Here is a 274358-nt window from a genome sequence, read left to right on the forward strand (position 1 = left end):
TTTTGTGAGCTGCTTTCTTGTAGTGGTATACTTCTGTAATAACGTTAGATGAAAAATATTATATAAGTTTTAACTTTGCTACAATCATTACTATTATCTCCGTCGTCACATCACTACAAATGGTTTACTAAGTAAAAGAATCCATCAGCCACAACCATCAACAACCATCCACCATCATTGTCATCACCACCACCAACATTTCCATAATCAAAACCACCATCATTCCCCTCAATCATCACCACTATCATCAACATTACCATCATCATCACCACCATCATTTCATCATCATCATTACCATCAGCACCAACATCATCATCACCACCATCATCAACATTACCATCATTGTCACCACCATCACCACCACCAACATTACCATCACCATCATCATCATCATCATCATCACCACCATCATCAACATTACCATCATTGTCACCACCATCACCACCACCAACATTACCATTATCACCATCATCATCATCATCATCATCATCATCATCACCACCATCATCAACATTACCATCATTGTCACCACCATCACCACCACCAACATTACCATCACCATCATCATCATCATCATCATCACCACCATCATCAACATTACCATCATTGTCACCACCATCACCACCACCAACATTACCATTATCACCATCATCATCATCATCATCTTCATCACCACCATCATCAACATTACCCTCATTGTCACCACCATCACCAACATTACATCATCACCATCATAATCATCATCATCATCATCACCATCAACATTACGATTCTTTATTTTAATTTGATCAGTCAAACAAAGCAGCTATGTGCCTGCTTCCTCCGTTGACAATTAAATAATGAACTTGTTCATGTCACTGTGAAAAAGATTAACGCTTCCAGTTTCAGCAACCGTTACGAATAACAAATTATACTAACTTGTTATTGTAATCCACAGTAACGCCTGCAAACTGGGCGTTAGGGCAGTATACTACGAAGGCAAGAAACATCACTGTTGAAATACTCAGACATATTAGAACAAACTTTAGAGCACCGCCAACATCTAATTTGAGTGTCTTCATAATCCATCCACCAAGAATGGAACCAACCAATGCACACGGTATCACTATGAAACCTAATTAGAGATAATTTTTAGAACATCATCAGGATCAGAAATGCTAGAGCCTATAGCTAATGTGTACTGAGCAGGTTCCCTCACTCCAGACTCCAAAACCTTCTCGTAACTGATGTTATATAACAATAGGAGATAAATTCTTTGTTATAGGTCATGTAAACACAATGACAAGATTAAGCAGCGTCAGTATGATGAATCTGATAATTACAGACAGCTAGTAAATTATTTGAGATGAAAAGGTATGAAACAACTGTGAACGTTTCGAGGTTGTTGAAACTTCCACCAACAAACCATTAGCATGTGAAAGTAAGTACGTTAAAATCTTAGAATAGAAAATCCTACAAATTGAGTTCAGCTTCAAATTTAGAGGCTTACGCATGTGCATCATTAAACACTAACAAGAAACGTTGTTTCAACAACATCAATGCTGGAACCTTAAAAAAACACAAAATAACCAAGAATAGGAAGCTTTAATGAATACATTTTTCACACAAAATGACATGTGGTTTGTATTACAAACATATAAGACTAATAAAATAAAACTTATTTCATATTTCACGCCAAGGAGCACCAACATGTGCAAACGTAAAAAAAAAAAGTAATGCATATCTTATTCAAAGTAAGTGATTAAAACCATTGAAGTAGTTAAAACACGATTACAATTACTCTTACCAATAATGATAGCAGCCTGGCTAGATGAAATACTGAACTGTGACTCCAAAAACTTGGGAATAAACGTTGACAAAGATGATAAAATACCAAATTCTAAAATAGCTGCTACCGTTATACACATGTACGGGCCATTACGACCAAGAGTTGCTACAGCTTTTGGAAAATCTTTGAAGCTGTTTCCGAAGCCAGCTCTGGTTTTAAACTCCACACCTCCGTGCGATTGTGATTTTCTTTCTGCTGCAATTTTCTCATGCCCTAAGGAATATAATTAGAATAAATCATATATGTTGATACTAAAAAGTGAGTTCAAGATGTGCATTTACTTCTCGTATTGTAACCAAAACATATTATTGTCCTTGTTTTATATTATGCTGTCCATTATCAGTAACGACAAATTGAATTCATTCGTACTTTCCAGCAAATACTATCCATGTTACATGTACATTCACCCATAAGGAAGAGTACAATTACAAATTGTACTCTTCACTGATTCACCGACCAACCTTTTAATGAATAATGGGTATCCTGCTTCCTACGTATTTATACCGTTATGCATTACGTCATAAATCAATTAATCACGCATAACGGAGAATAACTAGCGCCATCACATTACTTTGCGTTAGTCTATTTTATCCAGATTTAGTTTTTTCATCTATTAATCAATTTTTAAATCATGTTATAATAGCGTCGTTACCTTTGAGATATTTAGGGAAACAGAGAAAAGGAATAGTGATAGATAAACTGATAGCTCCTGTAATTAGGAAACCAATCCACCATGCTCCAACCCAAGTTGGACTCTCTGGGGTAATACCAAACCTAATGAAAAAAAAAAGAATTTGTATACAAATGTTTCACATTAAACAATACAATCTATGCAACTAATGGAATAGTGCCATTTTTTTCTAAACAAATTTAGAATTTGATATTTCTATATGATGTGGTAATTTATGTCAGTGCCACGTGCATTTCCATATGCGAATTAATTCGTGCGAATCGAAGGCGGTTGAATAAATTATACGTATAGTATGCAAATTTATATTCCCATCTTCCAAATCTCTTTCTGCGACGAATTATTGTCTAGAGTTCGTTCGAATGGTTTTAAAGTTTGCGAAAACAACAATTGCGCAACCAATCACATCTCTTTTCTTCTTTTTCGTGAAATCACCCACCTTTATTGTAAATTCTTCTATTCTCATTTACATAGCATAACTTGGTATTATACAAGTATTCTATTACAATCAATAGAAACCGATGTATAATGTTCATAACATGTCAATCTTAAAACGATCAAGTTACATTTTTGGCATAAAGATAAATAGACTCTTTACAGATGAAGAACCGTTTATTAAAAAATTAGTGAAATATATAATATATACATATTTTATATTTAAAAGTGCACTGTACAATCAGTAAATGAGTTGCTTCACGCTCATGCAGACCCGATAAAAGGTATTCGCTCTTGTAGTGGAATTATTTATCTGCCTTGGATTCCCGTGAGTAAATTTCTTTATGGCTTAAATGATCCACTACACATTGTTGATAGCACAAATCTGTGGTTGATTGTGTTTGATCAAAGAACGTATAACACAAGAATCTCCTGTTCTTCAAATTGTATTCAAAACACAGTACCGGAAGTACAGGGTTAAAAGGTAAAACTGGGCGCCATTTCACAGCATGGAGCAGCGCCCCCTCCAAACTAGGAAGTCAATTACTCTACCCCCTAGAGTATTAGCAGATCCCCTCTATGATTTTGACTTTCTAATTTGATGCGGGCGCCCTACTCCATGGCTCACAATGGCGCCACCCATAGCTCTATTCTATCCCACAATGCCTTTCGAATGTTACGCGCTTCGGACGAACAGGAGATTCTTGTGTTATAAGTTCTTTGGTTTGATTTATACTTTGTTTGTATTTTATTGTTTGTTTGAATTCCTGATAATTATGATTGTGATATTTATTTAGTTAAGTAGTTAGTTTATTAATAATTGATTTGGCGTATAACTTACTCTTTCTCTGCGTCTACTGATAAATCCGTGTACAAAGTCAAAAAAAGTCCACCAAATATATAACCAAATGACGGACCAAGTATTGCCATACAATTGAAAATACCTTGAAAATTGTATAAAATAATTTATTTTAAATAATATATATACAAAATAAAAGAATTTTATTCACAGTAACAAATTTATTCTAGATGCCAATAAATAGTAAAATGTACAGACAATAATCGGATGGGGGCCAAACGCGTCATTTGTTAAAGCACAATTAATAATAACACCTATACCTATCCTTCTTGAAATGAAAAATACAAGGTCTATAATGTCAGGTAAACAATTTAAAGAAGTTTAGTGCTATTAAGAGTATGTGTGCAATATTGTAGGTGTTGAAAATGAAAAGAATTTTCAATATTTTTTTTTCAGATTTACATATTTAGCATTGTAGAGGATGGGTTGCAAATTCTAAAGCTTTAACAAAAACGAGAATCCGCTTTATCTATATCAAAATCGGAAATTATCTGTGACGCTGTTGGACTTGTGTACATTGGGTGACTAACGGGGTTGACGTTACCACTCTGTGAGCACGAAAATAAATGTGCAGAAAGACTTATTATATAAAACATGTAACATAAATATTGGTGAGGAGAGAGAGAGAGAGAGCCTGGTTTTATGCATAACTGAGGATAGTAGGTCTACTCACCATAATAGAATGGCGCATCTTCCGGCATAACACTATCATCCATAAATGTGTATCCTAAAGTGTATACAGGTGAAGCACCTAATCCATGCAAAACTTGTGCAAATATAAACATCCAGTAAAACCTCGACACCCCCTCTTCATCTGTTATGTCCTTATTGCATTCATTAAAGGCTGTTCTATTCGCGTCACACGTCGAGAACTGTTCGATTTCGTCTTTGTCCTGGTATGGACCAGACAGAAAATGAGGTAATGCGTACATAAAAGAACCAGCAGCAAATAGTGCAGCTCCAATTCCAAGGAGACGTGGTTTGTGACTTCGGTCTCCGAAGTATGTTACAAATAATATTACCGAAAGTACGGCGATATCGTATGCGCTGGAGATGGTACCAGTTTTGATACTAGTAAGATTAAATCGTCGTTCTATGCTAGTTATCGATGCGTATACTAGTCCACTAATAGCCATTCCCTGAGCTAGAGCATACATACACCAAAAGAACAAATATCCTTGTGGTCGGTTAAATACTTGAATGCAAGATGGTTCCCATCCTAGCCATCCACACGTACCTTCTTTCTTCTCATCCTCTCCATCAATAATTTGGGTGGTACCGTTTCTTGAATTTGATTTTTCTTCATCAGTCTTGTTGCTCAATTGTACACCGGAATCAGCTCTTGTGTCTGTGGCCATCTTTTAGTTTCTCCAAAATAATAACAATAACAATTTTATTACAATTCTTTTTCCCCTAACAATAAACTGTAAACTTCATCCAAACGTTACTTAAATGCTAATAGTTATTTCGTTTGGATGTTGGACTCACTATACACACATTTGTAGTGCAGAAATATCCGATTATAGTTAATGATTAATGAAAACCGGGCGTATCCAATGCACACTAATTTGTTTGGTTGCGTAGACTTAAGATAGGCCTAGCGTAATAAAAAAAAAGCCTGTCTAAAGTCACGTTTCCACAGTAAACAGTCTAACTTGATGTTGTGTTGTGGTTTGATTTGATATGTTGTTTTTGACAATATACAACCTAAACTGTTAAATGTTTAAATTTTGTAAACAAAAAGGTTCACATGTAAGCATAATGTCAGCAAATGAGCCGATATAATGTCATACCAACCGCACCGCCGGCATTTAGTTTGTCTATTTACGTTGTTACGTACGTCATCATTATTTGCGATAGGGAAGGGGATGCTGGAATTAATCAGTAGACAACAATATATTCGTGATGAACTCATTAATCATTTCTATTATTTATACATTCGTTTCCTTAGTTATAAAAAATTGTCATTGGCTAATTGATATTTTCATTGAAAAGCAAATACAATGACCTGGTGGTACTTATTAGCAAAGGCAATTTCTTCCATGAGCCTGTTATTACGAGGATGGCTTTCGACATTTGAAAAGATTTTCGGTAATTCTCGCTCCACACCCTTCCCCAACGATAATTTCAGCTCATTTTTAAGTCCAAATCGGCGGCGGTGACGACGTGGTGCAGTAAGCTGACTGTCTACCGACAATTCCTGGGCAATGTTGAATTTTTAAAAAAACGGTAACCTCAAGGTCATAAAAAGAACAAAATCAAAATGGTGGTGATGTTGAAGATGATTGAAAAAATGATAATATAATACCTTCTAATACAAATATCACTGGTTTGAACCTGGACATCATCGGCAATACAATCACAATGGTCAGCTGTGAACAAAAACGTTCGATGTTTAAAGTATAAAATAATGTCTATAGAATATAATTAATTTAAACATAAATTTAAAAAACATCTAAATAAAAGCAAATATTAATTAAACATATTACCTTCTTGGACCACCATTGTTTTCATTGTCCAAAGCAAAACTCTGCTTGAACTCCGACTGACCTTCTACGACATTGTCCACTACTTTGAGCTGATCTCTATTGAATTCAAATAAATATTAAGTTCAATTTTTATGGATGACGTTGCGATCTAAGACAGATACAAATACAACATATATGAATTATCAGTATATATAAGAAGAATACAAACAAGTTATTCTTAATATAAAATTGAAAAAGTGTAAAGTAATAGTTACAAAACATGCTGTTCTTCTAGATCCGCTAACTCTTCTGAGTTATGTGCCTTTCTAAAAAAAATAAAGAATAGCAAGTTAGAATTAAATGGTTTTGTTAATCATAAATACTAATTAGATAACTAGTCCAATGTTTACATCTAGGCTAGACAAAAACACCGCATAGACCATGGATTCTTTATTCCATGCATAGACATACCTTACATTGCTATTACCATTGACATCGTCTGTCGCGAGTTTAAGTACGCCTGTAGTAGGTAGTGGTTGTGCATCATCAGTAGGTTTATCGTTAACATTAAGGTTCCTTTTCGACTTAATTGATCGTCGAATTCTCGCAAACCTGGAAGTCTTCTTCTCTTTCTTGTCTTTACTATCCTCTTTGCTATGCGACAGTTTTTCTAAATCCATTGTTGCTGGTGGTGGTGGATCATCGACGGCTGAGTTCTTAGTTTCTGACTTTTCAGTTGCCACTGCCTGAGCATTTGGAAAATCAACATCAGTTCCTTGTTCATCCAAATTAAATTCCGTAACAGAGTCGCGGCGAAAATAGCATAAGCTGAAAGTATTTCCCATTATATGTTACTTAGTATACAATGTAAAGCACGAGCTAATCTCACAGTAAACTTGTTTTTTGCGTTTATGTTGTGATTCGTAGATAAGGCGATTGCATTTGCGTGTTCTGTATCATAGTAACTTCCACGCGCGCACGAGGCGTTGTTTAAGCCGATACAAAAAACGCCCAACAGCTTCGCGCGTGACTCGACCATAGTAAATATTGACCACACGGCGTGACGCCCGCATGGTCTCTCCTTGACGCTTTGTTCCCGTGTGCGGAAGATTGATGTAGAAGATGATTGAAAATGATGATATTGATAATGTAGATGATTGATAATGATGATGGTGATAGTTACTTTGAAAATGACAATATTAATTATTATATATGATGATGCAGTGATCGTAGGAACCTTAAATCACTCACACTACCTTTGATTATAATAATAGTATACAAATAATTAATGTCTATGAGTCGAGCTCAATGGATACATTGACTGCTCTATTTAACGAGACGAAGCCGAGCACAGCAAGTTGATTTCCGAACGCGATCAGTCTAGCCAACAACGATCGCGTGGCAAAAATTCTCCAAATAATAACACAAAGCTGAATGTGCATTAGAGACGTTCATTATAATCTCATATAAGATAGAGGTAATTCCAAATGACACGTGATGCGTAGGCCTAATTGACCAATCAAATTGAAAGAATACAACAGGTGTGTTATAATAATAATTTTTATGGAAAGGACGTTAACATCATAATCAATCAACCCAGTGGGCAAAAATTGGTTGAATTAACGTTAATTCAACGTTATCTGCAAACGTTGAAATAACGTTGAAAAAGTGGTTGAAAATGAAAGTTTGCCTCAACGTAAATGTCAACGTTGAATCAACATAGAAATTATCAACGTTGAAACAACGTTAAAATAGGTAACGTTGAAATAACGTTTAAAAAATGGTTGAAAATGAAAGTTTGCCTCAACGTAAATGTCAACGTTGAATCAACATAGAAATTATCAACGTTGAAACAACGTTAACCTAAGTAACGTTGAAATAACGTTGAAAAAATGGTTGAAAATGAAAGTTTGCCTCAACTTAAATGTCAACGTTGAATCAACATAGAAATTATCAACGTTGAAACAACGTTAAAATAGTTAACGTTGAAATAACGTTGAAAAAATGGTTGAAAATGAAAGTTTGCCTCAACGTAAATGTCAACGTTGAATCAACATAGAAATTATCAACGTTGAAACAACGTTAAAATAGGTAACGTTGAAATAACATTGAAAAAATGGTTGAAAATGAAAGTTTGCCTCAACGTAAATGTCAACGTTGAATCAACATAGAAATTATCAACGTTGAAACAACGTTAAAATAAGTAACGTTGAAATAACGTTGAAAAAATGGTTGAAATGAAAGTTTGCCTCAACCAAAATGTCAACGTTGATTCAACATAGATTATCAACGTTGAAACAACGTAAAAATGTCTACGTTGAAATTATCAATGTTGATTCAATGTTGAAATTATTAACGTTGAAACAACGTAATAATTAAGTTGAAATGAAAATTTGCATCAACGTAAATTTCAACATAGATTTAACGTTGAAATTATCAACGTTGATTCAATGTTGAAATATTAAAGTTAATTCAACATTATCCGCAAACGTTGAAATAACGCTGAAAATCTGTTGAATTAAAGTTTAAATTTTAAAAAATATTAACGTTGATCCATTGTAGAGTAATCAACCAAATTCAAGGTAGAAAAAATAACGTTTAATCAACGTATACAGATCAACGTTGATTCAGTGTAAACACATTTTTACCGTTGATTCAACATAGAAATTATCAACATTAATTTAACACAGCAATGGTTTAGTTATTAGAAGAACAGCTTATAGTAACACAACCAAAATAAATCAAGCTGAAATCTGGCATATTTGCAATGGTAATTGATTTGTTGAATTACTATATCTAATTTGAATCAACGGTTTTAAAGTAGTTGGTAGTAAAGTTACTGTTACGTCGCAGAATCCATCAATAGAGACATTTTATAAATACTGTATATCTTACTAATCTTTAATTTCTATAAAAACATAAAATAACATTTAATCAGGTGTTATCAAATCATCTGGCAAAATCCAAGCAACAATCAAATAATGTACATCCTCACTGACAGTTCTCAGGTACCAATGTTAAGTATAAAAAATATACTAATAACCAGTTTGTAATATGTTTGCCAACTAACATGATTGAATAACTATAAATATTGGCTGATTACAGTAAAACACAATAAATACAACACACGTCACAGGTGCCTTGTGCTAATGTTGCAGAAGTCCAAATGATGGCAATAACACAATACTGTAATTGCATTGTTCCGATTAGTCAATAAACAGTTGCCTCGATTCCTGTGTTGACATTGTCCTATGCTTTCCAAAAGTGTGGCAATATTATTTTTCCAAACCTGAAACAAATTCAATCAAGTTACTGTAGTTTTAAACAAAAATAATACAGTAAAAAATTTATTGAAAGATTTATTGTCCCAAAAAACAGGAACAATGAAGATTAATACAATCATACTTTGAATACCTTGCCATTTTGCAATTTTAACAATTTAGATATTCACTTGCCGTAGAAAATAAACAAAAACAAAAAAGATTTCACTTAACAAAAATACAAAATAAACAGTATATTTAACCAAAAACCAATTGTGTGTTTAAATTGTCCCCCTTTTCAGGTACAAATGCATTTTTTAAAATCTAATTTTTGGTCAAAGTGAACAACTCTATAGTGACGGCATACTCAACAAAACATAAAAAAAAAAATTGTTCCGTTCAATTATATCTTTAACACATTGTTCAAAAATCATACTGTACATAAACAAAAAATCAATTCAGAACATCATTTCACACTTACACGTAAAATATGCAATCAATTCAATTTATGTAAATAATATTGCAACACTGTATTAATATTTACTCCGTGGTTAGGATTCTGGCACCGGAACTCAACTGCCCAGCGTTAGGGAATCCGACACGCTATTGCGCATGCCCAGAGCAAGGTAATCGGCGACTCTATTTTTGTCTACAACAGACTAAAGCGTGGTTCCCACTAGCGACGCAAGACAAGGACGTAACGCAGCGCAAGTGAATTGACTAATCACAAGCGATGGCTTATTCGCTTGTGATTGCTAACTGTCTATAACTTTGCTTGTCATTGGTTAAAACGCTTGCGTTGCGTTTACGTCCTTGCGTTACGTTCTAGTGGGAACCAAGCTTTACAGCGATGGATCATTTTAATAGCTGCGCCACGGCGAACTAGCCGGCCTACCCCCGCGGACGACTAACTAGGCCACAGCAAAGATAGTGACACTATCTTTGGCTACACAGTACATCCCTAGTTAACACTCCAACTCTCGGGTAATGTGGTGCACGGTCTGTGGCACTAGTGCAACAAGCTATAATTACTTCGCTCTGGGCATGCGCAATAGCGTGTCGGATTCCCTAACGATGGGAAGTTGAGTTCCGGTGCCGGAATCCATCCTAACCACGGCGTAATATTTATTCAATATTAAAGTTAAGAACTATAAATACCAACCAACCTTTTGTATATAAAAATATTGATCATCCATTAGATTTTTCTCGTTTGATTCACATAGAAAAGATTATACATGTACTTCATTATTTTGTACTCTAGTCTAGCTAGGCCTAGGCATAGGCCTAAGGGCCTTACCTGTAGCTAGGCCTACAATCTGAAATAAAAGAAAGCGAGTGAGTTTAACAAATAGCCGTCCTAGGCTAGCATGTGTTTGTATACTATTAATACTAATAGCAGCTACTGTAGACAGCCTAGCAAAAAGCTAGCTAGGCCAACTAATTATATATTATAAATATAATGTTATATTTATGTAGGCCTAATATGTATACTTTTGCTTTGGATAAATAAAGAAAGAATTGAACTAAAGGCCTAATACATACCATTTTATAACCATAATAAGTACAGTACTGTAGTTATCCTTGGCAAGGCAAATGTTTGCCCTTGACAGGCATGATACTAAATGCTTCCACTAGGCCTAGTGAGTGAATTCAGTTCATCAGTTTGGCTGCCTGCCTAGCCTACTACTACCTAGGCCTATAGCGGCCCTAGCTATGGCTGCATGTGTGGCCAGGCTAGGCCTACTACTAGACTAGAGGCTAGCTATTGATAAAAGGGTAAAATAGTCAAGCTCTAAGCTTATAAATTAGTAGATCACAAATAAAAAAGATTGTTTTCCTACCTGAAAACATACTTATTTGACAATTTCAATGATGTCTACACACCACTACTACTACTGCTGTAGGCCTAGCTAGCCCAAGTCGAAGTAACTGAAATAACTGACACCGGTTTCAAAATTTTATCAAAACGAAACTAACCAATGACAAGCTCGTATCTTATGAAATTTGATCTTGCATGAAAGGATCATTCAATTTTCAACACAACTTCAGTGACATTTTTGTATTATACAGAGACAATAATATTTGCCAATCTAAAATTCCTAAATAACCAATAATCATTTGTTTTACAATAAAGGATGATAAAAAAAAACCGCCAACTGAAATGTAATGTTAATTTAACGTTGAAACATCAATGTCAACGCACTTAAACACATAGGCCTATTATTTAATATTAAACGTTAAAAACATGTCATTTTAACCAAAGTATTAAATAGAATTTATCTTTAATTTAACGTTTAATTAACATTGAAAACAAAAAGAATAATTGTTTGAAAAAACAACATAATTTCAAGAGTTTTTCAACGTTGAAAACATGTCATTTGAAAATGACAACTGGATTTCAACGTTAAAATAACGTTGGAATAACATTGAAAAACAAAAATAATAACTGTTTGAAAAAAGTTACTAGTTAGAAATACAATGTTATTTCAACGTTTGATCAACATTGATAAATTAACGTAAATTAATAGTTAGAAAGACAATGTTATTGCAACGTTGGATCAACATTGATAAATTAACGTAAATTACTAGTTAGAAATACAATGTTATTTCAACGTTGGATCAACATTGATAAATTAACGTAAATTTCTAGTTAAAAATACAATGTTATTTCAACGTTGGACCAACATTGATAAATTAACGTAATTTTCTTGTTAAAAATACAATGTTATTTCAACGTTGGATCAACATTGATAAATTAACGTAAATTTCTAAATATAAGACAATGTTATTTCAACGTTGGATCAACATTGAAAAATTAACGTAAATTTCTTGTTAAAAATACAATGTGATTTTAACATTGGATCAACATTGATAAATTAACGTAAATTTCTAGTTAAAAATACAATGTTATTTCAACGTTGGATCAACATTGATAAATTAACGTAAATTTCTTGTTAAAAATACAATGTGATTTTAACGTTGGATCAACATTGATAAATTAACGTAAATTTCTAGTTAAAAATACAATGTTATTTCAACGTTGGATCAACATTGAAAAATTAACGTAAATTTCTTGTTAAAAATACAATGTGATTTTAACGTTGGATCAACATTGATAAATTAACGTAAATTACTAGTTAAAAATACAATGTTATTTCAACGTTGGATCAACATTGATAAATTAACGTAAATTGTAACTAGTTAAAAATACAATGTTATTTCAACGTTGGATCAACATTGATAAATTAACGTAAATTACTAGTTAAAAATACAATGTTATTTCAACGTTGGATCAACATTGGAAAATTAACGTAAATTTCTTGTTAAAAATACAATGTGATTTTAACGTTGGATCAACATTGATAAATTAACGTAAATTACTAGTTAAAAATACAATGTTATTTCAACGTTGGATCAACATTGATAAATTAACGTAAATTACTAGTTAAAAATACAATGTTATTTCAACGTTGGATCAACATTGATAAATTAACGTAAATTACTAGTTAAAAATACAATGTTATTTCAACGTTGGATCAACATTGATAAATTAACGTAAATTTCTAGTTAAAAATACAATGTGATTTTAACGTTGGATCAACATTGATAAATTAACGTAAATTACTAGTTAAAAATACAATGTTATTTCAACGTTGGATCAACATTGATAAATTAACGTAAATTTCTAGTTAAAAATACAATGTGATTTTAACGTTGGATCAACATTGATAAATTAACGTAAATTACTAGTTAGAAAGACAATGTTATTTCAACGTTGGATCAACATTAATAAATTAACGTAAATTTCTAGTTAAAAATACAATGTTATTTCAACGTTGGATCAACATTGATAAATTAACGTAAATTACTAGTTAAAAATGCAATGTTATTTCAACGTTGGATCAACATTAATAAATTAACGTAAATTTATAGTTAAAAATACAATGTGATTTTAACGTTGGATCAACATTGATAAATTAACGTAAATTACTAGTTAGAAAGACAATGTTATTTCAACGTTGGATCAACATTGATAAATTAACTTAAATTACTAGTTAGAAAGACAATGTTATTTCAACGTTGGATCAACATTGATAATAAAATGAAAATTTCTAGTTAGAAATACAATGTTATTTCAACGTTGGATCAACATTGATAAATTAACGTAAATTTCTAGTTAAAAATACAATGTTATTTCAACGTTGGACCAACATTGATAAATTAACGTAATTTTCTTGTTAAAAATACAATGTTATTTCAACGTTGGATCAACATTGATAAATTAACGTAAATTTCTAAATATAAGACAATGTTATTTTAACGTTGGATCAACATTGAAAAATTAACGTAAATTTCTTGTTAAAAATACAATGTGATTTTAACATTGGATCAACATTGATAAATTAACGTAAATTTCTAGTTAAAAATACAAGGTTATTTCAACGTTGGATCAACATTGATAAATTAACGTAAATTTCTAGTTAAAAATACAATGTTATTTCAACGTTGGATCAACATTGATAAATTAACGTAAATTTATAGTTAGAAAGACAATGTTATTTCAACGTTAAATCAACATTGATAAATTAACGTAAATTACTAGTTAGAAGGACAATGTTATTTTAACGTTGGATCAACATTGATAAATTAACGTAAATTTCTAGTTAAAAATACAATGTTATTTCAACGTTGAATCAACATTGATAAATTAACGTAAAACATTTGTTAGAAATACGATGTTGTTTCAACGTTAAATCAACATTTATAAATTAACGTAAATTACTAGTTAAAAAGACAATGTTATTTCAACGTTTGATTAACATTGATAAATGAACATAAAAATTCTATTGAAAAGAAAATGTTATTTCAACGTTGATTCAATGTTTATTAATAAACGTAAAAAAAATAGTTAGGGAAAAAATGTTATTTCAACGTTGATTCAACGTTTGAAATACGCTGACAACATGATTTCAACAAATCAACTATATTTCAACGTTGATTCAACGTTGAAATTATGTTCTGTGCCCACTGGGAAGTGATGATCAAGTTTCATGTAAATTGCGGTTTTTATGTAATCACTCTCAGGTCGCCATTATAAGGGAACTTTAGAGGGTCTATAGATAATACACGAGATCTCACGGCTAAAGAAACTGCTGCCATATCAGCCCCTCTCTCTCTCTCACCAAAGAATATATATATCACAAGAATGAGTATTCCGCGATTTTTGCATGAGAAATTTGTAACAGAGAGCTCCAGTGAGGATGTATACATACTAAATAAGACTTGATTTTTTAATAGATATTATACATGTCACATTAAATAGAATTATGAAGATAGTTTTTGCAATTGTAAACTATTTTATAATACATATTTATTAACAACCTAGTGTTTATTCACTTTACAGACAATTATTTACTAACATGCTAAGTTAGTTCACAAAAAAGGCCTAACACAGCAACACCAAAAATCAACGAATATTACTCAGCACGGCCTATTCTTTACCATTGTCGTGTACTACTGTACGCCCGGTAAATTAAGTATTGTTTTTATGATATAAATTAGTATAAAACACATGTTATTAATAGGAGAAAATGTTACATGTCATTAACATTTATTTGTTTTACCAGAAACAAGTTAAATATAGGAATATTATTAAACTATCCTTCGTGAAAACGCGTAAACAGCAACACGCCCGGTCACGCTATCGTAGCGCCCGGTTGATAAAGCAAACTGTTTATACGGCAGTTTTTACTAAATAAATTGCATAAAACGAACAATTAAATATCCAAATAGTATTTAACATGATGTTGGCATGTAGTTGATAACATTTTTTATCATGAAAATACTACCGGTGGTCCAGCCTTTGATTAGTGAAACCGTCACAAAAAGTTGTATACATCCCAGATACATCCACACTTATGGCGGCGCCCTACCACATGGACAATATTACTGTTACAGTGAAAATCGCGGATTACTCATTCTTGTGATATATATTCTTTGCTCTCACTAATGAAAGCGATTTCGGCGCTTCATACACAAATGTAAAAAAAAACATGGTTGAAACCAGTGTTTGTCACGAGAGTGGAAAACCTCAGCAAAAGTATCAACTGTTCTTTTCTATTTACAAAACAAGATAAAGCGGCGATATTTAAATTAGGATTATGATGAATAGGCTACTCGAGTTAGAAATTAAACGAGTTGACAGTAGCTAGGCTAGGCTAGTACTACTCTCTAGCTAGGGGGCGGGCCTAAGGCTACTAGCTAGGCTAGACTACTAGCTAGCTAGGCGAATACCCAGCTGCGCTATGTATGGGTGCTGGTCAACCCGTACCCAAACCAACTCGTACCGAACTTTGCTAACTGGTACCCAACCAAGAGCAGGAGCAGCAGGGAAGGGGGAGGGGTGGATGTAACCTAGGCTAGAGGTCTATAAGTAATAATCTATATTATAAGTGAGAGAGTTTGTCTGTTTGTTTGTTTGTTTGTCTGTTTGTTCGTTATACAAATTTTTGTTACTGCACGTAATCTTACATATGGGGTATCAAAATGACCGCAATTGTACCGGGAATGTTCTAAGCTATATTTCAACATCATCCGCCACCTACGATCCATGTTAGGGACCAAAATGTGGTCAAAACCCCCACTTTCGATGTTTGTTCGTTACACAAATTTCCGTTTCTGCACGTAACCATACGTATGGGGTATCAAAAAGATGGCAATTGTACCCGGAAGGTTTTAAACTACATTTAAAAAATTCCCCCGACTCCTGGGGTTTTTGTGGGAGGGGTGGGGGCGGGGGGTGGTGTGGTTGTTTGTGATGTCATTTTTTGCTAGGGCTCGGGGTTGTAGGCTATCGAATTGTAAAATTATACTACAAAAGTTTGACAGTATTTTAATTATCCTCAGCAAGGCGTATATAGATTTACATATTTTATTCATTAACCAATATGACACCTATTCAATTACACATTTAGCAAAGTACTTTAACCATATCCAGCTATGTATCGGTCTCTTGGATTTTCTCATTACAGATATCCATTCCTGTGTGAACATACACACGTTGTTTACCGTTACTGTGTTCAACTACATCACGATGCCTCCAAGGAAAAAAAGTATTTAATTATTCCTGGGAAGCGGCTGGGAGTTTGGGGTGGGCCTATCACCATGACCGAAACTGTATTTGGTTTGTTTTAAACTACATTTGAAAACTGCCACTGAGGGATTATGGGTTGGGAGTGATAATAACATAACTTCAACAAATCACCCAGTGTATCTGGGGTGTGTTTGTAGGGGGAGGTGGAAGAGCGAAAATATTGTCGTAATGAAGTAGCCTATATGCTTGGAATTGTACTAGGAAAAGTTACTATATTTGAACTGTCATGGGGAGGAGTTAAGGTTTGTTGATTGTGGCTGGGGTGGTGAGAGGAGAAAGAAGGCTGGGGGCCCGCAGTATCTAAATTAGATATTTTAATTATCAGCCAATATGACACCTATTCATTTACACAATTTACAACGTACTTCAACCATTATTAGACCCATCATAGCTATGTATACTCCTCTCAATTTGAAGCTTACGTTGAATTGAATTTGTCCATCACTGGGAAGAATTGGTTTTTAAAAAAGAGTATGGGGTGTTATTGAAGAAGGGTGGAGATTGGTGAGTATAGACAGATACTGGCGTCGGGTGTTGAGAAGGCTTTAAACTAATTTTGAAACCCGCCCTGGGGCGGGTATAATTGCTAGTAATACTATAATATAGATAGGATGGGTCTACCTCTAACCTGGTTAAAAATAAAAAGGCCTTTCACACCTGTTGCGACACGTTTCCGGTACTACAGCGAATCGAACGTCAATGTTTCGTTTTCACATTGCTCCATGTGGCTATGAGACGAAACATTGACATTCAAATAGATTTGCCGGAACCGTGGCGGAACAGGTGTGAAAGCCCCTTTAGAGTAGGCCTCTACACTACCATTTTTTTTAATGATTTTGGCAATTTAGAATTGGGTCAGTTAACTATTTATTTGCTCAAGTGCAGTTTAAAATTGCGCAAGCAAGAATTTCTAATCCCAGACCAGACAGTAACGTGGGATTGAAAAATGTTTCCAGAGATTTTTTTAATAGAGATTGTTTGAACATTCAGAAGGCTCCTGTAGAAAACGTCAGATTTTCTTGCGTAATTACAATTACGCAAAAGGAGCGTAGTAGGCATAATGCACTTGTCAATTGTATGACCCACTATACAACCCCCGGGAGAGGTGCATCATGGGTGCGTCATTTACAAATAACTACTGACGCAGGTGTGCGTCAAAAAACCTAGAAGGTACGTCACTTTACCACTTAAAACATAAACAGGTTTTATACAAATGTGTGCGTAATGGTCACCTAAAGAGTAAAGCTAAGTCACCTGGGGGTCGTATAGTGGGTCATACAATTGACAAGTGCATAAATGGGGAAATCCCAGTTGTAATTTGCTCCTCTCTGCACTCCGGCCGATCGCACTACGTCCTTGGCCAACTTAACTCATAACCCATCCATCCGTGAGGATCAAAGCTGTTCTCTTCGTTCAACAATCGTGCAACATATAATAGCAATGTGTAATCAGATAGTTAATCTACTTATGAAAAAAATATGTGAAACGAATATATACCCGTAGTTTATTAGTCTACAAGGCCTATGCCCAATTTATAATTCAATTTAACACAGGCTGAAGTTTCCTAAAAAAACCATTTTCTTTTTAAAGGTATACATTTGACCTGTTAAGTTGGAGAAGATTTTGTGCCATACTAAGGATTCTGTTCCCATCATTATTGTCATCAATATCTGCTTTATTTTTACTTTTACTTGTCAGCGCAGTAGGTGGTAAGTTAATTAGTTTATAGACTAAAAATACGACCATGATGCATCAAAGACATGCAATTGGCGCAGTGTGTTGGACGTTGAACTTCTGATTTCATGATCTGGAGATTCGTCGCATTGCTTTGTCCTAGGCCTTAGGAAAAGATGGTTTACTTAACATTTTCCTCTGCAAATAGGATCCTTGCAACATTATTACTTTTTGGACCCATTTCTGGTTGCAAAAAATGATGTGCTTTAAATATTCAAACTTTTATGATCACTTATTTTGTACATTGATAATTTTATCTTAACAATATATCTTTTTTTAGAACAAATTTTTATCTACTTTGTTGGACTGATTCCAAGTAAGTTTTATTATGTTTTGGGCTATCAAGATTTGGCTGGTTTCCTTCAAGAGACGTGGAAAGCATTGCTTCTTATTATTTGCATTGCATTGGTACGTACATTAGTATGCGTTATATACTGTACATGCCAAAAAATGTAATCAAATTGATTTTTTAAGGGGAGGCAGTTTTTAATGAAATGTTTATTAGAAAAGAAGTGTTTTTTAAATAAAAAATTGCTTCAATAAGTTTAATAGTCAATTCTCTCAATACCAGACTTTTTTTTATGTCCGAAAAGTCTTAAATTCTTTTTCACTATTAAAACACATTTGGAAAAGCAGACATGCTAGGGCAGCCCAAGAGTGTCCAGTATTGAAAAAGTTGACTGTAGTTTATTACTAGAGTTTTTCATTTCTAGAGACATTTGCATTTGTACATATAGTAGGAATATTGATTGGTACAGACTAAGGCCCTGAATAAGCCATTATATACTCTTTTATTATTTTATAGTTTTTTTTTATTATTATATTCCCTTTCAACTGCACCCTTATTTTACCTACATGACCTTAAAATTGATGTGATTTCATAAACCATCAATTTATTTATACAGATTTTGTATTTTTGTTTTTTTTTTATTTGTAGGCAAAAAGCTCTAAGCAGTACATAAGTTCCTTGCTGGCCGTGCAATGGCGAGACCTCCTCACCAGCTATCTTCAACATTTTTATTTAAAAGATATTAATTATTACAAGATCAATGTTTTACAAGTTGGACAGATTGATAATCCGTAAGTAAATAAAGCTATCAACACAAATGATTATATTGTGTGTAGTTGTTTAGTGTTTTATTTTCTAGTCAATAAGCACAATTATGTTGCTTCAAGTTGCACTGGTTGCTTATCTAAACTTGTCTGTCGTGTTTTTTAAATATTGATTGAACGTAAATAGAAATAAGTTTTCATACAATGTTGCACTGATGAGGGCTAGTGTTGCCCGAAAGCTCTGCTAACTTTTCTGGCTGTTTTACTTATCGTTTTGATTTAGCTTTTCGCTTTTTTTTTGTATCTCCATTGAGATCCAGCCACTGATACCCACAGCATTGTCATTTTTTCAGTAATTTGCCTTTGGATTTATAAATATGTTTTAATAAATATGTTTTAATAAATATAAATATGTTTTATGAAGTTGTTAATATGAACATTTAAGGGACCAACGGATTGCTGATGACGTAAACCAACTGTGCACAAAATTTAGCTCAATGGTAGCATTGCTAGTTATATCTCCATTTACCATCATTTACTACACAGTGAAAGTAATTGAGGTGTAAGTATAGTATAGTATACTTTGTATATTTTATATCACTTTCTGAAAGTCTATAAAGTGCTACCTGAATATTCTAAAGTAACACAGCAACCGATAATTTTCAACCGGTGTGCTGATCTCAAGTTTTAACCAGACCTAACGTTGCTTAACTTCAATGGTCTGAGAACCATTGGTTTACTACTGTAATAATAATAATAATATATTTCAATAATAATATAATAAATATTTCAGAACTGGTTATGTTGGACCATTGTGTATATACAGCTTCTTCATTCTTACAAACTTCATCAACAAGTTTATTATGTCTCCAGTTGTCAACCTCAAAGTGAAGTTAGATCGACAAGAAGGCGAATTCAGGTATGCATTTTGTCATTGAAATGAGCAACAAGTAAGGTATCCAAAAACACATTGAGACAAATTTATGTGAGGTGTTCACATAACTACAAAATTAATAACATAATAGATACAAATGAAAAATATTGCTGAAATGTCATCAAATGCTTTACAATAATCGAGTGTTGTATTGTGAAATTTGGTGGTTTGACCCTGGATCCTGGGTTCAAATCATGTCGATGTCAGAATTTGTTGACAATTCCACCTTTCAAAGACTTTGTATAGAGAATCTGTCACTCTTGGAAATCCTTGGTTGTGTGCCTAAAAATTTTTTAAAAATTCACATTCACTACAACTTGTCCTAAGTTCGTCTATTTTTTTATTTTTTGTATTTAATGTATGCTTACCTGTAATAATAAAGCTATCATGCTTATTTTGTATCCTATTCCATTTTCCATTTTGTTACGTATTATTTTATGTTCGATTTTGGAATAAAAATGTCAGTGAATGGATATAGTATTATTGAATCTTGACATATACCAACCATTAAACCTGGCTATTCACATGATTAATTAACCCAGTGCTGTATAACACATCTTTTGTTGTAGAAACAAAAATTAAAAGCTGTCTGTTTGTTAAAAATTGTATAAAACTATAAACTAATATCATTGATAGATTTAGATTTATCAGTAATTCGTCTTTCTTTATCAACAGGTTTAAGCATATGCAAATAAGATCACATTCCGAAACCATTGCATTCTACCAAGCTGCAAGTGTTGAACATAGTAGCACTGATCATAAACTAAGCACACTCCTGAATACATTGAGAAATTATGTCAATCGTGAATTCTGGTTGCAAGGTAAACTTTATCAATATGTGTAAATAAATAACTGTTGTGATGAATATATCAATCATATAATGAAAACAAAAGCCTTAGTAGTGATGGTAAGGGTATGTCAAGAAGAAGACTCAAGTTTGTTAAACAATACATTTTTTATTTGCACTGTGATTAATATACTGAGTCAGTGATACTGGGAAAATGCAATGCATACAGCTGCAGCACAAGAAAGTCTTGTTCAATTAAACTTGCCCCTAATAGCCAGCCAGTCTTTCCAAGATTAAATGTGCCCAAGAAGACTGACCCAGTGAGATTATTCATCCTGGAAAGGCTAGTGCAAATAAAAAGAGTTGGGTTAATTACATCAATCGTCACTTGTTTATGGCTTGGTTATTTTTTTTTTTTTGGTGAAACTGATCAATTCCAAATGTAAACGTCGGTAAGGTGTAACTGTTGGAATGTTTTTCATGATCTTGGTTTTACTTGTACACTACTTTGACTCTGGCAATTAATCAAGTTGTTAATGCATTGATATTAATGATTATTAAAAATGTTTTATGTTTTGCTATAGTTTCAATGAACGTGTGTGATTATATTGGTAGTATTGTGAGCTACATCATCATAGCCATACCAGTGTTTAAAGGTGAATACAGTCATCTTAGTCCTCAAGACATCAGCAGTCTTGTTAGTGCTGTAAGTGCAATGCTAATTTTTAAACTTTTACATTTAAGTTTTCATCCATCCAATTTACTATCAAATTACATACAATTTTCTTGCCAATATTTTAAATTATTTGCTAAATCTCCTAGTATTTACGTAATCTTAACGCTATTTAATAGGCAGTGTGTTCATTCATGTATGGCCTCAATATGTCCTACTGAGGAGCTTGTCGCTACTCCCTATTGTTAACTTACTCTATTTGCACTTGTTGGTATAGCGCCCTCATTTGTCTGTAACTATAGGCTGGTTTGATTGTTTGAAATTCTTTACTAATAAAGTCTCAGTTAAGACCGCTATATTGCAATCGACTTTGGTGAGAGGCTTAACTAAGACTTTCTCGATGGGCTTAGGGCTTAGATCTATAAGCCTAAGACAAAGTCTTTATATTGCAATCCGTCCCAGTAATACTCACTATATACTCTTAATACTAAAACAGACCTCTAATAATCATTGGAACTTCCCTATGTTTTAAGCGATCTCCCACCTCCTGCTAAAGGCATCATTTCTCCACATCGTTTTTGATGTACAAAAAACACCCTGATATTTCATAAACATGACATGACATGGGTTAGAGACCGACTTCCTAGTTCTCATCTCACCTTTCGAGGGGGTTACCCCGGTGAACTGGTTCACAAAATAGCCCCTGTATCAGGGGGAATTACCATACCATCTGACAGGACAGTGATTAATTTACTATTGGTAATCCTTGACCACTTGTTCCTAATATAAAGACAAAATAGAAAACAAATAGAAAAATGTATAGTACGTGTTTCATGATGTCATTTTTTATTTCAGAATTCTTTTGTTTGTATGTATTTGATATATTCATTTACTCAACTCATTGATCTTTCAAATCAAGTATCTGATATTGCAGGTCTTTCTCATAGGTAAATATTATGTATGTCATTTCCAGTTTACATTGGCTGCAGAGACCTGAAATGAGTGGGGAGGGGATATTTCATGAATAAAAGAAATGGGTGACATCAAGTTGCATTAAAAGAAAAAAAAACAATTTTAATGTGTTGTTAAGTAGGAACACATAATTGCATTCAGTTTACCAGCAATTAAAGGTGCACAGACTGGCTAGACCGGATACACACTTGCAGGAGTTTTCAGTTATGTTAGCAAATACTATTTTTTAGGATTGGTGAATTGATGGAGGTTTTGCAGGAACTTGATAAAGATGAAGTTAAACCACAAAAGGAATCAACACCAAAATCTCCCTTACCTATTTTCAAACACCAAAAGTTAATTAATGAATACAGTGATGAGGATGACAGTAAGCTGCCAAAGAATGAGAGAATGAGACAGAATACAGTAATAGAGCTAATGAATGTATCTGTCTTCCCACCAGATGGAAAAGAAGCCTTAATTAAAGGTATGTTTACACTGTAGGCAGTTTTCAGCCAAGCATGTAAACCTTGGCATTAACAGGTGATGTCCACATTAAATTGATTTGCATATGACAGTGTAGTTTAGCGAACAGTTGTTCTTTATTTTGATTTAGGACAGAAGCATTGACCTTTTAAACTTGAATAAAAAACAAAAATAAATTTAACATTTTCTTAATTAACAATTTTATAAATTAATCAACAACAATAATGGGAGAATTATAAAAATGATAATTTCATCATCATTCAATACCCTTACTGCAGGCAAGCCTTTCATAAAGCCTAGCTATAGGTTTAGGTTACTACTGTAAGTATTTGCCTGTGGGTATGCTGCATCTTTTGTAGTAGTCCACCCCTGAAAACAAAAAGTCCTAGGCATACAGTATTGCTTGACACCACAGGGGTCATTTAACATTTAAGTTTTTGTAGAAAAAGTTTTCTAATTTCACAATGTGTTACCAGTGGTTATACAACTTTCAGTAAGGCGTATGTACAGTATAACTCAAAATTGAACTCATAGTCATAAACTGCCTATGGAACTATTACATTAAGCTTGTTCCCACTTGGATGTAAGCACACTACAAGTACATTTGACCAAATATGGCATGATAAATTAATTGAACTGTTGTGATTTGTCAACTCACTAAACTCAAGCTTGAATCTACCATCAAAAAATGCTTTCAGATTTTGTTGTTATTAATAAAATTGGAATGTTATAAGATGTATTGTCCCCCAAAAATATGAAAAATGAAGATCAGACTTTGAATACCATAGGTTATTTTGCAGTTTAATTAAAGTTATAGAAAAAAACAATAAGGTTTTCACTTAATAACATAAAAATGTGGTTAAATTCAACCAAAAATCCATTGGCTGGCAGCCAATTTGACTATTTTTTGTTAAGATCCAATTTTTGGTCACTATTATGTGACATTAAAATGGCATATTCAACAAAAAAATTTAAAAATTTTTGTTCATGGGGACAATACATCTTTAAACATTGGATACTGTTTGCCTTGTACATGCAGCACCATACAAAGCATCCCACAATGCAACATACAATTAGCTTCTGGGCAGCTGCAAGACATGAAATGTGAAAAATGAATTGTTGTTTTATTGTCATTATTGTTGCAGACCTTTCTCTTGTCATCAGCTTTGGAAGGAATATCTTGATAACTGGCGACACAGGCAGTGGGAAGACATCATTGTTGCGATTGCTCTTTGGTCTGTGGCCTCATGTGCAAGGCACAATTCACAAATCAAATTTATTCAATACAAAGAATATGTTTACTTTACCACAAAAGCCATACCTTATAAATGGATCATTGGAAGATCAGGTAAGATCTTGTAATTTGATCAGAACTCATCTTGGTAATATTAATGCAAGGAACAATTCACAAATCAAATGTATACAATGATAAAGAACATGTTTGCTTTTACCCCAAAAGCCATATCTTATATTGGATCACTGAAACGTTAGGTAAGGTCTAGTAATTGGTAATGAAAGCTTATTTTATTATAAACTCTATTTTTTTATATATACATTTTATTGTTGTTTAGCTTTTGATGCTTGTATTTGTATTATCAGAATTCGACATGTAATAATGCCAGGCAGTCGTAAATGTACTTATAATTAGATAGTTGCTCCCAGTCAAGTTCAGTTCTTCTTTAACAATGGTAAACAATTTATGGTAAATAAAGACAATAAAGATATATTAAATTGTCCCCCTGAACAATTTGGTGATTAACCTACATTAAAAATACAAGAAGACAATGATACAATAAATTGCATAAATCTTCATTTTTCATGTTTTTTTTGTGGGGTAAATACATCTTTAATAAGTTTGATTTCAGAAAACACCATATATACACAACTTACATAATTCTATACAAATTCAATTCTGCTGCCTGTTGTCCAATTGTGATTCAGTAAAATTCACTATTCAAAAACACTCATTGTTTTTGTAACTTGCCATTTCAGTTCTTCAATTTAATATGTTTGATAAAAACGGTATTTTCAGAACATAAAGGTTCAGAAAAAACATTTATATTTTTTATTTGCACGCCTGCTAAAATTTTAGCTAAAGTGTAGTTAAATTGTAATCTTAATCTGTTGATCATTAAATAGTTAAATAAGCCTAAACATCAATTTCCATTTTACATTTTTTTTTTTTTCCCATTAGTGCTACTTAATGCTGTATCAGTAATGTGCAAATTGTTTTTGTGCAAAACACTTACGGTAATAGTAAACTATTACATAAATGATTTTCCTATTGTATTGTACACAATTGTTTGCATTTAACTACGCTAGTACCAGATGATTCCTGACCAATCGTGAGCAATTACATGCTCTCTGGTTGACCAGGTTGTAAGCAAGATTCTGTGAAAACATTCTTGAAATTATGTTGATGCGACAAAAAATCAGTATACCTCGTTGTTAGCCTGGCTTTAAAACACGAGAATGATGAAATCGGGCAAACATCTTGGACTAGCTTGTCACTTGTAATACAGATACCTGATAACGTATGATACTTTTAACTATAACACTATATTTTAGTTCTTGGCTACTTTTTTTATGACTTAAATTTTTTTAAATACATAGATAATTTATCCAGATAAAAAGAAAAAGAGGAATGAAAATCTACTGGATGTAATCAAGTTAGTTGGACTTAATAAGTTATTATCTCGTGTACAAGACATAAAAGATCCAGTGCCGTGGAGCTGGAATAATGTACTTACACCAGGGGAAATGCAAAGAATCTCATTTGCAAGACTATTTTATCATAGGCCTAAACTTGCCTGTAAGTATTGATAAAACATGTTAATGTTTATCTACAGTATCCATTTTATTTTCTTCCATTACTTACAAGCGGCAAATATCAAAAATTATAATATACTAATATTTCATTTAGGAAACCCAGATACTTTAAGCCATCTTAAGAATATCTTCTATTGAGAGTGTTGACTGCATCATTGCATAAAATATTTTTAAATTTCAGTTTTAGATGAATCCACAAGTGCGCTGTCTGTGACTACAGAAGCTAGTCTTTATGAACAGTGTTTAGCCTATGACATCACCCTAGTTAGCGTTGGCCATCGCGACTCCCTGCGTCAATATCACTGTGCTGAACTTAAACTATATGGAAATGGTTCCTGGAGATTGGAAAATATCTCAGCTAATATACTTACAGTATTGTAGGTGCAGCCTTAACAATTGTTAAAATTGTTTAATATAATGACATGAAATTAATAATACAATTTTTTAGGGTGATCAGTGACCCAAAATTGACAGTAATTTGTTAATATAATAATATAAGATTTATAAAGCGCACATATCCACAAAGTGCTCAAGGCGCTTTATATTAATAAATTATACCACAAATAGAGCTCTATTTTATATCCGTTGCTTTTAAATTGTGATTTTCTGTCCATTTTTTAATATTTTTTTTATTGTTAATGATTTCAGTAATTTTCTGTATTTATGTAGGTTAGAGAGATTTTCTCAACAAATAAAGATTTTAATTTTATACATAAATTTACATAGATTTAGAAATCTCTAAATAAACATAGCTAGACAAAGCTATATTTTTAGAAGTCTTTTAAATAGTTTTTTTATCAAGACAAATTTTATACTGTATTATCAAGCAAATTTGTATAATCTATGTAACTATATTATATGTCTGAAGCAATAATTTGCTAGTTGAGGTACATTTTGACTAGGATAAAACGTTTTAAGTCTTCCATTCATACTGTACTTATAAATCATGTATGATAAAATAGTATTATTGATAAAAGTATTAAAATATATATAATATTGATCAGATATCTGAGTTTTTGTTCTTTTATTCTTAAGTCCAAGGGAGCTTCACAAAGTAAAAATGTTTTATTGGTGCAATATTTTTTGTATTTTGATGTTTTTTAGGGGCAACTGACTCTTTGAGTTATAGTAAATGTTTGCTTTAGTTGCCCCTGACCATTGTGCCTTGTTTCTGTTCTGTATTATTTTAATGTTTATTGGTCGAATAAATAAATGAAATGAACCAATGTTTAGAGCTGATTTGACCATTTTATAGTATGGCTTTTTTAAACATTAGAATCGTCCATATCTTTTGGTCATAGTACTAGTATGTGTGCATGTAGTTATACCTGTATGCTAAGAATATAAAAATAGAAAGGTTTCAACTTTGATTGTAGCTGTCAACAAGGGAAAGATTACTGTAAATCTATTTTAGGATAAAAAAAATGACACAAATACAGAAATGCTTCACCTTACATAAGATTTAATAGTTTGAAAAAATGAAGAAAAGGAAATTCAAGGCGACAATGTAAACATTTACAGCCCACGTTGATTGTTAAATGTCAGTCTGTACACATCACAGTTTCTTAAACTAGAGACCAGTATCATAAATGATGATAAATAGAGTAGCCTAGATGATGACGATTTTTTCATGAAAAAAAACAACCCACATGTAAAAACTTCAATTCTGTTTCAAAGTGCATGAAGATATCCTCTGCACACACACAGCGTAATCTAACTATCAATCCTTAATGATTAAGATATTTAAGAAGTGTACAACAACTGGAGCTGTTTTTTTTTATTATCAAACAAGTTTTGATCTAATGTTACTGATAGAATAAAAGAAATGGACAGAAAATGAAGAATAAAACGGCACCAAAAGGTCATAAATAATTAGAAATGTTACATTGATTTTATAGACTAATGTAAAAAATAATGATTAAGTGAATTCCTTTTTATGTTCTTTATATTAAAAAGTGCTAACAACAGACTTGCTTATTATATACTGCATATAAATGTGTATATTTACAAATATAATAATAACATAAAATATTTACATCTCAAAAATATCAACACAATGGTTTTCAAAATGAAATTCATTGATTGTTTTTTCTTTTTTTGCTTTGCACTTGAAAGCACCCATACAAACCATTTGAAAATACAATAGTAGCATGGCATCTCGTTTTAATAAGTTATTTGACAAATAATTCTTGTTAATTTTCATAATACAAAATAGTTTCCTATAGATTTGAAAATGTATAACATTATTACACATTATGTAATATTATATAAATATGTGTATTGAAATTAATATGTTATATCATATGAAAATTCACCATAGTTTGTCTAGCCTTTATAATTACCATATTGTGAATGGGCACTCTGTTTGGTTTGAATACGTGTGCACTCCTTAATAGGAACAATTGCCAATCTCCACTTTAAAATATACATCCAGATATAGAGGATGCTTTTATTCTTGTCTACAAAATATCTTATTTGCACAGAACTGATAAACATTATTGACTAAAATTCACTGTACTGTAGAATGTCTCATAAAGTAATATAATAATAGTCTTTATGATAATAATAGTCATAATATAATGTCCCTCAAGCCTAGTTTACACCAGCAAACTTTAGTTTGCAAACAAAGAAATCTCAATTTGATCAAGTTTCCTACTAAAATCCTAGGTTTAAGCGCTCTGTTCAAATAAGCCAACCCATTTTTCTCATCACAATGATATAAATCATATTATAACTACAACTATATTATAAATGAATGCATATTAAATTATGATGTATTTATTCAATAATTTAATACAAATATTATTGTTATATAATAAGGGAATACAGTATACAAAACATTATGATGTATTAATTAAATAACTTATTAATATTTATTATTACAAGGTTTTTACTATGTGAACATAATACTTATACTTGTACATGTTTGTGAAAAATAACTTACTGGTCATGAGTGAATGTTTTACATCAGAACCTCTGTTCAGGGTAACCTCTATTCGAGGGACACCCTATTCAGGGACAGCTCAAATAAGGGGACACCCTATTCAGGGATTCCTCTATTTAAAGGATACCCCTACTGCATCATTCATGATGTAATCATTGAGGGCGGTAGAGATATTTACATATATAACACTTACGGTGTATATTTCTTCACAAAAGACTTTACAAAATGCCTGAAATACACTACATTACATTTAGAAAACAAACGTAAACAAAAGATTTCTATCATTGATACATTTTTCATATTTCTAAACCTAAACACAACATCAAGAAAGCGTTGAAAATACATTGCACATTTTACAATTTCTAGCACCTGAAACATTTTACAGGTGACGGTCATTGATTGAATTAAGAAAACATGAAAGCATGAAAGATTGTACATTTTTTTTAAATAGTAAATTTATAGGCAAATATTCCTGATGTTGTTTTCTTTAGTATGAATTTCTAAAAAAGCATTATGAATAAAATCAAAGAATTTATCTTGTACACTACAATCTTGAGACCAAGAATACATATTGGAGCAATAAATAAATTAGTAAATGAAAATGAAAATGTCACAACATTATGCTGTTTGAAACAAACATACCATTTATAAGATATAATTAAAAAAATGATAATAGTAATTTAATATTAAACTAGTATTTCAATTGTATATTATATGAAAATTATATATGATATATAATGTAAATAAGACCTGATAATTATATTAAGTAGATGAAATCATATATAGCATTTTTAGCAGTAATAATATATGGGCATAAATAATGAAAGCCGTGTACACTTTGACCTCTAACCCCACACATAAATGAAACCATTAACTATTTGAAAGACAATTTAATAAGCTGTTATATTTTTCTTCCCTGTTCGTTCTCTGCTGTTACCATTTTCTGCATCTTTAACGTTTCGTCGTTTATTGCGTTTGATCTTGGCCATATCCTCTCCAAAAACGTCTCCTGTTCGTAGTGCCGATATGAGATCATCAAACTCACCGACACCATTCTTGCCTTTTCCTTTGTTTTCTTGCTGCCCCTTTTTGTTCTTTTTCTTTCTTTCCTTTTCCATTTTCTGTCAAATTTAAATTAAAATCAGTAATTAACCAAGAGAAAATTTTAAGCAATAAAACAATAAATTTACCTCTTAAGTCCACACAGGAAAACTGTGTACATTGGATCTAGGTTTATAATCTGAGAACTAGATATCCACCCCAAGAACTAGGAGCTAGTCGGCCTCGAAACCCCATGCCAATAATGTTGGATTGTTAGGTAAGGTAAATATAAAACATTGCCTAAATATAAAACATGAACTTAATTAATGTCATTTACCTCAACTTCTAATTGAGCCCTCTTTTGTTCCTCCTCTCGCTTCTTCTTGAATTTGACATTGTCTGTTTTTGCATCATTAAATGCTTGTAAGAATGCAGCAAAAGTTCCAAAAAAGCTTTCAGGTTGAGATGTACTTGGGTCTTCACCAAACATTACAACAACCTCAGAAAACTAGTTAAAATAACAATATTATCGATTGGTATTCATTAAAGCAGAGAGAGTTAAATAGAACAGTCTGGATGGAAATGAAGAGATTCTCGTCATTCAAGAAACACAAAACACATCTGTTCTAAAAACGCTCAATTGTCAAAAAAAAGTGGCATTCAGATTTTGGCTGCAGAGTAGAAGATCAACAGCACATGCTACAGGTTATTGACCAGCATCAACAATCTTTTTTAAAATTGAACATAGAATAGTATACGAGGGGCATATATACGAGATAACCAATAAAATGACAAGGGGTTTTATTATTAAACATGAAGATGAAGACATTGATGAGACATTGCGAAGAATATTTATCCCGATGAGGAAGGGTTACCATGAAAAAAAACCTAAATTTCCCAAAAAAATTAATTTTGGAAACAGTATGTAAAAGGCCAAGAGAAAACAAAAAGTAAGCGTGTCTGCAAAATGGTTGAAGTTTGTCCAAGTAAGAAATCAAACAGTAGATCTGATGTTATTTTCAAGAGGGGCTTATAGGCATAGTCTAGCCTTGACTCTGGATCCAGCAAATGCTGAGCTCCGGAAACAAGTAAAAAGAAATGAGATTTTGTAAATAAAAGGAGATCATGGCCTCATATTAAATAAATACAATTGCCTTCTGTCAGTTGTTGTAGGTGCTGAAATTCGCAGCACTGACATGATGTGACTCTAAGAGGAGAAGCATACAAAAATGGAAATTAATATTATTTTAAAATGTTTTACCTTGGTTTTTGCCTGTGACATTTGTGTCTCTAGCTTGTCAAAATTGATTGTGGCTAGTGTTATGAAGTCACTCATTGCAGGAACAAACTTGTCTCCTCGTTCTGAATTCCTGCCTCTCTGGAATTCCAATTCCTTTACAACAGATACAAAATAGGTTACTTACAATTACTATATATTCATATTCATATTCATATTCATATTCATTTATTATCCAGAAAAAATAATACAAAAACAATACAAAAAGCATATATTACATAGAACAACAACAAGCAGAGAAAAAGCGCAGAACACTATCCTGGCGGATTGTCAAAAAGCAAAAAATATCGCTATAAAAGACTCTCTATATTGGGCAATAGCTGAGGAAAAGATGTTTGTGTCAACTACTAAACCCTGTTGTTATTAAGCTTTGCTTTTGACACTTTAATCAATCTAGCGGAGACAAGGTTATCATGTCATCATATATAATTGTGTCTATTTTAGGCACAGATCACAATTTGTAAAGAATTTCTCACCATTTTTTATGCCTTATGTATGTATGATCTGCATAGGAGAAACATTCAATATATACATTACAGCACTTACATTATTAACTTGTTGTAGTCCAGTTCCTATTTGTTTGATTTCACCTTCCAACTCACCCATACTAAACAACAATAATATTTGTAAAGAGAATATGAGAACAAAGAATATGAATGTAATGAAAAGTTTTAACCATGAATCATGTTCACATAAAGTACCATGTCCAACAAGATTTGCTGGAAAAACTGCATTAACACATTGGATTTCCATAGATAAGATGGTATTGAGTCTAAATGTAGGCTAAAATTGGGTGTGGATTATACCCAGTTATATAAGGTAATATTATAATTCATATAAATGTTAAGATTAAAACAGATTCTATTTCACTCACTTGACTTTACAAGCAATAAGAATATCTGGAATTTCTTCATCTAATCTGTACACATCAGGAAACTGCAACAAAATTGCAAATACAGTGTAGTAAAAATAATATTAAGAATTAATATGGATTGTAAATGCAACTTTCCCAGTTGTTTAAAGTGTTACCATATCTTAGAATTTCATTTCAAAGAGATATTTGAAAAAGTTGCATTATATTTTTCAGACTTTATTGTTTCTCTCATCAACATTGGCTCAAATCTGACGGTGTAGGAAAGCAAGATGTGTCAAATATGCAGAGTTTGAGACAGAGCTATTGTTTTATATCGACACGGTTTTCATTAAAAAAAAAAAGTTTAATAGTTGAAATTTGCATAACTCAAATGTTTTATGCCAGGCACATTGGGTTTGACAAATTTACCAAGACGAACGGTTATGGTAAGCGGAAAACCATGTGCATGTCCACATAGAATCTGTATAAATCCTGATCATGTTTCCGCTCAATTGCACATCCGCTCTGCGTTTTGTGTAAATGGTCATAAGAAATAACATAAATTCTATATTTTTGTTTTCAGCTACCATTTTCCGCTTTCCGTCACCGCTCGTGTAAATTGGCCTTTAGGCAGATTTGATTGTATATCAATTGCGTTTTCCACCTTAACAAAATCACAAATAGTTACCTTAATTTCAACCATTTGTAGCAGGTAGTGTAATAAGGTCATGTTCTTGTTCATACTTGATTTTGTATCAACAATCTTGTTTAAACTAGATAATTTAAATCCTGATGCATTGCCCCTTGACCCTTTGTTCATGTAGTTACCATATGCTAACACTATCTCCAGTAAACGTCTCAACTTTTTACTGTTGATAACCTGCTTTGATGCTTTTAAAACCGCTGCCAAAATAAAAAGCAAGACAATTGCATTGAAAACAGAGAATATACAAAAACAGAAACATACTCCCAGCCTTAGCTGTGTTTTGGCCTTACCAGGTACTTGCAATTGTACACCTGGGTGGAGAGAGGAAAACGTAAGTGTCTTGACAAAAGTAATGTGACGAGAGTTGGACTTAAACTCCTGATCAGTAGTCCAGCGTCCAACACACTACGCCACATACTCTTATTAACTTATTACTTAATACGAAATCCTGTTTAATAATTATGACTTATAATAGAGTAACTAGTCTCTAAACTGGCATTAAGAGGGTTAGGTAGTATTAAATTGTTAGAAATGTCATTGTTACTGAAACTAAAATCATCAAATTTTGCAATTACCTTCAACTTTAGGTTTCACATCATTCATTCTTTCTTGAAATTTCTTCTTACAATATAGAGATTTTAATCTCTGCTCGTAGTGCACAATTCTACAAAAAAATAAAAAAATAAATCTTTTGACCTGAAGAACTAATTAACTATATATCAATAAAATACCAAAAAAAAGGAGAAATTATAAATTGGTGAGTTGTTTTTCTCTACTCAGATGTAATTTATACTTGGTAATTTCTCAGGAAGAACTTGAACCCATGACATTTAGATCCCTAGCCTGGCATTCTACCTCTAGACCACAGCGCTTGTGCTGATGGCTAGGGTCCGATTTGATTCCAAGGAAGCAGCAGGTATAGCAACAATAAGATGGTAATAACTGCAGCGAAATAGCTTTGCGTCGGGGAGATAATTGGTTAGAGTTAAATATTAATAGTTATGTGAAAAGTCAATATTTTTTATATTGGTGTCGACTGTTTTATACGATCTAACAAAACCTTTGGGTATATTGACAAGTACTACAATGTTGGAAGAAGTTTGGTGGCATACCTGCTCATGTCAAGTAAAAACTTGTCAGCTCTGGCCATGTTGTCTTGGTCTTTCTCATGTTCTTTTAACATACTCACTTCCTCTGGAGTTGGAGTGTATTTCAATAACTATAACAAATTGTTCAAAAGATAAAAAATAATTGTATATATGTATTCTCTCATTTGCTGCCAGGTGAAAATGTATGCAGTACAATCAAATCACAATCAAAAGAAAAATGATGCACCTTATCTTTATATTTCAATACTCAATGGTAAAACACGATTGTTGGCAGTACATTACTATAATTATAACAAATCAAATGTGCCATTAACACTGTGAATTCATATTAAACAGTAATAAAGTGTTTGAGACACTGTGTAACATAACAATGGTTCTGCATAGCATAGCTCACAATGGATATACTGTAGTCCCATAAATTGACCGTGTGATAAAATGCCTCCGAAGGCTCCGAAAGGACTTAAACATGCAACCTATCACTGACAAGGCGAGCGTCATAACCACTAGACCAAATACCCTTTGAATGGCTTATTTTATTATTTTTTTTGTTCAAATTCTGTATTAACTTTCAATATAGAACTTCTAAACAAACATATTACAATACCTGTTCCAACATATCTTTAGGAATATCCTCTCCTTTGTCCATTTCCAATATAGCTTTTGTTAACTCTTTATTTGTGAGTTTTATTCTTGATAATAAGATGGCTAAATTTTGTGCCCTTCTGCCATCAATCACAGACAGTTCCTTGGGTTTGGGTGCCCGGAAGCTACCGTAGCCTGGATCATCTTCTTCAGTTCGTGGTTTCTGGTACGCTGAAAACGTTTTATCAAATTCCTCCAAATCCATTACTTTTATAACCTATCAAAACATGAATTTGTTTATTATTTTGAATTGTGCTTCAAGAACAATTAAAACCTTTTCACCAGGTGTTTGATGATCATCCAATGAGTTAATAATAGAAGTCATATCTTAATTTACTAGACAACCTTTATTAATATAATTATATTAGCTTTATTTTATTATCAAATAGTTTCAACAAACACATTTCTAAATAATGATTTATTGATTAAATTATAAATATAACTAATATCTTCTCTCAAATATTGCCATATTGCAACAACATTATCCATAACAAATACATTTGCAGCATAAAATGCTGAATTGTATTACTTGTAAAAAATTATAGAAAAATACCACAGAAGAAAGCCAAAAAAACAAAAATGTTATCAAATAAATAAAATACCTTCATTTCATCCAGGTCTTGCCATACAGTTCCAACAAGTTTCATATCAGGTATTTTAGACCAGTTGAAAGACTTAAGTGGCTGTGATGGTTTTGGAATGTTTTTTGTTTTTCCTGGCACGGTCGCAAATCCAGGTCTGCCAAAGCCTGGCGGGGGTGGTGCACCGGGTGGGGGTGGTGCACCAGGGAATGGTGGCGGTGGAGGGGGCGCTCCACCCATTCCTGGTGGTGGAGGTGGACCTGGTGGAGGTGGTGGCGGTGGTGCTCCACCAGGTGGTGGTGGCGGCCCCGGTGCAGATGAACTGGGAGTGTTGCTTAGTTTCTGCTCATCTGATAGGCTTGGTGACATACTTGATACATCTTTTACTAAATGTTCCAATCTTTGCCTTTCTCCTTTTTCTCTATCAGCCTAAAATAAAACCAAAAAACAACAATTAAAACTTGTTTGGTGATGTCTAGTGAAAGATCATCAACTAACTCTGAAAGCATGTTTGTTTGTTATTATTTACATATACAGGCCGACCTCTTCAGTCAAAGACAGGTCTCCCAGAGGGCTCAGTTATGATCAGTGGTTGTGATGTACTAGTACACCAGGGTAACACCTCTACTCGAAAGATGTACTAGGTTCTTTAATATGCCAATGAGCTAGCTGTGTACACTGGTAGTCCTTATCTGAGAAGACTCATTCTACCACCAAAACCATATGCCCTTGTCAAAGTTATGGCTATGTAATTACTTTGTTCCACCGTCTTATAAATTAAATTGATCAATTAAACTACAATAAACTGGATTTTCTATATCTTGGTATAAACAAATTGTACCATTGCCCTTTTTCCAGCATACTAGCATATTACAAAAAGGCAAAATTAACTAATATTTTGGTATAGCAACCATTTTCTTCATTGTGAAAATGACTAAATTTTAGTTTCATATCTTGTAATTTTAAAGAATATATTCCATAATGCTTTACTGTTATCAGAAATAACTGGTGTTATCATAAATGTGAGTACTCTTTAAAAACTTATTTTGTATTCAATTGTAGACATTTTAAATTGAAAATAGCAAATGAAAAGGTAGTGACTAAAGTTTTACCAACTACTGTACTATTGTGCTATTTAAAAAAGAGAGTTGTTCTAATAACAATCGATGAAACATAGAATATGTTAGAAAATTTTAAATGAATTTAGTAGATTAATGTGTAAACCATAAGATATAAAACGTGTTATTTGTGTGGTAAAAATGGTGAAGTTGAAAAAGTATTAAGAATAGAGATCCATAACAAAAAAGCATTTAAATAAAAATATAAGCCGCATTGCATAACTATAGGTCAGCTCAAAAAATCGTTATCATGTTATATCAACATGATTGATGCTAGCTGGGTATCACCAAGAAAACAACACAAATACATAACCTAAACACAGATTGTCTATTGAGTACAAAATGTTATAAGGCAATTAAATTAAGAGTATAAAAAAATACTATCTAATTGGCCAGCAGACACTAATGCTTAGTCCCCAAAAGGCTTTGAAATCTTTTTGAAAATCTTTCTAAATCCAGAAATATCCTTTTTTCACTTTTTGCCTTTCAAAAACAAAAATGATTAAATATTTATCTGTCCACAAAAAAATACAACTGCTAAACTAATCTACAATTTATCACAAAACAAAGGATGAATAACAAACTAACACTATGTTCAGATTCCTGGTGTCAAGTTATCGTTATGTATGTGGCGTACATATTATTATGTCTTAACTAGGTCGCGGATTAGCATTGGAACAAGACATTGCCACTAATCAGATGTTATGAAACCTCAGTAGCACATGACACATGGTTTATGCAACATCAAGAAATCACCACGAAATGTGTTGTACACTAACTTCAAAGAGATTCCTGTATATATTAAGAATTACTAAAGAATGCAACATTTTTTGTTGTTTTTAGTTTCATGGTTGCATTTCTCATGGTTTTCACAAGCGCCTTGAGCACTTTGTGGATATGTGCGCTCAATAAATCTTATTATTATTATTAAGAATTTAATTGCAAGAAATACTATTTTAGTGAATCTGAAAATTGTGAACTCTCCCGACTAGTCACAACTTTATGCTGGTAAAACTTGTGATTTGCCAGTATTTTTAATACGAATATAAATCTGACAAATATCCATGGTACACATGAAATGTGCATTTGAATAAAAACTCAGAAAAAGACATCATTTTTGGTATGAAACATACAATATATCTCAATAAAAATTCATCCCAACACAAGAAACCATGTTTGGGAAAGAGAGTCCAGGAATATCCAAGCTGGCCTTTACAATTCAAGGCAGAGTACCATCAATGTAGAAAACATTATTTGTTATTAAATGGTTAAAATGACAAAATTTGAAATGGTTTAACATATGACATTTTTCTAGACTTGCACTATGGTGATATTCCATTTAACCTATCTGAATTATGGCCATGAGTAGTAAAGTTGTTGTTCTTAGTTAAGAAAAGGTAAAAAGGAGTTAGTATTAATTATTAATTTAATCTAAAATGATTTAAAATCTCAATATAATCTATGCTAAAAACATAAAATTGATGTTGTAAACAAAAATTTGGATGTGAAGACGAAAAAAAACCCTTGTTTTGAATGAGGATTTTCAATACTTACGTGAACATAAGATAGTTTGAAGGGTTTGCCATCCTATGGAATGTGGTGGAAAGTGTTATCAACTAAGCTTGAAGGAGGGGATATTTCTTAAAGTTATTTTAAAACACAGAAAGGAAGATTACATAAAGAAGGTGCAAGAATGTCCTAATGTGCATTTAATAAACATAGATGCTTCATTAAGACAAAGATTTATTGTGCAGTATCTTATAATATGTTGGAGCACCAATCATATTGGAAGCATAGCTCAATTGTAATAAATCACAGAAAGGAATAGAATCATTATCCATCATAACTGGTTGTTATCTTGTACATATTGGCCAACATTTAAACACATTTTGCTTTGAATATTTCCCAAATTAACAAAGCAAAAACTACTTGAATATCTTTGCAGTTTCCATTGGCGAAATCACACTTAAGGCCAATTTATATAGACAAACGGTAACAGTAAACGTTAAACAGAAAATAGGCGGTCGAGTGGATACAAATAGATACAGATTTTACATGGAATAAGCTACACGCTTTTCTTTTTACTACTAGAGCTCATCTGTGTAATTGGCATTTAGGCAAAGAATAACTTACATTTAAATACAATTCTTCCATCCATCATACAACTTTTTAATTAATTCAATAGTTTAGTGAAACATGTTGGTGTTATAAAGTTTTCCACGTATGTGGTTTATGAAAAGACATGTTGAGTGTTTCATCGTTCTGAAACTCAGCAGTTGTTTTGAGAACTACATACGTGGTGTACGGCAAACTTTATATCAACATATTGATAAAACTAGACATTTTCTTAAGGTCCTTAATTATTTTTAAACATTCAGTTAAAAAAATCATGAGAATGTTCAGTTTTGTGGGAGATTAAACAGTATTTTTATTTCGATGCTGAAATGAACACACAGTAATAGCAACAATGAAAAAGATTAAATACCTCAGTTTGAATACTTTGTAATCTCTGTTCATATTCATATTTGGTCCTTTCAAGCTCTGATTTAGTCTCGTACAACTGTTGTTGCATTGATTTTAATGCACTCATCGCATCGTCCTAAAATTAAAGCATTTATATAACAGATATCATATTCTTGTGTTCATCAAGATACTTGCAGATAAAATAAAAATTTAACATTTTTTAAATGTAATCTACAAAGGGTTCTCAAGAATACGGAATGTCCATAATTAATATGAAAATTCAGTTCAATTTAAACGGAGATAAACACAAAATAATCTACAAACTACAAAATTATAATTTGGCGTAATGAGAAACACTAATGCGTTAAATACAATAATTCCAGGTTTTTCACATTTTCACATCCACGTCAAACCTTCTGTTTTCATAATGCTACATATGTCAAGTCAAAGGTTGTTAATTCAACATATTACATATTATTATTATCTTATTGTGAAGAAAACAAACAAGCATTACCCTCTCAACTGTTGTTGCTTCCAACTCCCGATCTTTTCTATCAAGTTGGCTTTGAAACTCATCACATTCTGAAACAAGAAAACATAGAAAATCAATCAAGTGTAAAAATACGTTTCTTTGGGAGAGTACACCTCTATTATGGGGACACTTTATTAGATCTTGAAGGCATCCCTATAATAGGGGTTCTACTGTATGCCTTTATACTCATCACTTGATTTCATTCTGGAAATTTGTTTCATAAACAGCAGAACCTCTATTAAGAGGACACCTTCAAGACAAAAATGTGTTCACCTTACTGGTGAACTTTCTCCTGAATAGGAAATTAAAACATGCAGTATATTTCCCTTATTTGTGTCTAAAGGAGGGGTTGTACTGTACAATGTGTATATCCTCAGCTATGGTTGGTAAATGGCAGATCACAAAAAACAGCAATGGATTTAGACAGGCTTAAGGCTAAGCCTGGATATCTTTCAATTGCAAAAAGTCCTGCTGTTATGATAAACAACCATTTTTTAGCCATTACTTGATGATGTGTAATTAAAATTTCTCAGCATGACTCTCAAATTGTTTGCATAAATTATATTGTTTGTCTGAAGGTTAGTGAGGTTATTCATAAAGTTTCTCACAATTAATTTTATTACTATAATATAAGGCCTTCTTCACATTGATGGTGTTACAGCATTTTAGCAAACAGTGTATATTTTGTGTCTGTATGTAAAAAGTGTTCTGAATTACGAAACTTCCGTTTTAAAGATTGCTTTGTGTCATATTTTTCTCTGTGGATTACAATTTGACTTTTATGCTACCAGTGCTATTCTAATATGCTATAACTTCAATACCCAGACAACCATTGTTACCTAAAAACCACTATATATGGTGTTAAAATCAATTTTGATTGTTTGTTTGTTTGTTTGTTCTTTCTTTAAACTGAAATACACTTTCAATACAAATGTACTGATTTCCAAAGTGGTTCAGTAAACATATTAACAACAAAAATAAAATATAAAAGAAAAACAAAAAGAAAGAAAACAGATGTAAAACTATTTACAATTGTGAAGGCAAAAAGGTTAATACATATATGTTTTCTATCGTGAAGATTTATAAGTTGCCAAGACAGTTCTGATTTTATGTTATTTGGTAGAGAATTCCATAGTTTTGTTGATCTATAAACAAAAGTTCTTTTACTCTGAGAGTTATTCCATAACGGAATAGATAAATCCTTATTACTTTGAAAGCGAGTGCATTTATTATGGTTATCTACAGTAAATTGAAATAATATAAGTATCTTGGAGCTATTTCTTTTAAACATTTAAATAGCTTTATAAGAATATTTTCATTCCATTTTTCTGTAGGTCTACTCACTCAAGAGTACTTAAGATATCATTAATAGGGGTATACATGTCTACAGATAACAATATTCTACCTAATCTGTTGAATAAAACCTGAAGAGAATCTGAAAAACTTATGTTACAATTGGACCAAACACAGCAACAATAATCAAATAATGGAATAATTAAAGCATTTGCTAACATTTTTAAAGTATACATAGGAAGATACATCTTAATACGACGAATCACACCGATACGTTTAGCTATTTTACAAGATATTTTGTCTATATGTTCCTTCCAATTTAGTTGAGGATAAAAAATGATACCTAAATACTTAAAAAGAATCAACTCTTTCAATAGTGTCGTTTCCGATTTCTGATTTGTGCTGAAAACCCCAATCATTTTTATAGATATAACTTACTTTGCTGCATTTCTTTCGCCTGTTTTTTACGCACAACATCTTGATTAATAACTTTTTCTATAATTGTTTTAAAGTTAAAATCTACGACAGATACATCAGGGTCATGGCCATCTTCATGTTGGAGGACAATCTGTTGAATGAGCATGTCTACTAATGCCCACATATGCGCACTCTGTGACACTGAGCCATCTGAAATAAACGGTTTAAAAAAGTTTATAATGGATAATAGACAGATCATACAAGGTAGAATACATACATAACATATGTAGAATAGACATATCATGCAAGGGAAGAATAGACATATCATTTAATGGGAGAATAGACAGATTATGCAAAGGAAGAATAGACATATCATGCAAGGGAAGAATAGACATATCATTTAATGGGAGAATAGACAGATTATGCAAAGGAAGAATAGACATATCATTTAATGGGAGAATAGACAGATTATGCAAAGGAAAAATAGACATATCATGCTATGCAAGGGAAGAATAGATGTATCATGCAAGGGGAAAATAGACAGATCATGCAAGGGAAGAATAGTTAGATCATTTAAAGGGGAGAATAGACAGATTTTGCAAGGGGAGAATAGACAGTCAATTCAATTTAGAGAGATCATGAATAATTTTTGGATTCTAATATTGGTATTTGAAAAAAACTTTAAAAATCCACTTAAGTGAGAAGCAACTTGTCAGCATTGGTTAGTTGCATTGATTTCCAGAAAAAAATTGATTTATACAACCACAAGAAACTCGACTAAACTATTTATATCTCCTTTAAGTTAAGTTTGAATAAAATATACTTACTTGGAAGGAGTAAGAAGTGTTCTAGTATGGACATAAGGTGTGGATAAGCCTGTGTGTGTGAGATCTTGCGAGTAATAACTTCAAACATAGTATTAGCATTCCTTGAGTCAATATGGATCTAAAAGTGTTATATAATAACAATTACAAAATGGTAATAATTCTACTAAATAACAAGAAAATATTTTATTGCTTTATAGAAGTATATTAAGTCTTTAATTAATTTTATTTAGTTTTTTTTTTACTGTATATAGAGTCAACTCAGTGTTTAGCTTTCTGGTATCGCATTCTCACAATATCCCTTATTACTTGGCAACAACACAAGCGTTTAATTTACGGCCTTTAATTTAATGGTTTATTAGACCTTAGACATACTTCATTTTCAACCAAAACATTACTTCCGAATATTTTATTTATAGATCTAAAAAATGCATGATTTGACAGGCTGGCGCTGCTAGCAATCTCTAAGGCGGGGCTAGATAGGCTTAATTGTGTATTTAATTATCCTAAGCACTGACAAACTTAACTTTAAATGAATGTATGAAATAGGTAGCAATGTAAAAATAATGATTTTTAAAGTTATGCTTACCATTTCATATCTCTTGGCCAATTCACGCTCATCTTCATTCCGAACAAGATCAAAGATATCCAAATGTCTACAAAAAAAGTAAAAGTCAAATTGATTATAATTAGTCACACAGTTTGAATTACTAGGAAGAGCTACTGTTTTCCTCTCACCATTTGGTATTTTAAATTTAAAATGTATGATAGTTATAAATACAAAGGTATGAGTTATCTTGTAAATACATGATAGATGTAATTGTATTTACAAAATTGAAAACAATATTGATAATTATTACAAGTTTTATATGTTTTCTTACTTTTTTGAAACATATATAATGACCCAAAGTGACCTACCTGTCTAATGTTGCATTATCATGCGTTTTTAATTTATCAATGATCGGTTGAATACCAAGCATTAAAAATTCATAACGAAGATGAATTCTGAACTCGAGGTTGTCCTGAAAGAATAAAATATGTAACAATATTATTTACATAAACAACATTTATGCGAGATACTAATAATAGTTTGGGGGGGGGGGGTGGTGGGTCTTGAAGTTGATATAAATAAAACATCATTTCAGGTTTTACGGTATCTTCAAGTCTGTTATCTATGACAACGTTGCTTAAAATACAGTTTCACTAGTACAGCACAATATTCCAATTTTAGCTTTTAAATATGAAAATAATTGATACAGTAAAAATAAATTATTGAAATTAATAAAGGACAAGGTTGATAGTCAATATAAATCACTTTCTCTATTATTACATATTTTTTTCTCAACAAAAACAAAATTCTCTCTAAAAGATTGTATGTTGTACATGTACACATATCCAATGTATTGCAATCCTCATTACAACTTGGTGTTAGTTTAAGCTGAGTTGGGTGTATAATAATAGGTCATTCTTATTATAGTGCTTCATGCCCAAAGCCTCTAAGGGTTTCACAATTTTACCCTGGTTATTTTTTGATCAAACAAAAATGGAAACATATTCCCATAATGCAACCTTAGTGCAGTAGTGTTATCAGTTACCCATTTGTACAGTTGGGTGGAGAGAGGCAAACAAAAGTAAAGTGTTTTGCCTAAAGAAACAAGCAATGGAACGAACGTTGAACTCCTGATCTCGCGATCAGTAGTCCAACGTCCAAGACACTGTGCCACATGCTCTTGTTGGATGTGTTGCAGGCTTTTAAAGAATTCTTTACAATGTAGAAGACAAATGTTAACGGTTTTATATTTATATTCAGAATATTTATTTCATTTATAATTTCAACAAAGGCCTTACCTCTCCTGTTCTGTATCGAATGATAGCATTAATGAATGACATGATGGAAGTTTTAAGATTAACTTCCTCACGATACCGCCCTGTGCTCCTATCAAGATCATTCACTAAGGTCTGGGGAGTAAAAATATATTATTTATTTTATTGTTCAACTGATGTGCCTGGAAACAGCTATATTTAAAACAAAACATGTACATAACTGTGCAAGATATCATGGATAGAAGAACATAATACATTCATCTGGCAAAATATTCATGTTAGCTAAAACTAGCCATTTTAACTTTTATGTAACTTAAATTACGATAACTGTCTTCTACTCAAAATCATTCTAAAGTTATGGGGAAACAATCATGGCATGACTTTTAAGGGCAGAAGGGCTTCCTCTAGAACAGAGGTGAGGAGTACTGTAACATACTGGAGAATATCAGGGCTATGACCAATATTAATACTAAAATTGATGAATAATCACAATAATATTATGTTGATGCTGATAATATGTATTCAATGGACTGAAACTGCTTGCATGAAAATATGTTTCAGGTTTGACTTTATAGATTTTATTCACTGGTTTGTATAAAACACCTAAAAGAAAATAATATATATTTGATATGTGAATTATATAAACGAGCATATTTGTTTATAGTTTACCTGAAATCGTGTTCTTTCACAGGCATACTTTTGAAAATGTGTCATTGCTTCTAGAACTTTCTTTTGTCCTCCTGGTACAAGGCACATGCCTCCCAGCATCTCCATCACTGCTATTTTAGTCTTAATATTCTCAGTGCTTAAACTTTGTGTAATAATCTTGATACCGGTTGGATGAGCTAACACATGTGATCTACCAAGCTAGAAAATTTAAACAGAATACATTTACAAATATTTGTTTTTGTAATTGATGACATCAATGAATTTAACACAGTATCAGAAACCTTTGGAAACCACTTTTGAGAGGATACATTCCTGTGAAACGACAAACAGTAAATAATTTTTAACACTACATCCAACCCCTATTCAGGGGACGCCTCTATTGAGGGGACATTTCCTGAAAAACCACAAAGGGAAGACGTGTTATAACTACATGGCCAACCCCTATTCAGTGGACACCGCCCTTTAAGGGATATTTCAAGAAACCACTATTGTGTTACTGTATAACAACAAGGCCAACCCCTATTCAGAGGACACCACTATTGTGGGGACATTTCCTGAGAAACGAGAAGGGAAGACGTGTTATAACAGCATGGTCAGGGAAAATTCTTATTAAGGTGACACAGGGTAAACTTAACTAATTGTATTTGTTTAATTGCATGTATGGTTATATGTTTGTAGAATCAGTCTTTCCCAACGAATAAACTCTAGTAACCTCATTTTGTTGGACCATACCTTTATTTGGCACATGGTTGAATTAAGGGAATATCCTTGCCAATTTTATGGGTTAGCAACGTTTGTTAAATTGAAAGGTTTTCAGTTTAAATTTGTGTTTTATATTTAATTTCATTTAATTTTCAATTTATTTTTAACACAATTGTATTGTACCAAATAATTTCCAAAGTTGAGATTGTCAACATGCTCTTGGGGGACATAGACTGTATTTGAAAAACTTGTGCAAAATAAATGGTTATGAAAGTATATATCAAGAGTATAGAAAATTGTGTCATTCTCAGTATGTCTTTTGTTTTAAAACTTATCAGTTCAAACTATGTATATGACCCACATTTTCTTGTTCTGGTAATCAGTTTAAGATTGTCTTTAAAGTTTTGAAATTCCTACAAACAAGTTCGAGTTAAAACAATTGAACTAAGTTGAAAGCAATCCCACAAACCAATCAAAGCCTAATAGTAGAGCAATCAGGAAGTCCCTTACTTATTAAAACAATGTGTTTAAATGATCAATGTTTTAGTGATACACCAGACAATTTGTATATTTTGACAAGACTTTGGATGTCTCAAGAGGTATTTGTAAATAAACACACATCTATCACATACATTCATTTGTCTAGATCGAAATATTCTAAAAGCTTTATGAGCAGAGCATTTGCTAAAACAATCAAACTGTATTTTTATTATGGAATTTAATTAACACTAAATTTAAAATTCAGACATTTCAGCATTTGCTGTTTAATAATCTTTTAGGTTAAAATACTGTTATATATAAAAAATATTTCCTATGATAACAAAACCACACATGGTTCATGTTTAAAACTTACTGAATTATTCATAAGAGCTTTAACACAGCCAATGGCTGAGGTATGTATGGAGCTTTCAGTAACTTCAAAATCCATTTTCTGTAGGAAATCTAACAGCACTGATAGGCCATCCAGCTCAATGAATCTGGTCACAAATCTGTTAAGAATAATGTTTAAACATTGTTTATTTTTTTTACTATTTCTATTTATTTTAATATATCCACAAATCACAGAAAGAAACTAATTGCTTGGGATTTACATAACAATCAAAATTGCACTGATCAATATAAAGACAAAAACAAATTTACCAATTAGATATAAAAAATATATGGTTAAATTACTAATTATAAAAATGACGGTACGCATATGCACTTATAAATATATATATAAAAAAACTCATTAACAATTTATTTATATTCTGTCTATTGATATAACAAAATAAGATGACAGTTGCAGAATACATTTTGCTATCACTATAAATTATCTACCATACATTTAGCCTCCCCCTATGCAACACCTTTCATACATAAATACCTCTCCCATACAAGACAATCGTTTAAATTGTCTCTTTGGAGGTTGGTAAGCTGATATTAGCAAGTTTTTCTTCTCAAAATTATTCTACTGCAGTTTCTGCAGTAATCCTTTGTTTGTTAATGCAATTTATTATTGGGGGGGGGGGGTAATTATATGGTACACATTGTTTATTGCAGTAGTGCCTTATAAATTCTACATTTTTAATCATACATTAAAAATAAATAACAGTAACAAATTTAGTTAATGCAGTATAAATTGTAAAGTAATTTTGACTTTATCGCTACCTCATTGGTTGAGTTCTTAAAGCAGTTTTCAGGCTGTCAACCATTTTTGTTCTTGAATCAATATCTTCTTCTCCATGACTTAACATCACCATCTATAGAGGAAAAGAATTATAAAACATTTAGTTGCTGTTTTCAATCTGGCAAAATAAGGTGTTCTTGGGTGGGTTCAATAATGTGTACATTGATCACATAACTTACTGTTGTCATTGATCTTAATTTATCTAGGTATGATGCGATGGGTGGGTTCAATAATGTGTACATTGATCACATAACTTACTGTTGTCATTGATCTTAATTTATCTAGGTATGATGCGATGGGTGGGTTCAATAATGTGTACATTGATCACATAACTTACTGTTGTCATTGATCTTAATTTATCTAGGTATGATGCGATGGGTGGGTTCAATAATGTGTACATTGATCACATAACTTACTGTTGTCATTGATCTTAATTTATCTAGGTAGGGTGCGGTGGGTGGGTTCAATAATGTGTACATTGATCACATAACTTACTGTTGTCATTGATCTTAATTTATCTAGGTAGGGTTCAGGCCATGAAGCTGAGTTTGGATCATCTTGTTCCTGTAAAAACATAATACAAATTGTAAGTATACATTTGTTGCAAGAATTGTGATAACATTTTTAATATACAATATTTCTTTCCAATAATTTTTCTGATATGTTCCTGATACTTTTCCTATAAGTATGTTTAATTGTGTATATGTTATATGTTGGCATGGTACATCATGAAATGTATTTAATTAGCAGTCCATGCTTTGTGATTTAATGTTGTTGTAACAAATGTATAGTATTCATCAAAACAGGATATGTAGTTTGTCACGTAGCTTCACATTATTGTACACCTAAGCCATAATGAACCATCCGAGGATGACACTATCATTTATCATGTTCGTTGCAGGAGAGTGCATTTGATAACTACTTCCTCTGCAAAATGATTCATTATCAATGTTGACAGACTGGTTTGAATTAATATCATAACTAAATGTAACTGGATACAAGTGGAAATAATAAAACACTTCAACTTGGTGATGTAAGTTCACACAGGTCAAATTTTACACAGAACCCTTGGTAGACATTTATTAAATTCTTATAATAAAAAAAAGAATAAATCATACAAATAATGAATGTTTTATGAGTGGAATAATTGTTTCATGAGTTAAATAATCAAAGTATATCACTCAACAACTTAAAATGTTCGATCCCATCCATGAATACAAAACATTTATTATTTGTAAGACACAGTACATACTATACTTAAGGCCAAGCCCTAGGTCCTAAGAAAAATATGGCACTGAATTTGTCTGGGACGTAAAGCAAGGGAACAATACAGGTTGATTTTCAAGGCACAACATTCACCAATTCACAGCATTCACCAATTAAACAATCCTGAACGTCAAACCACCTAATTGTGAGGATATATCCTTATAGCTTACTTACTTTTAATTTACTTACTTAACTTAATTTATTTAAAGATTTAATTTATTTTGTAGCGGTTTTTTTGTACAGAAATGTTATATTATTGAAGACACCTTCCCTACAATTTGTGACTTTGTGAAAATAATACATATATATTAGTACTTTAAAAACATTAAACCAGGCCATTCCTTGTCTTAAATGTACGTTTTATGGTAAATTAGGATAAAAAGTGAGAAACAATGCAATACCTAAGTAGCTCGCTGCGAAATGACCTCTCATGGACGGTCTTTAGGCCTAGCCTAGCTATGCTAACAGTTTTGTAGTCCTAGCTGGTAAACATTGGTAACGTATGAACATTGTACGCTAGCTATATACCTAGCCTGACGTTGTACAGTTGCTGCATTAATTGTCTTTCTATTTTTGCCAGACTCCGTTGATACAAATTGGGGAAAACCCGGTATTTTCGCTGAAAAGGAGTCTTCCATTTGTTTTGGCCTCACGATCGATTGAAAGGTGGGTGATTTAGAGAAGAAAAACAAAATATCAATCCGCGCGCAATGCATTTTAGGATTTATAGCGGGCCGCTATAATTATTAGAATCTACTTATTTTTCACATTTTTAACCGTTTAAAGATGAAAAAAGTTATCGCAATAGAATAATATAGTATTATTTTTACATTAAATATAGTTTGTGATCTTAATAATTTTATTAATTGTAATAAACTGAATGAATGAATGAAAATGAATAAAAGGGAATGAACATTGGTCTATAGAATTTTTATTTTCATGATTTACAATTTGTTTATGTTTATACCAAAGGCATTATTCTAACCAACTGTTTACATTGACATAATAGACTTAATTACCGGTATGAAATAACCAAATCAGTAGCCAACTAGCTGTGTATATCCATAGAGATATTATAATATCTCTATGTTCACTATAATCTCTACACTGTATGGTATATCTAGTGCTAACACTAACAACAGGCATGAATTAAGACATGTCAACTTTACACAGACTTTTATTACAAAAGTAATGGACTGGTGATATTCATGAGTACGCAATTTTATTTTAAAATTATAATTTAAATGGTTTCAAATATTAAAAATCTAACTGTAATGGAGATTGTATTAATGTTTACAGTACTATAGTGCATATTAATGTTTAATTTATTAGCAATTACCCGCTTCATGCATGACTAGATTAAATGGAATTAGCTTTAAAATCCTCATAATTAGCAAATCAATTATTAGTCCATCAGCTCTAATCTTTATTCATTATCATTTTCTGTATTTAACAAGTCATTAAACAAACTACTACTATACTATCTCAATTATTATTCCAACCATTTAAGGACAATTTAAAACTTTTTTAACATGAAATGGTGATAATTAATTCTCATGTTCTGGTTTGTTGGTTAAGATCGATGAGATGGAAAGGAACTGGCCATACCTCATAATGCCGAGGCTTAGAACAATAATCTCCTAACACTAACAGCTCATTCCGAATGAGTCGTTAGAAGTCCCCTATGTTCAGAATGAACATGGGACTCACCTTTACCTTTTTACACCTATATCACCGGTAATGCAATTTCTGATTTTGAATAAAATTAAATTAAATGACATTATTATCATTAAAAAACCAAAAAAGAAAGAAATGACTGATGAAATGATTTTATTTTGAGTAATTGCTGTAGGTAATTGCAATATGATCTTAGTTTATAAACAAACTACCCAAAGTGGTTTCCAAGAACACAATTCTTCTGGTGTTTTTCTTCAGAAACATGCCATAAGACACCTAATATCAGAATGGAGGAAGGTAATAAATAAACAATACTGCCAAAACACCTAATATTTCATAATGTGTATGTCATGACCTTGGCATTCAGTCTGACCTGGGTTGTTTCAAAACAACTAATACAGTATTCACAATCAGCTAAAGTGCCTTTCACACACATTACAGTACAAACAGAAGGAAACCAAATTAATTTTACAAAAGAATGAAGTAGATCGCAAAACCTTCACAATTCAGTTATTCATAACTCGTTTGTAAACGCAATAATTCATTTATATGAAACCGACCAATTTTGTCACCTCCATAATTTTATGATATAAAATTTGACACATTTGTGATTCAATTTATCCAACTATTTCCAAATCTCTTTTTAAACTCTCTCATATCCTTTCTTGACTCACAAGTTTTTTTTATACAATACAATATACAGCCTTGACAACATTGCAAAAATGGTTAACATCAACACTTTAAATAATATATAATAATACTAATACTAATAGCACTTTGCATAGCATCCTTGTTTATAGTTGCCAAAGCAACCATGTTGTCAAAATACACAGGTGCATACACTTTGTTGTTGTTACTGGCTAAATCTCCCAAGAATAACAATATAATGCTCTACAGAAAAATGAATCAAAATTTTTTCATTTAGAGACTGTGTAACAACAGGTACATTTAATACATTTGTGGTGGCACTACTAATCTGTGAAGAAGCTTGTGGCCTATTTTGCCAATCCTTAGCTAAATCAAGCCTTTTGGTTATTCTTTATTTGACAAAATTAATATTTAAAAAACAATAAAAATAAATTTTCAATTTCTGTATAGTACAATATTTAGGATACGAGTCTTACATAGTTATAGTTTTGTATCGTACAGAGCAAAATGCTTTTGTTACCGATCAAAGAAAAACTCTGGTATGAAGGAATCAATTTGATTGGTTTGTAATTTAACTTTAAAAGTCGAATCTAACTTTTCATATGAAAATCAAGGTCAGTCTTGCATTAGAGCTATGGTTTACAACACTATTGTTTTTTCTCAGTTCAGAATAGAGTTGTAGTTGTACTAGGAGAATAATCTATAACTTGCACTGCTGCAGCCTGAATTGTACATAGATGTTAACAACAAAGAAAATAACTTTCATTTCCCTTTAAGGGTACCACGGGTCATAAAGCTGCCACCAACTGGCATGATCATGGTCTGACAAGTCTGCTACGATGGACCAGAACAACTTGCTTTTTTTTTTGAGTGGCACGACTAATTGGCGACAGAACCTATTGGCCTCTTTTGCCACTCCTTGGCGCAATCTAGCTATTTTTTGTCTTGTTTTGTTTGTATAAATGTGTTTGCCAAAATTAATAAAATAAAAAATAACATAAAAAATGTTATGGATAACGATCATAATTATGTGTAAAGACATGGTGTATTAGGTCAGACCATTTACCAGTATCTGATAAAGCCAGATTTAATTAACTTTTAAAAAACCACCAGTTTAGAGCAAGCCACATCTGATTAAGCTACAGTAATGACATACAATTATGACTTTCTGTTCATATAATAAGTGTAGTATAGACATGTGATAATTTTAATTTAGAATAACCTAGTTTTAAAAACGGATTTGCAGTGTACGGATACAGATTAGGATATGATTCAGAAACAAGAGCCTATTGGCCTCCTCTCATCACCATCACGTCTTGACAACTGCTACAGTAAATCCTTGCACAATACTTGTTAAATACTAAATTTAATATTTTGTATAAATGTTTTATCTTCTTTAATGTATTAATCATGTTTAAATGTTTTTCATATTTTAATCATTGTACTACTGTATGTTGTTTGTTTTAAATGTAGGGTTGCGGATACTAACATATTATGGCGCTTTGTTGATGACGCAACCCCTTAGCCGCATGCGTTGAACATATAATGAAAAGAAAATGAAATCTATTTATCACCATTATGTTTTGTCTACATGTTTTTAACAGACAGAAAATTTTTATGTATTTTGATGTGTATGTGTATATTTTATATTGTTCTTACCTTCTTTTTACTGCAGTAAATTTGCCATTTCTTTTCTGGTGGCAAGTTAAACATTGCTTCTCTGTGAGGAGCGGATAAGTCCAGCTCATCCTAAATAAAATGATGACAAACAATTCATGTTTAAAATACGGACATTTTTTTAATGCTAGATATGTTTAGGTCTAGTCAACAAGCATTTATGTTTTACATTTAATTATCTATCCATTCATTTTATGTACTTTCACTATTATATATTTATATTTTAGTCTACTCTGTAGCAATGTTAGTATACTTAGGCATACGGGAGTCACGACTTAAAGTTCAGTGAACTTACTGTGACTTCCATCCACCCACATTTAATATATGTTATGTTATGTAAATGTAAATGATATATATATATAAGTGAGTGGAAAAAATAAATAAATAAAATAAAAAAAAATAAAAATTCATAATATAATTATTTATTCCTTGGGGAGCTGCCTTTATTGCTATATACTCGATACAAAATATCAAAAGAGTCTAAACTTGTTTAGATGTTTAGAAAAAGATTCTTAACTTCCTTGAGAATTAATCTCCTCCTAAACATGAAAATGGAATTTAATATTGAATGACAGACCATCTTAAAATTCCAATCCTACTACCACCATCCCAACGAGAGATAATACTATAATCTGTGAATGCAAGGCCTAGCATAATCTCTGTATTAAATATTACTATAAAGGCAACTAACAGCAAACTGACAGCAGATTTAAAAATTTGGAAATTAAACGGTATAAATTATTCAAAACTTAATGGTTAAAAGCAGAGCGACTTTCAGGAAAGAGTTGAACTCAGAAATTATAAATCAAGCGCTGGTGCCACAATAATTAAGAATTATATTAGTATATTTCAATACATGTATTTCAAGAAATGGCCAAAAAAAACAAAAAGTTAGCCATCATGACTGTGTAAAAAGATTTAAACACAGTACGTGTGAACACCTTGGTATTTGTTAAATGTTAAATGCTACAGTAGTTTCATATTATTATTATATAAAAGATCTGGAATAACTAACCACAAGTTCAATGAACTTTGCATTGAGTTCTTCCATTGATGGCATAGGTTCTGCATTCTCCAATTGATGGAGTGCCATTCCATTTTCTGTATCATATTTGATTTCTGGTGTATCTCTTCCAAAACAACAGAACATCTTGAAAAGATTATGCTTGACTGTCTGTTGTCAACAATGTTTCAACCTGAAAGAAATTAAACCAATAATAATTAAAAATAATATATAAATTAGGATCTAAATGGATATCCCAACATTACTTGCTTTATTGGAAAAATCTGATTTTTTCTTATCTTAAAAATTCTAAATTTAATAGGTTCATTTTACTGCTCAATTTAATTATTACAGTTTTAAAATTGGTTAAGTTTAGTTTAGGCCACCATTTTTTGCCAAAAAATTCGAAGATTTTTCTAAGACTAGTGTCAGGCCATATTAGTCACTGCACACATGAATTCTTGCTGTCATAACCTAACAAATAACACACAACTTACATCTTTATATTTGATAATTATAATACAATCATCTCCATTAATACAATTAAAGTACAAGAGACTAATACAGGATCTAGCTAGCACTTTGCAATGTCAAATGTACTTCCTATCCATGACCTTGTGAGTGGGTGAATAATTTGTAACAATGACCTTGCCATCAGTGAGTGAAAAGTTCTAGTGTTTTGGTTTGTAAACTCATTTTCCCATTAATTAATGTACAGAAATTCTGTGTATAAATACTGTTGATCGTTAAGCAGGAATTAACTGATTGCAACACCAAAAACAAATATATCATAAATATAATGCACTCTGGTTTTTTGTAGAGTGGTATGTACCAATTAGGAGTCTGATTTAACTTCCATAAATCATGGTTATCCAATTTTTGAAGCATTTATTACAGTATATATTTATTTAATCTTTTGTCTATAAAATTTGACACATATACTCATAACTACTGTATACTAACATTACAATCCACCAACAATATTCTTGATATTATCATGGAGTAATGATATTATGTTATATTTTTCATGTAATGAGGAACTTATTTGATGTTACCATACCACAATGACATCACAAAAAAATAAATGCCTCCCTTGAAAAAAAAATTGGCTCACTCGAATAACAAGGGGCATTTTTTGAATAAATACTGTACAGTGTTATAGTTTCTTCATTGTGTAACCATTGAGTTTTGTAATAGCTAAATAAACATACTGTGATGTAATTTCAATGATAACCAACAGACAACCTTTTATCTATACAAGTAAATTGATTAGGCTGTAAATCAATCATGCTTTAAATAGTTAATCATTGTGAACTTTATGAATGAAGGAAGCTGCTGTATGCAAATCAAAGTTCAAATCTCAAGCAGTTTAAAATCAATATATGTAATGTAATGCTAAAAATAGATTATGACTCACACAAAATGTCTGAGAGTAATTTCATGCCAGCATCCTTAGATATTATAATTCAAATTGATAATTCATAATATAATAATATTGTTACTGTAGGTCTTTTCATAAATTATTCACTAAAAAATAAAGAGATTTGAAGGTGATGATAATACAGTAAATTGTTTGCCTTTTCTTTACTCACAAAATATGGAATGGAAAAACCCATCTCCTGTAATACAAATAGACTGTATGTACTGAGATTGAGAACAACAATTAAATCTAACCCCAATACTAGAGCAACCCAGGAGCCAAATCGTAAGCGTAAATGGGGTATATGGTGGTTTCTATCTGTATGCATAGTATTTTCTTAGGTCCTATAAAGAAGTCAATGTTTTGTAATATTCAGGTCAATTAAGAATTGGAAAGATTACAGTATTACGAACATATTTAGCTCAGCAGGTTGGAATAAATGGTCGATATTCTCAATGCAATTTATTTAATTCAACAAATACGTTTTACATGGAAAATAATTTAAAAAGTTCACCATAAAAATGACAGAAGTACAGTATCCTCAATAATGGAAAGAGTATTAAGTTTTAGTGGGTCAGCTTGGGTTCCATATTGATGGTTATCAAGTGTCTCTTGACCATGTCGTTTATCTTCCCAATAATCTGTATTTTCATACCAATTTCTGATGACTTTGTTGATGGTGATCTCTATCAATCACTCTAGGTACAACACTTCTAATAGCAGCACCTACATTTTTAATTTAAACCTAATTGGATTATTTCAATAACTTGACCTACTTGAATTAACCACCAACAGTAGGGGTTCACAACAATTGTACATTTAATAGCTTTGTAGTCTATTTTTAGACATGGTATTTGATAACTATTTATTTCATTTTTTTAGACCTTTTCAGTTCACAGATCATGATATCAGCAGTAGTAAAAATTACCTTCTGTTTTGGCAATAATTGCTAAAGTGTGAAAAAAGCACCAGTGCATAAGTATTGATGCAAATTAATTTGTCAGACACACAGGATAAAGCATCTTTTTCTCATATCAAGATATTAGAGAAAAAGAATGTAAATATTATTAATAACCATATTTAAAAAAAATGTTTAAATCATCCCTACCTTGTGTTTATATAAATCCACCAAAAATGATTACAATATATTATTGAATAATGCAAGTTTGCAATAATTGCTAATATTTGGCCATCAATGTGGCACACAGTTGTATCTCAAAGTGTAGGTCTAACTGCTGTAAACTTGTGTTGTGTATGCACACTTGGACCAATCAGATTGGAATAGTCTATTTAATTAGAGGGATGTCTGACCTTCCTTTTGGAAGGAAGCTGTTATTAGAAATGGAAATGTCTCTATACAGCTGATAGCAGCTGACAAGAATAGGATGTAGTCTACTAAATATTTAACCTATTAAAACTATAATGTTCTATTAAAAAAACAAGGCATAATGATATAACGAAGTATTGTTCCAATAAGGAAACATTAATGTCAGGGTGTTTAGACGCTACTGCATAGAATTGTGTCGTGTAGGCAGATCTAAAAGGAGAGTCAGATGGTAACGGGTACATGGGCAACAACACCCCTCTCCATCAAACATATGCACACATTAAATTGTGAAAATGATAAAACTAAATGGCTAAACATAGGACATTATGCTTCATATCACAATTTTTACTGTCAGGCACCTTCTTTCTTTCACCCTTCTATTATAAAATCCTGGATACTGGTGTCATTCCAACATCAATGACTTGACATGGTGGTCTCAAATTTAGCTTTTATTCATTATTGGCAGAGCCATTTCGTAATATGCTTAAAATTGCTAAGATATCCATGTAATGTAATCTAAGAGAGCGTTGAGCATTGATAGCAAAATACCCAATGGCTACGGATATTATAAGACCTACATAATACGAGTAAAGTAGGCCAAATGTGTACAGATACTAAATTACACTGAATGAATTACATCTTTTTATAATGCTAATAATAATACATACAAGGACTTAATTTTTGTTTATAAACTAGCAAACTGAAAAACCTGGATATGTTTCAAATGTTCGCAGCCCAATTATAAAAATTTAACTCAATACTGTAAATACAAAACAAACCCCATCCATTACATTCAGACTACATTGAGGGGTAGCTGACTCATTTGAGTTACAGCGATGTCTGCCCCTGCTGCCCAGCATTTTTTCACTCTATTTTATATTTGATACTGGTCGAAATGAGTACAGTAGATCAGGCAGGGCTAGACCAGCACACCAAAATCTCCACAAACCATTTTATGCTGGTCGAAATGAGTACAGTAGATTAGGCAGGGCTAGACCAGCACACCAAAATCCCCACAAACCATTTTATGCTGGTCGAAATGAGTACAGTAGATCAGGCAGGGCTAGACCAGCACACCAAAATCTCCACAAACCATTTTATGCTGGTCGAAATGAGTACAGTAGATCAGGCAGGGCTAGACCAGCACACCAAAATCTCCACAAACCATTTTATACTGGTTGAAATGAGTACAGTAGATTAGCCAGGGCTAGACCAGCACACCAAAATCTCCACAAACCATTTTATACTGGTTGAAATGAGTACAGTAGATCAGGCAGGGCTAAACCAGCACACCAAAATCTCCACAAACCATTTTATACTGGTTGAAATGAGTACAGTAGATTAGCCAGGGCTAGACCAGCACACCAAAATCTCCACAAACCATTTTATACTGGTTGAAATGAGTACAGTAGATAAGGCAGGGCTAAACCAGCACACCATAATCTCCACAAACCATTTTATGCTGGTTGAAATGAGTACAGTATATCAGGCAGGGCTAGACCAGCACACCAAAATCTCCACAAACCATTTTATGCTGGTTGAAATGAGTACAGTAGATCAGGCAGGGCTAGACCAGCACACCAAAATCTCCACAAACCATTTCAGATACTCAACACCAATACAAACAATCAAAATTTCACCCGATTGAAATTTGTATTATAAGTTATTTTACAATTTATCACAATGTATCCTGATTCTACTTAAGTACAAAAAATATCATAATTTTAATTTTGAGAAAACTGTATCTTGTATTTTTGTGGAGATAATATGAATAAAGGTGGATAATAAAAAGTTGATTAATTAATTATATTAATATAGTTGAATTTATAAATTCAATTCCAGTGTACTGTATAGTAGGTTATGTGTACAGTATGTGAATCTACAGTACTCAGAGTAATATAATGTATAGTATTATTATTACTCTGGTTAGTGACAAAACATGGTATTAATTATGTTGATGTTTGCCAGTAAAAGCTTCTAGTGTTTTTAACTTTGTCAGATTTCACACTATGAGTGATGCTTTTGAAATAAAGATCATTGAGGCACACAATGCGTACCATTATATACAAGATGCCTACAGACAAATGTAAAACACAATTCATTCCAGCTGGGTGAGAAGAAAGCACAGACTGCAAAGAACAAAGATCACATTTACACTTGTTCGCCTGCCTGTCCACAGTAATGCATAATGAGCTAGTGTAGTGTGTGATTATACAGCTATTTCAGGCTTGTTTGGGAAAATACTATCTTTATTCAAAACAAACAAACTGAACAACTACATTTAGTTGTAAACAGTAAGTAAAACAGCCATGCATTATAATTATTATTAATGGTTTGAATACAAAATGAAATATTAAGCAAAATATACAAAACTTCCACCCTTCCCACACACAAAAGTGGATGTAATTTCATGTTCAATAGGATCAGTTTGTGTTAATTGTTATTTTCAGGTTTTTTTTATTCAGAGCCTGTGTATCTACAGTATTGTTCAAATGTATAAATTCCCTTTATCTATATTGATAACTGAATTAAATATAATTTATTTGCAATAATCCTCCTCATAAAACAAAATGACAGGAATATGATCACAGTTGTCAACAACTTATTAATTGTCCATAAACATTCAATTTGCTAAAGCACGCCTGCTGTTACTAATACTAATACAATGCTTCTATATTATAATTATTCATATTGTGACATTGTGCTTTTTTAATGTCTCTTTTACTGTCAGGTTTTAACAAATAAAGGCGATCAAGGAATAAAATAATTTTTTCTTCATTGCTGCATTTTGTAAATGTTGTTTTGTGCTATAGTATGTTTGAATTATATTGTAAAGTTTTAACTTGTTTAAGTAATTTTATGGTCGATATAACTAAACGTCTTTTGATAGTTTGTGTTCAAAAGTTGAATATGATGTGCGATATATTTCAATTAAAATAAAAAGCATTTAGCAAGAAAGTGGGTCTGTATAAATGATATTTCCTACTGTGTAATATACAGTACAAGGTTTGAAGAAAAAAAAAAGAGGTCAAAAGTTACTGAGTACCCATACCTCAAAGTAATGGCCTTTAAAAGAAAAAAAAATTACACAGACTCTCTTTCTTAATATAGATTATATAATAATAATTTAATATACTGTACTTTGTAAAAAAAATGTAAGGAGTTCAATGGGACGATTTTAAACTAGTACTAGTAGTACTGTACCCATTATACCATTCAAATTTTCTATATCTATTCGAAATACTATCCCTGAAATTGTTTAACTTTTGTAAATTCTAATTAAAGTTAATAGAGCTTGTAGTAATAAGTCTATACAATGTTTTCAATATTTTATAGGTCAAATTTCTGAAAAATTATGTAATGGTATAGCTGGGTAATCACAACACAGGTGGAAACAATGGACCATTCAAGGTAAAAAATATATAATATCACAGGCGTAGGTTAGGCCACAAGTGAAAGAAATTCAGAGAATAAAAGCCCAGTCCATAGGCAGTATAAACCACAAAAACAGTCATCAATAAAAATTCATTTTCACAATGGAGGACCACAATGGAAGGCTTTAAATTGTTGACTAATGCCCTGTGGAGAAACCACATTGAAGTGAATACCTAGTCATACTATTACTTTCATTTTGTAGTGTGTAAATATAAAACAAAATGGGTATCACCAAAAAAAAAACCATAAGAGACAGGAGGAAGGTGGTGAACAGAGTGTTTCTGTTCATCAAGAAGCGTTATTTATATTTGAGACAAGTGGTTGGCAAATAACCATCACACTAAAAGCACTGTTTAACCTCTACAAATCTGTTTTTTCATAGAAAATTGGAGAGAAAGGAAGACTGGGACATGCACAGTTTAAAAGTAGGCGGGGCTTAGTGTAAATTGCCATCATCCAACTCTTCTCATCCTGATGCGTAAAGTCCCTATTTCAACTGGACCCACTACTATTCATAAAGTTAAGCTGGTTTTACTCTTATCTCGCAACACAAGTAATTTGACAAGCCATCTTTTTTTATTGGCCCAGGCAGTTTTGTGCTATAGTAGTGGGAACCAAACATTAGTTACAAATATGAATTCCTAACCTGTCTACCTAGGATACAGGCAATTGAGAAGAAAACAAATTAGAAATTCTTTATACTGTGGACGTCACAATTCTATTTTTGTGAAACCTACAGTAGTCAATGAACTGACTAAGTGTCAAGTATGTACTTAAATTATTTAATTATAACAAACTTAATTCAATTTCCCTGGAAATAATACAAAATAAAATTCCATTTTCTGATGATAGATTTTAAGATCCAGATGTCTTGAGACTTTAAAAAGTTATCCCTGAGAATGTTAATTGAGAATAAACAACATAGAGTTTAGAACTCAGTTTAGACTAGTATGAAAAACTGCTTTTCAAATCTATTAACCTGGATAGAACTAATCAGTACCTTTCATATTTGTAATTATATTTACAGTCAAAATCTGGATGTGTGAAAGAAGACGTTTAGACCATGTTATAAGCATGTGTGTACCTTCATAAACACATCATCCACAACAAAAAGTTAGAAATATCCGGTCACCATAACTTGTGCCCCCTGATATTGATCATCTTTCCTCTTAAAAATATTACCGTAATATTTTCTTATGTAGGTGTCGCAGACTTATTTATACCTGCATTGCAATTTCTGTTTCCGACTGTTTTAGTCCATGGTACTACTGTAGGGCTAATAATCACCATTATTTTGTGTTGCAGTTGAACATCGATAACAGGTTAAATGGCGTTCTCACTTCCAATCGTTTGCGGGTTATTTATTCACACGGTTATTCCTCGGCTGTGTGAAAAGGGCTCTGAGTGAGTGTGCTTTGGATTTTGGCACAAGCCTCAAATTAAAGGCAAACTGCTTTCTCATCTGGAATAATTATATGCTGTGTTTAGCACATTACAGAGGTCTGGAATGCTAACTTTCACAGAGTTCAACTATAATAGTTAGGTTTATGTAAACATGTATTCTTATGGACTTGTTTTTGTTAACTCTAGGAGGGCTTAATCATATGAGTGGATATAATCCTTAAAATAATATTAGAACTTACAATTGTGAGCACAGTACTATCAAAGTTACTAACACATTTTAACAAACTCCTGTTGAATGAAGACTGCATGATACACATGACATTACTGTACTTCAATAAGGAACTCTTTTTTTTTTTATTAATCTGCTTTCCTACTTTCGACCAATATTTTTCAGTTTTATCTTATACCCTTTTCACATCTGCATAAATTGTTACAACTTGTAAGAATTTGTAACCTGGTTTGATCTCCAGACTTATTATGTTTTCACACACGCATACGCGAACCTTGTGAATTCTCGGGAGGAAAGAATAGCTGCGCGCTATTTGACTACTATGATTGGTCAATTAATACCAGGGCAATACACGTGCGTCACGTGCAGTAAGAATTCAGAACATCTCAGAACAAAAATACAGGCCTCTTGTTGGTGTGTTTTTCTTCCGAGATTTCACAAGGGACCCCTGTGAAATCTCGGGAAATTTCCCACAAAATTTTCTTCACACTATGCAAAGCTGGATACAACAACTTGTTACAAGTTGTTTACATTTTGCAGATGTAAAAAGGGTATATAACATAGAATCATTTATTTGAATTGAACATTTATTAGAATATTAGTCCCCTTGACATAATGTACGGTAGTAGGCCTACATGGGAGGGGTGCTCAAGATTATTAAAAAAACAGGATGCTGATATGCATAAAATTGATATTAATTAATAACTTATTGAAAAGTTGTACATTATCATTATTCCAACTGGCACCACTCCTGATATGCTATCTGTGTACAAATAGATAAGCACTGTATCCATGCAAACAATTCACCAGTTGCATACAAGATTAACATTTCCAACTACTGTACTACTAACTGTGTATTCTATAATGATTGGTGATAATGTTGCGAATCCGGAATAGTTTTCAAATCATAGAATTATCGTAATTGTCAGCTTACCTGAATATTCAATTTCTTGGTTGATAATTACCATGACTATCAACAACATTTTTTCTTTACATTGTGAAAACTCATCATTACATTACAATGTACAGTAACTACTACTGTATACTGTATTGTTATTGTAGGGCCAATAAATACATGTTATGAAAGGCATTTTGGGTAAATAAAATTTCAGAATTTCAGGAAAAATAGTCTCTATTTTGTGAGGATATAGAACATGTTTAATAAGTTTCAATACTGGAAACTATATTAATTCATACAATATTAAATAAATTTCTTCATTAAAATTGTAAAAATAATTAGTCATCCTAAAGTAGTTTATTTCAAACAATTAATTGATTTTATACCTTTCAAGTTCATAGAAACCATACATCACACACTCCAGGGAAAGCAATTAATTAATTTAAATGTACTGTATGGTCAAGAACAATAGATGGACACTGATCAGACTTCCAACTACAAAGATAAGCATTTGCCTACTAAATTTTACTCAAACAGAAAAATGGTTGTTGAAAACAAACCAATTTGCATTTTGGTTTAGAACAAGATAGCATTTCAACATACAGTAATATTTCTAACAAAAATGAATATTTTAGCACACATGGCATTTCAAATATAATATTTAAGAGCTGGAACACAAAAATTATAAGACAGGAATACAGTACCACAAAAAAAAAAGGAGGGGGGGGGGGGGTAATGGGACTTTAATATTGTGTGAATGTATGCCGTTCATGTTATAATCTGTTTTGAGGTGTACAGCAAATCTACTGTATATTCGTCTACCCCTCAAGCAAGCCAACCAACGAAGGAGACGATGTGGCGCATGCTCAACAACTCAAAATGAAACAAAAGTCCATGACATTACTTACAACTAAAGACTTTGGGCAAATTTACTGCAAAAGTTGCAACACATTCTCTAAAGTTTGTTTTCCACTAGAACGCAACGCAGGGATGTAAACTGCAACGCAGGGACGTTAACCGCAACGCAGGGACGTTAACCGCAACGCAGGGACGTTAACCGCAACGCAGGGACGTTAACCGCAACCGCCTTACATCCTTACGTTGAGTTCTAGAGAAAACATAGCTTTACTGATCTTATAGAGTACAGCTAAATAGTGAAATTAAATGATTATTTCTGCTACCAAGAAAAATTTAAGCAATTCAATTACAGCATAAAAATAAGCCCTAAAGAAAAACTTAATATGTGCAGTTAACATTAAACAACTCTTACACAACCTAAAACTAACAACATTAGATCAAATGTGAACATATGATACTGTTATGACGTCTTTCAACATCTTGCTTGTTAAAATAAACAGAGTTTGAATGCAATAACAAAACCACTGTTTTTAGAGTTAGCAGTGAGAGAATAAGTTAGGAAGAGTGTGTAAAACAGCCTCTAGAATAACAAACCCTAAGGAATTTAATAAACTTATGAAAAAAACACTTTCATCCATTACACAATGAATAGCAACAAATCTGGCAGAAGTTGACCACTACTAAATAAAACAATTCATGTTTTAGATTATTATTCTAAAAATTGTACCTTAGACCAGCTTTGTTTTGATGGTTTTTTTTGTTTTTGTTTTTGAGTGCTTATAATATGCTTGTTTTGGTTCAGTTGATGATACAGTGGTGCTTGATTTGGATTTGTATTACCCCAAACTATATACACTGCTTTATAACTGTCAGGAATGGTATGATAAAAAGTGTCCCTACTGTTTTTTGTCTTCCACTTTAATTTCCAACAGATTAAACATTTAAATGACAGTTTAGTAATGGCATTGAATAATTAAATCAGCTAGCCTTGGTTTACTGTGTATATAACAGACCTTGCATCAGTCCCAGTCACACACTTCCTATAGGATGTACTAATTGAGGGTCTTGGGACTGTTGTAGACTGATGAAACTACTATGGTTCAATAGTTTCCTGATAACTTTCTTGGCCTACAGTGTAAATCTAAACTGTCAAATATCAAGGTTAAATCTTCCAAAATACTTCTTTTTTCTGGTTCAGACTGTCAGCACTAGATTTGGAAAGTAAAGATACTAATAACTTTCCTAATGCTACATTGCTATACCATGTCAAATAGAAGCTGTGTGATAATTGATCATGGCCAGAGTAAACTGGTATAGTGTCTAGACCTAATCCTTGCATTATGAATTCTGGTGTCAATGTGTTGAGCTAAAGCTGACCACATTTGGTTCACACACAACAAAAATAATTTGCAGTGTACAACTCTTAGTGTTACTGTTAAGCACTCATACCACATTTAAATACAGTATTAAAATAGAAGCATAATCAATTTTAATACATTTTCTAATAATCAACAATTTATGCTTCCCTTTCAAATAAAACACATTAAATTTGAAGGAATTTTCCAAATTAAATAGCGGTGAGTTGAAATGCTATGGTACTAATCAAATCCAAATTAGTATATAATCCATGAAATTTAATTTCACAGAACTAGCAAGGTTTAATGCATAAATATATGAACTGTCCATGACTCCTAGACAATAATGTCATGTACAGTACAGATACAGTATACAACATACTGTCTACAAGGTGTAGTAAGTGGAGGAAGGCTCATCATTATGCACCAAGCAAGGTAGAATGAAAATCACATGGGTTTGAGGAGCAAAGAATATAGTTACAGCAAACAAGAAACAGATGGTATTTAGCTCTCTGATAATTAAGTGTATAATTTTGAAAGAAAGTATATGTTACGGTACTGTTTTTTTTTTCTAATATCTGAGTTAAATACAGGCAAGTTTGAGGTTTTGCTTGTTCGACATTAAAATGGAAAAATAAAACAAAAATTCAATAAACCCTAGTTATAATACGGTAAGTCACATGCCATGCCAGTACAGGTACAGTGCCAAAACATACCAATAACATGAATTGCTGTTGGCCCTCCCATTTTGTTGGGGAACATAGATGTTTCCTTCAGTTCAAACAGTTTTGATAAAGTTACCATTTTTCCAATTGGTACCTTTAAAAATCTAGCTGTACTGTACCACAAATGTTCCCATTATTCTTTACTAGTGACAATGTTTAACAAATTATTTCTGAAACAAAGATACAATTAATACATCGCACACATTGCTTATTATCATGAATAATCAACAGAGCGCAAACCAATGGTGATGACATTAAATGAAAGATTAATTTGCATAATTATCTACCAGTAATTTAACAAAAGAAATCCGACATAATAATAATATAGTATCCAAGAGATGGATATTTTATAAGGAAGTACTATATTTCTTTATGCTACGGCACGTAAAAAATAAAGGGTTTTTTCACTAAGTATTATATACTGTAGTTGGATTTACACCAGTCAATTTTAGATGGACAGACATTCTCTATTGTTTTAAAGAATTAAATTAAAAAGGAAAGGGTATACACAGAAACAATATGCCGCCGAAAAGATATACAAATTTATACATGAAAGCTTAGGGCATACTGTACTGCAAGTTTGAACTAATAATGAATATACCTTCTTATATGTACAACATGTTGTCATACGGTGGTTATCTCATCAAGTATTCTTTACTGCATCAGAAGACAATCATAAAAAATAAATTGACCTACTTTATTATTCATAAGTTAGTAGCGGTTTTGAATACTGTTAGATTTATAAAAATTGAATTTTTTAAGCATGGCCTGAACATGCTGCTGGTATCAGAAAACCAAAACATCCTCGAATCTAGTCAGCCGTTCACGAAAATTGAACTACAGTATAACAATAGCAAGATCCTTATTCTATATCTGATAGGTCACTACACAGTGTGTATACAATACAAATTTGTCAGTCAACTGCGGGCTCTAAAGCCACGATAAAACCAGACGGACAACATCCATTAAAACACATTTAGGAATGATGATTATTTTGGAGGCACAGTGAGGCCCTTAGTTTTAAAATCAGGAATAGGCAAATACTGTATAAATACAACATAGAACAAATATGTTAAATTAAACATTTAAATCTATACCTACTGTTAATTTATTTACTACTTTTATTAGTAGAATCTTAACCATGTGTTGTTTTTTCAACCAATCACATGATGGTAAATGTTTTTACTCAGGTCCTCTATTGTACCTAGTTATCAACATACCTCTGACTACAATTAAGCTGGCCTATGGACAGACAAAGGTGGGTCATTTTTTTAAACAATTGTACAGCTTATAAGCAACATATGATAGCATTGTTTCATTCAGTTGGAATGCTATTGTAATAGGCCTTTATGTTAAAGGGTGTCAGCTGAACAGTAAACACACTGCTATTTAAAAGAATACCCAGGTATGTTAAATCAACTAAAAACAGTCCCGATAATGAACGGAATATACGGGGCTTATGCACACACAGTTTAATCGTATATGACCGTCTCTTTCATTTACCATCCAAATGTGAAAATTCACTAGCAATTTTATACCTATTTATCAATGTCATCAACCTTCTACTGATTCAAATGTTTTTCTCTGGGGCTGAAACCTTAGAAATTGGTTTCATCTTTTTAAAATTCCTACATACTACCGAGGATTAAAGTTGTATGGCAACCCATAACTTGTAAAATGCCTTCCAGTCATCCAGCAAAGTTTATGTTTACAGTAAAAGTATTGGAAGGAATAAATTAAAATCTGCGATCCAGAAGGAAAGAAAATACTGGTGAGAATCTATGTTCAGACCTAAATTAATTTTAATACACATTTCAAGCCTAATGAAAAAAATAAGATGAGATTTCAACACTTTCATTCAAACACAAGTTTGAGGTTGCTGTTGGCTTGGGATTTCCCAACCATTTTTTTTTTGGCCTAAATTTAGATTATGCGCGACATGACATGAAGCTTGAGGTTGGGCCAAAAAGAGCAAGCCTCACACCGGATGCATGATACTTGACCTGTATGTTTAAAGTGTTGCCATCATTGTCTACTGTACTGTACACTTTCTTTTTAATTTGTTACATTGACTGTACAGTGCCACAGTTTTGTTTTTACAATTTAATACAATACTGTAATTTATAAATCACTGGTGTACAGAATTCATCTGTATCATTATCAACAAAAATCATCAAAAAAACTGTACTGTTTTAAACTTTCACATCAACAAAATTGTCCAATTATAGTATACAGCACCAAGTTGTACAGTACAGTAGGTCTACCATGGTTTTGAGTACCGTAGGGCCTGTAACGGCAAAATCCTTTATTGTGGACAATCTAAGACGACGTATGTTTGAGTTGTATACATTGATATTCAATATATAATACCAAACACTGGTTTGAATTTAGTGTACATTATGTGACTGTAAAGTGTAAACAAATTGTTAGGCTAACTGTGATACCAAGATTTCACAGGGTTTGTAATGTGTTTGAAAACTACACTAAGTTTCTTGGGATATTTACACTGTAACAACTATTTAATGTTTTAAGTGCAAGTTGTACAGTAACAAGTAAGTAAGTGTAAAAAGGACAGTATCTAAAACAAATTTAATTAAAGAATTACCTTATTATTAAGTACAGGTATACAGTATAAATTCCACAACTGTAATAAGATATTTGCTTTATAATATTAATATTGATCAATAAAAATAAAAGTATTTCTCTTTCTATTATGTAGTGTTGTAGTTGAATGCACAAGGAAATCAGAAATCTTTCAGGCGTGGAATTCTTTCACTGAATATCCTGTTGTTACCTACTGTAAAGATACCGAGTTTCTAATACAAATAAAATTGTAAAGAAAATAAAAAATAGATTGACAATGACAGTCCATATACTGTAATAATACTGTAAGGAAATAAAGCACAACCGATGAGTATTGGGTTTAACGTAGGCTACATGACATATATCAAATCATGACATTTTTAAATAATGATAAATAAATTAAAGTATGCATCGTTGAGAATTCATTAGAACCTGATATTTATTTAGCTTTTTTAGCCATAATATCCATGTATTTTTAACTTAATTTAAGTTATAGCATAAATTTAACACAGTTCCCTATCAGTATCAATACCATTACAGTGCAAAAGGAGAATAAAATATAAGTTACCTAGAGTTCTCTTTTGAGACCTTTGTTATTTTATATTTTCTTGTCTGACTGAGTGAATGAGTACCCAAATTCAATAATGGCACTTGTTGTTATTGGTTATCCGCAACGAAGTTGCAGGATAACCTCTTGTGATTGTACGAAATCATTCTGTATGATTTTTGTGTAACGCTTTTCTCTAAAACTTGCAAACATAACATTTCGGTAACTATCTTAACATATTGACATTTACGTAACGTCGTCAAGCGAAGCTTTTCATGACGTTTACAATTGCGCAACGTGACTTACGCGCGATTTAACGATTTTGTCGTATTTAACATAGCTCGACAACCAAATAACATTTCAACTTGAAACTTTGCAAAAGTTTAATTTATATCATGCGCTAACTTTCTGTTGAAAAAAAATTCCGTGTTTTACACAAAGTTACGCGCGCACGCGCATTTAAAATTTCAAAATGCGCAAAATTAATTTCTAATCAACTTTCTACGCGTTTCATGTCGTTTTAAGCATGTCAAAAATTCCCACGCGTGCGCACATTTTTACGTGTGCGGTGCGCACGTAGCATTGAAAACGTATTTTTTTCGCGTGATTTATGTTTTTCCAGCCTTTTCTAGTAATTTTACCAAATTTTAAACAATTTCGACTTAAAGATACGTCATACGAGCACGTCGAATTGGACAATTTGCGCGCGTTTTTTATGAAAAGGTTAAAAAATTCCGTTTAAAATATGCCTTTTTTTAAACAGTCGTAATTTCTAAACTAGACGGTCAAATTTTTGTGGATGACATATTCTAGAAGTAGATGAGTTGTAGATATCGGATCAGGTATTAATATGGCTAACCGGACATTGTGACGTCATCGTATGGCCACGCGAATATAAAATTTAGGATTTTTGTATCTTTCGTCATAGCTCATCACATTGAATAGAGCGCATCTCCACTTATCCGTTTTCCATTTTCACCCCGATTTTGATATTGTCTAGGTCAATCAACTATCTTTCGCATGAGTTAAAAATATTTTAATTTTTTTGACGTCATCGTGCCTAAAAATTTAAATCACGTGTGGCATCAATTTCATCTTTACAGTAAATTTTAATCTGTTATAGCTCGTAAAAATAAAATGTGATAATCACGATTAAAACTTTTTCTGGAAGCTATTGGATTGTAGATACGAAATTATGTAAAAATGTTGCCAATCGGATGTTGTGACGTCATCATATGGCCAGTTAAATAAAAAAGGTCGTATTTTCATCTTTTGTGTCATAATTCATTACATTTAAAAGAGCGCGCATCAATATTTCACGTATTCAAATTTCTCCTACACGCTAATACGTTGTTGCTGAGATAATTTCCTTTCGGAATTGCTACCTTCGCGTTTCATTTTAAAACCGTCAACATGTTAAAAATTGCAATAAATAGCGGGTCCCGTAATTTCACCTATTCTACACTGTATGTGATATGGATACAGATTATACTGTGTATACTATATATGAATTTAAATAATAAAATTCAGCAATAACAACATATCATATTCTTCAGTTCAGGTCATAATGCCAACGTGAACACTTCCTTTTGTCCTCAACCTATCCCCTTAATGTTAATGTTGCACCACTTGCGCGGCGGATAACCAAACTCGTCAAAGTGACGAGTTACATGTCTAGTATTGTTTTTGATTTTGTTATTGAAATAAAAGATTTACATACAAACAGATCAAATCAATCAATTATATCAACAGCTACTGTATGCCTATACCACAGTACACATAAGCAGCATACTGAACCAAAATATTGTAGTTTTTATTTAACAGAATAAATGTTAATTGACTTGACTGTTCTGAATAATTAATTTTTATAACAATTTATTTACAAGATATCCCTGACTGTTACACACAATTTAAAGGAAATTAGGAAGGCGGGGCAACTGTCTAGTTTGACGGTATCTTATAACCAGCTCAGAGAAATCAACTACCGGTAAGCACAAACCACAAAAATAGATGCAAGACACAGTCACTCATAATACAAGTATGTCAAACAATAAAATTCAAGATTAATTATTTTATTACAGTAATAAATAGCAGGGCACATTGAATCATTGATTTTTTTTAATATAAATTAAAAAGTAGTTCATCCTTTCATTTTAGGTGCCAAATGAGTGGAGCACCTACAGCAGAATGATGTGCTCCTGAATATGTCAATTAAATTTGTGTAATATTTAAACATTAGTATCTCTGACTAATATTTTGTATGCTACTAGAGAAACCATGAACAATAGAATATAAAATGATATTTTAGATCACAAAATATTGAACAGATGGTATGTGCCTACTATCTCTACGCTTTTTATATTGTAGAAAATAAATGTCAAATTGACTGTCATTTTCACAATTTAGTTTTTTGTGTTTATTATCCGAAATACTGTGTCCAAAAGATATAATTACTCAAGATCTATAGTAGTTTCAACTTTAAATTACAACTTATTTCAACTTTAAAGGGTGTACATACAATGCAAGTGAGTTGGCCAGTTACCTCACTGTGTGTGTGACCTAGTGGGAACCAATTTTAATAGCTGTATTTTGTAGTGAGACAAAAAACAGTCAGTATGGCAACCATACACTTTTTTTTTTTTTTAATGTTACTCATTTAAGCTTTTAAATAATCTTTTTGTGAAAAATGGCCATTGTTGTGCAGGTTGGGGAGGACAGGCAATATGGCCATGAAATGCATTATTAATTTGCTTTGTGGTATTGTTCTTTAACTCGATCGGATAACGACCTTTTAACAGATACAGATAGAGATACAGATTCATTTATTATCCAAAATATTAATGGAAATTACAGTGCTCATAAACCTTTAACATTCTCGGCTTGGTACGGTTGGAGCACAACTAGTCCTCAGTTGTACACACGCGCACCAGAAATCAAATTGATACGCCAGCATCTATTCAGTATTTTTATTCACGAAGCAGGATCTCCGAAGAGATACTTATACTGTATACAGTACATATAAACACAACAGGTATAGAAATCAATTCTAAACCGCCCGGTGATTCACTGAACATTAATTAATTCTTTTTTTATATTTATATACCTGTATATATTTTTTTTCCTTTATATTTATAATAATGTAGACAGTTTTGTTCTTGAGCTATGGAGAATTTTGTACTCTGTATTCTTTTTTCCGAAAAAAAAGATGAAATAAATTTATGAAAGCTACTAACTAAACACAAAATAATCTAAAGAAACTAAATCCATAAATCACTGACAGTATTCAGGTAAAAACATTTAACCAACATCTAAAAATTGTGTACTAGTAAAATAGAATCAAACGACAAATTATTGAATACCTAAAAATTGTCATGGTACTGTACTGTAATAAAAACATTAATCCTGATTTTCAACACAATGGTATTGTGTAAAGAGTGATATCTTTTTGTGGTTCATTGCACATCAAATCAAACAACCAATTGGATTACTGATTAGTAGAGTAGCCATATCATACTGAAACACTGGTGGTATTACATCACATTGACGGATATATCAGTTAAAGTTTATATACCACTTTTTTATTTTAATCTACATATTTAAGGTATTATTATAAACCTTTAAAAATTCACCCATACTTACTATACTACACAACCTGTTATATGATTAACCCTTAATTAACACCTTTGCCATCTGTGTGGAAGATTTGTTTTTAAAAATTTCCTTCTTCCAACCATGGATGGAGGTAAAAAGTAAAAGTGAAGCGGCAATATATTCAACACAATAAATTGTTGTATGTGCAGCGAGTAGCAACAGGAAAGTTGTTCTTTTTTCTTGAATGCGTATGGTTAGTAAAATACAGTATTGAGAATAGCAAGCATATTATATACAGCCCCTGTCCTGATGATCCATCTAGACAGAGTTCTCAACTTGATTAACTTAATTTCAGTAGTCTTGCCTGGCCCTCATAGCTAGCTAGCTAGCTAGGCCCAGGCCGGGCCTAGCATACTCAAAATTATAGGCCTAGCCTAGGCCACTAGATAGGCCCAAGTTACAGGTTTTTAGAAAGCCTAGAAAGAAGCTAGGCTAGATATCTACACAACACATGTAGGTAGCCTGCCCGGCGCCTGCCCTAGCCTACTTACTAGGCCTAGTAGTTAGGCCTAGGCCTAGTATGCCTTAGCCTATAGGCCTAGTAGGCCTAGCCCTAGATTACACGTATGTATGGCAATTAAACGTCTTAAATACCATCTTTGTTAAATTAAACATAACTCACCTATAGTATCAAATCGTGTTGTCACATTTCTAGAGTTATGCCACCTCTTTTTAACTACGATCTCAGATGACGAATGTGTTGATTTTTTTACTCGGCGCGGCGGCAGTGTGTGGTGGTGGTGGTGGGGTTGTGTTGTTTTGGTGGTTAAAAAAAGATGATAAAAAAAGAGGGAGTCCTCCATGTTTTCTAGATGTACGTACACAGTAGTTTAAAAATATAAGCTATAAGAGTCAATGAATATTTCCCCAATATTTCTGGGAAATGTATGAATAGCGTATAGCCTAGGCACACCCATATGTACAGATAATTAATTTTGACATTAATTAATTTAATTTTTATTCAAAATTTATGACGCTAAAAAAAATTATTGAAATCTGATGAAACTTTTCCACAAAACCTACTCAAGCTAGGTATTGCTAAACACCGCAAACCCCGCAAACCTCGCAAACCTCCAAAAAAACATAGCAAACCCCACCGAACCAACATAAAACTGATTGAATCATGTAGTGTACAACCCACTGGGTATATCCATGTAAAAAGAATATTAAATTTCTACTGTTAACTACTTATTTTTGGGGTAAAACATCATTTTTTGGTCAAAAATGATTGCTAAACCCCGCAAACCTCCAAAAAACCATAGCAAACCCGACCGAACCAACATAAAAGTGATTGAATAATGTAGTGTACGACCCACTGGGTATATAAATTATTAAATTTCTACTGTTAACTACTTTTTTGGGGATAAAACATCATTTTTTGGTTAAAAATTAGCCATCATTTTAGACCAAAAAATGATGTTTTACCCCAAAAATAAGTAGTTAACAGTAGAAATTTAATATTTTTTTTACATGGATATACCCAGTGGGTTGTACACTACATGATTCAATCAGTTTTATGTTGGTTCGATGGGGTTTGCTATATTTTTTTGGAGGTTTGCAGGGTTTAGCAATCATTTTTGACCAAAAAATGATGTTTTACCCCAAAAATAATTAGTTAACAGTAAAAATGTATTATTTTTTTTACATGGATATACCCAGTGGGTTGTACACTACATGATTCAATCACTTTTATGTTGGTTCGATGGGGTTTACTATGTTTTTTTGGAGGTTTGCGGGGTTTGGCAATACCCCTAAAGCTTGGTTCCCACTAGAACGTAACGCAAGGACGTAAACGCAACGCAAGTATTTTAACCAATGACAAGCGAAGTTATAGACAGTTAGCAATCACAAGCGAATAAGCCATCGCTTGTGATTGGTCAATTCACTTGCGTTGCGTTACGTCCCTGTGTTGCGTCGCTAGTGGGAACCACGCTTTGCTATGGTTTTAAACCAGATGCTAAATATACCAAATTTGGATCCTGGGCCTTCAGATATTTATTGAATTTGTTGTTATTAATGTCAATTAATTATATACTGTAAATCATCTGTATAAACATACAATGACAAAATAAAGCAAACAAATATAAATGGCACCAATGCACAAGCACATATATTCTTCATTCTGGAAATACTGTATATACAAAATAGACCCTATATAACATACAATAATCATATCACTTTGTGATTGTTTTGAAATGCAACCAATAGTAAGCACAGATTGAAACATGAGATAAAAAATATTCTTTCAACAGAATCTACACACTTTTCAGATTGCTGCAGTTTTAAAATATTTCAAAAACTTCTTGCACTACCCTCTCTGTATCAAATCATATTTATTTATTTATATAACTATTACAGTATGTTTGCACTTGATTAAGAATACATGGTACTACGTGGGTTTAAGCTTAATCTTAAATTTAGTCATTCTCCTGCATTGATGCAACTATAGGCCCAGCCTGGATATGTTGGTCACCAGAAAGCCAACCCAGGCCCCAAAATTTATATTCAAGATACCTTATACAAGAGTCAGTACTCACTGTAATATAGTACAAGCATGAGCTACTGCTTTTATTGGATTGGAAGCAACTGCTCTTAAAGAAGCACCAAATATTTCATAATACTGTACAAAATGCCATGTTTGTCACAATAACAATAAAATATATAACCACAATATAAAAAAAATGTAGGATAGTTTGTAAAGCAAGGCTTGTTGAAATTAAAATTATTATATTTGCTTGCTTTTTAAAATTTACCAAAATGTATTAGTTTACTTTAATCGTACTGTTCTTGGCACCATTTAAACAATAACCTTTCCCATAGTCTGGCATAACATTAACAAGTATGTGGAGATACCGCTTTGCTACTTAATGTTACCGTTGATGATGTCATTATCGACGTAATGTTTGTAATCCTTACAAACGTACGAGTTATGCATAGTAAAAACCATGATAGTTAATTGCTTACAAAATTATCTACAAACAGAACATATTGCATTAGAATATATTTCAACTCATCAAAATTGATAGAATAGTCAATAATTAATGTAAAATATCTTCAGATCAGTTATATAACTTAAAATATTATGTCCATAGTTCAGTTTATGTCTTAAAAAAATAAAAAAAATAATTACAAGATATTTACAAATCCTCCTTTAGTACACTATTGAGTTTTGGATTAGGAGAATACTACCAACCTCATTACATAGGTTTGATTATAATGCAAACTTGTTTTCATCTGAACAATGCTTAATAAATTAAAAAAAACTTAGTGTTTTACTGTACATTGTAATGATAAAAATATTATTGAGATAAAGACTACAACATAATTGGCAGGTTTTAAAAGGCATTTTGTTTTCTTGAATAATAGCAGCAATCAAAGAATACCTGTACCTGAATTTAAACAGCACAAATTTCAATGAAATATGTATGTTCTTTTACTACAAAGAGACATAAGTTTGCAACAAATATTCCATAAATACTTAGTTGACACTAAGGGCCTATTTCCATTGAACAAGAGAATAAGTTTTTGAAACAATAGTTTCAAGAACAGTATTTTCTTGCCATGTAAAGCACTTATGATCTTTGGGAATGACGTTAATTTTTTTTTTAAACCATAAAAGAGAACTCATTTAAGGGTCCTTCACACTTGTTCCAGCACGGTTCGGTGCCGACAAATCAAATGACAATTTTTCGTTTTAACATGGCTACTCACATGTTAATTGGTGCATAGCTGTGCAGAGAGTCATAAAAACAAAGCATCAATGTTCGATTTGATTTGCCGGTGACATACCTGTCCCGGAACAGGTGTGAAAGCCCCTTTACACAGTGCCCTCACTGGCTTATTATTAAAACAAGAATTGCAAAAAATAAAAATTATTTCACTTACAGAATATATGTAATTGTTTTTGGCGAATTAAAATATTCTTCATCATAACCTATTCAGGTTTGACCCTTTAAACATTGGTGCTTTCAAACTCCCCCTTTCGGCAATACCTACACTTTCCGCTTCTGGTTCGCAATATTAAATTATTTTGATTTATAATAATCACAATAATTAAATTATGGAAACTGAGTTGAAATTGTACTATTTGAAAATAAAGAATAACAACTTAAAACATTGACAATTAATCATTTAATTATAAATACTTTAAATGCCGTTGAAATGTGGAGCTAATGTTTACCAGATCATATAAATTATAATAAAATAAAATTACTAAGAATTTATGCCACAAACAAAACGTTGTTGAAATATATAAGCCCTGTGCAAAGGAACTTTACTTACTAAATTTTGTATTTACATAGTTAAAACATTTTAGTGATAAAAAAAGTTAATACATCGCAATGATCACATTATTTTAGCCAATTTTCACAACCACCATATTTCATTTGTTTTCATTAATCAAATGCAAATTTTAAGGTAAACAATTATCTATAAGAATATTAATTCATTTTCTGAAAACAATTTGTGCTTTTAAAATTTCACGATATTGACAAATAAACAGTTTCAGTTTAAAAAGAAATATTATTGCAGATAAGCAAAATGGGCAGAAATGGCTTATTCAATTCCTAGTAAGGTATACAATACAGTACTTATTTAAAAAGACATTCTAAAATTAGTTAAACATGAGTAATTGTAATATTTAAACAGTATGTACATAAATGTACAAATTGACAATGCTATTTTAAGTTCAAAATATCATGAGTAAACAACATTTTTGTACATATCACTATAACTGTAATACATCTATGAAACATAACATGCCATAAACAAACGATGCATGTATGTTTGTATGTATTCTGTAGGGATTTATTTAACAGGTTATTGACCACTATTCACATAAGTAAAAAAACCATTTTACATAATATTATATAATACTTAATACAAAATATGGCCAAAAAATGCAGGCATTTATACAAGTCAGTTGCCTACCACAGAATACTATTATATGGAAGGCTTTCAGATGGCAAGGATATTTGCTGTTGGTTACTGGTGTCATAAGCCATCATTGCTATTTCTATCCGATGACTTGCGGTCTGATGATCCATTGGGTGTCGCAACAGCAGTGGCAGCAGCAGCTGAAAAAAATTAAATGTAAGGTTAGAATTTCACGCTAGATAATTTGTGAAAGTGACATAAGCAGTGACACTGAATGTGTTTACCTCATTTTTAGTAATAGCAACATAATTGTAACATTTTAAAAATTGTTTTGGTTGATTTAAGGTGCTTTCACATGCCCTGATTTGGATTGGTGCCCTGAGAAAAATATCGTGGAAAATAAATAAAAAGAATAAAATTGTATGATTTAAAATCGGATGATTTTTTTCTTTCGTACAATCAGCAGTGAGCATTAACTTGACATGCTTGACAACGAATAACTGAATTTGCGCTCGATGTGAAAGCACATATGCGATATTTTTCTCAGGGTGTCGGACCGAATCCGGGCCAGATGAAATATGAAAATGTAAATAACTTAAAAAGGGATTTCGACATTATCATATAAATAAAGGCTATGCTGCAGGATATATTTTACCCTTTTTTTTTTTAATGTTTACCTTTTATTCAATCTTTGGCCAACAAATCGATAGGTTGACCACATAAGGTGAATAAATGTCACATACCTTTGTTTTCTCTCTCTTTCCTTCGTAACTTCTTTCTCCGTCTATCAATGCTTGCAACTTCACTTTTGAGGCTCATGTAAATTTTACGCATTTCATTTAACTGATGTTGAATAATGGATATTCTTTCTTCTGGATCGTGAATATTTGTCAAGTCTATAAGAAAATGGAAATATTTTATTTATTGTTTCTGGACCAGAGACAATTATTATTAGTGTTCTCTATTCTTCTCATAATATAAGTTATTCAGGGGCTGATTCAAGTGGGAGCCTAGGCAGCCCCAACCCCTTTCTCTTTAAATTTAAAAAATTAAATTAAACTTATTTAATTTAATTATTTGTATGCCATGGCACAAACCCCATTTCAAAACCTTTGATCCGCCACTGTTACTCATACTTAAAAACAAATATTTCCATCCATAAAATATGGTATACGCAGCTAAGCTCTTATTAAGCAGTAACTGGCCAAAATAAAATTAAGACTTGACTATACTTGTAAAACAAAAAATGTAACTGAAAACAATGAAAGAACACTGAGAATGAATTTTTAATGTTCTCTCTGTAATTTGTTGGTTGCTTCGTTACTTTACAACTATGAAATTGATGATGTCATCAATTTATTTATACAGTATGCTAATGAACTTACCAACTCTAAAGTTGTACTTTGGTGTGCGTCCAGATCTGATTATAGGCCTTCCATTGTGATCTGTCGGTGTTTTGGGGACTACCTTTTCTGCTCTTGTTTTGTTATCATTGTTTGAGGTATCATCAGTGTCACTACTACTGTGTCTTATTGGTTCTTTAATGTGGCGTTTCTTTTTTTCATCGTGGCTGGAATGTTTATGACTCCGTTTCTTTCTCTTGCTTGGTGTATCACCTGAAATGGTACGACGCCGCTTCTTGGAACTACCTGATCGCTTCTCTTGGCTGGTGCCATTCAGACTGTCTGCGCTAGTATTTGAACTGACACTAGCATCGCAATGTGGTGACCGATTGCCAATGGGTTGTACATCAGTCACACCCGCTACATCAATTAATCCATCACTATCACTTCTATTGCTTGGTTCATCATGGTGAACTTCCATATTCACTGATTGGTCAGCAGGAGATGATGGGTTTGGAGGTGAATTTTCTGGGGTAGTTGGAGGTGTAAGTGACTTGCACTTCTCTTGAAAAGCAGTACTAGGGTTGTAAATGTCCATTAAGGCTGCTGCACCCTCTTCCTCTTTTGAACGTGGCACTGACATCTTCTTATATTCTTTACTTTCATCCTTGTCTTTAAAATCAACATTTTCTGTTTCTTTTGATCTTCGTTCTGATATACTCTTCGACCGTCTTCGCTTCCTAGATTTCTTGCCTTCCGATTTGCTTTCTTTCTTTGGTTTTTCGTCAATTTCAATCTTGCAAGACGGTGTTTTCTCTTCTTGCATGTCCTGTACACTTTCCAGATTTTCCTGATAACCACTAGTTGATTCTAATACTACAGTTGTGATGTTTTCTAGCGACTTTTCAACATTGTGGTCTTTTTTCTCCTTTTTACCTTTTCCTTCCTTCTTCTTTTTAATTTTTCCTTCCTTTTTCTCTTTCTTCTTTTCTTTACCCTTTGGTGTTGCTATTTCAACTGGTACATCTATATGAGGTTGTTCTGATTGCTCTTCCTCAACCACAGGAACTTCATTTGCAATGTTCTCCTGTTTAATTTCAACGGTATCTTTCTCAGGTTCTTCCATTTCATCTTTGCTTTCCTCATAATTTTTGTTTACTTGCTCCTTTTCAACTTCATTTTCCTCTATCTGCACCTTAATGTCTTCACTTTCTTTTACAGGTTCCTCCTCTTGTTGTTGATCTGCATCTTTAACTTCTTCAGTCTTTTCTCCTTCATCTTTAACAGAGATTGAACTTTCACTTTCTGAATCTAAATTGTGTTTAAAACATAAAATATAATATTGTACTATTTTATTGAAATGTGATTAGTGTTATAAATGGAAAGACATTAGCAGATTCTATCAATATAATCAAGGATGACTTTATTTTTAGATTAAGGTAAGCTCAACATTTTAAATGGTGAACATTTGTCATATATATATATTTCGCTATCTTTTATTCAACAACAAGTATATACATAAAACAATTCATGGCAGTATAAACTGAATTGCGAACTGAGTAGTTAAAAACATTATACAAAATATACAGAATTAGACAAAATGAAGATTAATACAATACAATACAATATATCATTAATACAATACAATATATCATAGGATAGGATATCTTTTGCAGAGTTCTCACCACATTTTCTGGCTGGGTCAGCCTGTTTGGGATTTAAAAAATAGGTTCCCGACTGGCACAATTTGTTATTTAATGAATAAACAATAAAACTATTTGTGTTGAATATGCCATTCTAATGTCACATACTTACTTACTTACTTGAAAAAAAATAGTTTAACCCTTTCACTGCGGAGCATTATTCCCACCTCTGAGCGTAATATATATTTAGGAAAAACATGATATTTTAATTAATTGCAAAAAAATACCAATTGAGATAATTGTTTTTTTTCCTGGAAAAATTTTTAATGACTTGCAAAAATATTCAAGTCATCGAAAAAATACAGAGGGTGCTATATATTATAGGCAAATACGATTAAATCATTGTTTTGCCCATAACCGTTATTACCTGGTATACGTATTTCAACGACATCTGTTTATACCCGGTAGTACCGGGTATACGCAGTGAAAGGGTTAAAGAAAAAAATTGTGTCAGACAATGTAAATGGGTTATTTACATTACAAGTTTTATTATAAGTGTAATCAATATTTTTTTTTTCCTATGGGAAGTGAATTTCATTAAAAGATCAAAATGGCCTATTCAAGTTCAATTGTATAAATCTTTATTATTCAGTATTTTCTGTAACAACTTACCATACTCTTGTTTCAGTTTAGTATCAGAGTGTATTGAGGTTCTCCGTGTCCTTGGTTTGACTTAAACAAAAAATAAATAAACAAGATTTAATAATTAAATTTAAAATTTGTGTAACTAAAAATTAAAAAAAAAACACATCATAATTTAGAAACCAGAAAAACAATAATATTTAGTAATAGAAATAGAAAGAACATATTTACCATCAAGACCTGCTGCGAAGGGAGATTCACTCAAGCTATTTCGATCTGATCGACGAGTTCTTGTTAGCTTTGTTGATGAGACAGGTGAAGGAACTTTACGTGTTACACTATTGCTACGAGCGACAGGAGTTGTGCTAGACTTTAATGAAGGTCGTCCTCGTTTGCCTGGAGTCTTTGGCCGTTCTACTTCGCTTTTCTCAGGTTGGTCCTCTTTTTCTACCTTATCTGTATTGCTCGTTTCTAGTTCTTCTCTTGATCTGGTTACCTTTCCCTTTCCTTTACCCTTCTCATCCTTCTTTTCTCTTTTCTTGCTTTCTAAACTGTCCGCTATTTCCGAATCTTTCAATCTTAGTTGCTCGTCTTCCTTTTCTTTTTTCTCTAGTTCCAGTTTTTCTTTATCTTTCTTCTTTACCTCCTTTTCCTGTTTTTCACGTTCTTTTTCAAGTCTTTCGTTTTCTCGAATTTCCTTTTCATGTTTTTCTTTCTTTTCCTTTTCCATTTTTTCCTTCTCCTTTTTGATTCTTTCCTTTTCTAATCGCTCTTTTTCCTTTTCTTGCTTTTCTTTTTCCTTTTTGTCTTTTAATAGTTTTTCATGTTCTTTCTGTGTTCGCTCTTTCTCTTCTCGCTGTAATCTTTCTTTTTCTTCTTTTTCTTTCTTCTCTTTCTCCTTAAATTTTTTTTCTTTTTCTTTATCTTTATCTTGCTTCTGTTTTTTCCTCATTTTCACTCTGTCTTCCGAGCCAACTATTCGGTTGTTACCAATCCATTCGTCATGTCGTATATTCCACCCAACATAATGAACTCGATACATCTTTTGCCAGTGTGCTTCAACGTCAATTTCAATTATCTATACAAAAATTAAAAAATTATATTTAAATGTATTGAAGTAAATATATAAGATTGACTATAGTATAAAAATCAATACAAAAGTTATTATTTTATTAATTGTTCACATTCAAACATTTTAAAGCAACTGCGTAAATTTAAAAGAGATTGCACAAAACAGAAAAGAATGGAGAGAAAATGTGTATTTAGACTTCTTGTCAAGTGACAAGGCTTTAAATAAGTCATTTATATTTCAAAGCTCAAATACAGTAGACACTACTTACTTTAGCTTCATAAACTTTTTGTGTTCTTCCTCTACCATATAAAACTTTAATCTTCTCACCAAGTTGATAATCTGTATCAGTCTCGTGTATTTGGCTCAAACTACAAAAAAATGTAAATATTTGCTTACAATTTAATTTTAATAATGAATAGCAAGTTATAATTATGAACCATACATTTTGAAAAAAAGCTTCGACTCTGATACTAGATCTAAAAAGAGGTCTTTATTACAACTTTCTACACCAAGACACCTACACCTTTAAAATAAGGTTTTAAGCATGGTATAATAACAGTTGTTTGATGTAAATTGAAATTCAAAGAAAGGAAGGCTAAAAACCTTTTTAAAATACATTTTTGTACCTATTAATATATAATAAGCTAATGTAAAACATTGCTAGGTTAAAATGTACTGTCTACAAAAAGTTTTCGGAAAAAAATAATTAAATAAATGAATTTTTTGCTTGAGTAAAATTTCAACTGTTAGGCTAAATTTATAAGGTAAATTATTAATAGAATCCGAGTGTAATACCAACACCTAATTCATACATGGGAGAATACTTATTGATAATTTTTGTAAAGAAAAGTAATCTTGTGTTATTAAAATTTCTATTTCTTTTTGAAGATATAATATCTCCCTTTGTTTTTGTTGAATATGCCATTTTAATGTCGCATAATAATTTACTTTGACCAAAAACTGGATTTAAAAAAATTATTTACATGAAAAAACTATAATTTAAGTCCAATTGGCTGAAAGAGAATGCAAGACAATGCTTGTGGTTGAATTTAACTGTTTACTGCTTTTTTATAAAAGTGATAACATTTTTTTTTCCTACAGAAAAACTGCGAAATGGCCTATTCGAAGTATTTTTTTATTAATCCTTATTTTTCATGTTTTTGAGGGACAATAGGTTTAAATAGGACAGTGGTTGACGCATATTTTTATTGCATACTTACTCTTCAGTCTCTGTGATTTGCTTTTCTTTTCCTTTCTTGCTACTGTCGCTTGCTTTACTCTTTACATTAATCTTTCCTTCAGTATCATCTTCTTTATCTAATTCCTCTTTCTTGATATCTTTTGCCTTTTGTTTTTCCTCTTTCTTGTTTTGTCTTTTGACAGGTTTCTCCTCTTCTTCTTCAAGTTCAGTAATTGTTACCTGTTAGAAAAAACATAAATTATCATTATAAATTCCCTCTTTTTCAACGTAATCAACAATTTCTTCTTTTTCGTTGGTAGGAAATAACCATTTGGTGGTCTTGCATTTTTCAAATTACATGCAATCCACAAATAATATGGATTCTTCATGACTGATCATGTTGCTTCGATAATGAATGCCATGCTAAAATTAAATGTAAAACTACAAATGAGCACAAACAGTAAGTTACAGTGCATGATTGAGAAGTATAGCTTAATATTCATGTGTTCACACATTGCCATGCTTTGTACAAATATTGTCATGGCCATAATAAGGTTAAAGTAATGTAATTGTTAAAAACTAGCTAATGTTTTCTGGTTGGGGTTTGTGAATAAATAGGTACTTTTTAACCCTTATAATTCATTACTACCTTCACCAGAATGGCGAGAGGTTATGAGGTTAATCGGGTGTTTATTTCTTTCTATATTTGTTAGCAGGATTATGCAAAAAGTTATTGCCCGATTTTCAACAAATTTTTGGTGATGGTTTCATAGATGGATTTTCATATGCTTAGGCGGAGGTTTGCGCTAGTCCTAGTTTAATTAGTAAAAGACACTGTAAATAAAATACATACCCTTCTTTTTAGCATCGGAGGTTCTCGCTCAGTATCACTTTCTCCATCTTCATCTATTGTTCTTGTAGTGCGTGGTCTTATAGGAGAAAGTGTTGGACGTTCAAATGATGAGCGTCTTCTAGTTGTACGAGTTAATGGGCCAGGTAAACCAGGCCCCAGTTTTCTATTGTATTCTTCAAATGCATGTAGATATCTAAAACACAAGAAATGAATTCATTCTACATCCAATAAATCCCAAAACATAATCCACATGTATTTTAAGAGGCACTATATGTCAACAAATAATTATTAGTCCTCTCTCCATGACGGTTGTCACATAATGCTTTGTATTATTTACCTCCGCCAAGGAGGTATATGTAATCGGTAGCGTGTGTTTGTTTGTTTGTTAGCAGGATTACTCAAAAAGTAATTACAAGATCTTTACCAAAATGAATAGACAGATAGATATGTGGTCAAGGACCATTCCATTAAATTTTGGGACCATTTGGGACCACAGTCCCAATTCTGGACCACTTTTTAGTATACTTTTTTAGACCTGCTAGTGTTAAAAGATAGGACAGAATTTTTCAAAAGCCGGCGAGCAGTCTTAAAGTAACAAGTAAACTGAAATTGCATTTTCTCAAGAACTACTTGTCCAAAAAACTTCATTTTTGAAGAAGAGGCAAGAGTTATAATTTGTGATTTGTAATTTTAAAACATAATTTGATTTAATGTGCACGTTTTTTTGATGCGAGTAGTTTAAAAAAACTATTTCTTTTCAAATTCACTCGTTTGATTTTCGCGTTGCTGTTCTATTGTTAGTCAACTGAAGCTATTGTTAATTGAAAGGCTTGTTACATAACCATTACACCAAACTCGCATACACATGCTTGTAATGAAATTAGCCTAAATCACAAACAGCATTAAGACACACACAAATATATATATATATATTTTTTTTTACCGGAGAAATCTTATGTAGGAGAATTTTACAGTAGGCGGAGGTATGCCCTCTCGGAGTGGCTTTCTAGTTTTTTATTGTATTTATAAGTTTCATATGGACAGTTTGTCTGAAATAAAGTTGAATTGATTGAATTGATTGATTGATAGCATTGTGGGCCTGTAAATCTGTAAGCTTTTAAGGCACAATACAACTGAGTGTATCTATCTTTGATTGATTAACATCGTATTACATTTCTGTTCACTATTGCGTATATTGAGTGATTCTCATGGTATCTCTCATTCACTATACGTAATATTTAGTCTTTTAGTTAACTTACTTCATATAAGATGCTTTAATGTTATGATGACTGGAAGAGTTGATAACTGGTATACCCATTTTGAATGAGATCTCGCGCCACTTCTGCTGATCAGTAACTTTGCGAAATCCACCAAGATCTTGTACTAACTTGAATAGTTTGAACAGGTTTAAGTCTTGATATCCAAGCACAGGTGGTTTATTGATAGGTGTTCCTATTAACAAGCAAACATAATAGAAATACAATAGTCAAAACCATGTCAGTTTAGTTATTTGGGCATGAGGGCGTGTGGCGCAGGGTGTTGGACGTTGGACTACTGATCGTGAGACCGAGGTTCGAATCCAACTCTCGCCGCATTGCTTGTATCCTTTGGCAAGATACTTTACTTACGTTTGCCTCTCTCCACCCAGGTGTATAAATGGGTACCCGGTTAGATCAAAACACAACTTTGCACTGATTACTAGCTACATTATGGGAGTATGTGTCCATACGTGTTTGATCCGAAAAATGACTGGGGTAATAATGTTCAGCGCTTAGAGAAGCTTGCTTGTAGAGCGCTATATAAGAATGAACTATTATTATTATTATTATTAAAACCATGTGTCAGCTTAGTTATTTGGCCTTTTGTCAAAACATAAATTGAAATATTCTCATTTTCATTATCCCAAAAAGTGTATGTATATGTAAACATTTTTATCAGATTTCAGAAACTTTAATTCAAAGAGTAATCATTCAATAAATCCTTACTTGTAATTTATATTTTAAATCATTAACATTTATTTCCAGAAAGAATTATTTACAGATGCCTAGGTAAATCAAAGTGAAGAAATTACATTTTTAGAAAATTATGTACGGAGAATAGATTATTTAAATTCTGGAAAACAACAGTAGCCATTGCTAAAATCCTAAATACGCCTTGGATATGTGTACCTAGCATACAAGAAATTACTGGGTTGGCATTATATTTGCTTATATTTTTGCTTAAGCTGAAATATTTAAGAAGTGCTTAAGCAAATAACTTAATCTTATTTATCAAACCGTCTTAGCAATGTCTTAGCAGAAAAATTGTCTTAGGTAAATTTTACTTTGCACATGCGCAAAATTAAACTCTAGAGGGCAGCAAATTATGTCTTAAGACGAAAAATTCTTGCTTACGCATGCGTATTAGCTTTTTTCTCTTAGCGATGGCGGCGCTATAACATTTTTATCTCCGTATTTTCACTCCCAACAAGAGAGGGCGCATTCTGGCTACTATTGTTTTTATTACTTGAAATAGAGAAAGAGCACAACAGTCGGAAATACATACGAAAATCATTCGCTCTAAACTTAAATCAAATCAACATTTATTTATTTTTATCAATGACAGCGACCCTTGGCAGCCGATACAGTTTTCTAAAAGCTAGTCAATTGGGTCGTACCTATCCCGAAAATATTAGTTTTGCTCGTCCAATTTCTAGGCCATCTTTATGAAGATCGATATCATTATTTTAGCGTCCGTAGTACAGCGTAAAACGCACTAGCGTAGCCTTTCCGAATGTTCAATGTTCCGGCCTAGCGCGCTCGCGTTGTCAAAAAAGAATGTTTCTGTTGCAGAAATGAGATAAGACAAAATTTTTCATCTTAAGGCAGGGTGTTGTTCGTCTTAGATTTAAGACAAAATTAAGCAAATTTTTTTGCTTAGATATATTGATAAATCTGACTTAGGCAAAATCAAGGATTTAAGGCAAAGTTAAGACGATTTTTTTGCTAAGCAAGTTTGATAAATCCGGCCCCTGACCTCTTTCTTCCATGAATTTATATAAAGATGCTAGCCAGGCATCAGTTTCAACATCAAAGTCCTCATCACTTTCTTCATCACTATCTACTTCATCATCCGATTCAAATACAAAGTCCTCCTCCGTGATGACGCTACTATCCCAGTTATTTGGCAGGTTACCAGTCTCAATGTATGATACTGCTTTACTAACAGCTAACATGAAACAAAACAAACAAAATGTTCATTAAAAAAAAATTTTGCAACAACAATAAGTCAACTACTTAATTCAATTTTAAAAACTTGTGGCTGATTCAATTCAAACTCATTTAATATTCATTTCAGAAATTGAAGCATATCAACTGTGCTGAAGCTGCAAAACTATGGGAGTACATTTCCATACGTGTTGGATCCAAAAATGACAGGGGTAATCATGTTAAGCACTTTATAGGCTTTGGGCATGAAGTGCTATATAAGAATGAAATATTGTTGTCACTATCAAGCTATAATAAGAATGACATATTGTTGTCATTATCAAGCTATAAGAATGACATATTGTTGTCATTATCAAGCTATAAGAATGACATATTGTTGTCATTATCAAGCTATAAGAATGACATATTGTTGTCATTATCAATTTTGTTGTAGAATAAGAAAAATAAACCGTAGAACTGTACATATAAAATTACAACAGTGACAAACAAGGAAAAAAGAATAAATCTGTGGATTCTAGAATTAACATCGTAACAATTACTGAATAACTTACCTGATTTTAGGGTGTTGTTATCACCTTTATACAAATGATCTTTTGTTGTGAAAGCTTTAGTATTGTTCTTTGCAATGTTGTATCTGAAATAAAGATAATAAGCAAAATATATGTTGGTCTGTTGAAATCTGACAGATTTCCGGAGAAAAATAACAAATTTTAGGAAAGGTAGGGAAATTAGTGATCGGAAAAATCCTAACATTTTAAGGAGATTAGGACCTATATGATTATCCACAACTGTGCTGAGGCTGCAAAACCATGGGAGTATATAGCATGACATACTATTATATTATCAATGTGCTGTGGAGCTCAACCTATCTCAGAAAATTCAAGAATTAGTAATGCAAGTACAGTAGAACCTTCGTTTTACGTACCCTGATTTTACATTCCCTGGATTTTACGTACGCTTAAAATAACCGATGACGTCATCATTTTCTTACATTGAGGGCGCAATTTAACAACAACAAAGCATAATAAAAATGGCTGTGTGAGGAATTCTGCTGTGTGAGACAAGCTACACACGTGCATTCCCCTACAGCAGCGACTGTTTTTATTGATAGAAAATACAAGAACATTGATATTTTAATTTACACTTTATTTAAACATTGCACAGCCTGTATACTGTACTTTTTTAGTTAGGCCTCACATCTTGCTAGGCCTGCTAGCCTGGCCTGAATAGTCTAGGCAAGGCCTAGCTAGTGACCACCACCTGCATGCTGTAAATTAAAGTAGGCAAACACGGTAGCCTTTATACAGTAGCTACGATCTCTACATATTTGGGGTCAATTTAAGGTCAACCTTGATTTTACGAATCCTGTGTTTTACGTACGCCTTTCGGTCCCGTACCGTACGTAAAATGAAAGTTCTACTGTAAAATTAGGGAAACAAAAAGGGAAAATGCTCTTACATTTTGTTGTCTTTGAAGGACTTCAATATAAAGTGTTCTTTATTTTTCAAAACCTCTTTTGTTCTCTTTGGGTGAATAACCTAAAAAAAATAATACAAAAATAATAATCAACACATTGTTTACAGTATGAAAGATTAAACCTTATTAATAATTTCACTTCAAATTTGGCTTGTAATTTGAAATATAAAACTTTAAAAATGTAATTAAAATCTTTTATTATCATAAAATTTTATTTTATCGAAGCAATACAAATTTGTTTCATTTATTATACTGTAATTGTGAAGCATTAACACATTCTGAGAACTTACAAATACACCACACAAGTTCCTGGAAAATACTATACATTTGATTAAATGTTCTAAATTAATGACTGCTTCACAGAATTTTACAAAAGAAAAACAAAATAAATAATTTCTTCTACAACTTACCAGAGCTGGAAACCAACTGTTTTTCCTTTTTTCATTAATATCAACAATAACAACTTTCCCAACGTCCGCTGAGCCTCTGTCTCTAGTAGCAACGTTGGCAGTTCCTTTCCGTGAGCTGGGTGACACACCACTGTGCATTTGCTCTTCATCTATTTCACTGTAAAGAATAACACACATTTTCAAATATGTCAGATCTCAGGTTTTCTTTAGGTTTGAAACATATTTTAAGCACCTTAATTTAATGGCTCAACATTCTACTCATTTGCATAAAAACGTAGTTTGTGTTAAAGTACCTATTCCTTTTGATTTGGCTTCGACGGTAAGTGTACAAAATAACATAAAGAACTCTCATAAAATAAATAATGGAAGGTCTTGGGAATAGAAACTATTTTTCTGAAATAAGGTTCTTGACACACATAACAAGGTTTTCCTAATACTTGTAACACAAACAGATCGATTTGAGTTGGCAGAGCATGCATATTGCATGTTGGGAAATCGCACTAAAGCTGCTCCTGCAAAAGCTCCCTATTATCAGAATAGCCAATCATTAAATAGTAGACTTTTGTTTTGGATCATAGATTTTGTATCTCCAATGGTACTTACATGGGTTTTCGTTTCTTTCTCTTCTTCGCATCTCTGACAACAGGTGTTCCAAAATTCTCAGGATCTGTTAGTGGTAGATGATCCAATGTCTAAAAGAAACATAAAATATGGGTATTATGAGATCCCCTAAAGATTTTATTAGGTAAACTACAAGAACTATTTAACTACAATATCAGACAAAAATGTTCCTTATAAAACAAAAACAATCATAAAGGTGAAATCTAAAATCCAAACATCATGGTTATGATATAAAGTATCATCATAGTTCGTCGCAAAGAACTAACTCGTTTAAGGATCTCATTGTCATGTCGCGATTAGTATAATAATATTTATATAATTTACATTATTAATGATATTAAAAGGTCTCCATACAGTCATCCAATAGCCCAAGAAGACTATGATAAAATGTTTGTGCAAAAAATGTCTGTGACATGACAATCATTATCAATGCTAATGGAAGAAAGTTTTTAAAGAATTTTCAAAATAATATTTTTGCATTTTTAATTTAAATGTAGCCCATATTCAGATTACACTTGGAATGTAGTTGTCAAATCATAGAGGAATTATCCTCCTCCATGGTTGAATGTTGTGAACAATTTTAAAATAAACACACAATCACCATCCACATTTGTTCACAAATGTCAGGGCAAGTACAATATCTGCCAGTATGCTACAGTACTATAAACACTTTTTTTTCTGAAACTGTTTAGAATAGCTTGATTAATTTATCTAAATAATGAAACATAAAAGCAATTAATAAACTTGACATTGTTATTGGTGTCAGTGGAGGACAGGAAACTGTAGAGAGACACAGGGAATGACTAATACAAAACCATTAAGGAAATCGCAATATCCTTATTTGTGTACAAAACAACAAACCCAGCAATGAAGACTTTAGCTACCAACTTATTATAGGTAACAAAAATTACTGGCATGTCATAACATTCTCTGAAGAATTGTTTGTAAATGGTTTTAAATATTTGAATTAGATATTTTTAATATGTTCATTTCTAATATTTGAATACACCACTTTGTATGCCACTCTTGTTTTGATTCAATAGAATTATTCATTAATTAGTCTGTTATTAAAAGTAAAAGAAAGAATACAGAAACTTCCAATGATAATTGTCAACAATATTAAATTAGAATATTCTAAACCTTACCATTTAAAATCGAAATTAAAGGGCAAACGCTAGAAAAATCAAAGATACCTTATAATAATATAAAGAGTTTAAAATAATAAATGATATTAGACTATCATTAAGCTCACCTCGCTTTCATTAAAGTGGCGTTCACCTTGAAGGCAAAGAGATGATCTTCTAAGTGTCTTCTCATCTCCATCATCAAAAACTATAAGAATTATTAAAAAGTAGTTATTTAAAAAAAAAGTATTTATATGCCAAATGACCTCTTAAACTTGTGGACAGTACCGTAGTATTGTACTCGCTATCTACAATCTCCATGACAACCTACATACAATAACAATTAACATTTACAATCACTTTTCAATTTCAGGTTACTGTATTAAGCTATAGTCAAAGTAATTTAGCATGCCCATTTACACTAGGACGATAACAATCGACGATAATAATATGCAATTTTTATACATAAAACATAGGATATCTAAAAAGTTTTCATCCTAAAACTATAGGAAAACCATCTATGCTTCCTTTGATGAAAATAATATCACATAACCAATCAAATGACATGATTAGTAAGAGCAATAATACCGTGACAATACGACGATGTTATTGTTTTTATCGATGACATCATTTGATTGGACTTTTTAAAATATTGTTTTTATCAAAGACAGCATAAATGATTATCCTATAGTTCTAAAACGAAAACTTTTTCCAATTTATTTTGTTTTATGTAAGAAAAATGTATACTTATTTATTGTCGATCGTTATCGTCCTAGTGTAAATACCCCTTTAAACTCAACAATCGTATAGTTGTCACGTTGTTGAATTAAAAAGTTGCTACAGCATGTAAACCATCTAAAGACTTACCCACTGTATACATGCTAGCATCGGTAAGTTTTGTGATAACACCGTCAAGGTAAACACCTTGCTCTGGATGCCTTGCACTAACTCCAGCTCCAATCTTTTTTTAAAGAAAAATAACATACAGAAACATTGAAAATGAAACACACGACATACTCAGTAAAATTGTTGTTGTTCAAATTATTCAGCTTATATTACCATGTAATTCTAAGACTGAGAATGAATATGTTGAATATAAAGCATCTTTCTCTTTCTTTGGATACAACATGCTTCGTCTTATTCTTCCTTTAAATATTTCCTTTAAAACCAGTATGGCCGATTATTTTTAATTCAATTTTTTATTTGAAATCCCTTTTAAAGATTTTTATACATAAATTCATTAACATAATTATGTCATTCATTATTTTTTAACACAAAGTTTGTGGTACAGTACACGAAAAGGATGCGGTTCTGAAAAGAACTGTTAAGTTTCTCAACATTCTTCGTCCCAGGAGTGAGAATAATTATTACATTATTTATTTATAAATTGTCTGTATTGTTCTGAGGATACCTAATAATCAGCATTGACTGGATGGACAATATTAAAATGTTTCAGGTCAGTCTTACCTTTAGTGTACCATTTACAAATTCATCACTAACAATAGCTGCAGAAAGTCCCTTAAAATTTATCTATAAAGAAAAATATTTATAAATTATTTAGATTTATAGTATAGTATATATAGAATATAGATTTCCAAAAATTGTATTTAATTGGTTTTTAAATTATGTACAGTAAAAATATGTGTTATAATTTAATGTGATGTAAAGCAAGGAAATTGCTTCTTGCTTATTTTAATCATTCAAAAAATAAAGGTTTAGAATTAAATATGCTATAGGAAGTTCATTCCATGGGCTAGACATAAGACTAGCATTGCGACCAGCTGTTTCTATGCTTGAATGGACAAGCAATAATCATAACTTACTGCCAGTATTAAATACCATTACAAATATGTCCATTCAAAATTTCCAAAACCAATAAACAAACTGCTTTAATAGACTCATTTTATATGTATAATGTTGGAAGAGTTTTCATACATAGAAAGCAAAACTATGGATTTAGTTCAAACTTACTTTGCATTTGACATGCTTTGCTGTAGTTTTCACTTTGGCTTCACAGAAAGCCCCTCTGTACTTGGCACTAACATCAGTGCCCACTGTCAAGTATGCTGGACAGTCTCTATCCTACAAGCAAATTAGAGAGCAGACAAAATAATAACAATGGGCAAAAATAATTAAATATCAGTTACAAAATAATTGCAAGCTTCAAAACATTTTAGCGAAATAAATAAAGGTCAACTTATTTTTAAGCTTAACCTAAATGTAGTCTAAGTGTATTCATGAACAAACTCATAATGTCATAAAAAAAATGAAACAATATATATTAACAATTTAGCTACACAGACAGCAAAGTATCTTGCCTATAAAAAGATAATGTATTAAAAACAGTATGCAAGCGAGTTCAGACAGTAACTGCATTTGTTTAAATATAGCAACGAACACGCCTCAATATCACAGTATGGAGAAATGCTATGTATTTGTATACCATAGGAAACAGAAAGACATTGAATACATTGACCTTTTATGGGTCAGCGATTATGATTGCAATTTACTGAGCAGTACAAAACTTCAGCCTTCAATTTCTCCATGAAGCATTATCTGGCTAGTTGCCAAATGTTGCTTACTTGGCAAAATGAGTATTTTAATAACTGCAAGAACAGAAATAAATTTCTCCTACAGAGCCCGACATCTGTCAAAATGGATGACAATATTAAAGCTACTAAACAACATAGGTTGAGGAAAAGAAATACATCATACACATAGTACAGTAATCTACTGTATAATACCATGCCATCTATATATATAATTATAAGTAACACTATTTTCATTGATTTACTGTAAATGTACAGTTTATGATTACTGTCCACAAGAATCTATATTCTTTTTTATATTCATTCAAAGAATATTGGTTGAATTATCAGTATTCAATCATAATTTTTCCTGTACTTAATCTTCAGTAAAACTTCAGTACATATACTTAACAATATGTACAATTTCAACCAAATATCTAGGCCTAGATTCATAATGTAGATTATGTGTAATATAGGCATATAGGAATGTACTCTTTTAAAATTTGGCTAGCATGGCTTTTGTTCAGTCACTGGTGGGAGGCAGTAACCAATGCACCATTACGATATTACTAAGGTAATCATACCAAGTGGTAGACGAAAGATTTTTTAATAGACCATGTATCAATATTGACGGAATACTATGTTGTGTCTTGGGTCAGCCAGTGTGGGGTTCCAATAGTGAAAGACCTTTTAACATTTTTTAGGGTTATTTTTACTCACCATTGTCTGGCGGACAACACCCAAAAAAGACTGGTTTTACTCACCTTTGCCTAGCAATTTACTGTACCTTTTAGCAGCCACAAGCTGTGATACAAAACTGTGTCCCTAGCCACAGCATTATATTTACATTTAATTAACACAAAACAATAAAATACAGTCAAATCTACCAATACCAGACTCTCTGAAAACCAGACATTTTTTTTTTCAAAAGGAAAGGTACAAAATTCATTTTTACCATTAAAAACACCTTCCGAACACAAGACACATTATAGGTCAGCCCAGGCGAAAGTGTCTGTTATTGGGAGAGTTGACTGTACAACATATACCTTAAATAATCATTATTATTTTGTTTAATTTTGGCCAAAGAAAATCCTGAATTTAGGCCTAGGCTAGGTTTCTAAAAGTTTTATTTATATTTTATTTTGATTGACCTGTCTGCAATGATCGTAGCCAAAGCTGGAATGGAATACTAGGCCTAGTCTAGTTAATAACCTAGTCTATGAATAATATTGTAGCTCACACATAATCCTACAATATGGAAAACATTGTCTTCCTTTTTTGCTACTCTATATGCAATGCAGCAGCAGTTAGAATGACATTGACAGCAAAGTGAGTGGGTGGGTTGCATTTGAAACAAAAAACACTTCTTTCAATTTCAACATGCACTGTAACAAAAGCAAAATGGTGTTAAAAATCATTTAGTATGTATCTTAAACCACATTAATATTAAACCAAAATTGAGTGAAATGTTAAGCTCTAGCATAACTGAGGGTTGAGTAGCAAACGGATACAGTAAAAAGACTCAATCACCTGCATGCACTCCGCTCCGCCGACAGAATCCTCATGTTTGTCTCTACTCTGTGTGTAGAACTCTCGGAGAGGGGTAGGACAAAACTACATATAATTCGTACTTACCATTCTGGAAAATAACAAATCAACGCCCTTCAGATCACTGACATACACTTAATGCAATGTGACCAATCTGTCTAAAATCGTGGCTAAAACACTGTAAATTCAAACAATTTTCAAGCATCACTTTTCTAACATTCTCGTCAGGCAAGCTCAAAAACGGAATCCGTGGAAAGACAACAACTTGTCATGGGGGGTCGAAGGCTCTGATTGGCTTATGGTCACGTGGCACATAGAATACGCAATTAATGAATAGGGTTTTAAGTTTTAAAAATCATGATTTATGGCTGCAATATACTTGTACATTGTGTAGTATTTTAATCAAATTTTATTTTAAATTATATGATTTTTTTTAAATGTAAAGAAATTTTGACAATAATACATATAGGAGGTAATGATATAATATATAACAGTATTAACACCCGTAAACAAATTGTAAATTCCAAAAAGGTTGTTTGTTGACCTGTAGGTTCAAACGACATAGCGTGTCATTGTACAAAATATGGCGAACAAAGAGAGAAAATTCGGAAGTGATAGGCAAATGAACGGTCAACGTACCTCTGGACGACTTAATATTGATTGTATTATAAGGTATCTATTTAGTTTAGATATTTTAGGTATAATTGATGGTTTTAATTTTTATTAAAGAATGACTAAAGATAACATTTTTGATACTTTTTAAAACAGAAGCTCTTCTCTTTCCGGAAACTTGCATACGTAATGAGGACCCTGGAATCTGTATACTTTGTCAGGCTACAGCATCAGTGTGAACCCTGCACTCTGTATTATCTGTACACGGAGACTTTGGAACTGTCAACAATTTTACAGTTGGGGTAGACCTATGAATTGATGCCTAGGCCTATGTGTTGATATGTAGGCCAAGTGTTTTAATTTAATATTAATAATAAATGTACATTTCATATGTACATTTTCTGTACAGACAGGCAGCATGCATTTGCAAGATTAAGAATACAACAAAACTTTTTGTAATTGATTGTCGACTCTTGATCCATAACTTTTTCCCCTTTTTTTTAAACTTAATTAAAGACACTAGACCTACTTTTTTATCGACCTACACTACATTTGATGTAAAAATATATACCTATTAACCTATTGCGATAATTTTTTTCATCTTTAAACGGTTAAAAATATGAAAAATAAGGCGATTCCACTGTGATCGGTCGCGTGAAAGCTAAACAAATAAAAGAACCATAACTTTTCAGCGAAAATACCAGGTCTTCTCCAATTTGTATTATGAATTAAAGAAAGACAATTAATTTAGCAATGAGACAACGTCAGGCTAGGCCTGCAGCTAGCGTATGATGTTCGCACGTTACCGCTACATTCGACGCGAGCTACTTTGTGCATTGTTTCTCTTTTTTATCATAATTTACCATAAAACGTACATTTGAGACAAGGAATGATCTGGTTTAATGTTTTTAAAGTAGTATATACAGTGGAGTTGTTGATAGCCGAGTGGTTAGGACACTTGACTGTCATACAGATAGACCCGGGTTCAATTCCCGACAACTCCCAGTCCACTCAGCTGTAAATGAGTACCTGGTTGAAAATACTAGGGAGAAAAAAGGCGGCGTGGAAAGGAACTGGCCACCCTACCACATAATGCCGAGGCTTAGTACAATGAGCTCCTAACAGCTCATTCCCCTACGTTCAGAGAACACGGGACTCACCTTTACCTTTATATACAGTATATGCATTATTTTTACAAAATGTCAACATTTGTAGGTCAAGTGTCGTTAATTTGAAAAATGCAGTACATCTTGGTATTAAGAACAAACATGAAACTACTGTACTCCATCCTAGCCATATACTGTAGCATACAGTGTAAAAATTAAAATGATTATGAAAGAATAACTAATTTGTAGATCAAATTTTTAAAATTGGTTTAGAGGTATGAATGACAGTGATACTGGAGGTCATGGGTTCAAGCCCACCCGAGAAATACTTGCAAAAAAATGTGTAAGTGTTCTCAATGTACAGTACTTGGTATAACACAATTACGTGCTGTAGTGTAGGGCATACATCGCTGGCCAATCATTTAATTTCCATATTATAGTACTTGGTATCAAATGATTTATTTGTGGTTTAACAAATTGTTATCAAGTACTGTACAGTCTATATACTAATAATATTTGCCAATATAAAAAGAAATTAATGATTAATTATTCTTTATTAATAAATGTTTAATGTAATTCTGATTTTGCAGGTGATTAAGTTATTGGTAGAGCATGTTTGTTCTGAGTTCCTGCAGTGAAATGATACAGTATACAATTTTGGCACCAGCAAGCTATCTTTCACAATGGAGATGTTGTTTGGCTAAGCGTCACTCCAACTGGTATGTGATTAGGAACAACAGCGGTATCAATATTTATGCCTTTATCATCAAGAAGGATAATAACAGGTATTAATATCTCCAATTCTATGCTATGTTTACCTGGGAAGAGTTCTCCATACGATACATTTTTGGGCGAACACTGGATACATGTCCTGCCCATCAAAGCTGGTTTTTTTTAACAAGGCCTCAATGCTAGTGATCTAGTTTCAAGATTGGTGATGAAGTCACTCTACGATATTTAGAATGGAACATAGACAGATCAAGATCAGTATATTCTGATCCATGAGAGTTATCTGTATACTGTACACTGATCTTTGTATCTGTATGGGCATGTGGTGCAGTGTGCTGTTGACTTGGACTACAGATCGTGGGTTCGAATCCAATGCTCGTCATTTCCTTGGTCAAGACACTAGACTTACATTTGCCTCTCTCCACCCAGATGTACAAATGGGCACCTGATAAGGTCAAGACACGACTTTGCGCTGATTACTAGCTGCATTATGGGAGTATGTTTCCATGTATGGATTTACATGTATGTATGGAGTATGGTTTCAAAAATGTCCGGTGTAATAATGTGTATAGTACAGCGGTTTCACAGCATTAGGCCAACCAGTGTGATGAATATTAATTATTAAATCTTAAATAATTATGGTAAATTTTACGATTTTTTTATTTATTAATTTCAGAAAAATTTCACCATACATCTATTTTTACAATGGAACTGCATACAAACTGAGAAGACTACGATGATCAAAGTGCTTGATATCATCAAGTGCAGCTGACAGTATACAATACAGATAATTATGAGACGTTAAAGTATGCATTGCAAATAGAGGATCCATTAATTCAAGATTCAGTTGTAAGTATATAAATTGACATTGTAAACTTCATCAGGGTTCTCACCAGAGCCGACTATAGTGCATTCACACTTACACAAATCACTCATTTGACCATCTGGATAGATGAGCGCTTACTGGCTAAAGAGTTTAAGGGACACCAGAGCATGAGCAGTCCAATGCAACTACCCAGCGTTGCTGGAGTGCTAAACCTTTGCCCACTGTATTACGCCACTGCCTGTAGATGTAAAATACTGCATACATTATACAAGCTTAAAAATAAAGTAGTGAAACTAGAAAGCCACTCCGAGAGTGCATACATCCGCCTACTGTAAAATTCTCCTACATAACATTTCTCCGGGAAAAAATATATATATTTGTGTGTGTCTTAATGCTGTTTGTGATTTAGGCTATTTTCACTACAAGCATAAGTATGCGAGTTTGGTGTACCGTAATGGTTATGTAACAAGCCTTTCAATTAACAATAGCTTCAGTTGACTAACAATAGAACAGCAACGCGAAAATCAAACGAGTGAATTTGAAAAGAAATAGGTTTTTTAAATTACTCGCATCAAAAAAGGTGCACATTAAATCAAATTTTGTTTTAAAATTACAAATCACCAATTATAACTCTTGCCTCTTGTACAAAAATGAAGTTTTTTGGACAAGTAGTTCTCGAGAAAATGCAATTTCAGTTTACTTAATACTTTAAGACTGCTCGCCGGCTTTTGGAAAATTCTGTCCTATCTTAACACTAGCAGGTCTGAAAAGTATACTAAAAAGTGGTTCAGAATTGGGACCATGGTCCCAAATGGTCCCAAAATTTAATGGAATGGTCCTTGACCACATATCTATCTGTATATTCATTTTGGTAAAATCTTGTAATTACTTTTTGAGTAATCCTGCTAACAAACAAGCGAGTGAGTGGCCGAGGGGTTAAGACAGTGGAACCGTAATTACGTACAGTAGCCATAACATCGGCATGGGTTCGAGGCTCACTCGCTCCATGGTTCTGGTGGTAGAACGAGTCTTCTCGGATAAGGACTATAAACCGTAGGTCCAGTGTACAGTACACATAGCTCATGCGCACTTTAAAGAACCTAGTACATCTTTTGAGACGAGTGGGGGGTTACCCCGGTGTACTAGTCCACACAAACACAGCCACTGTCACACACAGCCACTGTGCAAATTGGGACTGGACCGTTTTAGAGGTGTTTACCACCTGTTGGTCCAGATCCTTCACTAACTGAGTTAGTGAGAAGTCGAATAAATAAACAAACAAACAGACAAACAAACATCGATCGATTACATATACCTCCTTGGCGGAGGTAAATGAATGATAAAATAAATATACCACTCTGAATGCAACATTTAGAGAACATTAGGAGATGGGATTACTATAGGATTTACTGTACTGTACAACTATAATATCTGCAACGTTCACCATGTTTCAAGTACGGCAGGGATGTAATTGTGCAAGGCCAGGTGGAGCCGCCCTATCTAAAAGCTTCCCGACCGGTGTAAAGCTAATTTCTGATCCGCCCACCCTAAATTATTTCGTTTCTTCGGTATATTCAACTTCAATTTATTTTCCACTGATTAATTCTAAATATAGTATCAGAACGTTCAGTCGATTGCATGCTAAACAAAAGATGTACCTAGATTTTGTTCAATACATTTATACCTGGAACATCATTGATTCACATTCATATACACTGATGTTCAATACATTTATATCTGGAACATCATCGATTCACATTCATATACACTAATGTTCAATACATTTATATCTGGAACATCATCGATTCACATTCATATACACTGATGTTCAATACATTTATACCTGGAACATCATTGATTCACATTCATATACACAGATGTTCAATACATTTCTATCTGGAACATCATTGATTCACATTCATATACACTGATGTTCAATACATTATACCTGGAACATCATTGATTCACATTCATATACACCGATGTTCAATACATTTCTATCTGGAACATCATTGATTCACATTCATATACACTGATGTTCAATACATTTATACCTGGAACATCATTGATTCACATTCATATACACCGATGTTCAATACATTTCTATCTGGAACATCATTGAATCACATTCATATACACTGATGTTCAATACATTTATACCTGGAACATCATTGTGATTCACATTCATATACACAGATGTTCAATACATTTATATCTGGAACATCATTGATTCACATTCATATACACTGATGTTCAATACATTTATTCCTGGAACATCATTGATTCACATTCATATACACCGATGTTCAATACATTTATACCTGGAACATCATTGATTCACATTCATATACACCGATGTTCAATACATTTATATCTGGAACATCATTGATTCACATTCATATACACTGATGTTCAATACATTTATACCTGGAACATCATTGATTCACATTCATATACACTGATGTTCAATACATTTATACCTGGAACATCATTGATTCACATTCATATACACCGATGTTCAATACATTTATACCTGGAACATCATTGATTCACATTCATATACACCGATGTTCAATACATTTATACCTGGAACATCATTGATTCACATTCATATACACCGATGTTCAATACATTTATACCTGGAACATCATTGATTCACATTCATATACACCGATGTTCAATACATTTATACCTGGAACATCATTGATTCACATTCATATACACCGATGTTCAATACATTTATACCTGGAACATCATTGATTCACATTCATATACACCGATGTTCAATACATTTATACCTGGAACATCATTGATTCACATTCATATACACCGATGTTCAATACATTTATACCTGGAACATCATTGATTCACATTCATATACACAGATGTTCAATACATTTATACCTGGAACATCATTGATTCACATTCATATACACCGATGTTCAATACATTTATACCTGGAACATCATTGATTCACATTCATATGTACACCGATGTTCAATACATTTATACCTGGAACATCATTGATTCACATTCATATACACCGATGTTCAATACATTTATACCTGGAACATCATTGATTCACATTCATATACACCGATGTTCAATACATTTATACCTGGAACATCATTGATTCACATTCATATACACCGATGTTCAATACATTTATACCTGGAACATCATTGATTCATATACACCGATGTTCAATACATTTATACCTGGAACATCATTGATTCACATTCATATACACTAATGTTCAATACATTTATATGTATGTGCTGTATAGGCCTATATTTGATGAGAGGGTTGTCTCATAAACGTCGACATGTTCGTCCATGTTATAGGAAAAGAAATTTTTGCCGTGTAAAGTTGGATTTGAAAGAACGTAAACGGCTATCAACGACATCTGTTAAAGCCTTGCCCCTCTCGTATTAGAAAAACCTGTAAGGATTGTGATGTGTAATACTTTCATTTTCTTATACTCAAAATATTTCATACATAGGACTTGTGATGTGAATCTATATAACTACCATTATATTGCACCTCAGCTCTTGTTGCCTTTAGTCCAATTGATTTTTTTTCGGGTAAACCAAAAGTTTCTGCTACTGTATATTCTGGAGGATTGTAAAATTTATTTAGCTTGTCTGCGGGTATTTCAAACTCAGACGTTTAAAAAATGTAGAGAAAAAAAAATGTTGTATATAAAAAATGTGGATTGTTATAATGGTACATAGGATAGGCACACTGTGTTTAAAAGTTAAATACATACCTTTGGACTTTCCATTAAACGGATATAGTTTACATTAAGCTTTTTTGTTACTGTATGTTTAATGATTCTTACAAATCTTCCATTGGAGATTTTGTGCTGTAGGCCTATATTTGATGACAGCGTTGTCTCATAAACGTTGAAATGTTCGTCCACGGTATAGGAAAAGAAATTTTTCCTGTGTAAAGTTGGATTTGAAAGAACGTAAACGGCTATCAACGACATCTGTTAAAGCCTTGCCCCTCTCGTATTAGAAAAACCTGTAAGGATTGTGATGTGTAATACTTTCATTTTCTTATACTCAAAATATTTCATACATAGGACTTTATTAGTGATCTAAAAAAAAATGTGAATCTATATAACTACAATTATATTGCGCCTCAGCTATTGTTGCCTTTAGTCCAATCGATTTTTTTTCTGGCAAACCAAAAGTTTCTGCTACTGTATATTCTGGAGGATTGTAAAATTGATTTAGCTTGTCTGCGGGTATGTAAAACTCAAGACGTTTGAAAAATCTAGAGAAAAAAAATGTGGATAGGGTAGGCACACTGTGTTTAAAAGTTAAATACAATACCTTTGAATTTTCTGTTATAGGATATACGGATACGGATATAAGTAGTTTGCATTAGGCTTTTTTGTTACTGTGTGTTTAATCATTCTTATGAATCTTCCTTTGGAGATTTTGTGCTGTAGGCCTATATTTGATGAGAGCGTTGTCTCATAAACGTTGACATGTTCGTCCATGGTATAGGAAAAGAAATTTTTCCAGTGTAAAGTTGGATTCGAAAAACGGCTATCGACGACATCTGTTAAAATAAGAAAAATGACTGCTTGTCAAAGCTCAGGTACAGGCATGAATTTTAAATATAATATTTGGTTAATTGTACATTAATGAAATATTTGTAACAGAAATCGAGACGAAAAAACATGAATTTCCCTTAATATGGTCAAATACAAAATTTGGCAAAATTCTTCCATAAAAACCAGGAAGACTTTTTTCAGTAGTTAGGTAGTTAACTTAATGTAAAAACATGTCTGGTGACTCCCTAGACGGTGAAAAAAGATGGTGGATATACGGTGGATAATTTTTGCTATAGCATGAAAATAAAAATCTCAAGTTGAATAAAAATATCAGAAATGTAATATTCAAGTTGTATTACCTATATTTGGTCATCTGATAACATTTTTTACCACACCATTTATTTTTCATAGCTTTTTAAAATGCCTCTCTATTTACAAAATTTGTGTACAAAAGAATAGAGATTTTACTGTGTAATTTGAACTATCCCCCCACTGATATGAAAGTGCTTATTTTCAACAAGCTCGTGTAACACAAATAAAATCCCTAAAATTATGAAACATAGGGGAAACTATAGATCGATAATTATTGGAATGTATGATCAATAGAAATTTGTTGCCCGCACCTGGCCTTTAAACTTCTGATATAAACCAATGATATGACCTCTCCCACTTCAATCACCAGACAACAATCCAAAAATGTTACCATTGCTCTCATCTAATACTTTCTTCTCGCATGTTAATTCCTTATCTTTGTTCGTCAGCAGAACATATCCTGACCTGCACAAAAACAAACAAACAAAAATCAGTGGATGGCACCAGTGTTACATAGCCTGAGGAATGGTTTCTGTAGGTCACTCCCTGAAATATAAACATGCTTCTGTTCCTTTGAGGAATGGTTCCTGTCCACTCTTGAAATTATAAAAGCGATGTGATTTCCATATGATGGTGTATACCGCAGGGTTGACTTTTGTAATACATTTATTAAGGACCTCTACCTCATGACTAAGGGCATCATAAAAATCTTCTGCTCTTTTTTTTTGTTAATTTTCTTTACTATAGGCTACTGTGGGTCCAAATAGGTGTGGGAACCAGTTGTAACATGAGGTTTTGTATGTACTGTATTGTCCCCTTTTCCCTGTATAGTAGTTCACTCTTGGTAATATAAACAGCGATGTGATTTCCAAATGCACTGACGTTACTTACTCATTTACTAATGCTGGAATTTCTTAAATTGTAACTATTTTTTTGTTCAACAAAAAATTTTGCAGGATGATGCGGATGTTCCTCGGAAAGGTGAGCCAACTGCAGGACCGAGCACCCTGGTTGCACTTGAACGCACCAAGGTCTTCAGGCACCCCACCCAACCTCAAATCCATCTCACCGGAGGCGATGTAGCTCCTCTACAGACAGATAAGAAGGAGGATCGCAGAAAATGCCACCCACAAACCAACCGGCTGGTTTGACTCATAGAACTTCTCTGAGTGCTGCACACTTCAGATGAGAGCGCAGCCGATCAAGATGAAAATGAGAGTCGAAAGCTCTTGGCTTCTTGTACGCCGTCTTCTTGACCTTTATGGACTTAAAGTTTCATGTTTCAATTTTAAATGCTGGACACTTGCCACCCATAATATCCAGTAAATTCACACAAAATATCACACTCATCAAACAAGACAAAAAGATCAATATCACCTGCCACTTACCCGAACCAGTCTTAAAATATATTTTGTAGTTGTCCCTGGAAACCATTGTTCTCTGGGGTCTTATTATCCCATTTCCCAGAGGTTTCATCTCCCGGTTGTTTTTAATAGTTGCAGGGATATTTTGATCTGCTACAGGTTTGGAAAAAGAAAGTACTACTTGAAAAGTGATATCTATATCATCGATAAATTCAACAACCTCGGATCCATCAATATATTTGAAAGCATTATAGGCATTTTAAGGTCCATGTTTGAATGTTTGGTCATGTTGCTTGTTCTGTTGTCTGTTGGGTTCTGCGAAAAACTCCTTCTATATCTGTCGAAGATTCAACTGGTTTTATATAATAATCTGCTTGAATTCCTGTGTGGTTAAAATCTTCAGCATTTTATCCAGAGTCCGATTATCCTCTTCGTATAATATCTCATGGCTTTTGTTGACGTTTTTATTGTTTTTATTAGGTGGTAACGAATAATACCATCTTCAACATCACCAAAGTTGCAAGTTTCTGCTATAATTTTCGTAGAGCAGTCAGTTGGTTTGCTGTCTCACCATTGTGTTCTGTTGTAGAACTTGTCACTCTAAAATGTCTGTTTCTTTTGTGAACAGTTGGATCTCCTGATTTTTTTCCCTGGCCGTATACTCGACGGGTAGCTTCCAGTAAGTTTTCGAAACTGTTCATGATTTAATTGAATAACACGGTATGGCGTTGGTTGTTGTCAATTCTCCATGACAACAACGTAATCTCGCGGGGTAAAGATGTCGCCTACAATTTTACGCTCAATCGTTGCATGCATGCTGTCCACCTCCATTTGTGTATGTTCCGCGACAAGATATTTTTGTGTTATTTTATTTTATTTTTTTTCCATCGCCAACTGCAGATATGCATTAGCGACAGCTGCATTGCGATAGTCTGGGAGCCCAGAAGGTTTTAATTAGCAATTTGAGTACAAAAGGTTTGAGGTGTGGAGTGTGTAGATATGGTCTATGTGACCCAGAAATGGCAATTCTTAAGTGACGGGTCCTGTTCAATTTTAGGGGGGAGCCACCCAAATGACCCCTAAAATTGAATTTAATTAGCATATCGAGTACATCGATCAAACCAATCCTAAAATGTTCTCCTAACTATCAGGAATCAAGATCCATAATTCTTAAGTGACCATTCCTGTGCTAAATTAACTTAAGAACGCACTTAATTAGTGCTAATTAGACATTTAATTAGCATTTTGAGTACATCAACGAAATTCACATGACATATACTTATGAACATACTGATTAAGGATTCATCATTCTTAAGTTTGAAATCCGGGGCCAAATCCACTTAAGAATGGGTCAAAGGTTAAAATAATTAAAATTTAAATTTAATTAGCATATCGAGTACATCGACCAAACCAATTCTAAAATGTTCTCTGACCTATCAGGAACCAAGATCCATAATTCTTATGTGACCATTCCTGTGCTAAATTAACTTAAGAACGCACTTAATTAGTGCTAATTAGACATTTAATTAGCATTTTGAGTACATCAACGAAATTCACATGACATATACTTATGAACATACTGATTAAGGATTCATCATTCTTAAGTTTGAAATCCGGGGCCAAATCCACTTAAGAATGGGTCAAAGGTTAAAATAATTAAAATTCAAATTTAATTAGAATATTGACCAAACCAATTCTAAAATGTTCTCTGACCTATTAGAAACCAAGATCCATTCCTGTGCTAAATTAACTTAAGAATGCACTTAATTAGTGCTAATTAGACATTTAATTAACATTTTGAGAAATTATGAACATACTCAAAGAACATTAGTTCACTTAAGAATGGGTAAAATATCAAATAGAGTATCTCTGATATATTCAGATCCAAAACCAAATGTGATTTGTGGGCTGTCTGGAATTAGGACAGGTCCTTTGCATCATCATATTTTATCTTATTGTTTAAGTGAATGTCTCTGGAATATATCAGATACAGGAATTTGTCTCCATGGATACATCTATCTAGGCTTGGGTGTCCAGCAGGAATTCCATCCCCATGTGCTATTCCATTATTTCAAAATCATTGAACCAACATTACCATTTGCTGATTTTACTCTATAGTATAGATTAGTAGAGTTAACACAACAGGATCATCTTTTCTCAGTATTATAATTGCTATATGTTTATGTTGTGCGTGAAGACATCTAATTGTAATGGAAAGCTTTACGGACCCAGATCAGACTCTTGAAAGTAGTGCTGAAACTCAGATGAAATCGTCCAACGTTTGCATTCTCCACATTGAAAAGCCCAAGCAAAAGTCAAAGTGGGGAAATATCCTCTCGTTCAGTGATAAACATTGGAAAGCGGTTTTACTGGCAGCAGAAAGTAGACGTAAAAAGCGTAATTTTGTGGAATCTGTATATCACAAAATTGTGCAAAAATTACCGACATCTCCTGACGAAAATGAAGGTTATCATGTGATGTGTTACAAGAATTTTACTGCTATACCGTCAGAAACTGCATCCACGGATAAGGCACCACATACACACAAGTTAGGAAGCACTGCTGAGAGTCCACATTTACGTTCAGCTACACCCGAAAGCGATAGGTCGCTGTCATCAACATCTGGTATTTTCCCTCCTCAATGTATATTTTGTGGAAATGCAAGAAAACGCAAGAAAGGTCAGTATGAAGTAGCTGGTAGTTGTGAGACAATTGAAGCTGGTCAGAGCATCCATGAGGCAGCTTCTGCTTTAAATGATTCCAAACTGTTATCCAAAATAAGTGGTATTGACTTAGTAGCCAAAGAAGCAAAATATCACCACTCTTGTAAAAGTGCATATTTGATGTCGGCCAAAAGGGTTTCAAGTCAGAGTGAATTGGATTCAAATGAGTCATCCAAACTAACCATGATACAAAATATCCATAACTATGTAGAAAAAGCAATCATCTGCAACAAAAGACCTGAGCTTTTGACATCAGTGTATGCCAGATATACTGATATGTGTACACTTTCTGAAACAACACCCATAAATAGTGCACAGAGTCTTATGCGTAATTTGATAAACAAATTTGGTAAGAAACTACGTTTCCACACAGAAACAAAGAAACTGGGAATTATTATTTACAATTCTGACACTGCCGATAAATCTGTACGTGTTGCATATGACTATGCATCGGATGATGAACACATTGTTACCAAGGCAGCTTTTCTACTTCGTAAAAACATATTTGGCATTCAAAAGAAAGACCTTCCTGAAAATCCTACCCTGGATGATTTAAAGGAAGGGGATGCTTTTCCCCCCAAGTTGTTATCCACATTTTTCACTGCATTGTACAGCGGAGCAGAACAAACTAAGTGTTCTGAGCAGGTGAAGCGACGTGTTAAATCATCTTGTGATGATGCACTTTTCATTGTCAAAAGAGGTAAAGTGAAACCAGCAAAGCAAGTGGCATTGGGTATGGCTGTAAAGACTGTTACAGGTAGCAAAAAGTTAGTACAGGTTCTAAATAGGTTTGGACATAGCCTAAATTACAACTGCCTTGAAGAACTTGAAACAAATACGGCTGAGAAAATACAAGAGAGGATGCTGGCATGCCCCATTGGAACCGTTAAACACATACCAATGGGACTTGCATTTGATAATTTTGATGAAATGACTCAGACACTTTCGGGTGCCAACACACTTCATGACACAATGGGAATACTATACCAAAATATATCAGACGAGCAAGAAACTAATGAAACAAATGTCACAGAAGGCCATTCCTGTGTAACTAACAAACAACAGAAAGGTAGAAAGCGATCACTAGCGCCACAGATGTCTGCTCTAGAGCCATATCGTAAGAAACCAAAAATGACCGTATTTAACTACAATGTTACAGATATTTCTAGTCTCCCTGATGTCAGCGCAGTGGCATGGAATATGGACTTCCTTTGGGTGTTAAAACATGCCTTGAAAGAGAATTACATTCCTATGTGGGTCGGTTACAATGCTGCATCATATCAAGACAATTTGCCAAAACAGGCAGTTCTATATATGCCAAATTTGCAACAACCAATCACTAGGTTAGATGTCATACAAGAGACACTCTTGATAACCCAAAGATGCACTAATGAATGTGAGCAGAAATTCGGAATCGTGACTTACGATTTAAATGCAGCAAAGCCAGCTATGCAAATACAAGCAACAGAAAAACCAAGGTTTGATGACATATTTATCATGTTAGGTGCTTTCCATGTGGAAATGGCCTTTTTTAAAGCTGTTGGAAAGCTTCTTTCTAATTCAGGAGGTCCTGATATGCTTACCAATACTGATGTGCTTGCTCCCGGGTCACTTAACGGTTTTCTAAGTGGAAAACATTTCAATAGATGTAAACGTTTACACCCCATATTGGCTCTTGCTTTTGAAATTCTACATTTTCGGGAATTCAGGAAAGACTATAGCAACAGAGAACAGCTAACGGAATTAACCAATGAACCAAGTCATGAAGAAGCCATCAACTCCGCTACATTTAGTCATGCATGTACAGCATACAAACAGTTTGCAGATTTGACACGTTCGGGAGCACATGGATTCACTGCTCAATTTTGGCTTATGTACATTGACTACATCCATAGCTATCATAACCTAGAGAGGTCAATCCGAACCAATAACATCAGTCTTTACATCTACTCTCTTACTCCCATTATTGGTCTGTTTTTTGCCACAAATCACATCAACTATGCACGATGGTTAACAAAATTCCAACTCGATCTCGCCAATATTGATAACTCGCATCCTGGACTCCGGAGTATATTAGAGAAAGGTGCATTCAGTATCCGGCGTACAGACAATGCTTTTAGTCGAATACCAGTAGATCTGACACTTGAGCAAACAGTAAATGCCGATGCTGCTTCTAGACTTAGTGGAATAACATCTGCAACTAACAACTATGGTGCTCGTCTACGATGGATGATTACAAGATCCACCCGTGCGTCATTTGTTAGCATTGTTCATGAAATGGCAGGACTGCTTTCAAAAGACGACATTGCTTCAGAGATTAAACCTGCACGAATACATCGTGACAACCGGGATCTAACTGCTGTAATAAAACACATAGAGGATACACATAATCCTTTTGATAGAGTGATAGACACATCTACTAAACTATTTAATATCAACACAGGCAAAGCCGTCAGTACTGTGGTAAAGGAAAGCTTACTGAACATACCTCAATGCGGACAGTCTAGACATCAGGAGTTTGTACAGTCTTGTGTCAAAGATCCTAGCAGATTTGAGCAAAGAATAAAGAAGACGCCAATAAAGACATTTGCATATGATTGTGCCAGCAACAAGAGCACAAAAGATAAACGCATAGCAGAGCTCAAGTGTAGCAGAGATCTAATGGGTCGACTAGTGTTGTTAGCGACCAAACGCAACCTTGACATGCCATATATATTTAGCTACCCCTTGACGCCTGTTCCGCTTTCTCTTTGTAATGCAGATGGAACTATGACCAAAACACCAAAAAGTTCACTGCTTGGTGTACTTGAGTCAAAAGTGAAAGATGGGAATATTAATCCTCAACATCCATGTGCCTACATAATAGATGGCCAATTCTTATTACATACGTTACCACCATACATTCCACCAAACTATGGAGGACTAGCCAGAAGTGTGTTGATTCAGGCTTTATCAGCAAACACACAAACCAAGGAAGTCCACCTGCTCTTTGATGATTATCCACAACCATCACTGAAAGATTTTGAGAGAGGTAGAAGAGGAGTTGAAGAAAGAGAGTATCTAATAACAGGACCAGAACAAGTTAGACCAAAACATATCAATGATGCCTTGAAATCCAGATCATTTAAATCTCAATTGCCTCAATTTCTCGCAAAAGAATGGCAGGACCAGACTTATGCTGACATATTCCGGGATAAAAAGGTGTTTCTTGATGTACCTGGAGAGTGCTACCTTTTTCGAGTTGTTGATGGTGTAGTTACTCGAGAAGATGTTGCAGCCCTCAGAAGCAACCATGAAGAAGCAGATACCAAAATATGTCTGCATGCTAAGTTTATTGAAAGTATTGGTCTGAGAGGAGATATAGTCATACGAGCATCGGACACCGACATAGCAGTTATAATGTTGTATCATTGCAATAAGTTTGCCTCTAAATTGTGGATGGATGTTGGTATATCTGCTAAAAATAGTCGTAGATACATCTGTTTGTCGAGTATACATCAGATACTTGGTTTGCAGTTATGTTTATCACTACCAGCATTTCATGCTTTTACTGGGTGTGATTATACATCTTCATTTGTACGGAAAGGCAAAGTGCAACCATTTGCTAAACTGTTGAAGAATATTGAAGCCCAAAAAGCATTCAATGAAATTACATGTGAAGGTTCATTAAGTGGAGATGCACAAACTACTCTTCAAAAGTTTACCGCTCAAGTATATGGTGCCAAAAACTCATATAAAGGCACACTGAATGAATTCCGGTACAGCATATTTGAACGAGGCTATAGTCCAAGTGCAACGTCAAAGAATCCACTTGAGAAACTGAAAGGCATTAATGCAAGTGTCATTCCACCATGCGAAGCTGAACTTAATTGCCATATTAAACGTGTATCTTTCATTGCTAAAATGTGGGCAGATGCTGACCAGACAACAATCCAACAACATCCAATTATTTCAAATGGCTGGGACTTTCAAAGTGGTCTTTATCAACCTATTTGGCATGAAGGGGCTCAGCTTCCAGATTCATTAATTCCAGAGAATAAAGACATAGATTCAGATTCAGATGATGATGACGAGGAGGATGATATGACTGTATCATCAGATGATGAATCTGCATCAGAGAATGAAGATGATCAACAGTAATGTTATTACAATATCGACACTAGAAGAAAAAAACTGTTGTTGTGGATTTTATCTGAAGTTTATGTAGACTTTTATGATAGATTTTTTTACATTTTGACATTTAGTGAAATATTCATTTAGAGAAATATTCTTAAGTGGATTTTGTGATATACCAAATAAAGAAACCGTATTCAAACAATCCAGTCAAGTGTAATTAAGTGCGTTCTTAAGTTAATTTAGCACAGGAATGGTCACTTAAGAACTATGGATCTTGGTTCCTGATAGATCAGAGAACATTTTAGAATTGGTTTGGTCGATGTACTCGATATGCTAATTAAATTTGAATTTTAATTATTTTAACCTTTGACCCATTCTTAAGTGGATTTGGCCCCGGATTTCAAACTTAAGAATGATGAATCCTTAATCAGAATGTTCATAAGTATATGCCATGTGAATTTCGTTGATGTACTCAAAATGCTAATTAAATGTCTAATTAGCACTAATTAAGTGCGTTCTTAAGTTAATTTAGCACAGGAATGGTCACTTAAGAATTATGGATCTTGGTTCCTGATAGGTCAGAGAACATTTTAGAATTGGTTTGGTCGATGTACTCGATATGCTAATTAAATTTAAATTTTAATTATTTTAACCTTTGACCCATTCTTAAGTGGATTTGGCCCCGGATTTCAAACTTAAGAATGATGAATCCTTAATCAGAATGTTCATAAGTATATGCCATGTGAATTTCGTTGATGTACTCAAAATGCTAATTAAATGTCTAATTAGCACTAATTAAGTGCGTTCTTAAGTTAATTTAGCACAGGAATGGTCACTTAAGAATTATGGATCTTGGTTCCTGATAGGTCAGAGAACATTTTAGAATTGGTTTGGTCGATGTACTCGATATGCTAATTAAATTTAAATTTTAATTATTTTAACCTTTGACCCATTCTTAAGTGGATTTTGCCCCGGATTTCAAACTTAAGAATGATGAATCCTTAATCAGTATGTTCATAAGTATATGTCATGTGAATTTCGTTGATGTACTCAAAATGCTAATTAAATGTCTAATTAGCACTAATTAAGTGCGTTCTTAAGTTAATTTAGCACAGGAATGGTCACTTAAGAATTATGGATCTTGATTCCTGATAGTTAGGAGAACATTTTAGGATTGGTTTGATCGATGTACTCGATATGCTAATTAAATTCAATTTTAGGGGTCATTTGGGTGGCTCCCCCCTAAAATTGAACAGGACCCGTCACTTAAGAATTGCCATTTCTGGGTCCCATAGACCATATCTACACACTCCACACCTCAAACCTTTTGTACTCAAATTGCTAATTAAAACCTTCTGGGCTCCCAGACTATTGGGTTTTCCTCAATTACTTTGTTGAAGTGAGGGTATTGTGCACTTGTAGTTTTGTTTTGTAGTACATGGTACTGGCTTGTCAGAGGACATAACAGACCAGCCTGTAAATCCATGGTCTACACAGACACCTCATCACTTGCACTATCTTGCACCTCAGACTTTTCTTTTCTGGCTTAGTTTTTACTCAAAATATGAGCCTCATGCTTAGCAGCATCAATTATGTTCCCGTGTTTTGCACTAATGCAAACATCGCACTGGTCCTTCCTCGGTATGAAAACAGACAGGTTTTGTTCATGAAACATTTGAGTAAATCGTGTTTGGCACACGGCTCGATACCCACCATTCTCTGCAGAAGATTTATACTCTGGGTAAAAATATTTTTTATTTCTGTAAGTGGAACTGTTTCTACAATAATTTGATGGTACTGACGGTAGACCATTTAGCCACTTCCTAATGCGTGGTTCCCACTAGCGACGCAACGCAAGGACGTAACGCAACGCAAGTGAATTGACCAATCACAAGCAATGGCTTATTCGCTTGTGATTGCTAACTGTCTATAACTTCGCTTGTCATTGGTTAAAACGCTTGCGTTGCGTTTACGTCCTTGCGTTACGTTCTAGTGGGAACCAAGCTTAAGGTAATCCACGTCTCTCGTTTCTACATACGCAATCTTTCCTATAGATAAAAACCAAAGCAGGGTAAGTATTTGAATAATAGTGAAAAGATGCTATTTGCATAGCATTATACATTGTTTGAGGAGTTAGCTGAGTGATTAGGACACTTGACTGTCATACAGATAGACCCGGGTTCAATTCCCGACAACTCCCAGATCACTCAGCTGTAAATGAGTACCTAGTTGAAAATACTAGGGAGAAAAAAGGCGGCGTGGAAAGGAACTGGCCACCCTACCACATAATGCTGAGGCGTATTACAATGAGCTCCTAACAGCTCATTTTCCTACGTTCAGAGAACACGGGACTCACCTTTATACATTGTTGTTAGAATGTAATATGTAAGATGTAAATAAGGCACAGTACCTTTAAGTTGTAGTGTTTCTTACATTCCCTGGGCCAAGTGTGGTCTTAAATGGCAGTGAAAATAGATTCAGCTATACTAATTTAGTCTTCCTCAAATGACACTAATTGAAGCTTTAGAGATGTTCATATCTCTTTTTTAAGGTGCTCGACTACATAAATTTGTCAGTACACCAAACGATTGGTTCATAAACAAATAGTATAGGCTTCCTATTACCATGTAATTCAATCACACTGATGACTTGTGTCCTTTTATTCCTGTCATGGTATGATCATTCTAATTAATGAACTTCATTTATACAGCAGAAAAGCATTGTAATCAATCATTTCAACTTTAAAATGTTGTCCTGCCTTTTGGCACATTTATATTTGTAATGTTTAATATCTGATTCTCCTCTCTATACCCTTAATTCTCTTTCCTAATCATTGCATTGAATTAATATTAAGCGAAATGACTATGGTCAATGCTTCCTCGATTCCATGCCAAAACAGCTGAATACAGGCAACATGTTTAACACATTTGGCACTTAAATTTCTTCAGTTCTTTTCCACTTAGTGCTGTTATTCTGTGCGCGTCTGGAGTATATCTCTTTATAGATTGCTATCGCCCTTCCATAGAATGGCATTATCAAGTATTTTCCAGAAATTTGGAGGTCATTGCAGAATTGATGCTGCTGTTCTTTGTAATTTGACACGGAGTGATAGAGCTCTGCCATCATTTGGTATTTCATGAGCATTGCAGCTTGAACTTTTACCTGGTAATTCGCTGTTTGACACAATGACATAGCATTTCTATAATAGCTAAAAATATGTGTATTGCTTTACTTACTTTGGAGAGACTGGAAACAATTATCATTATCGTCACATTGTTCTGACACCCCAAACTGCTTGTTGTCATTTGGTTTTTTTTAATCCCCAACAACTTCGGCATATTGAAACTTTTATTCAAGGAATTGTTGAACATTTCTTGGCTGGCTGAATGATGATCATTGAAATCAATAGTACAATTGTGCTTGTAGAATCCAAAACAACTCTGCTTTCTTGATACCTTAGATGAAGACCACTGTGACACAGTTTACTGCTTTAGAGATAGAACAGTGGAAGGATTGTTTACTTCAATTTTGACTCCTTTAGATTTTTCATGCTATGGTTCCGTCACACCAAGTTTTATAATTGTAATGTAAAAGCTTTTTATAAACACACATCATTAAACAAAAACATAATTGTGAAAGTTTAATACTGATTATATTTATTATAATAATGTTGTTGTTAGCAGGCAACACATCAAACTGTTAAGAGCAATAGATAGCTGATCATACCTGATTAATGGTAGTTACATAAGTATCAATACTTTTATTCATACAAGACTGAGTATTTAAAAACATATAGTATAAACATTAAAAATACACAAATTGATTTATAAATTGTTATTATAAACATTGCATGTGTGATCATCACATGAATATTACACTGGGAATTCAGTGCAGAGTGTGACGAAAGCTAGTTTATATTTAATTGACAATATCACTTTTATATTAGTATGATTTTTATTATTTTTGTATTTCATTAATTTTACAATATTTATTTTTGAATACTATGTAATTGAATTCATGTAATTTCAAACTTAATTTAATGACTTTTTATATACTTATCTGTATATTTATTTTAAGGCTTCATATTATTTGATAAGACAAGAATAAATTGTTGAATTATATCATAATTTAGATTGGCGTACAGTACCTTAATTTTATATATCAGAAAGACAAACTTGTGATAGACAAAAATACTAATGCTCTTGAATTATATGTATTAGAGTTCATGCCTAATTCCAACATCTAAACTACGTACTTTAAATTGGTTTTTTGCATTTACTGAATACAGTATATTATATATATTATATTTTTTGTACAGTTTATGTTATCTATAAAAGTGAATTTTCGAAATAAAGATGAAATGAAAAGAAATATAGTCACTGGTTACTAGTTTTTTTCACTATTGAATTTCCATTAATACAAATTTATTTCAATTTCAATGCACCAAACAGACAGTAAAACAAAATTATGTGAACACGTTTATTAGTACCATACAGTAGATTCCGACTTAATGCTTACACAAACAGTGCTCATTTTTTTTTCAGAATATGATCATTTGACAGGAACGCAACACATTTGATTATTAAATTTATATTAATTTATATATCAATCAAAGGCAAAGTACTTAAAAAATGACAATGCTGTGGGTATCATAAATATATATAAATATATTTTTACAGTAACTTGATACAAAAAGTTGAAAACAAAATTGATTGATTTATTGATTGTTTATGACAAGTAATTAATCAACAGTAGAACCTTTATTCAGAACCCACTAAAGTGTCCCCTGAATAGTGTTAAAATATACAGTAAACCCGCTCCTTTGGGGCACCCCCTGGTCCAAATCAGTTAGTGTCCATTTTGCTATAGCTTTTTGGTGTTTTTTTTTTGGTAGTGTCTACTCTTTTTCCATATTTTATGGTGCCAGCGGTGTTCTACTGTATTGGCCCCCCAAATTCCTTGAGGGGGAAATGTCCCTTTAATATGAGATCCACCAAGGGGATTCTATTGTATACATTCTTGGAAAAATATATGAAAATATGATTATTTTTTTTAAGTTTGAAAAATGTTTCTACATAAGGGGAAAAAGTTTTGTCTTATTGGGTGTAAAAATTATAATAAATCTATACCAAAAATATTTGATTGGTTGACAGAATGGTTATAAAAAGTGTAAAATGATTCAAGGGAGCTCACAAAGGTTCTCTTAAAAGTAACAGAGTATTTACAAAAATATTTCTCATTTTATTTACAACAGTATTGCAAAGCAAAAATATGTAAAGCTAAACAATCTATAAAGCAAGAAACAATAAGCTAAATTAAAAATGTATCTCAACAATTATCACAATACAAAACATCAAAATATAAAAAGAAACAATAGGAAAACAGAAGAAATTAAAATGTGTAAATGTACCTCAACAAATCACAAATCCTATCCTAAGTTTCTAGAATAAAACAACAAATATGAACATAATATAGAATGTTGCATGTAAAACCTGTTTTTGTTTAAATGGTTGAGTTGCGTTCAAATTCAAACATTGGCAGCGATTTGAAGACTCAACGACACTTGGCACAATTCAACGTGGACAGTAAAACAGGCTTTACAGCACATACAATCAAACATTTGTGGCACTAGGATCATAAAATGAAGCTGAAAAGGGGATACTAACAGTACCCTGTAAGTTACCAGATATATCATTGACTCCAGAGTCGTTACTTGGACATCCCTCTCCAAATGAAGAACTGCTTCGTGAAGTAAGTTGTCGTAGTGAATTCAGTGCAGACATCTGGTATTCATTGTCGCTGACAGGATCCACAGTAGGCGAGACATCTGACATAGAGATTATGCTAATGTCGGGATTCGGTTTGTCGTCAATATTGGTCTTTTTTGCCAATATTTGTCGCTTTTTATCAGCTGATATTTTGTTCATGTGAAAGAACCAGTCTGGATCTGAATGAACTTTCTTCATCTCTTCAATGGCCTTCTTCAGTTCAACACCTGCATCACTATATGTATCCCACTCCTGTAGTGCTTTGCAATAGTGATCTTGTGTTGCATTGTATTTCTCCAGGTCATTGACACGATAGAACATTTTTTCTACATGATCCATCAACCGATACTTTGGTAAAAACCTTAATGGTTGCGGTATGTGTTCTTCAGACGAATAGCTCATGTACGACACAATGAATTTCTGTGAGTTTTTCAGAAATTCAGGTGTTTGAAGCCGCATGAACGGTAAAAATAAATCCCCCATATTATCCTCGCAAACATCAATTTCTATTTGCCGGGACATGGCCCTCCATTTAATTTGAGTTCCTTGAGAGCACAATATGATAACTTTATCAGCTTCTTCGCATTCTCGGTTCATCCATTCATTTACTCCGATGCCAATTTCATTGGAACTCCAAAGGGCAGTGCGCACATTTAACTTGCAGAGGTTTTTAAGAAACACACAGAGTTTCAGAACGACCTCATTGTGATATTCATGATCATAGGAGTGGATTAAAAACACGCGTCTCATATAAATTTCTGTAAGATAAGAAATTTCAATGTTTTGGTTTTTTTTAATTTAATGAAGGGTTTTACTATAATAGCTATTTTTATTTATAACAAACTAAAATGTGATCAATATCATGCTTTCACTATCTATTAATTTTATCTGGAACCAAATGATTGATTTACATGGGTAACATTTATTTTTTCTTGTAGTGAATGTTTACGAGGTGAACGGTGAGAATATTTCATTCATTAAAAGATTGACTCAGCTCTGCCTTGTTAAATAGAGCAGTCAATCTTTCAAGTAATGAAATATTCTCCCCACACAACAAATGCAAAACATTCATTATTATATATTATTATACACACCTACAAATTAATCGGATGCTAAGATCTTAAACATTATTGTCGATTTCACGCAACATGGTGATTTAAGTATGTACATGGCCACAGATAATCAATGGAGCATGAAGCTTCTGTGCCTGCACCGAAAAACCATGTTTACCATTCACAAATCGCAGTTTTATAGCATTGAACTTTTCATTTTTGTAATCACAACATTGACACATTGTATAATGTTGTGACATTTCAATTTACATTAGAACTGTTATCATATGTAAGAAAAAAGTTTTTTTTTAATTCTAAAATGGGAGGAAAGATCTAAGCCATCATTTAAAAAGGCAGCACATTTTGGACACAAAGTAGATCAATTGTAGATGCCACACATTACTACAAGTTGATTTTTGGAAGTTCATCATACAGTAACAAAATGCTGAAAGTACTTTAGTGCCGTTTTAATTATCAATTTTAGATTTCATCTTTCTGTTCAATAGAGCTAATACCGAATGACTTGGGATAAATATTTAACCAATGGCAAGGATAAAATGAGGTGTATCATAATTATTATAGTAATCGTAATTTCAGTCTAAATTAAGGCTCAATTGTATAATACGGTATCTATGTTTACAACAAAGACCAGACTGGAAATAACATCAGCAGACTACTTTTGCAAAACATAGTTGTAAGAATTCTATTGTAATTTCTTTTCTTTTTTCTAACAAAAAAATAATGATATGTTATTTCTCATTTCCAGATTACATATAACAAAGTTATCTTTTCAAACATGTTTAAAAACATTGGGTAAAAAGACACTACTCTACTAGAAATTGCAAAGTGCAAGTGAGTGCTGGCATAACATAGTTTTGATGACGCTGCAGGCTCTCTAAAGACACAAACCGAATGTCTATATTACAACGTCTCTCATTGGATAACAAAAGACCTCCCACGGATGGATACAGTGGTACAATCGCCACCTGCAATAATTGATTTTACCGACAGAAAGTTAAAGCCGTAAACTTAGCCTCGGTCATATTAGGCAAATTTTTTTGTAGACAAAACATGACCTTTTGGATTTGACAAGCAATGATGCGTAATGGGTGGTGGAATTTAAATAATAAAAAAAAAATAAAGAAGAAAATATGAATAACTTCTACGCAGTAATTAAGTTTTTAAAACTTTGTAATTCGACAAAATTGATGAATGATTAAATTACCTTCGTTTTGCCCTTTATTATCTGTAATTAAAAAAATATTGATATTATATTAGTTTAAAGCAAATTTGATTTATCAACAGGATACTACAAATCAAATACGAAAGTAAAATAGTGGTTTTTTATTTGGCAGAGGTATCAACTTTAAAAAGCAAAATATATTGGGGAAATTTAGCAAAAATTGTAAAAACACTTTAAAACTATAGAGTGCACTTTTAAAACAATCTTAAGCATCAGCATCTATCATGAACAATGGCTAGTCGGTTTATTTATTAATTATTATATGTACATTTTTTTTATCAAAAATATTCAAGAGAAGTTGCACCTTAAGTTGACACAAAATATTGGTAAACATCAACGATTATTGGGAGTTTTTGGAGGTCTGAGGTATAAAGTTAAACAATTAGATGGATAACCTCATTAAATCTAGCTTCTTCGGAATTCAATGTTTTTACATTGTTTTAGAGAAGAGTAACTATTAATAACTGAATCAACTTCCCACTGTAGTACGACATACAGTAACTTAGAAAAGAATGCAGAAGCCTACATTGTACATTATGTAAGTATGTTTATATTTTTTCCCAAGTACATTTAATTTTCAGGTTTTCAGAAAATACAGGACAGAAAAATCATTTAAAATAAAGCAGATAACCACTTGCCATGTTGAATAATATATACATATTGTTATGTCATTTAAACTGGTAACAGAGACATCCAAATGCCTACTGTTTCCTACTCTTTATGCAGTGTTTTTTAATGTTGCTACAATCAAGCAAACAAATTAGGAAACTTTCCGACCTAATCTATATATATTGTGCACATGCAGGGGTGATGCAACATGCTTTCTCGCTCCCCACCTTCACAGAGTTTTGTTTATAATACATTCAAAATCAATTTCTACCTACCGTATATTGTTTTTTCGTCATTATCTGAAAATTAAAGTATTTTACATAATAAGTTTAATTTGATTTTTTTTCAACATAATTATGTCAAATATTAATTTTAATATTAACATTAGCAATGGGAACAAACAAATTTATATATCTTGTGTACAGTAAATATATATACATCTTGCTTTAAATTTCTACTGAACTATTATGGTAAATCAGATCATCTAAAGTGCTGAATTGTCTGAATATATCTGAAAAGGTCCTGTCCAGTCATGAATGATTGATTGATTAAATTATTACTACCTGTACAATAGTTATTATTACTACAGGACTAGGACAGTAGTAAAAAAAAGTGTATCATCCCACTATCCTAAATAATTGTAAAAGTCTTCATAAACTAAACATTGTGTTCTTTTCTTTCAATTGAAGGATGAAATGTTTTGCATGTTTAAATTTTTAATTTTGAAGTGTTTTTTGTATGTGTATGGAATCTTACCTTTATTTTTGCATACTAGCCATACAACAATTATGATGGCAATAAGTCCAATCAAGCTACCAATCACAGCAGGAATAACATAATCTTTAAATAAATATTTAAATTACAAATTACCATAGCAAACAACATAAATAAATACTAGAAATTGCGAAGTGCAAGTGAAAGCTGTGAGCAGATCTATAGTCAAGCCTACAGAAATAATTGATTATTAACCAATTATTTTTTAAGCGATTATTTTTGGATGATGGATGACATGATTTTTAAAAAGTGATTACCAGATAACATTTTCAGTTGCAACACAGTCAATTCTGTGATTTGTGTAGGGACTTGTTAAACAACTCCCTGATTTGTGGTACTTAGGAAAAATAGATTATTTTTATTTTTTCAGCAGAAACAGACCCTAAGACTACCTTTACCAACAAATGCTTTGTAATAATTATAGTAGTTTCCCTAAAAAAAACAACAAATCTTAAACATTTATAAATTTGACAGTTATAAACAAATTCTAAACCGCACAGAGACTGAAAATTATTTTTTACAAAATGGTTATATTTTCTTCGTCAGGTTTAATGAGTGAACTTTAGAGAGAGAATTTTAAAATGTCCAGAAAAGTCAGTGAAATGAAAGTAAGGTGAGTTGCGTTTAGTTGCTAAGAGCGCTTATGTCGATACAGTTAAGTTGAATGATTTACATAGAACTGTGTGTCGACATAAAATATCTTGATACCAAAAAATGCTTTGTAAATTATAGTAGTTTACTTTACCATTTGGTTCACCATCTAGTTTCTCTAAAAATAAAAAAAAAATAAATCTTAAAAAACATTTATAAATTTGACAGATATAAACAAATTATAAACGACACAGTGAATGAAAATGAATTTTCACAAAATAAAATGCAGTGTATTTTGTAGTATTCCAATATAATATTTTACAAGGTTTTTCTAAATAGACAAAATTAATTTTGGCATAAATTTCATTACGTATTTGCTTGTATATTCTTTTATTCTCATTACAATGTTGGCCTATACATTCATGTTTTATCCTTTGCAGTTCCGTGTATTTGTTTAATGTTAACCATTTGAAGACATGGCCCATATCCCATACAGGGTAATTTACTGTCCAAGGACGCAGGCCCGTAATTGCAGAAAGATACATTTACAAAAATGTATTTTGCATTTTTCCTAAACCTATTAAAAATACCTTATTTAGCTTCAGTCACTTGGGGTAGAAACCTTGCGTATTCAAAGGGTTAATGCACAATGCAGTGTATTCTGTAGTATTCCAAAATACTAAATGTAACTTTAGGCCTACCTGAGCATATTCCATTATCAATCTCAAAGCCATCTTCACAGGAACAAACAGGCTCACCATCTTCAACAACGTTACATAGCATATTGTCTCCTCCACAAGGGTCTGGAACATTTTCACAAGGGCGTTCTTCAAATCAAACCAATATTTATAAAGATAGAATTATTAAAATTTCATTTAGCATAATAAGCATTGTACAAATCATTATCTACTATAACACACCTGATTGTATCTTGCTATTTGATTGGTTAACATTACGTGACATTCATTATTTGTACTAAGATGAACATTACTAATAAACATTCAACTTTTTATACATTTTTGGAAACACGCAAGGTTGTTGACTGATTCCTGTTTGAAAATCAACCTTAAATGTGCGCTGGTACAGTTGAACCTCTGTGAGTGGCCACCTCCTTTACAGCCTCACTTTCAAAAGCCTATTTGTTCTTCCCATCTAATTAGTGCATTTTGTACCTCCCGTAAGCGTTTCTCCTACCCTAAGCGGCCACTTTTTTAAAAAAATTATTCACATTTTTTTGTATGATAAATTACCTCCCGTAAGTGGCCACCCAAAAAATTTACGATTTGCGATTTTACTAAAAATTTCTGTGAAGAACATTCCTGTGTTTTTTAGATGATGAGAAAACTAACTGACTATTTTTATGTGATAAAAGTATTTAAAATTTGTCTGAAAATCATAAATAATACTAAACCACCGGATTATAAACAATAAAATACAATTAGCTGGAGAATTTAGAGGCCATTTCCATAGTCAATACATGATTTTGGCTCTCTATTGGCAGAACCTCCTGTAAACGGTCACCTCTCGTAAGCGGCCACTTTTCCCGGTCCTGAAGGTGGCCGCTTACGGGAGATTCAACTGTATAACTGTTGGAGCGCTGACTTTTGAATGCCTAGCTGTCATGCTCTACCTGCTTGTTCTATACTTTTTCATCATACACTAAACTCCCCTACTCTCCTCCAGACTCTTTTCCAACATACTCTATATATACTCTTCCATCATACTCTATACACTTCCATCATACTCTATACACTTACATCATGCTCTATACACTTCCAACATCCTCTATACACTTCCATCATACTCTATACACTTCCATCATACTCTATACACTTCCATCATGCTCTATACACTTCCATCATACTCTATACACTTACATCATGCTCTATACACTTCCAACATACTCTATACACTTCCATCATACTCTATACACTTACATCATGCTCTATACACTTCCAACATCCTCTATACACTTCCATCATACTCTATACACTTCCATCATGCTCTATACACTTCCATCATACTCTATACACTTACATCATGCTCTATACACTTCCATCATACTCTATACACTTCCATCATACTCTATACACTTACATCATGCTCTATACACTTCCATCATACTCTATACACTTACATCATGCTCTATACACTTCCATTATGCTCTATTCTCTTCCATCATACTCTATACACTTCCATCATGCTCTATACACTTCCATCATGCTCTATACTCTTCCATCATGCTCTATACTCTATGTAACTCTTCTATCATATGCCCTATAGACCATGTTTCACTATGCTTTATACTCATCTTTTATACTTATTCTCTTCTGTTTGCCCTAAATGGTATATACAGTAATACTCTTAATATAAATGATGAACCTGTGTACCTTTAACATAAACATCACTTCTTTTTATCGTACAGTCAACCGCATGATTTGTTGAACACTTTTGTCCATTAGAGGTTGGTCGTGGTTGCAACTTTATGTAAAAATAAAAAAAGATATTATTTATTTTTTTTAAATTGCTCAATATTGTAAAATAATCTAGCTATATATATATAAAAACACAAAAAATGTGTCCATAATGCATGCCGCCATCCGCAATCCGATCCGTTTAAAATGTGCACCTTGCTATGGAGATGGTCATGGGCTACAGTATATAAAAAGTTGGTAAACAAAAGATTTACTAAATTATGACTAAAAAAATTACCTCTGCACCAAAAGGCTATCAAATATGAAATTTCCAGAGGGAATCATTCAAGCTTATAAAAGCTGAAACTCTGCAGATGGCATCATTACCATTTTGAAAGGTCAGGTGATAGGTACAATTTTAAGTATAAAGGAAGCCACATGGACGATTATTTATTTACAGTAATAATAACTGTATATATATATATATACGGCCCAATATCCGTCATGACTTGTCTACGGATGTGGGTTCTGTTGAGTTGATTGAAAAAAAAATATTTACCTGAAAAAAATGTATTTTAAAGCAAAAATAGTCAAATTGGCTGCCAGCCAATAGGTTTTTGGTTGAATTTAGTGTAAATATTAAAATTTACAAATGGCATATTAAAAGTCTGATTTTATTCATCTTTATTTTTTATGCTTTTTAGGGAAAATACATCTAAGAATATTAATGGTGTAATTTTTACCTCAACATAGTAGAAAGCCTGTGGAATGTCAGTCCAAATAACTTGTACAAATGTTTCGTTTTTATCCTTCCAGCTACTGACCTCAAACTGTAACAGGATGTTGAGATAATGATAAGTAAATAACTCAATTTTGAATAACTGTTGTAAAAAATCCATAAAATTTACAATTTGCCTACAAAATACCATATTAATAAACATAACATTTGTAAACCTTAATTTGTTTTTTAACTTAATTTTAAAACCGATCATCTTCATCGGCCAGTTTACACAAGAGAGAGAGAATCTGAAAGTATGAACTTTTTTTTTTACTATTAAAAAACTAACCTCTGCGAAATACTAAGGTAGAGTGGATAGGTTAAGTAATTTTAACACTAAACGCATGAATGAATGAATAATAATGAATAATTACTATATTTGTAAGTATAATTATTTTATTTGTTGAAATATTTTATGCTATTGAGGCTATGTTTCCTACCTGAAATTCCTCATCTTTTAGACATTTTGTATAGTTAGTCATATCAAAGTTCTCCTAAAAAAGGAAATGCCATGTAAAATTAAAACCATATAAAGGAAATATTTTCTGGATCTGTGACTATATGTGATAAAAAAAATGTTGACTCAATATTATATCAATATTGTAGGTTTTCATGGTATTAAGCCCCATTACTGATGAATAAAAATCCTGCGAACTGTTTGACGATAATGGCAGCCTAAGCCATACATTCTTTTCTATATTTAATGTGGTACATTGTTATATAAAATACTGGCCATTTAATCTTTTTAAATAAGTTGAACTGGACGCTTGGTCCCATTTCTTGCGGTTACATAAAAATCTCACCATAAGAAATGATTCAAGAGACAACAAGACAAATACTTTCTTACCACGTATATACTAAGACAGTACAGATGGCCTGAAATTGTTTCGTATACATAACCAACAAGTTCCTTCTCTGTAAGATATACTATGTACTTATCAAAATTGTATGGCGCAAGGTTGAAGACCAATTCAACTCGCTTATGCCCGCTAGGATCAACTTCATACTCAGATGGTGTCCACACACCAGGTAAATCTATATATTAAAACACACAAGTCAATTACAAAATAAATGCGCGTATAAAACAAATTTGTTTTAAGTATGGACCCAGTACGATACTACAGTTAGGTACTGTATTGATTTTGTTTGTTTTTATAAACAAACAAAAAGGGTTCAAGTGAATTTAAAGCTCTTTTTATTTTTCTACACAAGTACTAACAATCAAATATGTATAATACAATATTCAATCTGATATTTTATTTGTATACATTACCTTCTTCATGTGTGTCTTGACAATAAAAATCATTTCTCCTGTAGACGCAACCTTTTAAAAAACAATAACAAAGATTTTAATCTTTGTTATAGTGAGTGATACAAGGAATCGTTTGATATCAGTATCATAAATCACAATAACAGTAACCCATGCTCCGCACAGTCTTTTTAATTGTGCACTGTATTAAAAGTACTTTGACAAATTATCAAAATAAATAAAAAAATTGAAATTTTTTTGTATGGGAGATTTGTTAGCTACTTGCTACTTTTGTAATTAAATTATGGTCTACCAGTAACCAGTGCTACTCACGGTTTGTCTGCCTTAATAATAATTTGCATGGCATGATTAAGTATATGTGGCACATGCAAGGGGAAGCAGATATAAGTCGGAATTTTCAAAATTGAGATTTTTACAATACTAAAACTACATAATCCAAGATTTAAAATGCTGAAAAAAATATCTTGATACCATGTCTACTTGCAGAGATATCTCAGTCTAAAATTTGGGCTATTACAATCAGTGTTTTGAGAAAAATGCTTTTAAAGTTTAAAGATGTATTGTCGACCCTTTGTCAAATTCCAAAAAAATAAAAATTAGAAGATTTAAAAAAAAAGTGGGTCACTTTGAAGTATCATAATAGTTATTAACTTTCTCCAAAAATTAGTCGAAAAAAAAAATTATTTAACTGAAATATAGACGTTTTTCAGTTTAAAAAAAAACTGTGACTTCCAGTCAAAGTTTTCGATCAAAACATATCTCATAATGCAACGCGCTTGTTTGGCTACTCTGTATGCATAATCATAAAACTTCCTCGCGATCTGTGTGAAAACACCTTCTTAACCATGACGAGTTATAAACAATCCTAATTAGGATCATGCATAATGCATACTCTTGGTTTGAAATCTTTGTTTACTTTCGCTCGTGACAATTTTCCAGACGAAATGTAATCAAACTAATTTACCTGTTAATTACGTAAAATTGTTGTTTTTGGCACGAATTTTCGACTTAAAGTGAATAACTTTATATTACTTTGATATGGCCAATTTAAATTTAGAATATTTTGACTTTCATTTTTTTGTGTTTCAAGGGACAATACATCTTTAAGTATACAGGAAATGACAAATACAAACAAATAAACAGGCCGTTTCAGTTTTACGCCTTAGCAAAATGGTATTCTAATTGTTTTATTTCAATGAAACTTTGCACCTTCGAAAATTAATTATTGTTCTATTGTAATTGTAGTTTTTGCGTCAGGGAGTTTAGTAATTAGATGTTTTGCCCTACTCTGACGTAATTTGTACTGTATACTAAGTACATTTGAGAATACTTGCGAAAAAATTCGCAAGTAGTTCTCAGGTGGGACTCAAACCCACGACCTCCAGATCACTAGCCTGGCGTTCATACCTCTAGACCACCGAGCTTGCGCTGATGGCTAGTGGTTAGATTCGAGCCCAAGCTCGGTGGTCTAGAGGTATAAAGTACAAATTACGTCATCTAATTATTTATTGTTCTATTATTATGCAAAATTTTCATTAAAATCAACCCACTGGAACACTTTCAATTTAAGCATAAAACATGATAGGTTTTATAAAAATCATACATAATTTGACACCATCTTTTTAACCAACATACCACACAAAATATTAAAGTTTACTTATTTATTTGTCTACAAATGCGACTTATGCCCGATTTCCCTTGCATGTGCCACATATGCACACTCTTCCTGACCCTTGACAAATTATTTATTTTTTTAAACAAAAAAATTGTCAAGAATACAATTCGGAACTATTTACGGCTATTGATTTTTTTAAACATGGAGTAATTGCTTTGAAATATCTGTAAGCTACAAAATGAAAGCAATACTGGATATGGGACTTTGTGCTGTGTGAATATTAATTAGGGTGCGCCTCAGAAAGTGACAACGTGCATGTCCCTCATATGCACGTTGAAGTCTGTCCATCAGTCGGCAGATTAAAACATTTTAATGATAAAATATGAATTGGTATATTTATAATATTATAATAATAATGCTTACGGAATCTGAAATCAACACAAAAAGTAGTCGAAATTACATGATGCACTCGGAGACAAACTTTTACATTTTGGGTGTATTTTTTGTTGATATTTAGCGGATATTTTGATTTGTTTTATTTTTGTGTGTTTTTTTGTTCATTTACATTTTTTTTATTTCATGGTTTTTTTATATTTTGCAATTTTTTTTTTGTGAGGTTTCGTATCGTATCTTCGACTAATAGTTTTTGGCGGCCCAGCATGGTATTTGTAGATCCGGCCATGGCAGTACACAACAGAAGAGGTTTCGTAGTTTATAGTGACGTAACATGGTCGCTGAGATGTCAAATTACTGCTATTTTTGTGATTTTTTTTGTGTTTATCCTTAGAATTCAGGAAAGTGACATAGCCTCTCGTGTGCGGCCCATCAATAAACATCAGTGTGCCAGAGGCACATAACGATCAGTGGTTTTGGAGGAGATATGTAAAAACACGAAAAATTTAGTAGCATTAATATATAGATTATTCCTTGTCTGTGAACATTGCACTTCGTTAAAAATGTAATGTACTTTAACATGCTACCTATTTTGATCACAACATCATACTTACTTGGTGTCCAATAATACTTAAATGTTGGTTCTGATTCAACAGTATATGGCAATGTTTTAATACTGATCAAGTACTGCATGTTACCTGGTACCAAAATTGCTGTGCAATCAAAGAATATCCGTTTCTATAAAAAGATTGTACAGCTCAGTGAATTATAAGCAAATTATCTGTGACAATGAAATGCCTAAAGTGCTAGATTATGAGTGGAATTAATTGAAAGAAGCGTAATATTCTAATTTATAAAGTTCTGTGAATTCGGAAGTAAATTTTTATCTCCTCTACGAAACACCTCTGCACTACTTTTCACACTCAACAGTCACAATTTCAACTAGATAGTCACTCTTGTACATATATATATATATTTGTGTGTGTCTTAATGCTGTGGGTGATTTAGGCTAATTTCACTACAAGCATGTGTTTGTGAGTTTGGTAGCCAGCCTTTCAACTAAAAATAGTTTCAGTTGACTTACAATAGTAAGATTGTAAATCTGTATTTTGTAATACAAAAACAAACAGGTGAATTTGAAAAGAAATAGGTTTTTTAAAGCTACTCGTATCAAAACTTCTGTACATTTACTTGTTACTTTAAAGGCCAGGTGCGGGCAAAAAATTTCTAGTGATCATACATTCCAATAATTATCGATCTATAGTTTCCCCTATGTTTCATAATTTTTTGGATTTTATTTGTGTTACACAAGCTTGTTGAAAATAAGCACTTTCTTATCAGTGGGGGGATAGTTCAAATTACACAGTAAAATCTCTATTCTTTTGTACACACATTTTGTAAATAGAGAGGCATTTTATAAAGCTATGAAAAATAAACGGTGTGGTAAAAAATGTTATCAGATGACTAAATATAGGTAATATAACTTGAATATTACATTTCTGATATTTTTATTCAACTTCAGCTTTTTATTTTCATGCTATAGCAAAAATTATCCACCGTATATCCATCATCTTTTTTCACCGTCTGGGGAGTCAACAGACATGTTTCAGTGGCGGATCTAGCGGGGGGCGTGTGGGGCGTACGCCCCCCCTATTTTTTAAAGATTTTTTTTTTTTTTTTTTAAATTAAATAGATTTTAAAAACACGTATCGTTTCGACGGTCATTTTCATAGTGAAAATAGTACGTCGGAGCACATCGTCAGCTTGATCGCATTTCACCAAGCATGTACGTCGACATCCTTTGTGTACTATCAATCTCTAGCGTTACCAACGATCATTCACAGTTAAGTGTAAAACTAAAAGGAGCAAGTTGATAAAAGCCACGTGGTGAGCTTGGTCGTGTTTTACTAAGCAGGTCGGCATCCTTTGTGATCGTCACTCCCGTTGTAGAGTAGCGGTACGTACCTCCGACGATCAATAGAGTTTATGAAGTCACATGGTCAGTGCTACACTACGCGCCCATTTATTAAATACAATAAAAACAAAGGCTAGGACTGTAGTGCCTATGAAAATTATCCCGTTAGGCCTATATTTTATTAAAACATATTACTATTAAAATATTAACAATGCTGCATGCAGCATTTCATGACCGGGCCTTGTAGTGTTTTATTTGCTTTTCCGTCGATGAGTCTCATAAACAAATCGCGATGACAAAAGGGGTGTTTTGTTTTTTTCAAATCACTAAATATAATGTAATGATGATCGAGCCGGACCGCTAATTTTTAAACGATCGTTTAAACCAGGTCGTTGAATATGCCGTGATTTTAATTGTCAAAAACATGATCGTCAGTCGATGGCTCGGAGTTTCGATAAATCTCGCGTCGCATGTGTTGCGTGGTGGTGGAAAACACTCTCAGCAAGTTTGCTTCATTAATATGCATGAGACTCTGTGACGACCCGCTTTAACGTGACGTCATTTTACTTTAGCTGCATGGATGATGGATGCGAAGAAGTAGACGTCACCGCGATCGACCCGGCCAGCGTGTAAGAAAATAATACCGGCCTAGGCTAGGACAAGTTTATGCTTATATAAAAGCTGAAAAACATCGTCGCGTTGTAAAAATTTAGATGTAAAGTACAGGCAAGTTGTTAGCTTGCTTTGGTACCCTAGGTAAGTATCAGCTGCATGTTTCACATGTCGTAATTTGCGAGCTTTAGAGTGTTTGGTAAATGACATTATGAATTGTTTGTAAATCGTTTTAAACGACTTACAATGCGCTAGAACGCCAAAATTTCCAGGGGCCTTCGCCCCCCCGACCCCGACCGGGGGCCCTTGGCGGCCCCCTGGCCCCCAGCCAGTGTTTGCTCGCTTCGCTCGCAAACCTACGCCCCCCCTATTTCAAAATCCTGGATCCGCCCCTGTGTTATTACATTAGGTTAACTACCTAGCTACTGAAAAAAAGTCTTTCTGGTTTTTATGGAAGAATTTTGCCAAATTTTGTATTTGACCATATTAAGGGAAATTCATGTTTTTTCGTCTCGATTTCTGTTACAAATATTTGATTTATGTACAATTAACCAAATATTATATTTAAAATTCATGCCTGTACCTTAGCTTTAAGACTGCTCGCCGGCTTTTGAAAATTCTGTCCTATCTTTTAACACTATCATGTCTGAAAACAATACTAAAAAGTGGTCCAGAATTGGGACCGTGGTCCGAATTGCCTCCAAAATTTAATGAAGTGACCAAATATCTATCTGTATTTTTATTTTGTTAAAGATCTTGCAAGGTAACCTTTTGAGTAATCCTGCTAACAAACAGACAGACAAACAGACACACAGGATCGATTACATATACTGTACCTCCTTGGCGGAGGTATAGAAAGCCTTGACCCAGGCAGGTAAACATGGAATCGCAGAGGTCTGAAAACAGACGTCGGGTTGAATATAATAACCATTTTAAAAGATGTATAGATATGAGAGCCGAATTGGTATATCAAGGAGATCCACCTGTGATGTGTATCAACACCGTATAATGGAAGATTCTCGATGTTATGCATTGACATATAGCCAGTGATTTGTTTAATCTTCCAAAAAGACTGTAACTTCCAAGAACCTAGAGGTCTATAATCTATAATAATCCAAAAATGTTCTTATCTCAACCCCAACCACTGTGGGTCTAAGGTAGCAAGTCTTTAATACATTTAATTTGACATTCAGACCCATGCTATTCAAACCTGCTGAAAAGTTACTGGTACCGAGATATTTAATGCAATTACACGGAAACTAGGGGTTCAAATTCTGAAAACTCAGGCGAATGTATGAATCGAGTTATTAGTAGAGTAATAGTGTAGGCTGGTATGTCGTTTATATGAATGTCGTGTATATTTTTTGTTAAAAGCAAACTTTGACTTTATTTCATATCTTGATAATATAAGGAATGAAAAAAAATATGTTGCCATTTTTTCAAAAGACCTTTAAAGGACCAAATTCAAGATGGCCGCCAACATTCAAATAACCCTATTAAAAATCAGAATATCACCAATAATACAAATTATGAATGTGGAACAAGTCCGTTTTGATGGTATTACTGTACCCATTATACAATCCTAACTATGTAAAGCGATAATCTGTCGGCCATCTTGGATTTCAAAATGGCCGCCACTAAAAATTAAATTCTTTAAATAATATTTTTTAAATGTGTGCATAAATTGTTGTTTGTACACAATGTTCTAAAATTGTTGTCACTTCTCACAGGATTGTAAACTGTAAATATAAGGCTAAAGTTGTCAATGTCCTGTATAACAGATATATAATACCCCACTATGACTATTAAATTAAATAATCGTTCAAAGTTGAAGTTGCAAAAGTATGGAACAAATTAACAATTTATATCAAATATATTCAACATCAATTACGTCTAACTAGAGAGTTAGACCTCTAGTTCGCTCGCTCCCCTCTAGGAAGTGTAAACGAAGGTTCTCGGAAGGATAATGACTCGGGTAAAAATGTTTTAGGAGGACGTTCTCCTTGTACGTTTTCTGTCGGTTACCATTATTGAAAATGCTTGACATTCAAAAAACTAAACCTACTCTGTTTCACAGTGTCTTAGATGATTAATAACATTTTAAAGTATAGTGTTTATTGTTTAATAGGGCGGAGGTGGGGAGGCAGAGTTCATTTGAGGGAGAAGCTTATTCGAGGAATTTTTTAGTTTTAATAATATCGTAACATTTATAATCAAATAAAATCCTCTAATAGATATGAAAAGTGGTAAAAAATTATAACAAATGCTTGGTAAATTATAGTTAACAGTGTAATGAATTCTATTATAAATAGTATATACAATATTGTGTGTATAATTAATGTAGATGGGCGTTTATTAGATAGTTGGGTAGGTGGGGGGGGGGGGGTGTAGGCGATTATTATTCAAAGTGATGTTTTATTGGGAGGCGTTTATTCAAATAAATACCATCATAATACATTATTTCATTTAAACATCTTTTAAAACTAACTTCCGCGACAGTGTAGGCCGTTTCGGCCCAAGAAGGAAGATGTTTTTAGACTGCTTGCAATATGGGCCCTAATGGGACACAGATAGCCTACAGTTATTCCTGCCAGCTTACTCAATAAAACTCGGCTATCGGGATTTTATTTTTTAACTACTGTACCTTCACACGCGCGGTCCAATCCGAAAATAAACAAAAAACTAAAATAGCTATAGCCACTAACGACCAACTTAACTGAAACCAGGTAGTTGCAAGGTGAACCTGTGAACTCATCGTGAACCTGGAAATTACTTTGACCGCGTACAATTGAAATTGAGTTGAAAATCTACCGATGAATCAGAAATTTTGTTTAAAAACTCTTTATAATATATTCCTAAGATAGAAATATGGAACAATATCGTAATGGTGAAAACTGTTTTACATTTCGCGGTACACCTGAGATAATTCAGGTAGGTATCCAAGGCAGAAATTTGTTCCAAAGTTTTTCCATTGTGCTCGCCTATGTCAGAATTAACCATAATTTATATATAGATTCTAAATTACAGATCTCAATTCTTTTCATGAACCTGAAACTTGACAGGAGACAGGACCACAATATACAACAAGTGCATTTATAACTTATTGTGAAATCCTGTATAAATATGTTAAATAATAAATGCGTTATTGCTATGTAATTCAATGTCTGAACCTTCAGGGCCATAGTCACCAGTATGGTTGGTAAGTTTTCAACCTGTCAACTTTTGGCAGAAGCTTGAAGGAAATACAGATACACCTCTGCCTATAAATAACCTTGTAAATGAATGAACTCCTACTTCTCATCTTCTACAATCTCAACCAATTTCATTAGATATGTACCCCTTACAGACAGACCAGCATTATACACTGGGTTGATGAGTGCACATGGTTGTGGTATAAAAACTCATGTACTAGGGAAAGACAAGAATGCCTGGTGATGACTCTTGCCCAAGATGAGTGGAGGTGGACAGAGATGACATCAAAAAGCAATTAGTATGTCGACCCGGTGAACTATATGGCTTTTGGACATGTAGCATTGTGAGAATAGTGTTGAGGCAGGTGCTTTTGTTGAAACTGAACTTGTATTACCTATAAAACCAGTGACACAAATCGGGACACAAATATCTTAAATGGAAAACATCTGTAAAGGACAAAACCACACTAATTCTGCTTTCTCTCTACAACTTGCTTCTACAAATGCAGACGGAGAAAGAGATTCTAAGTTAAGTATGTATATGAGAGGACATGTATGTGTGGGACTTGCTGGATTTACACCAATTGATCAGGGTCATTGAGCATGGTATCATTGGAATAACACAAATTAATGATTTCATCAGAGCTGGCAAATCTAGTTAACATTTAAAGAGAGATGATATCCCGGTTAATGAAGAATGCTGCAATTCGCACAAAGGTGTTTGTTGGCCATGGCATGATGAAATTGGACAGAAAATGTTTGAGGCATTGGTAAAAGTCTTGTAGAAGGCAAACTGTCTATATGGGATCCTAAGAAAAAGACGAATATTGGCAAAAAAATATATATGACGGTGAATACAGGTGACAAACTTATCAAAGTAAAAGAAGACTCCTATAGAGATTATTTGCCGGTGAAATGAGGTCTTTCAGTTATTTTGCCAATTTGTTTCTGAACAAGGTTGTTGGGAACGGAGATCAGTCTGTGGAAGTTTGATGGATACAGTAGTAGAGAACGAAGGAAGGTCAACTTACTGTATCGCATTCAAGATTAGAAATATTTCATTGAAGGACTTTGGCGGAGTTAGTTGTCATTTAACTGAAGAAGTTTATGAGATGTTTTAATATGAAGAAGTATACAGTCAGTACTATAGACCTCCTGATGGTCAACATTTTGTGTTAATCACCATGTTGTTGTCATAAGCATATCATTTTGTATATTTCAATCTAATTTTATTTAACAAGTTTTAATAAGAAATTTAACCCATTTAAAAAAAAAATGTTGTTTTATTTGATTTTATGTGATTTCAATCAACGTCATAACTTGCACATGTTTTAATAAGAAATTTAATCCATTTTTAAAAAATGGCGGCCATTTTGAAATTCAAAATGTCAAAATACTAATGAATATAGGTTTATAATAATTCTTATATAGCAGAGAACCCATATGAACTTAAAATATTATTCATAATGGGTGTTACTTTGTCCAATATGGTACATTTATTGGATATTTTACGTATTGGCGGCCATCTTGGATTTGACACCCTTAAGCTTTTTTAAAAAAATGGCAACATATTTTTTTCATTACTTTACATCCTAAAGACACTAAATCAGCTGGAATTTTGCTTTTAACAAAAAAATGACACGAAATTACATAGTGGCCTACACTATAAAGTCAAATTATTGCAATGAAAAAGAACAAACTTTTTTCAGGATGTTGTTCAAAAAGACATTTATTTATATAGAGTGAATCTATATGTAAACTTACTATGTAAAAGAATACTTACAATTATACCATTTTCAGTTACAAGGTCATTTTCAGTTATGACATCACCATTAAAGTTTAAGTAATGACATTTCAGCTCAGTTACTCCTAGTTCTGTTATCTCTATTATTGCCCCAGTGTATATTTCAGAACCTGAAATAAAAATACATCATTACAAAGTCAGTCAACAGTCTGTATCTGTACAATTCTTTACTCAGTAAAAGCATCAAAGTATTTTGATATTGTACTAGATCACTGTAATATACCACATCAGTGTATTACTGCCATTTAATTGGTGGTTAGGCAATGTACAATGTGCCATTCAATATTATGCTGGTAAATTTTATCAAGCACAGATTTAGGCGAGACTAAACAGGCTTTAGTTCCCCCTAAAATTTAACAGCCATGTCTTTAACCTCTTTATGTTATAAAATAATTACTATCTTAAACAATTTTCTGTAACCCAGTGGGTGTGAAGTTGCACATTAATACATGTAAATAATATGAATGTTGTGTGATCAAGCACAACCACATGAATAATATGAACATTGTGTGATCAACCACAACCACTTGAATAAGATGAACGTTGTGTGATCAACCACAACCACATGAATAATATGAACGTTTTGTGATCAACCACAACCACTTGAATAATATGAACGTTGTGTGATCAACCACAACCATTTGAATAATATGAACGTTGTGTGATCAACCACAACCACTTGAATAATATGAGCATTGTGTGATCAACCACAACCACATGATGAACGTTGTGTGATCAACCACAACCACTTGAATAATATGAACGTTGTGTGATCAACCACAACCACATGAATAATATGAACATTGTGTGATCAACCACAACCACATGAATAATATGAACGTTGTGTGATCAACCACAACCACATGAATAATATGAACGTTTTGTGATCAACCACAACCACTTGAATAATATGAACGTTATGTGATCAACCACAACCATTTGAATAATATGAACGTTGTGTGATCAATCACAACCACATGAATAATATGAACGTGTTATGATCAACCACTTGAATAATATGAACGTTGTGTGATCAACCACAACCACATGAATAATATGAACGTTGTGTGATCAACCACAACCACTTGAATAATATGAACGTTGTGTAATCAACCACAACCACATGAATAATATGAACGTTGTGTGATCAACCACAACCACATGAATAATATGAACATTGTGTGATCAACCACAACCACTTGAATAATATGAACGTTGTGTGATCAACCACAACCACATGAATAGTATGAACGTTGTGTGATCAACAACAACCACTTGAATAATATGAACGTTGTGTGATCAACCACAACCACATGAATAGTATGAACGTTTTGTGATCAACCACAACCACTTGAATAATATGAACGTTGTGTGATCAACCACAACCACATGAATAGTATGAACGTTGTGTGATCAACCACAACCACATGAATAGTATGAAAGTTGTATGATTAACCACAACCACATGAATAGTATGAACGTTGTGTGATCAACCACAACCACTTGAATAATATGAACGTTGTGTGATCAACCACACAACATGAATAATATGAACGTTGTGTTATCAACATGGAGTAGCCGTAAACGTTTGGATTATAAAAAGTTAGACAACATAATTTTTTTTGGGGCCTCTAAATACTGGATCAGCCCCTGTATTTCTTTTTATAAAACAATGAAAATAACTCAAATTTTTCGTAGTTTTATTCATGTTATGTATCTTCATCATTACACGGTGTGACATATTCCACAATGGGTAAAAAAATTAAATCCAATAGATGTCAGATCAAATGACCACAAGTTTAGATGCAAATTACATTTTTTTTTCTCCTCCCTTAGACCAAACCCAACAAAAAATGTTTCCGACTTTTAACACAATCTGAGATTAAAGGAGTGTATGAAATTTACTTCAGACATTTGTATAGAGATATTCTTGTAACATTTCCCATAAACTCATCTCATGTCCAACAAACTCAAAGCAACAAAGTCAATTCATCCTGTTAATAAATTATTGTTATTTTTACTTACCATTCATATTCAAGTCAAATGAAATGTTTAATAGTGTGAAAGTTTCAGATCTGTCACCATAAGTTGCCACATAATAAGAAACATCAATATTTTCAGCTTGAGGCGCTGTTCCAGGGCCATTGTTGTTGTTATATGTATCGGGACATACACCTAGGAATTATATAAAAACATTCAATTAAAATAAACATTAGATACTGTAGGCCTATCATATATTACTTTAGTCATTATTTTTGTCACATCCATTTCTGAGTGACAGTCAAAACCTTTGATACAAAATAATAGTTTGTGACAATACAATGAATTAATATAAAATTAAGTTAATTAAAAATAAACTGTTAATTCATAATTTAAAAATCCAGACCCCGGTGGTGAGCTGCAACTTCCCGAAGTAAATCTATGGTAAATCTATGGCAAGAAATTAACATGTTTTGCTTTAAAAAATGCATGGATTACTTTTGTGGAAATGTAAATTTAAAAAATATTCATTTTCAGAAGATTGGAGTGGATAAGAAATGATTTCTATTTTGTCTAAATTTGAAAAAGCAATAACAATTAATGGTAGCATGATTCATATCTTTAATAATTATGCATACAAACTAGGACTTACTGAGATCTGTGGTATCATCACGTTCTTGGGTACAATTTTGCATTTCTCCAGCAACATTCTGGAAAAGTAAAAAAATGAACGAAAAATAATTGGCAGCCTATAATGTTATGCTAACTGTGTATCAATTGTCATGAAAATCAATAAGTATAGTCTGTTGGTATAACAAGAAAATTAATAAAACTAATTATTGTGGACAGTATCAGTGAAAAATATGAAAGCACTCCAAACTGAGTGAAGTACTTAAATAATATAAACTATATTTAGAGAGACATGGCTCACTACTTGATGTTTTGGATGAAAGATATATCTTATGGAAGATGCAAGTCAGATATTGATACACTGTAAGCTTTTGTGACATCACCAATATATCAATTTTTCTTAAAATCAATAAAATTGTTCTGTAAAGTAATACATATTAACACCGACACATTCAGGACAATATAACTTGTCTAAATTGTGCAAACAAACAAACAAAGCAAGTATTTTATTTTGATACTTGGCAATTTTCCAATTACTATGAGAAACTGTATGTGATTCAGGCTATACAAACGTGTATTTGTTGTATTCCTATTCAATTACACTAAAAGTGTTATTATGGTTAACCTTAATAATAATATAATTTCCTGATCCAAAAACCAACAAAAAAAACAGAGTACGTCAATCTGGTACATTATTCTAAATTGTAAATATTTTAACACAGTTCTGCCTGATGAGTCATTGATTAAATTTTGAATAGGTACTATGAATATAATAGCCTTATTATAGTTTCTAGTTCCTTGTTCCTAGTTCAAATACAATTAATTCAATGAAAGTCACTCATTTCTTATAATTATATTTTGAGTCTAATTGAATTATTTGAACACTATTTGTAAGGGTGTACGTGTTTCCATCAGCTCTCAATCCAATCACACACCCAAGCAGCCCAATCCCTGCAACCCATCATGAAATGACATGGCCAAACAAAATAGATAGTATTTATAATGAGTGAATGTCTTATTATCGACATAAAAAATGTGTTGTCTAATATTAAGATGTTCTGCAAACAATCTAAATTGAAATTGAAAAAACATCTTTGTTTGTATATGTAGCTTACAACAAACAGTGTAGCGTTGATAAAATGAATGGTGTTAGTTACCGAGTTTAACTAAAAAAGAGCTTTTGTCTAATTAACTGGGTCGCTCACATGATATGGACAGGGCGAGTTACAGTACTAGTGATTGCAAATGTAAAATCCTTCAATATACTGACATGACGCACTCAGAAAACTAAACTGTACATATATTGTGTGTGTTTTAAAAAGGCTGTGATGATTTTTTACTTGAAATTGGTCAGTAGATCAGCTCAATTTTTACTCTCCAAAAACAAATAAGTACAATTTCAAGAGGCCTAGAGGTACAAATTTGGAATAAAAAGTTTGCAGAATGCTGGCCTAGTACTTAGATAAGAGTAAATTTAATTCATTAACAGAATACAGTAGCACAGTAAATTGATTTAGACAAGTTGAAGTTGTAAATTGTACTCTTGGCTGCCTTTGGTTCATTTCTAGTGGCTGTATGCCAAGAGCTAAAGATTAAAATTAAAATGCCTGAATTTGAATGCTTCTAATTTCAATTTCCTTTTTTTAACAGGAAATATCTACAATATGTTCCCAAAATCTCAGATCTTAGGCATAGTAATTGATGATAAACTAAACTTTGAATAGTTGTTATTAAATGCAACCAGAAGCGTGGTATTATTAACAGATCTTAACCGTCGTCTGTTCTATAAGAATATTAATTAGACCATCAATGGATTATCACAGTCCTGTTGTTTGGAAATATATTCCCGAGAGCAAAATATCATTCCCTCGGGGAAGTCAAATCTTATATTTCACCTCTAAGCAGGCAATATCTGTATAATAAGGTTGAAAACAGTGTGAGATGGTTACAGAATCACAGGATTTATGAATACAATCAATGATATATATTTTCCATTGAAAAAAAAATGTTTAATGTTTTTGTGGAATATGCCAATTTAATGTCACATAAAAGTTATTTACTTTTTTACATGAAAAAAATGTAATTTAAAGCAAAAAATAGTTTTTGGTTAAATTTAACCATTAATTTTGTCTTTTTTTCTTCTACAGAAGTGATTAACTTTGTTAAAACTACAAAACCTATTCAAAGTATGATTTTCTTAATCTTCATTTTATGAAGAGAGTTGGAAGCTTTCAACTACATGTTAGTTCATTGTGCAAATGTGGGAATACTCGGCCGTGTGTCGATACTCGTCGATATAGGATTGATGGTTTGTAGGTCCACCAGGGCAACGACCGACAACACATCGATTGACTTGACCTATATTGTCACTACTTGGTCGTCGCATATCGAAGCTCCCTATTATTCAATTCAAAAGTAACAGTGACGATACAAAATACAGATTAAGACTAGACATAACTTGAAAATCAAACCTTGTAGAATCTCAAACTTAAGTGTTGTTATTGACCCATGAAATAACTTCTTGTCACTATTAGTTCTTTTCTTTCAGAACTGTGTGCCAAGAAGATACGGGAATATAATACAACAGGTCAACCAGACCTATACTAATATTCCTATAAATGTTCCCCGCAATGTGTCACAGGCATTGTGTGAGAATGAATGCCGGATTAATAAAATGACGGAAAAATAAGTAGGCATATATAGCTAGAATAATAATAATAAAACTATTTAATCACGGTATCACGTATTTCCACAAGGCCGTAAGACATCATACAAAAATTAAATTAACCATTAACAACAAGAGTTTAACTAAAACTGAAAATCCTAATTTACACTTACAGTAAATTAGAATGAATTAACATTTTAAAATAGTTAATCAAATCAATTCAAGGCGCTTTAAAAAAAAATAAAAAACAAGCAAAAAGAAGTACCTGCTGCAGAGGAAACTAAGTCTAAATTTAAACATTTTTCTTACATAATTCCTTTTTTAATTACCCAGGGTTTCGCAATCGACATGTTTTCGATGGAAGTGCACCAATTAATAAGTAATAATCAGGCCTACAACAACTAAGCATTATCTGAGTTCCACCTAGCCTAGGCCAGAGTCTAAAGTCTAAACACTTACCGTCCAAGAACAATTGGATTGGCATTGTGGATTCCATTGACCGTCTATAGGCCTACTACCCAACAAAGTCAAAATCAACAAGAAACACGGTAGTTGAATCATGTTTCAAGTCTTTAACCCTGTGTGTTTCAGTTAATTTTGTTGAAAACGGAATGACCGATCATGATATCATGTTGTGCGTTTTGTGAGTCTTCTTTTTATGACACTGACAACAATGTAGCTCGTCTGGGAAAGAAAGGGGATTTCCCTTTTCCAACTTCAATTTGATTATGGAACGCCGTTTACGCAATTTATTTACGACTCAATTTTTGACTTGATGTTGTTGTTTGAGTAAACCTTTTCTAGAAACTATACTAGTTCGTTGCGCGGGATCCAATAATTACAAATCTCACATTTACAATAAGTCAATTTACAAAACTTTGAATATTTTTATAATTATATAAACATTTTAATAATGTTTTGTAGTGATTTATGTGAACACGATTATCATGGATGGATCTCCTATACTAGTTTTGTGATTGGCTAATGTGTTGTTATTTCTAATTATTTCTGTTTTTTTTAATCTATTGTTATACCCCCAAAACAATGGTATCGCCGAAATAATGGCTAATAATCATCTCTGGTTTTTAACCACTTTCGCTACCATCTGAGAAAATCATCAATTATTAAGCTATTATTTATATAGGTATTAGTATTCAGTATTACTAATGCCTTGTCTCATTATGAGAAATACTGTAAGAATATGATGTATTGTCATGATACTAATAGATAAAACACATTTTGCTTCATATTATTGTTTGAGCTTAATTTTGCAATGCAATTAATAGAAAAAATATAACACAGTATGCAACAACATATATACATAACTTTTAAGGGAAGCATCCTCAATAAATATAAGTGTGAAATTTATGAGGACATAGCAGCTCATTTTTATTCATCTTTACTAACGAACGAATATTAATTAGATATAATTATTCGTCACTATGACGAATTATTGGTTAAATGAAGATAAATGATTTTTAAAAGATATATTGATTGATTGATTTTGTCAGAATCTTTTATTATTTATATTATAATGATAGGATCTTGCTAACGCATATACAATAGCCAGTATCACAATCCGATCTAAGATCCCTCTGTGTATAATATCATATACCACCTGTTACATAATAATAAGTTACCTTTTATCTAAATTTCATTATAAATCATGTGTATAATCGATTCTATACACTAAGAAATAAAAGTGAACAAATAATACGGATAATAAAGAAAAAATCTTATTTCGTTTCCAAAGGTGAGACTCGATCTCTGTACCTTGAGTGCTGAAAGATACGAGCACAGACCACCGAGCCATACACAAATGACTAAAAGTTGAAGAAAGATTCCTCTCCATGTATTTACTACGGTATGCAGTAACCACTTTGGTGCAGTAGATTATTGCATATAACACCGCAATGAATTATAACTTTTTACTATAAGGACATCTTTAAAGATTTGAAAAAAATGACGCACTGTCAAAGTATATACTTTTAACTTTAATTAATCAATATTTTAAAGAATAAAGTTAATATTAAGTTTGTTATTTCGGCCCAAGAAAATCTCATAGTTCGTTTGATTGTCGATTTTTTTTTTTAATTGAATATGCACAATGATGACTTAATCAACTTATATGTGCGTAGCCTGTCATTTTTTACATGCTCGTATAACGCAATTTCGAGTTGAAAAGTGAATCAAATATGATGATATTATTAAAGAAAGGTTGTAAAACAGAAATCGAGCAAAAAGAGTGCATATTAACGTTTAACGCGAAGTGCGCGTGCAAAAATCTGCCCACTCATGGCAATTTTTTAAAGACTTAAAATTTCCTGAAACGTACTCTAGTTTAAAAAAAAATATTTATATATACAAATTAACATTCTGTTTTCGCTTTTCATTATTCTTGTAAGAAATCGGTGAGTCGAAATCCTCAAATATTCATAAAATGATGGAATATTGTTTTTCACAAACAAATTCCTTGCACTAACAAATCTGGGTTGTCCCAACAACCGCTGGAAACCATCATTATAACAAACTTTAAGTTGGTTGATATCTTTTTTAAAATGATTAGACCATAAAGGAGAACAGTACATGTTACAATACAATATTATGATCTGAACAAAAAACATTTGATTGATTTGGAGCAGTAAGAAAATTTCCTACATAAAACATTACCTCTAATACATAGAGATCTATATTGGCGTTTTATATCTGCCTCATCTCTTACTTAGATTCAAAGTTAAAATATGGCCTATGTACGTAAAATGATCAACATACTCCAGCGCCTTATCACCCAATACTGTTTTGAGCCCATAGATTCTACGAAAAGTGGGACAAAACAGCATAGGCCTACAGTTAGACTTTTTATTATTATAAATAATATCATGCTCAGATGCAAAACCCACACACGTGTTAACCAGTTTTTGAAGGTCTGAGGCAGAGGGAGCTAACACAACCAAATCATCAGCATAGCATAAATGATTAAAACATACATTGTTAAAATAACATCCATATCTACTTTTACCAAGAGACGTACTGAAAGTGTCAACATAATAATGTATAATAGAGGAGACATTACACCCCCTTGCCTTACACCTTTTGTAACTGGGAAACTATCCGATAAACAGTTACCCCATTTGACTAGAAAACGTTGTTGTTGATACCAGGACACAAGGAACCTAATCACAACAAGGTGCACATTTCTCTCTCTCTGAACAATATAGGCCTACAGTGGTTAACTCGATCAAAGGCTTTGCTTGAATCGAGAAAACAGGCATATATCGGGCTACCATTGCGGTTAATTAATATGTGATTCATGTGAAGATATGATTACAAACGTGATTTCGCTGAATCGTGCGTAGACCGCGTAAAAAAACAAGGCCAACAGCCATTAAGTCGCGTGCTACAATGCATAGTGATACCGGACCGACAGACAGACCGACAGACAGACAGACAGACCGACCGACCGACCGACCGACCGACATAGTGAACTATACTGACCGAAATTACTGAACATGTTTAAAAATGTTGAAATGTTTAAAAACATTGATATTTTTTTAATTTACACGTGCGTAGCCTGTCACTTTTGACGTGCTCGTATAACGTGATTTCGAGTTGAAAAGTAAGTCAAGAAAACAGAAATCGGGCAATAACATTTAACGCGCAGTGGCGTGCAAAAATATGCGCACTCATGGCTATTTTGTAAACGCTTAAAATTGCCTGAAACGTACTCTTATTTCATCGAAAATAAATTTTGAAAATTTTAAGCGCGCGTACGCATGCGTTACATGCGCTACGCACGTAATTGTATTGCCATATGATGATTTATGCCCTGAAATTTATGAGTACCAAATTTTATTTAATTGTGATTCATGGTTGTGAAGATATGATTACAAACGTGATTTCGTTAAATCGTGCGTAGACCGCGTAATTTTTTATTGCGCACCGTGAAAACATAACCACATCGATTCCTGGCCATAAGGAATATACTGTGAAAAATTGACCTAGCTAGATTAAACTGATATCAAGATAAGGTCAGAAAGCGATAAAACGCATAGTGATACCGGACCGACAGACCGACAGACCGACAGACTGACCGACTGACCGACCGACATAGTGAACTATAGAGTCGCTTCCACGCGACTAAAAATTGACTTAGCTAGATGAAACTGATATCAATTAGATAATTCACGGACAAAATAGTGCTAAGGAAAGAATAAAAAAAAAGATTCTGACAGAATCAATAAAGTTATATACATGATAATGCATATAACCTAATAATATATCAACAAAACCATTTAATTTAAAGAAAATTTTAGGTTATCCGGTCTAAACGGAAGAACGCCCTCAGAGAGATGACGCTGTGTGTAGTGCGCGCATTTAAGAGATAGTTTCCAAGAGCTAGTAGTAACATAGTGGTATTCAATTGGATAGTTAGTGCGCTCACCGCGCTTACAATAGAACAGCGCAACCATTGTTACGTCATAAAATATTCGAAAATAACTAACGACTATTCCAAATTTCAGTCAGAATGAAAAATTCTTTCAATCGATGAACAGTGATTTCAAATTGCTCTTCATTAAAACGAAATAAAACCGCTTTTACCGTGCAATTCAGTTTGGAAATACTGCATCTATTTCCTATTACGTTTGCTATACATACATCATCTGCTATGGCAAAGTTGATATTTAAAAGAAGATATAATGCTTCTTTAGAAGAAGCCCAGAATGCGGTGAGATCAAATGAGTATCCCGCCGCTAAGTACGCTAGGTTCCTCCAGGTGAGGAATAGAAGGGCTCCTAGGCCTAGAAACAGGGGGTGTCCTTATGTCAGAAGAAACGCTAATGTTAACCCAACTTGTAAGTTACACGAATTAGATAGGCCTACACTTATAAAAACGGAAAACAAATCAGCTGATATCAAGTATTGTCATTTTAATCATGAATTAAATAGGCCTACTAGGCCTAGTGACGACCAAATTTTGTCTTCAAATGCAAATGATATGCCTATCATAATAAGTAGTGATAGGAGTAGTGATAGTGACATCATTATTAGTAGCAGCAGTGATAGTGATAGTGATAGTAGTAGTATGCCTAGTGACGACCAAATACTGTCTCCAAATACAAATGATATGCCTATCATAATAAGTAGTGATTGTAGTAGTGATAGTGAAATCATTGTTAGTAGCAGCAATGATAGTGATAGTAGTAGTAGGCCTAGTGAAGATCAGATACTGTCTCCAAATACAAATGATATGCCTATCATAATAAGTAGTGATTGTAGTAGTGATAGTGACATCATTAGTAGTAGCAGCAGTGATGGTGATAGTAGTAGTAGTAGCAGCACTATGCCCAATAGCAGTAGTAGCAGTAGTGGTGACAGTACTAGTAGTAGTATTAGTAGCAACAGCAGTGGCAGTAGCAACAGCAGTGGCAGTAGCAGCATAGGAGAAAAGTCTAGTAGTAGTAATAATAGTAGCCCTGTTGTAGTAGTAGGAAATGTTGATGTTTTGTTTCATTTTCCAGGTAGTGGTGATAACAGTTCTAACGACATTTCAAATGACAATTTTGAACTTGAATCTAATAAAGAATATTTTAATTCATTAATTAATCGTGAAAAAATATCTAAAAATCCATGGGCACATTTTGAATCACAATCAGTCAAAGATCATATGGTAGAATTTTTATGTAATATTCGATCTGAACTCATACGTTATGAATACATAATCGATTATGATAGTTCATCGTAGCCTAACAATTATAGAAAATGTACTAATCTGTGATAACACAGCATTTCAACTTGGAGATCTCGAAGAATTGGCAATTGCATCATTTGGCCTTGCATTGAAATGCGCTGAACGATACCAATCTAAACACATCATCTCTTATGCTTGTGAACGCCTCCGGAATCTTGGATTCTTTAATCCTAAAAAAAATTGCCCAAATAGAATTTAAAATATTACAGATAGTAAACTTTAATATCAATAGTTTCACTTGTCTTGATTTTTTTCACATTTATTGCGATATTGCTATCAGTAAAGCTACAACCAACAACAATAAACGTAGAATAGAACGAGTGAGACACGAATCTGTCAAATATTTGATTACAAATAAAATATCTCTTACAACAGTAAAGCCGTCAGCAATAGCTTACTTAATAATTAACGGAATTCTTGAAAAACTTGAATTACAAGACTCATTCTATTTTGAGAATAATGGTGATAGTTCTTAAACAATTTAAGATAATTTAAAACATAATTTAAGTAACCATCATTACGACAAAACAATTCAAGGGATTAGATCTAGAATATAGTTATAGCAATGTTAGGACTATTAAATTGATTAAAGAAACTAAACTAAATAGATTAGTCTAAGATGTGCAATATCTAAGTACTATGTAATGTAATAAGGTTTTAAAAATGTAGATTACTGCAGCACTTGTACTTAAGAAAAACAAAGTAAGATAAGCAATGTAAATTAAAAATAATATTGCTATTTTAACATTATAATGGAAAAAAAGCTCTAAGGAAGATATTAATAATACCAATAATAAATTTAATATAGATTATTGATAATAATGATTAAAATAAGTAATTTGTTTTAGTAATATTCCCGCTATTAAGTTAATGTAAGTTTTTAGTTAGTAATCAATACCAAAAAAGGAGGGGAAAAAAGCAACATTATTTAATTAGGTTAAAAAAAAATTGTTAATGATATTTAGTTGATATAAGTTTTTAGTTAGTAAGAATTAAAAAAAAAATTACGAGTTTTTATTTTAATAATACATTTTAACTAACTAACTTTGATTTAGTTAGTAAGAAATAATGATAAAAAAAAAACTAATATTGTAATTATTAAAATATTTTCCCTTATTAATTTCGTATATAATAGGTTTTATGCCTATATTATTGTATAGTAAATAATTAAAATAAGTAATTTGTTCAATAATCTTAACTTATTTAAGTTAATATAAGTTTTAGTTCGATAAGGAATTTATAAAAAAAAAACAAAAAAAAAACATCCCAGTCTGAAGTCGGAGATGCTACCTCATCGTGGTAGACTGGTGTCAACATTATTTAATTAGGTTAAAAAAAAATTGTTAATGATATTTAGTTGATATAAGTTTTTAGTTAGTAAGAATTAAAAAAAAAATTACGAGTTTTTATTTTAATAATACATTTTAAGAGCCATTGTCTGTAAGAATCAAACAAATATCAAAAAGAGTGGCAGACTCAAAAAAATGGATTTCTTTCAAATTTTGCACATGGCTATATATGTGTTGAGAGAAATCAAATATGAAGTATTTTTTATTCCACACGTATATTTCCATGGCAACGGCCAAATTTGTGTTTTTGACAAATTTTGTCCTTTTTTAAGGTTTTTTAAAATGGATATTGGCACTAATTTGATGAACGATATTTTTGTGTTGTTCATTTAATTATAAAAAATAATTAGTGTATGCATAATAACAATGCATTGTGTACCCGTTTCAAATTTTTTTATTTAATTTTATTTCATACTTTGGGAGATACCATTTATTTAAAAAGGGGTGTTTTTCACTTTTTTTAAATTGTTCAATGCAACTAAACTTTACTTCACCATAACGCCCAAAGTGGTGTATTTTTTTAGCTGATTTATTACAAATAGGTAGTTCTAATGTTTAATAATTGATTTCTAAAATAAAATACTGGGGTAAATTTAAAATCTACAAGCAGTGTTGCGAGAAACATAGGCATTTTTATAAAAAAAAACATGGTATATTAGTAAAAACATTTTATTTTCTTTGATTATTTGATTTCAAACTCATTGGTCAGAAAAATTCTTAATGTTTTATATAGTTCTAGTTGTGTTGTGAGAAAAAAAATTAATTTTTAATTTTAGATTCTGTAATTCCCAGTTTTAATGTCATTTTATATCCTCTGGAAATTTGAATAAATTATCAGATCGTTGTGAATTTTAATCTTTGCAACAGATTACTCCTCTCTTATTTTGAAGCTCCTCTTTCATTTGTTTACTTCTTTTATTTGCTAACCTAAGCAGATCCCACATGCCCATCCACCACCACTTTCGACTACCACCCCTCCCCACCCCCACCCCGACTATAACCACAAAAAGATAAACTGCAACACTTTGGTCGATCATCCACTATAGAGTGTCAAATGCATGCATTCAAGCACCACCCACACTGTCGCTACTATCGCCCCAATGAATAGACGGATTCAAACTCCTCCATCCCACCCCCTCCCCCTTTCTCCAAGCCCCCACCCACCCCAAGTTAAAAATTGCAATGCAAAAGATAGGACATAAAGTTAAGTTTTTAGACCCTCGCCTTCAACCACCTAACTATTTAAAAGTCCTGGATCCACCACTTTCCCCTCCCCAAAATAGAACCAATCAAAAGTCAATGATATACTCAGGTATGTTAATGCTACATAACAAATATTGAAGCCCTGATTTGAAATTTCATTTCATTTAAGGTCAGCATGTAAAATATCACACTTTATTATTAAATATTGGTTTTAAATTCTATATTTTTTTTACTGTGATGGTTGGATTCAGTAATAATTATTAATTAATAATTATCTGATAATTATTTAATTTCCCTTAGTTATGCATAGCAACAGTTACTATGGTAACTAAAAATGAGATATTCTTTAGATTTTGCATATTTATCTCATACAAATTTAAATTTGTAGATTATTAGCAGGCATGCCTTATTTGCATTTTCAAATTACCGTTTCACAAGTTCATATTCGTAAGCACTTTCTTCTGTGATTATTTTTATTCATGAAAACCCCATATTTTATTTACAGCGGCCACCTCCCTTAAACGGACGCACTTTGAAAAGCCTGTTTGTTCTTCCTATCTAATTAGTGCATTTGGTGCTTACCGTAGCAGCTGCGAGCACCTTTTTATACTAACAAGGCCAACAGCCATTAAGTCGCGTGCTACAAGGCATAGTGATACCGGACCGACAGACAGACCGACCGACCGACATAGTGAACTATACTGACCGAAATTACTGAACATGTTTAAAAATGTTGAAATGTTTAAAAACATTTATATTTTTTTAATTTACACGTGCGTAGCCTGTCACTTTTGACGTGCTCGTATAACGTAATTTCGAGTTGAAAAGTAAGTCAAGAAAACAGAAATCGGGCAAAAAGAGTTCGCAATAACATTTAACGCGCAGTGCGCACCCAAAAATATGCGCACTCATGGCAATTTTGTAAACGCTTAAAATTGCCGGAAACGTACTCTTATTTCATCGAAAATAAATTTTGAAAATGTTAAGTGCGCGTACGCATGCGTTACATGCGCTACGCACGTAATTGTATTGCCATATGATGATTTATGCCCTGAAATTTATGAGTACCAAATTTTATTTAATTGTGATTCATGGTTGTGAAGATATGATTACAAACGTGATTTCGTTAAATCGTGCGTAGACCGCGTAATTTTTTATTGCTCACCGTGAAAACATAACCACATCGATTCCTGGCCATAAGGAATATTCTGTGAAAAATTGACTCTAGATTAAACTGATATCAAGATAAGGTCAGAAAGCGATAAAACGCATAGTGATACCGGACCGACAGACAGACAGACAGACCGACCGACAGACAGACAGACCGACCAACCGACCGACATAGTGAACTATAGAGTCGCTTCCACGCGACTAAAAATGAGATTTTTTGTAAGCGGCCAATCGAAAAATGTGATACTTATTGCATGGACCTATGAATTAGAGGTGCAAGTTTATTGTATTTCTTTATATATTAGCTTTATTTTGAAGAGGTTTTAAAAACATTACTGTGAAGAGATGAGAAAACTACACAGATTTTGACCGACCATTTTTCATATGATAAAAGTTTTTAAAATTTGTCTAAAAATGCTAAAAAATACTAAACCACCTGATTATAAATAATAATATGCCTACAATTAGCTGGAAAATTGAGAGGCTCGTTTCGTTAAGAATATCGTATATAGCCAAAATAAGTGATTTTGGCCCTTTATCGGCAGAACCTCCCGTAAGGGGTCATCGCCCGTAAGCGGCCACTTTTCCAGGTCCCGAGGGTGGCCACTTATGGGAGGTTCAACTGTATTTAACTAAACAATTATCCTTAGTTACGCATAGAAACAGGTTCTAAGATAACATAAATAATACATTTTGACATAACTTGACCCAAAAAATGACCCTTTCACAAGGTCAGACATTTTCTGGGATTCAGTAGATAAGTAAATTTGGGAAAAGGTAGTAAAGCTATGTAATCAATTGTTTGTAGTCATGAAACCCCATATTAAAAATATTGTACTTAGTTACGTATAGAAACAGTTGCTACAATACACTATAGGTAAAATGTTGATGTCATTTGACCTCAATATGTAAAAAAATTTTTTTTTTCATGAAACTCCATATTTAATTTTTTTTTTTAAATATCATTTGTTACGTTAACAGGTTTAAGATAACACTAAAGGTCATTTTTTTAACCTTTATTCAGATTCGTCAAGACTTTCTTTCTGAGATTATTAGGATTCAGTATTTAAAGTAAATTTGGCAAAAAGTAGAAATGTAAAGCTATGTAGAAAAAATGTTTTTTATTTATGAAAAACCCCTTATTTTTTTTTTAATTTTCGCATAGAAACAGTTACTATGGTAAAATGTTGACATCAAAATGAATGAATTTACAAGGTCAAGTTTGTCATTAATGGAATGCAGTAGAAGTAAAATTGAGAAACATGTACAAATGCAATCAATTCTTTGTATTTATAAAAACGCCATTTTTTACGTTTTTTAAAAAATTACTTTCCTTAGTCACACATAGAAATGGTTGCTAAGGTAACACTATAGGTAAAATATGAAAATTGTTGAGAATTGTTATGAACTATCTTGTAAATTTTGATCAAACATTAATAGTTGTAGTAAAGTGGGGACCTGTCCTGTTTTGCATTCTGACCCCTTTTGACCTCAAATGACCTATTTACAAGGTCAGATTTTTTGGGAGGTCTTTCTGTATCTCTTTACACAAAATAGATTTAAAAATTTATAAAAACCATTGACTCAATTATTTCCAAGTTTAACATTATTTTCCATCAACTAAATATTTCAATGCAAAATACTGTTTTTCTGGCAATTAATTGAAATAAACCTGGCAACACATTCTCCTATTTTATCTAAACTATTCGTATGACTCTAGTAGCATTATGACAAGCCACATATACATTTTATTATTGGATTAGCCATATTTAAATTGTGTTTCATGTGTTTTGTTTGTTGATATTTTGTTATATTTTTTGCATTTTTCGTATTTTCCTGGCAACACAAAACCTATGTACGAAATTTACCCCAGTGTTTTTTTCGTGATTATTGTTGACAAACCTATTGACTATCAAATCAAAAAACCTCATTGATTTAAAAACACCACTTTGGAAGTTATAGGTACGTTTATGAGGTATACTTTTATAAAAAAAATATTTTTTAAAAACACCCCTTTTTAAAATAATGGTATCAACCAAACTCCATTTTGTAATTTTTTATTTTCTACATTAAATGGAACTCAATACATGTTGTTTACACTGCTATAAACAAAAACTGTATACTGTAAGTATTTTTGGTTAGAATAAGTATACAAGTTTGTACTTTTTCACTATAGAAAATCTGTGAAAAATGGCAAAAACATCAACATTTGGATAATTGACCGTTGTTAATTAATTATTAATTATTAATAATTAATTTCGTATATAATAGGTTTTAGGCCTATATTATTGTATAGTATATAATTAAAATAAGTAATTTGTTCAATAATCTTAAAAGTAAATATAAGTTTTAGTTCGATAAGGAATTTATAAAAAAAAAACAAAAAAAAACATCCCAGTCTGAAGTCGGAGATGCTACCTCATCGTGGTAGACTGGTGTCAACATCATTGGTAACCAAACTGGTACCAAGATGGCTAACAGCATCACGCATATCTTGTACCATAGTTACAGTCGCACACTAAAACCACACATGTGTGCTGTCACGGATGTAGGCCACTTATTGAGTGTGAAAATATCAAAAATAATCTAATATATAAAAAGTACGTACAGTATTATATTTGTTGGAAGGATTGCATGACAAAAACATTAGGTGTACAGGTAGGAATTATAAGTAAGTTTTAATTCGTCACTATGACGAATTATAGGTCCCGAGCATTCTGACGATCTATATTAATTTTAAAAATTAGCATATTTTCACCATTTTTTAATCTTACACGAGCGTAGCCTGTCACTTTTGACGTGCTCGTATTTACGCAATTTCGAGTTGATAAGTAAATCAAATATGATGATATTATTAAAGAAAGGTTTTTAAACAAAAATCGGGCAAAAAGAGTGCATATTACCGTTTAACGCGCAGAGCGCGTGCAAAAATCTTCGCACTCATGGCAATTTTTTAAAGGCTTAAAATTGCCTGAAACGTTCTCTAATTTCATCAAAAATAAATGTTGCCAATTTTGAAAACATAATCACATCCACATCGCTTCCTGGTCATAAGGAATACACTCTGAAAAATTGACTTAGCTAGATGAAACTGATATCAAGATAATTGACGGACAAAATAGTGCTAAGGAAAGAATAAATAAACAAAGATTCTGACAGAATCAATAAGGTTATGCATGATTAATGCATAAAACCTAATAATTGATTGAAATCGCGTTATATAAATCTGTGCAGTTAAAAAAAAACCTTTTCTCCTATTAAACCGGGATGCGACGCTAAAAGTAGCCCTACCGTCGTGTTCTTTATTAAATAAGTGCGCCCACTGAATTTTCTTTCCAAATGTATAATAATCACGGTACAGTGGAACCCCGATTAAAAGGGAAACAGGATTGGACCCGGAACAGGAGTAGTTTCCTCTTTAAAATATTAATGTCGAAATAGGGTTGAGTTAGAAAATGGATGTAAAAGTGTCAAGATGATTTTTACCACCCCCCCCCCCCCCCCCACCAAAAAAAAGGCGTAAATTACGACATACATATACATATATATTACGTACCGATGCCCAAATCAAACTTAAACCGCAACTTTTAGACATTCATCGCGCTCCATAGATACGCACTGTACTTGTTTTTGTGTGACGTATGGTCTATTCGCACGTGTGAATGGCCAGAAGTTGTGCCTCTGATGATACACGACGCAACATGCATCATCAATCAACACATCTCCGTTTTTGACACAGTACACGCGCGCGTGGTGTGTGTGTACGTAAGTCGTGTGGCAAAAAGGAAGGTAGGTATGGTAATGTGTGTGGTACGTTATTCAATTACTAGCCTAGTTCATTAGCTCAACAAGAAGTGATCTCAAATTTAATTTAGATCATTGGTTTCAGAGCTGTTTACGTGTAAGTAGGCCCCACCACACACAGGCTAGAGAGAGGAGAGAGAGGGCCTAGTTAGGCCTAACTTAACTAGGTAGGGTAGGCCTAGGCCTAGCTAGCCTAGCCCTAGCTAGGCTAGGCCTAGGCCTAGTCTCAGTCTAGTAGGCTAGGCGGGCCCTAGGCCTAACTAGGGCCTAGGCCTTGCTTGGCCTAGCCTAGGAGTAGTACTAGGCCTAGTAGTAGCCTAGGCCTCCTAGTAGTGTAGGCTACCTGCTAGGCCTCTACTTCTAGGTTACCTAGTAGGCTAAGGCTAGCCCTGGCCCTACTATCTAAACAGCTAGCTAGTAGAGGGCCAGCAGGCCTAGTCCTAGCTAGAGTATAGGCCTAGGCTAGGTAGGAGGCCTAGCCTAGTAGGGTAGTCAGTTTTTCTGAGTTTGCCACAACATTTCACATTCATTCATTGAGATGGGTGGTTTTATGGTGTCATTTCATCCCGGTTAGATTTTTATTAGTATATTACTAAACTACCCTATATTAATAAATTAACACTCACTAGCCTAGGGGCCTATCTATGGTGACGAGCATTACAATTTGTTTTATGTATGTAGGCCTAGCCAAAAATCCGCATGATTTCCGCTGAACGTCGCGAAATCCGAAAAAAATTACTATTTTAGGCAGGTTTTTTCAATGTAGCCTAACTCTGTTCTTATTTTACCGATTTTTATGGCTATTTCGGCACTGTAATAAATAATTAATTACCTATAATTATTTTTAATTCTTAATTTCATGGAAAATCCTAAAATCGTCCTATTTTATGTTAAAGTATAGGCCTAGGCACATTCGTAAAATTTTCTGATCCTGATACAAAAATGTCTATAACTTTTGAGTTCTCCAATTTGATGGCTCTTTGACCATGCTAAAACTGACCAATCAAACTTGTATATGAGCTAAAAAATAATTAGATTGGTTGATATTGCTAGTCGGCACACCCCTTTCTTTACAAAGCATTCTCTTTGATTTTCAGTACTGCTAGTGTTAAAAGATAGGAGACATTTCAAAAGCCAGCGATCTGGTAGGCCTAATGAGCAGTCTTAACGTAACAAGTAAACTGAAATTGCATTTTCTCGAGAACTACTTATAATTTGTGATTTGTAATTTTAAAACATAATTTGATTTAATGTACGTTTTTTTTATACAACTAGTTTAAAAAAACCCATTAAAAAAAAAAATTCACCCCGCGTCCATTATGCTATAGTGACTTTTTTTTTTCAATTTTCACAGTTGATAATTGTTCTATTGTTAGTCAATTTAAATTATTGTTAGTTGATAAAATTAATGTTATTCTGTTACTATTTTCAGTATTTTTTTAGTACCAGCATATGTGTCATTGTTTATTTCATTCTGTAAAACTTACATCTCAGTAAAGTGATACAGCCCTGCATGGTTAATTAGGCACCACTGTCTTAGGAAGATGATCAAGATCAGCCGATAAGAACATAACGCTTTAATATTAAATGGGCCAAAAAAACAAACAAATTGTAATGACTAGCGATATTCTATCTATATTAGGTCAGAATCAGCTTAGCATCTCTGCGACAGTCCTCTCCCAATGGTGGGGCCTGTGGCAAAGCGAAATTTAATTTGCATCCCTAGATTGTCAGAAATGGTAAAATTCGTGAAAAATGGATATTGATTGAATGTTCTTATAAATTTTTAACTGTTCTAGTCTGCTGTATATCGAATGTTAGTCCAGTATTACTATTATGGCTTGTGACTCAACAGATACAAGATCTCCATTGTCAGAAAAAAATGGTAATGTTAACTGGACAATAAAGAAGACCAATGAAATATCTAAGGTATGCCAGCTTGAATCGAACACTTAGAATGTATGTGTACGTAGGAATTTAAAATTCTTTTCAGTTTCTAATCAAATTGGAGCATATATATGATTATTCGTTACAGGTTTTGGAGTTTATCTTTTTGCTGCAAACACAATATAAAAACAGTAGAGGCTCAGTATTGAGTATTAACATGATAGAAGATGCAACCATTTCATCAGCAACAACAATGTGTTGTATTGTTGAAATTAAAGGTGATGGTGAATGGACACAACATTTTGATGTTGAACAATTATTTACAGGTATCAGATAACTTTCATAGTATTACTCAAACATTTATGTTATGGTAATGACGCACCCCTTAGTGCGCGTCAAGAAATTGACTTACCTTTAAGTGACAATGACGCACCCATTTTGATGCACTGTGACCATGTTTCATTGATATGACGTACGTAAGTTATTTGTTAATGACACACCTAGTGTCATACAGTTGACAAGTGCATAAATAATATCAACTATAACAACACTGTATATTAGAAATGGCACACCACCATGTGATGAAAAGGGTATGCCTACAGTATGTGTGTCCAAAATGTTCTCAGTGATCATGTCGAGTAAAATGTGTTATTCAAATAGGGTACTTCAGACTTTTTTGTATTTGATGAGTTCAGAAGAATTTGTACAGTATGGAGAAGATGTAATAAAACCCTAAATAAATTATTATATCTAAAGTTACAAGATCTGATTTAGTTGTGAAGCCCTGTTACAACTGGATCAATATCAACACCAAATTATATCAATATGAATCTATATCCGCATGTATAAAAGTATGAACTCACAAAAAGTTCTTGTTAATTCAAAGAATGTAATACTAGGCCTACCAACATTCTTGATGTTTCTGAACCAGACACTGAATAAAAAAAACAAAACAATTTTTTTCATTTCAAGGAGATAATCCATGTAAAAGATATATTGTCCCCCAGAAAAGATATTTACCTGAAAATGGAATAACTTGATTAAAACTACAAAATTCAAAGTCCAACTTTATTAATCTTCATTTTTCATGTTTTTGGGGGACAATACATTATTAATGTTAAAACAGCTCCAAATTTATAAATGCAAAAAATAAAAAAATCATAAACCAATAATTGAAGGGTTTTTGTTTTTAAAAACCCCTGTTTTGATTGTCATGGTTTCACTTGTGTTTCACTATAAATACCCTTGGCTCAAGTATTGTTATAATATGTTCAACTTTACTTTCGATTTTGTTGTATTCGTTGTTTGCTTTGTAAATATGCAAGTGAATAAATAGCTTTTTAAAATGCTGTTATCAAGTTTTATTATAATCGGACACTTAATCGATGAGCTGATAAAAACGATTGTGTTATTCATATTCATATATTTAAGTATTCGTATTTGTGCAATAGCTTGGTTTTACAGCCTCGATAAACAAAGTATGAAGAGAGAGTAGAGAAAATCAGTAAAATAGCTTACAGAATATTAATAGGAATTAAAGATTAAGAACGCGAAGATATTGTTAACAAGGTGCCATAAGTAAAAATGTGATTATGTCGGATGAGTATCACCCTCTCCACCATTACCTTGTCTTTATTAAGTCAGGGCGTTTAGTGTGGAATACATTTTCCATATGGAAAACCAATAGAATGAGAAACTCGTTTCTCCCTACTGCAATGAGGCAGTTGCATGAAACATGGAAATGTGGATATTTTTATGCTACACACACCAATCTTGCTTGATTTTGTATTTTAAACAATGTATTTTATCTGTATTTTATTTTAAACTATGTGTTTTTTATCTGTATTTTACCAAATTGGTTCTTTTTTTTATTATAACAGGAGAGATTGAACCATTATTGTCTGTTATACTAGCCACTGTTGGAACTTTTGAAATTGATGTCAAAGTTCATGAGGAGAATCAAATGAGACATGCTAACGTTTCAGTAGAAGATGGTGATGATATAGCTATTAAGTTCTCACAAACAGATTGCACTGGTGATGAGAATGATTTCTACTGTAAATATCTGGTATGTTTCAACTATATAGAGAGTTTTTGATTTGAGTTTTGGACTCCACAACATGACTTTGGTAAACTTCTGTATCTCAGACAGAGGGAAAACAGCAAGATCCCACCAAATTTGGCAGTTGACTTGTTAGTTGACTTGACACACATCTACCTAACCAATCAATTAATTGTGTTGGTTACAGTAGTTTTATTGAGAGCCATAGTGAAATCAACTCTCCAAAGTGGCTTTGGGTCACCACTAACTCTATGTCTAGCTGGTATTTAACTGACTTTTGCTGTTCTTTAACTTTCCAACTCACATAAACAAGCTTGGGTCACTCTTCCTGATGATCATTTCACTTTTGATTATATTTATCGGATATTAATCAGAAGTTGCAAAAGTATTTGCACTACATTCTGTTTCTGTTTTACCTGAAGATTGAACGAGTGAGTGAGTGGCCGAGCGGTTAAGACAGTGGAACCGTAATTACGTAGCCATAACATCGGCAGGGGTTCGAGGCTCACTCACTCCATGGTTCTGGTGGTAGAACGAGTCTTCTCGGATAAGGACTATAAACTGTAGGTCCAGTGTACACATCTAGCTCGTGTCGTGTGTACTTTAAAGAACCTAGTACATCTTTCGAGACGAGTAGGGGGTTACCCCGGTGTATTAGTACATCACAGCCACTGATCACCAACTGGGCCCTCTGGGAGACCAGTCTTTGACTGAAGAGGTTACCCAGTATAAATATAAATTTCAATTCAATTCAACTAGCTGACTGACTGCTTGGTTCAGTTGACCACCATTGAAATAAGCTTTTAATTAACCTCTAGGTCTAATTGGTTATCATATGTGGTTAAAATTATTATCTAATGTGAATACATACTTAATAAATTGTAAAATGCTAGTTTTAGTATTGAGAGCATAACTGAAATCGTTTTTATAAAGGATATTTTTTTTAGATTGTTATTACAAGAAAAAACCTGTTGCAATTGTTGGTAGAGCTCAAGAGCTATATCCACTCTGTCTTCGTGCTTAATAACTTGGTATGTGCTTCAGTTTTTTTGTTAACACAATTATGTCTTCTGCAGTTATTCAACAATTTTGGAAAAATTTTATATTTTTAGTGACTGAAGTAGAAGTAAACAAAAGATAGAAAGAAATGTTTTAAAAACAATTTTAGACTTTTGTTACTTTTATAGCCTTTGGTTGGCCTAAATATAGAAACATCACAACATTCAGAAAAGACAATGTTTGGGTAAGATTCAAATTATTTTTGCAATACAAAAAACTATAGATTCTTGAAGATCCCACCTTATTGTAACAAACTAGATTCTTGTTTCTTTCTTCTTTATACTGAGAACCTCAAAGACACAGCCACAGGGACCAGTAGCCTACTTAAGGAACTGGTTTTTGTTCTTATTCTAGAAGACTCGTTCTACCACCAGGACCATGTAATGAGTCATCTCTTGGTTGCCAATATTATGGCTACGGTTCCACTGTTAGAGCATCTAGTACACGCAGCCCTGGCTTATTATGTAACCCTATTTGTAGTGAGCTAATCATAACACCACCGCAACTGGATATCATATTGTGTGTAGCTCTGGCTGAAACACAATATCTAGTTAAACAATAAAATACAATCAGTAAACCTCTAGCTTTTCTATGGACCTGCAGCAACATTTTAAATATTATTAGTTCAGGTTTTTCAGCCAATGTGAATGTAGGCCGCCCTCTATACTGTAGTATAATTAGTATAGTAAATTACCAATAATGTATCTAGATCGAAATATGGTTTTGTTTAACCACCATCATAACATAGTGTGAGGTATACATTACCAAGAATTAGATGCACATTTTTCTATGCAAGACTGTTAAATTTTATTTTCGGTCTACCATCAATTTGTTGGTGTAGAAAAACATTCACTGTACAATATATTAATTTATTTTAACAGAAATAAAATTTATTGAAACAGTTGATAATGATTGCTGGCTGATAAAGTGTTGAACATTATATAAAATGCATAATTCTTATTCAACATGATATAGAAGACTATAGTATATATGTTGTAATTATTATAAAACATCACAGACACAGAATAAATTCTAAACCGCTTAATTAAATAATTAATTTGAAATGACAAAGATGAGGAAATCTGTGAGAATGAGAAAAAGTTGCCCCAACCGAGATTCAAACCCGGAACCTTCTGCTTGATATGCAGATGTCCTAACCATTAGACACTGGGGCTTTCATGGTATTCAAACTTCGATTGTTATATTATTATAACTATGTAGGGCTTAAAATGTTTGATAATATACATAAAGAATCACAAACAATAGGCAATAATGAACAAAATTAAACTTCCTGTCCATTCATGTTATGTGACCCTGTTGGACTGTGCCATTCATGTTTGTATTTTTACGTGATGAGAGTGTTACCCCTGCTAGCACGACACAAAACAAATTTGTCGTGTAATAAAGTACTATGAAGTAACCAAGTTTTATTTTTATTTCTGATACATATCTAGCTCTACCAGTGGTAGCACTGTAATCAGATGATCTAGTAATCTCTTGCTCGTATATGTTTTAATATATTATTTGTTTATTAATTTTGACAGGAATTATGATTGATAATTCAGTTAGTTATTATTCATGATTTATTCTGTTTAAACCATCTGTTTAATTGTTATTACTTGCTTAATGTATAGTGTATTTGTAATAGTTTTTTACTGTACTATAGTTGGCCATGGCAGGTGGATGTAGAATTGAAATAAATACAAATTAATATTTTTTATATTTAAAAGTGATTGATAAATGTAGAAAACATATTACTTATAATGTAGTATGTTTAAGTTTAAGAATTTGTACTATAAGATAAATAATAATAAATAAATGATAAAGACGTTAGTAAATTACCAACTGAACATTTTATTGCAATACAGGCTGTTTCATGAGTATGAACTCAATCTGAATGATAGTCACAAGTGAATACAAAAAGCTATAATGAAGTTATAAGGCAAACTGTTTATGTGAACAATAGTATGTTAATTAGCAAGTACAACACATCTCTATTTCCTGGACAGTCTATTGTTAACCAAATTCCTATTATCTAAATTACTGATAATGTGTTTGGTTGGGGACCCCTTTGGAAACAAGCCTTTGGGCTACTTAAAGGGATCCCCTGCTTATGTTTAATTTCTCAAGTTTAATGTTTGTATCATTCTATGTGTTTATTTTCATTCAAATAGTATGCCGGTTTATAATTGTACTGTTCTTGGATAGCAATATATATTACTTACTTTGAAAAATTTTTATTTTTGTCACAGACGGGAAGCAAAAAATTGCATCAATTGCTGTGGTAGACGCATAGTTACTGATGCTTTTTATTTCAGAAGGTAAACCTTTAATCTTATATGCAATATATTTTAACACTGTTAATGAAAATGTTCCACATAATTTATTATGGTAAATAACATACTATATTTGATAATGTTGTGTTGCATTTACAGGGTTACCTCATCAGAAATCAGTGAACACACTCGTGTTTGTCATAATGCCAGTCCCAAGTTTCTCCTAACGTGTCCTGTGTTGTCATCTGGAGATCAACCATCACTCAAGTTATTTGTCTCTGCCATCACTCTACCTTCTGCTGAAAACCAGACATCAAAAACCCTCAATATATCCTTTAAAAAACAATTAATATACACAAAAAAAAACTTCTGGTATCAAACCATCAAAAGTTATGTTCAGACGACATTATGTCTGAGGTAAAGTAATGTCAAACATGAATTATATGTGTATGTTTAGTTCCAATGAGCGTCCACATGATGCTTAATGCATTTCACTAGCGAGCTTGAGAGTAATTGCGTCTACACAACTTGTGTACTCAGAAGTAGCTCATTAAGAAATCTATGGAGTAAACTGTCTGATGTAAGGTTGAAGTAACTTAATGCAAAGAGCGTATTCACAGGCGCATTATACCCAAGGTTTACAACCAACAAACTGCTATTTTAGAGCTTACTCCCGACTCCCTAAATTCTTTTTAAATATGAAATGAGGAAGACGACTTTGAAGTTATTTTCCAACTTCTTGAAAAAAATTCAGCACACATTTATAGTATTCTTCCAATTTTTACATGGCTTAATCATGTTATGTGACTATTATTCTCTATCAGTTGTTTTGCAATAATTTGAAGGAAATTACTTTTGTTCAAACTACAAACAGACATTCTCATTTACACACCCCTTGGTCTGAAAGCAGCTTGTGAATGAGAAGTTCAAAAGCAAATTATATTATCAATACTTAATACGTATTAAAATATAATTTATCTATTTTAGTTGTATTATATTGTTACCTCAAGTACCTTTTTTTACAAAATTAGCAATGCCATCATTGAGGATGTTTGTAAAATAACATTTTTTAAATGAGGAATGTGTAAATAAGAAGGTTGACTGTATTTATATTTTGACAAATCTGTTATTTTAATTTTAATAGATATTGTAGTTTGATTGATTATTTATTTTCTTAACTTTGTATACATCTATTTCTTTGGTCCAGGTGGACTTCCATTTGGTTTCCAAAGTGTTTCCCAGTGCAATGTACTTCCATTTCAGCTGGCAAAATGGGAAGAGTTTGGACTTCAAGTTGGCCAGCAAGTGCAAAGACATAACTCAAATCATGGTAGGCTCACAGTTTATTTTCTTGGTTTAGCATAGTTTTCCTCAAGCAATTAAAAAAAAAACTTATTTCCATTGTGGTTCAATTTCTAATTCAATTTAATTGAAATGAAATGATTAACAGAATATACAGTTAGTATAACAAATTCAAAATTAACTAGATTTGAACTCGTCACTTTGACGAGTTAGTTATCCGCACGACAAACGCCACGCGCACGTCTTCATACGTTGGAATTTTCCACACAGAAAAAGGTTATGGCATTATGACCTGAACTGAAAGAATATCATATGCTGTTAGTGCTGAATTCTGTCAATTTTGTGTCATATAGTATATACAGTGCAAACGGTATAATCTGTATACATGTTACATACAGTGTAGAATAGGTGAAATTACGGGACCCCCCGTTTATTTTTAACATGGCGACGGTATCAAAATGAAACACTAAGATAGCAATTTCGGAAGGACATTATCTCAGCAACAACATATGAACGTGTAGAAGAAATTTGAATGCGTAAAATATAGATGCGCCCTTTTAAATGTGATAAACTATTACGCAAAATATGAAAATACAACTTTTTTTTATTCAACTGGCCATATGATGACGTCACAACATCCGATTGGCAAAATGTTTACATGAATTCGTATCTACAATCCAATAGCTTCCAGAAAACATTTTATTCATGATTATCACGTTTTTTTCTGATGAGCTATAACAGATTGAAATTTACTGTAAAGATGAAAAAAGTGACCCACATGATTTTCATTTTTAGACATGATGACGTCATAAAAATTAAAATATTTTTAATTCATGCGAAAGATAGTTGATTGACCTAGAAAATACAAAAATCGGGGGGAAAATGGAAAACAGATAATTGGAGATGCGCTCTATTAAATGTGATGAGCTATGATGAAAGATACAAAAATCCTATAATTTATATTCGTGTGGCCATACGATGACGTCACAGTGATCGGTTCGCCATATCAATGCATGATTCCATATCTACAACTTATCATCTTCCAGAATATGTAATAAAAATAACTTTCACCGTTTAGTTTAGAAACTACGACTGTTTAAAAAAATGCATAATTTTGACGATTTTTTGAACTTTTTCATCAAAAACGCGCACAAATTGTCCAATTCAATGTGCTCGTATGACGTAATTTGAAGTCGAAATTGTTTAAAAATTGGTAAAATTACTAAAAAAAGGCTGGAAAAACATAAATCACGCGTAAAAATTTGCGCGCGTGTGGGAATCTTTGACATGCTAAAAATGACATGAAAGGCGTAGGAAGTTGATTAGAAATTAATTTTGCGCATTTTGACATTTTAAATGCGCGTGCGTGTGTAACTTTGTTTAAAATACGCAAGTTTTTTTCAACAAAAAGTTAGCGCATGATATAAATTAAACTTTTGCAAAGTTTCAATTTAAAATGTTATTTGGTTTTTGACCTATGTTAAATACGCGAAATTCATAAAATCGCGCATAAGTCACGTTGCGCATTTCTGACGTTATTCACAATAGGAGGTGCACAACTTCACGTAAATGCCCACATGTTGACAAAGTTATAAAATGTTATATTACAAGTTTTTGAGAATTAATTTTGCGCATTTTAAAATTTTAAATGCGCCTGCGCGCGTAACTTTGTGTAAAATACGCAATTTTTTTTCAACAAAAAGTTAGCGCATAATATAAATTAAACTTTTGCAAAGTTTCAATTTAAAGTGTTATTTGGTTTTTGACCTATGTTAAATACGCGAAATTCATAAAATTGCGCATAAGTCAAGTTGCACATTTCTGACGTCATTCACAATAGGAGGTGCACAACTTCACGTAAATGCCCACATGTTGACAAAGTTATAAAATGTTATATTTACAAGTTTTTGAGATACACGTGACACAAAAATAACATAACAAGGGGTTATCCGCCAAGTGCGGATAACCAAAAAAGAAAGAAGAATAATACAGAAAAAAAAAGATGATGAAACAGGACAGTTACAAGGAGTTATCCGCTGAATGCGGATAACTAATTATCACAGTGAATAATTTAATGAACTTAATCTTTATTAACGCAATTCATTATATAAATGAATGGAAGTTGAACATAAAATATCGCATATAAAAAAATACAAAACAAAACACTCACTTATTCAAAAATAAAAAAGAACAAATACACAAATACTTCAATTCAGTTTATTTGTATTCACTTTCCAACAAACCTTAGTCTAGCCCAATTGCTTTCCAGTGTTAATTCAACTTATTTTGTTACTTTTCAATATTATCTGGATCTTGAAATATTGTTTTTTATTTCATTTCAGGACTTGTGTTACCTGACCAATCTTACCACATAATAAGAACATCTGATTCACTTTGTTCAAATGAATGGCAAACACTTCAGGTTTTAGTACTAATAGATTACAACACACATCATAGTATAGTAGAAAAAAAAGGCAAGTTTTCCAATTTATTTTAATATCCCAAAAACTTGAACACAAAATTAAACCGAATTTACACGATCTCAAATCATCAATCACATCACTACTTAAAATAAGATATACACAAACTCAATACAACTTAGATAAACAATTATCAATCTGTAACAAAACACACAAAACACTTTCACAAATTAATTGCACACCCAAACATACAGCCACATTAAAAGAAGAAATAAATAAAACCTAAATGTCATACTGTTGACAAAAGTGTAGGTTTATGCATAAATTTAATGAAATGGTACAAGAATACAAAAGAAAGGTAATAAGTGAAATATTATACAGATATTGACTGCTTAGAGGTTAAATATAAGATTTGACATCCCCGAGGGAATGATATTAAGTTTGAGGGAATATATATTTCCCGAAGTGCCATAACCGATATAAAAGGCAATATCTGTTATATTATATAGCCAAGAACAAGTCTGCTGGGTTGGGTGAAGCTAGGCTAGGCCTCCTATAGTATTTGTATTGTATTTAAACAAGCCTGCCTAGACACCTTACCTTGCGAAGAATAATATACAGATAATTAATAATTAATGATTCCTTGGCAATAAAATATTCACTTAGGCCTAGGTCGTTTAAATTAACAGGAGAATTTCCATCAATAAGCCTATTCTTAATAATATTATAATCACTGAATCAGGTAGGCCGAATAAACAATTCGTCTTCTTCTCTTCGAGGAGCCGAATCACCGGATGTTCAGCGCTTACTAGTTACTAGGTTACTACCGTGAGTATTGACCAATCACAAACTGTGTTTCATCACATTTAGGGTGGACTAATAACAAATGAGAGCGCTATGTATGCATAGCTTAAATAGTTTAGAAGATTAATTTCTTCAAGCAAGTTCCGTGGCGCAGCGGTTGAAACGTTGTCTTGTGATGGAGTGACAATTGCATCGCAAGTTCAAGATCCAGTAGATGACTTTTGTTTATTTATCGGCAAACGCGAGTGTTGCACACGAAAATTACAGTCCATATCATCGTACTCGAGAATTTATATGATTAATGACAGGGGACACGATTATTACGCGAAAATTACACAGTCAATATCATCGTTCTCGAGGATATATACGATTTACGATCCTCGCAGCAGTAGTCATGTGATGCAGTTTTAACCAATCACGTTCGCGTATTTACATAGGCTATGTAATATACATAAATATCATTAACAGTAAGAAATCCATCACAAAACTAAAAAACCACAATACAAAACAACTCGATTGGGCCTAAACAACCATAACATTACAGAAATCAACATGAAAGGACTACGAAACTCAAACATCAAATTGCCAACACTCAACATCATACCTAACCGCATAAACTTAACAATCCACCATCACCCGCAATAAAACAATATCACACTTACACTACACTTATTACAATCACATTCAAAAACCCATCATAATATGACACAGTTGGACCACTATGACTATGTTTACTGGGATCTACATACTATCCACGATACTATTGATGCCATTATTAAACCATGTCAACTATTAAATTTAAGTAAAGAAACAGAAACGTCATACTTCAAGAGTAAGAGGTAAGATAAGGTAAAAAACAGAAAGTCAGAGGTAGTATTTAAAGACCCCTTCCCTGCAATTTTGGACGTTTTTTGGAAAATAATACATATATATCACTTTAAAAACATTAAACCATGTCATTCCTTGTCTTAAATGTACGTTTTATGGTAAATTATGATAAAAAGTGAGAAACAATGCACTACCTAAGTAGCTCGCGGCGATCGGCCTCTCGTGGACGGTCTTAGGCCTAGCCTAGCTAGGCTTAGTTTTGTAGGCCTAGCTGGTAAACATCGGTAACGTACGAACATCGTACGCTAGCTATATACCTAGCCTGACGTTGTATAGTTGCTGCATTAATTGTCTTTCTATTTTGCCAGACTCCGTTGATACAAATTGGGGAAAACCGGGTATTTTCGCTGAAAAGTTAGGAGTCTTCCATTTGTTTTGGCCTCACGATCGATCGAAAAGTGGGCGAATTACAGGTGAAAAACAAAAATATCAATCCGCGTACAATGCATTTTGGGATTTATAGCGGGCCGCTATAATTATTAAAATCGACTTATTTTTCACATTTTTAACCGTTTAAAGACGAAAAAAGTTATCGCAATAGGACCATATAGTATTATTTTTACATTAAATATAGTTTGTGATCTTAAATTAGATCGTAGGGAAGGGGGCTTTAAAACAGACAAAAATATTAAAAGATAAATCAGCTTATAAACTAATTAAAGATGTATTGTCCCCCTGAAAACATTTTTTTTTTAAATATTTTTGTTGAATAGGCCATTTTAATTGCACATAAAAGTTATTCACTTTGAACTGAAATTGGATCGAAAAAAAAAATGTTTTACTCGAGAAAATCGTAATTTAAAGCAAAAATTAACCAACCGGAAGCTATTTGTCTGGAAGACAAACGTGTTCCGGTTTAATTTAACCCTTGACCTGAGTTAGCTCATAAATATTCATATTGTATGGATACATCTTGTGGATGATGGTTCTCTCAACAAACAGCCAACAACGCGACGATAGCAATGCATAGAGAGAGTCGAGTAGTGACGCGAGACGATCTTGAAGAAAACACGAAAACTATAGCTAGCAGAATACTAAGTAGAACTGCAGTTGGTAACTTTGATGTTGAATCTTATTCATTTAGGTGAGTTTTTGTTTCGCTAGCAGGAGAGGCCTAGCTAGGCCTAGGCCCTAGGCCCGAGTTTTCTGCTACTGTATACTAGTCTACTACATACTAGTAGGCCTAGTACTAACTAGCACAACCACATGGCAGGCAGTCTCGAGTAGCCTTACTGCTGCCTCCTGTTTCTATAAGTAGAGGTAGTAGGCCTAGGCTAGGCAGTACACTACCAGCTAGGGCTAGACCACCACCAGGAGGGATGTATTTTTTTTTTATAATTTTGTTTGGCATCCTGATAAATTGGTTTAATTTGTTAGGATTTCAACTATCTATTCTGCAGAGAAAATTACCAAATAAATCTAAATATTGTTTTGAATGTTTACTGTACAGTATTTTAAAAATATTTTCTGCATCAAATGCAATAGGTTCAAATCAACATTTGCACAATTAAGCATTTTATGCAGATATTTGACACAATTTTCTTCTTTTTTTTCAGGTATTAACATTGATTGAACAATAAGAGCAAGTGAAGTAGTGAGAAACACAAAATGTATCGGCAACATTCACAATTTATTGAAACATTTCTTACTATTAAAATGACACTTTGTAATGGATATGAGCGATCTTAGAAGACTATAGCTGCCGTAATTACTGCCACAATCAACACATTGATATTAGTAGACAAATTGACACAAAAAACAATACAGGAATTCAATAAGATATACTGTAACTGTATATAGGCCTATATATATTTTTTATTAACTCCTTTTGCAATGTAATATTTACAGTAACATTATGAAGTGTAAGTAAAATTGAAGAATTTATTCTGTGTACTGTTGTAGTAGTATTTTTTATTTATTGAATGTTATGTTTACAAAATAATATACTGTACAAATATTATTGCTTTATAAAAAAAATTATACAACATTTTACAAGCTGAACAGGAACATATTGGCCGAATGCAGCATCACAAATATTTTTCTTGCAATATCCAATCATATACAGAGTCTATCATCAGTTGTCTTTATGAAGTACAAATGTGACCTCTGTTCCAGTCTTCATCAGCTCAACGTCTTTAAATAAAAATGTTTAAATAATGATGTATAAATAAGTTAAATATTTCACAAAATCTAAAGTTTTTAATTTCGGCAAAGTACGAAAACCTGGAATTTGGTATTTATAAATAGGTCTAGATCATGCACATTTAGTGCAAAATGTGGGCTAGTGAAATTGCTTGCTTTGACAAATAAGTACACTAACTTTCTATGGTAAAACACATTACAACTAAGACTTAATAAAGAGAAAACAAATATTTGACTTACTACAGTACAGAGTTACATGGTAAAGAACAGTAGTTTGTGTGGTAAAATGGCTAAGCTGGCTTTTCCCCTCTGTCTACTTGTACAGTGCTGCTGGAGGAAGGTTCTCAACTTCAGGCTTGTAAGTTGTATTGTAACCATTTTCCCTGAAAAAATGTTTGTTTTATTTTTATCATAAAAACTAGTTAAACAAGATTCAACTGTAAATTATGTATATGGTACAGCAGGCTGGCTGTATTTTCGGATTGATGGCCTAGCCTAGGCCAGTCTATGAAGAGTACAATGTATAGGGCCTAGCTGGGCATTTTCTGCAGAGACCCGATTGTCCCAGCAGCCTGCCTCCTCTACTACTACTACTACTACTAGCCTAGGCCTATGCATGTATTATTCTAGGCCTAGCCCTGAAAAAATCCCAGGCTAAGTTAATTAATTACCTTCCTGTTATTACAAACGTCTGTCTAGTTTGCGTTATATATATATAATTATTATATTTAAAATAACCGTCTAGGCCTACTTACCGACAAATTAACAGCTTAGCTTTACATACGATCAGGGGAAACCCCCAGTCGAGTCGCGTCGATCTGTGGGTGTTGTGTACACAACGTGCATCTTCCATGTTTGTTAGATCAGATCCCAGCTGTGTCGATGCTCATTAACATATCATGCATATTTATGAGTTAGCTCTATCGGCCGAAATTTTGAGCTGACAAGTTGGGAAAATTGATTAACTTATTTTGCTTTTTTCTTAGCGAAATTAATAATTTTTTTCGGATTTTTTTTCGGCGAAAGTGAACAACTTTATTATAGCTACAAAATGGTCTATTCAAAATTTGATTTAATTGATCTTCATTTTTCATGTTTTGGGGGACAATACAACTTTAACGTTTAAGAGAGCCAGTCACTAAAAATCAAACATTAGGTGGCAAGGGTCAAAATTTCGAATTGGCTCATATTTTGCACATTGGTAGACCTTGATGTAAGTAAACCTGATGTGTAGATTGTTTGGTAAAATATCGCTTAGTTTTCGAGAAAATCGAAAAATAACGATTTTCGGCCAATTTTGTTAATTTTTGGTGTATAATTTACATTAACTTTAACAGCCTCTGGAAGCCAAACGTAGCGACCTAGCGTTTTAATATTTTACACTTACGTTAACTAGCATCTTGACAATAATTTAGTAAAGTTTCAAAAAATTTGATGAAATTTTAAGATTTTGACTAATTAATTACTAATTAGCATATATAAAACTCTTAAAAAGTAGGGTAAAAACAAACGCGTTTTTTTTCATGTGCGACGAATTTTTTTAAAATAAAAAAGTCATCAATCTAAAGTTTAGATACTAATATTTATGAATCAAGTAAAAAAAATTTGGGGAAACTATTTTCCGCTCCGCGCCAGAGCCACAAAGTTGTAAGAAATTCAAAGATTTTATCTGTCGGCAAGATCAATCAGATGTACCTATTGTTCTCTATTTAGCAATCCAAGTGGCTTTAAGCCAAACTTTTATTACGAGAAACAAACTTGAAAGATAAATTTTGAATTAAGTTGTAATTTAAACACAAACTAAAAATACGTTTCTGGTAAAATTTCAATTACTAACCAATATATGAAATTAAGCAATTAACTAAAAATCACTCGCTTATTCTTTGTCAAACCACATTATTATAAATTATTCCATCCTGTCATAGTTTATAGGATAAAACTGAAAAACAAATTTCTTTTAACTTGTTATCGTTTTCCTGTTTGTCGAACCTGGTCGAACTTACTCAACGAGAATGTTTCAAAACATTAACCACAGTAGACAAAACACTTTACTGCGTATATTCGATAGATAACGATATCTTCATTGACGTTGACAACGGAACTGATTTGTTATCAATTTTAGTTTATGTCTTACAATGTAAAGACGTGTTGAAAATAATTCTTATATATAAGAAAACAAACAAAATGGAGATTTCATGTTCTTTTAAATCGGTTGTCGGCGGAGCTTGTGGATTCGATAGAAAAGACCGCAAACAGAGCATCACTGAAGTCCTACCTTTACAAGCATGCCAGAAGGAAATCGCTGCACACAGATACATGTTTAGGTTTACGGGCATCGATAGTGAGTGGTACTATTTGTGCAGCAGGAAAATGGAAAGGCGTGAGTCACATCAACAACATAGAGTATGGAAGCAGGTCCATGAAGGTGTGGATGGCGTGTATGGTATTGGTGCAGTACAAAATCTACTTTTGAGTAAATTCTGTGTGCCCTTGAAGCTACCCAATTGAATTCATAACCAAGATACAACGTCTGATCAAAATAAATCAAGTATCATTTATTGCAGTAAAAGCAAGAATATAAGCCAAGACATCTCATGAAGAACAAGCTGATATAAATGACGACGACCAAATAGAAAGTGAAGAAAGTCCTGGCACCCCCAGCAAACTGTTTTTGTCGCGAACAAGATTGCATTAGGTCATATCAGAGGTACTCTTTCCTAGAGAAACACTTAGATTATGAAAATCACAAGAACGCACTAGAACATGAAACACTTTATGACAGGGCAATGAAATTATACGCAACACAACTAGGAGAGAGGGTACTTCTAAAAATCCAGAACCAACAAGAACCAACGATTTGCCACGTTTTGACATTGGCCCCAAACTGCAAATGGGCTGGGCGTTAAAGTCCTCTGCAAAAAAACCCGATTTTCTGTACCACAGAAAACCTACCTTATTGATGTTTCTGACGCTGGAGAGCAGACGGGACAGAAAGCTGATCCGTGTGATGTCTCACGAGAGATGAGATCGGCCAGGCACAGCGATGGTTCACATCTATTTAGCAAGACTGAATTTTTAACAGCACAGCAAGTTTTTTCTCACACTTGGCTAAAAAAAGGAGGACAGATGCAGTCGTTCATGATGATGATGGTGACGAAGATGATGATTACGATAGTAATGAACATGGTGACAAAGTCGAAGAAAATGGAGATGATTCAAAAACGGAAAAGGAAAGAGAAATTCAACTTTTGTCGCAAACCGTACTGGACACAATAGGCTTGCAGCATCCAATAATCTATATATAAATTTACGTAAGGGCAAAATTCGATAAATCGCGGTTTATTTCTAGAATTTTTACTCGATGGTATATAAAGTTGGTTCATACTTTCGGTACTGATTTTAACCACCTGATGTAACCCTGTTTACTAATTAAATTGAGTTAGATAATAAGTTATTGACGATTAAAACGAATTTAGGATCAACGATTTGCCCCAAATAGGGGTGTTTTCCGATCGTGGTATACACTGTCTAATGGATGTCCAACTTGAAAAATACCCGCACACAATAATACGAGGACGCTTCGCATTTTCCTATCTCCTCCTAAGATAATTGTTTTTAATAGCTGAAAACCGGTTGAACTGCTCGAGTACAGCATCATAATGTTGAAGACAGGCCGATTTTCTTAAAAAAATACTATTTTGATAGATTTAATTTACGTTTTTACAAATGTATTGATTTGCGATGAATGGAACATTCCAATCTCTCAGTCTGCCAGTTTGGTTTAACACAAGTAGGTAAATTTATGAGGCCTTGGAGAATAAACTTGCAATACTTTGACAATACAGTACTGCAAATACCTATTAACCATTTTTGGTCGTCATTTGAATCGAACATTTCTTACTGTGAATACTGTTAGATGTAAAAAAATATATACAAACATTTCTTACTGTGAATACTGTTAGATGTAAAAAAAAAATACAAATAAACTTTATTACTGTGATTGTGGGTAGGCTCTACTGTTAGATATATAAACACGTAATATACAAATAAACTTTATTACTGACAGTTGCTTCTCAACGTTTGCATTAATTAATAATTACAAAAAATATAAACGTCGTAGTGGTGTATCGTTACATGTACTTTACTATTTCAATCGACTATGACAGTGACAGTTTTAACAAAGTATTAAATCGCAAATGTTTTACTATATTTAGTCACCGTTAGTGGTATATTATTTATAGGCCTATAAAAAATGAAAACAATATTTCGTTACTGACGTGGATAAAGAATATATTTAAAAATTGTTCCCTTAGTACCTATCCTCTTTCCCATCCCTCAACCCTAATTAAACAATTTGGACTCATTTTGTGGTAAGTTTCTCTTTCGGAAGTAATTCCCAGGGTGCTAATTTTGGTTGACTACATAAATCATTGTGTCTACTTATTCGTTTCTGTAAACGACAATGTATTATAGTCGTGCATTTAAAATCGCCAGATTTTTTACCCTGAAATTACTGTGTATTCGAGAACCATCTGTGGGCACGACCTAGATGGTACGCGAGCGAAGCGAGCGTACCATCTAGTGTTTGGAATGCATAATATTTGTGAACTGAAAGCTCAAGAAAAACTCTCCAGATTCTCTTTGCCAATGTTGCAAGAAATGTGTACTTCTCTTGAACTTGATACCACAGATATAACCATAAAGCGCAAGAAGCCATACATTGATTTGCTGGGAAAGCTGGTTTCCGTGTGTAGTTGCTCGATTGATTAAGGTAGCAATGAATTCTTTAAAATAACAATTTAATATGTGGGACGATTCTGTTGTCTAAATTGTTGGTATTTAAAGTCGCGTTCTGTAAATTTTTAATAAAGCGAAGGGATGAAACAATGGTTTACACGTTTACAAACAATAATTTATTGTTTAGGCTACGAATTATTAGGAAATTTTGCACGAGCACATGAACGTTATCGGATGTCACCATTCTACTCATTTGCATAACAACAGAGTTCAGTGAACATTTGCATTGACGTACTTGCTCGTTTTGAATTCGCGCTTCGACGGGAAGTGTAGAACGCAAAGCATGTGTAGCGCACGCAATATACGCCACACGTATTAAAACAAATCATGGAATACCTTGGGTTTATAGAGACTAAGCCTAGCCAGGCATGTTTAATCATGTTTTGGTTAACGTTTTCATTTACGCTATTTTTCAGAAATAAGGTTCTCGACGCACGTAACTAAAGTTTTTCGTAATGCTTGCGGACGCACAGCAAGTTGTTTACAAAATGGGCGGAGCTTGGAAAATAGCGTTAACGTGCTCGTGCGAATACTCCCTATATGAGAAGATAAGAACATTATGTTATATAGCCTGTTTTCCACTAGGCGAAATTATTCGCGCAAATCAAACATTTTCGCGTATACGCACACGTCAAATGGAACACTTTGTTGATAAAAATACACTGCGCATGCGCGCGTATAGTGCAAAAAATAATAATATTATTATTATTATATTATAATAATAATAAGAATAAATTCACCTAGTGGAAAACATAACAGGTGATGAAGCTAAGCGCGTTATAATGTTGAGCTTAGATAGTAATTGCTTAATTTCATGGGTTAGTCGTTTAAATTTGACTAGAAATTTATTTTTAGATGTTTTTATATTAAAACGTAATTCCAAATTATTCAGGACCTTTCAGTTTACCTTTAAAGTTTGTTTCTCGTAGTAAAATTTACCTTAAATCTGTAAATAGAGAACAATAGGTACATCTGATTGATCTTGCCGACAGATGAAATCTTAGAATTTCTTACAACTTTGTGGCTCTGGCGCGGAGCGGAAAATAGTTTCCCCAAATTTTTTTTACTTGATTCATAAATATTAGTATCTAAACAGTAGATTGACTATTTTTTTATTAAAAAAAAATTCGTCGCACATGAAAAAAAAAGCGTTTGTTTTTACTCTACTTTTTAAGAGTTTTATATATGCTAATTAGTAATTAATTAGTCAAAATCTTAAAATTTCATCAAATTTTTTGAAACCTTACTAAATTATTGTCAAGATGCTAGTTAACGTAAGTGTAAAATATTAAAACACTAGGTTGCTACATTTGGCTTCCAGAGGCTGTTAAACTTAATGTAAATTATACACCAAAAATTAACAAAATTGGCCGAAAATCGTTATTTTTCGATTTTCTCGAAAACTAAGCGATATTTTACCAAACAAACTACACATCAGGTTTACTTACATCAAGGTCTACCAATGTGCAAAATATGAGCCAATTCGAAATTTTGACCCTTGCCACTAAATTACGAATATGTCTGATTTTTGGTGACAAGCACTCTTAATATACTACAGTATTCCAATTGTAGATTTAAAGAAAAAAAACCCATTATTTTCTAACAAATGGTTAATTTTCAAAGTTTTTTTTTTTTACAGAAATTTTGGATGCTATTCGTTCAAATTTAAGTACCTTAGTTACTAATCAAGCAGACAAGTTTAAAAGAGCCACACACAGAGCACTGAATAAACTGTGGATGAACAAGTCCAAGTCTAGAGATGTATGTATAAGGTGTTGTAAATCATTTTCAAATGGAGAAATTGATTTTTGAAACTTCAATTCTATTGTTTAATTTTGTTTTCTACTAAATCGTAACTGTACTGTATATATCAGTTTTTTGTCCTCACTACTATTCCCTTTAAAAGTATAAGTAGAAGGTAAAGGTTCCTCAAGCTTCTAGAAACTGAGAAAATTCGGATTAGCAGATTACCAGATCTGCATACAGGAAGACCACTATTTTTTTCTTTAACATGCATTATATGTACACAGGACCAACAGCTTTATGTCCCATCCGAAGAATGAGGCAATGAGAGTAAAGCATCTTGCCTAAGGATGCAATCAGTATGGTACAGTTGGGTTCGAACCCATGCCTATTACATGCTAGTCTGATTCCCACCAGTATGTGCCAGTTTATACAGCATCCACAGTATTTTCAGATGGTCTCTCATCCAAGAACACAACTGGCCCAACCGGTGTTTCAATGCAATAAATGTCCATATATTTGTTGTCTCTTTACACTACAGAAGCAGAAAATATTGGAACAGGCAATTCCAGTGACAGTGAAAGCAATAGGGTGTGTGTTTAAGCATAGTACAAATGAAGAGTTTAGACGACGATGTTTGGACAAGTTAAAAGTAAGTTTTATTAAAACTATCTTCTTTTGTTCTCTGTCAACTGTTCAATATTAGTTATTATCAATTTGTTGTTTGTTTTCTCTTTTTTTAATCTTTTTAATAATTTCTTAATCTGTCAGTTGCCCACCCTCATTACATAACCTCTATTCATTCCTTTTTTCTGCTTTTAATATATTTATTATTAATTTTCTTTGTATTCTTTCTCTCCACAGTATTTTTAATTTTATAGTCTCATCTGATTTGTTTATCCTATTCTTTCAAGACAAACTATAAGCCCAAATTAACTTTATGTAATACATTTCTTCTGTAATAGGCCTACTTGTAGAATACATATTTTGCATGTACCTTGAAAAAGTTAAAGAAAGGTTTTTTGTGTTTTCTCTATCTCAAACACTGTTTGAAGTTATAAGAAAAATAAAATGTGAAATCTCACTGTATAAAACTTATTAACATATTACAGGTGTCAAATAGCAGAGAATTACAAGCAGAGATGACAGCACGTCTGTGGTGTATTGCTAAGAGAAGATTCGGTGTTATGCAACCAAATACTTCAGGATGCAAACGTGCCTCCTCAACAAAACATTCATCTTCCAACTGCAGCCAAGTTAGTCATGTATCAGATGTAAGTAATTGCGCTACACGTCATTATTTATACACTTATTTAGGTGACGGTAAATTTGATTCTAACTAAGTAGTTATATACCACTGCAGCTTTCCATGCTATTGTTGAAAGTGAATTGGATAGCCTGTTTCTGCTAAAAAAAATTGTCTGCCAAACTGTTTTATAAAAAGATCATATTGCAGCTAAAATGCGGCTTTACGGAAACCATTTTTTAAACCAGTATATGACGATTGAGACTGATATCAATTGGGGTTTTTAAAACCATATGTAGAACCGATTATCTTTTATGTAGATCCGTTTCTGCTGGCAAGACAGTACCGTTTTTAAATACGTATTTCCCATGCTCAGCAGAAACAGGCACTTTAACACCATCTACTACGTGTATGGTGGAGCATCACTAAAGTGGGCAACAGAGATCAAATAGCTATGCCCACACAGTAAATCATTATCTTGCAGGATGCAACAAGTTTTGATGAATTTGGTGATATTGGATTATTAGTTTGGGATCAAATGACAGAACTGGCAGATGACGTTGTGCACAATTCTGAACTTGGTATTCAAGAATCAGAAGATACTGAAAACACTGTATTAAACAATTCATATGCTTTATCATCAATGAAACCAAAATAGGAATGAATTAGTAATTTGTGGGGTAAATTGGACAAAGTTATGTCTGGACAAGCATTTAAAATACCAACAAACAGGGGGTCTTATTTATTATTATTATCATTATTGTATTGTTGTATGAAATTACACCAACATTTTGTTATACATATAATATGCAAATTTACAATATGCATAGCGTTGAAAATTAGAGCACCTTTTGTCCATTATTTCTTATTTCTTTATTTGGACATTTCGATCCTTAATACATAACTAAGAATATCAAATTAATGTATAAAACTAATTTTGATATATCCATTGAGTTCCATTCATTGTTACCCCCAACATTGTCATTTTGTCAGTAATTTGCCTTTGGATGTATTATTGTTGTATATCTATACCGATTAAAAACATAAATTTGGTCGATAATAATTTCATTCTATATAATCTTGAATGCTGTCTGTCCTTGAAAGCCCTCTTTATCTAGGCACACTGCTCTTATTTTTTACTACCTTGCGTGCGTGTCACTTATAACATGCTTTAATAATTTCATAAATTAATTTCTAACTATAATTGCTATTGCAGGAGTTCTTCAACATGTTTATAACCTTTTTTTTCGTACATCCCAAATAATAGACAGAATTTGATTAAAATATTCAATAACCATAAGTACCATATCCATGATGTATGCTTATAACTAATAACCTTCTACATGTAAATGTCAATTTGCTTGATACCTATTATAGAGATAAGTAATTAAACACATGAGTAATGTTCAGAATTGGAAACTGAAACATCAATAACAACATAACAAGACTCATTAATTGTATAACGCTAATAGCTATTCCTCGATGTGGACGATCATTGTCTTTGGACTCTTAGATAGTTTATTCATTAATTCATTCTTTATTTCAGATAAATATCCATAGAGAGAACATACTATCAAAACAAAAATAAGTGTATCAGACCAAGGAGGTTTATACAACCCTGATCACATTACACCATCTACAGTATGCTACAACTTTGACTCTTTAAACATGCCATTGATTTTTCTAATTAAGACATCGCAGAGCTTCTCTAATATTCATAAAAGGAAAGTATACTACATTTTTAACATACACCACACTCTAAATGAGTTAATTAGTATCTCTATGGTTAATGATACAGCCTTCATTGAAGTTACCCCAAAGTGTCATACAATAAAATAACTTTTAACTTCATTGAGCAATGAGCAAATGTTTCTACATAGTCGCAAGCTTTTTTTTTTATGTCATCACATCAGACATTTTTTCGTGATTAAAAAGTTAAGTAAAATACTCTGTTGAAACAACTACATGCTTCTCTCCTAAGTGTCATATCATGTGAGTGTGGCCAATTAAAGCACTCTCTTCTCTGTCCACCAACAAAACCATGAAGCTAGTGAACTTAGAATTCTTGCCGATATCGTCAACTTAGCTTAACAACTCATTCTATGAGTCTGATTCTGGCCTAACACTTTTGTTACTTCGGAATAGGTTGCTTTTTGCTTCATTTCAAAGGTTAACTACAGTATGCCTTCACAAATTGTGACTTGCCAAAATCACCTGTGTCTTCTATAGTTCATGTCTGAACTTTTTTTCTCTATCCGCTTTCCTTCACTTGTCTCTTAGCTGTGAGAAGAAATTTGCATTGGTAAGTGCTTGACCAATGAAGTGCTTGAATGCATGTTGCCTGTCTGATACAAATGCAACGAAAAAATGATGATGTGGCGTCGACTTTCATTTTGAAGGTAGAATTCCCATTGTCCTAATAATGCCCTCAAACTTGTTACCTATGGTGCTGTACTGGCTCAACTGAATTTCAAATGGAGTGAAATTACTCACACTATACTCCAGGCCATTACTAATTTGCCAGTTGCAAACAACAATTGTGTCATCACATTGAAAACAAGCCCAGTACAGCCTAAAAGTTTGCTTGTACTTATGTGTCTTTAAAATAGTGAAACTGCAAGTTTATGATTTGATTTTAATTTATTTGGAAATTCATAAAAATTACATAACACTAGTTCTGACATTACAACTTCTATAAAAGATTTTCGAGGATATCCCAAAAGGCTTATTAGGTTATTTCTGTTGGGATTCTTCTATAATCTAAAAATTATAAATTATTGCGTTAACACAAAAATATAACAAAAATAAATATGTAATTGTAGTTTTGCGTGTCAGGGAGTTGAGTAATTAGATGTTTTGCCCTACTCTGACGTAATTTGTACTTTATACTAAGTTCTCAAATGTACTTAGTATAAAGTACAAAATACGTCAGAGTAGGGCAAACATCTAATTAAAAATAAATATTTTAATTAAAAATGACTAGTTATTTGATATTTGGTTTGGAAGTACTGAAAATTATACTTATGCTTTCAATTGCTAGATTAAGTCACATCTATCTATCTATCTAGGCATAGTTCATCCATATGTTGAAATACATAACATTTCCATTTCTGTCTAATTCTTGCTGTCCTAGTCCATGCAGCCATTCCAATGTATGCTGTTGGATCATCTCTCCACCTTCTTTTCTGTCTTCCTCTTTTCCTCTTTCCTACCCTTGGTTGCCATTCTGTTAATCTGTATGTCCATCTATTATCTTGAAATCTTGCCACATGCCCAGCCCATCTCCATTTTGACTGTCTTACTTTCTCCATTATATCTGTAACACAAAATTCATCCATCCTGCTTTTATTCTAAACAGAACTTCCTCCTTCGTGGTGTATTCCATTTTCAGTGTTTGTCCTAGATATTTATCTTTCACTTTTTCTAGTTTCCGGCCCTCTATTTCAATGTCTTCCTGTGTGTCAAGTTAGTCATGTATTTTGTTTTGTCTTTGTGGATAGTTAGTCCGATTGAATTAATCTATCTATACAGACTTGAGAGCTGGTTTTTCATATCTGCAACTGATGTTGAAATCAAGGCCACGTCATCAGCAAAACGGAGGTCTGTAAGCATTTCTCCATCAATAGTTTTTCCTCCCTTAAGCTCAGCCTTTTTGAATACTTCTTCGGTGGTTGCTGTGAATATCTTTGGGGACAGAGTATCACTTAGTCGTACCCCCTCTGTATATGAACCTTTCTTGATATATTATTATCAATATGGATTCTGGCTATTGCATCAGTGTAGATATCTTCTATGATTCTGACATAACCTTCGTCATAATTTATTTTTCGGAGCGCCTCAAACATATCCAAATATTCAATAGAATCAAATTCCTTTTGGTAGTCCACAAGACAGAGTTTGACTTGGTATTCACTTGCCTTTTCAATTAGCTAGTTTATTGCTTGTAGATGATCTATTGTCGAGAACCCTGCTCTGAAACCTGCTTGAGTCACACATAATGTAATTTTAAAAAAACAGATGAAAACATTTTTCAATGAAAAATAAAAACATAATTATTTAAAACCAAATAGCACATCATTCATATCTTCTTTTTTTTAAATTGAAAAACATTAAGTAGTAAAGAGTATTATGATTATTTTGTGATTGCAGAAATCCTCTGTCTCGCTCTCATAATCTTCTAAAGTGCCTCTTCTAATCATATTGTCTCTTTAAAGATTATACATGAGTGCTTTAATAATAATGACAGCCTCTCACATATTACTTAGGCCTACCAGTAATAAAATATCAATTTAATGTAGAAGAAATGTCATATTTGTGTGTGGTTACCAACCTTGACTTAATTACGTTGGAATTTCAATTGACCATACTGTAATAAATAACTTTCAATTAAACAAAGAAATTATAATACATAAGTTATTAACTTTCAATATAAACAGTTAATTAGCCATCAAGTGTACTGTATGCTTATATTTCTCTCAAAAATTTCTTGACGCAGATTGGAAATTTTGATTTTAAAAGGTTTTATATCACTGAACACCTGAGTGTATTGTTGCCATATGATTTGGTGATTCTTTAACTCCACAGTAATCTGGTTGCTGCCTTGTTTTTAATCTACAGTATCTCTTTATGAACCAGGACAGCAATTCACAGTAAGCCCTGCCTACTGCACATGTCCAATCTGCCATCCACAATTCACAGTAAGCCCTGCCTACTGCACATGCCCCAATCTCCAATCCATAATTTTCTAGGAAGGATAAACATCCTATTGATCCATCAAAATAAATGGTTCCTGTCATATAAGTAACCATCATTACAATATTCCTACCTATGATGCAGCTCGATTATATTACTAGAAAAGTAATTAAAAGTATTTGTATGTGCCAAAAGTAAAAACAAATTTGTTGAAACGTTTGTTCTGTTAAATTAGTGTTCCATTTTTCATTTAAATGAATCACTGTAACACTTAGGCCTGTTTGTCAGAGTTTTTCTTGGCTAGATTCGAATTGTACCTCAAGTTGACATTGCCTTAATAGTCACAGTTACTTATTAAGTGTTATGTAAGAAAAGAAGACATTTATATCCCTTAATTTGTGATAAAATAGTAAAAACTTAAAAATACATTTCACAACAAGGTGGATCCAGGATTTTTAAAGATGGTAGCGCTGACATACACTATGGTCTGTCACAAATAGATATCATAAGTTTAGCTGTCAAATAGTGCATGCCCCAAGCATAACCCTATATCTGCCATTAACACAATTTTGTCAATAGGTCATAATAAGAAATACGACCATATCAAGTGTCGAAATAGAAAAAATATGCATAATGATCTCTTACGCATTGTCAAATTATTGAATATAGTGTTATCGCATGTAATTCATTTCCTTGTGCATGCAATTAAAGTAGCAGACCCTTCAGTGTTAACAATTACTGTGTTTAATTACCAAATTAATATTCATGACACTGTAAGCAGCAGATTAACTCAGTATCTTAATGATAATATTATTTATTTATTATATTGTTGGTTATTACCGTAATGAGAAATTATTTCCCCCATGATTTACACAATAACAGTAATATATTCAGTTTTGTAACTATATAGAGCAGTTGCGCATAATAGAGTGTTTTGAGAGCTGATTGCATAGACATTATTATTATTATTATTATTATTATATTTTTACTTGACAAAAAGGTTGCTGCAGAAAATTCTTATTATGCTTATATAATATAATTTTATAGGCAAAATAATGCTATAGTTTAATATTACCTGGTAAATTTGAACTTAATTTATTATTATTTATTATTATTATTCGTAATTATGATTTTGTTAAATATGCCATTTTGATGTTCCATAATAGTTATTTAATTTGACCAAAAATTGGATCCAAAAGAAAAATTTTTACCTAAAAAACTGTAATTTAAAGCAAAAAATAGTAAAATTGGCTTCCAAAGCCTATCGGTGGTGGAATTTAACCATTTTGTTTTGTCTTTTTATAAGTGAAAACATTTTTTTTCTGCTGGATTTATTAACTTTATTAAAAATATGAAATGGCCTATTTAAAATCTGATTTTATTCATCTTCATTGTTCATGTTTTTGGAGGACAATTCATCTTTAAATGTATGTTTTTGTTAGTTTCAGGCATCAGAGACATTAACAAATGATGATTGGTTCAGTCAAGCTTTAACAGAATGTGATTGGTTGAATGTTCCAGAACCTGAGGAATAACTTTATGCTATTAAATGACAGATTGTTGGAAAGTCATCATTTTTTTAATTTTAAAGTTGATACCTTGATAAATGATTTTGTTAACCAAATAAAAGTTTATATTATTTAAATCTTTAAAATAAGTCAAATTATATGCAATCATAATATGTGCTAAATTCAGTGAATATAAATTGTTTAAATTGAATATCGAAATTGAATAAATCAACCAAATAAAAGTTTATATTACTAATCTTTAAAAGTCAAATTTTATGCAATCATATGTGCCAAATGCAGTAAATGTAATTTATAGAAATTGAATAAATTGATAAATATGTTAAATATCAATGATACTGTTATACAAATGTTTACTTTTTATTTATAGTTGCTCCAAGTTGATAAATGACGTTGTTAAATCAAATAAAACTATATTTTGCTTTGTTCAGTTTTTGTATTAGTTAATTAGTTAAATTATGAAATCATATATTTATGAATGTAAGTTTATTTATAAGTTCAAGTTGATAAATGACCCAGTTATACCAAATAAAGTTTACTGTATTGTGTTATTTATTTTTCTTTATAAAAGAAATATATTGCTTTGTTAAGTTTTCAGTTTTGTATTAGTTAATTTATTAAATCATATATTTTTATGAATGTAAGTTTATTTATAAGTTCAGGTTGATAAATGACCCTGTTAAACCCAATAAAAGTATACTGTGTTATTTATTTTTCTTTTTAAAAGTATTTTAAATTGTATGTAATCATATATACTATGTGCCAAATTGTTTACGTTTTCATTTATAAATTAATAAATGACCTTGTTAAACCAAATAAAGATATAATTGTGTTATTTATTTTTCTTTATACAATTATTACTATTAGTCACTCTTTAATTTAGTCAAATAATATGAAATCATATATGTGTGGCAAATAATAATAATAATGAATGTAAACAGTTTTACATATTTTATTTAAAAGTTGGTATGTGTTATATATATTATGAATATAAATTATGCAAATTGTATAAATAAATTATGTTATATATCAATGACAGTCACAGTCTCAAATGCTCAATTATAACAATCCCATCTAACAATTTGTGATATAATATTGTAAGATTTTTTTGTTTATGATAAGGTTTTGTTGCAGGAATGAAAATGTTTACTTTTTTGTCAAAATAACATATTTTCAATGCCCAAAATAACATTTTATATAACATGTGCACAACATGTCATATTATATAAAATTTGATCATTCCACAAATGCAAAAATATTTTTTGTTTTGTTTTTGCGATGTAGACAGGCTACTGATACCCACAATGACGTTTGTAAGTAATGTGTTTGTGTGTTGTCGTCAATAACCATCATGAATGAGTTGTGCCCTGAGAAGTGTATGCAACGTTCTATGGACAACAGCCAAAGAGTATAACAGCAATTGTGACAGATTCACAATTCAGATATAGTTTATTATTCTAATTTTCTAACTTTAAAGAAATGTGATGTGCCCATATATGGACATGATAATGTCAATACCATATTTAAGCATATCACTATATTTGGGTATATTTTTGTAAAACTAGTTTGAAAGTGTAGACAAGTTATTTTAAAATTAGATGCAATTATCTTGAATGTTCAAACCTTAAAAATGTAAGAGATACACATTTTAACTTACTAAAAATTGATTTATTGTATTGTGGTTGTGATACATTTTGGGAAAATTTTAGAAGTGGTACAATCGAATATCAACATCATATTTTACTTGATGACCTTTATTTAGAATTTCCATTTGAGAGAATAGGTGAAATTGTAGATTATCACTATACTAATTACTAACAATACTTAACTGCTGCATAGAAAGACTATACACTTAATATATAATATATAAATATTTACCGCACACCATATTATCTACTAACTTATATTTTACCATTTATCAAATTCAATAATATATATATTATTATTTTTTAATTTTGTCTTTCTCCAAAATTATATAATCTAACCTAAATCTAAATAAAATAATACAGTACTCACTAAATAGTATAATAAAAATAGTATCACGTTTAATTAAATTACAATAACTATTAAAATTAAATATAATAAGAACAAATAATCATATAATAGTTGCATTTATTTTATTAAGAACAGTATAATAAAATTGATTATAAATTATATATTTTTTTAATAATAATAATGATAATATTCGCTTTAAACTTAAAAATTGTAATAATACTGACTACAAAAATAATGATAATAATAAATAGATGATAACATTAACTCCATCATCTAGGTTAAGTATTGTTCAATCTGTAAGATTACCTTGTTTTTACTATTTCATTTTACTTGTATAATTCGCTTCTTATTTAAGACTTAAATGAATATTTTTGATACTTTTCTTTTTGTTTTTACATTGCCTTATAAACGCGTGCCGCTGATACAGAAGCGTGTGTTCAATAAATTTATATTTATCTCTTATCTTATCTTTGAAAATCCTGAATAGGCCTACTGTTTGATTAGTCCTCATTTTATGCAGACATCCTACCCCTTCTTATCGTGAAGTGTTTTTAAGAAACCCTCTTCATGCTTATTTTAAATATCTTTAAAAAAATGTATGTTCAATAATGTTTAAAAAGCCTGAATCACTTGTCTTAAATGATCAGACTCTTCCATTTTACTTTAAGGGTGTACAATAATCGTTAATAATAATTTTGTTATAACTATTATGATAGATTTATTGATTGTATATCGTATTTATCATTTCCAAATACATGGATAATTTCTTAATTTGTTCTTGAAGATCAATTTGCTGTAAATTAGAATTCGCGTTGAGTTACCAGTTTGAATAAACTCACTGTAGCGTATCATGAAACAACCCAACAATTCGTGCGTATCAATTCAACAGTTGTAGTTTGGCAGATCAGACGATTGCACACAGGAGGTGAGTTAGTTGTGATCATACAGTTAGACAATTACTTACGAAAATACACTACACCAGGCATGACAGTTTTACTATGGTAAGTTCAAATAAAGCAAGTTACTGATAACGGAATTTAATCATAGAAATGGTCAAGAAATAGCTTAATTATGTCATTGGAAAGAGGTTTAAGCTAGCCTATCTAAAGGAAAGCATTCCCTAACTAAAGTCGTAAGTAGGGCCTATAAGTGTCGTGTCTGGTGGTGATGGTAGACCATTGTTGGTTACAGGTTGGTGGTGTGGGTTAGCCTACTAACTTCTAATCCTGAGATTAATATCGCGATCGATCCTAATATCGGATTAATAATATTATCAGATTAATATCCACTGTGAAAATAATTTACCAACAGTTTTAAAAAAACCTGGTAACTGACTCACTCAAAGTGATTTTGCATAGATTGCTAAAAGTAGTATGCTATAAGTACTATCATGGTACTATAGAAAGTAAAGGAATCCAAATGTCCTTGTACTTTACAAATTCAGGAAAGGAACAGCAATTTGATAATAAGCACAATTCGAACATGAATACGCCAAGGAGGTATATGTAGTCGAACGCATGTGTCTGTTTGTTTTCGCAAGATCTTTACCAAAATTAAATTTTTATTAATTTTACTGTTATTTTCAGACCTGCTAGTGTTAAAAGATAGACAATTTGCAAAAGCCGGCGAGCAGTCGCTTAAAGTAACAAGTAAACTTAAATTGTATTTTCTCGAGAACTACTTGTCCAAAAAACCTAATTTTTTAAAAACCTATTTCTTTTCATACACACACCCTTTTATTTTTGTTGGCGCTGTTCTATTGTTAGTCGAAAGGCTGGTTATGTAATCATTACACCAAACTAGCAATTTTGTAGTGAAATTAGCCTTTATCACACGAAGTATTAAACACTAAAATAAAAAAAATGTTTCCGGAGAATTTTACAGTACAGAGTAGACGGAAGGGTATGCACTCTCGAAATGCCAGTCTAGTTAATAATTATACATCAACATATTGAGCAGAAGGTTCCGTGTTCGATTCTTGGTTGGGAGCAGCTTTTTCTCATTCTCACAGATTTCTTATTTATTGCCAAACACATGAGAAATGAAGATTAATGAAAAAAACACTTAGGTCATTTCGTAGTTTTAATATAGTTAATCACTTCCGTAGAAAAAAAACTTAAAAAGACAAAATAAACAGTTAAATTAAACCAAAAACTCATTCCAGTCAATTTGAATACTTTTTCTTTTAGTTAAATTATTTCACATAAATAAATTTGGTTTTTTTTCGATTATTATTATTATTTCAACTATTATGTGACATTAAAATGATATATTCAAAAACAAAAACATCTAAAAAAATATTTTTTCAGGGGGAAAATATATCTTTAACCATTTATAATTAATTAGAAGACATAATGTTGGTAACCAAACTGGAACCAAACATGATTGTTATCACAAAAAAAATTGTTTTAACACTTCATTCTTTATTGGCCATATTCATACATAACGACCAAAAAGAACATGATGAATATTTGTCCTTAGTGTCTTTGTTACGATTTGCACTACAAGGATTTTCTTCCATTATCCATTCCATAAATGGCGACTGATATACACAGTGACCTATTGAGCTGGGCAGACAATAGGAAATTGCAATTTGGAATAATTATTAGAATTTGTGTATAAAAACCAATTTCTCAACTTGCATTGCTGCTTGAAGCAAACTGGGACAAAATGACCCACAAAACCACCAAAGGAGAAACCTTTGCAATGATGTCATAGTCTACAGATGGATGTAGGAAGCCTATCATATCAAAAAATTATTTTAATTTAGAATTTCAAAACTTTATACTGTGCAAATCAGTTTGACAAAATGAACATATCGACTTTAAGTTCTGTGAATGCAAAATAACTTTGGTAGTTGATGTGATGAAAAGAAAGTTTTTGTTTCCACACAAGAAAGATACATCATTGACATCATCATCTGATGTCAAATTGATCATGTCTGTCATGAGTGACCCACGACAGGAAGCTCTTTATACAGACAGGTTCTTCGAAGAAGACTGCTGTGAAGCCATGTTCCCATTCAAAACATTCTTGAGATCTGAATTGGTTATAAAATTGTTCTCATAATAAAATAAAAAAAAATATACACATTATGTAAAAGAATACTTTCAATTCATACTGATTATCGTTTAATTAAAATTATTGGCTGGTGGTAGCGACAGGTAAAGTCAGCAAAATTATTTTGTTTTATGTTTTAAATTCAATTAATCTGTTTAACTTATGCAATTGTAATTGATCACAGTATAAACATATAGTGTATATACAGTAGTATTAATTACTTGTTGTCCTTAAAGTACTGTATTAGTCTTAAATGTCCAATATATTTCATTTCTCGTCTTGCAAAATTAAATGGTTAATACCAGTTAATACTGTACTTCACTCCTTGTACCTCTTTGACAGATCATGGAGAAATAAGTACTCTAATTCTCAATAGATAGACATTATCACAAACAAAAGTTGTTAAACAATTTGTTTATGATAAATACCTGTTAGCATTGCTCTTGTATCTCCATTCATAAATATACAGTAAACAGCCAATGTTTACATATACGGTATACTACAGTATAACCATGGCTAATGTTAATTTGATTGTTTAAGGGGCCATGCATATTGCGTTTGATCAAATAAAAGTATAAAATAGATATATATATATATATATGTTTACCTATACGGTATGCTAAATTAAAGTATAAAATAGATACAGTATATATAATACAGTACTGTATAACCTTAAAATAATAAAGATTCGGAGGTACTGTACTTGTAATTGATTGGTTGAATTTATTTGGTTCATACATAAAATACATTATAAAATAGACGAAAAACAGTACATCAAATTCAAAAGACTACACCAGAAAAGTACTAAACAACAGAAGGTGTCAAACAATGGAAACAGAACAAAATGAACCAAGGATAATTAGATAAAGTGTCACATTTTCAGTGTAACTTATTTCCATCTAAGTCCTTGTGTACATTTAACTGAGACATTGACATGTAATTGGGAACGCACCTTTTTAAAAAAAAAATAATTCTGATAATAAATGTATATTTGGTGTATTTTTTGGCAGCAGAAATCATGGATCTTAAAAATTTACTGTATACATTACAGATACCAATATATTGCATTGTATATTTTTACCATATTTTGCAACAGGCCCTAAAAGGTTGAGTGTACAGGCTATATATACAGTACTAGTGTTTCTTAACCTTATTACTTGGACTAAAATTCAATTTCCTAGGGTACAGTATATAAACTCTACATATTTCCTAATTGTCTATTTCTTATTTGTCGACTACCTTCTATTATTAAATAGATCTTGACAATTAAATTCTAATTGATTTATTGTTAATGTAATTAGTGTCATGGAAACTAAAATTACCATAAATTTTGTTTTCATTATTGATGGATACTTAAGTATCTTCAATAATCCATTGAGATTAAAAAGGTTTTACTACGAATCCAATGGAAGCTTTAGAAATCTTCAGTCAATTCCAAATCGATTCAAGTGGCCAACAAGTGGTTATAGGCAAAATCACCACAACCTACAATAAAGCTGTGTACTGTATAGGTTCTTCTCATTAGTGTTGAAAGTTTTGTTCAGAGGTCCAGGGTACACACATCAATATGTGTTTTTTGTAATGTTTGTTTTTATGGTAATACAATGCAAAAAGATAAAATTAAACTTAATCGAATAGGAAATAGAGCAATTAGACTAGTAGGAGAGCACTTACCTGATGTTGAATCCTTGTATAAAGAAAATGTGTTAAAAAAAGTAAAAAGTATCATTGATGATGAAACACATCCTCTTCACAAACAATTTGCTCTCATGAATTCTGGCATAAGACTACGTGCACTTAATACCAAAACAAAACGGTTTAGGTGCTCGTTTGTACCTAATGCTATACACTTATATAACTCCAGAGTACAAAGGTAAAATGTAACCGCTTTTGTTTATTTTTATAGCTCACGCATGTATTTTTAATGCTTTTATATAAACTTTAAATCATCGTTAGTGCAATATAATAATAAATCATATAATATAATTAAATAATAATAATTTTTATCTAATTTTAACAATTTTTAGCCTCTTAACTTTTTGTGTGTGTTTTTGTAAATTGTATTTTACATTTTTGTATTTTGCCAGTTTTCAAATCACATTTCTGTTTTTTAAATGGACAATAAAGTATATATGACTATGACTATGACTATATGACATATCTGGCTCATGTGCACAATCTAAAGAACTCGCTACAGCTTTATGAGAATACAGTAGGTGACTGACTACCCTGATGATGATTAAATTTAGCTATTTATTGAGCTATCTCTATGGTACAGTATTTCCAATCCATGTTACTATACAGTACAACATAGAGATATTATAGTGAACTACAATATTTACAATTATCAGTCAACTGTCGGAGCCAGCCAATCATATTCATGGCCAACTTTCTCACACAGAGATGACATTTTAATGATGAGTTGTTATCTCAGTTGCTTACAAGCAATCTGCTTTCGAGCCAAGCCACCATGTCAACAACTGTATAAAAGCATTATTTGTCATTAGGGGCGGAACCAGGATTTTGAAATAGTGGGGCCCAGGGCATTTAAAATATTGAAATGAATGGACACAATAAGTATTTGAGCCACAGGGATAGATAAAAATATTTAGAAAATTCAATAGAAACATGAAAAGTAACTAAAAATTAAATGCAAAGTATGTAAATATTGATTTAGGTAAAATACTGCACAATTTTCAGTATGTTGAAATTAAAGTTGGCATAATAAAGCTAGTAGTAAGTAGTTAGTAAGACTAATTATACATTTTATAATCAATATTACACAAATTTTTTAGATGCATACTGTACATTATAATTTTAATTAAAATCACATCCCCTGTCATCTGTTTATCCCACTCTGTTTTGTTTCCATTTGAATTATTATTTTTTAAATTAATTTGTGTTTTTTGGTAAACTTAGTTTTTTATCCTTCCATGTTTGATGTAGATTTAAATTAAAAATACATTAACATTTTTAATGTTCTGTATAGATCCCTCTCCATTGTTATTTTTAACATTGTAATACGTTTTGATTTATAGGTAAAGACATAATTCCATTACATGTTATGTGATAAACAAAAAATAAAATTATTCATTTTATAATGTTATGCTTAACAGTTTTTGTTAGTCAATTCGTAATTTTGATGTATCATATAAAGCATGAAATTATTCATGAGAGTGTTGAATTATGCACTAGTATAATAAATGTATAACAATAATGTAGATTTAGTTGTTAAGGTAATTCATTTTGCTATATATTTGCGGACATCATTGTGTTAGTTGTTAATTGATATCATAAAGCATAAGATTATTCATGTACAGTATATTGTTATGTACATAAATAAATAATAATATTAATAGGATAGGCTTTAATTGTGTGGTATTATATAATTGGTATAAATATACTTTTAATGCACTTCCTTCCTTGCCAATTGATTTTGGTGTGGGTATAACACACCTGAGTATTAGTTCTAATAAAAAATGAAAATTGATATCTTAATGTTGATATTATTGAACGACACTAACATTTAGATTTCCTGTTTTTCAAGGTTTTTCAAAAAATGAAGGCCGGCTTTTTATCCATGGAGAAGATAAATGCGATAGGTATAATTAATTTTTCACAGGATAGTGTTTTTTCCTACAAAAAGAATTAACAATGAGGTTAATTGCAAATAGCGTGCACGATGCAGGGCAGTATGCAGGATTTTATTTGGGTGGGTGCGGATTAATATATTTTGGACCATTTTCATAATATAATGTATAATACACTACAGATTTATTTTGGGTGGGGCGGGGTGCGTATGCACCCCCCTGCGTACGGCCCTGTGATGCATGATGGGAAGGGTTTGGGAGCAAATGTCACAACACGTACATACATGATTTGTTTTTTGTACGTATGCTTCATGACATTTGCTTCCAAACCCATCCCATCAGGCATTGTTTAATGACGTTCCTTATGAAATCAAGCTTTTGCGCGAAACCTTATACTGTACATAAGTATAACATTTTTTTTAAAGTGCCGATCGGCTATTCCACTGAACACCGGGCATCTAACATACGCACAATTTATTTTCCCACAGTTACAGTAGTCATGTGTGTATACCGGCAGAAAAAGTATGATAATCATTTCTAGCGCGCTACATACAAATAGAAATGTCGTAATGGCCATTTATTATTACTTTTATATCATTTTCCAGTTATACAGGGGTGACATCTAAGTTCACCTCGCCACCATGAGAAGGGCTGTGGCTCAACTACCTGTAATTCATTTCTCACCATTGTCAGCTCTAAAATTGACACTGACATTTTGTATTTTAATACTACGGAAATCTTTCATCAAGACTAGAATTTAATTAATTAAAAGCAGTTTTAGAAGTGTAAAGTTGTGTATGGAACTTTCCTTTTAAGATCAAAGAAGTAGAAAGATCATGTTTCTAATTTGTGCTGTGTTTATAATTACCCTTTGTTATACTGGAACTACACACTTATAATAGCCTATACACAATTTGTTGTTATCGGCTAAGTATTGATTAATGAAAAGATGAAGTACTTAGTGTATTGATTGATAATATAAACCATAAACGTACAGTAAATAACATGTAGAATAGGTACAGAATGCACATAAGTTACTATGGAAACTATAGATATATGGAAATAGATTAAACTACACAAAGAACAAATTGATGGGAACTCTCAAGTGTGATAAACAGTAGTACATCTTAATAGTTACAAGATATCAATGAAGAAATTTGAATGTATCTACTATAAATCAGACTGTTAGCGTTTTCTCATGATTTAGGTAAAACAAGTGAATATGGCAAAAAAGAATTATTGCAAAACAATTTCAAAGTTTCATGATAATACTACAGAATGTTATATCATAGAGATGTTTTAGTTTAGGCCGATGTCGGTTGTGAACGACAATGTCAATTAGAGTTACATTCATCTGAATGGTGGATGAAACTAAGCCAGGACTGTTTAAAGCACATCTTTGATTGGTCCTAACATTGATCAAGGGCTTCTCTCGTCTATTGCACACCTTGACCACAGGAGAGGCATGGGCCAATACATCTGATGCAGACACTACTGTAGATGCTGGGGATGCCATAATGATTTGTTTTACATTACACACCTACTTTTAACGAGAGGCTAGGCCAAATGACATTGCACTCTCGGTGATGTAATTAAGAATTCAATATAACATGTATTGAATAGCAAGTGACCCATAATCCTCCAATCAAATGACAAGATTCTACTTCGGTGTGATTTGCTGTTACAATAGATGAAATACTGGATATGCTGCTATATGAAGCCAAGTAGTTTAAATACGGCCATTATAAATTTATTATGTTTACTTTATATAATTCAACTACTGTTCATGTTGCATAGAGATATTATATTATTGCATCACCTTTCTATGATTGAACTTTTACCAAATAATTTAAAAATGTATTTTTTTTGTTTTTTTGCAGGCAATTGGTTAATGATTAGCTGCATGTAGAATTTTTATACATTACAACAATGGAGGAAGACACCAACAGTGGAAGCGTTACAGGGCGCAAATTGTTTATTTTGTGGTTGGTTTTCTTCTGTTACCTTCTACTTGGTGGATTAATTTTTAATGTGTTAGAAAAACAAAACGAAGATGAGCAGAGAGAAATAGCAAGACTTGTCAAACATAGTTTTTTGAACAATTACACTTGTTTAGATTCGGAAGCATTAGAAGAACTGATTGATTCTCTGATGGTTATTCAAAGCAACGGTGTGGATCCACGTGGAAATGCTACATCCCCATCCAAGTGGGATTTTACAAGTTCTCTATTCTTTAGTGGAACTGTAGTTACAACTATTGGTGAGTTTGATTCAAATTCAAGTTTTACCATATATTACCATTGCTGAATAATTTTATTCCATCATTTCTGTGTTGTTGGTTTGTATTTTATTGTTTATTTTTTGGTTTGCATGTCATTGTCAATAATCAATGATGGATTTTATTGAATTATATGTATCAGTTATATATTACTTTCAAGTTTGGTTTAATGGAACAAGGTATATATACATAAATTACTTTTTATGTTTAATAAAAACTTTGTTTAAAAAAGTTAGTTTAAATGCTATTCTAATTATGTGTAAAAATAATGAATCATTTTAAAAATAACTTATTCATTGAAATCATTTAAACAATAGAGATAAAATGCAATAGAAACGATGTTATGCTTTTAACATTGTAATTAAGTTTTTTTAATTCCACATAAAATGTTCACCATCCACTGTCATCATATTATTATTATCATATAAGTGATTAAGAAGTCAAATTTGGTCTCTCTTGCATACTAATCCAAACCCTAATTATATCAGCATTTCTAATCCTGTAGTTACAATCAAAATATATTAATTTAGAATGCCTATCTATTTCATACCGTATCCTTTATCACTGTATTAGATTGAAATTTCATTATTTACTTTGCCTTTGGGAAATGTCATGATTCAATCTGGTCATGTCAACTTCATACTTTACACAGAATTATAACATTTAACACAGAATCTTAAAAGCTGATGTTGATGGAGATCTGTATCTTTTCTTCAGTGTGTATATCATACTCCTCACTCAATGAATGTTTGCGCAATTTAAAAGCGTCTTTTGATGGGTTGGCATTATTTTGAATGAGAAATATAGGACATAATCAAATTATTAAAGTTTTCATGTATATTATTGTCACACAGTATTTACAGTTGCTGTTAGTAAAATATCGAAATTGATACCAAGTGGTACTTGTCCGATACTAGTCTGGGCTCCAGACGGAGTTTTGTCTTAATATTAGTGAAAATATAAATATTTTTGCACATACTGTATGGCATTTCATACGTATTACTTGAGTTTGGATACTCTGTCTGGGGAAACATGCACAAGTCACGTGGTTTGACACCAAGAATTCTTGGTGCATAGATTTTCCAGTTGACTAGTTTCAGCCGCATGCGATTGGCTACTCACTCGTACACTGTTTTAATATTCATATTTTAGAATTTCAAAGACTCAACAACTAAGATGATACGCATGCGCTATGTTACGTTTAGACAATGTGTGGAGACGTACACACGTGTGTACTTTTGTACGTTGATGAAAGTTTCTGAAGGCTAGAATTGATTTTATATGCCTAGTAGTCTGGTAAACATTTGATGGGATTTTCTCCAAGAACATGAAAACTCTTCTTGATAATGATAGGCTAGCTTCTCCGCAAATCTAACATTGAATGGATTTATTATGCGGAGATTATTTAATTCCCACCCAGACCCTATCCTCCTAGCCTGTCCTGTCTGTGTGGTGGTGTAGCTCTGTTGTGTGCCGGTGGTGGTATGTACCTTATTGACGTTTTATGGCAGGTCATAGGCCTACGTACGAGTTGAGTTGGCCTACGAAGGAGGCCTAGACAATTTGGCAAAACAACTTGGCAACACGATTTAATATTTCATCAGTTGTTCATTCTCGATCGTACATTCAGCACTGTACTGTACTCGATCTTTTTATTTTAAAACAAAATGCCCCATATATCCAAATACGATATGATAGCCTACGTCATTCTTATCGGATGTTTCGGTCTGCAAATCAATTTCTATACGTGTTTCACAAGTCTGTATTTTCAGACAAAAAGCAAAACGATGACGCAGGGCTGCAAATTAAGGGGTATTTGGTCGCATTTGCGACCTAATTTTTCTGTTTGCGACTAAAGAAACAGAATAGGTCGCGCATAGCGCGACAAGATCGTCTGCTTGTGCGAGTTGTTTCAAATTGAAGTCGGGTGTGTTTTCCCTATTTCAAACACTGTGTAATTTAATCTCTCTTAGTAAGTAACAAGGTGGGAAAATTATTATTTAATGTGTTATTTTTGACTGGCGGAGGAGGACCAATTTGTACATTACTAAGAAATATATAATATAATAGTTTTTATTCGTAAATATTTCATTCGTGTGTGTTTTTTTACTCTCAACGGCGAATATAAATTTCCCACAACGTAAACGTAGAGACACGATCCAACACAATGAACTATGCCAACTAATAAAAATAATATAGCGAACGTCCAGTCGATCCAGAAACATGCAAACAAAAAGATCGTAAACAATTCATTCTAAATATAGTATCAGAACGTTCAATCGGTCGCTCAAAAAGACTGCCGACAGAAGACCGTAATTAATACAGACCTAGTTTTTTGGTCACATGTCATGAAACGCGATACTCTGTTTTACCACCACCGCCAAACCTCTCGCATGTTTTTTTTACTCTCGGTACGAGGGGGATGGCTACAAAACAGTGTACCTGAATTTTGCGTCACATGAAACGTAATACAGCTCTAAACTGTTCCCACGGTTCGCACGTTTTTCCCCTCCAAATTCTGGTCGGGTCTTTTGTCGTAATAATAATTTACAAAGGCCTATGTTAAATCTTAACATGGAATATATATTTATTCTACATGTATTTTGTTGGTGTCCTAGCCAAGGTGTTGTTTTTATAATTCGCTAAACCAAGGTAGGATTGAATCATGTAGGCCGCTGAAACTCTCTCTGCGTGAGCTGAGGGCCTCGGGCCCGATTTCGTCTCGTCGGCGGATGTCCTGCCAAATTAGGACAACCGATGTGTAGGGCGGCTACAAAAATTAACGTCTAGGATTTTAATTAGCCAACAATACATGTTTGTTTCCATTGTTTATGCTCCTAACTAAAGGCGATGACATTGGTGTTTACAAATTACTAACCCTACGAACCACCGTACGATCGACGCGTAGATATTATCATAAAATCGTAGGCATGGCAACGAACAATATTTTGGAAATTACAGAATATGTTTAGCCATGGAGGAAATAGCGAACAATGACCTACGATCTATTTACGCGTAGGCTACGAAAGGTTACGCGAAGCAGTAATTTCTTTCTGTACCGTAAAAATAATAATTAATAGATCTTGCGTGAATATAAGTGGCGCATCATCAGGACCAGTGCCTAAATGTGCATAACCCAAATTAATTGAATTCTTCAGTGCTGAATTTTTATGTGCTCAGAAATCGATTGAAACAACCTATAATTACTCAAAAATCTCCCCCCCCCCCCTCCAAAAGCGGGGCCATTGGCGGCCCCCCTGACCCCCAGCCTAAGGTTGTACTGTATTTCATTTTTATACACCCCCCCCCTCCCCCCACTAAACTAAAAACGGATCTGCGCGGATGGGGTTTGAGGGAAGGGGGTTAGTTGTCGATGAAAAGGTGCTACTAAAAAAATTGGTGATGCTACCAAAAATTATTATGAGCCATCATACAAATTTGATAGTGCTACCAAGTAAAAAAGTTAATTTGCAGCCCTGACGTGCAAAATGACATAACAAAGACAGTAAAATTAATACAGACTTGGAGCAAGTCTAGTCCGACACATACAGTACTGTATTAATGAACATTTTAGGATTATTGAAAATTTAGCTTGATTGCACAACATGTGTCCTCAAAATTTAATTGATTGATTTGTATCATGTGCTGTTGAAGTCCCACTCAGCTGTTGGTAAACATTTTGAGAATTCTGTTTGATGGTGTACCGTAGACTGGTGAATAATCATAATCAAAATCTATCTATAACTGCAGGTCTACTTCGCAACCAAATCCTGAGTGCCTCCTTTTTGTGAGAATGCCTCCAAATTTATTCAAAATGAAAGTGCAAATGATTATATGAATAAAAGTTTTAATTTAAAACAGCAGTTGTATTTAATACAAGACAACTGAATGTACTGTATTCTTTGAAAGCCTTCCATTTTCCTATTCAACTTTGCTCTGACAAAGGCAGCAATTCAAATAATAAAAAATACTGTTGTTTTTCTTTTGTGACAGACTCTACTGTAGATTACTTTTTAAGATTATTAACATGTGCCTTCCAAGTTGATCAATTGTTGTGGTTATTTAATGTTGCTCATTAACCAAAGGAATTCATTTATGGTATGAAAAAAAAACAATTAAATTTCATTAAGATTTTAATTAATATTCACAAGCATTTTAGTAGTGTACTGTAATCCACACACCATACAGTGATGCTTGGTGAATTACAGAAGCTTATGAAACTATTTAACGATCTACAAAAGATGTTTTTACTGTTTTAAAAGTAAAATGTAAAATGACTCGTTATAGTCATCCTAAAATGTAATCTACTTTGTCAACAAAAAAAATGTTTCATGTAAGATTAAAATGCATTAGAAGCAAGTGAATATTTGTACATTGATGAACTGGTAGTGTAACTATAGTAATGCACTTTGTATAAGTACTTCATATTATGTTTTTCTTGTATTTGCCTATGAAAGATGATAGTGAATGGCTTAGCATTTTCAATCTATAATGGGTTTTATTAAAATTTATATTTTGAATAATAATTCGAAATTGTTATGTTCATAAACTAGATCTTGAATAATAGCCCCTTTCATACAGAGAGATGTGAAATGGTGGTATTGAGATGATTTGTCCAAGTGATGTCTCTGGTGTTAGACAACTTTTGGACTTATAGTATATAGTCACATTCCTTTCAGTAGGCCTAATTACTGTCACAGTTTTTGATTTGTGAGAAAGGAATTGCTCTATATGCCTGTTGATGTAGCATAGTATAACGGATTAAAATCGGCAGGACTGTTTAAAGCACCTTGATTGGTCCTAACATTGATCAAGGGCTTCTCTCGTCCAGTGCCCACCTTGACCAGAGGTCTGAGGCAGATACTAGATGCAGGGGCTGCCATAAGAGTCAGCAATGCTGATTTCAAATGCCTAACGGGACCCCAGCTCCGTATACAGCACCCGCTATTCCCAGATGGTCTCCCATCCAAGCTCTAACCAGGCCCAACGTTGCTTAACTTCGGTGATCTGACGAGAACCGGTGTTTCAACGTGGTAAAGCCGTTACATTAAAGTGGCCATATTTAGCCATAAACTCTGGCTTGTTTTTACTGCAATATTGCTGTAATTTCTGTGTGCAAGGACTTATAATAGCAGGTACTGTATTTATATGATGAATTACTGCCAGTCATTGTGTGTTCATCCAATACTTTCCATTGTGACATACAAACTAGCTAGATCTTTGAAGTTTGATTAACTATTCAATATATCTCGCATTAATTGTTACATCATCACGTTGAATTATTATATTCAGGTAAATGTTTACCCGCTAGTGGGTAAACATAAATCAGTCTAATTACTTCGTGTCTGAATCATTAAAGAATGCAAGACAAACAGTCTACAGTATGTCTTCTATTAAATATGGTTTAATTGGCATCTTCAGAGATATATGACTTTATTGGTTTGCAATTATTCAACTATATATTATCATCATTGCAAGTTAACTGTGTTTGCAAGGTTTGTTAATAATTGCACACCTAACTTTCTTTTTCAGGCACATGACCTACAACATTTCTTTATATACAGTAGACCACTGACCCATTTAACAAAATTATATACACTAGAGGGTGAGCTCGCTTCGCTCACTCCCCCTCTAGGAAGTGTAGACGATGGTTCTCGGAATGATAATGTTCTCCTTATACATTTTCTGTCGGTTACCATTATTGAAAATGCTTGACATTCGTAAAACTTTCACAGTGTTTTAGATGATTAATAAAATTTTAAAGTATAGTTTTTATTGTTTGGTAGGGCCCTTTGGGGAGGCGGAGGTCATTTGAGGGAGGTGCTTATTCGAGGGATATTATGTTAAATTTTTAGTTTTAATAATATGGTAACATTTGTAATCAAATGAAATCCTCTAATACAGTAGATATGAAAAGTGGTAAAAAAGAATAACAAATGCTTGGTAAATTGTAGATAACAGTGCGGTGAATTCTACTACAAATAGTATAATTGTGTTATTATAAATATGTGGATGGACGTTTATTAGATAGTTGGGTTGGGGGGGGGGGGTTTATTATTCAAAGTGATGTTTTATTGGAGAGGCGTTTATTCAAATGAATACCATCCTAATAATTATTAATACATTATTTAATTTAATCATCTTTTGAAACTGCCGTAATAGAGTGGGCCCAAGAAAGAAGACATTACGGCTTGCAACATGGGCAGACATCTCGGTCCTAACGGGACACAGGAAGATAGCTACAGTTATTCCTGCAAGCTTACTCAATAAAACTCAGCTATCGGGATTTCACTCGAAAAATGTCTTATCATCAAATCTCCCTATGTAATTTTATAATACTATTCCCCACAATATATTCTGATTCTTTATGACGTATATTTAATTTGATCTTTATTAATTTGCAGTATAATTTAACTACCGTACCTTCACACACGCGTGGTGGTATGTTTTAAAATAAACAAAAAACTGAAATCCACTCCTACTATCTGATTTTTATTTCGTCTTCCAAAGGGACACTGTATTGATTGATGGAAAGTGCCTGTTTCCAGTCACCTTTAGGGTCAAATCTATTATTTTAACTGCTCCCTTGTGTTTAAAAGAGAGAAAATATTTGAAACCAGGTTGTTGCAAGGTGAACTTATCTGAGGGTCTGTTTCTGCTGCATAACGCATTTTAACCGGTTATTTTAAAATAGATTAAAAATAGATAACAATAACAAGACCGCGTTTCTGCTCAATTTGTGCTCCGAAATAACCGGTTAAATCTATGGGTGGTCGTCGAGCAAAACGTCATCATTACCCAAAATGCAATACACTCAGACGGAAGTAGTAAGTTGGCTGTTTGTTTACATCGACGTCAGTACACGGTAGTACACACGTGTGTGATATCGCCATCTTAAACATGTTAACATAATAAAATGTTGTCTCCAGGTCTACAAGTTTTGTTTTTTGTAAAGCCTACTTACCATCGGTAATAAAATTAATTCTCATGGCGCCTTCAATAACATGGGGAGGGTCGTGCAGCGCCCGATCGCCTAGGATAATTTTTATCTAGCCTAATTCCTCAACAAAGGCGATATGACACACGGCCCTTCCCACGTGAACGACTGTTGTCTTTCGCGAGCGCGGTCCTACAAAAAACTAAACGGAAACAAAAACGAGACTTAGAATGTTGCAATACCTACCAAACGAGAGTAGATAATTGTTAATTAATTATGAAACCCTACCTTTTATAGCAAAAATCGTCCGAATTTATGTTAAAAACGACGAGTTTAGCCACAAAAACTTAATCAAACGAGAGTATCCAAGTCATAGAATATCGCACGCACATAGTGCCTTTAATAGAATAATGAGTATTAAACATTGTTTCGTATATTTATGTACTAACATAAATAATAACACATTTCTATGCTTAATAAAATCATATTTAATATATTATCAAAGGCTCTTATAACCTTTGTTTTCGGTCGATATGATGTTTTTCTAAAAAATTATATGTAAAACGATCAAAGTAAGATTGTTCATTGTTCTCGTATTAAAGGCACTAAGGGCGTGCCATAAATACGCTCATTTGGATTAAGTTTTTGTTGCTAAATTCATTGTTTATAACATAAATTCGGATGATTTTTGCTATAAAATGTGGGTTTTCATAATTAATTAACCATTATCTACTCTCGTTTGGTAGGTATTTGCAACATTCTGAGTCCCTTTTGTTTCCGTTTTGGTGTTTATATAGGACCATCCATACCCTTCGCGAGCGTGTACTAACGCCTCAAATTGCTTAGCTTGGGTAGTCCCTGGAACTCCACCCCAAATTCCTCTTTTACTTTCGCAAAAATGCTCTTATTTATTATTTGTGATTCTTTTCTATTGCCTGCCATCCTTCCCCGTACTTTCTCTCCCCCCACAACTGAATAACATATCTTGTGATTTCATTCATCCACATGTTCACTTCTTCGTTTGACTGTCAAAACCACGAGGAAAACACACATCGTATGCGACGGTATCTGACCCGGGGTCACAACTGTCAATCAAATAACAGTTATTTCGTGTTGCAGCTAAGAATTGCTCAGCGATAACCGGTTAAACAGCGTTCTAACACCGATTTAAATTGGTGTTTTTAACCGGTTATTTTGCGCTGCCTTTTAACCGGTTACCACAAATTTGTCCTGTTTCTGCTGCCAAGAAAATGGAGTTAATTTATTCACACCGATTTTAATTTATTCACACCGATTGTAACCGGTTATTTTGTATGCAGCAGAAACAGGCCCTTAAACCCGGAAATTACTTTCACTGGGAAGAATTGAAATCTAATGTTGAAATCATAAATGTTGTTAAAAAACTCTTTATAATATCTTCCTAAGATATAAATATGGAACAATAGCGTCGGCGTGAACACTAATGTTATCAAATCTACGTTTCGCGGTACATCTCGGATAGATAAGGTAGGTATCCAAGGCGGAGATTTGTACCGAAGTTTTTGCATTGTGCTCGCCAATGTCAGAATTAACCATAATTTATATATAGATACTAGTATATATAAATCTAAAGGCAAATTACTGAAAAAATGACAATGCTGTGGGTATCAGTGGCTGGATCTCAATGGAGATACAAAAAAATAGCTAATTCAAAACGATAAATTAAAACAGCCAGAAAAGTTAGCAGAGCTTTCGGGCAACACTAGCCCTTCATCAGTGCAAGTATACTAGTATATATATATACTATATTATTGCTTATCAAAGTTATTAAGTTTTGTTACAGTATACCCTTCTAGCAAAAGATATTTTTAATAATTTTTTATTGTCATTTAAAAAAATTTATTTTACAAAATTTCATACGCATCCAACATTCATACTGTACACGAGCAACTCGCCAATTACAAGATTACAAGATGGATAAACTATTTGATAATTTATCGTACAAATAAAAAGTAATGTAAGTCTCATTTGAGGCTTAGGGAGTGGAATTGAAAGAGTCGTGAGTTTAAACCCTGGCAGTAGGCCATGATTGAACCCTAGACATTGGGATTGGAAGGCAAGCATGTTAACCACCAAGCTACAGCGCCGCTCCACTACTACCTTGCACATGAAGGAAGATTTTCTCATAAGCCCTTTGTTTGTGTTTATTGTAATGCAATAAATATTGGAACATGCAAATATTAGTAATAATATCCACCCAGTGAATCTGTCAATAATTCCTAAGTGGCTTCATGTTTAATAGCTGTTTCTGAGTTAATATTGTTTGAATTGGTATCAAAGTGCATAATTGAGACAAGAAAGGGCACAGGGTTCATTATGAGTGTTTTTTGAGAACATTAACAAACTTAAAGCTCTGTCTACACTATCAAAAAAAGTATGATGTGCCCAATGTGTTAGTGATATGATATCATTGTGTCCATATACTGTATGGGCACATCACATTCTTTGGTCACAAAGTTTGATAGAGTAGACAGAGCCTAATAACAAATGTAGTGAGCATTATGGGACAAAGTTATTTGAATCTGACAGGTATGCAAAGACTTTGAGACCTGTCTGTTTCAAAGCAAGATTTTATTTCCATTATCTTTTGGATTAAGTTACTGTATGGTACATATAAAGTATAGTTTAAAAAAGAGTGTCTTCTTTCCTTGGCTCCGTATAATCTAACTTTAATTTCCTCACTTTCCAGTTAACTCAAAACCATTTTATAATTTATACATGCTTTTAATTGTGATGGTTGTGATGAGTAAGAGTAATGATTTCCAGCCATCAAACGGCGTATCACGGTAAAAGACTTTAAATAATGAATTAATTGTTGTGAACAGTATAAAGGGTTGTGGCAAGGGCCTTACTATACTTGTGTTTGAAGCGATCTAGAGAACAGGGAAGCCCATATCAAAATGTATTGTTATATACATTTGGGAACACTTTCCTGTGAAACTACAAGGGGCCATGTATAATATTTAACACTACAGTCAACCCCTAATAATAGTTGACTATTCTTGCAAGTTGTCTACTTAGCCAACATGTACAGCCTTTCCTAAAGCTTGACATTACTTTCTGGCTGTTGATTTTAGTTATTCTTGCTTATTTACTGTGTAAAGCATTATTGTTTAATTTAAATTTAAGTGATCCTATTTCAAGAAGTGTTTTGTTTTCCAAATTTTTTCTTACCACAGAAAAGAGTTTATGGTTCATTAAATATAGTTACAGTATATCGATTACACTTGCACAACACAATTTTTTCAGTAATTTGTCTTTTTATATAATAATTTAAGTTGTAATACTTTATCAACAATAAGGACCTGGAGTAGTAAGAATTTCAGCTTCATATGTAGACTGATTTCAATCCAAAAAATGAAATGTTGGTACTTTAATCTAACAAACTTTATACTGTACATTATAAGGTTCATGATTAAAGCTTAAAAATATTTAAAAGTATAATATTTTAAGAATAAGAATCAACTTTATCTTTTAATTGTGTATCTGTTTGTTTTATATATGTGGTTGGTTGCATGACATTTTTCATTTTACACACCTTCACTTTGATAAATTAAGCATGATAATTGCATGAAAACACATGAAAGCTGTTATGTTGTTTGGTGTTTCTTCATTGAAAGCGGCCTACTTTTTATTGTTGTGGCATCTTGGAACATTTTCATTCTACTGTTTTGTCCAACCTGGTGAAAGAACGTCATTGTATTGCTAATCTTTAATGTCTTCCAAAAACAGGTAAGGTAAACATTCTATTTATAATTTATATTGTAGTATTTATTAGTATCTTCAGACTTTGCCATTGTTAAAATGAAACAGACCACAGTGTTATGGTGTGACAGCATAGGGTGCGACAAATTTTGTGTCTGAGTAGTCACAGCTTTCACAAATTTCGGTGTACAAGATTAGTGTAGGACAATGATGTAATTCAGTGTCTTATTTTAATTTAGTACCTTATTCTAATTCAGCGTTTTGCGCTAATTAAAAATCTCGTGCTAATTCATAGTCTTCCAATACTTTAAAATCTTGCTATATCAAACTTGCTCTATATCAGCGTTTTGCGATGAGCAATTTTACTACGCAGGTTTCAAAGGCTTTCAGAAAAGCACAGCCAGCTTTGGCATTCCAAATCAAGAGGAAAGTAGATGGATATTCATTGTGATCACTATACAAGTGTTGTTACTCTGCAGCTTAACACTATATTTTTATTAGAATTTGATCATGCATAACGTCATACGCTAATATACCATAACTGTGGTATGAACAAACTATCTTGTACACTAAATTTCTTCCGCATTAAAATGTTGAATGAAATAATTATTTCAATAAATTTTATCCAAAAATACCTTTTGGTGATTTGCAAGTCTGAACATCTAATTTGTATTTTTTTGAAAAATACCATTGTACCTCCCCTAATAATCAGATACCCTGTTGTGTGCGAAAAAAAATGTCAGCTTTACTGAAGGCTGCCGCTTAAATTATTAAAAAGGTTTAGCCTTTTAAATGAGAATTATGGAAGCTGTCCACTAAATACAAGAGATTTTCAACCAGTTGTCATATCTATGACAACATTCACTTCTATTCTATTTGGGATTCTAGTTAATATTGTCGTTGGTATTATTCAATCTTTAATTTTGGAATTTATTTTTGGTCAATAGAAAATAACTTATTAATATTAACAACAAATTGACTATTAGTACAATATTACATTCTCTCAACTTATACATTTACTGGTGAAGATTACATACCGGTATGCATGATATTATATACCCTTGTTATAGTCAAAACTAAAATCGTGAATAACAAAAGCATAGGCCTATATGCTTTATTAATTTATTACCCATGTGCATCCAAAATACATTAATGTTTTCCTTTTATTTGTTTGCAGGTTATGGCCATGGATCTCCAAAAACTGAAGAGGGTCAAATTATCTGCGTTTTGTATGCTTTAATTGGCATTCCATTCACCGGCTGGTTGTTGAGCGTAGTTGGCGATTTCTATCACAGTAGATTTCATGTCATATGGTCATTTCTCGAACGGGTTATTCGTAAACATCTTTCAAAACACTTATGTCGGCCATGCGCAGTTGTTATAATACTGTTGGCTTGCTATTTCTTCTTGTTGATCATTCCTGCATTTGTTTTTATGTTTCTTGAAGGATGGAGTTTTCATATAGCTCATTATTATTCATTTATTACTCTTACAACTATTGGTTTTGGTGATTATGTCGCTGCAACAGCAGAAGTCTTAAATGAAGAATGGAAGGAAATGCTTTATGAAATATGCCTTGTTATTTGGTATACATTTGGTCTTGGATATTTATCGATTATTATCACAGGAATCGGTAGAAAAGAAAAGAAAATTGCGAGAAAGATAGGATTAGAAATCAAACAAAGGTCACAGAAAATTGATTTACAATTGGATGAATTACGAAAAAGAAGAACAATGAGAAAAGGAAAGGATAAACCTGTTGAAGTTTATAAATGTGAAGAGAATGATAATACGATATTTACCATGAGTGGTCAGAGTGGAAACATGGTGTTGTAGTATTCATTGATGCTTACAAGGTTTATTGATTGCCTTCACTGAACGAGAAAAAAAGTGATATATTTGCTGTGCCTTACTACTGATTATAGTTTTTTCTTATTTTTAAAGATGTCGTATTATTCGTCAAATGTAAATCAAAACTTAAAAGAGCCATTATTTTAGTTTTAATAAGAAATAAACACAAATAATGATTTCACTTTAAAGGAAAAAATAAAATATACTCTGAAAAATTGATTGAAATTGATCTCAAGATAATTGATGGACAAACTAATGCTAAGGAAAGAATAAATAATAAATTCAGACAAAATAAGTAAGATTATATTGCATGATAATGCATATAACAATGCCACTATTATGCCACTACTATGTCACTATTGTGTCAAAATGCAATGTCATAATTATGTCACAATGCAATCTTACTATTTGAATGCAGATAATAAAACATTAGAAAATGTTTTTTTTTTACATTTTAACACATTGTTCTTTTGATATTGCTTTCTTTTTTTAAACTGCATATAACTATAGCAATGAATATACTATTTCATAATGCATTATTTGTTGAATGGCATGTGTTGAACTATACCACCAATATAATACTGTTAACCCACTTTGAAATATTTATTACGCTTCACTACCTATAACCCATATTACACTTATTATATTTTACCACCTAATATGTTGCTTTTGCACATTATTTTACTAGCTATGAAGGTCTTGCTTTGTACGTAAGTTCAATAGGCCTAAATGAAGATAGTGAATACCAGTTCAATTCTATGTGATACAGATTTGGATTTTGATTTTACCTATGAATTGGAACTTAATTCAATTCAACTTATCGGCAGTGATAGGAGCTTTACCAAAAATCAATCTGAACAAAGATAGTTAACATACACTACAAACTACCAAACACCAAGGGTTCAGATAGTTAGCATACACTACAAACTACCAGACACCAAGGGTTCAGATAGTTAGCATACACTACAAACTACCAGACACCAAGGGTTCTTAGGTACCGTTGGTATCTGTAATCACGACGGAAAATTATGGATGTGCCGAGAGAATTATGTTTTGGCCTAAAATTATAGACAATAATTATAGAATCAATCTATGCACAGAATGAATGTTTGACGTGATGCATAAAAAACTATTAAAATTATAGAAAGTTGAAAACTTAAGTTTAAAATGTAACCTATGACATTGATTACTGAAACAGGTTGGGGGGATTTTCGTATCATCGGGGACAGAAGGTTTTTTCCTAGTTTGTTTGTGGGAGCAGAAAGTACTCCAGGCCCTACATACATACACAAAACTCAAACCCATGTTCCACAAACTATGGGGTACAAGATTGATATAATCAATCTATCTGCAAATCAATTGTGTGGGGTGTTTCATACATTAATTTCAGTTTTTTGGTTTTTTTTTTTCACCAGCCTTTGATGTTTGTAATCCATGGACCTATATTTATATAAACCTCTATGTACTGGAATATTAAATATCCATTATATTCTCTACTTAAAATCAACAGATTTCCAGTCTGCATAATAATAATTTTCCTGATTGTTTTATTTTGGTAATCTGTGATGATAAAATGATGGTATTAAATGCAGAGTGTCATATGACATCATAACATGATAGATCATTTGTTGTCGTTTTAAAACATATTAATATTCCATATTTGTATGGTAATATGATGCTGGCTTACCATAGTATACAGTACACGTTGATTGACTAAAAGTGCAATGTTGATGGAAATTATATTGGTAAGATTTTAGGAAATCTAAAATAAAGGTCACAGTATCAATTTTAATTGCTGGTAGAAAGTAGAGTTGTAGTTGGTAGTATTAAGATGCTTGACTATCACTGATCCTAGGGTCCTTATCCTATGGTTTGGGTTCAAATCCTGTGAGGATTTTTCATCTATGGTTATGAAATGTTAACCTAATGCTCAAATCTCATCTATAGCTCTTTTATTATTACTTGAGCCATTGGATAAACACATAGACAGCTCCCAGTAATTGTGTTTGACCATACAGGTATCCATTTACACCTGAGTAAAGAATTGACAATACACCTAAATTGAGGATTTACAGTAAACAAAAACTTAAATCAAATGGTTAATGCTTAAGCAATATAGTGTATAGTACAAGGTTAATTATTAATTACAAATTAAATTTATAGAATATTAAATACTATGATTATTTTTAAAATTACCCCTCCTTTTGCACACCTCACAATTCCCAGTGAAATGAACAACAGCAAATATATTTATAAAAACAAAATCAGCAAGAACAACAAAGTCTTAATAGCTTCTTTCCACTCACACCATTACAGAACATCTGTGTTGGTGCCGTGGTGTGGGTAAACCCCGGCATTATAGTGGTTACGCGACAGAAATTAAAATACAGGCTGTGACCATAATTTTAATGTGAAATCTTGTTTGATGAGTGTCTATTTCTTGCGTTTCTTGACTGGCTAATCCATGATTTCTATAATGGATGGTCCTAGGTTGGAAAACGGTTGAATGAACCTAATAATATGTCTGTTCTTTTGCATTATAATTCATTTTTATTGATCATTGGAATACTCTATTTAATCTATCTTTTACACATGAAAGCATTCGATGAGCAAATATTTATCTGTTTCATTTCAACTCTATTGAAGGTTCATTTTCCTGGTGTATATTAAAGTCAATGACAGTTGCTATAGATACAATTAGATATAATTTATATGTCAGCAAATCTGTTTTATAATTAATTTGAAGCATAATTAAGTAGAAAGGACTACCTTCCTTTTATTAATCCAGGATATGACTGATTAAATTATATCACGTTTCTATACTTGTGACCATGGATCTATGAATTCATTTTATATGTCCATTTTCTGAAGTGTGGCGGCAGCTTTGTGTTTGAGAGATGACAATACATTATTTGATGATAATTTTGAGGTTGAATTTTAATAGCAAATAGTGTATAAATTTAGTTAATTATTGAAATAATACATAATTACAGCACACCATTTAAACTTCATATCTTTAGTATAAATAATACATTCTATATAACCTTTTTAACTTGAATTATAAGAGTTTTAACTCTTAAGTGTAACTAATTTGTAACTTATTCAAAAGCCATAGTGTAAAAATAAATGGTTATCTGTGTACCATCGGGATGGTCAAACGAAGGAGACAGTAATTAACAGAGCATGACTGTTCATTCAAGACAGAAGACATAGACATAATGTAGTCTAGACTTTCTACAGGCAGACTTGATGTGAAGTTTCTGCATTAGCAAGCCTACAGTAGTCTTCAAAATGGATGAACAAAAAAAACACCTAATCAAAACCTTAAAAGGGGCTTACATGGATTACTAAACGGCCATTTTTATTATTGAAAAGTTTCAAAATGATGTCATAAACTTTGCTCCGTCTATCGGACCTAAAGTGTGGTTCCCACCATTGGGGCAACGTAATGCAACACACGCAATGTAACAAAATGCCCTTCCAATAATTGTGTTTGCCCCCGCCTGCGTTAAAGCGAACCTGCTTGTTGCTGGTCAACGTTAGCATGCCGTTGACCTTGACCTGTACTAGTTTTCCAGTGTTCTTTTGTCTTGCGTTGTTGCGTGAAATCAAACTTCCTGTGGCTATGTTTGCAGCACTATTATGTCGTCGGTTCCCACTTGTGATTATGCAATATAGCACTTTGCGTTGATACATCGCTGTCTTGTGTTGCGTTCTAGTGGGAACGCGTGGTTCCCACTTGAACTCAATGTCGCAGTGACGTATCGACGCAAAGTTCTGTATTGCGTAATCACAAGTGGGAACCGACAACGCAACAGTGCTGTAAAAATCACAAGTTTGATTTCACGCAGGTGGGGGCAAACACAATTTAAAAAAATGGAATTTTCTCACGTTGCATAGGTTACTTTACGTTGCGTCGCTAGTGAGAACCAAGCTTAAGTGAACGCAGTGTACTGGGCTTATACACATCCACAGATTAGTATTTTGTATAAACTACCATCTCCTTTCGTTTACCATCCCGATGCAATTAGGCTCTCTAATGGGTGCACATAAGGTAAGTTACGCAGCCAAATTGTAATTTGAGACATTCATTTATCGCATACATCCAGATCAGTCCCTGTTTTTAAGCACATTTGAAAGGTTACAACACAGTCTCGAAAAGACTGGCGTGTGCCCTGCAAATTTGCTGGCTTCCGAAACCTTGTTACAACCGCTAAAATAGACAATGCTAGATAATGTAACAACCATTAATGTAGAACTACCGCTTTATTTAGTAAATCTGAAAGCAACAACATGCGATTGTGAGGCAATCATTATAATAAGTGTTGACCATGTTACATTAGAATTGATTTATTACATAAGCAGTTGGTGTTTGTACATTAGCTTCATGTTTTACTCCATAAGCGGTGGATTGGTTTACATTTATGGTTTCAGCTTTATTACTTGGTGTTTTTTACTTCAGTGGCTGTAACAAGCCCTGCTAAATCCAGACTTACAGCAATTAAAAAATAGTTTATAGGAATGATGTAGTTATCTAGCGACATACCCGGAACGTCAAGTTTCGTAAACACACCCTGACCAGTCTATGACAGGTGATACGCCCCTGTTTTTTCATTTGAAAGACTGTTATGATTCTTACATAGTAAGCTAACAAACTGATAAATTGCACATAATATATCAAATTCAGAGTTGGATAGCCGAGTGGTTAGGACACTTGACTGTCATACAGATATACCCGGGTTCAATTCCCGACAACTCCCTGTCCACTCAGCTGTAAATGAGTACCTAGTTGAAAATACTAAGGAGAAAAAAAAAAGACGTGGAAAGGAACTGGCCACCCTACCACATAATGCCGAGGCTTAGTACAATGAGCTCCTAACAGCTCATTCCCCTACATTCTGAATGAATACAGGACTCAGAAAGTTGATACTGTTATTTTAACCTTTATTTATTCATAATGCAAATTTGATATTTGTATGTTCAATGAATCAAGAGATTACCATGAAGTAAAAATAAATTTATAAATTCATGAAGTGAAACTTCCTATGGGGAAATGAGCTTGCATTCTGTATCTTTACTATTTTCATAATCGATAGTGGCTTGTATAATGTATTGATTACTTGAATCCTGCATAAATGTTGATGAATCTATAAAAACATTTACCGTATTTATCAAAGCGGGGCGTTTATTTGAATAAACACCGTACCCATAATATGTAGGGTTAAAGCCATTGGAATATTAATTTTTTTCTGCATTTAATAATTTCATAAAACAGGCATTTTAATTAATATGTGATGCATCTTAAAGATTTACATGTTCTATGTTTGAATAAATTTAAAATGGATCACGACATTTTACATTAAATGATGCATCAATTTGAAATATATTAATTGTCTACCTCTAGTATTAAAAATAAGTAGTAGTATTAGTAATAAAGTAATTAATTTGAAATTTTAAAACTAGGACAAGCTATCACTTTTGAGTATGTGTACTATATTTATTGGGCCATCTGTTGCATATGCATATAACAACATATTGCATTATTGTGCGGATGGGTATACACATGGGCATATACTGTATACTGTATATATATTCCATATGCAAATATATTGTCCCCCTGAAAATATATTTTTTAAATTGTTTTCTTGAGTATTCCATTGTCTCTTTATACAAGAAATCAGTTTTTTGGGGGTTTTTTTCTATGGAACTGAATAACTCAATTTAAATTGCAAAATGCCTAATCAAAGTCTGGTTTTATAAATCTTTATTTTTCATAAAAGGGCAAAAATCTTGTTACACTGTTAGTAGTTTCAGGAAAAGTAGGATTCATTCAAAGTTCAAAGCCCCCCTGACTATTAGGATGGTGTTGGTTTAAACTATTTAACAATCTTTTTTATAAAGTGCATAACTTTTTACGCAAGTATATGCTTCTGATATAAAACATCACCTCTTACTTAGTAAGATATCTTTTGCATAAGGTAACATAATAGGTGGATACACAAAAAAACCAGATGTGAACTGGTTTGAAATACTAGTGATATACTTGATTGAAACTGTGATACATAAAATGGTTATTAATCAACAGAGGTTTAGACCTACTTAGGTTACACATTACAAATTGAGTGCAAACACAATCTACGAACACAGGATACATCAACATGAAACAGATGGAATGTTTTAGATGTATAAATAATTGTATGCATTTTCAATACTAAAATGTAGCTCATATATTTCAGAATAAACTTGTATATCTAGGTTTAAAAAGAAATTAATTGATACAAGACAAAATTAAGTTTTCATAAAGGAAAGCTGATAAATCTTGTAATGCATTAGATAAATCCGATAAAATATTTGTTTAATCTGAAAGTCTAAAGCACTGTCTACACTATCAAACTTGATGTGACAAAAAAATGTGATGTGTTCATATATGGACATGATGATGTCATATCACTACCATATTTGGGCTTATCACTATCATATTTTGGCACATCACAATTTTTTTGTCAAACTATTTTATCAAGATGGTATAGATAAGACAGAGATGATTCGATAAACAAATATAGCAAGATTTTGTAGCTTGAAGATTTTGTTACAGATAGTTTTAAAATAGCTTAAAGGACAACTTGAACGATTTTTACGATTTATTTACAGTGTTTACTAGAAATTTTTGTGATTTGCCAGACTTTGCCAGAAAACTAATTACGTAAATTTTGCGATGCACCTGTGACATCACAGCAATTTACAGCGACGGCTGTACAGCGACCGCGTGCAGCGATATCCTTAATCTCGCGATGGTTCTGAAATCAAATGTACATCCCTAATACGTTGTTAAATTAAATATGGTCCTCGGTCAAGTTGTCCTTTAAAGTATTGCAGTAATATTACAGACAATTATGTTTACATGGAATAAACAAATTGCAATTGCAAAAAGACCACTATGCAAAAAATCATTATTTTAATAATATAACAATTTTAACAATTTAATTGCAATTCAAAATATTGAGAAAACCTGTCTTTTGCCAATGAGTTAAGAATATCAATTTTCATCAATTTAATATTATAGATTAATAAATTAATCTTTATGTAGAAGGAATTAAGAAACAATGGTAATTTGGTTGTCATGGATACAATATCAAACTTGACATGTTTTTTTATCGTAATAATAAACACGTCACGCTTCATTTGTTATTAATATTTAATGTTAAAAATTCAGTACTGAACTACATACGGTAGGCCTACAGGAATATACAGAATATTCTTTGCGTTGAGAGTTTCTGGTTAAAACTATGGGAGGTGTCACCACAATAGTGATGAAACACATTGAATCACATAAAGCTTTTCCACCAATCACAAGAGTTATATGTACTGACATAAGATCTAAAAATGTAGGCTATATAATAACAATTTGCAGAAATTTCAAGGTTTTATATACTTCATTCCAAATTATGCTCCAGAATTGTGTTAATTATTTTAGACCTAATAAACTAAAAGTAAGATTTTTATCATTCTTTCTTTCTTGTAATATTCATACACAATGTAGGCCATTATGTATAGACATACTAATAGTTTGATTTCCTAAACAACTCTCAGACTTTACTAACCTATGCTTACAACAGTTTGGTCTAATGATGAAACAAGGTTGTACTCTGCAATCACATCTCACAATGAATAGATATAGTACCCCCTTCGCACCAAAATTTATCAAAAGTAAGGGGTGGGCTTATACCAGAATTAGTATAGTAATATAGTGGTATACAGTTGAAACTCAACATTCTTTAAATTTCCTATTCTTTAAATTTCCTATACTTTAAATTTCCTATTCTTTAAATTTCCTATTTAAATTTCCTATTCTTTAAATTTCCTATTTAGATTTCCTATTCTTTAAATGTCCTATTCTCTAATGTCCTCATTCTCTAAATGTCCTCATTCTAAATTTCAATTTCATTTTTAAATGAATAGGAAATGTCCTATTCATTTAATATCTTTTTAAAGCATTTTTTATATTAATACTAGTTTAGAGTATTGATTTTTAAATACTGTTTGGAAATAGAAAATGATTGTTATTTCGTGACAACAGAATAATTATGGCTTTCCATTCCACATGTCAAATGTGTACTGTATACACTTTTTATCATCAGCAGATGTTCAAATTTCTATTATCATTTCCTGAATTAATATGGTAACATTCATTTTCGACTATTTGTTTTAATCTGAGTGTTTTATGAAATCACAATATTCTCCAGATTATTATGAATTTTGTTATAAATATTCTGGTCTTGTGCCTGTAATTGCTTTATAATAGACTATAATCAACTGCATTAATATGCAACCCCTTTAAAAAAAATTATATCTAGACAATAATTGTAATTCATTTTCAATATTTTATTATTTGATAACCAGAATATCATTTCTATTTAATTGGTAGATTTTGTATCAAATTAGCATTGGTAATTAAAAAAAAAGTTTGATTGTAAATAGGAAGTTTAATGGTTCCATTGAACAACAATTGTCCACAACAGTAGCACCTATGATACATAGTACAGTATGGTATCACAATCTAGTATCACAATTAGGCCTACTGTATTTAGTTTCATATTCATAAAACAGACAAATTTCTTGTTTCTGCCTCAAAATAAAATATTTATTGTACGAGTACTTTCGACCATAGGTCATCATCAGGTATTGATAGAATATTGGTACGAATACATATAGAAAAAGGTTTTTCATATTCATCACTATTGAAAATTATTATTATCAATCATGTTATGTATTATGCATTTCTTTTCTAAATTTAAATACAAACAATTGTATAGTTTAATTTAATTATAATGTAGGTTTATTTGGGTATTTGAATTGTGTGTGTTTTAAGTATTTATAATAACAGTTGGTTTTGAAATCAGTAATATTAATATGATTGCTGATAAGCTGCTTATACCAAAATAAATTGTAAACTACTATATATTTTATTATAAACATTGTGTAAATTATACAGTATATGTATGCAATTGAAAAAATTTTAAATGTTATTAATAAATTTATGTATTATATTTTTTATTCCGCAATAAATTTGATAATGTAACGTACAGTAGAACAATTACAGAAAAAGCAAATGTAGAATGAGTGGTGTTTTTTTCTATTTAAAGATGTATTGTCCCTTGAAACACAAAAAAAATGAAGGTCAAAATATTCTAAATTTAAAGTGGCCATATCAAAGTAATATTAAAGTTATTCACTTTAAGTCGAAAATTAGAGCCAAAAACAACAAGTTTACGTAATTAACAGGTAAATTAATTTGATTACAAATCGTCGCGAGCGAAAGTAAACAAAGATTTCAAACTACGGGTATGCATTATGCCTGATGCTAATTAGGATTGTTTACAACTCGTCACGGTTGAGAAGAAGTTTTATGATTATGCATACAAAGTAGCCAAACAACCGCGTTGCATTATGAGATATGTTTTGATCGAAAACTTTGACTAATTCCAGTCAAAGTTATTTTTTGAACAAAAAAACGTCTGTATTTCAGCTAAATTTTTTTTGGACTAATTTTTTGGTGAAAGTTAATAACTATTATGATACTTCAAAATGACCCACTTTTTTTCGAAATCTTTTTTTTGAAATTTTTTTGGAATTAGTCAAAGGGACAATACATCTTTAAGACTCTCAATAGAAAACACTGTCATGAAGCACTGTTCACAAAATTGAAATGCATATGTTGAACATTTTCATTTCACACATTATCCCACACTTTTCACCCTTGATACCCGCATTGTCATTAAATGTAGAGTGGTTCAGGATCAAACAACAGAGCTAAAGTCTTTACCAGAAGGTCCACTTTATAATGTTACAAAAAATATAACTATACTCACACCATGAGTTCCATGTTTGTAGATTCACTGATTTTGTAGTAATACAAAATCCTGACATCAGGCAGGATTTGAACCCACGTTCCTGAATTGCTTCTGAGAATTAACAGTATAGATCAACGATTATTAGTATTAGTAGTAGTATTATTAGTTAGTTGTCTAATATCAATCAATCAATATTTGCTTTAATTGTTAAAGTTGTGTATTAAAAATTCAATATATAAATTATACACTGTAAAGTCTTTATTGTTTTTTCTTGTTATATTGTATCATTACAATATATTTGAATTAAAGTGACAAAAAAAGGTCATAATAATAATATTAATATTGATTTAAATCAACACTTTTTTAACAGAAGCACACATGCGTAGATGGTGCAGCCATACTAATTATAAAATGTTAACACAATTACTTGGAAACTATAAAAAAACAATAGAAAATACTAGTTTTGCAACAAAAATAGTAGTAGGTAAATTTATGGGCCCTTGACCTACTCCATAGGTCTGAACCAGGGAAAGATTAGTAGAAGCCACCTCTTACGACACTGATCTTTCGTTCGTTATGACAGCTCAAGGTACAATATTAGTGAACGACGCTTATGATACGAAAGTCATCAACGATTTTGACCTCTAACCAATCAAATTTACTCCTGCATACCAGATGTTTGCCCAAATCGGTGACACTTCAGTTTCAAACTTTATTACTGACAGTTGCTTCTAAACGTTTGAATTAATTAATAATTACAAAAAATATAAACGTCGTAGTGCTGTAACATTACATGTACTTTACTATTTCAATCGACTATGACAATAACAGTTTCAACAAAGTATTAAATCGCAAATGTTTTACTGTGTTTAGTGGTATATTATTTATAAAACATGAAAACAAATATATTGTTACTGAGTGGATAAAGAATATAATTTGTTCCTCTTTGCACCCATCCTCTTCCCCATTCCTCAACCCTAATGTTACATACAAAACACAAATTGGGTTTGTTTAAATTAGACTCAACAAATTTGGACTCATTTTGTGACAAGTTTCTCTTTTGGAAGTAATTCCCAGAGTGCTAATTTTAGTTGACTACATAAATCACCGTGTCTATTCCTTCCTGTAAACGACATGTATCATAGTCCTGCGGTACGTAAATTTGTAATCGCCAGTTTTTTTACGCTGAAATTACTGTGTATTCAAGAAACATCTGTGGGCACAACCTAGATGGTAAGCGAGCAAACCATCTAGTTCAACTAAATTCACCTCGCCAGCATGAGAAGGGCTGTGGCTCAACTAACGCATTTCTCACCGTTGTCAGCTCTTGTGTTTCACACAAACGTAAAAAATACTGACATTTTCTATTTCAATACTAGTTTACACAATTCATTGCAGTAAGATCACGTTGAAGTTTGTGCAATTCAAAATACAATGTAACTTACTACAAATTAAAAGGAAATGTTAAACATCGCTTCACCTGACCCACAAACCTTACACTTATTTTTTCCAAGTGGTAAAGTGTTTGAATGGAATTTAAATTTTAAACTTGAGCCATAAAAATAGGTAAGGTTCTAGGCCAGGTAACTCTTTTATCAAAGAATAATCAAGCAAAGATGATTTTCTTACTACTTCTTGTTTCCAAAAAGTAGTATATGATTGTTTAATTGTATTTTCAAATGGCTTGACCCAGTTTATATCAAACTCAGTACCTGCACATAATATATCATTAAGAATGGCATTGAAATCAAACTAATATAATCACAAGTTTTTTCAAATTTCTTAATAAATTGGTACCTTGAATTATAATTCTTAAGTCTAATAATTGTATTTGATATGAGTTTTGGCCAACAATTCATTTCCATACACATAATATTTCTTATATATTTTGCTTTAAAAATATCCTGGGTATACTTTAATTTGTTTGCCAACCTAGATCACCATTTTTTGCAGTGGGTCTACTCGCTTTAAGTATTGTTTGCACAATTTGTAATTGGTATGTTGTTAGTATTTGTATTACACATACAGCACATGCATAGTTAATAGTCGGAAGGCCGATCCTCCATATACAAACGATCAAAATTGTTGAGTCTATCTAAATCTAGTCTAGATTTAATGTACGCAATGATCCTATTACCCTTTTTGATAACTTGATTGAATGTGGAAATTGTCTTTTAGATTTCTAGAAATGTTTACACCAATTTACTTATTATATGTGTCAACTTCAGATATAAAAGTATCCCCCAATTTCCAAAGTTTTTCACTATTCAAATTCTGCCTATTATCAAAACATTTGACTTTTCACTATTAAAATTAAATTTCCATTTATTAGCAAATACGGATACTAAATCTAACATTTTATTAAATTCTTTTTCACTAACTGCTAAAAGTACGATATCGTCAGCCAAAAAAAATGCTACCCATGGAGATATCGTGTATGCGCACACCTAACGCGTGTTCTCGTAATAAGTTAGTGAGTTTGTTCATTTTTTTGCAAAACAAGGATGGGGAAAAGACCCTTGCTTAACAACTTCTTCTATCGTATATTTTGGTGTATAAGTAGCATATTTGACACGCAAATTTAACCTCTAAATTAAGGGTGCATCTTACACCGAACATAAATGCTTCACCGCACAATTGTACACTGACACCTCGTTAGCTAGGCCTAAGGCTTTAAGGTAAGACACAAAAGACTGTGTCACCAAATCTTACTTGCCCCTTAACATTGTCATATAGGCTACTTATAATATTCCATAATCTACTACGAATTCATATATTCCATATTTCCATTAGCAATCCATACGCTATCAAATGCTTTTTTATGTCAAGGCATGCTAAGGAAGTCTTCTTGCCTTCAGCAAGTCAGAGCATTATTTTTTTCTAAGAAGTCGGAAACTGTGTAATGTACAACAACTCTATTTTTGAAACGCAAAGATGTTAAAGTTATTTAGTTAACACCCTTTTTATATATTGGTACAACAATGCTACTATTCCATTCCGACGGTACCTTTTCAAGACTCACAATTCTTTTGAATATGGATAAAATTAGTCTATTTAAAATTGGCCCACCGTTTTTTAGTAATTTATTTGATAGATTGTCAGAGCCAGCAGATTTGTTGTTTTTTGATTAGTAGATAGCAGATTCCACTATATCTAATGTGAGTTTAATGTCAACGACATATATATGCATCTTGGCATGACAAACAACATAAATTTTAAAGTTTTTAAGTAATGTGAACAAAAAAGTTTAGATTCGTGAAAAAGCATGAGCCTCATGCCAAATCCTTGAGACGTGTATGAACAGTATTATAATCCCATGTCTAATCACTAAACCTCATGGAGACATTTTGTACTATTATGTTTGGACCTATGACTAAATAGATTTATTTTACACTTACAGAAAATGACAGAAAATGTTTCAAATTTATCGATGTTCAATATTTTCATCTTCACGGTCATCAATGAGTAGATTAATTATTGGTTCATCATTGATGTTTTAAATAATTGCTTTTTTGTCATTTTGATTGCTGTTGTCTTTTATGTCAACAATAGGGAATTCCCCTAAAACTAGTCAATACAAAGAGGGCAGCATTACTAAAATTGGGAAGACTAGATGGTACGCTCACTTCGCTCGCGTACCATCTAGGTCGTGCCCACAGATGGTTCGCGAATACATAATAATTTCAGCGTTAAAAAACTGGCGATTTCAAATGTACGTACCGCAGGACAATAATACATGCCTACAGGAACGAATAAATAGACACTGTGATTTATGTACTCAACTAAAATTAGCACCATGGGAATTACTTCCGAAAGAGAAATTAATTGTTTAAGTCAAATTTAAACAAACTTAATTTGTGTTTTGTATGTAACATTAGGGTTGAGGGATGGGGAAGAGGATGGGTGCAAAGAGGAACAATTTTTAAATATTATTCTTTATCCATTTAGTAACGAAATATTAATTGAACTTATTCAACCTTATGTTCCTAAGCGGTCTCGGAGATCTAGATCTGAGTCTCTTCTTGCCCATATATTTCATCCTTCCACTAAGTTTTATGGAAATCGTTCATTTTCTTCGGCATCCGTTTCTCTATGGAATGCGTTGCCTATTGAAATCCGTCAGGCTACTTCCACCAGTGTCTTCAAATCTCTCCTCAAAACCCACTTTTTAATTTGTAAATTTCTAAATTGTTCTGTCTTTGTAAAGCGCATTGAGGCTTTCAGCATAATGCGCTATATCAAGTACCAGTTATTATTATTATTATTATTATTGTTTTCATGTTTTACAAATAATATACCACTAAACACAGTAAAACATTGCGATGTAATACTTTGTTGAAACTATCACCGTCCTAGTCGATTGAAATAGTACAGTACATGTAACGATACATCACTACGACGTGTATATGTTTATATAATGTAAAACAATTTGTGAAAACCACCTCTATTCGGGAAAATCATAAATTCGATTTAATCGTCAATAAATATTAAATTATCTAACTCAACTTAATTAGTAGGCCTAATGGTTTTCAATTGTTTCTTAGAGCCAATTCATACTTAAGTTGGTTCCTACCCTACCCACCAAAGTTGTTCTGCGTTTAGGGCATGTGATGTACCGTAGGCCTATCCTCTACTGGTTTTACAACGCTACTCATGCCAGTGAGGGAAGGGTGATGATGTGGGTGGTTTAACTGCAATAATAAAGATTTTATACATAATATACAGCGAGTGAAAACGCTAGCTCTTTATCCGTTTAAAAAAAATTTATATCGAACCTCTGCAGCACAAATTGAAAAAAAAAATGGATCGAATATCTGTTATGAGTATACCGTACTTGCCTTTACGACGCCTGAGGAAATAGACACTTGTGGAACAGAGATTGGAATGTTCCATTCATCGCAAATCAATACATTTGTATAAACGTATATTAAATCTATCAAAATAGTATTTTTTAAAGAAAATCGGCCTGTCTTCAACATTATGATGCTGTACTCGAGCTGTTCAACCGGTTTTCAGCCATTAAAAACAATTATCGTAGGAGGAGATAGGAAAATGCGAAGCATCCTCGTATATTATCGTCTGCGGGTATTTTTCAAGACGGACATCCATTAGACAGTGTATACCACGATCGAAAAACACCCCTATTTGGGGCAAATCGTTGAACCTAAATTCGTTTTAATCGTCAATAACTAATTATCGAACTCAATTTAATTAGTAAACAGGGTTACATCAGGCAACTTTATATACCATCGAGTAAACATTCTAGAAATAACGCGCGATTTACCGAATTTTGCCCTTACGTAAATTTATATATAGATATCAGCTCCTACTGTACAGGCCTCATCATATCTTGGGACGGTAAATTAATTGTCTTGTATAGGATACAAGATGCAATTTCAAAGGCCAAGTAATTCCAATGACCTTGTGACCATCTTGCTAGGATGTAGTTAAATAATTCATTATTTTTTACCTCCGCCAAGGAGGTATATTTAATCGGTAGCGTGTGTTTGTTTGTTTGTTTGTTTGTTTGTTAGCAGGATTACTCAAAAAGTAATTAAAAGATCTTTACCAAAATGAATAGACAGATAGATATGTGGTCAAGGACCATTCCATTAAATTTTTGGACCATTTGGGACCACAGTCCCAATTCTGGACCACTTTTTAGTATACTTTTTCAGACCTGCTAGTGTTAAAAGATAGGACAGAATTTTTCAAAAGCCGCAAGCAGTCTTAAAGTAACAAGTAAACTGAAATTGCATTTTTTCAAGAACTACTTGTCCAAAAAACTTCATTTTTTAACAAGAGGCAAGAGTTATAATGTGTGATTTGTAATTTTAAAACATAATTTGATTTAATGTTCATGTCTTTTGATGCGAGTAGTTTAAAAAACTTATTTCTTTTCAAATTCACTCGTTTGATTTTCGCGTTGCTGTTCTATTGTTAGTCAACTGAAGCTATTGTTAATTGAAAGGCTTGTTACATAACCATTACACCAAACTCGCATACACATGCTTGTAATGAAATTAGCCTAAATCACAAACAGCATTAAGACCCACACAAATATATATATATTTTTTTTTTACCGGAGAAATCTTATGTAGAAGAATTTTACAGTAGGCGGAGGTATCCACTCTCGGAGTGGCTTTCTAGTTATTTAAGCAATACATTATTAAATCAACATATTTTTTAATTCAATTTTGTAATAATTTATTTTTATAAACACTTCCTATTTAAATTTCTTCTTAATTTGTTAGGGCTATGTATGACATTTATGCTTTCATTTTGTATATAATTCTATTTCCTGTGGTTTTGTTTGGAATTATATTTGTTCGATATTAGAAAACAATTGTCAGGAAAACTGATGTGTGAAAAAATTACTTTGGATTGCGTCCTTGTTTTGCATTTTCGTGAAATGAATCTTTATACAATAGCAGTCATGTTTTTAATAATCAATTACTTATAATAATAATATATCGTTTCATTCATTTTACATAATATATGTTTTTTTTAATTATTCAAAGGTTATGGCAAAATCACACCAGCTTCTCGGTCGGGTCAACAGTTCTGCATTTGCTACGCCCTCATCGGTATTCCTCTTTGCGGCTTTGTCTTGGCTGCTCTGGGAGAACGAATCAAGAACCGTTCCTTGAAATTTAAGGAGCATTGCCAGAAGAGGTTCAAGAAAGCAGATGTGTTCTATATGGCCATGATTTGCATCAGTGGGTTTTTCATATTCTTCCTGATTCCTTCGGTGGTATTTTCTTACTTTGAGGGATGGTCGTACCACATTTCCTTTTACTACACCTTCATTACTCTCAGTACCATAGGATTTGGTGATTATGTTGCAGGTAATAGTTTTTATTTTAACAATCTATAGAATACCACCATCTATTCATTCAATACTTATTTCCAATGTTGACTAAAGAAATACAATACATACTGTAAATAGAAAGGACATATTTTCCGAAGCCTGAATAATAAAATAAATATGGCATGGAACAGGCTAATATAAGGACAATAGAGTGGAAACTGTGTCCTGCCTAATATATTATGGAAAATACTTGAAACTTCCAACACAATTGGTATAACATGGATGAGAATGGCACAAAACAATTGGAGTCAAATTGGAGAGGCCTTTTCACCCTGCAGCTTGTTGAAAATGGCTAGAAATGATAATGAAGATGATAATGACAATTTTTATTTTTTTATATTTATTTTTATTTTATTCAATCGAAACCAACAGCGATAATTATCGCCACTAACAGGTTTGATACAAACAAAGCCAGGACTGTTTAAAGCACCTTGATTGGTCCTAACATTGATCAAGGGCTTCTCTTGTCCAGTGCCCACCTTGACCAGAGGTCTGAGGCAGATACTAGATGTAGGGGCTGCCATAATAGTCAGCAGTGCTGACTTCAAATGCCTAACGGGACCCCAGCTCCATATACAGCACCCGTTATTCCCAGATGGTCTCCCATCCAAGCTCTAACCAGGCCCAACGTCGCTTAACCCCGGTGATCTGACGAGAACCGGTGTTTCAACGTGGTAAAGCCGTATGACAATATTGACATCAAGCAATTATTTTATTGTACACAATATATAGACATATTTCTGTTGTATTTTTAAAAAGTGCATGTTTGTGTGGATTTAATTTTACTATAGTTTTACTGTCAACATTTATATTGAAATGTTCATTGATTTTTTTCAGGATCTAATTCTGACAAAAACTACAATGTTTTTTACCGCATTGCCATTTATGTTTGGATTCTCTTCGGCTTAGTTTACTTCATTCTCCTCCTTGGTCATGTTTCCGATTTGTTGTCAAGTGCCGGTAAAAAGGTAAAAAGGAAAACGTTATCGATTCGAGGGGTTAAACAGAAACACAAAAAAAATGAGAATAGACAACCAACTAGACAAACAAATGAAGAAATCTCAGATGTTGAAGAAATGTCTCTACAACAAATTAATGAGAGTAATTTGAAGACGGAAGCAGAGATTAATAATTCTGAGAGTGACGTAGAGGTAAAATCTGAGAAATTACCTGAACAGGAATATGATGCAGAAATGGAAATGGTTATTTAAAATTGAATTTAAATGGTTTTATAGCCTGTTCACATTGAATTTAAATGGTTTTATAGTCTGTTCAGAATGAATTTAAATGGTTTTATAGCCTGTTTACATTGAATTTAAATGGTTTTATAGCCTGTTTACATTGAATTTAAATGGTTTTATAGCCTGTTTACATTGAATTTAAATGGTTTTATAGCCTGTTTACATTGAATTTAAATGGTTTTATAGCCTGTTCACATTGAATTTAAATGGTTTTATAGCCTGTTTACATTGAATTTAAATGGTTTTATAGTCTGTTTACATTGAATTTAAATGGTTTTATAGTCTGTTCACATTGAATTTAAATGGTTTTATAGCCTGTTCACATTGAATTTAAATGGTTTTATAGTCTGTTCAGAATGTAATCATCACAAGCTAGGTATATTTACCCACACCTCCCAACTTGGACAAATGAAATATTTGACAGATTTTAACTATACTGTACTTCCGCAGCTGGTCTCTAGTTGAAATGAACACTTCATGCAAAATAGGAGTTCATTCCAAGCTCCATCCCCCTTTCCCCGAACAATTAGGAACATAATGGAAATGGATCCAGATATGATTATATAAACTGATTGATTTACCTCAACTATGGTACTGGTAGCATTCTTTATTTTACTGGTGTCTTTTCAAATAAAATTTGGTTGTTTAGTAGTTACCAATCTAATATTGACCTAGACATTAGACAGATGAAAACCATATTTAGAGCATTGTGGTCAATGAAATTGGTCAAAATAAAGCATCAAAAGTGGTCACACGAATGTTGATGTATATAATTGAAGTGTATTTTGACAAGTTGAAAATTGAGGAATCTTCTGCATATATTATGGGCAAGATTCAAGTATTTCGCTTAAACATTTATGGTATTATTTATTTAACAGAATATAATTTAACATAATTTGTATTTATTTAAATGCTTTGTTTTCTATGTCTATTTTAAGAAAAATAGGTATGCTGCTTTTAGAAAGTTAATGTGTTTTAAATTGTGTAAATATTGCATAGTTCTTGTATTTTAATTTTTTGGTTTGTTATTGGTTATAAAATTAAACCAAATTATATGTTCAGGGGAAAAGATCCAAGATAAAGAAATGTTTATCTGATACTGAGCTAAAAAATTCCAGCTTGCTGTAAATGTTCCTTTACAATAATGTTGCGGCTAGACGTTTACTATCCAAGTGAAAACTTTTATTAATTTATTATTCAAAGGTATTTTATATCAATTTTGAATGTAACTAAAATACTTGATAATCTATGCACTTTGAGTTTTATAATTAAATTTTAACTCCATTTTATATGTGCCTTAATGTATTGTAACTGTCATTGGGAATATTTGTTTGTCTAATACACAGATGTGTACTGGTTGTGGTAAGCTTATTTGTATGTTATGCCTTATAATAAGGCATAAACTCTTATTAGGAATCAAAAACATGGATGTAAATAGCATGTTCTGGCATGTTGTAGAAACAAAGAAAAACATTCAATAAACGAACTACTGTGTGGGATCCAGAAGCCATTTTCATCATTCACATTTAGACTAAAAACACTAACCTGTAAAATTAAGTACAGGTATCTCCTATTTAATTGAATACAATTTAAATAGAAACACTTAAATATTTATTAAATTGAGTGAAATACTTAATATTTATGTGAAATATCACACTTAAGTGTGATTACAGCCACTTAAGCTGTATTCACCATTCACACTTAGGATATTATCGAAACACTTGCACTTAAAATTTAAAAATGATCCTACAGTATCTAAATGAATACCACTTAAGGAAAATCTTTCATTAACTTAGCGTGATTGGTGAATATAGCTACTGGTCCTCTTCTATTTGCTGAATAGTGAGTGTAACACTTTAATTTTCAGAAGGCTTGTACTTAAATCAATCTTTGGTGGATTAATGATGAAATGTCTGTAAACTCTCCTTCTGAAATTGGTTTCTTCTGTTTTGACACTGTTCTGCATAAAGAAATAGGATATATACTGTTTTATTTATTTATTACCATATTTACTGAGGGTAGCCTATCCAGTTCCTCATAGAACTGATCATTCAGGGCCCTTTCATTTCGTTTTCATTGTCTCGTTTACCATACATAGCAATTTTCTAATGTGTAATGTCTGTGACAAAAAAAAAGAACCAATATTACACATAATAATGATCACTATATCAAAATATGTGTGTGAATAATGTATGAAACGATATTGTATAACAATTGTCGTATGCTATAAATGTGTCACTATGAATTGCTTTTGGATCGTCCTGTTAGGTTATCTAATATGTTGGTTTCATATATAGTTTTTAAACTAGAACGTTTAAAGTGCTTGTTACTATTACAGTAACAAGTTTATTTTTAAAAATTACATGTTACAGTGTTTTTGTAAAGACATCTTTTTATCTTAGTTTTTCAAACACTAAGTTCAAAGAAACCCACTTTAGTGTGGGAATTATTTTTTAATATCTTTACAGGCCCATATTCATTTTTATCTATTTATTTTAAATTACATATTTTTACTTTTAAAGTTATGTTATACCTTTTACTAAAATAGTTGCATCCCGAGGCCTAGATACTGATTTCACAAATCTCGGATATCACTGTTATTTATTTTCAATGTTAATACTGTATTTTTAATACATTTTGTATGTTACAATTACCTGATTTAAAAGGTTTTCTTTAAATAATTTGAGTAAAACTGTTTAATCAAACACACACATCCTGTCACCAATTTATAATATACCTAAATATAATAGATTAGACCTAATCTGCTAGCCAGAAGAACATTCCAGTTTGACACCTCTGAAACCAGTTATCACACCAGTAAACCAGTATCTATATATAAATTATGGTTAATTCTGACATAGGCGAGCACAATACAAAAACTTCGGTACAAATCTCCGCCTTGGATGCCTACCTTATCTATCCGAGATGTACTGCAAAACGTAGATTTGATAACATTAGTGTGCACGCCGACGCTATTGTTCCATATTTATATCTTAGGAAGATATTATAAAGAGTTTTTTAACAACATTTATGATTTCAACATTGGATTTTCCTCTCAATTTCAATTCTTCCCGGTCAAAGTAATTTCCGGGTTTAAGATAAGTTCACCTTAGTTTCAAATATTTTCTCTCTTTTATACACAAGGGAGCAGTTAAAATAATAGATTTGACCCTAATGGTGACTGGAAACAGGCACTATCCATCAATCAATACAGTGTCCCTTTGGAAGACGAAAAAAAAATTGGCCATAATCATAGCCATTTCAGTTTTTTGTTTATTTTAAAACATACCACACGTGTGTGAAGGTACAGTAGTTAAATAATAGGAATTATACTGCAAATTAATAAAGATCAAATTAAATATACGCCATAAAGAATCAGAATATATTGTGGGGAATAGTATTATAAAATTACATAGGGAGATTTGATGAGACATTTTTCGAGTGAAATCCCGATAGCTGAGTTTTATTGAGTAAGCTTGCAGGAATAACTGTAGGCTATCTTCCTGTGTCCCGTTAGGACCGAGATGTCTGCCCATGTTGCAAGCCGTAATGTCTTCTTTCTTGGGCCCACTCTGTCACGGCAGTTAGTTTCAAAAGATGATTAAATTAAATAATGTATTAATAATTATTAGGATGGTATTCATTTGAATAAACGCCTCTCCAATAAAACATCACTTTGAATAATAACCCCCCCCCCCCCCACAACCCAACTATCTAATAAACGTCCATCCACATATTTATAATAACACAATTATACTATTTGTAGTAGAATTCACCGCACTGTTATCTGCAATTTACCAAGCATTTGTTATTCTTTTTTACCACTTTTAATATCTATGAGAGGATTTCATTTGATTATAAATGTTACCATATTATTAGAACTAAAAAATTTAACATATATCCCTCGAATAAGCACCTCCCTCAAATGACCTCCGCCTCCCCAAAGGGCCCTACCAAACAATAAAAACTATACTTTAAAATGTTATTAATCATCTAAAACACTGTGAAACAAAGTAGTTTAGTTTTACGAATGTCAAGCATTTTCAATAATGGTAACCGACAGAATATGTATAAGGAGAACATTATCATTCCGAGAACCATCGTCTACACTTCCTAGAGGGGGAGCGAGCGAAGCGAGCTCACCCTCTAGTAAACTAAATTACAGTTAATTCAAACTGGTTTTAACTGGAATTTTTGCTTGAGGGTTACCTTGGCATATTGGAATAACATATAGGTACAAACATCTTTTGATGATAACTTCAGCAACATTGTTCAATTTCTACACATCTTTATTTATTATTCAAATCACACTAATACGCGTAATTGAATTAGCCTTACCAAAGAAGTAAAGCAAGCATCCATCACTTTTTATCTATATGCAAATTAAGTCATGCTTCCTTATTATAGAACTCATTGCCACCTTAAGTGTATCCATAAGAATGCTTTTAACAGGCTGCATTCGGATTCAGCAACTTATTTTCTAACTTCTTTTCATGGTTGTAAAGTTGCTGCATGTTTTTTTCTGAGTATGTGTTTTAAATATTAAATGTAAGGTTTATAACCGTTCTTATATTAAGCACAATGCAATTCAAATACATTCATTATTTATAAGTAGAAAGATTAAATTGCTTGTTTAAGAATGTAACTGTATTGACAGTAGAGGGAAACTGCGCTGTGTTGTGTTTTGCGCTATTCTCATGTAGTTTGTTTTGCCTTCGGTCTCTCGTATGCCGATTTGTTTCGTTGACGAACCATAACAGAAAATGGTTTTTACGAATAAAGTTCTGATTCTCCGAGATCAATTTTGCCTATTTCATTGATTCCTCTGTGTGGGCTTGTTCTTCATAATATTTCTCTATTTATATTGAGAAATAACAAGATACAGTAGAACCCCATACTACCAGAACACAACAACGTTTTCCATTTCTCTATTAAAAATGTATGTAAAAACATATATTCCTCTTTTTTGGTCACTGGAAAGTGTCCACATAATAAGGGATGTCACTACAGTAGGCAGTGGAGAGATCGGTTCCACTGTAATAATAGCATTTTCATATTTAATGAATTACCCCGGAGTTAGGGATAATAAAGTTGTATTGAATTGATTAAAATGTGTAATATAATTGTAAAGCAATCTACATTAGGAAAATTGTCAAGCATCCACTGTGTACACAAAGTTTGTGTATTTTATTGACCCAGCACTGTTGAAGCTTGCTGAACATTTTGAGAATATGAGCATTGTGAACAGCTAATAAACGGTTGGCAATGGTAATGTTATATCATTTTTTATCAGAAGTCACACACATTACAGAGGCATATTATTAGGCCTGCCGCAGACCAATGCAAGTTAAATTTTCGTGATCTGCAAAAGATATTGTGCAGAGAAAAAATGTCTTCTTTTTTGTTAAATTTCTTGTATAATAATATAATTGTTTACCTTCGTCTAATTACGCCACACTGCAAGCATATTATTTTTTAATTACAATTTAATTCAAAATATATATATTTCACACATATGTACTAAATGTTTATTGTGCACAGAAAATAATATATACAATGGAATGACTCATGCGTATAGCTTTACTTGTACAGTATCTCACCTGGTGCTCCAGGTATAGCTTATGCAAATTTGGCCAGCATGCTTGGATTGGACAGTAGCCTGTTGGAACTTGGTTGGTGGTGTGACTGTAGGCCTATAGAGACTTTGCTTTTAAGAATACTTACTGAGTATTGTAGCTGTTTTTACTTTACTTTAGAGGAATATCTTAGGTAAGCGTTGTTCTGTTAAATTCACTGCTTGTATCTTTATACAAGTATATGATACATACTTATAAGCTTGCTTTTATTTAAGCCTAATAATGTTGATATAAAGTTTGCGGTACACCACGTATATTAGTTCTGAAAAGAACTGTTCAGTTTCTCGACGTTTCGATCAATATCCTTTGATCTGAGGATGATCAAAGCATATAGATCGCAACGTTGAGAAACTCAACAGTTCTTTTCAGAACTAATATGTGTACCGCAAACTTTTTATCAACATTTGATTTTGCCATGCAAATCTTCAAACAATATTATAGGTCTAATAATATTCTTTATGTAGCGATGTACAGTAGGCCTATCAGGTATTACTTTTATGCACTTTACGTTAGTACTAAAGTTTAACATTTGTTTTGTTTGTTATAGTCAGTCAGTCAAGCATCCATACCGAAATAAAGAAACTGAATTGCTGTCTCCTTATTTAGCAGCTACAATTATTGATTTGCTCAAGGTTAATCAGTAAGAAGCGTTTTAATGATGTACGTGTACATCCGTTATTTGCCGTATTTTCATCATTTTTAAACATAATTGTTGTAACACAATACGTTTTTGCATACATTGGTCATAATAATATTTATATTGATCATGTATGCACTTATGAAAATAAACACATTATATAATATAGCCATAAAAGTAGGATTATGCCTATAATTATAACGACAATTACTAATTTACGAAATTTATAATAATAAAAACAATTACTAATTAACGAAATATGATGATAACAAATATTAAAGACATGTCTACAAAATAGTAATTCTAATATATTGTTACCTATAACGTTACTAAAAATCAATTGCATGCCCACCCTCTTTATGGCAAACTATTTGATTTCTGTATTTCCATGTTTTTTTAATGGAATTATGTTGCATTTGCTTTAGATTTATTACAAAAATGTACAATTTCATTTTAATTAATTAGTGTATACTTTGACTTGTATTGAAGGGTATTGCTAAACACCGCAAACCTCCAAAAAAACATAGCAAACCCCACCGAACCAACATAAAAGTGATTGAATCATGTAGTGTACAACCCACTGGGTATATCAATGTAAAAAAAATATTAAATTTCTACTGTTAACTACTTATTTTTGGGGTAAAACATCATTTTTTGGTCAAAAATGATTGCTAATTTTTAACCAAAAAATGATGTTTTACCCCAAAAATAATTAGTTAACAGTAGAAATTTAATATTTTTTTTACATGGATATACCCAGTGGGTTGTACACTACATTATTCAATCAGTTTTATGTTGGTTCGATGGGGTTTGCTATATTTTTTTGGAGGTTTGCGGGGTTTAGCAATCATTTTTGACCAAAAAATGATGTTTTACCCCAAAAATAATTAGTTAACAGTAAAAATGTATTATTTGTTTTACATGGATATACCCAGTGGGTTGTACACTACATGATTCAATCACTTTTATGTTGGTTCGATGGGGTTTGCTATGTTTTTTTTTAAGGTTTGCGGGGGTTTGCGGTGTTTAGCAATACCCTGTATTGAACTTAAATAAAATGAAAGCTTTATAGTCTGATTTTACAATCGCTTCCATTTTTTACAGTTTTGATAAAATTATGTAATTTAAAATCAATACATTATAACAGTCTTAGTTTATTTTTTCATCTTCATTGTCCGATTCACTTATGTCTCCTTCTTCTCCACTGCTAACAGATACCTCCATCGCGCTGGCATTCTTGTCCGTAAACATGATGTTGTGAAGTGGAAATTTGTCTTTCTTTTCATAATCTAAAATATATAATAAAGCTATAGTAAATAAATGATAAATTATCATCGACAATTAAAAAAATAACCGAAAGGGGTATTTTCTGAATGTTGTACGATTTTTGATGACGTTTTACCTAAATTCGTTTAAATCGTCAATAACTAATTTTCTAACCCCAAGTTAATTAGTTTATACTGGTTTTCATTAGGTGGTAAAAGTCAGTACCGAAAGTATGTACCAAATTTCTATATATTGAAATATATATATTCTATATATAGTGAAAATTCTAGAAGTTACGCGAAATTTGTCAATACGAAAATTTATATATATATATATATATTGTTTCGCATGTTTTTTAGGTAGCGAGGTTTTATGGTGTAGCATTATTCCTAGTTTGACATACCTCTTATGTTGTTTTCAATGTTATTGAGAAATCTATCCCACCAGGCACGTTCTTCTGATGTAAAAAATGTGGCAATAGTAAAAACGGTTTTCTTTAATCTTGACAAATCAGCATTGCTGAAATCAGGAGTGCATAAAAGTGGTACATCCGTAGGCTTATTCTTTAGCAGATATGGAATTGTCTTGTCCCGTGCGCACTCAGACCAAGAAGAATCTGTTGACCAGTTCTTGAAAGACATAACACATTTTCCTGTTTGGTCCAAAACAAATTTAAACTGGTGTGGTTTACTGTGGAAGCGTATATTGTCCTGCATATACGGCATTAACCAGTTCTTAATATCGTGCAGATATGAAATAACTCTTGACTTGATGGTAAACTTTTTGACGGAAGTTTCAACTGCCTTTTGAAGGTGGTCAAGTGTACAAGCTTGATTTGTATCCATATGTTTGGCCACGCATGAAAATAATTGATCGATATCTTCGTGAGTATGACCCGCCATCAGAAATCCTAACTTTATCTGTAATAAAGAGTAAAATAAGTTGTGACTGTCTGTCAAACACAAACTTTACGTGTGGCAAATTTGGGCGCGTGTAACCGTCCATGACAAATTGTGATTTGGGTTAAACTTAAATAAAATAGGTTTACATCATGAGCGTCAAAACACCATTCATTTTGATAAAATCGTAAGGTAATCGTAAATGATAAGATAATATAAAAATTAATTTTGTATTATATTATTATAATTTATATTTGCTTTAAAACTTTTATACAATGTACAAAGTCAAGTGTGGATGTGACTGAAATTGTGTATGAATTTGACGTGGTGTTACCATTTGATATAGTAATGTATATTCATACCTTTCGAAAAATCTTTAACTCTACGAGAAGAGCACATAGTCCCCAAACGAATCGATGTTTGATTCCCTTGCCAACATTATCCAGCTGTAGATATAGCACTGGTGGTAAAGGTTGTATTTCTGACAATACCCTCAGAATGATATTGCAGGTTAAATTGCAGTCGTCTGCAAACTGCTTTAGGTCAATAAAGCAGCGTCCATGTCGCCCATGAACCAAGACACCGGTTACATGTGTACCTAGTTCCCACATATTAGATGTAATCTCCGTTGATCCACCACCAAAAGATGGCAAACTGGTTTTATTTTGGTCCATTCCGTCGATAATCATTGATAAATACTTGTTCGGATTTTGGCGGGCTTTCTTTATATGCTTGTAGTACTTTCGACGCTCAGTACTGAAAAAAGGATAATCACACATATAACTATAAGATTTATTGATAATGTTTAGGGCGGCAACCCTGCAAAACCCCTAAAAAGACAATTATAATGTGCCGTTCGATGTTATTTACACAGGATTGCCTCTAAGAATTCTTTAAAATATACCAATCACATGGTAGGAGACGCCATTTTTTTATTCAAGGTGGCGGATAATTTTTTAATGTACTTTAAAACCTTCCCAGGACTCTCCAGTTCGGTCATCATTTTGACACTCCATGTTGTAGCAGCACACACGGGCACTGCAGGTGCTGTTGTCTAGATACGATAATCGGATGGTGTAAAGTTATGTGTAATAGTAGGCCTAAACATTTATATAACGTGCTTTAGTCATTCTCTGTGTTTTTGTTGATCGCCTTTCTCTCTACCCAACCCAATTGTCTTTGTAACTATTACTATAGTTCTAAATTATGTAGGCCTACTTACTTTTGTTTTCGTAAATGCTTCTCTCTCTTCATCAGTAGTATTTTCCGCTTTTGCTTTTGATGTTCCTTATGAAGCTCACATTTGATTCGTATACATTTGCCACATTTTGCAAAACGATTTTCCTATTTATGAAGTTGTAATGTAAAATAGTATAAAAAGTTTAAGGATATTCCCAGGATATTATAGACTCTTCATTCATTACTAGAAGTAAGAAACTGAGTTATTAGGGTACCAACGTACTCTGCATAACTCTCATTATGAGGTACAATTACTTTCGGATGTATACTGCTTATTAACAGTGTAGTGCATTGAGAGTTGATTTTACTGGAAATTGAACTCGCAAGTCTTTCTACATGTATCGTAACTACTAGGCTTTAATTAAGAACATGTCTAAGTAATTAAGGCTAAAACTATTTGATTTATTCAATTTCAGCATGACATAAATTACAATCATACAGTCATGTAAACTACATGATAAGGATTATCAGAAACGAACTAAATCAGATTTTTCTTTAACAGAATAAATAAATATATAATATAATTTTGAATAATTGAAAGAAATAACATTTCACAATAACAATCTAAAATTACAAAAAAAGATAAAATTTAAAATAGAGGCTTTTATCAGTATCACTGCTTTATGTTTTACTTATATCAATCTGAATGATTTACATTAATTTATCCTTATTCCATTAGCATAAGTCCTGCTACACTGCTTTTATTGCCCTTCTTTGGACCAATATTGAGTCTTAGTAGAGGCAATGTGCGTAATATAATAGGCTATTGTACAAAGCGGCTACTAAATTATCTGTCTGTGTTTTCGCAATCATTTATTTTAAATTAAGGCGAAGAGGAATGTTATTTGTACTCAATCCAGATAAGTGTAAATGTAAAATTACCTCAGGTATTACAATGTTTTTGAATTCAGAAGCCCATATCTTGTAAAACGTTGCCAATGCGCACACATCTTCATTTATTAGCTCAAATTCATCTTTCATGTACATGTACACATCGTGTTTGGTAAGCGTCGATGGTAGATACATTTTACCATTAGTTGATATTAGATCAGCGTGTTCATTACAAAACTTGATCAACCAAGCTCGACACTGCTGCGTTGAGTTGCTATACACCATCTTTCTTGAGAAGTTTAGTGGTAAAATATAACGACACCCTTCTGAAAAAGAAATAAAATGTATGTGTCTAAAATACGTTCTAATGTTATCTATCTATTAATGCTTAACTGGCTGTAGATAGATATGTAATTCTATTTTCAAATTAAAGTAATCGTGATGCTTAGTAATAGGAAAATTATTGATTATTATAAATCGATTCAGATTATGTCAAGAACATACATGGCATATCTAGCAAAATAAACACATTCGGTACCCAACCAAGTGTTCTTTTAATAGTGGTGTCCTCTGAATCAGGGTTGGCTTGTGTCCCTTTAATAGTGTTTTCTTTTGAAAGTGTCGCAAAGGAGAGATTGTAGTTGTACTTAAATGAACTCTGTATGGCGAAAATAATAATTTATAATAATCTATTACCAATAGCTTGCTTCCTTATTTTGTAAAACGTTGACCGGCCTATACCGTGTACTAGCATCCATGCTTTTGCACAAACATTGTTAGCGCCGACAAGTAGACAGATTTGTTTAGCTCCTTTAGACGTGCTGAGATGTTCATTGAAATATTCTAGCATCCAACTACGCTGTTCGTATTCAGTCTTCGCTTGGAACTCTTCCCGTGTCTGATTCATTTCTTTGAAAGTTAGCATACCAATGCACATTAATGTACAACAGCAGTTTAAATACAATCTGTGTATTGGCTGTAGGTGATTTCTTTTCCTGCCTAGAGAAACAAAACTTATATTATCCCTCTTTTTATTTTCTACAGGAACATAGCAAATGTTAATATTATTTACATTGTATGTCGAAGCATGTATTATACTGGGTACTAATTCAAGCATGCTTTGGCATAGAGACATTTGGTAAATATTACACGGCATAGGCACCCACCATTATATCACTGGTATATCGTATTACACGACATAGGCCACCCACCATTATATCACCGGTATATCGTATTACACGACATAGGCCACCCACCATTATATCACTGGTATATCGTATTACACGACATAGGCCACCCACCATTATATCACCGGTATATCGTATTACACGACATAGGCCACCCACCATTATATCACTGGTATATCGTATTACATGACATAGGCCACCCACCATTATATCACTGGTATATCGTATTACACGACATAGGCACCCACCATTATATCACTGGTATATCGTATTACACGACATAGGCCACCCACCATTATATCACTGGTATATCGTATTACACGACATAGGCCACCCACCATTATATCACTGGTATATCGTATTTAATAATACATAAAAATACATATAAACATAGAATTTCACTAATTCTTAAAATTTAGCAGCAGGAAAAAAATTGAATTGTATCTTAGTTACCATCAAATTATGTACAAATTACAAAATTCATATGGGCGTTCCATTATTATCGCATTAATTCATAATACATTTTGGTCTTTATCAATGAATGGCAGAATTCATGGTAAACTTTTCCAATCGTGTTAGCCAACCAGGAAAAAATGATTTTACAATACGACGCCACTGCCATTGAATATTATCAATACAAACATTGTCTATACATACGAACCTAGTGACAGATGACATCTATATATAAATTATGGTTAATTCTGACATAGGCGAGCACAATGCAAAAACTTCTCTACAAATCTCCGCCTTGGATACCTACCTTATCTATCCGAGATGTACCGCGAAACGTAGATTTGATAACATTAGTGTGCACGCCGACGCTATTGTTCCATATTTATATCTTAGGAAGATATTATAAAGAGTTTTTTAACAACATTTATGATTTCAACATTGGATTTTCCTCTCAATTTCAATTCTTCCCGGTCAAAGTAATTTCCGGGTTTAAGATAAGTTCACCTTAGTTTCAAATATTTTCTCTCTTTTGTACACAAGGGAGTAGTTAAAATAATAGATTTGACCCTAAAGGTGACTGGAAACAGGCACTTTCCATCAATCAATACATTGTCCCTTTGGAAGACGAAAAAAAAATTGGCCATTAATCATAGCCAATTCAGTTTTTTGTTTATTTTAAAACATACCACACGTGTGTGAAGGTACAGTAGTTAAATAATAGGAATTATACTGCAAATTAATAAAGATCAAATTAAATATACACCATAAAGAATCAGAATATATTGTGGGGAATAGTACAGTATTATAAAATTACATAGGGAGATTTGATAAGACATTTGTCGAGTGAAATCCCGATAGCTGAGTTGTATTGAGTAAGCTTGCAGGAATAACTGTAGGCTATCTTCCTGTGTCCCGTTAGGACCGAGATGTCTGCCCATGTTGCAAGCCGTAATGTCTTCTTTCTTGGGCCCACTCTGTCACGGCAGTTAGTCTCAAAAGATGATTAAATTAAATAATGTATTAATAATTATTAGGATGGTATTCATTTGAATAAACGCCCCTCCAATAAAACATCACTTTGAATAATAACAACCCCCTCCCCCCCCCCCCCACAACCCAACTATCTAATAAACGTCCATCCACATATTTATAATAACACAATTATACTATTTGTAGTAGAATTCACCGCACTGTTATCTGCAATTTACCAAGCATTTGTTATTCTTTTTTACCACTTTTCATATCTATGAGAAGATTTCATTTGATTATAAATGTTACCAAATTTTAACATATATCCCTCGAATAAGCACCTCCCTCAAATGACCTCCGCCTCCCCAAAGGGCCCTACCAAACAATAAAAACTATACTTTAAAATGTTATTAATCATCTAAAACACTGTGAAACAAAGTAGTTCAGTTTTACGAATGTCAAGCATTTTCAATAATGGTAACCGACAGAAAATGTATAAGGAGAACATTATCATTCCGAGAACCATCGTCTACACTTCCTAGAGGGGGAGCGAGCGAAGCGAGCTCACCCTCTAGTGTATTAAACGTACGTAATCTTCGATTCGTATCTAGATGACTGTCAACATTCAGTTAAGTTAATCTACCTAGTGACATCTGCAGAATCGGGTAAACCTTTATGAAATACTATTTTATGTAACTTAAAAGGTACAGGACTGTATTTATATTTTCTAAATCAAATAACAAAATTATATTTAATTTATCAACTTACCATTAATTTTGTGACGAGATGTTATAATTTCAGCATTACTTCTTGATTCAGATTTACTATAGTCAGTTTCTACAGTCTCTATATTTCCCCTGCACGAGACTAAAAGAGAAACAGAATATTAATGCAGGTATCTATCAACATTATTACAGAATAAAACAACTAGCTACAACTTGTTTGTGTTGTTACCGGTACTTTGTGGGAAAGCATTAGATTCAGTTTGTCAAGAAGAACATATAAAGGTGTTATACAATTTCAGCAAGTGCAGTCTGGATAATGGAATGGAAGATTTACAGAATTGTTCCTATCATGCGTGGGTTTCATAGTAGGCCTACAGTACTTCAAGACTGTGTTCTATCACCACAGCAAAACATTCTCCTAAAGTAGGCCTAACTGTAACTATAATTCTAGATACTACCCGTATGGTAGGCCTACTCCATTTGAAATAATCTCTACGATTAGCTGATCAACAATCGCAGTTTGGACATAAACTTTAAAATTAGAGGCACACTTATTTTTGTAAAGAAATTGCATCATTTAAACAAAATAAGAATATGAAAGAAACAGTAATGCTGTAGTTTGTAGTTTCTCATTTATAGGTTCATGCTATAAATATATACACCCATATAGATAATTCGTTCAATTCAGTTGTCCATAATGGTAAAATACGAGTATAGATATTTCAGAGTATACAGTACATTGATTTCCCAAACCTAATGCAAATTGCTTTTGCTCGTTTTTTATTTTTATTAAAAATATCTTCACATTCTTCATTAATATCTCAAAATATAGTTTTCATTTTATTGAGAAGCATACAATTTGACAACTTTTCCTTGTCACTTTTTTTCTTGAGAAGTATTTTATAACAATTATCAAACAACTCTTCCTTGCCATTTTTATATAGTTACGCAGATTCCAAGGCTCACTAGCTTTTTTAAAACTTCCTTTTGTTTTCAAATTGTTAAAGCACATCCTGCTTGTCAATAAGAATCCTATTATCTACGCCAACCTAATTGTTTATTTAACAATAGATGAGTCATTGGGTGTGGTATGAACATTTTCAGCTTTCAGATCATTAGCAACATACATTAGTGGACCCTCTTGTTTATCAGTGTTAAGCAATGAAAAAAGGAACGTTATTAATGTTCTATATCGAATAATACTGTATCAACAGCGAATTAACATAAATAATTAATTCAATAACCCAATAGGCCTAGTTTTGTTAACTTACCCACAAAGTAAATTTAAATATATTATTGTACTTACAGTTACGTGATTCTGTTATATCATCATCAGTATCGACGTCGGTTGTTGAAACCTCCCATGTTTTGCGCTGACAATCGTTATTTCTTGCTAAATGAATTACAAAAACCGTATTATTAAAAAAAAAAATAGAATGTATTATAGAAATAGCCATATTGGAACATCGAATAATACTGTGTCAACAGCGAATTAAATATATATATATATTTTAATTCAATAACCCAATAGGCATAGTTTTGTTAACTTACCCACAAAGTAAATTTAAATATATTATTGTACTTACAGTTACGTGATTCTGTTATATCATCATCAGTATCGACGTCGGTTGTTGAAACCTCCCATGGTTTTCGCTGACAGTCGATATTTCTTGCTACTGGAGAAACTTCTGTACGCGAAACTTCCTTGAATGAATTTTGATTAGAACACAGTTCATGGTTTTCGCTTGAGTAATGATGGTTGGAGTCACTTATCATGTTTACGATATGTATTTGCGATGATGCAAATTGATAGAATGATCATAAACTATGTGATCTAAAACTAGATGATTGTACCACTATGGAGCTAATAGCTCCACTCCATGATTGGACATGCCTTTAAAAAGCGCGCACTATTTCGATTGGCTGCTGCTGAGGCCACCTCCCAGTTTTTATTTCAACGGGCAATCAGCTTTATGCAAAGAAATAGAGTAAAAATGAAGGGTCATGTTAATCTGAATGAATAGATATATAGAATGAAATACCAGGGAAGAGTGAAGTTGTAATTTCAGTATTCCCTTGGCATACTCTTACAACGACCGTTTTCAGTTCTCTAAGAACAGAATAAAAAAACATTTTCTCATCATTAATTCTATTATAAAATGAGGATTCGTAAAGAATTGTTTAAAAAGAAAAGTTTGGAAATGAAGTTTTCTGCCTGGTGCAGCTGCAGCGGAATTCACTTGTCATGAAGATGAAGAAGGGTGTGTATTCATGTGTAACCTATGGCCTGTTAAATGTGTTTACTTTTTGCAAACCATATGATATAAAACTTGGGCTATCTTTCTGAAACAGAAACCATAAACAAAAGATGATCTAAATGTTATTTTAATTAGATATTTATGTTTCAATATATTTCTGTCTGTAATCTGTATTCTTACCATTTTCTCATATATATCTACCTTGAATTAGTTAATCCTTTTCTTTCTAGTGAAAGAACATTTTTGTACCGTACCGGTACATAGTTTAATAACTGTATAATATTGCTCTAGATCTTGCTCTTTGTAATAAAATATTACATTATACAGGATGTAAATAAAACAAAATTAGAGTACACTCATATTACATGGCAACAATATTTCCGCGGTAATCACTTACTGTATTCCTCAATTTAAACATTAACATTTATTTAGAACAATTATTATTAATACTGCATATAATTAATTAAGTCATAGAATTGATTTTGAAGACTTCTGATTGGTTGAAATTGTCGTTAATTACACGTCCGCATAAATACTGCGCATTTTTAAAAAAACCATGTTAATGTCATGGTAAAAAAACAATCCAAATTAAAGAAACTGTAATTTTGAAACAAAAAAAAGTCTAAAATATAAATTCTGCTAGTTTAAAATCTGTACCAGTTATGAAATGAAAAAAGGATTTTTGTTTTGGATAACACAAGAAATAAAAATATCTTTGTACAAATAAAATATATATGGGCCAAGAATGTAGGAGCTGAAGAAAACAAATTATTCATTATAGTAGAGAATGTTTAAAAAATAAAATACTCAGCAATCAACATCGAGATTTTTAAATTAATACAAAGCTATAACACAATTCTGGGTTGACATTATATTCTGTTACTTAGCCAATGGTTACTCCATGCTTAGCCTTAGAGATTACACATATGTTATTTGCAAGGTGTTGGAATCCTTTAATATACAATTTGTATACTATAAATAGACATAAATAAAGATCAACACAGTGTACAGAATTTATTCAGGAGTGTCAGATTTGGATCCATTTATATTGTGGATATTAATAGACGATTATAATGACATTGTAAATAATATTTCGTATTCAGTATTTTAAATGTCTCTGGGCAACTATTTATGTTTTATTCCCTATACTATGGAGTGATACCAAGTTACACAGAAAGTTCATTAATTTTCAATACATGGCTGCTGTGACGAAACACTTATTGCACGATGAGTATACCAGGCCCGTAGCCAGGTTTTTTTTGGGGGGTTCGGGCGAACCCCCCCCCCCCCCCCCCTTTTGCGCGAACCCCCCTTTTACCAGCGAACCCCCCTTGAAAAACAAAGGCCCCACTTCCAAAATCGTGCAATTAATTATCAATTATAGCAGATTTTTTGGTAATTTTACTTCTATTGACTATGTTTAAATCGATCGAATATACAGATTGTCCGATGTCAAAGTCACTGCTGAGCGTGAGATCGAGAGATTGTTGAGAGATGATGGTTATAAATATGACAGAAAAATGGACTGACCAATCGCGTGCTTCGGCCGGGCTTTTCGGAACGCACAAGATCACGTTCAGTTCAGTTCAATCTTTTTGGGGATTTTTATTTTTTCCTGGAAATATTTTTCATTAAACCAAAGAATTTCACTGTGTAAACTTGGATAAAAATGGTGCTGAGTTAAATTGGTACGTGTACGTAGGCCTACCGTATATTTCGGTATATAAGACGCACTTTTGACACGCAAATTTGACCTCTAAATGTTACTAATTAATTTAATTACCTACTAATACTTAAATTAATTAAAAATAGTGTACTACTCTGCAATGTAGGCCTAGCTAGTTGCTCACTCCTGTCTAACCACAGTGTGGTAACAAGTTTATTGAATTTTTAGTTAAGGTAAATTGTCATCCTCGACTGTATTAATTAATATTACAGTACGCATTAGATATTCTACCAAGGCCTAGTAGTACTCGCGGGTGTGTATTCTTGCAGCATGCAGCATCACAGCGCTACACATTTATGGAAGAGTCCATTAATTACGGTGGTGTCACATTTTAATTACACAATAACTATTTCCCTTGATCACGGTGGTTTATTTTTATTACATCTCTATGTCAACAATCACATAATTTTATAATCATGTAGGCAATAGTTTGTATGTCAAGCGATATCTAAAAGAGTGTGTTGTTATTGTGTTAAGTAGCTTCCCCTAATCTCATAGTGTATATGGCCAACAGTGCTGGCCACCAGGCCACCAGGCAAGGAGCACATGGTTAGTGCTCTCCTCTCCTCATATTGCTGTAATGCATGCATGGAAATAGGAAAGATTTTCATATAGGCCTACCCAACATGATATTCCTGGTTCATTATCAGCCCAAAAAACTGAACATCATTTGGATTGATTTTATAATGGTCATACACACAATAAGAAGGTATATATTTAAATAATATGAAATTAAAGTTACTTAAATAGACATAGGCTACTGGCTAGCCCTACCCACACAGTGCATCGTAACTGAAACAATATGGGGATTTCCCTTTTCATTGAACGTTCAGTTGAAGTAGAGACTGATTACGATGTAATAAAGGCAATCAAACAAAATTATATCACTTGATTCTAATAAATATGTCTCAAATATCGTTGTTTTATTATTAAAATACCATTGTTTTGATTGTAAAATGTTTAAATTTCGGCCTAGAAATAAGTGCGTCTTATGCATCGACTACATAAAAAATACTAATATTTCAGTCTCCGTTATGGGTGCGTCTTATACACAGGTGCGACTTGTACACCGAAATATACGGTACTATTTGTTTTTTATGTTTATAGGATAAGAAATTATTTAAGGGCCTAATATAATATACTTTTTTGCAACAATAAAGCTGTATTTCATGATCAGTACTACTAACTTCCATAATACTGTACTATATAATTTCTCTGCATAACTCAGACTCAGGTAAAAAATGTCTCTGTAAGCTTATTAAAACAACCGAAATTGCTCTGAGAGCCAAAGCTTCCAGGGGCCTTCGCCCCCTCGACCCCGACCGGGGGCCCTTGGCGGCCCCCTGGCCCCCAGCCTACAGTTGCTCGCTGCGCTCGCAAAATACTTGGTGTCAAGAAAACCCCCCTCTGATGCATTCTGGCTACGGGCCTGTATACAGTAGTTAGCCCCTGTATTTTGTATATTGTTTTGCTGTTTGTTTAACTACGGCAATCTAATAACAGGATCCTGAGCTCCAGAGATCAAAATATTTATCTGTGGCTGCGACACGATCTGCTGTTGCGCGCCCCTTAATAGACGCCGCTGTACTCTCTCTCGGTATTTGTCGCAGCCAGACATAAAAACTAACGAATGTTACATGATCCTATCTTGGCAAGGCGGGCTCAGAGTCCACTATTGTTGGATTTACTTGGTTTAACTGTAGGTCTATATGGAGTGAGTGCAAAATTCCTACTACCAAATAAATTATTATTGTAAACTGGGAAAGGAGTACCGTATGGTATAATCGCTATAACATTTTTATTCCAACACAGCAAAACCTATAGGCTATGAGTCATTTTATGAAACATTGTAGACCTTTGCCACGATGTGTAATCTCGTGTAAACAAGGAACGCTTTTTATCTTCCAATCAGATAACGTATTATTGAATACGCTGTAATGTTGGGCAGAAATAGTGTGCCATCGACATGTGACCGATACGAAACGCGACCGATATTTACCTGTAACCTAGAGCTCACAGGTAGGTAAATATAGTACAGTAGTAGTAGTCAGTATTTTTGGCCAAGTTATCATTTCAGTTGCTTATTCTGGAGGGTCATAGTATGAATGAAATTATAACTGGAATTTGTTAACTGTATACCTTGCGTGTTCCTGGCATAGAGGCACCTACTGTAGGTATAGGCCAAATCTGTGGCCGTTACTAATTAGTACTCCCAACATCTAATGAATTAGGTAGGTATACTGTACTATGCCCGTATAAATGATTAAAAACGTGCCTTGTCTAATTCGTGCCCAACTAAACTGGAACACCATCAACAAGCGCGATGTGCATATTCAGTACCATGAAAAGTCATGAGCCAAGCTCTCTAGGCATACCGTACTTTCAATTAAACAAAATATTTTTTGTTATATAGTTTTGTAAACAAACAGTGGGCTTAAATGTCAAAGTCTCGTGATATTCATATACAGCCTTCGAGGGCAAATCAAAGTTCTGATGAGCAGTATGTCAAATCATCTTCTGAGTACAAACGAGACGAATGGAGAAAAGTAAGAGAATTAGAAGAAGCGAGAAAAACCGGAAGTACTTCTGCTTTTGTGGATGAAGAGGGACAGTATGCAAAACTTTTTATTTTTACGAATTAAATAATTTATCAAATGCAGTTGTGTACTAAAATTGGAATTGATAATTTCATAATAATTTCCTTTTCCATATTTCAATAAAGAACAATTAAAGTGCGTTCGATACTGTTTATTTACTATTACAAAGCTATTAAAATATTTTAAAAACTTGTTATTTTTCAGAGATATCAATTCACATTTTCCACAGAATATACCAACAGTACCATGTTATGTTACCGGTGTGGATCGTTTGACCTTAAATCAAGTAAAGGGAGAGAAAAAGGATGTTCACAGTGGTATTGATCAATGGTACAAACAGGCTGTCTTGACGGTAAAAACAAAATACTGTCTGTACAATTTCATAAAATAGTTTACATTATTTATTTTACATTATTATATTCAGTTCAAACTCTCCATGTCGTATTAGTACTGAGTATATATCAACCTCATGTTTTCAGTATATTCAATCAGTACAGTATTACAAAATAATGTACTGGTTTAATGTATTGAATACATGAGGTTGTTGTACCCGACATTACTTCTATTTCAATTAATTTATATTTCATATACACTCAACTCATCCTGTTAATCAGAAGTCAGCACTGTACAATTTATTATTCTTAAATTAGATTAAACACACGGTTATCTACTAGCTCAGCTACTATGGCCTCAGTGGCCCCACTTGTACCACCATTTCATTTTTAGGGGAACGACACATTCTGTTTCGGTCAACAAAACATACGTCTGGGGTGCCATGTGATGTTGGGCCAACACTATTCCTTCTCTGCATAGCATATCCGAGAAATATCCAAAGCGAAATGTTTGCTGATGAAAGAATTATTTGTAGCGAGATCTTGTCCACAAACCATTATATTCTCCAGCAAGATCTGGACCTACTAACGATAATGTTGTATGTTTTACAAGATATATGGCCTTCATACGTTTTAGGATAATTACCAATATTGAAATACTATCTTCCTGATGTATTTATTTACTACTAAAACTTTCCTTCTGCCCACGCACCATCAAATATAGAACCAGTTATCAGCAATTGTATCCGTCTTTCATGAAGACTTGTAGTCGTTGTCTTGTATACGTTTTTCACGCTGCTGCTCTAGCCCGCTACGTCACAAGAGATGACTCATTTATTAGATGAAACCAAACAGCAGTTATAGTACTAGACACTGACATTTTTGCGAAAAAGGATTCTCGACTATAATTTATAGGTACCAGCTGCTGGACCCAAAAAACGTCTGGGAAAAGAGTCTAACGGTTGAACGACAAATCCCAAAGCATTTCTGGTATTTATGAGTCCCATGATATTATATGTCAGATAATTAATGAATTATTATCAAAACATTCCATGAAAGTTTGTTTGTAATATGGTTACTTCACACTTGAAGTATCTAGGCGTGATGAAGTGACCCCCAGACTTGACCTTAGCAATAAATAAACTAGATTGAGTCTGTGTTTAATATCAAAGTTATTCACTTCTGTAACAAAATTCACATACAAAAAAGAGAAAAGAAACGTTTGATTATAACTCAAAAACCATTGTCTGGCAGACAATTTAAGTATTTTTTGCTTTAAATTACATTTTTTCAGGTAAAATAACTATTATGTGACATACAGAATGAATATATATATATTTTTCAGAGGGACAATATATCTTAAAAACTGATACATCAATAAGCGAGCAGCGTTTTTTGTAAGAAATATTTCTTGTTTAATTGTACCCTTATTTATCTCAGTTCTCTTGTGACCTTTGTTCATTTGTTTTTGTACATTTTGGATATACTTCACTTAAACTATGTCTATAGGCTACTATCAAACTAATGACACAAAGTGTGATGTGCCCAAACATGGTAGTGGTATGCCAAATATGGTAGTGATATGACATCATTATGTCCATATATGGCTACATCAAATTGTTTATATAGTGTAACTTCGTTTGAGTTGCAAAGAAATCACTGCACCCAGAAAAAAGTAATCATGTATTGCCTTTTTTGTCGCAGTCCAATAAAGAACTGAAAGCTTCTCAACTTGAAGATGAAATGATAACAAGAAAGCAAACAAAAGAACAAGAAAAGGTTAATATTAAAATTAGAAAAACGTTTTGCATCTTTGTTTTGATGATAAAAGGTTTCCTTACTATCTGCTGTAATAAGCCTCATGACTTCAGATTTTCATTGACACATATATTTTGATTTGTTAAAAGACCGACATTGAAAATAGTGAAGATGAGGACAATTCGGGTGATGTGGCTGGTACAAACTTCGAAAGCAAAAGGTGCGTTCGAACTTTTAAATTAAGCAATGATAGGCCTAATAATTTATTGTTGGTACCCTTACTGAAAATTGTGCGTAATTATAGATGATTATTTATTTGATTGTAATGTTAGAGTACAGTCAGTAATTACACAAATAATCAATGTTTATGAGTTTGATGGTGAGAACATTTCATTCGATGAAAGATTGACTTGTATTCTACTATTAGTACAGCAATTAGTAGTAAGTAAAAAATACACTCGTTTGGTCAAATAAAGACATAGACTAGACCTAGAGGTAAAATAACAACACACACTACAATTACCTTTTGATTAATTTCAGACGTGTCACGAAGAGAAAACTGCGTATTCGGGAAGATATACCAAAGTATTTGTGTAATCTCGACCCAAACTCCGCGTACTACGACCCGAAAACGAGATCATTGCCTGGAAATCCATTCAAAGACCCGAACTCGTTGTACTATGACCCGAAAGTGGGATCATTGCCTGGAAATCCACTCGAAGACACAAAATCGGCATACTACGACCTGAACACAAAAATATTGCCTGGAAATCCCTTCAAAGACACAGACAAGCATCCGAATGAGTAAAGCTATCGTTTTCTAGTATTACAATTTAACTTTCTTTGAGATAGTTTTTCTTTTGAAAAAATGGATTACCCCGGATGCTGGTTCAAGCGGATATGCTAGCAAAATGACCAAGAGAGTGTTATAAAAATAATTCAAAAATTAAAGCACTACAGAAATAAGCCGCATGTATAATAAACAGTCTTCTCTATGCTTCGACATATAGAAGTCAACTGGTCGATAACAACTATAAAAGCCTGTTTTTCATTGTAGGCGAATTTATTTGCATGAATAGTAATAAACATTAGTAGTAGTTCATGGGTATTAATCGGATCTATTTCCAAAAATACTATTTCCATGAATTATGAATTATTTATTCGTTAACATAGTCACCTCCAAAATATGCCTCTAAGTCAAAGCAATGGTGATTAAACCCGTCCAAACCACTATACTCAATAATAAGTAAAAACTAGATTTAATTCGTCACTATGACGAATTATAGGTTATATGCATTGATTTAAATAAAGATAATTGATTTTTAAAAGATATATTGATTGATTGATTTTCTCAGAATCTTTAATTATTTATAATATATGATAGGACCTTGCTAACGCGAACACCATAGCCGGTATCACAATCCGATCAAAGATCCATATGCGTATAATGTCATAAACCACATTTGTTGTTACATAATAATAAAGACATAAGTTAATTTTTATCTAGATTTCATTATAAATCATGTGTATAATCTATACACTAAGAAATAAATTTGAACAAACAATACGGATAATAAAAAAAAAAAATCTTATTTCGTTTCCCAAGGTGAGACTCGATCTCGGTACCTTGAATGCCATAGGCACGAGCACAGACCACCGAGCCGTACACAACTGACTAAAAGTTGTAGAAAAATTCCTCCGTGTATTTACTATGCAGTAACCACTTTGATGCAAATAGATTATTACATAACGAAATGAATTATAATTTTTTACTATGATGACATCTTTAAAATGTATACAAATGATGCACTGTCAAACTACATACTTTTAACTTTAATATATGAATTTTTGAAGGAAGAAAGTTAATGTTAAGTTTGTTATTTTGGCCTAAGAAAATGTCATAATTTGTTTGATTGTCGAAATTATGTTTTTTTAATTTAATATGCAATTAATGATGACTTAATCAACTTTTGTTCTCTTAATTTGATAATAAATCATACATATGATACATACACTTCAAGAAAATGAAATAAAAAATAGGTGTTCCCCTGCATTCTGACGATATATATTAATTTTAAAATTTAGCATATTTTCACCATTTTGTTAAGTTATACGTGCGTAGCCAGTCACTTTTGACGTGCTCGTATAACGCAATTTCGAGTTGAAACCTGAATCAAATATGATGATATTATTAAAGAAAGATTGTAAAACAGAAATCGGGCAAAAAGAGTGCGCATTAACGTTTAACGCGCAGTGCGCGTGCAAAAATCTGCGCACTCATGGCAATTTTTTAAACGCTTAAAATTGCCTGAAACGTACTCTAATTTCATCGAAAATAAATTTTGACAATTTTGAACATTTTAAGCGCGCGTACGCAAGCGTTATATGCGCTACGCACGTAATTTAATTGCCATATGATGAAATATGACCTGAAATTTATGAGTACCAAATTTTGTTTAATTGTGATTCATGCTTGTGAAGATATGATTACAAACGTGATTTCGTAAAATCGCGCGTAGACCGCGTAATTTTTGATTACGCATCGTGAAAATATAACCACATCGATTCCTGGCCATGAGGAATATACTCTGAAAACTTGACTTAGCTAGATTAAACTGATGCCAAGATAATGCACGGACAAAATAGTGCTAAGGAAAGAATAAATAAACTAGATTTAATTCGTCACTATGACGAATTATAGGTTATAAGCATTGATTTAAATAAAGATAATTGATTTTTAAAAGATATTTTGATTCATTGATTTTCTCAGATTCTTTAATTATTTATAATATATGATAGGACCTTGCTAACGCGAATACAATAGCCAGTATCACAATCCGATCAAAGATCCCTCTGCGTATAATGTCATAAACCACATTTGCTGTTACATAATAATAAAGACATAAGTTATTTTTTATCTAGATTTCATTATAAATCATGTGTATAATATATACACTAAGAAATAAATTTGAACAAACAATACGGATAATAAAAAAAAAATCTTATTTCGTTTCCCAAGGTGAGACTCGATCTCGGTACCTTGAGTGCCATAGACACGAGCACACACCACCGAGCCATACACAACTGACTAAAAATTGTAGAAAAATTCCTCCGTGTATTTACTATGCAGTAACCACTTTGGTGCAGATAGATTATTACATACCGCAATGAATTATAATTTTTTACTATGATGACATCTCTAAAAATGTACAAAAAGGATGCACTGTCAAACTATATACTTTTAACTTTAATATATGAACTTTTGAAGGAAGAAAGTTAATGTTAAGTTTGTTATTTTGGCCTAAGAAAATGTCATAATTTGTTTGATTGTCGAAATGAATTTTTTTTAATTTAATATGCAATTAATTATGGCTTAATCAACTTTTGTTCCCTTAGTTTAATAATAAATCATACATAAGATACATACACTTCAAGAAAATGAAATAAAAAATATGTGTTCCCAAGCATTCTGACGATCTATATTAATTTTAAAATTTAGCATATTTTCACCATTTTGTTAACTTACACGTGCGTAGCCTGTCACTTTTGACGTGCTCGTATAAGGCAATTACGCGTTGAAAAGTGAATAAAATATGATGATATTATTAAAGAAAGGTTGTACAACCGAAATCGGACAAAAAGAGTGCGCATTAATGTATAACGCGCAGTGCGCGTGCAAAAATCTGCGCACTCATGGCAATTTTTTAAACGCTTAAAATTGCCTGAAACGTACTCTAATTTCATCGAAAATAAATTTTGACAATTTTGAACATTTTAAGCACGCGTACGCAAGCGTTATATGCGCTACGCACGTAATTGTATTGCCATATGATGAAATATGACCTGAAATTTATGAGTACCAAATTTTGTTTAATTGAGAGTCATGCTTGTGAAGATGTGATTACAAACGTGATTTCGTAAAATCGCGCGTAGACCGCGTAATTTTTGATTACGCATCGTGAAAATATAACCACATCGATTCCTGGCCATAAGGAATATACTCTGAAAAATTGACTTAGATAGATGAAACTGATATCAAGATAATTCACGGACAAAATAGTGCTAAGGAAAGAATAAATAAACTAGAACTTAAACTCGTCACTTGAGGACGAGTTTGGTTATCCGCCAGCAACAAAGCGTATCTTGCGTATTCAAGTACTTCCAAGTTATGACTTTTCCAAAAAAAGTAGGCTATTCAAAATTAAAACTGCCCTCTCAGTGTAATAACCAACTAAACCCTTTTAATTAATTGTTTTCCCGTGACGGGACTCGAACCCGGTACCTCTGATACCAAAGTCGGTTGCATTACACATCGAGCCATATGACCACCTGCTGACGAAAATCCGAAGAAAGAGTCCTCGTTCATTCGGTATGTCGTGAACCCCCTCGATGCAAGTTGATTATTACATATCAAACTTAAATCATAAATTTTACTATGATGAAATCTTCAAAAATTTTAAACGCTGATATTTTATGAAAGTACATACTTTCAAGTTTTATATATTAACATGTAAAGAAAAAAGATAAATGTTATGTTTATTGTTTTGCTCTTTGAATAAGTTTATGTTTGTTTGATGATAAATATTTCAAAAATTATATTTAATATGCAAATAATGTAGCCATCAAACACGTTTTAGCATTCAACACTATAATAAATCAGACCTATGATTCATACACTGCAAGAAATTAAAATAAAAAATGGGGGTAACCTTGCATTCTGATGAACTGTGTCATTTTTAAAAGTAGACATATTTTGGAACATTTTCACAATTTGTTGACGTTTTCGTGCGCAACCTGTCATGTTTAACGTGCTCGTAGAACGCCATTTCAAGTTGAAAAGTGAATAAAATAACGTAAAATTGTTAACAGAAGATTTAAAAACACAAATCGTGTAAAAGAAATGCTCATACCTGTTCCCTGCGCCGTGCGCGCGTAAAAATGTGCGCACCAGTGGCAATTTTTTAAACGCTTAAAATGACCTGAATCGTGCTCTAATTTAATCAGAAATTGATTTGAAGCATTTTAAAATTTCAAACGCCATTTACGCGCGCACTTTCTAATGTTACAAATTGCGATAGCGTTAAAAAAGTTAACTATTGATGTGAAGCAAACGTGGCTGAAAATGACGTTAAAAAATATTCATTTGTTTCGAAGTTATAACCAATTTAAGATTTTCAGAAAATCACGCGTAACTTACGCTACGCGGCTCTGACATCGTCAAAAAGCTTGGCTGGACAACTTCAGTAAAATGTCTATATGTTGAACAAGTTACAAAATGTTATGTTAACGCGTTACAGAGAAACAGCGTGCACAAATTAGGAGCATTTTAAAATTTCAAACGCAGTTTACGCGCAGACTTTCTAGTGTTCAAAAATTTGCTGAAGAGCGAAAAAGTTAGCCATTGATGTGAAGAAAACGTGGCTGAAAATTTCGTTAAAAAATATTTATCGGTTTCGAAGTTATGACCGATTTAAGATTTTCAGAAAATCGCGCGTAACTTACGCTACGCGGATCTGACATTGTCAAAAAGCTTCGCAGTACATCTTCAGTTAATTGTCTATATGTTGACCAAGTTACAAAATGTTATGTTAACACGTTCAAGAGAAAACGCGTACACAAAATCGGAGAAAGAAAGAAGAATAATAAAAAAAAAAAGTAACACTACAATAACAAAGGTTATCCGCTTGAGGCGGATAACCAACTAGAACTTAAACTCGTCACTTGAGGACGAGTTTGGTTATCCGCCAGCAACAAAGCGTATCTTGCGTATTCAAGTACTTCCAAGTTATGACTTTTCCAAAAAAAGTAGGCTATTCAAAATTAAAACTGCCCTCTCAGTGTAATAACCAACTAAACCCTTTTAATTAATTGTTTTCCCGTGACGGAACTCGAACCCGGTACCTCTGATACCAAAGTCGGTTGCATTACACATCGAGCCATATGACCACCTGCTGACGAAAATCCGAAGAAAGAGTCCTCGTTCATTCGGTATGTCGTGAACCCCCTCGATGCAAGTTGATTATTACATATCAAACTTAAATCATAAATTTTACTATGATGAAATCTTCAAAAATTTTAAACGCTGATATTTTATGAAAGTACATACTTTCAAGTTTTATATATTAACATGTAAAGAAAAAAGATAAATGTTATGTTTATTGTTTTGCTCTTTGAATAAGTTTATGTTTGTTTGATGATAAATATTTCAAAAATTATATTTAATATGCAAATAATGTAGCCATCAAACACGTTTTAGCATTCAACACTATAATAAATCAGACCTATGATTCATACACTGCAAGAAATTAAAATAAAAAATGGGGGTAACCTTGCATTCTGATGAACTGTGTCATTTTTAAAAGTAGACATATTTTAGAACATTTTCACAATTTGTTGACGTTTTCGTGCGCAACCTGTCATGTTTAACGTGCTCGTAGAACGCCATTTCAAGTTGAAAAGTGAATAAAATAACGTAAAATTGTTAACAGAAGATTTAAAAACACAAATCGTGTAAAAGAAATGCTCATACCTGTTCCCTGCGCCGTGCGCGCGTAAAAATGTGCGCACCAGTGGCAATTTTTTAAACGCTTAAAATGACCTGAATCGTGCTCTAATTTAATCAGAAATTGATTTGAAGCATTTTAAAATTTCAAACGCCATTTACGCGCGCACTTTCTAATGTTACAAATTGCGATAGCGTTAAAAAAGTTAACTATTGATGTGAAGCAAACGTGGCTGAAAATGACGTTAAAAAATATTCATTTGTTTCGAAGTTATAACCAATTTAAGATTTTCAGAAAATCACGCGTAACTTACGCTACGCGGCTCTGACATCGTCAAAAAGCTTGGCTGGACAACTTCAGTAAAATGTCTATATGTTGAACAAGTTACAAAATGTTATGTTAACGCGTTACAGAGAAACAGCGTGCACAAATTAGGAGCATTTTAAAATTTCAAACGCAGTTTACGCGCAGACTTTCTAGTGTTCAAAAATTTGCTGAAGAGCGAAAAAGTTAGCCATTGATGTGAAGAAAACGTGGCTGAAAATTTCGTTAAAAAATATTTATCGGTTTCGAAGTTATGACCGATTTAAGATTTTCAGAAAATCGCGCGTAACTTACGCTACGCGGATCTGACATTGTCAAAAAGCTTCGCAGTACATCTTCAGTTAATTGTCTATATGTTGACCAAGTTACAAAATGTTATGTTAACACGTTCAAGAGAAAACGCGTACACAAAATCGGAGAAAGAAAGAAGAATAATAAAAAAAAAAAGTAACACTACAATAACAAAGGTTATCCGCTTGAGGCGGATAACCAACTAGAACTTAAACTCGTCACTTGAGGACGAGTTTGGTTATCCGCCAGCAACAAAGCGTATCTTGCGTATTCAAGTACTTCCAAGTTATGACTTTTCCAAAAAAAGTAGGCTATTCAAAATTAAAACTGCCCTCTCAGTGTAATAACCAACTAAACCCTTTTAATTAATTGTTTTCCCGTGACGGGACTCGAACCCGGTACCTCTGATACCAAAGTCGGTTGCATTACACATCGAGCCATATGACCACCTGCTGACGAAAATCCGAAGAAAGAGTCCTCGTTCATTCGGTATGTCGTGAACCCCCTCGATGCAAGTTGATTATTACATATCAAACTTAAATCATAAATTTTACTATGATGAAATCTTCAAAAATTTTAAACGCTGATATTTTATGAAAGTACATACTTTCAAGTTTTATATATTAACATGTAAAGAAAAAAGATAAATGTTATGTTTATTGTTTTGCTCTTTGAATAAGTTTATGTTTGTTTGATGATAAATATTTCAAAAATTATATTTAATATGCAAATAATGTAGCCATCAAACACGTTTTAGCATTCAACACTATAATAAATCAGACCTATGATTCATACACTGCAAGAAATTAAAATAAAAAATGGGGGTAACCTTGCATTCTGATGAACTGTGTCATTTTTAAAAGTAGACATATTTTGGAACATTTTCACAATTTGTTGACGTTTTCGTGCGCAACCTGTCATGTTTAACGTGCTCGTAGAACGCCATTTCAAGTTGAAAAGTGAATAAAATAACGTAAAATTGTTAACAGAAGATTTAAAAACACAAATCGTGTAAAAGAAATGCTCATACCTGTTCCCTGCGCCGTGCGCGCGTAAAAATGTGCGCACCAGTGGCAATTTTTTAAACGCTTAAAATGACCTGAATCGTGCTCTAATTTAATCAGAAATTGATTTGAAGCATTTTAAAATTTCAAACGCCATTTACGCGCGCACTTTCTAATGTTACAAATTGCGATAGCGTTAAAAAAGTTAACTATTGATGTGAAGCAAACGTGGCTGAAAATGACGTTAAAAAATATTCATTTGTTTCGAAGTTATAACCAATTTAAGATTTTCAGAAAATCACGCGTAACTTACGCTACGCGGCTCTGACATCGTCAAAAAGCTTGGCTGGACAACTTCAGTAAAATGTCTATATGTTGAACAAGTTACAAAATGTTATGTTAACGCGTTACAGAGAAACAGCGTGCACAAATTAGGAGCATTTTAAAATTTCAAACGCAGTTTACGCGCAGACTTTCTAGTGTTCAAAAATTTGCTGAAGAGCGAAAAAGTTAGCCATTGATGTGAAGAAAACGTGGCTGAAAATTTCGTTAAAAAATATTTATCGGTTTCGAAGTTATGACCGATTTAAGATTTTCAGAAAATCGCGCGTAACTTACGCTACGCGGATCTGACATTGTCAAAAAGCTTCGCAGTACATCTTCAGTTAATTGTCTATATGTTGACCAAGTTACAAAATGTTATGTTAACACGTTCAAGAGAAAACGCGTACACAAAATCGGAGAAAGAAAGAAGAATAATAAAAAAAAAAAGTAACACTACAATAACAAAGGTTATCCGCTTGAGGCGGATAACCAACTAGATTTAATTCGTCACTATGACGAATTATAGGTTATATGCATTGATTTTAATAAAGATAATTGATTTTTAAAAGATATTTTGATTCATTGATTTTCTCAGATTCTTTAATTATTTATAATATATGATAGGACCTTGCTAACGCGAATACAATAGCCGGTATCACAATCCGATCAAAGATCCCTCTGCGTATAATGTCATAAACCACATTTGCTGTTACATAATAATAAAGACATAAGTTATTTTTTATCTAGATTTCATTATAAATCATGTGTATAATATATACACTAAGAAATAAATTTGAACAAACAATACGGATAATAAAAAAAAAATCTTATTTCGTTTCCCAAGGTGAGACTCGATCTCGGTACCTTGAGTGCCATAGACACGAGCACACACCACCGAGCCATACACAACTGTCTAAAAATTGTAGAAAAATTCCTCCGTGTATTTACTATGCAGTAACCACTTTGGTGCAGATAGATTATTACATACCGCAATGAATTATAATTTTTTACTATGATGACATCTCTAAAAATGTACAAAAATGATGCACTGTCAAACTATATACTTTTAACTTTAATATATGAACTTTTGGAGGAAGAAAGTTAATGTTAAGTTTGTTATTTTGGCCTAAGAAAATGTCATAATTTGTTTGATTGTCGAAATGATTTTTTTTTAATTTAATATGCAATTAATTATGGCTTAATCAACTTTTGTTCCCTTAGTTTAATAATAAATCATACATAAGATACATACACTTCAAGAAAATGAAATAAAAAATATGTGTTCCCGAGCATTCTGACGATCTATATTAATTTTAAAATTTAGCATATTTTCACCATTTTGTTAACTTACACGTGCGTAGCCTGTCACTTTTGACGTGCTCGTATAAGGCAATTACGCGTTGAAAAGTGAATAAAATATGATGATATTATTAAAGAAAGGTTGTAAAACCGAAATCGGACAAAAAGAGTGCGCATTAACGTATAACGCGCAGTGCGCGTGCAAAAATCTGCGCACTCATGGCAATTTTTTAAACGCTTAAAATTGCCTGAAACGTACTCTAATTTCATCGAAAATAAATTTTGACAATTTTGAACATTCTAAGCGCGCGTACGCAAGCGTTATATGCGCTACGCACGTAATTGTATTGCCATATGATGAAATATGACCTGAAATTTATGAGTACCAAATTTTGTTTAATTGTGATTCATGCTTGTGAAGATATGATTACAAACGTGATTTCGTAAAATCGCGCCTAGACCGCGTAATTTTTGATTACGCATCGTGAAAATATAACCACATCGATACCTGGCCATGAGGAATATACTCTGAAAACTTGACTTAGCTAGATTAAACTGATGCCAAGATAATGCACGGACAAAATAGTGCTAAGGAAAGAATAAATAAACTAGATTTAATTCGTCACTATGACGAATTATAGGTTATATGCATTGATTTTAATAAAGATAATTGATTTTTAAAAGATATTTTGATTCATTGATTTTCTCAGATTCTTTAATTATTTATAATATATGATAGGACCTTGCTAACGCGAATACAATAGCCGGTATCACAATCCGATCAAAGATCCCTCTGCGTATAATGTCATAAACCACATTTGCTGTTACATAATAATAAAGACATAAGTTATTTTTTATCTAGATTTCATTATAAATCATGTGTATAATATATACACTAAGAAATAAATTTGAACAAACAATACGGATAATAAAAAAAAAAATCTTATTTCGTTTCCCAAGGTGAGACTCGATCTCGGTACCTTGAGTGCCATAGACACGAGCACACACCACCGAGCCATACACAACTGTCTAAAAATTGTAGAAAAATTCCTCCGTGTATTTACTATGCAGTAACCACTTTGGTGCAGATAGATTATTACATACCGCAATGAATTATAATTTTTTACTATGATGACATCTCTAAAAATGTACAAAAATGATGCACTGTCAAACTATATACTTTTAACTTTAATATATGAACTTTTGGAGGAAGAAAGTTAATGTTAAGTTTGTTATTTTGGCCTAAGAAAATGTCATAATTTGTTTGATTGTCGAAATGAATTTTTTTTAATTTAATATGCAATTAATTATGGCTTAATCAACTTTTGTTCCCTTAGTTTAATAATAAATCATACATAAGATACATACACTTCAAGAAAATGAAATAAAAAATATGTGTTCCCGAGCATTCTGACGATCTATATTAATTTTAAAATTTAGCATATTTTCACCATTTTGTTAACTTACACGTGCGTAGCCTGTCACTTTTGACGTGCTCGTATAAGGCAATTACGCGTTGAAAAGTGAATAAAATATGATGATATTATTAAAGAAAGGTTGTAAAACCGAAATCGGACAAAAAGAGTGCGCATTAACGTATAACGCGCAGTGCGCGTGCAAAAATCTGCGCACTCATGGCAATTTTTTAAACGCTTAAAATTGCCTGAAACGTACTCTAATTTCATCGAAAATAAATTTTGACAATTTTGAACATTTTAAGCGCGCGTACGCAAGCGTTATATGCGCTACGCACGTAATTGTATTGCCATATGATGAAATATGACCTGAAATTTATGAGTACCAAATTTTGTTTAATTGTGATTCATGCTTGTGAAGATATGATTACAAACGTGATTTCGTAAAATCGCGCGTAGACCGCGTAATTTTTGATTACGCATCGTGAAAATATAACCACATCGATTCCTGGCCATAAGGAATATACTCTGAAAAATTGACTTAGATAGATGAAACTGATATCAAGATAATTCACGGACAAAATAGTGCTAAGGAAAGAATAAATAAACTAGATTTAATTCGTCACTATGACGAATTATAGGTTATATGCATTGATTTAAATAAAGATAATTGATTTTTAAAAGATATATTGATTGATTGATTTTCTCAGAATCTTTAATTATTTATAATATATGATAGGACCTTGCTAACGCGAACACCATAGCCGGTATCACAATCCGATCAAAGATCCATATGCGTATAATGTCATAAACCACATTTGTTGTTACATAATAATAAAGACATAAGTTAATTTTTATCTAGATTTCATTATAAATCATGTGTATAATCTATACACTAAGAAATAAATTTGAACAAACAATACGGATAATAAAAAAAAATCTTATTTCGTTTCCCAAGGTGAGACTCGATCTCGGTACCTTGAATGCCATAGACACGAGCACAGACCACCGAGCCGTACACAACTGACTAAAGGTTGTAGAAAAATTCCTTCGTGTATTTACTATGCAGTAACCACTTTGATGCAAATAGATTATTACATACCGAAATGAATTATAATTTTTTACTATGATGACATCTTTAAAATGTATACAAATGATGCACTGTCAAACTACATACTTTTAACTTTAATATATGAATTTTTGAAGGAAGAAAGTTAATGTTAAGTTTGTTATTTTGGCCTAATAAAATGTCATAATTTGTTTGATTGTCGAAATTATTTTTTTTTAATTTAATATGCAATTAATGATGACTTAATCAACTTTTGTTCTCTTTATTTGATAATAAATCATACATATGATACATACACTTCAAGAAAATGAAATAAAAAATAGGTGTTCCCCTGCATTCTGACGATATATATTAATTTTAAAATTTAGCATATTTTCACCATTTTGTTAACTTATACGTGCGTAGCCAGTCACTTTTGACGTGCTCGTATAACGCAATTTCGAGTTGAAACCTGAATCAAATATGATGATATTATTAAAGAAAGATTGTAAAACAGAAATCGGGCAAAAAGAGTGCGCATTAACGTTTAACGCGCAGTGCGCGTGCAAAAATCTGCGCACTCATGGCATTTTTTTAAACGCTTAAAATTGCCTGAAACGTACTCTAATTTCATCGAAAATAAATTTTGACAATTTTGAACATTTTAAGCGCGCGTACGCAAGCGTTATATGCGCTACGCACGTAATTTTATTGCCATATGATGAAATATGACCTGAAATTTATGAGTACCAAATTTTGTTTAATTGTGATTCATGCTTGTGAAGATATGATTACAAACGTGATTTCGTAAAATCGCGCGTAGACCGCGTAATTTTTGATTACGCATCGTGAAAATATAACCACATCGATTCCTGGCCATGAGGAATATACTCTGAAAACTTGACTTAGCTAGATTAAACTGATGCCAAGATAATGCACGGACAAAATAGTGCTAAGGAAAGAATAAATAAACTAGAACTTAAACTCGTCACTTGAGGACGAGTTTGGTTATCCGCCAGCAACAAAGCGTATCTTGCGTATTCAAGTACTTCCAAGTTATGACTTTTCCAAAAAAAGTAGGCTATTCAAAATTAAAACTGCCCTCTCAGTGTAATAACCAACTAAACCCTTTTAATTAATTGTTTTCCCGTGACGGGACTCGAACCCGGTACCTCTGATACCAAAGTCGGTTGCATTACACATCGAGCCATATGACCACCTGCTGACGAAAATCCGAAGAAAGAGTCCTCGTTCATTCGGTATGTCGTGAACCCCCTCGATGCAAGTTGATTATTACATATCAAACTTAAATCATAAATTTTACTATGATGAAATCTTCAAAAATTTTAAACGCTGATATTTTATGAAAGTACATACTTTCAAGTTTTATATATTAACATGTAAAGAAAAAAGATAAATGTTATGTTTATTGTTTTGCTCTTTGAATAAGTTTATGTTTGTTTGATGATAAATATTTCAAAAATTATATTTAATATGCAAATAATGTAGCCATCAAACACGTTTTAGCATTCAACACTATAATAAATCAGACCTATGATTCATACACTGCAAGAAATTAAAATAAAAAATGGGGGTAACCTTGCATTCTGATGAACTGTGTCATTTTTAAAAGTAGACATATTTTGGAACATTTTCACAATTTGTTGACGTTTTCGTGCGCAACCTGTCATGTTTAACGTGCTCGTAGAACGCCATTTCAAGTTGAAAAGTGAATAAAATAACGTAAAATTGTTAACAGAAGATTTAAAAACACAAATCGTGTAAAAGAAATGCTCATACCTGTTCCCTGCGCCGTGCGCGCGTAAAAATGTGCGCACCAGTGGCAATTTTTTAAACGCTTAAAATGACCTGAATCGTGCTCTAATTTAATCAGAAATTGATTTGAAGCATTTTAAAATTTCAAACGCCATTTACGCGCGCACTTTCTAATGTTACAAATTGCGATAGCGTTAAAAAAGTTAACTATTGATGTGAAGCAAACGTGGCTGAAAATGACGTTAAAAAATATTCATTTGTTTCGAAGTTATAACCAATTTAAGATTTTCAGAAAATCACGCGTAACTTACGCTACGCGGCTCTGACATCGTCAAAAAGCTTGGCTGGACAACTTCAGTAAAATGTCTATATGTTGAACAAGTTACAAAATGTTATGTTAACGCGTTACAGAGAAACAGCGTGCACAAATTAGGAGCATTTTAAAATTTCAAACGCAGTTTACGCGCAGACTTTCTAGTGTTCAAAAATTTGCTGAAGAGCGAAAAAGTTAGCCATTGATGTGAAGAAAACGTGGCTGAAAATTTCGTTAAAAAATATTTATCGGTTTCGAAGTTATGACCGATTTAAGATTTTCAGAAAATCGCGCGTAACTTACGCTACGCGGATCTGACATTGTCAAAAAGCTTCGCAGTACATCTTCAGTTAATTGTCTATATGTTGACCAAGTTACAAAATGTTATGTTAACACGTTCAAGAGAAAACGCGTACACAAAATCGGAGAAAGAAAGAAGAATAATAAAAAAAAAAAGTAACACTACAATAACAAAGGTTATCCGCTTGAGGCGGATAACCAATAAATAAATAAATAAATAAAGATTTTGACAGAATCAAGAGGTTATATGCATATCATGCATATAACCTAACTAGAACTTAAACTCGTCACTTGAGGACGAGTTTGGTTATCCGCCCACAAAAAAACGTATCTTGTGCATTCAAGTACTTTTCAATCATGACTTTTCCAAAAAGTAGCCTATTCGAAATTAAAACTGCCCTTTCATTGTAATAACCATATAAATCCTTTTATTTAATTGGTTTCCCGTGACGAGATTCGATCCCGGTACCTCTGATACCAAAGTCGGTTGCACTACACATCGAGCCATATGAGCAGCTGCCGAAGGAAATCCGAAGAAAGTTTACACGTTCATTCGGTATGTCGTGAACCACTCGATGCAAATAGATTATTACTTAGCAAACTAAATCATAATTTTTACTATGATGAAATCTTCAAAAATGTTAAACAGTGACATATTATGAAAGTACATACTTTTAAGTTGTATATATTAACATGTGAAGAAAAAAGATAAACGTTACGTTTATTGTTTTGCTCCTTGAAAACGTTTATGTTTGTTTGATGATAAAAATTTCAAAAATTATATTTAATATGCAAATAATGTAGCCATTAAACACGTTTTAACATTCAACACTATAATAAATCAGACCTACAATTCATACACTGCAAGAAAATAAAATAAAAAATGGGGGTAACCTTGCATTCTGATGAACTGTATCATTTTTAAAAGTATACATATTTTGCAACATTTTCACAATTTTTTAACATTTTACGTGCGCAACCAGTCATGTTTAACGTGCTCGTAGAACGCCATTTCAAGTTGAAAAGTGAATAAAATAACGTAAAATTGTTAACCGAAGATTGAAAAACACAAATCGTGCAAAAGAAATGCTCATACGTGTTTCCTGCACCGTGCGCGCGTAAAAATGTGCGCACCTGGTGGCAATTTTTCAAACGCTTAAAATGACCTGAATCGTGCTCTAATTTAATCAGAAATTGATTTGGAGCATTTTAAAATTTCAAAAGCCGTTTACGCGCGCACTTTCCAATGTTTCGACTTTCGGTAGCGATAAAAAAGTTAGCAATTGATGTGAAGCAAACGTGGCTGAAAATGACGTTAAAAAATATTTATCGTTTTTGAAGTTATGATCAATTTAAGATTTTCTGAAAATCGCACGTAACTTACGCTACGCGGCTCTGCCAGTGTCCAAAAGCTTGGCTGCACATCTTCAGCTAAATGTCTAAATGTTTACCAAGTTACAACATGTTATGTTATCAGGTTGCAGAGAAAAGCTGAACACAAAAATCGGCGGAAATCGAGAAGAATAATAAACTAGATCTGAACTCGTCACTTGAGGACGAGTTTGGTTATCCGCCCGCAACAAAACATATCTTGCGCATTCAAGTATTTTTCATTTGTGACTTTTCCAAAAAGTAGCCTATTCAAATTTAAAACTGCTCTTTCAGTGTAATAACCAAACAAATCCTTTTATTTAATTGTTTTCCCGGGATGAGATTTGAACCCGGTACCTCTGATACCAAAGTCGGCTGCACTACACATCGAGCCATATGAGCACCTGCTGAAGAAAATCCGAAGAAAGAGTCTTCGTTCATTCGGTATGTCGTGAATCCTCTCGATGCAAGTTGATTATTACATATCAAACTTAAATTATAAATTTTACTATGATGACATCTTCACAAATTTTAAACAGTGACATATTAGCAAAGTGCATACTTTCAAGTTTTATATATTAACATGTAAAGGAAAAGGATAAACGTTATGTTTATTGTTTTACTCTTTGAATATGTTATTGTTTGTTTGATGATAAAAATTTCGAAAATTATATTTAATATGCAAATAATGTAGCCATCAAACACGTTTTAACATTCAACACTATAATAAATCAGACCTACGATTCATAAACTGCAAGAAATAAAATAAAAAATAGGGGTAACCTTGCATTCTGATGAACTGTATCGTTTTTAAAAGTAGACATATTTTGCAACATTTTCACAATTTTTTGACGTTTTTCTGCGCAACCAGTCATGTTTAACGTGCTCGTAGAACGCCATTTCAATTTGAATAGTGAATAAAATAATGTAAAATTGTTAACCAAAGATTTAAAAACATAAATCGTGTAAAAGAAATGCTCATACGCGTTCCCTGCGCCGTGCGCGCGTAAAAATGTGCACACCAGTGGCAATTTTTTAAACGCTTAAAATGACCTGAATCGTGCTCTAATTTAATCAGAAATTAATTTCAAGCATTTTAAAATTTCAAACGCCGTTTACGCGCGCACTTTCGAATGTTACAAAATTCGTTAGGGTTAAAAAAGTTAACAATTGATGTGAAGCAAACGTGGCTGAAAATTACGTTAAAAAATATTTATCTGTTTCAAAGTTATGATCAATTTAAGATTTTCAGAAAATCGCCCGTAACTTACGATACGCGCCTCTGACAGCGTCCAAAAGCTTGGCTGCACAACTTCAGTTAAATGTCTAAATGTTGACCAAGTTACAACATGTTATGTTAACGCGTTGCAGAGAAACAGCGTTTACTAGGTCAGAGGTCAGAGTATGAGGCAACATTGTATTCAAGTGCAAGCTGATAAGTTTTAAAATTTCATTTGTTCTCTCTTATATTTTGGTTAAGTTTTCACTGCATGGTATTCTTTAATACTTTCTAGTCACCATTAAGGAAATAATCCTAGTAGATGAGTATTCTTAACAAAGATTAAAGCAGATTTAAAACCTAGGCCCAACACAAAACAATATGGCCTCCAGAGGCATGCATGGTAGCTCATCTAGAGAGGCTAGCCCCTCTATTGCTAGGCCTAACACTAGAAACACTAAGAAGAAAGGAAGCGATAAACAACCCAGTTCTAAGGCAGATGCTGAAACAAAATGCACTAAATGTTTTAAACCAGTGGAGGAAAATATGAAGTTTTTAAAATGTGACTTTTGTGGAACAAAAACTTGTGTTGATTGTACAGGCCTAGCAGAGTCAGTGTATGATGCCATAGTGTCTTGCCAGCTACCAAACTTTATTTGGTCATGTAATTCTTGCTCTAATGCAATACCTACGATCAAGAATGTTAGTAAAATGATGAAAGGAATTATAGATGATCAAAAAATACTATCAAAAAAAGTTGAGGATCTTAATGATAAAGTGGATACCATGGAAAATCATATCGAGGAAAAGATAAGAGAAGCTATTGATGATTTTAGGGATAGAGAAGCAAGAAAATGTAACTTAATCATACACAATGTACCTGAATCCCATCACGAAGACTCAAAAGATAGAAGGAAGGAAGACACTGTGTATGTTGACGATATTTTCAATGCCTGTCAGACCACTGGTTCGACGTTATCCTCAGTTATAAGATTGGGAAAAAGAGAAAGAGAAGGAAACAAGCCAAGGCTGCTAAAAGTGACAGTTGATTCGGTAGCCACAAAGAGGAACATCCTTGGCGGAACAAAAAACCTAAGGGACGGCAAAAGTGATAAATGGAGTAACATATATGTCACGCCAGACCTGACCCAAAAGGAGAGGGAGAAAAACAAGCTGTTAAGGGAGACGCTATCATTCAGACGAAATGAAGAAGGCAATGAGTCCTTAGCTATAAGAAGAGGTAAAATCGTTGATCTGTCTAAAGAACGTGTAAATTTAAACGCTAAAGAAGGATCAATAAAGGGCAACCAGCCCTTTCCAAGATAGCAGGAACCTTAACATATTTAGTACCAAAGAAAGTTGTTTAGTTTCATCTACTATTACTGATAAAGAAACACATTATTTATGTTCCAAGTCCAATAACAAAATAAGTCCTGAAGAAAATGTTTCAGTTTCGTCAAATAGAAGTGATAAAGAAAATAACTATTTATGTTCTGATTCAAGAAATGATGTTATATTGGAAGACCACAACAGTTTCAATGATACAAGTGGATCGAGTGATGATACAGAAGATATCTTACGAGCCAATAAAAAGGACCTCAATAGTAAAAAGAAACTATATTGTGTTTATACAAATGTAGATGGTCTAATCAACAAAAAAGCAGAACTAGAGAGCTACTTAAGCAGCAAAACTGATGCACCGGATATTCTAGCAATTACAGAAGTATTTCCTAAGCGACGAAGTAGTGATATCGATACAACAGTCCTTCAGCTAAATGGGTATGACATGTTTATAACAGACCAGCAGGGCAGAGGAGTTTGTATATATACAAATAAGGCGCTAAAGGCAACAAGTGTAAACTTCGACACACAATTAAACAACTTTAATGAAAGTGTCTGGTGCGAGATCAGACTTGAAAATGAAGAAAATATATTAGTGGGATGCATATATAGAAGTCCAAATTCTTCCAAAGAGAATAATGATGCTTTGTTAGATTTGATATCAACAGCCTGTAGAAGGAAGTACCCTTATCTTTTGATAACTGGTGATTTCAATTATAGAGAGATAGACTGGACATCGTGGATTTCGAGAGCTAGTGAGAATCATGGTAGTAGTAAGCTTGTTGATTGTCTTCAGGACAACTTCCTTTACCAAGTATCTAACCGAAATACAAGATATAGAGATGGTAATAGACCAAGTCTGTTAGATTTAATCATTGTGAACGATGAACTACTAATTGATGAAGTATCTGAATACAGCCCACTTGGAAAAAGTGATCATGTAATTCTTGAATTTTATTTAAACTGTTATTGTAAGATTGATGATTATCAACCAAGTAGATTTAAATTTTGTAATGGAAACTATCACAATTTAAGAAATGATTTAAAGGAAGTCAACTGGTCTGAAATGAATGATAAAGATGTAAACACAGCATGGAGTTTTTTTATAGATGCAATACATGAGGCAACTTCAGCAAATATTCCCAAAACTAAACCGAAAGATGGAATCAAAAAGAAAAGAAAATCAGCAGTATGGATGAACACGGAAGCTCTAGCTAAAATAAAGAAAAAGTACCATGCATGGAAGCGTTATACTGCTACAAAGCACTACAAAGATTATGAGAAATATACAAAATTAAGAAATGCAGCTTCAAAGGAGTCAAAGAAAGCTAAACGGATCTTTGAGAAAAAACTTGCAAAAAAAGTTAAGACTAACCCAAAATGCTTTTGGAATTATGTAAGGTCTAAAACAAGGATAAAGTGTGGAATTAGCCACCTGACTAAACCTGATGGGTCTAAAACAAAAAATGATGAAGAAAAAGCTTTTATCTTGAATAATTTCTTTTGTAGCACGTTTACATGTGAAGACATATCCGATGTACCAGAACTTACAAATAGATATAATGGTGTACCATTGAGCACATTAGCATTTTCAAGAGAGCAAGTCCTAAAGAAGCTGATGAGTCTAAACCCTTCAAAATCTCCGGGCCCAGACAGCATACATCCACGTGTACTAAAAGAAGCAGCAGAACTAATCGCTGATCCACTAACAAACATATTTAATAAATCCATAAAGGAAGGTATCATTCCTGACGACTGGAAGGTAGCTCATGTTTCCGCTATATTTAAGAAGGGCAACCCTACTAATCCAGGCAACTATAGGCCCATCAGTTTGACATCAGTGATATGTAAAGTAATGGAATCCTTAATCAGAGATGATCTAATGATGTTTCTGGAAGGCAACGATCTTATAAGTAACCATCAATATGGATTTAGAGCAGGCAGATCATGTGTAACACAACTGATAATGGTACTTGATAAATGGACAGCTATGATTGATGAAGAAGGTGGTGTAGACGTAGCATACCTGGATTTTAGCAAGGCCTTCGATACTGTCCCACACCAACGACTACTGAAAAAAATACAAGCATATGGAATTAATGGTAATCTTTTAAAATGGATAGAATGTTTCTTACTTGGAAGGAAGCAGCGTGTTGCAATTAAAGGAACCTTATCGTCTTGGTCCCATGTTACAAGCGGGATACCCCAAGGAAGTGTCCTCGGACCTATACTATTCTTGATCTACATAAACGATCTACCCGATATATTAGAAACCCACGCAGAGATGTTTGCTGATGATACCAAACTGTTCAATCATATTAAAAGTGGGGCTGACTGTGAAGCCCTCCAACGTGATATTGATGCTGCTAACGATTGGGCAAAAACTTGGCAGTTGAAGTTTAACGTCAATAAGTGCTGCATTATGCATCTTGGCAGGAACCTTGAATTGTACAATTATACGATGTCAGCGGAGGCTTTGCAGGCAAAAGAGGAAGAAAAAGACTTGGGCGTTATATTTGACCAGACCCTCAAGTTCAGCAAACACGTTGGAATCGTCAGTAATAGAGCCAATAGAGTTGTTGGTCTGATCAGACATACATTTAACTACCTTGATGAGGAAATGTTTGTTCCACTTTTTAAATCATTAGTGAGACCTCACCTTGAATATGCTAACTGTGTATGGTCTCCGTTTCTTCGTAAAGATATAACATGCATTGAAAAAGTTCAAAGGAGGGCAACAAAAGCAATTCCATCATTAAAAGACTTGGATTATACAGAACGCCTAAAACGACTAAATCTACCAACATTGGCCTTTAGAAGATTACGAGGAGATATGATTCAAGTTTTTAAAATGGTGACAGGCCTAAGTGGTAGTGGAATGCGTAACTTCTTCCCTATGAAAACATACGAGAGAAACCTAAGAAGGCACAGATACACCATATATAAGCGACGACCTAAACTGGATATCCGCAAGTACAATTTTTCTTACAGAATTGTTAACCTATGGAATAGTCTACCAGAGGAAGCCGTTAACACCACCACAGTAAACGCCTTTAAAAATAAACTTGATAAATTCATTGAAAGAAAATACAACAAATTTACTTTTATGGGATAAAGTGTATTGCAGAAGAATTTAAATCAAGGAAACGAATGAAAAAAAAAAACAAACAAAAAAAAAAACAAACCATGCAGTGATGACTTGATGAAATTGGGAGGGCATGACATGTACCATACAGAAATGTATGGTCTACTTACGAGCCCGACAAGACAGGTGATTACAGGTGATTACAGCGTGTACAAATTTGGAGAATTTTAAAATTTGAAACGCAATTTACGCGAAAATTTTCTAGTCTCCAAAAATTTGCTAGAGATCGAAAAAGTTAGCCATTGATGTGAAGAAAACGTGGCTGAAAACTTCGTTAAAAAATATTTATCGGTTTCGAAGTTATGACCGATTTAAGATTTTCAGAAAATCGCGCGTAACTTACGCTACGCGTATCTGACAGCGTCCAAAAGCTTGGCTGCACAACTTCAGTTAAATGTCTAAATGTTGACCAAGTTACAACATGTTATGTTAACACGTTGAAGAGAAACGTCGCGAACAAAAGTGGCGGAAAGAAAGAAGAATAATAAAAAAAAAAAAAGAAACACTACAATAACAAAGGTTATCCGCTTGAGGCGGATAACCAATAAAAAAAAAAAAGAAACACTACAATAACAAAGGTTATCCGCTTGAGGCGGATAACCAATAATAAAAAAAAAAAAGAAACACTACAATTCCAAGGGCTTATCCGCTTGAGGCGGATAACCAATAAAGATTTTGACAGAATCAAGAGGTTATATGCATGATAATGCATATAACCTAATTATTAAATTTAACCAAAAAGTCATTTAATTTTTTTCCTTTAATTTCAGGTTTTTCTAGTAGGAAAATAAGTGGATATAATCTTTTTTTTTAAACTGTTATGTCACATTAAAATAGATTATTCAACAATTTTCAGGGGGACAATAATATCTTATATAAATATTTATCTTCATTCAATGAACATTTGTAACAATTAATTTAAATTTAACACTCACTAGACGAATGGGACGCTGGCTTAACGGGAATCGACACATTTACAAATAACGGAGATACTTACTTAGTAGTTGTGAATCAGGATAACTGTGTACAGAACACAATAGTGTACATATGGGACAATTCGACTAATGAATGTAAAATTCATCAACCTATTCCTGTGGAGCATTGTTCGTACAGATCTACCATTTTCAAAGTAAGTATATTAAGTATTAAATAAATTCATCTGGTTCCAATTATAATTAACTGGAATATTTTTACTTTTATGTTGAACCAAAAAATACATACACAATACATACATACACCCATGCATACCTACATATTTATACCAATTTTTGGTTCATAAAAGTAATAATTTTCCAGTTAAGTTCAAGTACGCTACACACACTTGAGTGTGTATCGTCTTTACAAAACAGAAATTGGGAGGTGGCCAATTTTGATTGATATTGCTTTTTAAATTGAAAAGTCTGGCAAAAAAAAGAGTGCTGCAGGTACACTAATGAAACAAACCTAAATTGATATCAAAATGTATGCGAATCAACCAATCTTTCGAGTTGTTTTTTTTTGGTTTTAGCAATTAGCATGTTTGTATTAAAGCGCATCTTTAAGTATATTATTCTTTATTTACAGGTTGGCGGAGAAGTGTTTATGATAATAACCACAAGCAGAACGGAATCACGTGATGCTGATGACGATTTTGAACTCTATACTACGTCATCACCAATATTTAAATTAGAAGGGAGTATGTTCGTAAGTTACGGAGCGATACCATCACACGAATGTTATGATATAACATTTTTTGAACGAGATGGGGAGTACTTTTTGGGTCAGTCGAATAAACGAAATGCAAATGGTGGTACGACTAATCCAATCTTCAACATATACCAATGGGTGTAGTTGATGTAAATTTTAAAAGGTATGGCGCTCGTTGATTTTTAAAACTCGATATTACGGAAGCTGATTTTGAGAGGCCCTCAACAATACAAGCGACATAAAAACATTACAAGTAAAAATATATTTAAAGGCAAAAATGTAAAAAGGTTAGGAAGATTTAAAATTTAAAATGTGTCATTGTTAAGCATAACATTCTTTAATTTACTTTTAAAATTTAAAAAAGTATTGCAATTTCTAATTGAAACGTCTAAAGAGTTAAAATATTTAGGTCCTTTATAATTAAAAGAATGTTTAAAAAGTTCACACTGAGGTCTTGGAACAACGAGATCACACCTGGAAAGTTGCCGGGTAGACATTCTACCATTGGCAGTAATTCTGGCAAGCCCACGGTAGATGTTAGTTTGGGCGAGATTGGCAAGACAGTCCGTTTGATAGTCAGAATCAGTAGGGAGTAGAAATGGTGTTAAAAAAGTTGACGGGAATTAGGAGTAGTGTAAGGAAGTTGGAGAATAGTTTGCATAACCAATCCAAACTTCAACAATTACCAATGGGTGTGTATTTGCAGATCCTGCTCTCCTGTCCTGTGCCTTATTGAACTAAAACGTGCAAAAAACTTATTTAATATTTCAATGTTTGTTTGACACATTTAAATATTACTTGCTGTAGTAATCTTGTAATCTTTATATATGTATAAATCTATAGAAGTCTTATCAAGGTAAAAAGTGGTCAGAAAATAGACAAAATAGAACTAGAATAGTATGACTACATCCCTGTCGCTCTACACGTTGTCTACTACTTAGATGTATAACGTAACGTGATTATACCATGGATGAAGTACGTCCTCTATACCCAATACACGAGCGGTATTTTTATATATAATTCTTACAATATGGTATTGTTTATGTTGAACTTGTATGGTCATGTTTATGAAAAATATTGACTATTAGTATTAATATTTGTAAAATGCATATATAACAATGGTTAGGCTTAATAATTTATTTAATTAAAGATGTATTGTCCCCCTGAACAAATAATTTAAAAAATATTTTTGTTGAATAGGCCATTTTAATGATACATAAAGTTATTCACTTTTAAATAAAATTTGATCGAAAAAAAAAATTATTTACCTGAGAAAATCTTAAGGTAAAGTAATAAATAGTCAACCGGAAGTCGGTTGGCTGGCAGCCAGCTGGCTTCCGGTTTAATTTAACCCTTGACCTGAATTAGCTTATGAATTATGCATATTGTATGATTCTTGTGCGTGTATGTGACCTCTAGGTCATCACAAAAAAATACGACGTGATATGGCGAGACGACGTTGTGGGAAAGTTCTGTAGTTTAACAACAAAAAAACAACTCCTATCTTGAAAAAAATACTATGGCTAGGCCCTAGCAGATTGGTAAGTAAGAACTGTAGTTTCTATAGTGCAGTTTTGTTAGTTAGTATAGGAAGCCTAGTTAGCCCAGTACAGCTGTACTGGCCTAGAGTAGGCCTAGGCCTAGTAGTAGCTAGTCTGCTAGTAGTACTAGTTGTACTTGTAGGCCTGAGTGAGTAGTAGGCCTAGCTAATACTAATAGATCTAACTTGTAGGCCTTATTAATAGTTATTATCTGTGAGCATGGAGTAAAGAATAAGGTTTTAGTAGTGTGAATTTTGACACCACCACCTCGTCTTATTTTTAGTCTAATACTATAATAATAGTCCTTCATCATTATTCATATCACTTTTCATTCATTTTAAAACATTTAATTTTCTTTTCTATGTAGAGTTTGTGATTTAAAAAAATTATACATAACTTACGAGCAGCGATACCCAAAAAGCTAAAACTTGTGAATGGCTGCCAAAAATAAAAAAATAAGGTCACCACCAGGGCCAGGAGAGATTATGGTGCTTGGTTTTTCCTTCATGATTAATTACATTTTAATTCTAATATAAATTTGTGAAAATTGTAACTAGGCCTATACTGTACATCCAATAATGTAATTTTTTTTTCTCTTACAGAAAATGACCAAATAATCTAAGTTAAATATTTTTTGGAATGTGTACTTTACAGTACTTAGTACTGGTACTGTTATGTTGAAAATTCTTCTTTTTATGTAGATATTTTAATAAAAAATGTCTTTCTTTTAATAGGTATTAACACACTAATTGAATGAACAATATGAGCAAGTAGTGGAAAATGGTGAAGAAATCAACACAAAATGTGGTAGCAACATTCACAATATATATTTGAACGTTTCTTACTATGACACTTTAAAATGGATAAACAATCACAGAAGACAAGCTATTGCTGTAATGCCACAATCAACACATCAATTAATAGTTAATAAATTGTCAACAATAATGCAGAAATTTAATGAAATATACTGTACTAGTAATTAACTCATTTTTTTTACTGTACTGTACTGTAAATCTTCACACATTAAAATTATGGAGATTTTATCTCATGTACTGTAGTAGTATTTTTATTTATTTAATGCTATGTTTGCAAAATAATTTCAAATGTTATTGCTCTAATTATGTAAACTATACAACATTTTAAAAGCTGGAAAACAACCAACACATTTGCCGAATGCTTTATGATAGTCATCCAATATTTATCTTGTGTTCTACTACCGAGTCTACCGCCAGTTGCCTTTATGCAGTATTGATGTACCCTCTGTTCCAGTCTTCATTAGCTTAAGTCTATAAATTTAAAAACAATGATGTATAAATACAAAAGTCAAATAGAAAAGTTAAATATTTCACAATTTATTGCATACATATAATTATTATTTCTGTACATGAATCTGAAGTTTTCAATTTGGGGTACTACTAATGTACAGTAAGGAATTCATGAAAAGTGCATCTCCTCCCTCAAAAAGGCCTAGTCTAATTACTAGTGTTTTGGTTGCTATCAACAACAATCTATTCTACCGTCAACTTCTTTGGTACTGTATCCTGATCATTTTCCAAATGTTTTTTTTTTGTCATAAGTTACTCTTTTTTTAGACTTTAAAATTAATTCGAGCTCCAAATGTAATATCAATGGTAGAGTAACATAGTAGGCCTATTTCCTGTAGCTAGTTGTGGAGTGATGACCTAGCTAGGTGAGTACGATATATAGGACCTAGCTAGGCCTCAAAGTGGGTTCCCGTCTACTTTTCTTACCCGATATCTGCCTGCCTACAGCTGCTACACTACACAGTAGTAAACTACCAACTAGGCCCTAGATAGTAGGCTTATATTATAGCCCTAGCCTAGATAGCCAAGCCTATAACTATACGGCAAAAACGTCTAGTTTGCGATATATAACTATTATAGGAGGATGTCTCATTCATCTAAAATAAAATTCTACTTACGTTACCAGCAAATTAACGGCAGAGCTTTTTACATCATACGATCAGGGAAACCCCAGCACTTTCTTCTGTTCGTCCATGGATTAAAGAATAGATGGATATGCATCGACGTGAGATCAAGGGTTCCTTGACTCTCGCCGACAGACCGCGAACCGCCCACAATGTTACAGTTTAATTAACCGCATGGTAACATCGAAACGGTCGCGTGCCCAATATATTGTTTACTGTACATGTGCAACGACATTTAACCTTGTTGGCTACGCTTCTTTCGCGCGTTCTTTGGTGGCATGATGTTTTTAGCGCTAGCAACAATACATATTTGAACAGTATAATCAGTGGCGTAACGGCTATGTGCGCTCACTGGCTAAACCCAGGGGCCCTGAAGCTTGGGGCCCATGAGCAGTGCCCAGAGGAACAGGCATAAAATATGTCGAAAATGCTAAAAACGTCCGAGGCCTCGATCTTTTAAACTTGGAGGGCCACTTAGGTTTCCTAAACAAGTGGCTTCAGGCCTCTGCCTCACGCCACTGAGTATAATGTTTATTGAAAACAGTTATTAAATTACATTGTATGTTATTGTGAAGACCCTAGTGTAGGTCTACTTCATCAATATACCAGATAAAAACAATACTATATTGTTATTGGCTTAGAATTGTAGATGCTATAATTGTAATTAGTATAGGTTTCTGCCCCGATTGATCTACGCTAATGTTTTTATGACATTAAAGTAGCATTTTATGAGACAATAACTAGTTGTTGTCTCAGCGCGCCTACATGTAAAATTACAAAATCAGCAAGGATACTAGGCCTTCTAGGCTTACTAGTAAACCATATGATTTGCCGACATTGATACTGCCTAGGTAGGCCTAGGCTAATCTTAAGTGTAGTAGATACAATGCGTAATCATGATCTATATACTCACCGTTGTCTTACTTCTTGTGTGAATAATAATAGGTACTTCGTTTGTTCGTGATTAAGTTTGCCCTGCGTTTACTTTTCAAAACGACCGCTAGGTAACGTATCGCAACTATACATAGCCAGCCAATCCCGGATCTGGGATCGCTGTTTTCATTCAATTAGGCCCGGTGATTGGATGTGATGTGGATGACATAACCATTAGCCAATCACCAGGCACTACAATTTAAATATAATCACATCGATAATTGAGGAGATTTATGAAGAAACCACTGCTTAGCCATATATTAAAAACACGATTGTTGTATGTGTGAACACCGGCCACGCTAACAACATACATGGTCAAATGCATAATTTAATATTCTATAGATTAACGCAATTTTAATGACAGAAGATGGCAGGCAAATAATAATAATTCAAATATAAAAATTGCATATTTTATTAATATTACCAACTACTTAAAATTACCAGTCGTAAGAAAGTGAACTTTTCGTAGTCCGATTGTGATGAAACTAAAACAGAATTGTTCAGCAATATATTTTTGTTGTCAATTAATCATCGACGCAGACATGTCAATAGAACATTCAGACTGCGCATACGATTTCTACATGGTTACGTTTTGGTCTAAAAAAATGTAACAGTTGATTCGCAGCGTTCTACAGAGGGCCGCGGTTAGAGACACGGAGTTCAATGAGCGTGTTTGTTTGATTGGCAGCAGTGCTTTAGTATAGGCAAGCGCGTTATAAAATCATTTGATGTCACCGTCGATGCATACCCTTCTATTCTTTAATCCATGGTTCGTCGCACATGCTTGTTTATGTGGTGAAGATAACAGATCGGATCTCCCCT

At 32.6% G+C, this 274358-nt stretch overlaps 7 protein-coding genes, 5 long non-coding RNA genes and 2 pseudogenes across 21 annotated transcripts in view; 6 read left to right on the plus strand and 8 right to left on the minus strand.

Moving 5' to 3' along the window:
• LOC140060341 (solute carrier organic anion transporter family member 4A1-like) overlaps positions 1-4946 on the minus strand; it is a 7350-nt gene extending 2404 nt beyond the window's left edge. The window contains exons 1-6 of the mRNA XM_072106500.1: positions 4484-4946; positions 3793-3895; positions 2481-2602; positions 1787-2041; positions 919-1114; positions 1-33 (exon numbers count right to left, since the gene is read on the minus strand). The exon at positions 1-33 is cut by the window's left edge and continues 127 nt beyond it. Of these exons, the coding sequence (XP_071962601.1) occupies positions 1-33; positions 919-1114; positions 1787-2041; positions 2481-2602; positions 3793-3895; positions 4484-4946 (1172 nt within the window). The remainder of the gene's footprint in view (positions 34-918; positions 1115-1786; positions 2042-2480; positions 2603-3792; positions 3896-4483) is intronic.
• Positions 4947-8867: 3921 nt separating this feature from the next.
• On the minus strand, positions 8868-11710 carry LOC140060498 (uncharacterized). Its single transcript, XR_011847335.1, has 3 exons — positions 11380-11710; positions 10705-10854; positions 8868-9567 (listed from the first exon to the last, which is right to left on the minus strand). It is a non-coding gene; the product is annotated as an uncharacterized lncRNA (long non-coding RNA).
• Positions 11711-15566: 3856 nt separating this feature from the next.
• Positions 15567-27700, plus strand: LOC140061018 (lysosomal cobalamin transporter ABCD4-like). The gene is made up of 13 exons (XM_072107419.1): positions 15567-15638; positions 18282-18400; positions 18706-18833; positions 19363-19505; positions 19924-20040; positions 20272-20397; positions 21088-21233; positions 21784-21905; positions 22728-22819; positions 23075-23310; positions 24455-24657; positions 25923-26121; positions 26320-27700. The coding sequence occupies exons 1-13, from the start codon at positions 15592-15594 to the stop codon at positions 26517-26519; spliced, it is 1878 nt and encodes a 625-aa protein (XP_071963520.1). The 5' UTR covers positions 15567-15591; the 3' UTR covers positions 26520-27700.
• Positions 27581-72249, minus strand: LOC140061017 (disheveled-associated activator of morphogenesis 1-like). 4 transcript variants are annotated; one of them, XM_072107415.1, is made up of 24 exons: positions 72148-72249; positions 53106-53286; positions 52073-52162; positions 47318-47386; positions 46804-46895; positions 46007-46142; positions 44452-44649; positions 43807-43917; positions 42877-42980; positions 42548-42614; positions 41962-42079; positions 41156-41344; positions 39407-39474; positions 38915-39028; positions 35333-35740; positions 34693-34947; positions 34092-34198; positions 33555-33643; positions 32962-33176; positions 32295-32356; positions 31967-32027; positions 31385-31516; positions 30461-30631; positions 27581-30203 (listed from the first exon to the last, which is right to left on the minus strand). In XM_072107415.1, the coding sequence occupies exons 2-24, from the start codon at positions 53238-53240 to the stop codon at positions 29973-29975; spliced, it is 3222 nt and encodes a 1073-aa protein (XP_071963516.1). In that variant the 5' UTR covers positions 53241-53286; positions 72148-72249; the 3' UTR covers positions 27581-29972. The 4 variants fall into 4 exon arrangements, with proteins under 4 accessions (XP_071963516.1, XP_071963517.1, XP_071963518.1 ...); XM_072107416.1 differs by lacking the exon at positions 72148-72249 and adding an exon at positions 67350-67368; XM_072107417.1 differs by lacking the exons at positions 47318-47386; positions 52073-52162; positions 53106-53286; positions 72148-72249 and adding an exon at positions 47002-47304.
• On the plus strand, positions 57777-59862 carry LOC140060472 (uncharacterized). Its single transcript, XR_011847333.1, has 3 exons — positions 57777-58134; positions 59177-59251; positions 59658-59862. It is a non-coding gene; the product is annotated as an uncharacterized lncRNA (long non-coding RNA).
• Positions 72250-73619: 1370 nt separating the features above from the next.
• LOC140061353 (uncharacterized) lies at positions 73620-94283 on the minus strand. The gene is made up of 19 exons (XM_072107863.1): positions 94134-94283; positions 91942-92052; positions 91438-91500; positions 90838-90931; positions 90099-90178; positions 88829-88917; positions 88226-88382; positions 87798-87877; positions 86891-86973; positions 86149-86340; positions 84393-84585; positions 83134-83326; positions 82321-82520; positions 81369-81468; positions 80260-81106; positions 80059-80118; positions 77786-79054; positions 77144-77296; positions 73620-76600 (listed from the first exon to the last, which is right to left on the minus strand). Exons 1-19 carry the CDS (start codon positions 94134-94136, stop codon positions 76518-76520), a joined length of 4050 nt encoding a protein of 1349 aa, XP_071963964.1. The 5' UTR covers positions 94137-94283; the 3' UTR covers positions 73620-76517.
• Positions 94284-96426: 2143 nt separating this feature from the next.
• LOC140061132 (uncharacterized) lies at positions 96427-120512 on the plus strand. Of its 2 annotated transcripts, none has more exons than XR_011847408.1 (3): positions 96427-96549; positions 97170-97342; positions 120394-120512. It is a non-coding gene; the product is annotated as an uncharacterized lncRNA (long non-coding RNA). The 2 variants fall into 2 exon arrangements; XR_011847407.1 differs by lacking the exon at positions 120394-120512 and adding an exon at positions 103155-103466.
• Positions 114057-140411, minus strand: LOC140061131 (uncharacterized). Its single transcript, XM_072107586.1, has 16 exons — positions 140165-140411; positions 137063-137120; positions 136456-136605; positions 134410-134540; positions 127523-127646; positions 124904-124954; positions 124478-124665; positions 124071-124124; positions 123596-123682; positions 122829-122919; positions 121140-121265; positions 120593-120616; positions 119830-119913; positions 119349-119372; positions 118447-118467; positions 114057-116927 (listed from the first exon to the last, which is right to left on the minus strand). The coding sequence occupies exons 1-16, from the start codon at positions 140264-140266 to the stop codon at positions 116014-116016; spliced, it is 2229 nt and encodes a 742-aa protein (XP_071963687.1). The 5' UTR covers positions 140267-140411; the 3' UTR covers positions 114057-116013.
• Positions 140412-153798: 13387 nt separating this feature from the next.
• On the plus strand, positions 153799-182582 carry LOC140060471 (uncharacterized). Of its 4 annotated transcripts, XM_072106700.1 has the most exons (15): positions 153799-154156; positions 154780-154909; positions 155016-155193; positions 156748-156935; positions 157877-157960; positions 158117-158172; positions 160241-160309; positions 160424-160592; positions 161453-161594; positions 163909-164040; positions 174257-174378; positions 174902-175012; positions 175473-175634; positions 176091-176219; positions 181741-182582. In XM_072106700.1, the coding sequence occupies exons 2-15, from the start codon at positions 154817-154819 to the stop codon at positions 181831-181833; spliced, it is 1728 nt and encodes a 575-aa protein (XP_071962801.1). In that variant the 5' UTR covers positions 153799-154156; positions 154780-154816; the 3' UTR covers positions 181834-182582. The 4 variants fall into 4 exon arrangements, with proteins under 4 accessions (XP_071962801.1, XP_071962804.1, XP_071962802.1 ...); XM_072106701.1 differs by lacking the exon at positions 153799-154156 and having other exon boundaries at positions 154584-154909; positions 181747-182582; XM_072106702.1 differs by lacking the exon at positions 153799-154156 and having other exon boundaries at positions 154584-154909; positions 176091-176187.
• LOC140060465 (uncharacterized) lies at positions 166357-167562 on the plus strand. The gene is made up of 2 exons (XR_011847328.1): positions 166357-166762; positions 167235-167562. It is a non-coding gene; the product is annotated as an uncharacterized lncRNA (long non-coding RNA).
• On the minus strand, positions 167461-168681 carry LOC140060464 (uncharacterized). The gene is made up of 3 exons (XR_011847327.1): positions 168576-168681; positions 168061-168203; positions 167461-167811 (listed from the first exon to the last, which is right to left on the minus strand). It is a non-coding gene; the product is annotated as an uncharacterized lncRNA (long non-coding RNA).
• Positions 182583-184054: 1472 nt separating the features above from the next.
• Positions 184055-229615, plus strand: LOC140059771 (potassium channel, subfamily K, member 16-like). 3 transcript variants are annotated; one of them, XM_072105668.1, is made up of 4 exons: positions 184058-184820; positions 192350-192729; positions 221652-221978; positions 222839-229615. In XM_072105668.1, exons 2-4 carry the CDS (start codon positions 192399-192401, stop codon positions 223210-223212), a joined length of 1032 nt encoding a protein of 343 aa, XP_071961769.1. In that variant the 5' UTR covers positions 184058-184820; positions 192350-192398; the 3' UTR covers positions 223213-229615. The 3 variants fall into 3 exon arrangements, with proteins under 3 accessions (XP_071961771.1, XP_071961769.1, XP_071961770.1); XM_072105669.1 differs by lacking the exon at positions 184058-184820 and adding an exon at positions 190352-190481; XM_072105670.1 differs by lacking the exons at positions 221652-221978; positions 222839-229615 and adding an exon at positions 204606-205739 and having other exon boundaries at positions 184055-184820.
• Positions 197678-197794, minus strand: LOC140061382 (5S ribosomal RNA; annotated as a pseudogene).
• LOC140061397 (5S ribosomal RNA) lies at positions 222572-222689 on the minus strand (annotated as a pseudogene).
• Positions 229616-274358: the final 44743 nt, after the last annotated feature.

The sequence above is a fragment of the Antedon mediterranea genome, chromosome 10, assembly GCF_964355755.1.
Source record: "Antedon mediterranea chromosome 10, ecAntMedi1.1, whole genome shotgun sequence".
Taxonomy (NCBI): Eukaryota; Metazoa; Echinodermata; class Crinoidea; order Comatulida; family Antedonidae; genus Antedon; species Antedon mediterranea.

Bases quoted from the DNA above. Each gene is read 5' to 3' on its own strand.
- LOC140061353 (XM_072107863.1), bottom strand. The intron at 86,341-86,890 runs GTAAGTTATTCA...GTTTCATGTTAG, and splicing joins TAACAACACCCTAAAATCAG to CTGTTAGTAAAGCAGTATCA. The intron at 79,055-80,058 runs GTAAGTTGTTAC...AACACAATTTAG, and splicing joins TAAACTGAAACAAGAGTATG to ATTCAGAAAGTGAAAGTTCA.
- LOC140061018 (XM_072107419.1), top strand. From the start codon at position 15,592: ATGGTTGAAACCAGTGTTTGTCACGAGAGTGGAAAACCTCAGCAAAA. The intron at 19,506-19,923 runs GTAAGTAAATAA...TGAACATTTAAG, and splicing joins GTTGGACAGATTGATAATCC to GGACCAACGGATTGCTGATG. The intron at 24,658-25,922 runs GTAAGATCTTGT...TTAAATACATAG, and splicing joins ATGGATCATTGGAAGATCAG to ATAATTTATCCAGATAAAAA.
- LOC140061131 (XM_072107586.1), bottom strand. From the start codon at position 140,266: ATGATTCAACTACCGTGTTTCTTGTTGATTTTGACTTTGTTGGGTAGT. The intron at 127,647-134,409 runs GTAAGTATTCTT...ATCTTTTTATAG, and splicing joins TAACTGAAAATGGTATAATT to AAACGGATATTCTTTGATTG. The intron at 116,928-118,446 runs GTAATTTAATCA...CTTATCTTACAG, and splicing joins TAATAAAGGGCAAAACGAAG to AAATTTATATGAGACGCGTG.
- LOC140061017 (XM_072107415.1), bottom strand. From the start codon at position 53,240: ATGTTCTGTTGTTTTGGAAGAGATACACCAGAAATCAAATATGATACA. The intron at 44,650-46,006 runs GTAAGTTTTAAA...TAAATTTTCTAG, and splicing joins AAGCTCTTATGAATAATTCA to CTTGGTAGATCACATGTGTT. The intron at 35,741-38,914 runs GTATTTAATCTT...GTTTTATTTTAG, and splicing joins TACAAAGTATTCAAACTGAG to GCTGATAGAGAAAAAGGAGA.
- LOC140059771 (XM_072105668.1), top strand. From the start codon at position 192,399: ATGGAGGAAGACACCAACAGTGGAAGCGTTACAGGGCGCAAATTGTTT. The intron at 192,730-221,651 runs GTGAGTTTGATT...AATTATTCAAAG, and splicing joins AACTGTAGTTACAACTATTG to GTTATGGCAAAATCACACCA. The intron at 221,979-222,838 runs GTAATAGTTTTT...GATTTTTTTCAG, and splicing joins ATTTGGTGATTATGTTGCAG to GATCTAATTCTGACAAAAAC.
- LOC140060471 (XM_072106700.1), top strand. From the start codon at position 154,817: ATGGCTTGTGACTCAACAGATACAAGATCTCCATTGTCAGAAAAAAAT. The intron at 155,194-156,747 runs GTATCAGATAAC...TTATTATAACAG, and splicing joins TGTTGAACAATTATTTACAG to GAGAGATTGAACCATTATTG. The intron at 164,041-174,256 runs GCAAGTTTTCCA...TTTTTTTTACAG, and splicing joins TAGTATAGTAGAAAAAAAAG to AAATTTTGGATGCTATTCGT.